We start from the raw sequence: 288,358 nt of genomic DNA, 5'->3' as shown, positions 1-288,358 counted from the left end.
TATAGTTCTATGAGTTACTGTATTTTTTTCCTTATTACTTTCTAATTATAATGCAGTGTAAACTACAATACAACAGTTTGCTGGCAAAAACCATTGCTTTCTTCAAATTGGGCCACTATTTTTTTTTTGTTACCATCCCATTTATATCCACCCACTGATCGCTGCTCAACTATTTTTCCCAACAGCATGTACTTCAGCAAATACAATAAACACACTGTAATAACCTGGAATTAATAGGAGTGCTGTCAGTTAGATTTGTGAATTTCTGCACTGAAGTTAAAGATAAAAGTCTTATATATACACCTAAAAAGATTTGTATACAGGTGCAAGAGGAGATTCCACACCTGCCCCCCCCCCACTTTACATCACAAGACTTGCAGAAGCACTCATGAGGATAAGATTGATAGTATTTGATTCAAAAAAATAGACATATATAAAGAAGTACTTAGATGTAAAACATGATTTATTAAAGTCAGTATTTCAGAAAACTGATTTACTTAAATAGATATTAAACACCAATAAAGTAAAGTAAACATTTAGGTAGCTGGTTTTCTATAAAAACAATGTACACTGGGTAACCTATGCCACATTAAATTGTCTAGCTTCTGCTGAGCATCCATACTTCCCATGCAATTATACAAGAGGGCTTAAAGACATTAGAACAATGAATAATCTAGCTCGTAGTTATTTTAAATGTCTATCCGCTCCCCTTTATGAGCTTGATGAAGGTCTGATGATCTGAATGCAGCACTAATTTAAATTGGATAGAGGGGATGATGAAGCAACTCTGAAGTTAATAGGATTTTACATGCTTTACTGAGAAGCAAACTTGAAGGTAGGTGATATAAACTGAGAGCACGCCTCCTCAGAGACTACATGCTGTCAGCAGAAAGAGAGAAAGCTATTTTAATTGCACTAGATTAATCTTCTAATTCACAAATTTGATCCTGGAGTCAACAATACAGTTATTAATGGTCCTACTCTGGATTAAGCTATTTTTTGAGTAGAACTGTACATCTGATACAGGATCAAGTTGGAACACAGGAGGTCGCTGCAAATAGCGCAGATAGAAATAATGTTATCCTATAAAGATCTAGTTATGAGCTAGTTAAGGGACGCAAGTTCCAACAGCATATATGGCAAAGGGACACTGAAAAGGGCTGTGCATGCTGCGATGAAGTTTCTTCCAAACATCTCTGCAACCTAGCTCTAGCACATGAGAAAGAAATATAGTACAAACAGATATTGCTCATGGTGAACCTACATCACTGTAAATGGAAGCCATAAAGAAATGTCTCCTTATTCCCCTAGCACCTGGATGGTCTGGCTCTTTTCTACTTCTCCAGAGAACAGCCGATTTAAAAATAATTTCTTTAACATAAGAAATTATAATTCTTCAGTTTTATTTTTGTGTTTAACCCTCTCCCCCCCAAGAAAATTGGCACAAAACATTCCTACAGAGCAGAGAGACTGAGTTCAGAAGAGCTAACACAGAGCTCTGATCTATTATGAGACTTGCATTCTTCCCCTACATTTTTCTTTCATACTGATTTTTTAAGTTACTTTTAGAGTTTCCAGGCTTTTCTTATAGTGTCTAAAAAACAAGAACTTTGATTATTCTCACATTATACTAGACATTCTCATCTGGTTCACATCTGTACTAGAAATGCAGTGCCCTCCACTGGATGGAGCATACTAGCTGAATCCTGACAAGAGGACAGAGAAAGTTATTTGATGTAGCTTGCAGCTCTGATCTGCTTTGTGTATTTTATCCCACTATGCCTGTCAGTTGGAGGTGAATTTTTTTTCTGATTATTATTATTTTTTTAAGTTAGCATTACATTCATTAACTCTTCCATTCCTAGTAAGGTCTTATGGACAAACTCAAAAAAGGGCATAAAATCCAACCCAATTTTTCTCAAGCCAAAAGAACACTAATGTAGACCACCTTTTATTGCTGAAAAGAGAGATGTGTATTGGAAATTCATTTTCTATTGGTATTTGTTGTTGTTTCTTTTCTGTCTTGCAAAAGAGCAGTGTTCCAGATGAACAGAGCTGAATTCCTCAGTTGTGGAAGGATCTAGTCTATTCCTTCGGTGTAATAGTATTAAAAAGTGAGCCTTTTTATTCTGCTACACTTACTTAGAATTAAATCTATTTTTTTTTATTTTATTAATACACTTAAGAATATATAAAGCAATAAAATATAGATAGATATCAATTCTAACTGATTTTATGTAAAATTCTGCAAAGGTAATTTTGGTGGTATAAGACAACAACAGTTAGATTACAATATTGTCAAGTGAGAAGTTCAAAGTGTTAAAGCTGCTATTGGGATACACAAAAAAGAAGAACATGTCTTTCAACATTTCGTCTCTCAACTTACATTTTCCAATATAAATATAGCTCTGGTTCTTTATGAAGGATAGCACACAACATTTTGGATTCAGTTTACATTTCTGCAAATTATAAGAGATAGAAGCAAGCCAACAGCAAAACCTTGCAAGATGTTGTGAAAATTAATGGTTTGTTAAAGAAAGTTGCCTTAGGAGATGAAAGAGAAAACAGAAGTATATAAAAACTCAGGCTATTGTATTGATATGGAAGTTAATGCAGTCCTGTGATGCTGTCATTGTATAAAAAGAAAGTGGCACCTCAGAGCCATCAAAATACAGAATTCCACCCCCCCCCCCATCCCCAAACCATCAGATATTTCAAGACATTTGCAGCATTTTAAAATTAAATTCAACTGCAGGTAAAATGCGTCTTGAATGCCTACTTTCAACATGAAGAAAAGCTTTGTTGGTCACTGAAACAGTCAAGCCTCAGTCTTGGCATCTGATATATCAAGACAAATGAAGCATATAGATCCTTCCAAAGCACTTAGAAATGGGGGGGGGGGGGGAGCTTTGTGACAAAGCAACGCTGCCATCCAAATATGATCAGCTAATATATATGAGGTACAGGTATGTTATTTTTCCTTCCCAACAACCACTATCCAACCCATTGAATTACCTTCATTGCTAAAGCATGCATATACAATTTCATTGTCTATATGTACTTCCAGTTTACAATAACTGAGTAACCCTTACGAACTCCTTGCTGGCATCTGTCTGATTACTCAGTCCTTAAAGGCCTCCCCATTGTGTTGACATCTAATTTCTTTACAAACAATTTGTATGTCCTCTAAAGCAAATAGTACTGAAAACAGTGATGTGCAAATTACTAGGCTGGGTTATTTCTGAAAGTTAGAAATGAAATAATAGATTTTTTAAAAAATAACACACTATTTGAACCTCAGGGAGCTCTGAATCCATGCTTGGCTTTTTCAACTTTCAGCAATTATCATTGACTAGCCCATTGGTCAAGGTAACCAGTACTTTGGTGAGTACCAAAGTTCTCTGCAGTCCTTCCGATGACCTTTTGCTGAATCTCCTGAATACTGGTATGTATTTGAGGCCATGTCCCATAGTTACTCGCGGTCACAGGGCTTTGATCACTAGGGTCTCTAGTTCTTTCTGTGGGTTTTCAATGATGGACAGAGAGCTTCTCCTAAACACTACCACCTGACTCAGAAAGAACACCCAATGACCCAACCAAAACTCCAAAGTGAAGAGTTGTTTTAAACCAGCCCATTCTCCAGTTGGACAAGGTATCACTGAAAGATATTTAAAGATTTGTGTTTTTTTTGTTTTGTTTTTAATAGAAATTCATGAAAAAAAACCACTGTCTAACAGCAGGTAAAAACCCAAATTCTAATGCCAATGGAGACAGGAAATGACTATCTCCATTGGGGTAATGGTATTCTGTAGCCAGCTTCCTCTTCTTAAGCAAGATTTCACTCGCTCTCAAAAAAATATCAGTACGCACAATTTCACGAATAATTCATAAGATTCTTCTCAATAACATTTAAAATGCACCTGAACTGTATATAGAAATTTAATGTGAACGGAAAGTTATATGGTATTTAGCAGAGATTACAACTGTACATAGTTAATAACTTGACTATATCTTGTCAGACAGACATCACTGCAATGTTGTCTAAGTGCTGATCTATCCCATAAATGAGCTTTAGTGAGTCTGAATTTATTTATATTTACAGTGTTCATTGCTCAAAAATAACTTGGAAAAAAATTCCTTACTTGAATCATAACTGACAAAGTTCAAAATCTTTAAGAAAAGAATTTCAAATTGGTACTTTTATGTTTTTACACTAAAGTTTAAAGGAAAAGTGACATAATATTATAAGTTACACACAAAAGATCATTCAATTTTAAACAGATGTTAGATTAAACAAAGGTGTAGCAGTGACTGAATCTAAATAGTTGAATTCATACAAATATGAATTTATATCTATGTATTTGCACTCATGGTTTGCAGATCAATTTGTGTTATGAGTCCTCTAATAACAAATACTGAGTACATAAACAGTTTTAATTCAAGCAGAATCCCCCTTCCACGCCCACTCATTCCCATACCCCAGTGAATTATGATTTGACAAGATTAAAAATATCCAACAACTTGCTTTTATATATGGAAGTCAGAAATAATTTCATCTCATATTTACTCATGTCCTTGTTCACTCACTCATTGCTTGTGCTGTGTACGAGTAAATGTTAAAAGCAAAGCTATTTTTTTCTCGGAAAGGTAGATGAATAATAAAGCATTTATGTTTTAAGTTTTTAAAGAATTAACAGAAAAACTGGGCAAAAACAAAGGTTGATTTCAAGAACAGACGTTTTATCAAAAAGTTATTTTTAATTGCTTGGATTTTTTTATTTTATTTTTTATTTTTAAGTCTCCTGAAATACATATTTTTAATTTGATTATCTCCTGAAGACTGTTCAGTATTTCAGACTCTCTCCGGTTAGTTTTGATCTGTCTTCAACAACAATGGAATTTTGTACCAGTACACCTAATGCCTCAGTTGTTCCAGTTAAATATCAATTAGACTCCATTACCTAATTTGACAGCTAAAACAGGTAATCAAGAGTAGCAAGCCACAAAAGAAACAGTTCAGCTGATCTGTGTAAGTAAGCCAAGTCTCCCTTGGGGAAGGAGATGAGGGTAGAGAGCAAGATATGACAAAATGAATACCTTGGAACTGAGGTTGATGGAATACGAATCACTAATGGCACCATCACATTAAGAAGTTAAAGCAGCTAGTAGCCTAAATTCATTCGCTGCTCTCATTAGCATAATGTGGTTGAGCTGATTTTGCCACTTGACAATTCCTTATTAATGTAGAGTTAAATTACCTGTCATTTCACCAGTTTATATCAGATAGTTTGTAAACAAAGAGAAGACAGAATAAGAAACAGGGCTATAGATTGTGTCTTTCCCTTCTAAGACCCAGTCGTCCCCCCTCCCCCCCCACAACAACAAGAACAAAACCAAACAAACAGAACAAAACAAAAAAGCAATTTGCCCATTGCAAAAAGCAGAGGGCACAGTGCTGTGAGACAACAAGCACAAGGTCATCACAGGATCTGGAAAACTATATAAATCTCTAGTGCCTGTCTATTATTGTGATGGGATCCACTTAAGTACCTAAGAAAACATTTTTCTCCTGTCTTTAGTGATATCATAGACTCTGCTTGAAATTACTCCACTTTATTTCACAAAAAATACAGAAATGTTATTTAACAATAATGTATTTTTTCAGAGGAAACAGGTTTTGCAACATTTGCTACAATATTTGAAACAAATATTGAAGGACTGTTAAAACAAAAAATTTGAAGAGAATATTTCTCATATTTGAGCTATTTCTCTGATCCCTGTAGAGCAACATTCCTCAGTCAGAAAGGTCACAACTACAAATAAATCTAGACTGTCAACAGCTAGAGCATCATGCTGATAAAAGGAACAAAACAATTTATGGAGTTACACTTCTCACAACAAACCTTCATCAGACTGTCATCTATTTAACTTCAAACACTTCTTTGTAGAACATCATTTTACTTTGCTTCTATTGTGAGGTTACCTTCAAGTGCCCATGGTGAACTTTCTAGTTCGTGGAAAAAATAAATCAAGTTTGGGGCATCTTTGATCAAGGTAAGTCTTTCATGTTGGTTATCCATGTATTTGACTGTCAGTTCAACACTAAAGTGTCAGTGAAAAAAATTGTATTATTGCTTTAGTAACTGATATAGATATTAGTCAGATTTTTTAAAGGGTTTAAAACTGAAATTTTCAGATAGGTTGTCAGGGAAAAAATGCAAGAGTTCTTACTATTTTTCCACCTTATACATTAGTGTAGCATAGATGCTCTCAGTTTTTCTTCCTCTTAGCTGCTTTTAATTACAAAACTAAGTTTTCTACAAAATGAAATTTTCCATTTGTTACTACAATGCTATTCTGTTTCTACAAGTAAAAGAAGTGATTGCAGTATGCAAGTGCTGGTTAATGAAATAATTATTCAGTGACTTCTCTAGTGTGGATTTTCCTGATGTTCATAATGAAAGTGATATTTTTAATAGCATTTCCCTTTCTGGAAGCAGAATTTATTCTAAAGAAGTTTTTGCTTATGAAGATTTTATGATAAATCACATTAAATTTTTGGTACATTATAATTAGAGCAATTATTCAAGGTAGTTCACAAAGTCCTAACAAATAGATGATTTCAGGATTTAAGTGATGTCTAAAACTTCTTTTTCTGAAAGTCCCATAAATTCTTTCCAATATTCAACACTTTACAGCTCCTGATGGTTGAGTAACCACATCAAGCTTTTGCATAGGTGATCTAGTCTAAACGTTCTAGGCATAAGTTCAGTCCTTTTGCAAGTAGATAAAACTCCATTAAAGTTAATGAATTTCTGCTTGTGTTGTCAATAACTAGTAGTGTTTGTAACACCAAGATTTCACTTTTCATTACAGAACAATTTGGATACTTCAAGAGGTGACATTAAGTCTTTCAGACAGGATAACTGGAAACCCATTAGAAAACCTCTCACATTATGCTCCCTATAATGTATTTTGTTTTATTTTATAGCAGCAAGCTTTTACAGTATGAAGTGTTTTGCAAAATTTTAGAGTAATTGGATGCCTAAATCCACATTACTGACAAACAGTCTTTGTAAGTGTAATTAACTTCCAGAGGACAACGCAAAAAGCACTTCTGAATCTAAAATTATTGGACTTAACTGTTTAAAAGACAACTGCGTGTTTTTTTTTTACTGCCCTAGATGTTTATGAAAAAGTGAAGTTTTATAACCTGCAATGATTTTCCTTTAAAAAGTTGAAAAAAATACATTTAAAAAATGATCAATATTTTATGCTAACTTACCTCAGTCTCAAACTATATTTTGTAAGTCCGTCTAATTGAATACAAATTTGAATTTTGGCTTATTGCTTAAGAAAATGAAGATTATCAATCTGCAATTCTCACCCAAAGCTGGTGCCATTCAAGCATGCAAATATGATTTGTGGTGGGGGAAAAAGTTATGATATCCACATACATATCCATATCATCCCCAGAACTCAGGGAAGGAAGAAATAACTGTCACCAAGAGCATCTTACATGTTTAAAAGGGATTAAATTTCTCACTGGAGCCTGAAGATCAGCAAGGGTATCATAAGATAAATGGAAAGCAAGTGTCTAAAGGCCTACTTTATGTTATTTCTTAAAGGGGGAAAAAAAGTGATTTTTAAATCAGTCTTAACTGGATAGAGAGATTAATGCATTAATCACATTTAGATGATCCTAGCAAATGTATCTTTTATATCATGCCTTATATTGACAAATAAGTCCCAGTGACTATCACCTCATATCAGTATAAATATGCTGGTCATAGGAAAGGAAAAGAAGAAAAGTAGCAGCTGCTTTGCTTGAATGGAAAAGCTGTTTCTAAGCTAGTGGAATATTAGCTAGTATTCTTTGGCCAGCTATCAGATGTAGATGTCAGCGCATGATAAAACCTTAGATGACAGCATTTTTTGACAAGAGAACTGTCAGAGGCATTTGCTAAGTAAGGTGTTGATAAGCTAAGACAGTGTGGGAAAAAAAATCATTTTAAATGGAAACCCTGCAGAACTCCAGGAAATGGATTTGCTGCAAAGGCTACAGGAGTGCAGTCTGCCTTATGACTACAACCTCAGATGAGATACATTCAGACATGAGAAACACTGATGAAGTGAATGAACCAAACATCCACGGCAAGTCAGATCTGATCTTGGGGAAGGAAAAATATGTAAGCACAGGCTTTTGTTTTGTTTTTAGAAAAATCTCCTCTGAAGATTTATAACTGGGCAAACTCTGTGATTGCAAGAAACAAAAGATAGTATATATTTTTAACCCGCCCTGACTTAAGCATGATTTCACCTGGACTTACATGAGGTATTCCTTACCTAAAGGTAAGGCAAATCTATGGACTATATTAACTGCCCAGGAGTTCCAACAGCCTACATAGAAGGTGTGCGTTCCTTGTTTATAAGTGTGCATCACAAGGATCTGTAGAGGGAAAAAAATTGTTTTGGTGACTCTGAATGTCCAGGAAAGTTCTGACATACAGGGTGGTAAAAAGCACCAATGGACTTTGACAGCCTTGAGGGCTGTTTGCAGTATTTTAATCCTGTTTGTCACAAAGAAATTAGACAACATGATATTGCAATATTTTATTTACTTGAAAGTTCTTATACCTCACCAAATATTACTTGAAGTAAGAGACAGCTTCCACTGTGCTACAGCTAGGAAATGTCACTAAGAATTAAAAGGGTAAATTCAGAATGAATGATCCTGACCTCTTTAGCTTGAAAGTCACATATCAGCCTATTGTCAATACAAACTACAGTACTCATTGATACTCCTGACCTGTTATGGACAATGTTGGTCAGTCATGCTGAACTGTTGTCTGGTCCTCTGCTGTAAAAGGGGGAGACTTATTTCTTGCCATCTTTGCCTCTACAGAAAACAGATTCTAAGGGTGAAGGAAAAAATCATTCAGTATGCTTAACTCTATGCATCATATATGCATCTGGAACAGATATTTTCCCATCTCCAATTAGATGTACTATGGAAATGAATGATCTGCAGTAACTTCTAGATGTCAACCAATCAAGAGAAATACCATTTTGCTGTAGACTTTGTAATGTTTTAAAATAATTTATCTTTACATTGAAGAGCTTAGTTTCTGGAAACTTCTTTTGAAAATCATTTATCAGAAGCATTAGCAGCAATGGTAAAGAATTTAACTTGTAGCCTTTAACATGATTTTGCTGAATATGCTATAGGCTAGAAGGCTTTATAGGACTATAACTCACTTTAGAGTGTTCTTTCAGAAGCAGCTAATGATTAACCAGGCCATTAACAACAGAGCCAGAATATTATTAAAAGAGAAGGTAAGAATAGAAACAGTAATTTACTAAAATTTTAATTATAAATTACTTTACCATATCTTCCATTCATTTTTAAATTTTTATAGCTCGAACATACTTCTAAGTAAAAAATAATATGGTAAGATGTGGTATATACATGCATTTTTTTTTTTTTGGGCTTTTTTTTCAGATAAAAACACAGTTAAATTCATGGAACTCAATGTTAAAGGAGAATTTTACACTCCATAAATGTGGTCAACCAGATATTAGTACATTTTGCAAGAGCTATAAAAATAACTCCTATAAAGAGTGGCTAGGAGAGACTCCTACAATTTAAATTGAGTTGCTTTACTCTGAAAGTTACTGATACTCACAAAGCAGATTTAATGCGTATTTTAGAAATCACAATCATTTCAGCAATTTTAAAGGTATAGTCTTGTTACATTTTTTATTTGATGAAACAACTGCCAGCCTTTTTAACACCATACTACAGAGCTTAAGCAACTTTATCAGGAATGAAAGTCATTATGATACTGTAGATAAAGATTTAATGTACTAATCTAAATTAAATAAGTAAAGCATTTCATGAGCAATTCATAGAACTTCTGTTTAGCTGCGATGTTTAATGCTAAGTGTTTCAGAAATTGAACTGATTTTGATACTGGGGTACTCTAAGTTTGAGAAGACATTAAGATCTACTGAAATTCTCAACATAAAAGGGTTTGTATGTGTTACTGTATTTGTACTTCTTTCCCAATCAATCATTTCTGCATTTGAGTAAGAGACTTCACTGCTAACATATTAGTAGTGGCTTGGCAGAAGTCCTTTATAAGTATACCCACAGCATTCTGCAGTAGGTACATTTCAAATACAGGCAAGATGACCTTACAAGACAATGTCAGCAGAGAACAAAACTGATGTTTTATCACTCTATCATGTTAGCAGTTAAAAAACACGTATGCTACTTTTGATAGCAAGTATCTCTCTTCAAACAATCCCTCTTTAAGAAAGAGCCAATGAAGCCTGATGACAACAGGAAAGCCACAAACTCTCTTGCTTTTCTTCAGCTGCTGCATAACAATTTAAAATACCATTTTACTCATTTACTGTAACATGGAATGTGTAAACAATCATTTTATTTTCCAGGATTTAAAATTTTTGGAAGATGATAATATCTTTGCTTTCACTACTGATTTGAACAGCTCAATAAAGAAATCAGCATTTTTCTCCTCCATCACAAAGTTGGCAGCACCTGTCTGACCCAGACCTTTCCCATATCACTAATGACCATACAATTAAAGAACCAAGCCACAAACAAACATTCAATGATAAAAGCTGTAATAATTACAGTAATAAGCAGAATATTGTCATTCCCCATATTTATACCTGAATGTGATATTAAAAATGAAAAAGGAAATTAACTCAATTGTTTCACCTGCAGAGTTGTGGTTGATGGACCGCATAGCATGGTCTAGACTACTAGGGTTGAACTGTTTTGTGCTTAGATCACTTATCCAGTAGGCCCAACTAATAAGTTCAAAAATGACATTTCTACCCTATTTTTCTATAAATCTATGACAAACTGCCAGAACTCAGAAGTAAGAGAAACACTTAGAAACCAGCTATAATGAAAAGAGCACAAGAGCCACTTCATAACTGAGTGAAAGACAGTAATAATCAAATGATGCGGAGTATTTTGAGCTTCCCAAGGAAAACAACAGTTTCACAGTTTCTTCTTCTCTGTGACAGATATTTAAATTATTTAAGTTATTTAATCTCAGGTTTGCCTCATTTTAGATGAATTTGATCTCAGGTTTACCTCATTTTAGATGAATTTGAATTACTCTTCATACCAGGAGTTTGTCACACTTGCAAATTTGTCCACAAAATGCATCTAGCAGGATTGTCGAGTATCAGTAAAGCTTAGAAGAAAGTTCTAAAACTAATATCCACTAACTTATTTTAAGGTTTAAAACAGTTTAAGCATTCCTCACAATTTCCATTTAATGTATTTGTTTACCTATGTCTTGCTGGGTACTCAACCACTTGTTTAGGGTTTTATCAAACATACATTAACTCTTGTGATATTATCACAATTAAGTTGTTATTGCAACATTAACATTGTATGTAACTAATTAGTCAGAGAGACCATAATTTAACAGTACTTTATCTTCATTTTGCAGCTTAGTCAACAAATTAGGTTACTAGAGTTTTCCCATACAATAAGCCTTTCAGTTCACTTAGCCTAAGCAAGTGACACAGATGTTAATAAAAAATTATCTAGACTACTACAGGTAACTTTCAACTGGGATTCTGTATACTCAGATTATATTCACAGTTTCTTTCCAAAAAACCATTCATTTTTTCTTCATCACTTTTACCATTTTTTTGTTCAAGCTGGTCTAACAAATCATACCTGATTTTAGCTGAGGGCTTTAAACCATACCATCATATACTTGAAGGTGGCTACTTGCTGTATGACCCTTGTAAAGTTTCATATTTTGTAAAGCCTTCTCTACAGGAAAAAGAAAATTAACTTTTAACATTTCACTTACCTATTTCAGGACATAAGTAGATAGCTGCAACAAAGTTGTATCTCAGCAAAATTAACATTGAATACAGCAAGAAATGGCTAGCATGTCCTAAATATGAAAGAGCCTCTGCTTAATTTCTCCCCTCCCTTTTTTTTGCCAACTTTTGATGGTAAGGACACTCACATTTGAAAGAGAGGAAACAGACAGGCAATTGTTCCCCTTACCAGCGTGATTTACAAAAAGAGACTAAATGTGTCAGCTGTTTCCTGAAAATTGGAAGCTACTGGGCCCCAAGCTAGGCCAGCTGTAGCTAATTCAAGGAGTCATGAATGCACAAAACCAGAAACTGCTGCTGTAAATGGTGAGCATATGGGATTCAGCTCTCAGGTAATGAAGTCACAAGGCAACAGGATTTTGCTGTACAATCAGGTGCACCTTCACTGATTTCAGGCCCATTTTTGCTTTCTCCAGTAATGAATTTGATTGCCTCAGTGCATCTGAAATTTAGGAAGCCATAAACCACTATTAATTTTTTTTGTGTATGTCAATAAATTGCTGTTTACACCTCCTGTCTCCTTCTGTCCTGACTCATCATTTTGCATGCCTACCTCAGCTGATCAGCAACACATTATAGGCAAGACAATTTCCTAGCCACCTCATTGCATAATAACAGATCAGCTCTCCAACTCAATTGCAACTTATGCTGTATAAGCAAATCAACCATAGGGCTGTGCTTTGATATCAAGCTGTACCAGAATATAACGTACTAGCAGATATTTTTTTTTTCACTCTTTGCAAGTCAAATATACGAAGTTTATATATGAAAATATGAAAATACCTTTTTCTTTTTCACCTTGCATTGGTCAGGCTGGTCTCATCCCAAATCCAACAGCTTGTGCATTTTTTAAATAACCTGTGATTTATATAATAAAAAAAGGCTTCCTGACAAATATTCTTGTTCCTTTATAATGTTTGTTCAAACTCAATGTAAATCACATCTAAGCAGCAAGAACCCTTTCTTTCCTTACAACCCTTAGTATAAAATGTAATTTTTATTTTTTACCTTGAAAGAAGCTCCAGTCTGAATGACACCTTATTCCAGTCTCTGACCTGCAGCAAGAAAGCCTTGCTTGTAGTTTTCAGAAGTCTGACAGTTAATCCTTTCATTGCCTGGTTTCCACTGACAGTCTGCTAAACACACACAACTATAACCTGGCCAAATAACGCCAGTGTGTCTGTAATGGAATGAAGTTATAGAGCAGAAGGTCAAATACCATTCTGTATTTTAGCCATGAAATGACAGTAATGAATTATTAGCTACTCAGAAATATGTATCACTGGGATCCATAAAGGTAACCCTGACTTTAAATGACATTATTAGCACCGCTCTGCTTTTGGAAGCTTGCCTGAAAAACACTTCCAATAATAATTCCTTCATGTAATTACTAGAGTGCACTGATGGGTGAGCATATGTTGATTTACACTTATATCTTGGATTCATATATTTCATACATTTTCATACAAGTCTTATATCTAGAGAAAAAACAAAACACCACAACATTCAACAATTTTCAATACAAGATTTTGAACAGTCATGTAAAAGAAAACGTATTTTTGTTTTCTTATAGCTTACTCATAATACTATCCATATCCAACTTTATTTTTCTAACAGACCAAAGTGTGAGCCATTGAATAATACACTGCAGTGTTAATATTGAATAATACATTGCAGGCAATTAATATCTCCTTCATATTACAAGGCTGAAATTATTGTCATTATTGTTTCTACGTACCCCGAATCTGCATAATGCAACCTGCAAAGTCTCATGAGGTCAGTAGTCAGAAACTTGATTTGAAGAATCCAGACTTCTGGGAGTCTGCAGGTGCATGCCAAGGTGATTATATATAGCTTAATGTATATGCAAGATGCACTGCTGTTGCACAGGCAGAGATACTGCTAGCATAGCATACTTAAAGCACTGGCAAGGAGCTGTACCCTGACTTGCAGGGAGTGCCTGTGCAGTACTGCATTGGTGAAGCTATCTTGTTCTCATATGAGTTTCAATAGCTTCTTGAGATCAGCCAAAACCTTGTCTACAGTTTTAGGGTTAACATATATAAGAACCATGTAATTTCACTGAGATAGTTCCTCAGCTCTGTAGCATATGAGGAGCATAGACTTTTCATATGTTAAAGGGCTAGAGGCTGCTTCATGGTCATCAGCTAGAATTGTTCAATTGCTTTGATAGGTTATTATAGGAACATGAAAATTCTTCCATAGGAAAGAGAATTCATAACTGTATGATCTAAATATACCTGCTGCCAGCTTCATCCCAGTAAACTCCTCCAGCTGAGAGAAGCTCTAACACTTTGACAGAAATCTTCCATGAAAGCCCCCTATTTAACCACTGGTAATGGTTAACCATTATTTCATTCTCTTGCGCTGATAAACTCCCAGGTCATGGCAACATAGCTGTAGCAGATTAAGGTCTTATAAATCCAGAGGACTTCAATGTACAGATAATCTGCATTCTAGGATCAACCATTGCCAACGGGAGACTTTTAAACTGGGATAAAGCAATATGCTCTCTCATATTCCTTTGTGGTTAAACCTCAGCAGAAAGGTTCAACACTTATCTCCCAATCAACATCAGGGAAGTTATATGGGGTCAGCCTGATAAGAAAAGCAAGCAGTGAGTACAAAGTTGATTTTGCAAAAGAAAAAAGGAAAGAGGAGGGGGAGAGAGAGAAAAGGGGGAGAGAGAGAAAAAGAATTCTACAAAATATTCTGCTGTAATCAGTTGGTATTCATAATATCAAAATCCAGTAGGAGAACTTCTGTAGATACATTTTAATATAATCAAATATACACATTGCACTTCTTAATTGTGAAAAAGAAGCTATTTGAGTTCTATTTTGTAACTGAAATAAAAACAGCATCTAATTCTGTCAACACCAGAATATCTTTAAAAAATTATCCTTGTCTGGGAATGTGATTATGAGTCAAAGCAGAGATACAAAATGTGATTTAAATTGACACAAATACTTGTATATGGGAGTTCAGATGTTCACTGAAAAAAATGCTCTGTTCACATTGATTATCACAGTTTAGCAAGGATATTCAGTACAACCAGAAGAAAGATGCAGACAAGCACCCACAAATGCCAGTGCTATAGCTCAGTAAGCTGAGATTCTACACCAGTACTTTCCAGGGTCTGAGGGATGCTATAATTCCTTCGTTTGTTCGTGGTTTATTATATATTGCCGAAAGTCACGTTCTTTTTAAAAAATTATGTTTCTTGGCAGTGGAGGGTAAAGTTTCCTGCTCACAAGCTTAACTCCAACGAGGCAGAAGGAGAATCCATGCCTGAAGGTTGTGGGTCCTCTTGTTTACAAACCATTTAGAATTGCATTGTCTTTTAGAAGATCTGTTTGTTTGTTACTCTGCTTTCAGAGCTGCTTTATTTTTGCTTGTTTTCTAATAAAGTCAAACTTGAAAAACTGGAAACTTGAAAACTGGAGAAGTGTGCTCTCTTTTAAAGAAGATGGTGCAGTCTCTGCAACGCTCTGACCAACATGATTTTGCCAGACAGGCAACAAAGATTAAAATTAACTCACTGTCTAAAACTGAGTTAGATGATCCGAGTGACCTATAGAATGCATATTAAAATTTCTGTTTGAATAGCATCAGTAGTTTCAATCTGGTTTCATTCTTGTGCTGCAAGTGACTTTAAGAGATGATATATTTCTCTTGTTTAGTGGATATCAAGTAGCCACTAATCTTGTAATCACTCATAGAGAAAGAGGTGTCCTGAGTCTCCATTCAGTTTCTGTAGATTAAGTTAAGATTAATTCTGTGAGACTTTTCAAAAACTGGACAGCTGCAGGGAAACTTGTGCTACTCGTATTGCGCTGCTTGGCATGCCTGCACTGGGTTTACAGCAATGTTTGCTTTACAATGCTGCCAAGTCCAGCTGTTTTTATGACTAACAGATTAATTTTAAAAATGAACAGAAAAAGATAAAACATGTCAAGGAACTGATATTTTGATTAGGGCATGGCAGTTCAGTTTGAAGCTGTTCTCTTTGCATCCCCAGTCCTGACCTATAGCATCCCAAGAGCTGAACAGAGCTCACTTTGCTCCAAAACCCACCACTAAATATATAAATCTGTCCATCACAGATGTATCTTATCACAAGCAGATTACCGTCTATTCTATGAGGATCAAAGCCCCTCTACTATCCTTAAAAAAAAAGTTTTCATCACTTAGACTAAAAAAAGTCTTTAAAATAACTGTTTCTGAAATATATGGAACTATATTTTTATCCATCTAAGCAGGACACCAACATAAACGCTCATAGTTTGTTTTACTGCATTCTTTTGAAAAGGCCATGTGCATAACCTTTCTTGATATGTAAAGCCAGCCCACTCTCTTGATCACTCTCTTGATTCACTGGAGAATATATCTGGGGCAATATCAATCCAATGTCAACCAAATGGGCAAAGGAGAATAATAATAATGAAAAAAACAACAACACCAAACCAGCCAAACTAAAAAGATCAAAAGCCCCCAAACCTAACACCTCTGCACACCTGTTTAGAGACCATCTCACTACAGAACAAAGCATTCTGTATGTTTGGTTTCCTTATCTACTGATTTTAATTAGAAATCAGGACACTTCAAACGGCTCTGCTTGCCTTCTCTAGAAGTGTAGCCACAGTGGAGGCTAAACCTGCGCTCCTCCTGTGTGTCTGGTTACTGCTGATGAGAAGCTCAGAAGTCTTCCTTCTGGTCAGTGACAGGAGAATCTTTCAAACCTGGCACAGATGCTACCAGGATTGTTCTTGGTGGTTTCTCTCCTTCCTCACCAAGCCCTGCCACCAGCAGGGGAAAGTGATGCTCTGAGCATTGCTCTGGGAAAGAAAAAAGTTTAAAGAAATGATGATGACACTTTCTCCATCTTTCCTTCTCAGATCTTTTTTTCTTTTACATTTTTTGTTTGTTTGTTAGTTTGTTTTTGGTTTTAGCACAGTTAATCTCACAGGTTGGGGGGAGAAGGATACATTTTCTCATTTCAGTAACAGGCAGCTAGCCTAATCAGGAAGGTTATAGCCAAAAGAACAATAATTGAATATATATAAATTAATAATGTAGGTGAATCTGTGCTCTTGCATCAGCCCCTGAAGCTCAGATTGTAGCTATACCAAAGTCGTAATGGAGAAGCAGCACACCTCTGAAAAAATGGCAACATCATGGCCAATCTATGTTGTTCTGTCTCTATGCTGGATTTCCTCAAAGTTAGTCTTGAAGACCTTCAGACTAAATACAGGAATCTTTCTATCCATCTTTATGACATAGTGATGAGTGGCACAGAAAAGAAAACTGCTTAGTGCTAAAAGACAGCATCGGAAACAATGAAAAATAAGTAACTGAAACCAGAGAAATATTAAATTAAAATATGTCCAAGACAGGCAGGCTCACACTTCCACTCCAGCAAAAATATGTAAGCTTATGTCCCATCTTAAGAACAATCTCTTTCAAACCTGTGTCTTGCCACATTCAAGTTCATGTACAGGAGCTCTATCAACAGCCCGAACCGTATCTACCAAATCCACAATGTACATTCTTTAAGCAATATGTATTCTTTCTTGCAGCGCTCACGTCTGACCCTATTACCAATGTGAGATGTAGCCATAGCACATCTGAGGTAGCTGAGGTGCCAGCTACTTAGCCACCTGTTGGAAAGAGAAATCAGCTAAGCAAACCAAAATATCAACATTTATTTTACTATGGACAAGAGAATAATACATGAATGTTAGAAATAAAAAAATACTACTACTAAAGAAAAAGATTTGTATACAGCATGCATACACATGAAAATGTTCTTGTGTAAATATCAGCACAACATATGTTGCTTTATTTGTATGTTGTGGGGGAAAAAGAATAAAAACTCAGGAAGGGAGAAATTCAGTACAATGTATGAGTAATATGAAGCCATATAAGATTCTGAGAATACATTATGCAAATGTATTGTCAAAGTTTTTCACCCTGCAGCAAATAGCTTTGTGCTCATTCTGTTCTTCGCAGTACAGTACATCTGCACTACTGAAAACCTTACAGCCTTGAAAATAATATTTCATTCTCCCTACTGATTTTGAACATCAAACATCTTGTGACCATTTTTGAAGGGCTAGGTTCTTCCACTTTATTTCTTGCTCAGATTGGTTGGTTCAGACTCTTTCCTGAATAACAGAATCATAAGCCTGGGGAAGAAATCATGAAGCTGTAAGCTCCAGTCCAGCCTGGGTTCAGAGTGAGTACAACTCATGCCTTTGAAAGGTTAAACATACTGTTTGCACCTATTTGTCCCAGAACCGAACACCGTATCACTACAGTTTCACTAAAATAAACAAAGAATTAGAGCATCTCAGTGCTGCTGGGGCACCTAACAATTTTCTTCATATCTTAGCTGATATGCAATGTATGCTTTAATTGGTGCATGTCTGATTCCAGAACACTGTGCTTTTGGTTTTTGGTGCACCTTGCACAACACAGTCATTTATTTGGCCACAGCTGCATCCCTTTCTGTCATTCAGCAGGTGCATTCAAGACTCATTGACTAGCCAAGTAAAAAGTCTTTCAAAAATATTACCAGTTTTTAACAACTTCTGCAACCCATCCTCCATTTTTCACAGGGGAGAGAGGGCAGGGCAGCAAAGCATGAAAGTTTTTTCCCAAGAAGATGCCACCTCCTGCAGCCTTTTACAATCTCTCTGCTCTGTAAATCAGACAGTTTTTTAAAATCTCTATTTGAGGTATGTCTTTTTGCTACCCCTCTCTGCCCTGGTCTTAAAAATGCCTGCCTCAATTCACTCATCACAAAGTATCTATAAGCCTATGTAATTTATTCCATAGAGTACACTTGCACTATAAAAGTTACTGTAAAAAATGCACATCTCTAATATATTACTTCTGAACAAAACATGTCATTCTTACAGGTAGAATTAGTGACTACCCTGTAACTTTTGCAGTTTTGTGTGGTCTAAGATTTCCAATTTATTTCTTTTCAAAGACATGTCTTTTATCCTGTATCTTCTCTATGCAGCTGTTACATCTCCTGCAAGAATCTTAGAGCTTTTTACCCAGCTTTCATATTTGTCTTCCTTTCTAACCTGACACCTTGAACTGCTAGCTGTCTTTCGTGATCCAGTGGGTTCCCACAGGACCATTCAATGATGAGTAAAAAGCTAAACTGTGATGTGACCTCTAGGCCTCTTCTTCATTTTCCTGCTTGCTAGCAGGTTGTTCGTGCAGTTTGATACCAGACAGAAGGTATAGCTGTAGATCTATTTTGTGCTTTGCTTTTCTCCCCATATGGTACCATTTTTATATTCTTTTCAAAGAAAAATAAATTGTGCTCTAACAACACATAGGACATAAAGAACTTGCCTGGAAATGTGTGTGAATTACATTATGGAAACACTTGCAGAAATGATATTGACAGATCATACTAGGGAGAGAGAAGAGAAGATAGTTGGCAAGATTTCCTAACAGATAAAACAATGTCATTCCTATTTGTTATTGTTTATATATCTAAATATTTTTCTATTCTTCTTTGTATATACATCATAGTAGAGACAAACCTGGGATTTTTTTTTTTTTGGTCTAAGTTTAGAGAAAAATGCAAATGAAACCAAGATGGATTTTGCCTATTTATATGACCGAAGTTCTTTGTTTTCTGATACTCAGCACTATGTTGTCATATCCTTTACTGCCCAAGTTAAAAAAAAAAAAACAACCTTCCACAAGACCAATGGGGCTGGAAACCGTACTGGATCAATCCCACTATGAGTCCTTTGTCAGGCACTTGGAAAAAGAGAAGTTCATCAAGCTGCCCAGAATGCAGAATTTCCTCTAATATTCCCTAAATGCCATTTAATGTCCTCTAAATGTATCATTTTTTAAAAATCCCCTTCATCCCCACACCAGAAAAAAAAAAAGTCTTAACTTGCTGACTGTTCAGAAAGGAACATAATTTATATGCCAACTCAATATATGTGACAGCTTTTATAATTGTCATTTTTATTGCCATAAACATTTTAAGAATATGAAGATAAGCAGACTAAAATTAGAAAAGTAATTACTAAGAAAGGAGGAAGTTATCAGAAGTTATTTTAAACCAGATTTTGCTAAACTACAAAATGGTCAAACAAAACTAAAAATGCTGCTTCACCAATGTGCTTTTAACACAGGTTGGGAAAAAGAGAGCAAAAGCTCTGAAGATTGCTCTAAGTCCATATTTTTCTAGATTTCCAGCAAAATTTGATTCACGTGCTTTGAGAAGGGTGGCTACAAGCTTCTGCAGAACCTCTGGAACCTCGGAATGTGCATGACCCTTGCTGTCAGGAGAGATGAACAATGCTGGAGGAACACATGTACCCTTTGCACCAACACTTTGAGAGTAATAGATTTTAAAAACTCTCAGTGGTCCTATTAAGACTGTACTTTAATCAAAATGGAGCCAGTCTGCTGGCACTGAAAATTAAAAAGGTTGTAGAAGACTATGCTAGGAACTGGGTGAAAGCCAACAGGCACATAAGAGCACCTGGTTCAGACTCACATGACCCCTGAGAGGATGCAGTTAATGTTCAATGTGTCTCTGAAAGGCCAGGAGGGAATAAACATTAAATTCACAATAAATAGAGTAGACAAACCAGCCTGCCAGCCAGCCAGGCCAACTGGCATGTGCAATGTCAAACAAGAGAGCAAGGGCAAAATTTACAAGTCCTTCTTCACCAGGGCCACAAGCCCAGCACAAAGGATAGGGACAGAAAGACCTTAACTGCTGATGGTACCAGGGTCCTACAAGCAGTGAGTACATTCTCTGTAGCGGTTAAGTCATAAGGGCTAGGTCACTGGGGAGTAAATGTAGAAGAAGGATTAGACCCAATAAATTAGGTGTTAGCAAGTGACCAGGGCTGGATGGGATTTATCTGAGAGTTCTGGAGAGTTAGAAGAAGAAACTGAGGAGAAGATTAAGACTCTTGAATTTGAAGAGCCTTTGGAAAAGCTTGAAGGTGATGTGTTTAACCTCTATGGTATCATGGAGGTGGTGGTTAAAGTGGCTGCAGAGCTATTCTTCATCAAGTCCCACAATATCAAAAATAGGGGCCCTGTATGAAATTATCTGTAGATCAGTTTAAAGGTGATGAAAGAAAGCACTTCTCTAAGCAGCAGGTGATGAATATTAGGAACTTGCCAAAAAAAAAGGCAGCCGTGCTAGCAGCTTTGCAAAAGAATTAGAGAAACTCACAGACAACAGAGCCATGAACAGACACTATAGGTACGGGTGGGGAATACAACTGTGGCTACTAGGGGAGTCTGTGGGGAAGGTGCTGTGTAACTTGGGCACTCATATGCAGTCCCTAAATACCATCCCCTGCTGCCACTATCAGAGACTGGTCTGACCTAGACTTGGGCATTGGTTCTCCAGAGTCCACAGAACTGTTAGCAATGGAAATGCTAACAGGAAAACTACTCAGTGTGATATCAAAGGTATTTCATTCAGGGGGCGGTTAGGATTGTTTGATTCAGAATTATGGCAAGACCTTTAAATTTGGCTTGTAAAATGAAACATCACTTCTGTGCACTGTTTCTACTAAACTTGACAAGGTAAGCCCATTAGCCTGCAGAACTTTCACAATATTGGTATTTACTACAGACTCTTAAAGAAAGAGTCCTAAGGAGTTACTAGACTAAAGAGCAGAAAAAGAGAAGGCACAAGCAGAGTAATTAAAATGATTGAAAATACATAACCAAAATTTTGTTCAGAAAATTGTTATCCCTGCAGTACAGCTGACAAGATATAGTCAATTCTTACACAGCTGATAGCCAGATCTTTCCACATGAAATATTATACTATAGAGCTGACATTTTCATGGGGGCAAGGCTGTGAAACTTGGTATTTACATCCTCTTCTCCCTTCCACCATACCGTGATTACTGATTATTGCAGGTGTGAAGAAAACTCTTTTCTCCACTTGTCTGAGCTCTTCAGTGTCCCGTGATAATTAGGGCAGCAATGCAGCTCAATAGCTTGCTACAATTTACAAACCAATTTCTTGTTTGTTTTTTTTTTTTAAATCCCTCTCCAAGACTCCAGTGTTGTGGAACAGCTGGCAACATACAGTGGCCATCTGTACTACCTTCATCTTTTGAGAGTTCAAATTGATTTTCTTCAGCCTAGCATGCGGAGTTAAGGGGTGCTCGTTGCCTGATGATGTGCATTCACACTATCCAATGGAGCTGGGAAGACAATTTTAGCATGAGACCATCAGCATGAACAAACTGCACTGGCAGATGAACTGTGAATCAAGCCGCCTTTACCCTTTTTGTGCAGGGTAAAGGTTTTATCCATGTTTTCAGATTTCAAACACAGAAAATTTCTAGATCTGTATATATGAAACATAGCCAAATGCCACTGATTCACTTTGCTGATTGATGGCACTTATCCTCAAAGACACAATAGAGTATGTTCATATAAAGTCAGCAGGGTTTTTTAGGACTTGCACAGAACACTTTCAACATAATAGATGCTGATATAATTCAAATCGAAAGTAAAAATGGGTATGATGCAGACAAACAGTGTGCTGAAGTCAAACATCTGAAAAAGGAAATATTGATTAATGTATCTTCTCAACAGTGGCTTTACTCAGCTAAACTAAGCAAAAGTGAAACACTGTAATATTCAGAAGAGTTTTTCACCTTTGCTATTTTATAGTAAGTAATTTTTAGCTCTGCAAGGTATTGCCTTACTGTGCTTGATTTATGAAGACTGATCAAGAAAAAAAAATTAACATGCTCCCAACTTCAAACTTCAGAAGTTCCATTAAGCTTACTGGAGGGACTCACATATTCTAGTTAAATACATGTGCAAAGCTTTGAGGGAGCTTAACCTAAATGTTAAGTGTAGTGACAAAATAGTGTTCAGGATAAATAAATACAAAGGATAAATTGATACTACATTAAGTAATAGAGCAAAAATATATGAAGTTTGCACACAAAAATACTGCAAACATTAATAAGCGTAACCCACTCTTACAAAGGATAGGTGAAAGAATGGAAAGCAACATAAAACATGAAAAGTATGTACATAGCTTAACATGTAGCTTAATGTAACTTCTGGATAAACTATGTTAATAGAAAAGTTCAATAAATTGAAGGTGCACATTTCACAGAAGTTTATACTAAAGATTTTTATTTACGTTTATTTAAAAATCGATATAACTTAACTTGTCATATGTCACAACATGATAATACATTATATACTTCTAAAAGGGAATAATACACCATTTAGAAATTTTTCTTTGGAATGTAAATACTTTGTCATCACAATAGTCTAACTGAAGTGGTATTTGTTTGGCAAACCATACAGGGTCAAATTTAATTAAATGTTTGCTTGCTAGGTGTCCTAAAAATAGATAGGAAAATTGCCTAAATCAACTGAAATTATACTGTTCTGTAAAATCTGAGACAATGTGATTTAAATGTATTTTTCCCTTTCAGTTCTCAGAAACATATGGCCATTAATAAAGTTTTGTGGTTTAGATATATAATTTAAATCTCTTAAAAAGTATGTAATGTACTACAGTTAAACAAAAAGATAAAACCCACATTATATTAAAGCCATGCAAGATTTTGGAAACTGGAGTTAAATAACCAAATCATTCTAGGAAGCAGCTCCATAATCTGGTTAATCACGTGGTGACTTACTCACAAATGTATGCTAACATGCATGAGAAGACATGGTTATTATCAAAGAAGGGGCTGGTACAGTGTCCTAGACTTTCCCCCAAAAAACTAGAAGTAACAGTAGTTTAATATCAGAATTTTAGTAGGTCTACCATAATCTAGCAGTTGATACTAGGACACATGAAGACGAGGTGGCAATAGTCATCATGGAGAATAGATACTCTTACGTAAAATTTGCACTGTATATGATCTAACTCGTAACTAGAGAGAGAAACTATTTCCTTACAAAGTGTTGTAAGAGGACTCATCTGGGCTTTAGAGTTGTGAAATGTCATGTGTGTAGATATAAAAGTATTGTGTGTCAACAAACAAACAAACAAACAAACTACAAACAAAATCTTTCAGCAGCCCAGTTCTTTAGCTGGTGTGTCTAACTTCCATAACAAAAGAAAGCTGCTGTTATCTCTAAAATGCTTTCAAAGTAGGCCTAATTTCTTATATATTTATAGGTATGCATATGCATTTCTTGTCTGCTGTGAAACAAATCTCAGTAGAAATTAACACTTGCCCCTAGATGCTGTTAAAAAAAAAAAAAAAAAATCTAATAGAGAAAATACCCTACCATCCAGATTCTTACCTCAAAATAAATAGATAAATAAATATTCAACAGACAGGTCTCCATTTTCTAACTCTTGCTCCAGTTGTTTTCCTTTTGCACTACTTTAGGCTAATGTATGCCTCGGTGACTACCTTCTCTGCCCAGGACTGTCTTTTTGTACATACAGCCTTCTGTCCTCTACGTAGCTTCCATACAGGGTCCAAAGCTGCACCTCTCATCATGGCCAGAGTAGCAACAGAGGTTTGGTGGTATTGTCTGTTATGAATAGCATATTTTTGGTCTTGGAAATGATTTCTGAACCAATGGTATCCTGAAGCTTTGCTCATGCTTAGGGCATGACATAATTGTCTAGGTCAGAGAAATAAGGAGAAATTTTAACACCAAATTATTATCTTCTCCTTTAAATTGTAAATGTCTTCTAATACCACTCTGTCTCTTTTGCACACACCTTTATTCTCTTTCTATGCTCCTTCTCTGTTTTTTTTTTTTTTCCATTTCCTTTTATGACTTGTCTTGGACATCTTATAATTTGTTAATTTGATTTTAACAAATGAATGAAGACAACACATTCAGTTTAGAGCTCTCCATGTGTGGGAGTCAAAGTAGCGCACCTGTAGCTAGAAGTAGGAACAATATTCAGAGGGAAAGTCATATTAATGTTAATGACATATTTTAGAAATGCAGTATAAAAAATCATGGAACATGATTTTTTTTTTTTTTTTTTGCACAAGCTTTAATGAACATTTAAAGCTTAATCTAAAGACATGGAATTTGTCAGTGTTCCTATTCCCTTTAACAGTGTCTGAATCCACCCTCGTGTACTGGGCTATTTTCAGCTCTTTCTGCCATAACCACAGACACTTATACACAGAGAGTTCACTGTCACCTTCTATTTGAGAAGTACAAAATTTATACCTTTTTATGCTTTTCTCCTTTCCAATGGTGTTTTTAAAAAGATTCAGGAAAAGAAAGTAAAGGGAAAGTTCCATGGATATAAAGACATAAAAGTGATTCACCTCCACCTGACTTTCTGTCCATTTTTCTCAGTTATTATTAGGCCTAGGGAAATCTAGTGACTGCTTTTTCACCTAAACAAAATAATCCAGTTTTCAATTATATTTCTTTTTTTGTACTGTTGCAACTTGGGCAGTTTGGCTTCACTACATGTGTATCACTGTTCTACCATTCCTATGCAGAAGAAATACAACACTGCCAGTCTGTCCCAAGTCATTGCAATGTCATCTCTTATTCACTCTGGTGAATACAGGGCTGGAAAGCATCCTGACTGTTGACTTCACAAAGCTAAACCTAGGAGGCCCTCCCTGCTCACGTAAGTGCATGTGCTCCCACATTTTGTTCAGTGCCATCGTAAGTGTGGGAGATGCTACCACAGCTGGTTCTGCTACTACATAGACACTGTATTTCCTTCATCATCAGGGGCTCCCAATCTCCCAAAGATCACACAAAACAACAGAAAAGCATGCTGTTGTAAAAGAACCTAGGATGAATGAGAATGTCACCCGTGACCTATAAGAACAATATCTTCTGGTTCTAGTATTTTTTTTAATAGTTAGATTTTCACTATGTAACATTTTAGGTTGTATTTATTCACTCAAATTTGTTGAAGTAAATGAATACATTAGTAGAGAGGGGAAACAATGAGTTCAGTGATTACTTCTCTGTTGTATTTTCAAAAAATGAAAATGTTAATAGGATAGTATGGTTTGCATATTTCTTTTATGGTATTTTAAATACATTCATTAAATGATAAACGTTATTTGAAATAAATAAAAAAAAATACTAAGGACTTTGTAATCCCAAATCTTTCACTATTCACTCTAGTAAGTTGAGCTAAAATTGGTATTTACCTGTGTTTGTTTCCTTCTTATATAACTTATGTTTACACTAAGCAAATAATCTTCCTATTTGATATAAATTTCCCCTTTGATACAGTTCCAGTAAGTTACACAGGAACCTGATAAAGAGACTTAGCAAAATCCTTTCTGGTGCCTATACTTTTGTGGTTTGGGAAGAAAGAAGGAGGCTAAGGGGAACTGCTGGAGCTCAGCTGAAAAGGTATGAGTTGGTGGCGGCCAAGGGGGAGGATTTTGCTTTCACTAACTGCTGCAGAATTTTAGGTAAGAAAACTGAATAAATATCACCTGGAAAGAAAACAATAATGCATTTTTCGGAACAGTTCTGAAACAGAATACTCAGAAATAGGTTATTGTGCTAGAATGAAGATCTCTCAGGGTTGCAGAATGACTATGCAAGCTCCCAAAGTACATTAAGCACAGAAAATATGATATCTGATTTTAAGGAATGATTCTCTTATGCATAAGTCCTACTCTTTAATATGCTCTAGATTATGCTGGAAGCTGAATTTCTCCCTCACAGGTCTCACCAACACTGAAGTATACATGTGATGAAAAGGCACCTTTTTTTCTCAGATCAAGTCATGCCTTCAGTGAATTTGGCTAAGCCAAAGGCCAGACTTTTTTGATAATATAAATGGCCTAAGTACTTAAACACTTCAGAACTAGAGAAATTGGAAGAGCAGGACATTCCTTCAGAGGGTCAACTTAAAAGATGCCCTTAAAAGATTTAATGTTTAAAAGTTTTCTCAAAACTGACGGAAACTTTCTTATTCCATTTTTTTCCCTCAGATAACTAGGTTAGTCTTATTGGTAGTATATGTAACACTGACTTGAATCAGACCAAGCACAGAATATATGCTTTTTCCTTGGCTGTTCCGAAACTTGTCCTGGTTCTGGCCTGTATAAGAAATGTATTGGTTAAAGATCAAAGTTCCAAAGGAGACCTTATTTTTACACAAAAAAATAAATTGTATTAAATTGTAGTCTCAATATGGACTGTGTTGAATCAACATAATGTTTATGGTTTTTTTCTTCACTAAACTTTCCATTATTTGTGTGTGTGTGTGTGTTTGTGTGTGTGTGTGTGTGTGTGTGTGTCATTTAGCTCTTCCTGGGTTGGGCTTGTCCAATCCTGAATAAAACGGCTAAGAGTAATTTCTCTTGCTGTATCAGCTATTGTGTATTAGTCACATGAGGCTTAGCAGGACCTGCATAGGTCTACACCACTGCTCTTGTACAGAAAATACAATTTTTTAGGCATTATCAGCTAGCTATCGTTTGGCTACTGTGGATATTGCTAAAATCATAACATGGCATCAAGTAGCTTAGTGCGAACAAACCACCCACATGCTTACTCTGCTTTTTGCCAGAGGTATATGCAAGGCTACATGGTTAGCAGAATCACACTATACAATTTAAATGTAGGTAGGATTTGTTCACATTGACGAGATCACTACAAGACCTTTTACATGACTGTGTAATTGCCAAGTGGCTTGTAAATTGGTGCAGTTTAAACATACAGCTTATGTTTATTCTGGCAGGGTACAAAGGAACCTGAGCAGTGTAATATACTTTTACAGTCCATGAGATACAGGACTCTAAGTCTTAACTTTAGTAAAGCTGATGCAGAAATAAAACCTATATGTCTTCAGATTTTGGTTTTCTTCACAACAGTATACATTTCTGTTTTCAAAAATACTTTTGCTATAAAACTTTAATAAAATAAATATTGTGTGTGAGGAGAAAAACGTGAAAAGAAAAGCCATTACCATACACCTAATGTAGATAGAAGAATGCAAAAAATAAATATACAGAAAAACTAACACTTTTCATCAGCTATCCTACATCTTCCTCTCACTCTTGGAGGAATGGAAAGTTTTCCATTCAATTATTCTTGAAATGAGTTCTGATTATGTTTCCTATTTTATAGATCACATTTATTTGTCGTTATATAGTAGCACCAGGTGAATATGCTACAATCAAATGAAAGAAAGACAGGAGAGATTTCAAACGGACTATGTTAATTACACGTTGTAAAATTTCTATCTTCCAAAGGAAAAAAATTTCAAACTTCCAAAACCTTGCTATTATTAGCATAAAATAAAAAATCCAAGGAAAATGAAATAAAAAATCTTAAAGTTTCAGTGTACTGCTTTTGAATAATGTTATCTACAATTATAAGACAGACAATCTGTTAAATAGAAAAAAGATTTGTTATACATAAAGCAACAGAGTAGAAAAGCACAGCTTTTGTAATTTTGGTAATATTGCAGTTTTACAAACATATTGCATAGTATCCATAAGAAAATAATTCCCATCTTTTTATATATTAAATACACAAGGTTCACTCTCCCTTTCTTCTCCTCCAGGAGTGTTATGGTAGCTTTTAAAAACTTCGACTATCCTTGGGATGTTCAGACCAGCATGTTCTTATCGTTATGTCTCCTGAATACACTTCAGGTTTTGTCTAAGGTTAAACAAATACTCAAGAGTGTCATCCAGAGATCTGTCCTGAGGCAGGGTAGTTGGGAGTGGCAGGGAGAGTGGGAGGATATGGGCAGGCATCTAGAGCGGGGACAGCTCCACTGGAAAGACCACGAGGAATCCACAGTGGATGAATTGGCTCCACAGTGGATAAATTGGTCCCCAGATCTGGTCCCTAGGATTTTTTCGCTTGGAACACGATTCCACAGAGCAGTCAACTGCTTCTTTAGCTTTGAGGATGCTGAAATTGTCCCTGGCTTGAAAAGAACTAGTTCCCAGCCTGTCTCTAAAAACAGTTGCTTTGGCCTAAAATCTGACTTTCCTTTCTGTTATGTAAACATCCAGAGAGACTCATCCTCCCTTCTCAGTTGACTTTGGTGCTGCCTAGTCTTAAGGTTTTCAGTATTCAGTTGCGTACCCCAGACTCTCGTATTTTCAGAGGGATTGCACTCCCCTTACATGGTATGGGAATCCCATTTTTCTGTCTCAAGGGTGAATGGTGTAAGGCACTTAGAAATCATTGCAGATTGTGGTTGTTGTCAATTGCCATGTAAATTAAGGCCATGCAAGTACCTTCTACTGTTTCATCTTCCCTTTCATTTGTTGTCTGGTTACTACTCCACATTACATATTTGGTGAAATGTCCTAAAAAAAAATAAATTACTTTTTAATTTTAACAACTTTTGTTTTTTCTTTCTCTAGGTCTGCCAGTAGCTGACAAGGTAGAAAGATGTGCTTTTCTCCTTCATTCTTGTGAAGTTAGAGGCAGTGCCGATTTAAACTGTGACCGAGGCTCTGCAGTGGTGCAAGTCTATCTTACTACTTCAAATTCAGTGATGCAACCGGAGTTTACAGTAATTAACTTTCAAGGATTCAACCAATTTAAAGCTTTTAGACAATGACAATTAGTTGAAAACATTCCTACAGGTTTATTTTCTTCATTTACATTTGTTTGCGATCTCCATCTCATTCAAAGCAGTCAGGACTGGTTTGCTTCTCTCTTCTCTGGAAATTTGCACTAGGAACCAGTGTTAGAATCAGAATCCTCATCTAAGAGTACGATGAAAAATGTTGCACTCCAAGTTGGAAAGTGGAGAGGAAAATGTTCATGTATACATAAGAATTGTGCTCAAACAGCTGATTACACTTTTTCTTACACCTTAACAGATGCTTACACCTTTAAACTTTAAATCTGAGAAGCAACAGGTAGTTTCTACGTTTCCCTTGGGGATAGTGTACTCTTCTGTATTTTGCTTCTATACAAACAGTTCAAAATTTTCAAGTCATGTTGTCAGTCATACAACCAAACAATCTTGCACAGCATATCCCATTATACCCCCCAGATAGATCAAGCCCTGAATGCAAGACAAGACAAGTAAATAACGCCAACATGTAAAACTAACTTGTAAATACATTACTTTTGGGCAGGATTTTTGGCACTTTGTGGGGCTTAACTGTACTTCAGTGAGAAGAATGTCTTCTGGTGTGAACTGAAATCTGAAATTATACTTCTATGCCAATATGTGGGGTTTTTTTTTGGGGGGGGGGAGGGGCAAAATTCCTCGTGGACACCTGAAGGAGTTGCAAAATAATAATAAAATTTAGATGAAGGAAAAGTTCCTTCTCCGTTGCTGTTGTTTTTGTTTTCTTTTCCATACAGTCTTAAAATGAAAGTCCCATTTTCTGGCCTTTGGCAGACTGTAAGCATGCCGGAACACTTCACATTACGTAGATCATATTTGTCCAAAATGATAATATCATACCTATAGCCTGTTGCAGGCTGAAAAGTAGCCTATGCCTCAGGTACTGTTTCATGCCTTTGCTTTTGTTATTACATCCTTGTAAGTCTTCAAATGGGAAATGAAATTATCTTATTCAGAAGAAGCACCATCCGGAAGAAACTTCAGTTGTGAGGGCCTGAATTCTCGCTGAAACCAAAGGCGGGTATAGAATCATAGAATAGCCTGAGCTGGAATGGTCCCGTAAGGATCATCAAGTCCAGCTTCTGGCACCACACAGGTCTACCCAAAAATTCAGACCATGTGACTAAGTGCACAGTCCAAATGCTTCTTAAACTCCAAGAGGCTTGGTGCAGTGACTACTTCCCTGGGGAGCCTGTTCCAGTGTGCAACCACCCTCTCAGTGAAGAACCTCTTCCTGATGTCTAGCCTAAACCTCGCTGCCTCAGCTTGACACCATTCCCGTGGGTCCTGTCACTGGTGATTAAAGAGAATAGATCAGCGCCTGCCCCTCCACTCCCCCTCGTGAGGAAGCTGTAGACCGTGATGAGGTCTCCCCTCAGCCTCCCCTTTTGCAGGCTGAATAGGCCAAGTGACCTCAGCCACTCCTCATACGTCTTCCCCTCTAGGCCCTTCACCATCTTTATAGCCCAGTATCTTACTGCCTTGAAGAAAGAGGCTTTAATCTATCCCAGTTTGTTTACTAACAAAGGAGCACGAAAGAGACGCATGTCCTTGTCTCTGAAGAGGAGGTGAAGGAACAGCTAGTGCAAGGAACACAAAAATCAGTTGCGCCAGACTAATATGTGGTTGTATCTGAGCTTGGAGACTGCAACCCTCCTCAAACTTCCAGATCTAGAGGAACACTTTGGCTGCAGCCTAAAAGCCATGTGTACATAAGCTCCCCCAAGCCAGCCGATCTTCTTCCCATGACCTGCCAGGAAACAGCAATGTAGGCATGTAACCAAATTAAAGCCCAAACCTTCAGCCCAGGCCTTGATCTGAACAGTGAGTGAGGATCTGGAACCTGGCATTTATACGTGATAGCTTATACGCAGCCAAAGTAAATAGTGTAGTCAGAGGTCACGGGGCTAAATTTTGAAAAGTCCAACATAAAGAAGAGATCTCAGAAAAACAAATTTAAATAACATTAATGTCAAGAAAAGTAATTCTGATTGCTATAGTCTTTACCTGTCGTGACTAGACAGATGAAAATCTATGATAGCAATTTTGCCTTTAAGGTCATTTTCTTTTCTCTTGTATTTCTTGTATTTATTTATTTATTTATTTTAACAGGCTCTGTACTAATTCTCCTCACAGAATGACTAACAGAAACATGACCCTTGCGCACCTTTTGTAGTTAATTCATTAGGTCAACTCTAACCACTAAGCCCCTTGTCAAGTTATTTCTATTACTGATAAGGAGCAATTGGCCTTAAAAGACTGAAGTCAGGTAGATGAGCCTATTCCACAAGGTCTCTTGGCTCCAGCCTTGTTAAGTGAAATCTGCCAGGTGTGGATCATTTGACCTTTGCTATATAGGAAGCATGAGGAGGGATAGGGAATTGTATCCCCAGGGGAGTTTGAGGTTTGGGTTATCTATGGTGCTTTTCTACTGTGGTGAAATGGGCTCAGTAGGCTGCTTTTTCTTTGTGTTTTCTACCACCTCTGTGAAATAGTTTTAGTGACTCTATGAGCTAGCTATGTTGGTGGTGCCTTCTCAGTACAGTAAAACCCTGGTGGCACGACTTCACTGTGAAGTAGTTTAGAAGTGACTCAAGTTCAGAAGCTGGCAGGTAAGTGTTCCTGGGTTCTACAGTTGTTTAATGTTGAGGAGTTTGAGTACTTCCTTCACTTTGTCTGTTTTCAGTGAAATTACTTACGTGGATTCTAAGCTCTCCTTCCAGCCCTTAAAAATAAAATAATAATAATAATATAAAAAAAAATCTCAGAAGCTCCAGTGCTTACAGGTGAGCCTGACTTTGAAGAATGTTCTTAAGTATTTGTTAAAACTGAACAACAGGCTGTGTGAAAAAGGTGCCTTAATGTGAACTCAAATTATGTCTAGTGGTAGTAGAAACAGATTTGGATAAATACTGGTGGCACTATTGTTACTTTCACTAAGTGGAAATTGTGAGAATGTGCTGTTCATAAAAGAAATGCCGTTTTCACAATATGCAAGTCAGAAGCCTTTAGATTACCAGAAGTTATAGCTTCAAGGAGATAACTTTAAAGAAAGAAACTATTGTTGGATGTTTACCCCAACCCCTCTGTAGACTGGCTCCCTGAAGAAAGTGTGAAAGGTGTAGTTGTTAATAGTTTCTGAGGTAGGGTTACAGGAAGGTGTTTTTTTCCCACTTGTTTGCTCTCCCCTTCTTGTCCTCCAGGAGTGTTATGGTAGCTTTCCAAAACTTTGACTCCCCTTGAGATGTTCAGACCAGCATGTACTTATCGTTATGTCTCCTGAATACACTTCAGGTTTTGTCTAAGGTTAAACAAATACTCAAGAGTGTCATCCAGAGATCTGTCCTGAGGCAGGGTAGTTACGAGCATCTAGAGCGGGGCAACTCCACTGGAAAGACCATGAGAAACCCAGGGTGGATGAATAAGTTAAAAAACCCTGGCAGTATGAAGAAAGTCTCTCCTCTTCCCTACAGGCCTGCATCTTTCCTGTGGAAAAACCTCTGGAAGAGGTCCACCAAATTAGAGAACTTAGATTCCTCCCCACCTGTACAAACCAGTGTCTGTGGTATCGGGGTAAGCGTCTTTCTGTGCAAGGAAGATGACAGATTGGGTACACAGCCCATGGCACCCCGTGGCTGGCGCAATGTCAGCACGAAGAGGATATCAGGAAAAAGGATAGAAAATCCACGTCGAAACTAGACTCACAGGTAAGTGAGTTACAAAAACAAAACAAACAACAAAAACTAAGGGGGAAAAAGGGGGTTGAGAAGACAGTTGCTGTCCCAAAAGGCAAGGGGAGCCCTGGAGCTCTGGGTCCCCGGAGCTCCGGGTCCCCGGATTTTTTTGCCTGGAACACGATTCCACAGAGCAGTCAACTGTTTATTTATTTCTGAGCATACTAAAATGGATCTGGGAAGTGTTTTATGTGATTATGGAAGTGTTCTTCTTTGCATGAGATACTTGAAAATACCTCAAGTCTGTAAAAGTTAAGATAACATAGCATTTGCTTTTCATCTGAATTGTGTTTCTAGAATAACGTTACTGCCTTGAATTGGAGACTGAAAAGCTCTTGATGCCTTTTTAAGAGTGAAGATGATTTTGAAATTTGCAGTGCACTTCCACGCTTATACAACAGCTCTTGACATCACTATCAGTGTTCTACATAAGGAAATTGTAGGGAACAGCACAGCCAGACATGTAAAATCCCTAGGGCAGGGGTCATCAATATAACAAACTTTCTACACTGCCTTGTAGGTAGCATCTTAATGCCAAGTATCTCCATTGTACACACACCTTCCCCCCTCCCAGCAAGACAGTTGTTTAGCTACTGGCATGTGCTTGGAGTCCTAACACAGTACAGGAGATGGGACTGGCTGTGTGGATCACTGCCAGCAATAAAGGAGCAAGAGAGGCCAAACTCACCGCTGGCTCGAGACCTCTGTCATCACAGGACTGCGTGCAATAGCCCAGTAACATCGAAAGCTCTCTGCTGAACACCCCTTTCGCACTTCTCAAAGCATAATCCATAGAACTCCCCAGAACTTGAGATAGTGGCTCCCAGTTTTTCTCTTATAGTCCAGATCACAGCACACTGCAGAAAAGAGAGAGCTCAAGCACTGAAAAAGACTTGGAGACTTCCAATAGACCAGCTGCTCTTTCTGTTAATTCCCTCCTTCCCTCCCAGGCAGCTTTCTAGCTTTAAAGAAGTTAAATCCTCTTTTTTGGTACATGGTAATGCACATCCTGAAATATTCCCAAAACGGCATCAAGTTGAAATAGAAGCAGCATCTTCTTATCAGACAGCCTCCCCAGCTCAGCAATACCAAATCAGCTAACAGTTCTACAGAGTCTACCTTGCTGCTCATCAGCTGTATTACTAAACCATTTTTCCCACTCTTTCTTTTGTAGACCAACTCCGCTTAGAATTCATTGTTCCTGTACCTGTTCCATCATCTGCATTCCTAGAGCACCTCTTGGATCCAGTCATGTTTGGGATTCCTCCTGTTTTGCTCTGTGCTTAGACTGATGTGAAGCATTGTGTCATTTTGATGAACTGAATTCATGGCATTAACTAATGTTTGGAAAGAACAAGGCATGGAACAATTTTACTTTTAACAAGCTTAGCCTGGATAGTCTTCCCTATCCCTTTCCTACAGTTAGGGGGTTTGCTGGTTAATCGCCTCAGAAGGTGTGTGGGGCAAGGAGTGACAGCAGAGCTTGTCTGGGAATTTTTCATCTTCAAGACAATCCCACTGATGCTGAGAGGAAACTGTGCCCAACTTCATCTTCAGGTATCGCTGTCTCAGAATGTTTCAGAGCCTTGCTGTAAAACAAAAATAATTATCAAGCACACTACTATTTTATTGTCACAAATGCATTAACAAGGAATGCTACTTTTTCAAGTTCTGATTATATCCATGGGGTCTTAAAGTGGGATTCAACTTGTTCAGCCAAACATGAAGTTGATTGAGATGTGATTTGGCAGTAATGTAGAAGTAACTACATTGGGGTGGGGGTGAAAGCACTTTGATTTAGGCTAGGAAGACAGGACTTTTAGATTTAAAATAAACGTTAATGAAAAATAACAGTTAGCTGTTAATAGTGACATCAGTTAAGAACTGGAAGTGCATGAAAGCTTTCACTGGGTTTGTCTATTATTTGATGCCCTTGGATCAGACGTGTGTATGTTGTCTTCTTAAACAACAAGCATATCTGGGCTCTTTTCTGTCCTTTTGGAGGACAGGAGGACATCCTTTGTGTAAACACCTACGCATGTGGTGATATGAGTACAGAGGAAGAAAAGAAGGGCAAATGCAGTGGCAGCAAGGAAAGATCGACATCATAATGGCAAAGTAAAGAGATAAAGGAAGATTAATCTCTGAGTATGGGAGTGTGAGTATTGAAAATCAAGATCTCCAAACTGCATTAACCTTGTCTATTGTTACAAAAAGACTGTTTTACTAACCATAATTTGTTTTGATGGCAGTTTTGCTGAGGCCTTCCTAGCAGGGTGGGGGTGTTACCGTAAAAGTGGGTCAAAGAAACTCTCTAAAACTCAATTTGGAGTTTTAGAAAGCAGGAATTCCTTAATTGCAGCACCAGACACACATGGGATCACTCCACCGTAGTATGCACGCTGAGTTGTTTAAGCTATGGGGGTCATATACAATCAAAACATACATATTCATCAGATTTTCAAGAAATCGTTAACATATTCATGCTATTTCCCATAACTTTGGCCAAGAAATGTTGTTGGGAGATGTCACCTTTTAGAAGAACTAAAGATGTTCCTGGAAGCCTGAGAGATTTAATTGAGGCATAATGATGTCATTAATTTCATATTACTGTGTGGGGAAGACAGCCTTTATCGTCTCCCATATTGTTTGCAGAGTTCCCTGCCTAGCAACACAGCCCTATCCTACGGCTAGCGCATCCCTTCACTGATGGCTGGGGCCAGACCAGGCCAGAAGGCCAGGCGGGAGCACACTGCCTGTGCCAGCTGCGTGCTGGGCGGCCCCCTGCACTGTGACAGCGGTCTCAACCAAACGCTGTAAGAACATGCATAGTGCTGAAATGCCCATGTGCCGTTACCGTGGAAACCAGGCAAAAAAAAACAGGGCCACTATAGAAAGACAGTGCTGGGCAGGACGTGGGGGACTGTCTGCTGCGCCTTCGAAGGTGATGGGCTACTGTCTGGGTTTGCGGTGGTGAGTATCTTTTGCAATCCATAAGACATCTCTGGTTGTATTTTGATAACTTTTTCTACCACTCTCCCTTAACTCCTGTTTTTTTCCTTTTTTTTAATACAAAAATAATAAACTGGTGGATAGTGTTTGATGTTGTTTGCATCTTGGGGTGGATGGCAAACGTCCCTCAGAGCAATCGGAATGGGACAGCGTGGTCTGGAGTTCACCAAACAACCTAGATGAAAATAAGTCATCCCACTAAAACATGGCTTAAAAGTGGATCTTTGTAATCCGACCATGATGAAGGTTTTTATGTAAACATTCACTTACTCTGAAATACAGCAATGGAAAAGGTTGATATTAAGAGGAGACGAGTAGTGTTTCTATTTCCTCTTTTTATTTTGTACTTCTGTATCCGTTTCAGGATACACTACTGCCTCCCCTCGTCAACCGCTGCTCGTCGGTGCTGGGACCGCGTGCCCCGGGCTGCCTCGCCGCCATTTTAGCTCCCTCCCGGCCCTCGCCAGCGGCCCTCGGGGCGGGAACACAAAATGGCCGCCGGCCGCCGCGTGCCCGGCCCGCGCTGCCGCGTCCCGCTCCCGGCCCTGCCGAGGGCTTCTGTCAGGGGGCTGGGCCTGGGCCGGGAGCGGCCTCTGGCGGTCGTCGGCGGCACACAGCTGCACCGTGGCCGCGGCAGGGACTTGGTAGCGGGGAGAAAAGCGCCGCGGGCTGGGGGCGCGCCGTGAGCTCAGTTCTGGGCAGGCTGGCAGGTCGCTGCGGCTCCGGCAGAGGTGGTCCGGGGCCTGCCGAGGTCTGCCCTGCTGGGTAGGGGGGCTCTGTTTGTAAATCACAGAAGGGGTTGAGTGGGGAGGGACCTTAAAGCTCTTCCAGTTCCACCGCCCTGCCACGAGCAGGGACACCTCCTCCCAGACCAGGTTGCCCAAAGCCCCATCCAGCTTGGCCTTGAGCACCTCCAGGGATGGGGCATCCACAGCTTCTCTGGGCAGCCTGTGCCGGTGCCTCAGCACCCTCACAGTAAAGACATTTTTCCTTATACCTAACCTAAATCAACCCTCTTTCAGTTTATAAGCCATTACTCATTGTACTAACGCTACACTCCCTGTTACAGAGTCCCTCCCAGCTTTCCTGTAGGCCCCATTTAGGCACTTGATTTTCACCGCTGAAGCAAATGTCACCAGCTTCTGGAACTAGAAGGTTTTTTTCCTTTTCAGGGGACTATAAATGACCCTCGTGGACTTTATTTTTATCTGAAAACTTTGGATTCACAGAAAAAAATGCATGTGGAAATATTCAGGGCCCTCCTCATTGCATCCTGCTTCCTTGCCACAATGAGAGATTTCTTTTTTTTTTCTTTCTTTTTTTTTTTGCCAGACTCTACTGCGCTTCCCTGGAACAAGTGCTGAGGAGATGCCTGGACGAGAGGTGGCAGGGGGTGCTGTGGAGGCACGGAGTGTGGCCATCCGTGGATATGCCTCAGATGCACTGCAATGCTGTGCAGCTCCTGACCAGGTGAGAGCCCAGGACCGCATCTCACCTCCCCGCAAGTGGCTGTGCCCCGGGAGGCAGCCGCAGGACCCTTCCTATGTGCCCAGGGAGTTCTCCTGGGAGGCAGGGCAGTGCCTGCATCGCAGCAGGGGATGTTTTGGGCCGCGGCCAATGGCCTTCCCTCCTGACCACTTCGCTTGCTTGTGCTCTGTGTGCAGTGTGCTGCTCCATGCGTTGCTCGTCTCATGTGACTAATACAGACCTTCCTGCCATGGCCGCACGCCCCCTCACAAAACCTGCAAGTCACAGCACTGCCTTTCTTCGCTGAGGTGAGGGGGGTTCTTTGACAAGCAGAGGTGACTAACGCAATGCATAATGGCTCTTTGGCTGGTACTGCTCCCAGCACACCTTATCCTAGGGCCCAGTGGCAGGGTATTAAATCAAGGTGGACTTGAAACTTGTGAAGTCGTGTGATGGTGACAGTATCAGTCAGGTGTGCTGAATGACTGGCACTGAGTCATGGGGTATTTTACTTTTGCTTGGAGGGCTCTGGTCAACACTTACTCCAACTGCACAGTTAGCCTGTAAGACAGTCAAATCTTAATAGTGCTGAATAGTATAGCCCAAGTACCTTTCCTCAAGACAGAGCTATGTCAAGAGCAAGATACATGTTTTCTACTTTTAACAATACTACATATGCTGGGTTGGGTTTGTTTATTTGTTTGGTTTATTTCCTTGGAAAAATGCACTCTACTGAGCAGAATATCCAAAATCACTTGCTCACACACATGTATATTCAAAACTGAAAGTATTCAATATACTGCACTTCAGTCATGTGCACCTAAAACTTCTTGTCAGTCTCACTTTTGGATGCCGAGGTAATTCTGCTTTTAATTCCAAAGGCAAAATGTGCTTAAAGTGTAAAAATAGTATGTGCTTTGAGTGTCTGCTTGGTTGTTTTATCACACGGGTCTGTAGATGTTCTTTAGCAACATGTATTGTGAGGTGTGATGAGGTGCTGTTTGAGGATTTTAATTTCTTTTCACTCAAAATAGTGAAAACATTTCTTTAAAGGATTCCTTTCATTAGACACTTGATAGCTCTTTGAGTGACTGGGTATAGCAGACCTATGTAGTTCACACACTAGACACCCTCACAAGAGCCAGAAAAGCTTGGGAGTTGAGTTTGTAGGAGCTCTGATGGCATTAAGAAGCCTTAAGTGGCCTAAGAAGCCTTACCTGGTGCCTTTACTCACTAGCTCTGCCTGTTGGCTAGGAGCACCATTAAATCTTGGGTTTAAATGACTCCCTGGAGATTGCCTGAGCTCTGTCATGGGTGTACATGTGCCTGATTCTTTTTCTGACTATTTTCTAGATGAAAGACATTTTTTTTCTCTGAGAAAAGCCCAGAAGCTGCCCCATGTTGGATAAGAACCAGTTCCAGCTGGCACCAGAAGAGTCCTGCTACTGGCCAAGACTGTGGCAATGAGCAATGCTGCACTTTGGTGAGAGCAGATTTAAGAATGGAAAGAAATACTGTGGAACAGCAGCTGGGAGAGAGGAGTAAGAAAATGTAGAGAGAAACAGCCCTGCAGACACAAAGGTCAGTAAAGGAGGGGAAGAGGTGCTCCAGTTGCTTGGAGGAGAAGTTCCCCTGCAGCCTGTGTAGAGGCCCATGGTGGAGCAGGTGGATGTGGCCTGAAGGAGGCTGTGGCCTGTGGAAAGTCCCTGCAGCAGCAGGACCCAGGCCCGAGCTGCAGACTGTGGAGAGGAGCCCATGCAAGAACAGGTGATATGGGGGGAGCTGCTGCTTGTGGGGGACCTCTATTGGAGCGATTTGCTCCTGATGGATGGACCCTGTGGTAGGGACCCATATTAGAGCAGCTCTTAAGAGCTGCAGCCTGTGGGAAGCCCATGCAGGATCACTTCAGGAAGGACTGTGTCTCTGTTGAGTCTGTTTGGCCTGTGATGGTAATTGGTGACTGATCTCCCTGTCCTTATCTTAACTCTCGAGCCCTTTTTCGTTGAATTTTCTTCCCCTGTACTTCTGAGGAGGGTGAGTGAGTGGTGTGGAGTTTAGCTGCCCAGCAGGGTGAAACCACCACAGGAGGCAGTCTGTGTGAATTATCTAGGCACTTTGGTTTGGGAGTATCTTCACTGGTAGTGCCCTGGGAGATACAAGTATGGTTATTCAGTCATCTAATTTAGTATCTTTATCAGATACACTTAAATGCAGATTCACTGTATTGACAACTTAAAACTAAGGTAGCATGTGTAATATATGCAGCTGGCTTTCTATTACCTTCTGTATGCAGGTAAGAAGTCTTAAATTTGACTTTATACATCACGTGTTACGCAGAACTTGTTCCTGAGACTGGTGAAGCTTCCCATTTGCCTAGAGCAGTGTGGGAACAGATGCAGATGCAGAAGCATGTCAGAACACAAATACTGGTTTCAGCAATGGCCTCTACACAGCTGATATTAAAGCTTCTTACCCTTGACCAGATCTGCTTCAGGTTACTTGCTTTTAACCATCTATTTAGAATGAATACTTGTGAAATAAGTGGATAATGTAGGTAGCACTAGTTAGAAACAGATCTTAGACACAATGCGGTTATCCTCATACAATAATAAAACTGCAGTTTTTGAGGTCATGTACAGAGTTGATCCACTGAAACTTCTGGGTTAATGTTATCTTGCAAGATGATTCTTTTTCAGGTTAAAATTAGCTTTATTTGTAATGTGCTGCTTTTCAGCCAGGTTGAGGCTTAGAGCATGAGTACATCATTGGCTTGCCAAGCAGATTGGCTGGAAAATAGACCAAAAAAGCTGAGACCTACTTCAGCTTTTTTGTCAGGTAGGATTTGTCTTGTGCTTTGCTGTCAGTGACACTTTGCTTCTGTTTCTGAGCCCCTGCATGAATTTTTGCTCTTGAGTTAAGTCTGTACTTTGCTTCTGAGTTATTGCAGAGCTGTGCCATGAATGCTGTGCAATAAGGGGGAAAGCTGATGATGCCTGTGGTATGGGGAGCATCTTGAGTCAGTACAGGTGAGGTATAAAGTGTCATGCTTCCAGGGGTAAGGAGAGACTAATTTTCCAGGGCTGTCCAAATGTCATCTATTTATGGCAAAATTATCTAAAGCAAATTGGTATCGTCTCTTTAAGAAAGTGCTGAAGCCCATCCTACACTAGGAATGTGGATCTTGTTTGATTGAGAGCACTTGGAAATGTAATTAAGGAGCTCTGTTTATCTGAATGGATTTAGTGGTCTTTACGTGTTATAGAGGCCATTTAGGATGTATATATGGATTTTTGGAATCCCTTTAGGAATTAAGATTAAAAAATGAAACACTGATAATGTGTCTGATCTTCACAGTGCTATTGAAGTATTTCAGTTAAGCATCTGTCCTTGTTACAGCTCTGTCAGCAGGCAGTAGCCCTCCACATGGCAGTTTGCTTCTGGTAAGAGCAGTCAAAGGAACGACGTTATTTCTAATCTAAAAATTTGTAATCATGAAGGGCTGGATAGCTAAAAGTGAGAGGCTGCTCACGATGGTAGAGAGGGGAATGGATGGTCTATAGAGAATATATTCTGGAGAGTCTTGGTTCTCCTGATGTAGTGCTGTTCTGTCACTGCATGACCTCATCTGCTTTCCAAGAATGGTTTCAAATGAGTTGAAACTGCAGACAGCAGACACCCAGACAAATGCATGTGGTGTCAGCTTCCTATGCCAGTGACTGCTTTACAGTAACGTGTAGCTTTTCAGACTGCTCAGGTAAATATGTTTTTGTTTCAGTTGGAACTGTTAAGGTTACCGCAGAAAACTTGCTTGGGAGCATTTCTGACAGGAGTGTAATAAACTCAACGTTTTGGTTGATAGCTTAATATGTTTTTCCTTTCCTTTGAAGCACTCAGGGCAACAATGAAATAGTGTTAATGCTCTACTTAAAAAGCACTTAGGAAGATAAATGGTGTCATGGTATCTCTTTTCCTGCTGTGTTCTCTCGCTTATTCCAGTAGTATGCTTATGCCAAGATGATGACTGTCTAGCAGCTTTTCATGCTTGTCCACGTGCATCTCAGTTATTTGCTATATGTCTCGCAAAATGACTTAAGTGACATGAGTTCCAGAGCAAGCGACTGCTGCACACCTTTCCAGTTCTTTTGGTCACAAAGTGTGTTCAAGGTAAGGACAAATAGCTACTTTATTCCTGATGTAGCCAGAAATTATAGCTACCCCAGAAGTGCAGAAGGTCCTTGGGACTGTGAATTCAAGACAGTTTCCCAGTAGTTTCCCCAGTAGGGAGACCCTGTGCTTGATTTGTCTTCTGCTCCATTGTGCTTGGCACCTTTTCCTTTTAGGTTTTTATGCACTTAGAAACACTTCAGTGTCTCTTAGTTAATTCGGTAAGTTGTGACAGCTACATTTTGCTGCCCTGAGCTTAGTTGTTAAATCCTAGTACCACAGGGCTTGCAGTAGCCTACAATAATAGGGCAAGGCATTATCTTTAGTAGGAATGTGGCTGCCCATGAGGGCTGTTAGCTGAGAACACTGATTACTCATAGCTAATTTTCCCCCATCACTTAGAGGAAGGAAAAAAAAAAAAAACACTAATTTGCCCCCCCCCCCCCCCCATATGGTTTTGACTGAGGCAGTTATTTCAATATGGAGCTTCTAAGAAGCTAATGTTGCTTGGGAATGCATTGTTTGGTATACAGATGAAATCCAAGCCTGTTTTCCTCTCTGGGTGGATATGCATTTACAAGGTATATTAACCACTTAACTTTTTCCTCTGATGACCCAGCAGTAGCAGGTCTCTGAAGCCTGAGTATGAAATGAGTTGTGTGGTATAAGAAGGAAGATTAGGCAACATCCTTACTGCATAAGCCTCTTTCTCTACTCTTTGGTAAGGCCACAAAAGAATTGATTCTGCATCCCTGCAGCAACAAGCTCACAAACTCTTCTTAAGTAGTCAATGGACATGTGTCTACTGGTCGCTGGTCAGACTGCATCACTGATGTTCAGTTGCCATTGCCATTTTGACCACCAGATGGCTACACTGAACTTAATAATGTAATGTAGCCTCAGGAAAAAACATTTCTGGAAATAGGAGAAGGGTTAAGTGTCAGGGAAGGGAAGGAAAACGCAAACGGGTTGAGAAGGACTTTCTCCCAGGCCTTGGGTGCCCTTAAGGCAGGGATGATTTTCAGGACTTCCTTGTCATTTTCTTGTTACGCAGTCCAGGACTAGATTCACATGACCTCTAGATGCTAAAGTGAGTGGGTCTCGCTGTGCAAAGTGGGAGGAGAAAAGACCCTTAGGTTCACAATAACAATGTGAACCTTATGGGGTTCATTATGAACAATGTGGCCTTATGGGGTTATGGCTATTTAATGCATAGGTGGCACCATATCTCTGTAGTTCACAGTGGTCCAGGGCAGAAGGGAGGGGTGTGTTGAAGATGCTTGCATTTGGTGTTTGATTGTGATAAGGAAGCAGTTGGACTGAAGCAAAGGCTTGCTGTGATAGATTTCTTCTTACCTCAAACTGATGCTTTCTATTTACTCCTAGTGAAAAGGAAGCAGGCCTGCTCAGACACTTCTTGCACAGCCAGTAGAAGACAGCCCTAAGATGTTTCAGCACTGGTGTGAGCCTCACTGCTCCATCTACTTCACCAGCTCTTGTTATAGACACCAGTCCTGTGTTCACCATGCACTTGCGGAAATATGGAGCTGTACAGAATCATAAGGATCAAGGTGAAACTAATTTTGACTTCAAAGGGAATATGAAATGGGATGGGTAGTAGGCAGATGACAACCTTGTAGCAGCCAATCTTGTGCTGTTGCCTAAGCTGATTAATATCTGTATTATTTTAGAACTGAAGTATAACAGTAATTTGTATTTAGGCTGTGGAATAGTTATTTGTTACTGTGTAATGAGATTCGTGGTACTTCATGCTGTAGTGTGGGAGACTAGTCTACTGTGATAGCGGAAGTACTGATAGATAAGGCACGTAATGTAGTGTGCGGTTGAGGGCTGGTAGCAAAAGGATCACAGGATGACACTGGAGACCCTAGGTCTATCAACAAGTCATGGATGGTCAAAGTAATGGAAGCCTGGGACCAAATAATTTTAGGAGTTTCAAAGAGATTCAATAAAAGCTGTGTAGTGTGTACCCTTTTAGTGTTTTTTACATGTGAACTTTGATGTGATGAAGACAACTGAAGAGCAAGATGCCTTATGTCCTCTGGTGGACAGTAAAGGGGGAAGATGGTATATCATGCCTTTTTTGCCAAAGGATTTGACAGCTTGGAATAACTTACTTCCTAGTTAATGTCAATGACCTTTGAACGAACAGGTGTAGTTGAAGGTAAGCGCAACAGCGGAGGGGTGGAAAGAAAGAAGCTTCTGGACAGCAGTTAGTGTCCTCAGAATTCTCTCTGGATTATAGGGAAAGATGGTACCCTTCACTGCAGGCAGTGTAATGTGGACTCCATGGCCTTAATTGAGACCCCTCACAGAGTCACCAATGTCCCAGAGAAATCCCGATGACCCTCTCTATGGTGACTGGCACAAAGACAGCCCTGAAGAAGCAGCTTTTGTCTGTAAGCTTTCTTTCTAGTCAAAAGTATTCTGTGAAAGTTGCTGGTGCAAAGCTGTTCATCTGCCTGTTTTATGTTGTAAACATAAGCCTTTGAGTGGGAGCTGTTCACAGCTTACTTAATTTTCTGTTCGGATAATCCATAGGAGCTTGATGTTTAGTGTAGAATTGGAATGTTTAAAATGTCACATAGCCCTATTCTTTTCAGTGAGTTGAAAAGGTTTTTGTCACAAGTGCAGCTTTACAGTTGTTTTTCTGTGTAATTTATTTTAGGAACAGAAGTAAGAACGTACTGTAGACAGCACAAAGGATTGATACAGTTCAATCTGCAAGATTCAAGAGTTTGCAGGCTATAGGTCATCCATCAAATATTTTTATCCTTTTATCCTTACCTTCTTGTGTTTCAGGTGTCTGAGGTGTGTTCCTGAGAACCTGACTGTGATGGAGACTTTGGAGTTGTACCTGAAAAGACCTATGTTTCTTAGCATAGAGAGTAGCAGGTAAATAAAAAGCCTTTCATTAGTTAATAAAACTCTTCTCACTTGTAGAAATCAAAGGTCTAAAGAAAAGAAATGTTTAGGAGTGGCAAGCATTCTGAATTTGTAGTTTAATTTTAGCTTTGATTCAATAGAGTTCTCATAGTTGTCTCAGAGTCTCAGGAATAAAATGGCATTAGTACTGCAATGTGGCTGTCCACTGAAGATGACTGATGGGATTCTGACAGCAAGAGTGGTAGCTTCATTTTAAAGCGAAAAGTGAAACTGCCTTTTCTTGGAAAGCCACCTAATGAGAGCTATTTTTGTATGCAGTGAAAATACTGTGGTGATGGAAAAGTGCACTACTTTGTGGTGTTTGCTGAAGAAAACTAGAGTGAACCATTGCTTTTTTTAATGACTAGCCTTAAAACTGCTCAGATCAGAGGTGTTAATTGAGTCTCTAAGCTCAAGCAAGTCTAAGATCAAGCAGCATCCTATGGGGTTTAGTATTGCCTGAGTAATTTTTTTGAGCTAAATTAATAAAAATGTGAAGTCCAACTTGAATTTAAATTGAGGCATACGCCCAGGTGGCTATAGTCTTTATGGAACTTTTGGTGTAATTTTTCAGACATCTGGATCCTTAATGCTTTGATTTCTTCTTAGTGTCCTCCATCAGGAAGGAAGCAGTAAGATGAATTTTGATGATGCATAGTATGTTCCAAGGAGTGTAGATTCCTTTGAAGGCTTTGTGTACCTCTGATGTATCTTGAGGGCTTCAGGTGGAATAGCAGGTGGGATCAAGGCTGCGTATGCTGTCCTTTGGTTTTACATCAATAACTTTCTATCTGAGCAGTACTCAGGCAGGAGATGCTAAAGACAGCTCTGTTGCACTTCAGTGCTATGTCTTAGTAACCGACATTGGAGAAATCAGTGTCTTATACATAGCTTTCTTTTCAACCTTGCAGGAAGTAAATCATACATATATCAAATCACATCTATACTAGGTCACTGTTGGGAGTCAAGCTGAAAAATATACCTTAAGCAGGTATCTGTATTAGTTACCTATTCAATTACATTAGCAGATTATTGAGACTTATTCTTTTTCGTGTCTTCAACTAAGAACTACTCCAAAGTTTTTTCATGGAACTGGATATCTGAAACATTTTTCTTCTTACAGATAAAAGTCCAGTGTTCTTAGAAAACATTTGAGTATTGGCTTCAAAACCTGTCTGCTTATTGCAATCTACAAAGTCAAGACAATTTAATTAAAAGGTAAGGTGTTTTTTTTCATACTAGAAGGAGTGCTTGCTGCTTTCATAACAGAAAGCCAAGATTCTTACTGGGTCTTGGACACAGTCCTGCACTATGCATGGGGTCATTATGTTTCTGCCATTTATTAAAAATTTTTTTTGAGTCTTTGCATTTAACGTAGTGCCTTCTTTCTATGTGGGAACTTTTCCTTATTCAAAGTAATTGATTCAATACTGGACTTGTATGGTGGATGCTTCTTAATTATCTCAGTACTATATTACCCAACTTTAAACCTGACCAGCTATGTTAATACTTCAGTTAATTGCTCCCTTGTCACATAAAAGTGGTTCCACTGCTTTGAATAAACATTTGATGTGGGTTGTTCCAGAAATAGTGTTTTTTCAGAAATAATCACACTGACTGGTTGCTTTTTGTAATTTGACTTTACTTCAGTTGTTGCAGAAACCAATTGATATTGGACAGTTTCTGTTATAATTCTATTAGCAAAATATGGGTGGGCAATTGCAACCAGCTCCACATGGCCATAATATTTCGATAATTGGTAGTCCACATCATAGATGTGAAGTGTAGTAAGACTCGAGTTTTAGCCCTACAAAGTTAGTGATGGCAGATGATCTTTAAGGTCTCTTTGAATCCAAGCCATGGTATGATTGTGGTGTATGTGTAGTGTGGGAGCTCAATAAGGAAAAGATAAGTTAATGTTTTGCAAGATCTTTTCCCACAATACAGAGGGGAAAATGGCTATGGTCATCTTGTTGGGGTGACCTCACAGGGTTGAGGTCTGTTTCTTAACACACTTGTGAGACCCTGACAGTAGCAGTGTCCCTTCAACTACAATTTAGCACATGTAAGATGCTATGAATAGACACTTGGAACTGCAGTACTTAGAAAAGCTCTGTAAAATCAAAGCTGAATCCACTGGAAAGCAGGTGTTAGTAGACATCCTTGGAAGGGATTTTTGATTTTTTGCAAAAATGCAGCATAAAGAAAAATATGGTACTTGTCAAAAATCTTGTTTTGCTCCTTGGCACTGCTTACTAGTAGACTTGGAAGGGTGGATTTGGAAGTGCATTGTTTTATTCTACATGTTCATTCTTGGGGGAGCATGAACAAGTTGTTCATTAGAAGATGAGCTTAGAGGATGAATGTCTTAAATAGTCTGGGCAGCTTGAGCACCTAATAGGGTTTTGTTGTGGTTTTTTTTTTGTTTGTTTTTTTTTTAACATAGACTGCTCAGCAGCTATTAAATGCTTTGACTACAAAAATATTTATTTATGAAAAATTTTGGCTTCGTGGGTCCCAGTGTTTGTGCTCTAGTGGAAATCTACTAGAAAGCATATTCAACTGCATCCTGAACTGCATCCTGTACAGCTCAACACCCTTGAAATAACACCACCTGCAGAATAATAAAGTAGCAGGGAAAACCTGCACACTGGATTGCCGGATTTGTAATATGCCATTGAAATGAGTTACCAGGACTTGAGTAGAAAGAACTGTGAATTACTTGCTGAAAGATGTTGTCAAAGGGTTTTTCTTGTCATATCTTGCTAAAATGTTGTTTCTGTGAACACGCTTCCAATAACAAATAGAGTGGGGAAATGAATGTCCTGAAGCTACATAGCTGAGCTGAGTGTTTCAGCTGGGGCCCCAGGCTGGATGGTGTTATGAAATAACAGAGGGCAAGGTACCAATATGTTATGGAGGGACGTTTTTGCTCAAATATCTGTATTTATTAGGAAATTCTTGAACCGTTTCTCAGTGCCAGGCAGAACTGCTTGGAAAAAGAGGGGTCAAGTTGCTAGTCAATATGGGGAAAGACCTCTGATGGGGGAGTGCACAGGTGGTATGCTGTGAGCTCTTCAACACTGAATGTGTTGTCTCCTTGCATAGGCAGCATGTTCTGCATTTAAGTAGACTAAGCTGTGCTTACTATGGAAATGTATTTTGGTACATCCAAAATAGAGGAGTCAGTGAGACGATCTTAAAGCCCTCTCAAAATTAGTGATGGTCTGGCTGGTAAGCAGGGGGTGAGCTGCACTGGCTGTGCTTGCTGTGTACTCAGCCCAGCCAACCTTGACATCTGTAGTCTCCTTAAGACAGCTGTCATTGCCCCTCCTGGTGAAAATGAACTGCTTTAAATTAATGCCTAAGGCAAAACTGAGAGTAATTAGGGTAGAAACTTTGTTTACATTGCTTCTCTCTGCAAAGAGATAAAGCATTCTGTGTGACTGTAAGAAGTCAATGAGAACCAATTCTTTTGTCTTGAGGCATCCGAAGAGGTTAATGATTTTGAGCTTAATTTTAATGGTTTTGAGAGCTTGCAAATAGAAAGTAAAACTAACTTGGGATGCTTTTCTTCAGCCTTAAAAAGGCTGAATAATACAAGTATATTTAGAGGAAGGGTATGCTTAATGCTGCTCATGCTGTTGAAACTTGAAACACAAATACAGGACATCAGGTGTCGTCATTCTGTACAGGTAAGTACCCTCAACTGCTGTGAAACTAATTTAGAGAGCAGTGTTAAGACACATCTTGAGTATTGCGTTCAAATGGCTATTAACTGGGATAAAATGTTACAGAATGGTAGACTTGCTCATTGACATGAGTACTTGCTGATACTTTCGTTTCCTTGATACTGTAATAAAGAGCTTACTACTGTTTTCTAAGCTTTGCAGTGCCTATATATGCCCTGGACTGTCTGTGCAACAGTTACTGCTTTCAGGTATATGGCAGTGACTCCTAGAAATGGCTTTGCGGTTGCAAAAGTTCCACCTGCTGTCTCCTTCTCAGCATTTGCCTCCTTTAATACCAAATTATGCCTGATCAGAGATTTAAAGCCTGAAAGCATGGCTGCACATCTTCCTCATAGTAGGTCTGGGGCTAATGTGTTAATTTGGGGTTGATGCTAGTCAAGAGAAGGTGTGATCCTTATTCCCTACGTATCTGGCAAATGAAGTCCGATAGTGCATGGACTACTGATGGGAATGCTGCTGAATTTAGCTGTGGTCTTCTCTTTGCTTGGCATTTGGTATTGTCATATCCAGTCTTCCGTCTATAGCCGTGAGACTTAAAAATCCACACTTGGTTTAGTTAATACTCATCAGAAATGCTGGAATGGCAGGTTGTAGGCAAACTATTTGTATTTAATATTTGCAGTACTAGCTGTAATGCTAAGGGCTTTGTGCAAATTAACAGTGAGTAATGAGCATCAAGAGGTTGAAATTAAGTCCCAGCTATTCTAAAAATAAAATAGGATGACCTTTCCCATGCTTCTGAAAAGCATTTATGATGTTCTGCTTTAGAAATTACTCCAAAAATTAAGTGCTTCCAGAGGTGTTGACTTTTCTTTTAATGTAGGTTTGAGGTATTTACTCAGTACTGTTATTTGAGCTGTTACTGGATGAATAAATGCTTTTTTTCTATCTGTAAAGGTCATAGTTTTGTTAGTTTACCATACAAGTCATGAGAAATAGTTCAATTCCAGTGTTACCTTCTAGATGACTTGAGGTATTTCTAAAACCAGTATTCCTGCATTGACATTCACTGGTGAATGCAAGGTTTATACCACTTTACAACAAGAGCATTTTCTCTGTTCTGTACCCTCTAGAACCTTGAAATGGGCCTTCCACAGCTCTGCTTTGGTCAAGTGATCTTTCTAGTTGACCTTAGAGTCATATTGTACAATGTTTCATCCAGTTGGATTGGTGCTCAGAAATGAAAGGTTACCAGTGGCAGGCTTGCCTTGGAATCCTTTGTGTGGCACTGACAGCCCTCTCTCCGATGAGACCGTTATCTTTAATTTTCTGGTTGGTGCTTGCAAAGCACTGAAAGGGGCTTAATTGTCTAGGCACCAACTTATGAAGGAAGGCCAGTTCTGGCTTCAGAAACATGATCTAATGGTTACGTTCCATTGTGTGTTTTGCTGGGCTTACAGAACAGGCCATAGTTGCTCAGATTAATATATGGTTTTCTGAAATGATAGCAAAATGATCCAAGATAGATAAAGTAAATGGGATATGGTAGCTAGGAGAAACTGAAAGGAAACTTTTTTTTTTTCCAGAAGGGGAGTAGGAAGTGTAGGTGAGGGCTAGCACCAGAGAACTCAAAGATTAGCACAGGAAGAAAAAGATGAAACTTTCCTAATGAAAAACTACACTTAGATCTGTGAAATAAAGGCAACCTGATGAGGTTTGTATTCCTCAGTTGTCCTAGCTAATTACAAGCCGATGAAATGTACTCACAGCATAAATAGTTTTTTTTCAACAGATTAGACCTAATTCATGTTAAACAGCTAATGGTTGAGGATTACTTGTTTCTCCAGATGACAATTACTGTTACCACAGAAACTAACCTTTGCTGGAACTTTTTTCTTGATGAAAATATAGAAACAAGCTTGGCAGAAAAGAATCCGAGCAATGGAAGACAAAAGTAAAACATGCTTGAACAGAAACAAGTAAGTCAAGCTCCAGTACCAGTTGTTGTTCTAAAACAGTTTTTGTAATGAATTGAAAGGCCATTTTCTTGCCTCTGAATGGCATGTGTATGCTACCTGAAGAAAATGTGTAGAAAGCACCAGGCAGGAAGATGGCTTTTTAGATCTACCCTTTGATTCTAATGACTCCTGCTAGGTCTTTGCTCCTTGAAGAACAAAGAAGATGCATTTTAAACTACTGATTTCTTTGTTCACCCTTTGCTTAGCTCAGTGATACACTTGATGTCAAATTATAGGAAAGCTCTATTTCCTGCTATAATGGCAAGTGACAAGCAGAGGAAGCTGTATACTGCTATTTCGTTTACAATCTTAAACTCAGGTGCTTTTTTGTAACTCCAGATCATCCATCAAGCTTGCATTTTATAGATTCTTAGTTTAAAACTCCTTAAACTTCGAAATAATTTTTTTGTGTAAATAAATTCTTGATTAGTTTCCAGACGTATTTGGCTACTGTCTTAGACTTGCTTAAAAGGTCCCTTGCCAGAACAATTGTGGTGAAAGAATGAAAATTAGACCAATAGACATAACTGGGATGCAAGTGTGCTTACAGCAAGCAAAGTGGTTGCTTTCTGATATGTTTTCCAGAGGGCTGTGTCGTCTTTCTTTCTTTCTGCTGATGTCTTACTTTTCCAGTATTCAGCCTGGCTGGCACAGATATGCAAGTACTAGTTCAGTCTGGTAAAAGGTTGAGGGTCTTGCAAGATGTAGTAACTTCAGCTTTAGCCCTCGGTAACATTTGAATAAGAGGTAGAAAATCCCGCTCCTGCTGTTGTCAAATTGTCTGGATTTACTTACTGGCTGTGCAGGAATTCATGCTGCAGACCAAGTACAGCCCTTGGGTTAGCCGCACTACACAGCTCCTTTCCAGACAGCAAGGCCTTTTTCCCAGATGTTGTTCTCTGCCTCCTTAACCTGATAAGATCTCCGAACTCCCAGATGCTGTTTTTGTGGTCTTAAACTCATCCAGTATCCTGTTCTGAATATCACTGTTGCAGCTTAATAAAGTCAAATTCAGTGCTTACTGTGAGTGATTTCTTGTGTAATAAAACAAACTCCCTTACTTGAAATTTATCTTCCTGCACATAAATTTCAATGCTTTCAGTTTACCTTGTTCTCACCAGAGGTGGGATTAAAAACAACCCTTTCTAATTGAGAATAAAAGTATTAACCCTGGTCATCAGAGTGAAGTTTCTACTAAGAAGCTGTTTCCTTTCTATTTCCTAGGAGGGATAGAAACTAGTATTATTCTGGTGTGTCAAAATGGCTAATCTGAGCTGTTGAACTATCCCAGTTCTTGGGTAACTGGTAAAATACCAGCTCAAGGGCTGCACGGAGTAGAAGAGACCAAAAATATATAAGGAAGACATGACTCTTTTGACAATACAGCATCTTGATAAATGAGTCTGTAGTTCACTACATCAAGTGAAACAGGATGAGGAACAGTTATGGCGTTTTAAGTAAATGAGAGTCAAAGGATGATTTAATAGTGCTTTTTTTTGTTTGTTTGTACTAGGGTTAAGACCACATGGTCATTTAATCTGTGTTAGGAAAGTAGCACTGCTTCAGGCAAGTTCAGCACTGAACAAAGGCAGCAGCTTTCAGAAAAGGTGTAACTTAGGGTGCTCACCAGTCTCCTTAGTATTGTACAAAAAGCTAAACATTGGGAACATTACAAGCACTAAGCATAAGGACATGTTTTGCTTGTCAGCTGCTTCTTCTTCCCAGAGCAGTTTTTCCTGTTTGTGCTGTTTTTATTGGCGTTAGCGTTAAGGTTTAATTCCAAAACAGCAAGGAGCATAAATAATCTTTGGGTTCATATCCTCACTCAATCCAGTGAAAGCATTCACATAACGGAAGGCGTTTACAAGCCACTGTATTAACAGTTTATATTGTTCTTCCCATGCTGTTACTTAACTGAATCTGGAGGCGGTGATACATTTTTATCTTTTTGACCCCCTCCCCCCCCCCCAAAAAAAAAAAAAAAGAATGGTGTTGTAGCTGCCCAAGTTCTCCAGTAAAAATCTCAGGCTCCTTTTTTATTAGCTATAACCAGCACACGATGAAGAAAAAGATGGCAAGCTAAAATGATTATAGTTATAGATAGATATATAGTTATATAGATAGTTGCTGGTGTGCAAATCAGACCTCCGGTGCGTTGTCTTAGAGTGTTATATTGGGTGATTAGGTGTATTAGTTATATTAGAGCATAATATTAGGGAAGACATAAGGAAAGAATTCAAGAATGTTAATAGATAGGTGTTTTTCCCCGATTACTCCATGTTGGTATAAGAAGAAAGCATGAGTATATTCGGCCTGACTTGGTTAGTAATGTGATGCTTTGAAAATGTGCCCTATTAAATGTATCTAGGGCACAATCATTGCCCTTGTTTTGATTAATAATTTTCTCCTTTATTCATGGGCCTTAGCACCATCCTTTAGAGAGAGAAGCAAAGAACTACTTCAGTATAATAGCTAATTTGATCACAACACAGTGATGAATCAATTTAATGAAGCAAAGAGCATCCAACTTTAGAGAAGTCCTTATAGAAAATAAGTGCCAATAACAGGCCTGGTTTACATGCATTTCATTTAGTTTTCTGTTATCAGTTGGGCTGGAGGGACATGATTAGCCTCTTATTGTATAAATTGATGTTGTTAAACTAGTCCAAAATTTCTGAAAGGCTAATCATGAACACACTTTTTCAAACAGGAATGGCAATTTCAACTTTGCATTAAAAAAGCTCTTTATGTTTGCTGTCCTGGATTAGCATCCAGATAAGGTTATGCAGTATTTACCCAAGATAAATATGAGCATTTGCCTTAACTGCACAAATCAGACACATTGACATAGAGTTAGCGTGGACTGACAAGACATCACTATATTTCTGTTTTCTGAAACATCTTGAAATCTTTCTTTGTCATGCTTTTGAGGTATTTCTCTTCATGGTTCCCCCCCCCTATACTCCATGTAGCTAGATTCCACTGGAGGTATTTTTCTTGTATTTTCTGCTTGCCCTTGTGGTCTTGCATGTTTGAGGCAGGAAAGGTTCAATCCAAAAAGTCTGGGACATTTCGTAAACGCATTGGTTGTAAAGACATGCATCATCACCACCAGTCTCACTGAGAGAGTGTTTTTGTTCCATTACTGCCAAATGATATGATGACATGGAAGCCCCCTGACTGAACAATCTCTGCAGAAGGAGGGGAAAATACTTGCAGTGTGGTGTTTCTTGCACTGGTCTGTGACCAACAGGCAGAGATCAAATGTGGGTGTTTTCAAAGGCTTGACAGCATCTACAGAAAGAGTGTTGTTTGGTTTTGTGTTTGTGTTTTACTAGAGAGAGGACTTGCACACGACAAAGTTAAATTTGTGATTAATAGTGTTGAAACAGTTTAACAGAAAAGTGTGCTTTGCTCATTAAGTCAAGACAAATTTATGGATGTGTTGTCTTGTGCATGTTTGTAGCTTAGAAACAGAGGGATAGACCCTTTGTTCTTATAAATGTTTGTAACATCATTATTTTAATGGAGTCGAGATCATTTATGTGAGCTGATCAGCCTCAAAATGTATTCACTGGGATGGTACCACCACCCCAAATGAGCATTTCTCTCCTCTTCCATTCCCATCTTGCTTGCACCACTGTTTGCATTTTGAGTTTCTCTGCTGTTTCCCTTCCCCACCTACAGCTGAGTATTGAAAAAAGCCTACAAATTGCATAAAACTTACCGTACGTCTTGTTCCAAACCATCGCCTGGAGGATGGTTTAGAGATCTCAGAAAGAGCAGCTATAAAAGAAATATCACGGACACACTGAGAGTAATGAGGTCAGAGCTGCATTGTTCTTTGCATTTTGATCGAGACGGCTCATTTATGGATGAAGGATTCAGCAGTAACAGGATTTGCACGACAGTTTTCCTGACTCTGTCGTTTCTGCCCGGAAGATGACACTGAGTGGAAAGCTTTCAAGAACAAAATGACTTCAGAACTTTTCTGAATATTTTATGTGCGAGAAAAATTTAGGAGTTAAAATTAGGTAATATTACACTGAGCTATGTGTCCAGAACATTAAGAAACAGTCTTTGTTCTTCCTGTCAATAGTACTTGTTTGCATAATAGCAGGACTTTGCTTCCTCTTTGTGAATGCTCAACATGTGTCTATTTTGACCATGTTCCATATATATGTACCTATTACATAATCGCGCTATACCTGCTGGGGTGATGTAGAAATTTTACCTAATTGCTTTTCCATTCTTCAGTTCTGCAGACCCGATGTGGCCTGAGATGGAGTCTGCTTTGCATCAGTTTCACAGAGTGATTCTTTTAAGTTTCTTGGTGGGTGTTTAGGTCAAATTCAGGCAACACAGGTCGTTAGTCATGAGATAATGAAGGGTCTTAGTGAAATTAATGGTAGCATCACACTAATTCTCTTCCCAGTGATGATAATTTTACTTTGTGATACCTTCTTGAACCAGGTCAAGGGTCCTCAGGTACAACTTTCAGGCTCAGAGGACCCTCTCTTTCCTTGCTTTGTTAGACTTGGGACTTTCAGCATCTCCCTGAAGTGTCCACCACAAGCAGGTATGTCCCATGGGTTGCTGACTGAACCTACCCTCTCTGTTCTCCAGCCAAAGCTTTGTGAAGGGCATACCCTGCTGGCTGAACCTTCAGAGTGGTATTGGTTTTGATGTAAGGACAAATCACTGAACAGCAAGGAGGGGTGAAGGCTGAGATTAGGGTTATGGTCTGACAAAGATACAAAGCTCCTGGGAGTTGACTGTAGGCCTGGTCAGACAGGAGTTGTCCAGGCCCGAGGAACTATATTTATCATTGCATTTTCATGACACCAGAAATAAGACAAAATCTGGTGCCAGAACTGTCATACCAGGTAGTGTTTTCCTTCAGACATCTCTTAACTGTTGTCTAGATTGCTATGAGGTTTTTCAACGAGCAATCAAGGTAACAGGGCGCTCTTAATTCCAGGGGCTGATCGAAGAATTGCCTTATGCTCATTTAGTTTGTGAGAAATTGGACTGGGGCTGCAGAGAGGTTGTTTGGGAACAAGGGATGGAGTGTATCTGCTCATTGCATGACTTGGCAGTGCCTCTGGGAGAAGGATCTGCACTGCTGTGCCATAACCACAGTTGTTATCCAGCTGTCCGGTGTAGGAGGCTCGCTGATAAATGGTGTGGTGGGGTCAAAATGAATATGGGCTTTTGTCAGGCAGGGCTGGTCTTGCTGGTGAACCCACTGCTCTGTTTTTCCTGTCTGCTGGCTTTGGAGCAATTAGACCTGTGTGCTGCTCCTTTAGAGAGCTCCTGTATGATAAAGGTATGCAGGAGCTGAACCTAATCATTTAGCAGTAGCTACATGATTAAAAAAAAACAAAAAACAAACAGAAACCACATCCATTTGGATTTGTCAAAAGAGAACAGAAAGCCATGTTATTCATTTAAAAAACAAAACAACAACAAAAATAAACGATTAGTGATCATTTTGCTACATAGCTAATTTCCTTTGTAATTTTCAACAACAACAAAAAAAGAATTTTTACACAGAATGTTTGAATCAACTTTAAAAGGAGCTGTTAGGAAGACTGTGGCAAAATAATTCTGGCAAAACAATGTTGTTTTCTTGAGGCACTCTATCTGTTTTCATTTTTTTTCTTTCCCTTTTCCCCCTCATTTTTTTCTTGCCTTTTTTCTGGTTCATCATTTCTCCTCTGGCTTAAATGTGTTCTGTATGCTCATGTTAAGTAGGAAGCACAGATTTTTCACTTTTTTTTTTTTTTTTTTCCCCAACTGAATTGAGACTGGGGATTCTGGAAGTCTGAGTTATTTATAAGCAGTGAAAAATCTGCATCCCCTATTCCTGCAAAAGTTTATCATTGAAGATATTACTGTTGAACACAACTTTTTACAAGTTGGTTTGGTGTCCTGCACGTGCTCAGTTTCAGCAGCTCAGCTGCAGACAGCAGCAAAACGTTGGCTAGTATTATACATAGCAGACTTTGCACGGAGTCTATTAGCTTTAGATTGGCTTTGTCAGCTCCTGCTAGGTGACGAGCTTGAGCTGAGCATGGTATTTGGAACATAAGTGTCTATCATTGGTATTTGTGTGCAAAGATAATTAAATTTTTAATTAATTAATCTGACAAATTAATTTATCTTGTGTTGTTTTCATTTGATTTATGCTGTTTTAAACAAATTGATATTCTGGTGTTTTTCTAGATATTTCTGCAAGTTTTTAATATTTTCTTCCATGATTAGTCTATGTCATGCCATGACTACTTTGATTATGGGGTCAGGTAGAGATAAATGAAATTATTTTTGATTATTTTGACTCTTCCCAAATGGAAGTAGGCCACTATCTCACTCCTCACGATAATCACTCGAGGCATAGCAAGTAGCTCAGTGCTAGCAGAGTTGTCCGAGTAATTACAGTGCTCGAGACTTAAGTATTAATAATAACCCTGTTGCCGCTTGACTGCAAAGAGTCGCTCCTACAGTCTGAGGCTTTTGAGGAAAGAAAGGAACAGAAGCTAACCAAGGGAGAAAGAAAATGAATGCCCTGAAACTGTGAAAGGTGGTGTGCAGTCAGGGTTCTAATAAGAAACAAGATATCAAATATAGCCATCTCATTAAAATCATGAATTACCTCCCACCAGTCTCTTGGCGCTGCCGTTCTACTTGCAATTTTGCCATCTGCTTCCTTTGAGCAGGAAAAAGAATTATCTCTTCCTATCCTTTGGAGGTGGAGAAGGGAAGGAAGGATTGTCACTAAGCCATTTCTCCATTTCCTCTGATTTTGTGACTTTCACCCTGCCACACCAAAGCATTTGGAAGCAATTTGGGAAGCATTGCCCAGCTCTGGTGTCACGGCAGTATTTCTGTTAATTCAGTGCAGTCAGTGGATCTCTGGATCACCCAAGGGTGTTTGTTAATTTGTAAATTTAGGAAGTTATTGTCAAAAATGTAATGAGTTAAATCTCTATGTTTTCCAGGGCCAACAAGATCATGATTTCTCCGACCTTTTTGTGAAACATGGTAACTTCATATTAGAGAACTACTGTTATTCTTACGTTCAATTTTATTTATTTATTTATTTATTTATTTATTTATTTATTTTTGGTTTTCAGACACACCAACTAATTGAAATGGAAGAAGTGTTTTTCCTCATTGTGCAGTCTTTTAATTATATGATTTACTATGAAGATTCTTGAATGAAAAAGTCAGTGCTTTCTTTACGAGGCATTGTTGGCATAGCTCTCTGGTGGTATGGTAAGAAATGTGCTTCTGGTCAAAAGCTCTCACAATAGCTGCTGCTTCTTCATTTGTTGCACTTACTTGGTTGTAGTAACATTAAAATAATGAGGAAAAAAAATTAACCTGAATGTTGGCATGAAACTCTTTCTCCACTAAGTGTTTCTGTTTATTCTAAAGCCTTACAAGAGAACAGTTGGAACACTACTGCAAGCATGCTTTATGTTCTAAAATCAAGAAGTGAAGATTGCCACTACTGTTACGTCTTGTAATGCCTGTAGTGTTCAGAGAGACTCTGGGTCATGCCAAGGTCCCATCTAATCTGCCATCACTGGATCTTGTTTTAGAATTGGGGTTAGTGGCTGTGAACCCTAGAGCTTGGGCATGCTGTCCTCCAGTACCTCTTGCAAAGTCAAAATCATTTTTGTGATGTTTTGTAATTCGGGGCAGATTATGGGGTGCATGTACATTGTTTAACTGTAGAAATCTGGATTTCGGTTTAGAATTTGGGGTTTGGAAACAGTACGCTACAAAACCCGAATGACTCTAGAGATGACTGCCCTCATATAATAGCAACAGCTGTTTATTATTTCAGATTTTACTGCAGCTATGGGCAGAAAAGGCAGGTAAAGTCAAGGCTTTGGACTAGGAATTCTGAAAGCAAGGACTGGATGACCACTTATTTGTTTATGAGTGTGTATTTTAAGTCTTGCAGGACTGGGAAAAAGACTCTTCCAGTTACTGAGTTGTAACAAGAGTTGTTGCAGTTTGGAGCTATCTTGTTATTTTAAAGGTATAATGATAGAAAATTTTCAAGTATATTTCAAGAGCGCCATTTCTAGCTGGATCTTGCTCAAATTGCAGAAAATCAGTTGAGTTTTTTTTTATCAGTAAAGCTTAATGCCTTCTGGTCATCTTTCTGGTTAGCACGTTCTGAAGAGCAGGGACCACGAAGTTCTTGCTTTTTAAAAGGCTGAGATGGGGCCTTGTAAAAGTAACACAAAATTGTTATTGCTTTTTGCTGGGTACATGTTAGACATCTTGATGAAAGTGCAGCAAGCTTGCTGGTGGGGTTTGCTGTTACTAAAAGATAGCATTTGCTCTAGTAGAGCTTTCAAAGCTACAGTGCTAAACACAGGGCTCCCTGTTTTCTGTTTTTCTGGGGGTATTTCAGCACATTTTTTAATTAAATACTTGGGTCACACTTGGAATCAGAAATAGGTTTCATGGTAAGTGGAGCTGAAGAACTTTGTTGCTAAATGTTGCAGGATCTATGCCATTAAGCTGAAGTAGTAGCTGCAGAGGCGGTTGGTTTCTGATATTTTCTTTTCTCGGTTGTCACTGGGATGTTGTTAGTGCAGAATTTCAGTTTAGAGATTTCTTCTGGTTTCAGGCTATACAGGCTGAAGTGCCTTGGTTGCTGCAGCCTGTAAAGCCAAAGGATAACACTTAACAAAGTGGTCTTTATTATAATTAATTTGGTGCAATCTCTTGGAGCATCTTTAGGGTCACAGGGCTGCAGGTATGCATAGAGATTGGTGTTAGGTTTTTGCTCTTTCTGGATCGAGATGGAGCTGAATGTTTCAGGTGGGCTGTGTGCAGACTGGCCAGGTTGTAAGCCTAGGATCAGTTTAAAGGATAGGGTTAGGTTTTATTTCAGCAGGATCTGAGGAACCTTGCTTAGGCACAGAAAGGCTTCCACTAGAAGAAATATGTAGATCCTGTGGGCTCTGTGTTTGTATATGAGTAGTGAAAGGTTTGTGTTGATAGAATTGACTGTGCTGTAATTAAAACTGAATCAGGTAAGGGTTAGTGTTTAACTTGAAATTTAAGGTTTGGGTCTACATGCTGATTTGGACCAGAATTAGGACGAGTGGCATTAACCACATCGTTGCTTTGTAAGTCAGAAAATCAGGGGAAACAAAATTAGGAAATAATAGAGCCTTTCAACATTTGAGACCAAGGAGAGACATTGCTTCTCATTTGACATAACACATGACAAACGTGTCTATCATAGACTAGACTCCAGCTAATGTACAATAACACCATGGCAGACAGGGATCAGTTCCCTTCTTCCTTTGGATTGTTGTGCTGCATGGACTATGTATGGTATACCTTAGCTGCCAGGTTGATGTTTACACTCTTCCCAAACTGTAGAAACTGTAGGATTTGTACAGATGTGCTTCCTCTTTTTTATTTATTTTTTTTCCTCCTTATTCTGTGAAGGATAAGGATGAGAATTTGTTTCTTGTCTTCTGGATTCAGTCAGAGATTGCTTTTTAATGGAGAAGCTGAGTCAAGGATGGACAGCTGCATTTTGTTACATCCTGGGATTTTCTCCCTCACCCTGAGATTTCCTCCTGACATGTAGCTGTTGTGGAGGAGGATGTTTGCATCTGAGCAAACAGGACGTAAACCTGGACATTGCGTGGGTGTTGCTGGCGTTTTTCTCTGCTATTTTGTCGTCTGTGGGCAATTTGTTCTGGAAAAAAAAAGTGGCAAAAGGTACTGCTGAAAAATAAAAAAGTTAAAAACAGCTATCAGAAAAAAAAAAGCATCAAGCATTCTCAGAGGAAAATCAAACCTGTCTGAAACAAAGAAATTCTGTCCTCTATACAGAATTCTTCACTATGATGTATTTTTTCGAGAGGCAAATTCCAAATCTGTTTGTGTTAAAGAGAATTGGGAAGAAGGGTAGGCTGCAAAGTAAAAAAATTCTCTGCTACTGAATGGTGGATTTGGGCAATATTCTCAAAATCCAAGTCCTCTTCCAAATGTGGTTCCAAATTATACTTTTCAGCACTAGCACCCAAACCCACAAGGTTTTTTTTGTCTTTCGTGGAAGACTTGCAAAAGTCAGGCAAAGCATTTGAGCTGTAACTTCCATCACACGGCACTTCTTCTTAATTGTGTACTTACTAATTGTGAGCCGGGGTTACTGATGGGCTCCTAAATGTAATTAAATGCCCCAGAATGAGTCTGCATTTTTTTCCTATCTGCAATTCCTCCACAGGAAAAGCTGCTAGTAAAATTCTGCAGGGAATGAAGAGAACAAATCTTTAAATTTTCCTATCTGGAAAAGAGGACGACTTGTAAGGCTTTCTCTGCCATTAAATTGGATACTTCAGGATTTCCTGTTGTCACGATTAGCATCCACCTCAGGCAGTTTGCTTTAACAAGCCCTGGAAACCCTAAAAATGAGGTGGAAATAGCAATGCTTTATTATGTCCAAAAGTGGAAGTTAGCATATTCCCTGATTATCATTAGATTTGCTTTTAAAGTTCACCAGCTTAAACAACACTGGGGAAAAATTGCAGGGGAGATCTTGTTAAGTTCAGTTACATATTTGAAGAAAGCAAATCCTGGTTGTTTTATGCTTGGTATACAAGGAAAGGGAAATATATGTCCTCTTACGCATAGAATGTTTATTTTCACTGTCCCAGAAAAGACATCAGTTGAATGCTTTAATGTGAATTGACTGGGTGATATATTAACTGCACTGGCCTGCAACCAGCCCTGTTTTTCCCCGTTACAGGTTACATTAGGCATTGGGTCAGTCTTGGTTGTAATCTGGGCAGTCTGGCAAGATGCGCTCAACTCCTGCCGCAGATGCACTTCTCATCCCCACCTCAGACTGACAAATGAGTTGAGATCCTGTTGATCTGAGTAGTCCTGGACTTGCCCTTTATGCTTCTCATTTCTGGTGACCTTTGGTCAATGTGAAGGGGTCAGGGCAGAACTATCTGACCGTGCCTCTGTCTGTCACCAGAGCCAGTAAGCATTGACGCAGCTGTGGCTTCTCTCTGTCTGCATCCAAAGGGCCAGATATTGTGGGCACATATTTAAGGGATGTTATTCGGTGCATCAGCTGACACAGTAAAATGAAGTGAAACACACTGAAAAATGCAGATACTGACTTCTCTTTGTGAGCCATTAAAGAAATTTCTATAGATGAGGCTAGTAAGGAAGTGGCAAATGTTGAAAGGAAGATAGCTGCTGCCGTGGCAGGGCAAAAGGTGCAAGCTAGTATTGGTAAGTATCTGATAAAGGTACATATCAGATAGCTTTTGTCATAGCTAGGCTGAAACATGCATTTATATCTCGGTGATAAAATACTTCTTGCAATTCATACTCCTAGTAATTATCAGTAAAGATGTGTTGCAGCACTATATTTTTCCCTTACAACTTTTCAATTTTAATTGTACAAGTACAGAAAAGGAAAATATTTATACTCAAGTAGCTGTCAGGTTCCTCTTGACTATTGTGTTAGAAGTCAAATGTCTGCTCTACAGGAATGGGCATAGTAGATGGTGTTGCAATTACTGTGTCAGCTGAGGTACTAGAAGACAGCTGATGATCTGCTTTTCCAGAATTAACGCTTTTTCTCAGGGCATCTTTCAAGATGTCACTTTGAAGACATTGTGCAATTACTGTTATCAAACCATTTATCTGTTTCTTAATGTGTGTGCTGATGCCTGTAAGCACAAGAACCTAATGCTTCCTATATTTAAAGTAAAAACCGGCAGAGAATGTTGTAATAGAAAAAAGATGCTAGGAATTCAAGTGACAAAGCAAAATAGTGGAGAGAAAAAGCCCAAATGATTTGAAGGTAGCTGTGCAGAATTTGGCTTTTTCTTCCTTCGGGTAAAGGAACATTCTGGTGCTGTCCCCAAAACAGCAAGGGATGCGTATGCTGTACCTTGTTCCGCCTTGTTCTTACAGAAGGCAGAAAATGATTGGGATGAAAAAATAGACTGTGTTCTTGTTGCAGTCTTTATCTGATGTTGGACAAGTTGTGTTAATATTGCAGGTGTTCAGTGATGACCCACTTTGCATTTGCTAGGTGCCTGAGCAAATATTCTGTGGTCTGATTGACAGCTGTGGAGGACAGTCACAGCTGAAAGCTAGTGGATATGCTCTGTCTAAACTGCTAAAAGAACAGTAACAAGTTCTCCAAAGAAAAAGAGCACAGACACTTCACTCTAGATGCTGAAACAAGTGTGTTTATCAAATACCTAATATATATATATGTATATCTAATATCTCAAAGCTACCACTGTGCTTTGGCTCCTAAACTATAAAATATTTTTATGAACATGAAATGATTAATTATTATGGACCAGTTGGATGGTGTGGTGCTCATACTATCAGAAAGATGGCAAGAAAATGGACACCTCAATATTCAAAGCAGATTTTGTAATGGTGGGCAGAAAAGCAGACCTGATGCCATGTACTGCAAAAATTACTATCAGGAAAAAAAAAAAGGATATTATGGAGAAATACTCTGTGCACTGAACATGGCAAAGAAAATAACCCAGATTTGTGGCAGTAAGTAGGATTATGGTACATATAAAGAGAGACCATACTCAATTATTAGGGGTGGTCCACTCCTTGATTTTGCTGACTTTGTGTGATTCCAACAAAATCAGGAAAGAGTATTTTGTACACTGAGTGCCAGTTAGGTATGCGCAAACCACCGTTTGCAGATGAAACCTTTCCCCTGAATTGCGGGTTAATAAATGTGGTTAGACGCACCCTGTAACAGATTTTGCTACAAATAGGGATGCTGTTCTTTCTATTCCCAGATCTGCTTATAAATTACAGGTGTATTTCCTTTTCCTGTGCTCTTTATCATCTTATATTTGACTGATGCTCTGTGGAGACTTCATATGCATGAGTTCATGTGTCAGGAAGGAGAAGGCTTTACCATAGTCAGGTATGTGAACTTATTTTCCCTACTTTCTGCGCACATCCAGGAAGCGTTCCTCTCGCTGTGGGAGGATCACTCTGGGGCAACTACTCCTTCTCTTCATTGACAAAATAAGCCAAAACCCATCCCTGATGTCTAAATAAGCCAGAAACCATTTAACCAGAAAACCTACCGACCATTAATCCTGGGGAGATGAGAGCCTGATTTCAAACACCACAAATGGGATAGAATAGCAGGCTTGAGTGCAGGGCAGCACTCCTAAGGCACAAGTATTCCATACACTGAGGACTGCAACCCATGAGCTGTTTGGAGGGTAGGGAAATATTTCAGTTTTCCTTTGAAGGAAAGTTTATGACTTGAGCCTTGAAATCTTGAAGGTGGTGGTTGGATGAGTTCAAGGTAAACTTGGCCTAGAAACCGTGTCAGAAGTTGAACAGATGCTGCAGTAATCCCTATTTTGGAGGTCATTGCTACAGTGCAGGGAACTACACTGCTACGGTACATGGGAAACTCCTTGTGCTGCCTTCCTTCGTAGTGTTTTCTCAGACCAAATACTCACCAGCCAATGCTGCCCAGAGTGAGATTTATATGCTCAGTAATTTGCTGTTGAGAGTGTCATCATAGATTCTTTTGAGTAAAGCTAGCTCTCATTAACTTCTCTGAAAATCAAGCCCATTAATGTGTTTTTTTTTATTAAGCAGTTACCTTAAGGTCTAATGTAGAATGTCATTAGGAGAATTACAGTATCATGTTCATCAGTTTGAAAAATACATTGTGTAGAAATTTTCTTTCTTTTAATTGCTTGATGCTGAAATAGAAAATAAATACCATCTCTCAAAGATCTGAACCTTTGGGCTATTGTGCGCAAAGGAGCACAAAAGCATTAGCACACATTTGGATTAAATGAAAATTTCATTATTCAAAGTATAGGCTTTCTGTGAGGCCTCTTACTGAGGAGATAAATATTTACATCATTTGTGAGGAAAGTAGCAAAAAAAAAAGAGTACAGAACATATATTGATTGCAGGGTAAGGAAGTAGGCTTGTTAAAACTGTGCTGATTTATGTGCTTGCTTATTTTTTGCAAATAAGTTGATCTGAACTGCCTGGGAAGACACTACAGAGGGTATCAGTCTTGCAGCTCAACCCTGGCTGTCATTACAGGAACACCTGCAGATCAGCTACTCAGCAGTGCCCAGGCTGAGTTGCAGAAACCGCTTCCCAGGCAGTGGGAGGGTAATTACGTTTCCAGCTGAGGCAAAAACTCCAGCCGATGTCAGTGCACCTTCTGCATAGTCTTAGATATGAGAGACGTTGCATTGGCACTGCATGTCCGCAGGCTTGAAAAGAGCCCCTGCTCCAAGGAGCTGGCAGCTCAAGGAAACATAACAGGTTGGTGCGTGAATCACTGGCCCAGGCTGACGCAGGCAACTTGAAGGGTAGGGAGTTGATGCAAGCCGTTGCAGCTTGCCTGCCCGTCATACTCCATCTTCCAGTGACCAGGGGATTGTCACCTAAGAATGAATCCTGCATGCCATGACTGTTACTGTAAACAGGGCTCAGGCAAGTCATGCTCTTCGCAGCGGGGACAAGTTTTCAGCCTTCTTCAGACCACGTGGGTTTGAAACATGTTGCACAGATGAGGAAGGCCCCAAGCACAAAATCACTTCACTGTTCAAGGTGTGACAGCTCTGGTTAAACTGCTCTCTCATGTTGGAAGAAGGTTCCAGGTTTTGCATGTGAAATCAGCAGACTGAGCTGACTTTGTGTGCAGAGGTGCAATGTATGGAGTCCCATCTGCTTTCCTGTGTGCATGTGTGGTACAAGGCTTCTCTGTGATACTGTTGGGATGGTGCTGAACGGCCCAGATCATGAGAAGACACTTTTCAAAAAGCAGCTACAGAATGTGGCAGGGACTGCAGAGGTGATGAATAATACTGGGGGTATTTTCCACTGAAATATTCTTTCCGCTCTTGTGTTCCTTCTTTTTTTCCTGCCCTTTTGAGAAGGGTTTATCATTGGAGTTGAATGCCCTGTACATTTTGTTGATGTTCTGGCATGGATATCAGTGTGTACACATTAGTATCTAGCACTTGAGTTCTACAACAGTAAAACTGAGATGATTATTTCTACTTTTCCAAAGTACCATTCTAAAGAACTTTAAGAATTTGAATGGACCTTGCTGAAAAAAAGAAAAAAAAAACACAAGCTTTTTAATTGTAGAGTGGTGACTGAAGAAGCCTGTGGTTTCCGGATACCCAGAGGTTTTTGAGATCTTTGTGCCTGCTTCATGAAAGGTAGCTAAGGAAAGGCAGTGTCTTGTCAGTAGGGTTAATTTGACATCAGGAGCAAGGCACCTACACGGTTCAACATGTTTGGACTTAGTCATGGATGTATATGATGGATACACCTTTGAATTTGATTATGTATCTTGTGTGCACTTTCATGCATGAGAATTGCTCTCTTTCTTGTAGTAATACTTGGTGCAGAATAATTTTCATGTTAATAAGGCTAATGTGATTATGTACATGTTATAGTGGAAATTTTGGCCAATGAGAAGCCTGGGCTGTTACGGACACTGGAAGAATAAAAGGTACGCCGGGGAGGATGGGAGGTATGTACAAAGGCAGGAATGGATGGAATAAGAGGGGTTCTGAACCCTCAAGGTTTGTTCACATGGGACAGGGTCTTTGGGCTGCCCATTATTTACATAGGCCACAAGTGCTTTGCAAATGTGTATGTGCATGTGTGTTTGCCTTTGGGAAGACAATAAAGCAGCTGTCTACAGACAGTCCCATGCCTGAGTGCATAATGACCCTTTCAGACCCCTACTCTGTGCCTGGCAGTGGCTAGTTCCACTTGCAGGAGAGGAAAAGCTGTGAACTCAACTGTAGAGAACCTCAGGCCACCTTCCTCACAACGGCATGATCTTCCTCCCCCACAGAACCCAGGGAAGGCTAACCACAGAAAGTGACGTGTGAGATGATACAATTAGAGCTGGCTTTTCACCTTTGCTGATGTAACTGTTGTGATGGGGGTTTGACTGCTTGTTTAAGAAAAGTTTCTGTGTGACAGTATTGCTCAGTGCTGTCAGTATTAGAGTAGGTTGAATATCGGGTACCAAGAGTTCCACTGAAGGTGGCTGGCTGAGAGTAAGCAGTGAGTAAAAGCACTGAAGAGTTTCATAATGTTTTCTGTATGTCTTTTGGAAATGGAGAACCCAGAAGGGCTCACAGTTTCAGTGTTCAGGACCAATTCTCATCAGCTCTCATCACAAATAGTGTAGCTCTCTCAGGATGAAGAATGTGACCGTTAGCTACAAAACAATCTTTGTGAAAAATTATGTACCATTTATTCAGTACTTTAGAAGGACTATTAACTGTTGAGGAGTTGTTGAATTCACATTAGTGTTGTAGTACAGAGTTCCGAGTAACAGCATCTGTTTGATTTTCTACTTTGCACTGCTAACATGCTCAGCATGTTTCTCATTAATGGATTTTCTTTTCTTGTTCTAGCTGTACTTACATTCTTATTTGCCCACCATGCATGACAAGTTTATAAACCACCCACAGGGTGGTGAAGGAATTGACTCCTTTTTTTCCTCTCTCTTCGTAGGGCTTTTTGTGAGCTTTTGGGGCTTGTTAGGTAATGTGTTTTTACCTTTGTGAGGAAATTGTCTTTGATAACTTTTGCCACATACAGGTGAGCTGTGTCAGCTGATAAAATTAGCATAGAGAGGAAAATATGCCACAGGTCCATAGTCTGACTGCTGCAAGGAGTTCTGAACAATGGAAAAAATCACTGAGGGAAAATTGATGGCAGTGGGAAGAGGGGCGTTGAACTTCCCATGATGTTTTATAGCGCCAGCAATGTCAGGATGTGAAGAGTGAGCCTCGGGGTTATGTCTGCATGGGGGTCAGCAAAGCGGCTCTGGCAGAGACAAAATAACAACTCTCATCTGAGACGATACAGACCTTGTTCCTTGCAGGAGTTCGTGCAGTGAAGTTCGTGCAGTGAATGAAGTGTGGATCAACTGTAAAGAGCCTAGTGGAAGGACGTGCTCATGTCATGCTTCCTTTTTCTGGTGAGAGATGCAGCCTTCCTGCAGTCCCTCAGTGCTCCTGCTGAGCCTGGTACCACATTTCACAGGGCAGTCGCGGCATCTCCAGAGATTAACCACCTCTCTGCTTTCCTGGCAGTGTGTTGCTAATGCTGTGATGCTTCCCAGCACTGCAATGGGCACAGCACCAGTTCCTGCCAGCACAGCTGATTTCCTAAGGCTCAGCTTGCTGAAGAGTGCCCCGGTGCAAGGTGACTTGAGAAGTAGTTTTAGAGTTGGGTGACATCTCCTCTTACCTGAGAAGAAGAACCTCATGCTTGGTCCATCTCTGTCTCTCTCTGTCCCTGTCGTTTTCCTTTTTTCCACATTGTTTGTTCAGCAACCCTGAGTGATGCATCTGCTGGCCAAACTCCAAAGCATTTTGAAGATCCATTGGAAATGATATCCAGCTTACCCATGTGTAAATATACCAGTGTGTGAGAGTGGGAAAGGGAAGACAGCATGGTTTTCTCCGAGTCTTAACCCTGAAAGAGCAGTATCTTTTTTTCCCTGTGTTGCTCACTTTAAAAAAAAAAAAAAAAGTGAAGGTTTCTCATGTGCTGTGTCACATAATCCTGTCTGTCAAGAACTTTGCCTCATAACAGTAGCAACTGTAAATGCATAGGAAATAAGTGCTGCAGCTCTTGTCAGAGAAACCTCTCCTGATCTGTTAAAGAAAGATAGATCTGTGAGGCAGATAATTAAAAGCCTGTTCTGGTGTCCAAGGTAGGCATTGGGAAGGCGTAACTGTTTCTTAGAACCTTAACATCTACTGTTAAGTCTGTAGAGCAGCAAAATGTATTGTATTTTGTGATTTTTGACTTGGAGCTAAAGGATTATTATTTTTTTGAACCAGTCTTCACAGATCATGTGCGGCTTCCAAAAGTCTACTACAAGGCAAAACTCCTTTTGCTAGCTCAGTTTTTTTGTGCTTGTGGGACAAAGAATAAAATGGAATGGGCCATATTGATATGCCTACTTCTGTGACTATAGGGACAGTCAAATATACAATTGATTTCAACTGTGTATTTCTAAGCAGTTTACAAATGGAAAGCTTACTGCATCCTGCTCTGCAATTATTATATTTTTCCAGATAGCTGCTGCGTCAGGAATGAGATGGACTCAATTTTAAGGCTTCAGGTTGATCTTAGCCACAAGGTATTCTGCTATTCAGAAGCCTTTGTGGAATCTAATTCATATCTGGCATGACTTTGCTGATCCATGTAGATTTAAGGCAGGCATTAGTTGGCCTCCAAGCATTTTAAAGCAGATAGGAGAGCATCAGGCTGAAGATACCTTAGGCATTGTGATAAAGCACATTAATATGTATATGTAGCTCCAGTGCTTTAATTTTCCTTCCCTGAAAAATGCTTCTGTCTTTTCCACTTTATTTCATCCTATCTCTGTTTCTATGGATGTCAACAGCACAGTGCAATATAGGCAGAAATATCATATGCATACAATTTTGATGGAAGGAATTGTGATGTAGTTTACAAGCCAGTGGCATATAATACTTACTCAGTCACAAGTCCAGTGTTCTGCGTTCCTTCCCTGGTGCTTTTACCAGCAGAAAATACATAATCCACATACAAACTTTTGTAATTGCAGGAAAGAGGACAGCAGTATTCCTGTAACGTCTTTGAGCATCTTAGTACGCTGTGTCTGTTACCCTTAATGACACCATGAAGTCTGACTAGTCTAGCCTTTAGAAGTGCAAGTAACTGATGAAACTTTACTATCCTGTAAGGAAAGTCAACACTTCAAAGTCTGCTTTAGGAGATGTGGGGAGCCTGTTTAATCAGAGATACTATCTTAACACTTCTTGAGTAAGAACATATTCCATGCTTTGTTTTTCTCTGCCTTGTGAATCTGAAATATCCAGACTATTTCCAGAGGTGCTTTTCACCCTCTGATGACGTGAATCAAGGTGGTAGAAATATTCCCTTTTCCCTCTTTCAGAGTCCGAGTTTAAAAAGTCGCCTGGTTATTCATCAAATTCAAATCCAATGGACTGAGTGAGTATACTGTGCACACAGTCACTTAGCTCGTTGCTCATGCATAGATTTAAAAAGTGAAGGCCATACTGTGTATTATGCCTAAATTACTTTCTCATTGCTAAAGATGAAGCTGATTTTTTACTAAAATGAAGCTGATCCTGCTACAGTTTTACACCATGCTCTCCTTTATGGTCAGGGTCTTGTCTACCACTCTGCTTACAAAACGTTGTAGAAGAATATAACCTATTATTTCACAAGGAGGATTGGTGCATCTGTCTAACTTAATTAGATACATCCTGTACCCATTTACTCAGCTGAGATTTTCTGTTCACAACTCTGGATGTGGTTATTTTGAAGAGTAGCAAAAGAAGCCCTGATTATGCCCTTCTGGCCTGGAATGCTTTTCTTTGAGGATAAGGGACAGCATGACATTTAAGACCTCAGGAAACTTAAATGCTGTGTGTGCTCTGCTCACGCTGCTTAATACTTTATTACTCAGAGACAAACTGAGTTGCTGTCACTGCAAATGCCATGCTACCTCACTTTTGGGGAGCTGTTTACTTCTTGCAGCTATTCACAGCCTGAAATACAAGCCTACATTTATCCCTTCTATACTGTTTGAAAATGTACTTTTAAATGCATCATATGTGTGAATATTCTTATTTTTCCAGACAGGACTGAGCGTTGTTGAAAATTTAGCCTCGTCAGATTAAAAGTTTGAATGAATAGTCACCAAAAAAAAATAAATCACTTTGTCAAACTTTGGTGCTTTCATGCACCACTTCACAGTCTTTGTTTTCTATTTGGGATTCTCATCTATTTGTAATGCAGAATTTTAACTTCTAAATTCAGTCCAACAAATCACAAAGGCTGTTAAATGAATATTTATTCTTTACTTTCAATCATGATAGCTTAATCTCCAAGCTTCTATGAGTGATTTCTTAATGTCTCTTTGAGAAAACCAAATTACACAGACAGTTTGAAAAGGAGACCATAATTCTGTTTTGAGAAGATAGTGCTGACAGATCAGCCTGCATGTGCAACCTAAGTATTGCAATATCCACATAGGCTACGAAAATGACTAGCCAAATATTATTAGATGAAGCAGTATTTATTCACTGAAAGAGGTTTTCTGACTTGCAAATAAATCACCAAATATCAGAGTTTTGCTTCAAGTCTTTCCACAGTCTTCTGATGATTGTTTGGGTTATTTTGAAAGTATAAATAGCTGGCTTCTTTTCCTAACTGATGTTTTAAATTTTTGCAGAATGAGAAATGGGAAAATAGGGAAAAACATGATTGTCGTTTGCAAATACTAATAAGATAAGCAGATTAGTAGCACAACCATGGGCCAAGATGATTTGAGAATATATTTTCCACTTTGTAACAACTTCTGAATTTTTGTAATCTGCTTTTGAATTGTATTGGAATTAAAATGTGGTCTACCTTCTCAGAAATCAGCCAGGCAAAACACTTAGAAAAACAGCAAGTCCTTCCCTAGAGAGCATCATTCAAATCATCAATTTGTAACGAAATACCTGAATTTTAACAAAACATGCATAATGAATTAGGCCAAATAATTGCCCAGTTCTAGGAACAAAGAGTCTGTCAAAGAAGATATCTGTGGAGTTGGAATTTTTGTAGAGAATTTATCTCAGTACAAGCAAATGGACTTTTTCATTTTTCCCCATTAATCTGCCAGTATCTTGCAGACAAAGAAACTCTTTTCCAAGTATGACTATGCTTTTTAACCTGTGATGTTTCCTTTTCATATTGACTCACAAAATCCACTACTGTAAGTAAATGTAAGACATTAACTTCCTGCTTATACATGATGAGCATGTTAAAATCTTGATTTAGTTCACAGAAAAAATGTTTTGCCCAAATTTTCCTGCATTTCAGTTTTTGTTCAAGACAGCAATTTCAGAGAATAAAATATTTTTTTATGGCTAGAGAAACACTTTTGACCATGCAGTCTGTCTTTGTCTGTATAGGCTGCATAACTTTATCTCAAGGCTGTATAACTTAATCATCATTTAATCATTCATTTATCAGACCCAGTGGTGTCTGGTTGAGCTAAATTGGAGCATGGCTTGAAAAGCTGTGGAGGAACAGCCTCTCTGGAGAGGCTGAAGTAAAGCAGAGCAAACTCCCAAGACTGTGAGTTGCCAGGGAGCTGGAGGCAATCAGGCAGTGGGTAAAATTGACCAGGGACTTGGCTCCCAGTTTGAGGCATTGGCTGGGCAGGTAGGTCTTTTGTCAGTTACTTGTAAAAATCCATCATTTGGACTGAAGTATTTGCATGTCAGTGTTAAATTCAGCAACCAAAACCTGTTATGGCCTGTGTCCAGCAGTCATTATTCCCATAACAAGAATCAAAAACAAGTGTTTTGGATGGAATAACTTTAAAATGTAAAATCACCTTTTTTTTTTTTTTCCTCCTTTTGGATAATGAAATTCCCTCTCTGCTCTCTGGAAGTGTGCTATGTTCTTGCTGCACCTGGCCATCAATCTGCTCAGCTGCAGTTCTTTAAACTACTGTGTGATGGTAAGTCGTGTTGGGTGTGAGATGGGTTGCAGGGCCAGCTCTACCACCTCCTCACTGCTGAAAAAGGCATAAAACATCTCAAAGACGCAATTTCATTACTATTTTTGTCCTCTTCTTGACCATGGAGTTATCTGAGTAGATGTCTGGGCAGTGCCAGCTAGGGGCGTGTAGAGGTGCCTCTTACTGCATAGACCACAAACTATTTTCTTTCTTGCCAGTGCAAATAGTCCTCAGATTTCCAAGAAGCATCAGAGCCATAAAGTAATAAGTATGGCACCAAAATCCTAGCTTAACTCCCCCCCCCCCCCCCACGTTGCCTTTGAATGTACAGGCATTTCTTTATGTCATTTCACCTGCTGCATCAATTTCCACAGCTCCTAGCTTGTGGTTTGCCTTACACTTGTCTTTCCTCTTCTATTCGTTTAATGCACATTGTAGCAAGCCAATTATTTTAAGCCATTCCGACTTTCTTTCCTGAAAATGGACTTGTGCTTTTGGGTAGTGAGTTGGGTGTTTGTAAGTGACTATTATCATTACTTTCCTGTTTTCTTTTTTGAAACAGGTGCACTTAAAATAGTAATATCTCTAGTATGTGTCTGGACTTCAGAATGCGAAGATCTTGACTGTTGCGGCATGTGCATGAAGGTTATTCAGGCTGTGAAACATTCTTCTGTGTCTTTTACTGTGAAAAATATCCTGGATGAGTACTTCCAGTGTACTTTTTTGGGGGTATCATTTTTCATTTGTTTTTTGTTGTTTGCCTTGAATTTTGGAAAGGATGCAGCTCTTCTGACTGAGTTGCCCACTTTACTAGATCCTTTCCATAATCCCAAGCTCTTTTTGTGAAATCAGCTTCACTCTATCTGTACTTAATAAGACTAAGTGGCAAGGTTTCCATCAGAATGCCTCACTCATTTTCTTTGGTCTGGGTGTTTGGCGAAATGTTCGTTGTTTAAATGAAATATGCTCTATCACAGAAATGAAGTTGTGTCATGTACCATGTACTAGTAACCCCCTGTCACAGATAGACTTGGTGCTTTTTCCTTCTCTTTCTTCTTGATTGGTTTTGTCTGACTTGCTGCTGGTAGGTATCTATTCGTTCCAATGAAACAGAAGTCCGCTTTAGAGGCAGCAAGCAAAATGAGTCAGAGCAGGTTTCAATAAAAAACAGCTCATTGTTGTTTGGATTTTGTCCTATGCATACAGAAACAGGATATAGCTGATAGCCTGCCCTGCTGACTCTTTTTGCCTTTTGGCCTCTGAAATGCAATGGCTGCAGAGATGACTGGTGTCAGCTAATGAGCTTTACTCGCAGTCAGAGCTCAAATGGGAAAGAAAATTTGCTTTCTGCACCCGTGAGATTGTGTTTGGATCCATGCACACACACACGAGATCTTTTTCTGGCAGGACATTTGGACATGAATGTGCATGTGTTATTATGTTGGTAACTGACTATAATGGGTAATTACTTGGCATTTAGTTTTTAATAGGTTATTGTGATGGCAAACAACTACAAGAAAGATACAGAAGTGCAGATAGCACTTGTCTAGCTGAAACACCATAGAGCTTATTATCAATACTCTTCCAGGTATGTGAGTGGTTCCTAGCCAGGACAAAGCAGCTGTTTCTTCTCCTCCTTGTGTCCCAACCTATAATGCTTGGTGTGTAAATTTGTTGACTGTTACAGATTCCTCTAGCATTAAAGGAAATATATAAATACACAAATGGCCTGTCACCTGAATGTTTATGGAGGTAGGATGGTAGATTGTAATGTCTCCTTCGGAGAAGACACCTGTGCAGCATGTAACTGAATCTCGACAGAGAGGTCCTAACAAGAGCTATCACATTACTAATGTTCATTTAATAAAAAGGCCTAAGCTTTTCTAAAAGCCTATTATCTGGGTACGTTAAGTGACATGGCTTGTATCTTCTTTTTGTCATCACCTTCTCTGTAGGAATTGTGTGACAATTGCATATGTTGTTGGCTATGAAGACTGTTTTTGAGAAAGGGGTTTAAAAATCAATAAGGGCAACTTACAAAGCCAGGCTTCAGTGGAATATGTTTTTCTTTTGAGGTTAAGAGCTTGTAAAGATATAGTTGTTGTCCAATGATCACTTAAAGCAGAACTTTTAAATTTTAATTAGGGAAACAAAAGCAAGCAATGCAAAAGCAAACAGAATACAGTGATAGCCTTGCTAGGGATTTTAACACATTTATTACTGCATAATTTGCTTTACTCCCTTGATATTCTGCTGTCTTGGGATCATTTAATTTTAATGACCTGTTTTTTTCACCATTCAGCAATTGTTTACTTTTCTTGTCAGTTTAATTCTACAAATTAGTTTTTTGTTTGTTTGTTTTTTTAACAGCAGCTTATTTTCTATAACATTGTTTTTAGCTTATGACACAAATTTTATCTGTTTGCTTTGTATTCTCAACAGAATGGGAAAGCAGTGAACGCTTAAGTGAAGCGCCATGAATTTCTTGATTATGTTTCCAGATTTACAGGGTGTTTGGTAAGTGGTTTTGAATCATTTTATTATAAATGCCTGTGACAGGTTCTATTTATGTTTTAAATGAGACATACAATGAAATATTCGGGTTTTGGAAGTAGACAAAATGGTCATTTAATTCTTAGCAGTATAGTGATGAGTCAGTTGTTAATATTAACAGTACATCTACAGACATCGCGCATGATGCCTTTTACTAGGCAACATATAGATACAGATGCCTAATCAGAAACAGCCCTTGCACCCAAAAGATTGCAATGGAAGGCAACAAACAGGTAAATAGTGAAGAGAGTACCAGAGGTATAAAGCCCAAAGCAGCACGTTGGTATTGTCAGTCCTGAGTGTGCAGAAAGAAGGAGAAATATTGAGAAATCTTCAGTTTGTTTCTACTTGAAAAATGAAGAAGCACTGTGTTCTTTTTATTTGCCTTTTGGATTTTGAGCTCTTAAACATACTTTTGGAACTTCATCTAGATCCAGGACAAGTGCAAAGCAGAATGTTTTTATTTAGAGTGTAAGAGATGTGGCATATTAAGGATTGAGGATTGATCTGCTGTATCACCCCTCCCACATCTCTTCATGTTACTTGGCTGTAACTGTGGAACAATGACAGCGCTGCTGAAAAAAATATATGTGCACACCAAACAAATGGCAAACGGTGTGAATTGCCATCTGTGGCATCTGCTGGTGTCTGATGCTCCTGCAGTCCCCTGGGCAAAAGAAATGAAGGTTGTTCTCTCAGCAGAATTATGCTGTCACTCTGTGTACAACTGTACCTCATAAGCTAAAGAAAGCAGTCAGTACCAGCTTCATGGGACCTTTGTTACTGCCCATCTTTGTTTGTGGAAGGCCTAGAGGATGGGGTAGAAGAACATTTCTAATACTGCATGAAACGGTTTGCTACAGATGAGGACTGAAGAAAATGGCCAAAAATGCAGTCGGAGCCCTTGGCTGAGCTATGGGGAGAGATGTTTTCCTTTCGTTTATGGAGCCAGGGTGCTGACAGCTTTAGAAGCACATGCCCAGAGAGATGAAACATTCATTATTTCCTCAGTGGAGAGAAAAAAAAAAAGAAAAAAAGAAACAAAAAAACAGACCCCAGATTGCTACCAAATAGGAGATTAGAGAGTTATTTCTATGTGTCATCTGCTAGTCTGGCACATGTGGTTGAAGACTTGATTTCTTGTTAATCAAATAGCCAGGAATGGCTGATAACAGGTATCAGGTCCTGAACACCTGTAAGCATTGTCTAGTAGATTGGAGCAGAAATACTTCTCTGGCCCAAATTTAGGTGAAGAAATACATTTATAGATTTCAGTTAGGGATTTGGATTGGATGACTTGGATTTCCAAGTTATTTAACAATATTTGAGGCACTTGGCTAAAAGCAGAGTAGTACAAGAAGAAGCATGGATGGAATTTAGGCTCAAAAAGATGATGAATATGTGGGGATTTTAAGTGTGTAGGAATAATGTGTTCAGGAACAGGTTTTCGTACCCTACATGCAGGGTATAAAAACACACTAGACTATGGAAACTTAGTACCTTACTTCTGACAAAAGATGATTGATTTTAACTCATTTTGAAAGCGGAAGGCATATACTTATTTGGTTTTTCATTGATTAAATGATAACTGTATCAGTAGTGCTTTGAGGTCTGTGGTCTTCTGAGCTGTGAGTTGTAACGCACAAATGCTTCTGGTTCCAAGGACAGCGAACTGCTAAGACAAGCAAGTGGTGCCAAGTTCTCTGTACTGATCTTATGTAATAAAAATAAGACCGTAACTAAGTACTAGACACTCTTGCTTTTGAATCAGTCACTTAGTGCTGATGAAAAAGTCAATTGGGTATGTCCTAAAAAGTCTGCTTGTGAGCATTCTGGGCATGTACAGTAGAAGAAAAAGAAACCTAGGTCTGCTTCTGCATTTATTGAAATATATCAGTTGTTAGAGCACCTCTTGCCTTGAACAGATATAAAAAAGACTTCAACAGGGTTAAGGCAGGTCAGATTCTAAACCAGTCCTAAATAGCTGCCAATGTGGGGTTTCCTGTGTTCACAAAATGAGAGGAAATAAGAACATCTCTTGAATACAACTCAGTTTGGTAAGCCTTGGATTTTTATGGTTAAACTCTCAGCTACCAGTTGAAGGTACCTTGATGTCTAAATGGCTGTGTGGTTTTGAAACACATAACCAAATAGGTGGACTTCTCACTATTGCTACTGGAATCACAACAACAAAAAAGAAAGAGAGGAAAAAACAGTAAATGAAATAATTATCTAATTATGGCAGGAATCATCAGGAATCTGGAGGATGAGGTCTCTTCAGTGACATTGGATTACAAATGTGCATTTTAAGTAAAGGAAATGGGAAAATGTTGATGGCTGTATTTTCAACTAGAAAGTGTACTCCTAGCAAAATTGGAATAACTCATGAAATCCTGTCAGCTTGTACAAATTTCTTTGCCTTTTCTCTGTATCCTTTCAATTCCTCCCCCACAGGCTAATTACTTCATAAGGAACTGTTTGCAGAATGAAATGTTGCTTTTTAAAATACTTTTTTTCTTTCACCATTTTACATTTTGTTACGCATAGTTCAGTGTCAGTGGGATGTTTTTGTTGCAGCATTCAGAGAACATTCTGAAATTCAGTTTTAAAAAAGCAAACTTTTTAGTTTTGAAATAGTCTTTAAGCATAACTTCTGCATTTAGCACAGGTGAGTGTCTAGGGAAGGCAAACCATTTAATGGCTTATACTTCAGCATCCTTGCATAAAAGTGAAATGCTAAGGCTGTCTTGAGAATCACCACCTTGAGCCAGACAAACACTTGGGGACATTTTTATGCCTTCCTGGCATTTATTTTGAGCACGTTTTTCAGTGCTTTGCTGAACTGGGATGAATGCAAGCATACACTTATATATAAAAATATTCTCAACGGTTTGCTGAATCATTCAGAAGCACAGGAAGATACAGGTTAGAAGGGACCTCCGGAGGCCATTTGATCCTTAGCTTTAATGAGAAAACATCTTTGGCAAATGCTTTTGGGGAAAGAAAAAAAAATACTGCAAAAAGAAATTGTCTCAATTATTAGCATATTAAATGTCACTCTACAACCAATACATGACATGACCTGCATGTCATGAAGCAGCCAACAGGGTGTATCCATTTAATTTGATTTTTAAAGAGCATAGTTTTCCATGACAAAATATGTGATTCAAATTGTATTTCTTGTTGCAGTGAAACAATCTATCTTTCAGAGATTTGGTAGTTGTTCAGATCTAGAACCCAAAAGCAGAACAGATTATGTTATGAGACCCTGGATATTTTTCACCAGAAATCTCTGCATTTGAATCACATATATATGAGCTGTGCCATAAGAAAATGACAGTCCAGATAGAGCCATATATGGTTTAGCCTTTTGCGTAAGAGTGGGGAGACATAGCTATAAACTTCAGGAATCCAGAGAAGTCAAACTTTGACAGGTAAAATGGGTCTCATTTTCTTAAAGTACAAGTGAAGGAAAAAGGACTGGATGGAAGAGATGCAGGAGCTGTGGAATACCTAGGATTCCATAAACCCTTTGTAATGGGGTTTTCAACAGGGCACAGCAGGGTGAGGCATCCATATTTGATTAGATCCTTTGAAAACACCAGCCTAGCTATAATGCGTTATAAACAAAAAACTGCAAAATCAGAGTTGTTGCTGCAGCTTTTTCGCACATTACTTCTTGGATATTTTCCTTATTTTATGGTAGCTCAAAAAGGTACAAAGTTTGTGGCAGCACACCTTGAGAAGTTGTCAGTTTTCCTTGACTCTGTAAATCTGACAAGATCAGAAAGGTACTCCAGTTTACTTGAAGGACTGCAGTTAGATGAACAAGGATGCCTCCTAAGCACTAGGAAATGACCTTACCAGGTAATTGGTCCCCAGAAATCCTCACAGGCTAACACACGGTGATGATCTAATCTTGTGGCAGATCTGCGAAGGCTGATCCTTCCCCTAACCTGCATGCCTCCTTGATTGCAGGAGCCTCACTGAGATGCTTTTGGGCTGCTTTTGTATGTGCTGAGCTCTGTCAGACTGAATAGGCCCTAACGGCGTTTTCTCTCCTGCTACTATTAAGTTGCAGTATTTTAGGTGATTTATACTCCTCCCCACCTCAAATCATAAACAAAACCAAATTGAGATAACCATAAAAAACGTAACACAAATGCCATTTTTCATCATTTATTTCTCAAATTTTCACTCCTATTTATTTCTCAAGCTGCAACAACAATTAATATCACAGAATTGACAAGAAGGAAGAAACCAGAAAAGTGAGTAAAGAGAATGTGACTGAAGATGCTTTTGCCATTTGGTAGGAACTGGGTTGGTGTTCAGAAAGTCCAGGTGGAAGTAATATGAGTACAACCACATGAAGACCTAGGAACAGGTGAGCTAAGTTCAGATTTTCAGATTGTATCTCCAATATTTGAGTTACTGAGTGTAATGGAATAACAAATTGACAAGTTCTAGGAACAGGCTTATGCTTCACTGAAGCACCTAAAAGCATAGTACCAAGAGTCCATTGCTAAACAGAAATAGAGTACAGTAAATCAAGAAATGGATTTATTGGATTAGTTTGGCTTTTAGTGGAGGATGTTTTTATAAATTTCATTAGGAGGTGTTTTGGTCTATAGATAAACATATTTTTAATGCAACAGTAAATTAATATATTCTAAGGGAATAGTTTGGTCTGGGTGCCACGAGGACCAGGTGCTCCCCACAGAGGCTGAGGGGTGTTGTGGGGCTGGCAGGGCAGGCTTCTCACCAGCCAGGGCCTTTCCCACTGCCCCCAGTCAGGGAGCTGGATGTGAAGCCAGGTTTGGCCGAGAGTCCAGATCATCAGAGAAGTTTATGGTGATGAGGCAGGTCTGAGATCAGGCCGGGAAGTCAGTCTGCAGGTCGGGGTTAGTGCCTGGACCGCTCAGGCCCATGCCAGGCCCAGGCAGTGCTGAGATGCAGTGAGTGCCGTAGTTTCAGTGAAGGATGAACACTGGCAGTGTCAGAGCAGCTCCCGGTGCTGGCTGTGGTGTCCCCACAGCTGTCTGAGAGCCTTTCTTCAGGGTCACCATTGGGAAGGGGGATGCCTTTGGCTGCATGGCACAGAGCTGTCCTGAGCCCCGGCACTCAAAACCCAAGGAAGGGGCGTGTGCTCAGGGCCCTGCCAAGTCTCATGATCCCCTCGGCTACCCAGCTCCATGGTCTAGCTGGATGCTACACCAGCAGTGATATTTTTGTTGCCTGAGATCAGAAGAAAGTTGTAGGCATTAGTAACAACTAGCCTTACAAGCTGAAATGTTACCATAAATATTGTTCAAACAACTCAGTTTCAGCCACTCTGAGAAATTCATAGAAGCAAATGAAGGAATGTTCTCCTCTCCATTGGTGAGTATCAGGTATAATTGTGTCAGGGTACATAAACATAGTTCTCTTTTTCTCTTACTTTGCAGTAAAGGGAAGGTAATCCCATTTTAATCAGGTCTTTGCTGCAGCTCAGTTCAAGAGCGGTGAGCCATCACTGACTGCAGGGGGGTTGTCCCTGGCTTAAGCTGGTGACAAAGAAGGCTGAATTTTGCTTCTTTCTTGTATTAAAGTTCAGGTAGTATGCAAGTTGCATATCTTTTTCTAAACAGAAACACCTTGACATTTTTTATTTTGTTACAAATCCCTTACGGAACATGAATTTCACATCCCAGTAAAGAAATTCTGCTAGGCATGAATCTTTTAGAGAGTTCATAGCATGTTTCACTTAATCTCATCATTGCAGGGCTCTTCGAGATCCTCCATCATCAAATCTTGCTGGTTATTCATCCAATTTCCTTTCCGAACTGGCTTCCCCTCCACCTTGGCATGTTGACAAGCTTGATCCTGGGGTGTCTGGTAGGCGGCAGCTGGCAAAATGGCATTGCTTTGGCCTCGCTGGGAATAGGTGTCCCTGTGAATGATCTTCCTAGAGCAGAGCTGAAGTTTAAAGGCTGCCTGAAAGCCTCTGCGAAAGTTTTCATTAAAGAAACCATAGATGATGGGGTTGACGCTGCTGTTGAAAAAGGCCAGCCAGTGAGCAAAAGGATAGATATAAATGTTGATGATCTGCAACTGGACATCTGACAGGTTGGCGTAGTCTGAGAGCATCATCAGAGTCCACAGGGGAAGCCAAGACAGGGTGAAAAGCAAAGCTACGATAATGAGCATTTTGATGACTTTTTGTTTCTTCTTAGACACGCTGTGTGGCTGCTCCTGGCTGTGCTTTCCCACTGTGGGCATTGCTGTGTTAAAGAGAGCAATGCCTATCCTAGCATACATGATAACAATGAGCAACAGGGGAGCAAGATAGATGTTGGCAAACAGAACCGTTGTATAGATCTTTCTCATTCCTGCATTAGGCCAGTTCTCCCGGCACCAATATACAGGGCGGGTTTCATTGCCATAGCCAAGGATCACCCTGAAATGCTTCTCTTCTTGTACCTGCAACATGACTGCCGAAGGACACATGATTGTGATGGCCAGAATCCAGATGACTGTTATAATAATGATTGCAGTTGAGACGGTCAGCTTCTGTTTAAATGGATAAACAATGCATCGAAACCTGCAGCAAAGACACCCAGGGGCATATGTGGATAAAATGTTTAGAGAAGGCTTAATTAAACAGGCAAACACGTACGTGGTTTTAAAATTGCATATTTTTTTTAGAGGTATGGATGGAATCATGCTGCATAAAGCAGTGGAGTTGCATTTAATTGTTCCATTTAAGAGTTTTTTTGAGAAAAACAATCTTAAAAAAAGTCACATTTATTGTTAAAATTTCTTTGCTATGATCTGTCTCCTTATCAGCCTGCTGCTGCTGCTTCAGTTAACCATGGCAGCAGGTACCAGTGCTTCTGTTGTCTTTTCTATTAGCTTAATAGCTGGGGAGCTAACCAACTCTAGGCAGCCAGGTATAGCCCAGGTGTACCATTTTTAAGAGATACCAGTTGAGGAACAAATTGCTGCGACTGCTCTTTAGACCTTGGCACACTTTTTTTTGTTTGTTTTGCTAGATTTAGGAGCTAAACCAATTTAATCTATTGCAGGGTTGCATGAATTAATGAATCCATCTCAGTATGATCGTGTGGCCTGAGGAAGATGGAAGTGACAGTTTGCCATTTCTGCATCATCTTACCTATCCATAGCAATCGCAACCAGAGTGAAGACAGAGGCAGAGACAGAGATTCCTTGGACCATCCCACTCATCTTGCAAACCATGCTCCCAAATGGCCATCCTGGAAGGAAACAGGCTATTGAAATTGCCTCCATTTCATTGCAGCACTATTCTTATACGCATAAGAGGAAATTTTTGCCCCAGAACTAGTACATTTATTTTGCTTTGGCAGGACATAGTAGGAGTTAGGAAGTTAAAAGTTATGTAAACAAATGCTTTGCCAGATGTCTAGGTAAGTTTCTGATGTTCCAAAAAGCAGCAAAACAACGTTGTGTTTTAACATCCCATTAAAACAGGATGTCAAGATAAGAAAGGGGATTGACCACTACAGTTGATTGCTCTCTTCATGTGGCTCATAGCATCCACTGAGACTTCCTAACATATAACCTAGTAGTGGGATAACTCATTGCTAAAGGTGCTGGTTGTGGAAATCAGCAAGGACAGCCCCAGTCAGAAGGTGGGTTAGAGGCTTGTCTTCCTCACCTGTTCCATCCCCTAACTTGAAATGCCTGTGGAGCTCCCTCAGAAATGGTAGTGTGCAAGTGGGGCTAGTGATGTCTCAGTTTAAGGTGAGCTTCGTGCTCTGTCAATAAACACGTTGCATAGTGAACCCCTTGAGCCCAACCTGCAAAATGAGGGCTTCACATTTGTCCATAGCTTTCTCACTGGGGTTTGGATTCTGAATGCCAGGGACAGAGTAAAAGAGCAATTTATGTTGGTTACTGTCACATGCAATTAACGCTTGGGTTCTTCAGGGAGGACTCAGAAATTAAGGCAAATCCCCCTCAAGCCCTTTTTGCTATGTGGTGTGAGCTGGCATACCTGCAATGATGTTGTCCAGGAGGGTGGTGGGCATGCAGAAGATTCCCACCAGTAAATCGCTGACAGCCAGGTTTAAGATGAAAAGATTTGTGACTGTACGCATGTGTTTGCTCCTCAGAACAATATAGCAAACCACTCCGTTGCCAACCATACAAAGCAGAAAGATTAAGAGGTATGAGACGATGAAGACAGCTGCCACTGAAGGTTGATGAAGGTAGAAGTCCACGTAGGAGACATTGCCTTCAAAGTAGAGGTACTTGTATGTTCCATTATAACTCAGCAAGTGAGGCCAGTCGAATGAAGAATTTAGGTCCATTTTCTTACTCATGTTGTAATGTTCCTTGAAACATATTTTTGAAAAGGTCGTTATAGTATGTTTGAAATGGATTTGAAGAAATGTGACTACTTTGGAAATGCAGTGTGCTGAAATTCATGCAAAGCTGTATGTATACTCGTCTCTGTGCACCTTACTTTAATGGTCCATGTTCTGCACCCCAATCCTCCCCAGACAGGAAAAGCAACAAATATTATTAGTTTGATTTTACAATGCAGTCATATAAAAGTGATCAGTAAGACTATTAAAGTCTTTTTTTTCTTTCTGCAATCTCCATAAATGAAGTCCTTCCCTTCACAAAGAAGAGTAAAGCCAGACAGGATGTAAACAAGCCTATGGTGATGTGTCAAGTAAACAAAGAAACAACCTAAACAGTTTATTTTGAGGGAAAAAAATCAGAATTCTTGAGAAATCCATTTATTCAACAGCTTGAATAATCTAACGCTTAGGTAACAGTGAGGCTGCTGAGCCATTAAAAACAGTAATTAAAATAAAGCTTTCAGAAGGCACCAACGTTCTGCGTGAATGTATCCAAATCCAGACCCATTTAACTGAAAAGGAGATATTTATATGTACAACTGATATTAGGCCACAATTGATTTTCCTTTCCTGCTTACAATCTGTGTAGATCAGGAGAAAAGTCAGGAAACATAGAATACTTCTGGGTTTAAAATGTACAGAAGCATAAGATTTGTTTTCTATCTCTGCTGCTGAATTTGTGTGATTTGAGGGAATTCATAATCTCTTCATGTTGTGGTTTAATTGTTAAAAAGCCTGGGTAATACTTTTCCCACATTAGGTATTCGTTCTGTAAAGAAAATATTTTATTAAATTAGAGTATTACATTCCAGTTGGCAAAATCTACAGGCTTTTTCTTGGAGACACTTATTTTCAGGTCTGAACTCGCTTGACATTGATACCTTCTCTGTTTCAAGCCTCAAGTATCTATACCTTTTGTGTTGTAGTAGCAATGTTTTTACTGGTGGGATGGTTCAAAGATAAGGGGTACAAGACTCTTTATTAGACCACTTGGTATTGGCGCAAGAATCACTTTATCAGGTACAGAATTTGTGTGCCTTGAACTTACTAACTTCCAAACATAACTCACTGAACTTAACTTTGTAGGCTACGAACTATTTTCTTGCCTTGTAAAACCTGTAACTCTACATGACACTGCACCAAAATTCTAAATCAAATCTTAACCATGGCAAACTTTTAACATGTTTATTATATATATAGAAATTGTATCAGCCTCCTGTAACAAGTCAGCACCGGCTTCTTGATATTTACAGTTGACACCAGGTAACATAACTTGCGAGAAGCATTCAAATATATTTTTCCATGTTCATTTTATCTGCCAGTTGGAGACTTTGAAACTTAGGTAAAGGGAGCAGGGAAAATGATCACATTTCCATCTGCTGATGGCTTTTGGATGGCACTTAATTAAAATGGGCTCTGGGGTTATATTTCTTAAACAGGCGTATTTATATAGATACCTAAAGGGGCAGAAGGAAGGAACTGTCCCTGACATAAAAGAACAGCAAAACTAACTCCTGGCAAAAGGCACCAAATTAATGTGTGGGTGCAGGTGACTTCAGAACACTTCCCAAATTCTTCACTATAAATTGCATTTAAATTGAGGCACAAGGATCCAAATCCTGATGAGGCTGTACATAAGGGAAACAAAGTGCTGACTTTATCTCTTTCCTTATGAAGGAAAATTCAGAGCGGGGTCTTTTTTGTGCAACTATGGTTTCAGCTGCCTCCCCAGATTCCAAATGCTGAAGGTGGTTTTCCCATATTTATGGAGTAACGAAAGAAGGTGATATTCTGCTGTCATTTCTAGTAGAGCAGACCTCTCCCCAGAAAAAGAAAATGAGTGTTAGGTAATGTTGCCAAAAGGATAGGGTATTTTTCTTCATTCTTCTTGCTGGGTTTTACTTGAAGACTTTCTAATTAAGATTCTGTCTCTGCCTGTTTTTCCCTGGTATATTTATTCACATCTGTTTGTCAGGAAAGTAATTCATTTTTTTGTGTGTTTTTTTTGTTGTTGTTTGTTTTTTTTTTTAAATATATATTTTGCTTGTCAGTGAAATTCAGCAACATCAAAACCTCTATAAGTGCTTTACTTCCAGTAACAAATGCAGAACAAGTCTTGTTTGGAACAAGCAGAGTAGTGAAAAAAACATAGTTTTATCGTATCTTCTGTCTTTTTAGACGTCAGTAACAATACAATGTTTGCAGTGGGTCTGTATTTTTATATATTCTTTATATATATTAACAAATCAGTATATACAAACTAGCCGTACTAGTTGTATGTTCTTTTTGGTTGCTCTTATGCAGAAAGACTGTATTTTTGATTTTTTTTTTAAATTCAAAATAGTTTCAAAACAACTGAAAATATTTTTATTCAAATATTTAATGTATCCGATGTTTTAACTAGACAGAGATCAGTCAGCTACTGCAGAAGGTTTTTTAATGCCAATTTTATTATTCACTTAAGAAAGCAGTTACTAATGAAGTTGCATACAAACATGCCCAAGATGAACAGTGAGAGCAGAATTCAAAAAATTAGACAATAGCTTACACCGTTCACTTAATCACAGATTTGGAGCTGTGCTTTATAAATCTCAGGAGGTGCTATGTCACTAAAATCCCATTTAAAGCTCAGCATCTCCTGTGCTCCCTTTTGGCTCCTGACAAGAAATAGATTTATTGTTGCTCACTTTGCTCCTCTACCCCAGACAGCTTCTTAGGGTAGTAAAGTGCAGGAGGCCAAGCTCTCCGTGCCCAGGGAGATGACAGTCTAGATGAGAGGCAGCGCTTATCATATGCGCTTCCTTCACCAGGAAAGGCAGTAGGGTGACCTTTCTGCTTGGCATGGCTATTCTGGGTGAGGCCCAAACACGTACCAGCAGTCTAAAATGTCAGCATTTGGCCTGTAGCTCTAAGTCATTTATAAGGCTGCCATCAACAGTATTAATCAAGTTAGAAATGCGAGGGTTCTTGGGTTCAGCCACTGTTATCCGATGGCTAGTGCTGAGAGTAAGCAAGAGTTTGGTTTAACAGTGGAGGTGTAATAGGAATGGAGCAGACGGTGCCAGTAATCTGACACTTGATATATGTTTGGAGCAAACAAAACAACAGATGAAGGTCCCCTAGACTAATTGCTGCATTTCACACAGTAAATACAATGGTGTGAGAAAATGGGAGTTCTGCTCTACACGGAGCAAGCATGAGACTAGTGCTCTTGGTAGGTGTCACACCCAGCTTTTGGGTTTGGCAAAGAGTAGCAATCCAAACCCAACCAGAAGTTTGGAAAAAGTCAGGCCTCTTGCCATCTAACAAAAATAGATGTGTGTTTGGCTTCTTTTTTTGTTGGTTTCTCTGAGGTTTCACCCAAGTTCATGCTCTCCAGCATTTCTCTGCAATAAGAAGAGCTACAAATGTATTTATTTTTACTGTAAATGGAAGCTAATTTTCTTCCATATTCCCTTGCCTTCCAGAGGTAGTGCTTTAAGGAAGATATTCCAGTTTGGGGAAGCTTGCGTTTGCTTCACATTGCGTTCCCAGTCCTCATGACAGACAGGACCTGTGCTGTCATGAAGCAGCACTACCAATGAGGTAGGGGTGGCTTTCCTTCCTTGCTTCCAGCAGTATGGCTTTTTGGGGGTTGCTGATGATTTGAGGGAGAGGTTCTTTATCATTCTGTGGTAGAAGAACATGTTCTTCTGTGTAATAACAGGAGGAATATCTATGGTTCAGATTTTTTTGCTGCTTAGAACCATATATACACAACAGTTCACAGGCTATACAGGTCTTTGCTGGGCATTTTACAAGTTGCTACACAGTACTGATATGAAACTTTGGTCCCAGGAATACAAAACCTTGTGGGTCATTCTTATGCAGTGGCAGTATTTCAATGAATTCAGTTGAATTCCGTTCATTAATACAACTGAAATTATCCCTTTTCATATTAAAAACATAATTTTAGAATACTTTACATATTATTCTTTGGATGCTTTTCTTGGATTTGGTCGCTTTCTGACAATGTGTTTATAAAGCAACCACTTTCAATCTTTTCAGTAAGGAACTCTGGAATAGTTTTTGTTTGTAACTGATGAAATTGCAAACAACCTCAAGGCACAATTGGAGCTGTGCCTATTTGTCTTACACAGACTGATCACAGTTGCACAAATTAAACTTTGTACCACTGAAGCTGTACCAAATACAGTGAACTTGCTGTACAAATACTGTATCTTACAGGAGATGGCACAATACACAAATTTTTATTATATTGAAGCTGAGGGGGATAGGATTGGCTGGAAGAAGAAATGAAGGTAGTGCATTGTGTTTTAACAAGCTAAACAGACAGTGATAAATAGTTGAGCGACGTACAGAAGATGGCAGCGCAAGTCATCTAAGAAAAGGGAAAAAATAATGCAATGCATAAATATCATAAGATGATAAATAAAAGCAATTTGCTTCCACATGGTAATTTGATAAGGGCATGGCCTCAGTACTTTATTTAATATGCCAGAGGAAAATCTGCAAAAAAAATAAAGCAAGAGCCTGAACTATTGAAAAACTGCCCACACATTGTTTTTAAAACATGCTAGACTGATACACTAGTGAAATGTCAATAACAACGTCTGTAGACAAATATGCAGGATTAAATCAGTGCAACCAGGACAGTCTTATGCCATCAAATATGGAAAATTAATTTTCCCATATAACAATAACAATTCAAGGTAATTATGAAGTCAACGTAATTACTTTTATGTTGGCCACACAGAAGAATTCTGGAAACCATGGGAGCCGGCCAATACTGTTTCACCTCTGTGTACAACTATTTGTTTCTGTTATCCTAATTTGTGCGTGTGAAATCTCATCACAGAATCCTCTGGGGGCTCAGAAGAGGAAACAATGATAAGGAAACTTTGAAGAACTTAAAGACAGACATAATGGAAAAAGAAAATGTACTGTGGTAAGTTCTAAAAGAAGTGTTGTGTCTTTGTCCAGAGCTCTACACTCAGTGATGGGTTAACTGCAGAAATTTCCTGGAGATCTTTTTCCTGGAAAATGAGAGCGTCTCTGTTCTGCTGAAAAATGAGAAAATCCTTTCAAAATGCAGACATTGTGGGATGGCAAAAAAAAAAAAGCAGCACCTCATTCTATAAGTATATTGAAAACAAAGAAAAGACTAATGCACAGGTTATCCTATACCTTAGTGGATCAAAAGTGTTACTGACAGAAGTCCAAACTGTTCTTGCCTACAAAATCATGAGAACGTCAATTGTGGACATTATTAGTAGTTATTTGTAACAATTAAGTTGGGGCTTGTAAAAGAATGTGAGAATGGCAAATGGTTGTAAGATCTTTGCCTTTATGAAAAAAGATGTTTGGAGTAAGGGGAAAGACACCTATCGAAGCAACAGCAAGGAACAAGGTCTAATCGCCAACCAGGCACTTTGGCTGCACATTACCATTTCATATGGAAAAGAGCCTAAATTCAAAAAGCTGTTCAACAAGGGCAACTTACAGAGCAATACTCAGTGAAGAAGGAAAAAAATGTGAACAACTAGTTGTGTGTCAATATAGGTACAAGGATCTATGGTTTGTAGGAAGTTACTAGCTGAAAGTCAGGCAGTAGCAGCATAACACTGCAAAACAAGTACTCTATAGCGCATACGTGTGACAATAGCTGACTAAACACATGAAATACCTCCAGTGTTGTTGATTACCCAGGGCTCACTTAATCTGTTGCATGTAGATTTGGTCAGTTTAATTCAATGCAGACTTGGACCAAGTGGAGGAAGTCTAAAAGAAAGCTACAGGAAAGATCGAGGGGCTCAAGAGTACAACAGAGGGAAACAGTGGAAGTTATAGGGCCATTTCATCTAAAGAAAAAGAAACATTTACAAAGGGATGGCAACACATTCTTCCATTTTATTAATGGTTTCAGAACTACATCGTAGCATCTTACATTTCAAAAAGGTTGGATGTGAAGGGCATGTATCTGCAATACATTGTAAGCAGGACTCATCTCTCCCTTCTCTTTCAAAAGGAAGAAGTCCTCAACAGCCAGAGACCAAGTTCCAGCCTGAGGTTCATGAAGCATGCAACAGGCAGAAGTGCAGAAACTGTTCCCAATAAAACAGAGCATCTGGATTTGCCAAGTTAAATGCCACAAGCAAAAGTGTCTTTGTCAAGAAAAGATTTCATTACAGAGTACAATTAACTTCTTGGAACTTGTTACAAAGGATGTTTTAACTTGATATTGCACTTAATGTCATTTTCTACTACAAGCAGAAATGCTTAGTCTGTACTAATTCATAAATACCCTTAGTCTTAATTCATAAATACCCTTAGAGTTTGTACGTAGCAATTCCAAATAGAGTACTTTGGAAGTTAACATTTCCTTTACCTTTTCATACATCTTAATTTCATGGTCATTTGTACAAAATACCTATGATTTTCTTATCTCAAATTAAATACTGAGTATGTCACAAGGAAAGGGCAGGCTTTCAGCTAAGAAAAAAGCTATGATAGAAAAGACTAAAACCATCAAGTTGCAACAGAAAATTAATTGATTCTTACTGCCATATACTTCCAGGAATCAAAAGTATAAATGAGAAATTTGTTTCTCGTTGCATAAGTGGACAATTCCTGGGAGACATACCAAGCTTGAGATTCCATGCAGAGCTCTAATGAATGGGCTTGAACTGTCTGTCTTCTCCTAACAGTCATCTGGGAAATCTGATTTGGGACCAAAGGAAACATTTTGTCAAAGATTTATTGGGTTGGTTGTTTTTTCCTTATTGTTGTTTTTCATCTTACTTTTCCTGCCCTAATTACAAAGAGCAATGCTATCAGTAGGAGTGCTGTAATAGACAAAACAACTTAACTGTCAATTACTCATCCACTTAGGCAAGGATTATAAAAACCCTTTGCCAAAAAGCCAAATTCAAATGTAAATCAAAGGATGGTATAGCAGGTGAGGCATTCACAGCAAGTTTGTGTGTCTTGAGGACATCAAATTTTCACTTTGCTTCATGTTTCTAGCATTCAAATATTGCACAGCTTAAATCAAATAACGTTTTTATTGCCACACTGAATGAAGAATATGAATGCTGAAAATTTACCATAAGAAAGCCTCGCTCTAACTAACCATTTTCTGCCTTTTGCTATTAGGTGACCTTAAGGCACCCACGTGCATTCTCTTTAAACGTACTTGTGACTTCCACCACTTTGCCCAGAAAGATTCCAGATGTGAAGTTCCCAGTTAGAGTACAGGTCAAACCTGGGATAAAAGCTGGTCAGTTAACTTGTTTGGCTTTTTTATCCATCATGAAGCTGCATGCCATGCCACACAGGAGACAACAGGGACTAATAGGATAAACACAGGTACAGTGACAGGGCTTTTGTGTTAGCTGATAGGGTTCTTGGTTACACAGTAAAGTGTGATTACTTAATGCTTTGATAGCAAAGGCACACAGAGGAAGTGTTTTCTGTGTCCATGTTATATTTGATGGCTGTACATTACCATACATGAATTGATGGACAAGTAGAGTTTAGTTGAGCTAAGTTTAACTATTGCTTCTCATTATAATATTTCTGTAGCTTAATGCTTAGTCAGCCTTTAAGGTTCTGAGTTTGTAGTGTTTCCTCTTGATGTCTCACAGGCATCTCTCTTACATCTGAACTAAAACCTCAGCCAACTGTTCCCCAAAACAAGATTAAAGAAAGATTTCCCCCATGCAGGCACATTTATCCAGCCACTTTATTAAGAAGCCTAGCAAGTCCTGAGATATATTAGCTCTCTTATACTTGGAAATGGCTTTTGCCATTTTCTCAACTGTTCCCGTAAGACCACTCATATCCCCAGTCTCAGTCTTCAATTTATTTGCAGCCTCTTTGCAACTAAGCAGTCTAAGGAGTCTTTTTACCCTTAGTCCTCTCCACCATCAGCAGGATGCGAAAAAAGGATGACACTACCACTACTGTCAGCAGCACAGGAGGAAAAAAATTTATCAGGTAAGCACGCATTAAGTAAACTGCAGGGAAGTCATATAACCCATTCAGTACAGGACATAGCTTGCTTAGGATAAACAAGACTTCTGCCCAAGCCCTACATTGATAGCTAGGGAGTCAGAAGCCTAGCACATATGGGAGAGAATATGCCTAAGAGATGCACAATAACTAATTGAAAGCTATCAATTTGTATTGAGGCTAAGTTAAAGCACACACTTGATGTGGCTTCTGTTATGTCACGATAGCATTCTCATTTTCTTGATGCAGTGTTATACAGAAAACAAGGATTTGAAAAATAGACCTTTGTAAGTTTCTGCAGTTTACCTGGTGCTTAGTACAAACACCTCTCTCACCCAAGAGATGACCCCTTCGGAGGGGTTCCCACCACCCCCAGCTGTCATCTAGCACTACCAACAGGCGTGTTAGACTTACTCTACGAAAGGAATGAAGGCAATTCAAATCATGACTGCAGAAGTGTACTCACTACTCCTTACCTTTGCTCAGAGATGTGCATTTCGTAGAGAAGTAATGAGATTCTCATTAAATTCAGTGGGTCTTTGGGGCTCTTCACAGAAGGTGCTGCAGAAAAAGACTAATATAGCCAGAGCAACATTCTCCCTGATCACCAGTGCACGAACAGCAACCAAGTGCAGTTGTGTTAACAGTGTTGTGATAGCAGGTAGCAAGCCTTTTGGATTGATCTCTTCTCCTTAGTTAAGGAGAACTGATCAAAAATGTCCACTGCTCCTGCAAGACAGACGTCAAACATAATATGCTTGGTGCCATCTGAATATTCCCCTCACACCTTGCTCCATTTGCCACATTTTTGTTAAGACATTACTTGAACTCAGAAGAGGGAAATAAGTACCTCAAACACACTGGTAGAGAAGCTTTTGATAGAATAAAACTATTTTAAGTCCTCCTGAGGTCTAATCTTCAGGAAGCAGCTTCCCATCCATGATAGGAAATTGGCTAGGGAACCCAGTAAAAGTAACATGAACCAGTCTGAGCTATTTCACTGGAAAGAGACTCCCCTGAGCACTTAACGGTGAGTGTTTTGGATTAAGCTGTACAAACAGATAAATACTCACCTCTAGGCTTTTTGCAATACTATGTTGCTACTGTCAGATGTGCCTCCTAAATAGCCAACTGTCAGGCACAGCAGCTGACTTGTAACAACCCCAGACCTTCAATATGGGCTGAATGGTAAGCACAAGGATGAATCATCTCATTTTATGTGCTGGTTAAGGCCTATTCCTTGCCCCTTCAGCCTATCAAATTCTTCATTTCCCAGCTCATACCAGAGTGACAGTGTTGCAGTTGAAAGACAGAGGTCCCAGTTTTGCCTCACATTTGATTATGAAATTATGAACCGTGTCCAAAACATTGTGCTTGATGATGTGGGGCTTGACATACCAGCACAGAGCAATCTTCCCTATTTCTGAGCATACAGTTTACAGCAGGTGACAGTGTGCTTCCTAGATGTATTGGAGGCAGATTTCTCTTGCAGCCAGGTTTCACTGGTCCATGCAATGACATGGTACTCAAAGTGAAGCCTTTGAGTAGTAAAGAAGTTAACTACTCAGTTCAGTAGCCTAAGAAATGAAAAGCGATTTGCTCTACAAGTTTTTCAGCTGTCCATGTCCAATACTACCTTTTCCTGATGAGTTTTTGTGCTGATACATTGTAGTAAAAAAAAAACTCAGGATCTGATTGACAGCTGACAAGTTCCTCTTCCTGTGGCAAACAGTGTAAAAAGCAGTGTTAAGTCAAAAACACTTACTCTGTGCAAACAAATTAAGAAGTATAAACTCAAAAATAGTGCTTGGGGCAGCTTCCGAAAGTGCTGTGTTGAATCCAAAGATACAAGCTTTTAAAACTAAACAGGATAGTGTTTATTATAAAACAAAAGTCTTGGACAATAGAAGTTAGCCATATTTATTACATCAGGTCATAAATGGCTTGTTGTAAGACACAGCTTGAAAAGATGCAAAAGATATTTTTTTAATGTATGTACTTTCCCAGAAAATTGGTTTCTAACTGGAATTTAAGAAGTGGAATGAAGCATCTTGTACTTCTCCACCTGCTTTATTCCCACCCAAGAACATGTGAGCTGCCAGTCAGCAGTCTGAACCAAAGCAATACTAATGCAAATAGCATATCATCTTGGTGTCCTGCCCCATATTATCTGTACTTACTTTGAAAAACAAGCAAGAGCCATAATTGATTTAAATCTCCTTTTGCATAGATGTGCTGTTGCATGATATAAAGTAGATATGAAAGCACACAGAGCCCCATATCGGGAATTTATTCCTTTCTTCCCTGTAGCTGAAAGATGTATCTAAATACAATACTCATGTAGGTGGTCTAATTAGTCTACCTGCAACAAACACATAGTTCATTTACAAATCTGCAGAACAGGCAAGAATTGAAGTCATCCTACACCTTCTCACTGCTAACAGTTGGCTTTCAGTTAGCAACCAACATGTGCGTCTTACAGTTACTGTAAATAGTCACTGATAGATTAAACACCTGATTCATTCTGTGACTTGCTCTAATCCTTTGAATCCATTTATTCCTTCGAACTCCACACAGTGAATTGCCCCAGTGATTTGATTTTCATTGTGTACTGAACACTCAGCACTCAAATTTTAAGCCTCACTTGGATGCCATTAGAAGGTGCCTCTAACAGGGATGTTACACACTTACATGCTAACTTGCCCTGCCCCTCAGTAATCTGTGGGGTTCAAACCCTAACTTTTGAGGTTTTCTGTCCTAACATAAGCTATTTCTGAGATACCTCTCCATGCCTCTTTTCCTGTGCTGTTTTGCAGGTGCGCTGCAACCTTGGAGGAGAAGGGCATGCAGCACTAGTGACATGAATGCACCCAGCAGTTTTAGTGACAAGGTAAGGTGTCCTGCTTTGTCACCCCTGCTTTCCCAATGATGTCTTGTTTGACATTGATTAGTGTGTAGGATTGTTTCAGAAAGTTACCACAACTCAGAGACATCAGTGAAAACAGATACCAGAAACCACCAACACATATACCTAATCCAAGTTAATCATGCAGGTGATTGGAGCTCCCCCTTTGAGCTCTAAAACTGTTATGTTTTGCAACTGTACTGAGAACTCCATCGGAATTAGCTTGAGCTCACGGACTGAGAGTCCTCTCTACCTCTTAAAATAATTGTTTGAGAAGTGATAACTGAAACTGAAATATAACAATTGCTTCTGCTTCACTAAAGAGTAAGTTGTACCTGTAAAAAGGCAGAGTTAAAAAATGATTCCCTCCCCCCCAAAAAAACTTGAGTTTTCCATATCCTTTTGCACACCTGATGTTCACTCTGAATGCAGTTACACTGGTAGCACTAACAGCAGTGCAGCATGGACAAGTGCAGGTAGAACCACCAGAAAACTTGCTCCAAAATACTATAGCAGGCATGCAGCAACTTCATTCGCAGCAAAGTGTACCTCTGATTCCTGGCATCGAGAGTGACTAGACTCGGCACAGCAATTGTTAGCTAGCAGCACTGACAATTGCCCTGTGAAATATTTTCAGCCCTTTAAAACTGGCTGTCATAGATAGTCAGTCAGGGAAAATAACAGGTCCAGTTAGACAGATGGCTCTAGCTGTTGACCTTCTTCCCCAGGGGTGCTCTTACTGGGAGCAGGCTTTTCTCCATAAAGCCCCAGACCTCTGCACAAGGGTTAAGTGGCTGGCACGTGTAGGTATACATTTCCAGCAGCAGCTACACAGATGCTCCCCCTGCCCAGCCATCCCTGCTGGGGGACGCATGGGTGTCCCCCACCTCCCTTTTGAGATACAGAGCTGTTGGTGTCAGACATCCACTGTCAAGCTCTGTACCCCAGTGTCCCAGTGCTGACCAGTACAAACTGGTCAGGATGGCTGCATCACCCTCCCTGGGACCAACTGAGGCAGGCACCACCAGCAACCCCACGCAGCCCGTGCCCTGTTCCCACCTCAGGCAGCGGGATCAGCGTTCCCCTGCACACACACACAAGACCTGTTGCTAACAGCGCTGGCAGCTCCACCTCAGCCCCCAGCCGAGCAGAGGGGAACAGCCCAGCCCGAGTCACAGCCAGCCCCCCGCCCTCCTCGCCCAGGATCCCCCACTTACAGCAGGGAAAGCTCCACAGCAGCCACCGGTGCAGCGCTGTGAGGAGAAAGGCTGCAGCCTCAGCGCGGCAGAGAGGGAACAGATCTGGCAGTGCCTGGCAGATGCAGGGAGGAAGAGAGAGAAGGAGGGACTGGAGAGAACAGCCCAAAGCCAGGCTGCTGAGCCCTGGGGCCAGGGGGCTGTCACCTGCAGCCATCCCTACCCTGGGGCAGAGGGGGTGCCTGCTTGGCACGTCAGGGCTGTGCTTCTTGCACGTGCTTCTTTATAGACCCTCCTCCTGTTCTTTTTAGGCATCATTTCCCCTTGGAAAGCTCTTTAGCAGAGCTGGGGCTAACGATTTTCTCCCCAGGTACCAGACCTAACTCTACCACCCCAGCCATCACACCCGAGGGGGCAGCAGCAATCCAGAGCCATCTCTGATGCACTGAGCACTCCTCAGCACAGCACCACACAGGCTCCTGTTCTACATGCTGAGCTCCAGCATCTAGATCACCCACCCCCCCCCTCCCAGAGATAAGGCAGGGTTAGCTTTTAAATCAAGAGTGGGAAATTGGGGAAAAGAGTAACCTGTACTGTCCTGGTCAAACTAGTTGGTACATGGACTTTTTGGATTACAGTTTTTAGCTTTACTTCTTGCATTCCCTTCCCTGGGAAACTCAACTGCCCTTGAGCCCCATAGCCAAAGTGCCAGTACTCACCCCCCCCGGGACCACCACAGCTGCCTTCTTCCTTGGGAGTCCAGAGGAAGTCACAGGAAGGCCAAGGAGGGCTCTGATCTAGCCTTTACTCTCTGCACATAGAGCAAGAAATCCACCTCCAGGGTTCTGGCTTAGCCTTGGGATAAAAGCCCCTGCTCTGCTGTTAACTTTCAGGGGGTTCCTGGAGTGCTACTCTACGGGGACAGGTAATAGAAAGGTGCCCTTTACACTGTACTCAGCTGAAATGGATAATAGAAGCCTTGCCAGAAGTCAGAAAGATAAGGTTTACTACTAACATCCATTACCAAAATAAAGGTAGAACACTTCTGAGACCAATCACAATGACAAGAATTATCAGGCATGTTTTGAAATGAACGTGTTCCAACCGTATTTACATAAGCTATCAGAAAGGAAGTAAGTATTCAGTGACATACTAACATGTACTTAACTAATGGAGACAGAACACACCAAAACTGGTCTGCAAAAAGACAAAAAATAAAGGTTAAATCTAAAGACAAAAGAAAAACAGTGCTTCCACCACTAGGGGTAGCCCCAGAGCACCCATACAAGGACTCAAGTCAGCCCAGCAACGTTGCTCAGACTAAGGCAGAAAAGAAGAGCAGCACTACAACATCCCTGCTAACAAGGCAGAAGAGCACTCACAGCACACTCTCTACTGCAGTGAGAAGTCAGACCCCCCAGCCAAAGCTTAAATATAGCACCGGGACCAATGGGGAGGTGTGTGTGGGCAGCGGGGGCCCCAGGTGAGGCCGTCAGGGTGAAGGCCTGGATCAGCAGGCACAACCCAGCAGCTCTGACATCTCCCTGGTGGTTTCCTGGCAATGCATGGGTGACACGAGCTGGCAGCATGCTTGGGACCGAAGGATGAGGTGGAAATGTCATCCCAGTTTAGGGAGGGTCAAAGCATCCTCTGTGCAGCGATGCACAGTGAGGGCGAGCAGCGAGAAACGTGTGTGGTAAATGTGCTGCTGACACCCTGCACACGTTGGTCTTTGTGATACATGTCATAAGATCTCTGTGGTGAGTTCAATCCTCTTTTCTTTCCTGATGGTAGGAAAACACAGACTACGGACTGAATGCTCACCACCTGATTTGCTTGCTTTCCCTCAAGGCAATCAACAACAGTTGAAATGAGAAGGGACCATTTCAATCAGTAAGAGTGGGGACAGCCGGTCAAGGAAGACACTTTTTCAGCTTTTCCAGATCCCAGTCCCACCCCAAGCTCCAGGCTGACGCGATTTGCAGCCAGCAACATAGTTGGCTGCAGCAGAAGTGAGAAGGTCTCTGAGAAGGCTGCCTGGCGATGGGAGCATCAGTCTCACACTCAGGTGTTTATGTTTTATTATACGCCTCAGGATAGATACATCGTGAGGCTTGTGACTGTTGAGGAGTCCCATCTGACCTGAGGAAGAAAATAATTCCCCTGAAATTTGAAAGACCTCTTTCAAAAGAAGCCTGTTCCACTAGGAAAAAATAGAAGCATCCCTCTTCAGCTGTAAGTGCTGTTTTTTGTGTGTGCCTAACTCAGATGTGCCACTCTCAGGTTTGTGTCCCGGGTGAGGTGCTCACACACGATGGTGTGAATGTTTGCTGCCTGTTCCTCAGAGTGGCTCACAAAGAGTTGATGCATTGAGGAGCTACCGTGTGATCTAATTTCTTCTCCTAATTTGAAAGCCTTTGCATTGTCAAGGGGAAGTTGCCATGCAGGACACGAAGTATGCTTGGGCTTGCAGTTACTGCGGTGGCTTTGTTTTTGCAGGTCCTGAAGCAGCCTGGGACATTGCTGTTGCATGGGATGTGGTTGCAGATGCTCTTGATATCCTTAGAGGATAATTGTCTTCTCTTCTTGGGATATTAGAGCAATGGTTCCCAAAATATATCCAGCTCAGGGTAAGTGCATTTTTTTTTTTTCCCCAATACCAGTGTGTGTGCACACACACTTCAGCTGGATTGCTTTCGGTCTGCCACCAGACCCGTTAGAGGGGGTTGCCTGTCCCCTCCAGCACAGTGTCCCAGGCACGTGTGCAATCAGTGCGTGTTGTGTAAGGGATGGCTGAGAGGATGGGATGTCACTGGCAGATGAAATCATTAAAATGGTTTCAAACTTCATACTGAGTGTGAGGCCATGATTAAAGTTGTAGCAGCAATTTGTGACTGCTTAGTCTGGAAGCTCATCAGGAAGAAATGTCAGGGAGTAAGGAAGCTCAGGGATTACAAACCCACCGAAAGCAGGAGTGATTATTAACTCAGCAGGATCTTAGGACAACACGACAGGAAGTATTTCTGATGGAGGTGGTAGCTTTGAGAGATCCCCAGGATATTAGAAAGACTTGTGGTGGGATAGTGTGTATTACTCAAAACCCACGCATCCAGGAAAGGTGAATTTAAAATCAAACAAACTCACAGAGGTACTGCTGAAGGACTGAATGAGGACACTCTTTGTAGGAGAGAAACTGTAAAGAGCTTCCTGTTGTGCAGACTGTACGGCACGTGCTGAGGCACAATCCCAGTTTTCTGTGTTCTTCAGTCTCAGAAGGAAATAGTGGGAAACACAGTGAAGATATTTACCTACAAGAAAATATAGAAAAAGTACATGTTGGGTATAAGCTGGCAATGAGCAAGTTCAGTAGGAAATTAAAAGTCTTTTCCATGGGAAAAACAGAAGCCAAAAGTACCCGAAGTGAGACTCTTGGGAAGCCATCGTGGCACGGGGATATTCAGTGGGTGTCAGCAAACAGACTCTGACCTGTGCAGGTGAGAAAAGAGCTCATAGTGGAAAGGTTTGTTCGAATGATATTTCAAAAGCTGGAATGGCCGGCTCTTAAACTCTGTATGGCTTCACTGCCCTTTCTCGCCATCTTTTATTAGATGAGAATTTGCAAGGAAACTCTAAGGGGGAATGATGCGGTACATGTAGCAAAGTGAGGCCAGAAGTTCTGGCAGTCTCAGCAGTGCGTGTACACGTGTGTTCAGGATGTAAGATGTGGGGCTATTTCAGAACAGCCGAGTTCAATCTGAGAGCCTTTAGACCTTTAGCATTTTACTTCATTACCCTGTTGTGACATTATGCTGGACAGCCTTGAAAAAAGGATTTGAGCTACAGGGATTTCAGTAGACAGTAGATTTCAGCTACTGTCTCAGAGGTGTGGGAGTCCCGAATGCTTCTAAGCACCTGTCAACATGTAGCATTAAAAAAAAAGCAGCCAGGCTATTAAGGTGTTAGGTGTTAATTCGTTCCCACCTTGTGTCTCACAACAAAAGATGCTTTATTTGCTCACCAAGGCTTAGAGGGGAACGACCACAGTGAGTTTCTACACTTAACCCCACTTCAAGCAGACCAACACTAGTCTGTAGGTTGTACATCTTTATCTTGTTTGCAGAATGGACACATCCTTCTCTGAGGGATGTGTCTTGTTCTCCCTTAGTCAGTACAAAACTTGACAAAAATTCAAGGCCAGAAGTGGGCAGCACCTGGAGACCCTCCGAGGGGTGGGGACACCCCTGTGGGTTCCACCTGTGCTCTGTCGGTAGGAGGTCGGCAATCACTACTTGGCAGCTTCAGGTGGTGGCAATTAATTTGCGACCTGATTTATGTCCCCCTGCAGGAAGGTGGGCAGGAGCAGCCAGGTCTGGGGTTGCTGCAGTTGTTGGAGTCCCCTGGGAGGAGCAGGAGGCCCTGGTGCTCCCAAGGGTTGAATGAAATGCCTTGATGGTTACTTTTTCTTAACCTATTGTTTAGCCACAGTGTTTAAGTGGCTGTTTGCAGGTCCCCTGCTTGTTACTGACTGCCTACAGCTCAGGTGTGAAGTTGGAGCTGAGATTAAAGCTGGGGGCTTTGATCCTGAGTCACACACTGACTCTCAGTGCCTTTCTCTCCCTGCAGGAGACACAGGGTGCTGCTGCTCCCTGTCCCTCCTTGCAACCTTCTGTCCATGTGTGTGACCCTGTTGCCCCTCAGCTGTCAGGTGCTCACCAGGAGCCCACAGTGGCCATGGTGCCCACGATGGCCACGGTGCCGGCTCCTGCTTCTGCGTTGCCCAGCCGCAGGCTGGCACCAGCACAGCCCCAGGGCACAGCCACGGTGCGGGGCTGGGGCAGCTGCCCCTCGGGGTGCGTGGGGCTTCAGGTCCCCCACGGCCCCAGAGGTGTCCCCAGCACAACCCCTGCAGTGGGCCAGGCCCTGCTCACTGCACTCTTCACATGCAGGTTTCGGCACGGATCCTCTCAGCTCCTGTGGGCGGATCAGGAGGCGCTGCTTGGCTTGGGGAGGCTGGCAGCTCCCACCAGAGCCCAGGAGCTCCTGTCCTTTGCTGCCTGCTACAGCCATGGAGATGCTGCAGAGGCCTCGTGCACCTTCCTGCCCAGCATGAGTATGAGCCCCTTCGTGCTGCAGCAACCCAGCCAGGGGCTCCGGGCTCGACTCTGTGCCAGGGGAGGGAAGGGGACCCTGTCCCTGGGCCTGGCCCCAAAACTTGAAGGTTCCCCTGGGGCTGGCACCTGCCTGGTGGAGAGGTGCCTGAGTACTGTCCCCCTGGCACCTTCCTTCGGGGTCTTCCTTCTCCCAGAACAAACACTGCCTTTGTTCCTTCTTCACAGCTTTCAGAGCTGACTGCTCGCTGCTGTTTTGTGCCGTTAACTTTGCTGATCAGATAGGTTTTTGCACCAGAATCCCCTCTCATCGGCTCTTCTAAGTAAAACGGCTTTTCTGTTCTCCTGCTCTCATTCCTCCCTCCTTTCTTGTTTGTGGTGTGCAGCAGGGCTGCGTGGCAGGGGCTTCTCCCTTAGAGGCTGCGTGGAACGTGGCTTCTGCCCTGGACGTCTCCAGCTCCAGGTAATTACAGTCCGTGCTTGTGGAAGCGCTCTGGGCTGTAGACAAGGTCGTAAATCAATTGCTGTCATAACCAGAGTATTAATATTGAATGTCCTAGTTGAGCACTGTATGGATTGACAAATAAGTTTGTGTTTATTGATCAGCTCACCCTGGGCAACTGCAGCTCACTGTGCCTCTGGTTCCTGGAGCTCCAGCCCTGGACACCCCCAGCTCATGGACGTCTCCAGCTGTGGGAGTCTCCTGGATGTGTCCAGGTAATTACAGCTTGTGCTTGTTACAACAGCCTGGGCTTTAGGCCAGTTTGTTAATCAATCAGTACTGCGAATGTGAGAATTTAATGTTACGGTACACTGCCTAGGTATTGACTAATTGGTTTGCATTGTATTTATTGGTTAATTGGCCCTGGACATCTCTGTCTCCCTGTGTCTCCCCCTTGTGGATGGCTCCAGCTCGTTTGCAGCTCCAGCCCTGGATGGCTTCAGCTGGATTTCTGCTCCAGGTAAGTAAACACAGCTCGTGCTTGTTAACCCAATCTGGGCTTTAGACGAGGTCATATATCAATTGCTTTTGTAACTTAAATATTAATATTGAATGGCGCAGTTGTGCATTGTATAGACATGGACCAACCTAGTTTGTATTGATCTGTTAGTCCTGGACACGGCTATAGTTGGTGGACATGTCCAGCCCTTGACGTGTTCAGCTTTTGCTTGTTGCAACAATGTGGGCTTTAGACAAGGTCGTAAATCAATCACTGTCACAGCTTCAACACTGCATGTGTTGTGTTTGTATGGTGTAAAGTATAGGCTTTGGTATATGGTTTGTATTTTTTCGTTAATGAGCTCTTTGTGTTCATGGATGGCTCCAGCCCTGGTTGTCTCCTGGGTATTTTCAGCTTGTTCCATTTTCCAGCTCAATGTCTTCTGGCTGTCTCCAGCTTGTTGCAGTTTCCAGCCCCATGTCTCCTGGATCTTTCCAGCCCTTGAAGTCTCCTGGCTATCTCCAGCTTGTTTCTGGCTCAAGCTCTTTAGAACTTGTGCTTGTTTAAAAAAAAAAAAAAAGGTGCTCTTTTGACAGAGCTATAAATCAACCAGTCATAATCAGAATACTAATATGAACTGTCATAGTTGTCCAGAAACTGCCTAAATACTGCACAATTAAGGGAGTAACCATTCTGCACTGGGTACAATGAATGAGCAGTGGAAGCGGGAAAGCACCATTTTGCCCAGAGACTATTTTGAACACTTTGTTTGGCCTGGTGCATGCCAGCATCCCAGACTTTGGGGACCGCCACAACCAGACCCCCACCTCTGGTTGGGGTCCATGCACCCAGCCCACCCCCCTCCAACCCACCCTCACAGCCCCCCAGCCCCTGGGGTGCAAGGTTTGCCCCAGAAACAGCCAACATGGTCTCCGTTCCTGAGCCCAACCACACAGAAACTGGTCCATGCTGCACACCCCAAACCGAGTGACCCGGTCTCCGTCTCTGAGCCCCACAACCAGCTGAACGAGGCCGTTATGAGCCCTGCAGCCATGGCACTGGGTCGGTCCATTGGGGAGCACGGAAGTGGGCCTGTGGCAAAGGCTGGCACAGACACCCAGCGCCATGCCTCTGAGCCCCTGACCAGCCCAATGGGCCCTGTCCCCGCCCCACACGTGGGGCTGTGGCTCTGTGAGGTAGGCACCAGGGGAGCTGCAGGGGGCTGCGGGGGCCCCAGCCACCGGCTCCCACCTGCACACAGCTGGCCCCAGAACAGCTGAGGTAGGCTCCAGCCCCGAGCCCAATGCACAGCAGCTGTGCTCTTTGCCCAGCCCCAAACACACAGCTTGGTCTGTTTCTCTGAGCACCAAAACAACCAAAATGGACCTGGTTCTGAATCCCCAAAATGTGGGATTTGGCCTCTGTTCTCAATACCACGCAGCACCACTTTCTGGAGAAATGGTTTAAAGAAGAACCGGCACTGTCGTTGCTGGGGGTGACTGCTCCTAAATGTGTAGAATGCCCCTTCTGGTATAAATTCTACCTGAAAGCCTTGTCAGTATTTGCTGAACAGTCGTGATGAGTCAGGAGCACAGACCATGCCTGCAGGGACACTGGAACTACGAATGAGGATAATCCTTCACTCTTTAAAGACAACATGCTTTCTGGATGTTCACCTGGGAGAAAAAAATAAGGTAAGATGTCAGTATTTAGCTCTGAAATTACATTTTGGATGTACACCCACCAGAGACGAGCCCTACATTTGTGTTTGTTTTGAAGTTTGCTAGGGCTGCTCAGAAAAATGGGCAGGAGAAGCAGGAAATGTTTTCAGCTGAAAGTCTGAGGAGCTGAATTAGCTCAGCCTGCCTTGTATTTCTAACCCCAGGTCCCTCCATCTCTCCAGATAGGATTCTGGTTTTTCCCCCAAAGAGCATTTGAATTTTCTAAGACTTTTCTGAGAGAGAAATCACATCCGGTTCTTTTTTAAACCATTTCTCCAGAAAGACAAACTGGGATTCTTTCCTCAGTGTCTTCACAGTGTTAGGAATATTTTCGGTTCTTGTTCTTTTAAGTGTGTTTTGGGTGCTTTATGAAAGTTAATATATGTCTTTAAAAGTAATGGATAGTCTGCAAGCAATATCTCAATATTTGTATGGCAACTAAACATGTTAGTGAGGAAAACAGGCACACAGTGCAGAGCAATTTTATTTTATTGTAGCATTTGAAAGGGAACCTCCTTCCAGTATCACAGACTGCACTAAATACATGTTGATTTCATAGTTATTTTCACCTGCATGTACCCTGCCTTCCATAAATAAACAATCAAACTAACCCACAGTGCCACATCAGCAGGTAAGATCTAACAGTTTATGGATACATTATCTCTGCTTCAAGAGAATGATGCAAAGGTAAATGTAACGCTTCATACACATAGCCAAGGGGAATAAACACCTCACAAGGACAGGCTAACCACAAACTGCAGAGGACGTGTGATCTAGCAGCCTGGCAAGTGGGAATTGTGGTCTTTTGAAGTGTTACAGGTCTGAACGAGTAGCGCCTCAGTACATTTTTCTTCCACTAGTTTGTGGCACGGCAGTCACAGAGCAGTCCCCATGAAGAGGAAATGCGCTGATTTGTATTCTGCAGAAATTGTCTAAATTGATGGGAACCGACTGCTCAGTCACCAGTCCTGTTCTCTCCTAGATGATTTAAGCAACTCAGCTTGTCCCAGAACAGGAATTTGCTGTACCTCTTTGCAGATGGAGTTCAAATGTGTCACTGTGTGACAGGAACATGCCAGAGTTCATGGAATTGATTCAAAGGAGAAAGCAGCCAGCAGCAAACCTGTTATTATTCACTTTTCTTCCTTTGTGTTCCAGTCTGGTCGATGCCACATTCAGTTTCGCACCCACTATGAACTTCTCTTTCCCAATGAGGGCTGGCACATCATCCCTCACAATGTCAGATCCTCTGCTTGATCCTTGCTGCTCCATCCTCAGGGAGAACACAGCCTTGTAGTGCCGCTCTGTTCTATCCCCCCATGCACAGATCTTGGAGAGAAAGAATATTTATTATGTTCTTGGGCACTTACTGTACAACATAGCTTATTTGTGTATCCAGCTCGCTGGCTGCCTGCATGGGGCAATACAAGGGGATGAATGCATCTGAACACTCCATGGAGCTCAGCAGAAATGGAACGTGTAGAGGATGAGGGTGTGTGTCCCCAGAAGGACAGGCTCAGAGCTGGAGGAAGGTCTCAGGAAGAGGTCGGGAGATAGCCAGAGCTGTACAAGGCATTTTGTAGTACCCAAAAAGGAAAGGCTAAGGCTCCTGTACATCCATTTTTGGCCTTAAACATACTTTTTATTTCACGTCCAAGAATGCTTTATGTGCCTGTGACTGCAGAGGCCTGGGCGAGCTGCATATGTGTATCTGAAAGTTTGCTTTTAATAGCATTGCTTTTAGTTTCTCCTTGCTAATGCCTTTTCCCCTTCCTAAGTGCATCAAGAGTCTTTGGAAACATTTGAAAGTGTTTAATATATTCTCAATGGCAGGGGAGATTAAGCAAGCTGCTCAGGACTTTCAAAATGTGTTTACTTTGACTCAGAAAGCACTCTGATTTTAAAGAGATTTCCTCGCCTACTGTCAGTGATTTTTAGTAGTACCCTTTTCCCGAGTCACAGGAACCTGAAAGTGTGTCAAATATAACTGTTTGCCAGAGAAAGACATGGTGAAGGCAATTGCTTTTCCTCAGAAAGAAGCATGAACTTCCACAGTGGGCACTGAAATACCTTGAGCCACTTGCACTGAGGTTAAATTTGTGGAGTACATGGTGTAAAACAACTGTGCAATGAGAACTCAGTTCTGCGTGTTCAGTTTTGTTAATTGTAAATAACAGAAATTTTGTAAGGGGTTGTGAGGACAAAACACATGGAGCAGAAAGACCGTCAGGGAACAGAAAGACGATGCTTTCTTTGTGCATAGAGTCATTATTTAAAGAAGAACTAATCTTTGAGAAGGACTATCTCAAAGCGTTCCTTTTTGACTACAGCCAGAATGAAGATGTGGGGCTAGTATGCCTGTTCCTAGGCACTAGGTTTCTGAGGAAGTAAAAGGAGGACAGCTTCAACTTGTGGCTTGAGGTTGAGTCTTAGAGTTGGGCTGTCTTTGAGTTTTTGTGTGAAGAGTCCTAAGTATCTCCTAGAGGTGCTCTTGTCTCGGGCCTGGCAATCTGGCAGTGGCTTGGGACAAACTGAGCATAGGAAGCCCTGTGTATTACTTGCCTTAAACTCTGCAGAGCTGGTAAAATAATTTGGGATTGGTGCAAGAATGTGAGAGTTCCTCTTGTACCCTGCTGAGAGCAGTCATAGTGTAAAAGACTTGCTGTTTGGCTACAGGACCCAAGTAATGTGAAACACCCCAAATGTATATCGTTTACTTAAACAAGCAATGAGAATTTGATTTCATGAGCATCTGTGTAATTATCCTTATCACAACCATATGTAATCTGAACATTCAATGCAAAGTAGTCATCCTGAAATGAGCTGAGACTTCCCCACAGAGTAAGTCACTTTTCTTCCTTTGCATGTATGCACACAGATTGATCACCCCTCTGATTTCAAAGGTGTTTCTCCTTTTACTTACAATGTGAAGCAAGGCTAAAATAACAGACTGAAATATTCTGCATCGAACCCCACAGAAAAGGTACATCTGTGAAATGAATACCAGGTGTCAAACAGAAAAGGCTCCTACTCTTTCTGAAGTATTACCTGCCTCTCCTTTGACAGTATCCCAGGCATCATATCTCCACTTCTGTCCTGTGTTCTGGTGTGTGGCTCTCAGTGACCCCTTTGTAACCCATACGCCCTGGTTTGAAATTTGGCTCAGCTTGAGGCCAGCCAAATTCTTTTAAAATTGCAAGCAACTCTGTGTGCTGTAAGCATCACTAGTGTGTGTTTTTTTGGCTCGATTCCCAAGGAAACAGTTTGTGGAAAAGCCTGAGAAGCCCCTCACCCCACCCTGGACTAATTGATGCATCTCCCAGTGAAATGCTCAGCATCTGTGTGGGCTGAAAAAAATAGGACAAGAATAAAATGCAGTCTCCTCCCCCACTTTTTTTTTTTTAAGCAAGTTTTATGTAGTGTGCATTACTAGCAAATTCCTTTAACTAAAATGCAAGAAGAATCAAAGCAACTTGGAAGTCATAGACAAGACTGGACTAATTCAGCCGGAAGGGACCTACAAAGATCAAATCCAGCTGCCCAGCCACTTCAGGGCTAACGAAAAGTTAAAGCATTAAAAGCATTACCCATATGCCTCAAACACTTACAGGCTTGGGGCATCAACCACCTCTCTGGGAAGTCTAGTCTAGTGTTTGACCACGTTCATGGTAAAGAAATTTGTCCTAATGTCCACTGTGAACCTCCTCTGGTGCAGCTTTGTGACATTCCTGTGCATCCTGTTATCAGTTAGCAGGGCGAAGAGACTAGCACCTCCCTCTCTGCTTCACCTTCTCAGGAAGTTGTGGAGAGCACTGAGGTTTTGAAAACAACTGGCTTAAGAAGGCAGTTTCTCTGGTCTCTATGTAGAGATTAAGATCTCCCTTATCAAACTAGTTTTACTCTAGAAGTTCTAGTTTGGATTTGCTTTTCTTGAAAATGGGCAACTGGAAATGGAGAAAAATGTTCATAAGTCTCTTAGGACAATCCCAAAATGACCTACCTCAAGCAGTGAAACCAGAGCATGGGGTACTATGGACAAGGCAGCTTTACTTCCTTAACCTTCGGTGTGAATCTGTGGGACTGTGTGCCGGCCCACAGATATATAAACCCATCGAGCATCCCCTCTTGCCCCGTATCACACCATCTGCTGGTCACAGAGAAGTTGTGACGTTAGGTAATGCTAACTATACATGGAAGCCTGTACTTGTCAAGTGAGAAACAGCAATTACATCAAAGGATGCATTCTTGCAGATATACGGTCTCAAAACTGCTTAAAGACAGATGGACCAGAAGGCCAGAACATGCACCTGTACTAAAATAACATGGGTGAGGTTTTTCTTTGTTTTGTTTTTTTTTTTAAGTCTTCAGTGGCTGGCTGCTGAAGTCTTCTCACCTACTCAGAAAACATTTCTAGCTAAAGGAGAGGAGAGCAGATGCCTCCTGTTCAGCAGGTGCAGAATCTCTTAGATACCATTCTTCATACAGCAAAGCCCAAAATGTTACATGTTCCCGAGAAAAGGGTTGGAGCTGCTATCCGGACATATACATATGTACCAGGAAGACTCCAGATCACAGGACGTTCACTCCTTCCTTTCCCCCAATTTCCCCGCTTATTCCTCTATAATGGTAAAAACAGGACGTATTTTTAAAAATCAAAATTTTAATTCTTTTTTAATTTTTAATTTTCAAGGGAGTGAAGCTTTGGGATGTAAGTGTTCCTTCATTTTGCAAAAGGCAAACTAATGAAAAAAAAAAAGACTCTCCCATACGAAGCAAACCAGAGAAAGATTTGTTATGTTAAAGATTTTATTGCTACGTGCTCCCCAATACAACAAACAGGATCAGTAGTGTACACTTTATTGAAAGTGAAATCAGCTTGGTAGAAAAGAAAGCAAAAAGGTACAAGGATTATCTACACCCACATTGTATATATGTAGAAGATAAAGACAGAGAAAGAGAATTTGACATTTGGGGAATTTCCAAGGAACAAAACACACCCTATTTGTCTGTTTGAGGCTCAGGGATTGTCTGCACAATCTATTTAATACTAATTTCTTTGACCTTCAAAAGCCTTGCAGAAAGGTAGCAGCAGTTCTTTAGAGGTGTTGAGTCAATACTTTAGTGGGTTAGATTATGCACATCACAATGCAAGCTGCGTCTTGCATAGTGACCCTATACTTCCCTGAACAGGATTCATCTACTTAAAAGTTTCATCGACCTTAAAAGTCTTCTGACAACAGTTTTCATCCTTACTTCATCATAGTGATTTTGCATAATCACTACGGAAGTTACTATCTAGCAGTTAGCCTTTGGAGTCCCAATTTGGAGTCCTGCTATTTTATAGGATGTTAGAGGTTCACAATCACTGTCCTTATAAATGGGTCAATCATGAGGACCTTTTATGGGGAGCCAAAAATTGCACATGAATCTTTCATAGCCTATTTAGAAATTAAAGATGCCTGTAACAAAAAGAAATGTCATAAGACTTTTTTTTTTTTTAAGAATAAGATCAACAATTTCTCTACAGTAGTTTAGTTAGCTTAAATTTCTGTTCTATCCGTATGACATAGCATGTACAGGTATCTACTTACATCTCTCTATTTTATCATGGCAAAAAGAATAGTCAACTGCCCTTAGTGTAAATATTTAGTACATAAAATACTATCAAGAATTCAACTTTTAATAAATATCTTTAGTTCTCAATCCTATATACAAGTACTTTACAGCAACACACAGGAGAGAGTGTGATTGGGTGGACTGTGAACAAGATGGTTATTGACATAAATTACTAGTACATTATTGCAGTCAGATGCATTGTGGTTGTGGAGATTTTGAGGTGAACCATGCTGAAAAATAAATATCTCTCTCACCTTTAAATCAATGCTTCCAGTAGGAAAAAAAAATCTATTTTAAGTCTTGCCACAGCTATTTCTTATTAGTGCCTATTCTACCACTGTGATGCTTTTTCAGCTTCATAAAAAACAACCGGATCGTCTGGAAAACACAACTCATTTTTGACTTGTGAATATTACAGTACTTACAGTATATACATGGTTTCCTACACTGGTCTGACCTTGTAGGCAAAAGGAGTCTGAAGGGACAGCACTGCTACTCCTAAACTGAAGCAGTGCCTGCTCAGCGTGGGCCGTGGGTGTCAGTGTTCATTTCACAGGCACATACAATTGTTTTTCCAACCTGTGACTAGAATTACACTAAAATTTCTAAACCTACTTTTAACAGGCAGGTGGCAATAAGTAGACTCATACCTTGAGGATTACACTTTTTCCCCCCTATTTCAAAAGAAAGCATCACATTGTTGATATTAATAAAAACCAAACTCTTTCCTAGTGTCAGTAGATGTAATTCATATGAAAATGGAACTCCTCCTTTTATGACAACGCTGCTTAAAAAATCAACTTGTGGAATGTAAATAAGGCAGTACTCAATGGCAGGCACCTAACAATTGTCCAGAACGTAACATAGGTAAACAGTTGTCTGACAGCACAAAATTCTTAAAAATAATACTGATTTTCTGCAATATACAGTATTTACACAACAGCTGCAAATTTGCTCATACAATATCCATTTATATAGATAAATTAGCAAAACAAGTCTTATGGATTCGGTTGTTCCACTGCAAAAGTATTTTGTATAGTGTAAACGTTTGGTACCTCTTGTAGTGGGGCGTTTTCTACATGTGTTTAAAAACAAAAATAATGAGGTGAGTGCTGACCATCAGGGCTGCTTTCCCTGTACTAGAGCTTGACCAATGCCCTCAGCAACTTTTTCTCACTGTTAGGAATATTCTTTGGTGCTTTCCTCCAACACATTCACGCTACCCAGGTGACGCAGGATGGGAGGAGGATGGGAGCAACTAGAAAGTGAACCAGCACTTCTCGTTCTTTGTATTTACAAGGAAATGAGTTGATGATCTGCAGTGTCCTGCTCGTGGAAAGCAGCATGCACCATAGTGTCCAGAAGTAAAGAACTGAAACACAAAGCCAAACAAAGCCGCTTTCTGCTACTATCCTCCACATGGCATTCGCGTTCATCTTTCCACAGTGGAGGACCTCGAAGGCCATCCCTTGTCAACGTGCTTCTCACCCTTCCGTGATGTTCTTGATGGAGAAGGAGCACCCACCATGGTGTTATTAAGTGGCACCACAGGAACTGCTGCTGCCAAAGCAAGGGCGTTACGAGGGCCAAGACTGCTGCTGTTGGCAGGTGGCTGGTGTAGAAAAGCAAACAGCCTAGAAGTCTTGCTTGCCTGAGGAACTCTCCATTGCAGAAACTCAGCACCTTTAGGCTTAGTGTTTGATGGGGAGATGCGTGTATCTGCATCCTCTTCTGCGAAGCGAAGCCTGCCCAGAGAACTTCGCCCAGGCAGGAGCTCTGCGTAGCGGGGCACTGACGGTGTTGGCATCGCCAAAGCCCTAGGCAGGTCACTGTGATCAAACAGTGCTTCCTCTTCAGTTTCAGCAGCCTCGGTAAGGAATGGAGGTGGGAGGGTGCTGCTGCGCTTGCTGCAGGACTCACAGCACAGCTTGTTGTAGCCAGGGATGGAACAGTACCGTGCAAGCACTTCCATCTGACAGAAGATAGATTTGTCTCCCATACAGGGTTCATCTGCAAAACAAATCCAATACTGATTACAAACCCAGCACTGAAGAGTGCCTGGACGGAATTTAGATGGGCATTGATAAAGTTCTGCCCATGTTTCCAAAATGATGGGCTAGTCTGAGATGCTTCATCCATCAAAGAACTCACCAACCCCACCCCGTAAAAATAACCCAACCCCTTCAAAGAGGCCTAGCTGGGAACAAAAAAAAATCATTGTTCACTCTGAAAATGCTGGATTCTGTGCACACCAGTCATGAGGAGAGGAAAGTCATGCTCTATTTCTGGAGGGCCAGACAGCAATTTCCAATGATAACCTAATAACTCCCAAATACCCCACTAGTTGTCGTTCTACCCACCCCAAATCACCTTCCCTTCTAGCCTAAGGACATTGTCTATCAGCAACATTAAAAACAATTATATTTTCCCTTAAAGAAATCCCAAGTAGTAATTCTCAGAGATGCCTTTTATACAATCTCTTAAAATAAAGTGTTAAATACATTTCTTAGTTTTTCAGTGATCTAAACATAACTAGAGAACCGATGGAAAGCTTTTAACAGATAGTTCAGATGCCTTCAAGTTGTGCATGGCATTCCTTTCAGTCAGAGAAAAGATCTTAAAGAAGTCAAAGATGTACTGGAGGGTCTCAAAAATGTCAGTTTCTTTGAGCATTTGCTGGATATTTGTATTCGACACATAGAAATGCAGTGGTCATTGCAAGAATATGAAAAAGGAAGAATAAGGCTTTTATATTTAGCTAAGAGCACATCTGTACCTAGTCTTCTTCAGAGTATGATCTGTCACATGAACTCATTTGCAAAGTTCTAAGTTTTAATGACACCTGGACTGGGACAAACACTGACAGTTTCTAACACGCATCAGTAGGTGGCAATGTTGAGAATTTTATGTTCCTAATCTGTTGTACTAGTACCTAAATCTGGTGCTGAGGCTCTAGCAGCAGTTCAGAAGCAGACCAGGAACACAGGAATGTGTAATACGTCACAGGACAGAAAACCAGCATTGAGGACAAGTGAGTTGCTCAGTACATCCAGTAACTATTCAAATACTTTGGGAAGAGACCAGCAAAACATTCCCATTAACAGAATTTTCCTAAGATATCACAGTTTACTTGAAATAGTATTGATGGATTTTACTTAAAATAGAAGCATGTAAAATTATAATGTAAAAGGCCAAAAGCTAACCCTAACGATTGAGAATATCTGTTCCATGTCTAGTCCTCAATTCATAGTTAGCAATTATGTAGTCAACATTTTAACGAGCAACAGATGGCATGTGTTGCCACTTATTAAACTCTGAAATTAAATTAGCTTTCTGTCCTGTGATATTTTCTCACTGGTGTACAGATGCTGTCTCACCACATGTCAACAGCACATTAGGCAACCGAGTTTTCCTATTTTAAAATATTAACTGTAGCCCAACCCCTCAATCAGTGTAAATCAGCTTAATTCCACTGAATTCAGTAAAATTACACACGTCAGTGGGCTTGTGGGGTGTTGTTTATAAATAGCAAATTATATGACTTCAGCACGTAATATAAATTTTTTCCTTGCTCCTAGTCCTGATGTGCTTCCTTGGACGGGTGTTTATTGGTTCTTGACAAGCCTAGCATTAAATCTGCAGCTTTGCCTGGGAACATATGTAGTCCATGGAGGCACTATAAGACTATTTTCAGCAGGAATTAGCATGGGAAATTCAAGGGCTGTATTCATAATTCATCTAAACTAGAAAAGCTAATATTGAAACACAAATCTTTGCATCATATATAAAGTAGTAATTATGCCTTCATGGAAATGAAAGCACCTGATCTGGAAAATTATGGCAGTCACCTTATTAACACACTGTGATTTATATCAATATATAAGTGAAAGCAAACATTATGAGCTAAAATGACAAACAAATCAAAAAATAAAGTACCAAGAATTATTTTTGCCATTCCACAATGACAAATGCATTTAGTCCTGTTCTCTCACGGCTAATTTTTCTGGTATTGGTTTGCAATGGTTTAGATTTTGTGACTCACACGGTAGTGCAAAGATTTGGTTTTGTACTTGTCTACTTTCAGTAAGTTCCGTAAGTACAATGTTGAAGCTAGATACTCACATAATCCCTGTTTTTTATTTTTTAGGTTAATTCTGCACAACCTAGTCAACCATTTCCTATTCAGTACTGAAGTGCTTGTATCCTTCTGCTGATGTTCATGGTAAAAATTCTCCTTTTCACAATTTGTTACTTGCTTCATGGTAACTAAGAGTAGAAGACACAAGAAAGTGTATCGGCTCCCTAGGGATTTTTTAGAAGATGAAACTAGAACATGAAACTATGAAACTAGAACAGAATTTAAATTAACTCAAATTTTTCACATTAGATTCTAGATTTGACATATCTCTTAAAAAAGGCATCACGGTGACTGTATATCCAATGGGATATTTGCTGACAACATCCCATTGAGAAATCTTGCTTTGAGCTGGAAGTTGCTATTTAGGTTCTAAAATTTAAAACAGGAGGTGGGTACTTCTGCATGCATGCCATATCACATCTGGCAAAGTAGGGCTTCCTCATACAGGGTTCTTACATGAAGCTCATCAGTTCGTGTCAGTGCCACAAAATCATTTTTTTAATTTGGGACAGATAAAAAGGAAGTTTGATGGTAACATTTGCACAGCCACAGAAACATGACTGCTGCTCAGATTATTGCTATGAACCTGAAGGGTAAAATCTTGCCTCCTTTTTCCTTCTAGTCACAAATACTTAAGAAGAGTAAGAGAAATATCTATGGCAGGTGTCCTCATTTTTCTACACTACAAAACTCAGCTTCACTGAGGAAGAGCTGGTGACTCTTCTGTATGCAGACATGTTTTTTCATGAAATGAAACAGAAAAGCTTTAACATAACATAACATAAAAGGAATCACACCAGCTATGGCAAGTGTCCATCCCAGCTCCATTAAGATGAAATCCTCAGCAACTGTGCATTTATACGGTAAATCACTGGTCAAAAACATGTAATATAGACTAATGTTTTGCTAAGTCTAAAGCCCTGAAAATCAAAATAATAATCCAGGCTATACAGACTTAAAAATAAAGGTCTACCACACATTACATAAAGGGTTTATCTACATAAATGTTACAGAACACTATTTATATATTAGCTGTATTCCCCCAAAACATAGAGTGCGGTAGAAACCACATCAGAAGAGTGTGGTGAAAAAGATAGACTACTTGGTCTGAAGGAATACTGGCAGCTACTTAGTGCAGAGGTTGAAAATCCCAGTGCTTGGTAAAAGTTATGGCCCTAATCCCTGAGCAGAGTAGAGAGGTTTGTGCTCAAAGAGGAGAGTCGGGTGTATGAAGTCTGGCTGAGGAACAGAACCCACAGGGCCCCTGTGGTTTTTTCAAAAGGATGAAGGACTTGGCTGGATGCAGCTGTTCGTGCCCTTGTAGTTAGAAGCATTTTCATAAAGCCCACATTGTGCTGTAGGTTTGCTGCAGCAAGGCCAGGTAGATCTCTCTCTTGAGGAAATGGGCCTAGGGCTTCAGAACCCTGTTAAGCACCCCCAGTGCCTATATGTGACCACAGAAATCCTTCATTCACCAGGGCATGTGAGATGGGGTCCATATTAAGTATCCAAAAAAATAAAAATAAAACAAGTATTAACCAAGGTGATTCAACTGCAATTTGTAGAGGGTCTCTACAAGACCATCTATTGCTTACATTCCATATTAGTGGATCCTAGGTGTTGCAGGTCAGTGGCACTGAGTATTGCTGCGGGAGAACATAATACTCACATGGAGAAAAAAGACTGCGTGATACTTAATTTTGAATGGCTGGAATTTAACAGTCTATTACAGAAAATCACAGGTGATGCTTAAAGAACAGATTCTTTAACCTAATGCTTAAAGCACAAGATCAAATTTATCTGAATAGTTTTGTGAAGATGTAACCCTTATTTATTTTAGTTTTGGAAATGTTTCTATCACCAGTGAATAATCAGTCCTTAATGAATAGATAATTTTGTTTTTAAAGTCACAAATAGTGATTTGCTCCCACCTAGTGGACCCACCACTTCTTAACTGTTCATTGCTCTGAGAATTGTTTTCTCCTGAGTTCCTTCACTGGCAACAGCAGAAGAGAAAAAGAGCAAAGTAGACACTTTTACCAGACCTGTGGCAAGCAGTTAGATTGAGCCTGTGGGAGAGCATACTGCACGTTCTAAGAACTCTTACTCTATTTTTTTCTACTAGGACTATCATGAGAGATTGAAAAACAAAAAACAAAAAAATTGTATTGTATTTTCATTTCCTGTCAATTGGCAGAGTTGTAAAACTCTTCCTGTGATCTAAAGGTCAAGCAGGGTCTTCTTTGGATTGACCTTCACCTTTGGCACGAGTTTTTGCAAATGCAACTTAGGCTAACATGTCTAAACCCCCTTATTTCAGCATGTTTACAAGAGAGAACAACCCTGGTGTGTGACGAACACCAATCCCGTGGAGTTAAGGTATCAGTAATAGACTGGACTACACAACAGGGTGCCTCTAGCTGGAACACAGCAAGGCGATCTCCAGTGAATGATGTATTATCTAGAATGCAAGAAGTGAATGGTGTTGTGTGGTTGTCATCTGACGCTTTAGGTAGGATTAAATACAGGTCCAGTATTTTTCACTGGAATTTAATGAGTATGAAAAGTCTTAACCATCTCTATCCCAGAACACTGCTATGCCCTGACATGCTGCCCTGAGACAGGGACTGTTACCCTCATCTGATGCAGTCATATTAAGTTGTTCGCTTACCATTACAGGGAGCGAGTTTACAAGTCCTCACTGATTCTGGCTTTTCTCCATCACAATGGTCACCAGCACGGCATATGATCTGCCGGGTCTCGGTGCCCTCCCCACAAGTCACAGAACACTATGAGACAGACACAAGACAATTCAGGATATTTCACAGCAATGTGCAACAGTTAACGTGTGTAAAATAGCCCAAGGCTGTCTTTCACATTAGGCTATACATTCCAGCAGTTTGTTTTGAAAGCAGGCTTTAGTGAAGGGTGGCATAATGGAAAAATAAGCAAAGAAAGAGGATGGTATTTTCTGCAGTTCTTCCTTCCTGTAATGTTAAATTTATTATTAGAGCATATTATGAATATCTCTACTTCATCTTCCTATAGCCAATTCCTGATCTTGACAGTATAACAAAGAGAACACAAAGGGCATGGAATTCTAACTCAGTGCCTGCTGAGTTAGCTGTAAAGTTCAGTTGTTTGTTCCTAAGACATCATAAGAATACTGACAATTGCAGAAACTTTGAGATTCTACCACAGTCCAAGTTGGTAAAACAAACAAACAAACAAATAAACACCTATCCATAAAGTTGTCCTCAGAGTCAGGGAAATAAAAAATTGGAAAGTTGGAGAAAAGCAAAATTTCAATATTTGTTTTGCAGGATTGTATCTCTAATATTGTGGATGTTTTCCATGTTGGTTTCTAGAGAAGTTGGATGGTATTATCTGCTGCCAAGTTTCATGTCTTGGAGAACTCCGACGAAGTGCAGTCAGGAGCTTTCACCCCAGGCCCAGCTCTGACATTGGAGGCACAAGGTGTTAGCAGAGGTATGTTATTTGCTCGTGACTGCTGCTCACCTACCTCAGACCAGGGTCCAGCCTTCCACTGTGCGGGGCATGGTACGCGGTTGCATGGCCTGCGACTCTCAGGGCGATCTCCACTGCAGTACTTGAAGTGGACAGAGCGGTTTGCGCCATCATGGAGGGGTTGAATGCAACGCACAGTACGGATCTGGTAGCCTGAATTCCCACAGGTTTTTGTGCAGTATTCCCACTCATCTGCTGACCACCTGGGGCGTAAAAAGAATAAGATGCCATCAGAACTTTTACCCGTTATCCAAACTGCTGTCAGCTCAGGCAGCCCTTAGCACGCATTTTTTTTTGGTGGTGAAACCGCTCAGTTCAGTAACCAGTCTTACACAGGTAGGAAAAAACATCCAGAACACAGGAACTCCAATCTAGATAGCTATTGGATAGCGTCCCAAATCTGGCATGGGTTGATTTCCACACCTACCACAGAAGGCAATCGTTTATATCTTATCTCTAAGACACACTTACAGAGGCTGTGTGCATTCCTGAAGATTGCACATTCTACGAATGGGCTTTGGCTTTTTACTGGCTTCACAGAAGCTGCGATGAACCATTTTGTTATCACTTTTCCTGCGGCACCCATATTTGGTATACTGGAACCCTGGAACATATTTCAGAAAAATCAGGGAAAACAGGTTCCTGTTAGATTTTTTGGTTTAAATATAAGTTTTATGTACTATTAAATGGTTTTACATGACAGATATTTACAAGGTATTTAAACATGCTCACAATTTGTTCAGTTTCCAGGCACTACATTGTTGCAGAGTGCTCTGTGGATGTTGTTTAAAACATGGCACTATGGTAGGTTTTCAAGGGCAGAAAGGACCGTTAAGACCCTTTAGTCTAACCTCTGTATTGCACATACAGATTTTGGCAAAGAGAGGGTAGAAATTACATCCTTATTGTCAAGTGGCAGGTCACTGACTAAAAAGGGAATAAACCCATGTCCCAAATCTTATTTTACTGTTCCTGCTGCCGGATGACATCACCCACTCATTTGCTGTACAAAAGTCTTAAAGTTACTTAGAAATTTACATTCCCGTTATTTGTATAGGAGTAATGTGCATTCCATAAGTAAAGTGAACACTCAGTAGCATAAATGGCTGGGTTTGTACATCCGAAGAGGCTTTGGGTGCTGCATTTAAACACCTAAAAAGGACTTTTTCTTTCTAGGCTGAAGCATTACACTTTTGAATAATCACACATTTCAGATATTTTAAGCTTGGCCACCCAAAATAACAAATAACAAGCTGTTTTTAAAAAAGGAAGCCCAAGATTTCTAAAGCATTCACTTCCCCCACCTTCTACTCTTCCACTTTCGGTAACTTGTCATTTATTACTAGAAGGTGCTACATCATCTGTTTACCTCCACCACAGGGTTTGGAGCACTGCGACCAACTCTTTAATGCCCACTCAAAAGTATCTATTTCCTCCTGTAGGACGTTGTTGCTGTTGATAGTTGGCACTGAATCCTCGTGAATGATGTATTTATAAGTCAGGCTAGATCTTGTGTCATTCTCCCGAGGAATGATCTATTAATAATCAAATGCAAACAGTGGTAGAAAACCAGAGCCATTATTTATTCTGTACTGTAAAGAAACTATGGCCTCTTAAGGACACGTGGAAACTGCTGGTTAGCTAATTGGAAAAAAAAAGTCTTCTTTTATCTTCACAGTTAGAACTAACAATAGTAAGATCAACAGAGAGCTGTTTAAAATGAGATGCCTTTCTAAGCTAGCTTTCTAGGCTGGCCAAGTAGGACACCATCATTTGGGATGAAACGATGCAGTGGCCCAGTCATCTACTTGGCAGGAGACCAGGGTTGGTCTCAAATACTGTTTGACGTGCAATGCCTTTTTTTGTCCACTGAAAGTGTCCCACTGAAGTCAGAGACCACAATATTTGGCTTGTGACTGATACTTCACCACTGCATGAACAGGCAGCATTTTACAAGGGAGGGTAACAGCTAGTGAGGAAAGGATTTCAGCCTACCAGCTGTCTCCTCAGCATATGTGTTTCTGACAGGCATTAACACAGCAAAGTTTATCTCAGCACAATCTCCGTGCTGACTGTGCACTTTTACAAAAGACAAAACCATCACGTTCCCACTGCTTGACATACAACCTACCAGCACAACTACTGCATCATGCAAAGGCCCATCAGTGTGAAGAGTTTCTATGTCGTCTTCTATGTTGTATTCCCACTCCACGCCCAGGTCGATGAAAGATCGGGATCTGGCCTCCTCCCCCTTCCCATTCAGAATATAGTGTCCTGTAGCCTGGTTCTTAATTGCTGAAAGGATTGAAAAGAGTGGCAGTCGTGCCTTCCATCATAGCGTCTGCAATCGTAGTGGCTTATGTGAAACTTGACCGGAGATATTACAGAAAGCTTTTTACAAAAAAACAAACAAACAAACACTAGGAAATGCTATAGATGCATTCTCAGAAAAAGGCCCTCCAAGACCATCTTATTTAGCCTCCAAATTCCACTCTGATGATAGACACATTTGCATGTTTGATTCAATTTTGGACCTCCTTATCCATATGAGTTAGATACAGATACAGAGCTAGAGATGGACTGAAAAACTTCTTCCTGTGTAATAATACGCACATTTTCCATATTGGTTTACTTCCCAGGAAGCATGGGTAGTAGCAAGAAACTCAGGTCAAATCTTCAGTTTCCTTTCCTCCTCATTTGCATAAGACCAAACCAGCATCACTGGGAATACACACTTCAGGAGACTCTAAATGCATTTCTTATATTCCTCGGGTTATAAAAATGACAGCTTTTTTCTGTATTTCACTGTCTTTTGCATATGTATTTAAGTACCAGATGCTAAAATCAATAAGCAAAGAGCTGAGGCATTTGAACCCCCGGGAAACTTACTGGTTTTGGGTTCCTGCAACACACCTTGAAAGTCATGTAGTGCAAGGATTATTATTGCGCTCTGATTACAAGCCATTACATTAGAAATCTGAGAGATGGACTCTCATTTTTTCTTTTGTGCAAATTTTGCAAATCACCATAGAACATGATAAAATATATGCAGAAATCTCACATGCTCTTATGATTAATCAAAATGCAGGAGCTCTGCAGTACCTAGTTGGAAGTGTGATGAAACTACTTACTGCCAAATCAAAGCTATCCCCTGAAAGGTATTAGCAGGCTGTGCTTGGTCGAAATGAAGATCTTGGACCTCAAAAGCCAGGAGTTTTTCTCTGACATGAGCACAGCCAAAACTATTGCCTCTTCTTTTTCTTTTTTATTCTTTTGGTTTTTTTAGTAACTGACTTAACTTTGCCTAAAGAGTTTAAAATTCAGACAGTGCCTTAGCACAGAAAGAGCTGACTAGAAGTATGTTAGAAACAACGGATGATCTCACCCCTCTAGTGTAAGCTAAAAATCTCTTAAGCATTAGAAAGTGGTAAGTAGCAAGATACAAGCTGATTAACAACAATATGGTATTTCTTACATAAGAAAAATCTCAAATGAAAGGGACTGCAATTATATGACAAGTTCTCCAGTCTTTCTTTCCATTAAAAATGCTGTTGCTTACAATCTGCAGCGAATAAGAATAATTAAAGATAGTGAATTTCATTCACAAAACAGGATGCATCTTTTTTTTACTCTGGCAGCGCCAGTTTAAATATGAGTGATGATAGTCTTTTATTAGTAAGCATGCGAATTGGGATCAGTTTAATATTTTGAAGAATTCAGATGAGAATTAAATTTGATTGCTAAGCTTATGCTGTTGAACTCAGTCCTTAACATGCAATTCTGAATGCACATATTTACCCTAAATACTTTAATTTGGTTATCTCATTTCTCAGGTTCTTTTGCATGACTGCCCCATGCTTCTCATCATGCCTCAAAGCCAAACCTGAGGAGAGAAACACTTACCAAGAAAGTGAGGAGAAGCCTCGTCTTCTTGGATAAACACATGTCGAGCACCAGGAGGGATATCAAACATCTTAAGGTACCCTTTGGCATGTGTAGTAGTCAATGGAGAAAGAAGAGGAAGAAAGAAAAAGTAATAGCCATGGTTAGGAGCGCTCTACATCATCCAGCTTCTACTTGCAGAAGAGGGCATCCATCAACTGAGAAGCAGTGCCAGAGAGAAACTGATCAAATAGTTTTGTAACATGTTTGGCAGGACTTCCTTGTGCTTTTCCTCTTTCAGGGAGAAAAGAGAAACCAGTTACAAATCTATTTGTCGCTTGATTAGCTACACTGCTATAGGCCATAATGATTAACAATTCAGGCAAAAATATGTTTCCTATGTTTCTGAGCATACAAAGGAGAAAAACAAGTCTTCCTGACTTTTTTTTCCAGATCACCCATCAGCCAGACTGTTAGATTTGAATTTACTTTCTGTACTGTTACACGTTTATGTCTTAAGTGTGTCTATTTACTTCTGAGACATCAACGACTCTAGAGAAAGTTGGATTTAGTACAGAATGTATTGTTGCTACACTTAAGGAAGGTCTTGTCTATGTGGAAGTTAATTATTGACAACTGTGAAATGTAAAATGAATCAATTCAAGTATTACTGCTGAGGTGAAAGGGCTGAACTCAACTCTCTATAGCTAAGAGTAAAAAACAGTTCCCAAAGACAAGAATTCTTATTTTAAATTTTAATTATTTATCAGTCCAAACCACAAGTAATTAGCGTGATGTTAAGCACATACTATTGTAATTTAGGAAGACTAAAATCCGTCTTCAGAACCTGTCAACAGGCACTTCTATTTAAGGTTTTAAAGAAGAGCTACACAGGTACCAAAGTGAATGCATAATTAATTGGATGTTAGGATGTGAAACTCTGAGTTCATAGCATTTTCATATTCCTCTATTTTCCCTATAACACCTGCATATTTAATTATGATAAATCTTCTTGTATCCATTTTTAAAGAGCTGAATAAGTTTTTCCTCTGATTTTTACTCCAAAATGTAATTTCCTGCTACCAAAGCACTGTAGACGTGACAAGACTTGTAGTATTTGTGCATTGCAAACAGAAGATTTAGCATTTAAGTAACTGTTTCATCTGGGGGATTCTAGGACTAACCAATAAATGTGTAGTTTGCCATGCGTCTGACATAGTACAGCTGCTTGGATAATCAAAGCGACGAAAATGAACTATGAGTGTGTAAAATCGTGGTCTTGGCTGATGAGTGAATGCAAAAGCAGCATTTGCTGACTTTTTTATTGACCGTCTTTTGAGCATATGAAACACAAAACTTTTGCCTGATTTTGTGTTATCTATCAACGTCTAGATGAAGATGAGAACTATAGCAAGAACTCTCGAGTTGCCATGGATGCCGCTCTTTCTGCAAGCACTTGAAACTTACCCAGAGTATTTTTAGACTCCTTTGTTTCAGAAAGGGAAATATTGCGAGCTCCTTTGGGCAATGTAAATGCTCCTCTTGTCTTCCCTTAAATAGAACGTCTGTAATTAGTGTTATGGGAGCCAAGTCCTGTTATTTCATTGACTACATTGTCAGCCAGATGGTCTTAACAAATATAAAGTAGAACTTAACGTTCTGGGTTCAAAGGCATTTAAAGCAGTATTAGACACATCTAGCAAATTTTAATAGTCAATGAAAATTAGACCAGTGAAAATTCAGGTAGGTGATTTTAAGTTGGATACTTGCAGATTTCATTTTCCAGAAACTTGAATTCTTTTTGGCACCTCTTGCTTAAATGTTTTCCTGTTGGAAGAGGTCAATTAGTCCTTTTAATGACTAGATTGCCAAAGTTACCGTAAAACAATAAACATTTCACAAACACTTTCATCACTTTCATTAACATTTGGAAGTGGCTGATTAACAGCAGTCTTTCCTGAACCATATCCTAGCACTGTCTGTCACTTTGAATTGTAGTGCTTTCCAGGCACTGAGAACATCGTGAAAACATCCAGTCACACACTATCACCCTGTAAGACAATGCAGTATTACTCAGGGCCCCCAGGCAAAAATGCTGAGACAAAACATGATGAGGTCAATAGCATATTTTGCCCTCTGCTGGCCTCTCATTTGCCCTGTTATCTCCCAGGCAGTAAGCCAAACCACAGGCGTAGGTAACACTGACTGCAAGCTGTGAGCTGCAAACCACTGCTATAGAAAATAGAAACCGGACTCATTAGAGAAAGCTCTTCCTGGACTGGATCCAAAGTTGTGACATGACTATTCCCCTGCCCCTCAAAGTACAATCATTTTTCTTAGTGAAAAAGATTAGAAGCACACTTAGAAGGCTGAGCACTTATTTCTGATGATTACAGGAGGTGTTTGGTCTGTTTTTTGTTTTTGTTTTTTTTTCAGAAAAGCATAGTAACTCCCTGCTCAAGAAATACACAGGTCTATACATGAGGCTCAAGTTATAGTCTTAAGTTTGAGTAATTCTTATATTATTCTGTGTCTAATCCATCAGCCCTGTCATCCCTTTCAGAAAGGTTTTCTACTAGCTTTGATAATTATAATCAGTAACCTTCTCCTGTTGGTTTGTAATAATTAATAAGTATTTTCTGCAGAATATTTTATATATTTTATTTCCATTCACACATTAACTTGTCTTTGTCCAAGTTTAGTTTGGCTGCTCACTTACTGTCCAAAACTAGTTACTGATGCTGCAGCAAAGCTTTCTTCATGGCAGCAATTACCAGCCTCTGAACTGTTAAAGAAGATATTCACACTGTCTTTCTCCCTAAGCCTTTCTCCACTCTGTCTTAGAGCACTTAGTTCTATCAAACAGGTATAACTGAAATAGCTCCCAGTCATACATACTCATATCCCTGAGTAGCTTCCCCAGACTGAAATAAAAGCAATAATGGGAAAGCCCTGAAATGCAAAATATTCTCAGCGAAATATACAAGATAATGCTGCCCTGACTTAACAAATAACTGACTAAATATAAAGTTCTGAGGAAGTCCAAGGAGATCTTAAATTATTATTGATGAGATGTGCTGCAACGTACTCCAGTCTAGTCTGAGCATTTTAACCAGCACATTCTTAGTTCAGAGCTGACAGAATGCTTTCATATGTTTCACTGGATGTCAGTTATGCAACTTGAAAGATGAGAGAAATGAGGGTTTCTTCCAAAATATTTTTATATTTGGTTCAGAATTAAGTTGAATTTATTTTTCATTTGTTTATTTGACTAAAAGTCTGTAATTTGTGACAAGACTAATTTGATACGAGGATCTACATGTTCATATGCAAACAAGTTCAGACTTCCACTTAAAACTTGAGTTTAGGTTTGAGAAGAAAAACTTGTGAAAAGCTTCAAAGGGAAAAAAAGTATTTCTTCTATTCGTCCTACATATAAAGGAAGTATGTTACACTTAGCATCAAGTAAAGTACCTCAATTTCTTCTGAATTTCACTGTTAAGAAGAATAGTTCATTTTTGTTTGGCAGAACTCGGTGTATCCCCACTTAACACAAACATTGTCTGTTTGGGCTTCAGCATTTACAAAGAACTAAACATGTTCTGCCTGGTGAGTGTTTCTGAATACACCAGACTAATCAAACTTTCTTCTAATCAGTCCTTCAAAAGACAGAAACATTCCAGTGTTTTAAAAGATCTAATTTTTTCATCAAAGACTAAAGTATTTTCGCACTTAAATCTTTTATTTTGCTACCTTGATGTAGGTTGAATTTCTGACCAGTCTGCAAAAGCAGTAAGCATGACAGAAATACCAGAGAAAACAGAAACTACATTTATAGGCAAGAAAATGCTATTCCTACCAAGCTTTTTGGGAGTGCGGGTAAAGGTTCCTTTCACAGTTCGGCAATGAGAGTTATCTCCACCACAGACACCACACTTATCTTCAGCCTTATTGGAGCCAATTTCCTTGTCACAACCCACCTTCTGCAGAAAGAAGAGCAAAAAGAGAGATGTCTTTATTGTAGGCTGTAAGTTTTAGTTACAGAGGGAGCAATCTCAAAATCAATGCATTCAGGAAATCGCCACCCAGCACTGATCTATTTTATTTAAACACAAATTACTTGAAAGCCTGGTGCCGCGTGATGGTTCCTAGGTGAAGAACAAGAATTGATTCTTATATCCACTCTATATCAAGACTAGGAAAGATGGAAAAAGAAGTTCTTTTCAGACAGGAAACTAAGTGTAAATGAGGCAAATGAAACCATTAGTTGAAGAAAAGTGGAGTATTTCCATGGAACAGATCCGTGCCATTGCTCTAATTTAATTTAAATTTCAAGTAATAATGAGAAATGTGATGCTGCAAATATTTAATTTTAAAACATCTGCAAAGTCTATCTCTGCACTATTTACAGAGTTCTGATTGCTGCTAAACAGAGTTGTTAGGTAACAGCACAGTTCAAATTCAGTGATGGTCTTGGGAAGGTGCCACTCACCACACATTCTCCACGAACACAAATGCTGTAGGGATCTTTATAGGAACAGCGAGTCCCATCATGTGCCAGCTGTTTCATATAAGCAACATCTCCTGTTTCTTTGGATTGGCAGTACAGGTGGCATCTCTTATTAGCTGCGTAGCAGAGAAACAGAAGTAACTGCGTAAGTTAACGGCAACCCAGATGAGCTTCAGAAAAAAATCCCACTAAAGGCAGACAGAGAATAAGACAGAAAGGACCTTAAACAGACAGATGTGGGGAAAAACAAACAAACAGCAAGTTGCTTTTCTCTGAATTATGGGCCTGTCACTTTGAGATATTCTCAAAGAAATCAGTTCCCTTCCAAGGAGGCTCCTAGAATTGTGTTCCCCAATACTCTGCAAGTAGCTTTCACTTTGATCTTATTGGGAACAGGGCTGAATTTAGGAAATGATATCACATGAAGAGAACAGAGGGTATGGGTCTTTAACTTTCTTTAGCCTTTTTGGAAAATACCAGCTGAATGTGTATTTCCTGGTCACTATCTGAATCTGACTCCCTAGACAAGCATATAAAGGGTTTCTCCGGAGATACCTGAGGAAAAAATGCCAGCAGCTCAAAGCAGCTCTGAAACACCTTTCAGTGAGCTAAGAAACTTTGTGCTTGAGCTGTCCTCATTACTCAGGGTAGTTACTGGGTTCGATTAGAGTTAGGAGTGAAGAATCAGGCTCTGGCAGGTGGACCCATACAAGAGTGGGAAAATACTACAAAAGGACTTCTCCAGTAGTGCCATTAGAAAAAAATACTACTTCTGGTGCAAATTACTAGTAGTGGTAGCATTAATGTTTTGCACTCAAACAGACAAACAGCTGTATGGGAGAGAGGGCAGGAAGAGTCTTTCAGGACCTGAACACAGCTTTCTACACTTGGCCCCAACAGTCAGGGGCATTAAATGCAATGAGCACCCACCAACTATTCCAGCAGCAGCTGAGAGCTGCAAGCCTCAGCTTTCACACTGTGTTCTCACTAGGAAGAGGATGAAAGTTAGGGGAAGCTAGCTGGGCTAGGGTTGGAGAAAGTACAGAAATTTCAGAAATTTCTTTTTGGGCCATTCTTTTTTCCTGCTTTTTAGTCTCAGCTACGCTCGCTCATACCCCAGTTATTTCCAGTCTCTGCATGGTGACTGGAACGAGACTGCCACAAGCTCTGCAAGATTTGAGGACTGACTTGTAATAAACACAAATAACAGAACTTACAGTCAGGGTGTTCATATGGCAGCCAGTGGTGTTTGCTGTTCTGATACTCAAAGTGGGAATTGCGTTGCTGACATTGCTGTGCTCTGAAATCCTCAAAGTGCTTTGGACACTCTTCTGTATTGCAGAGTTGAAATTCAAAATTGACACCAGCACAATCTTCACCTCCATTAATCGGCCTGTGAGGAGAAAACATTCAAGAGATTCTAAAGCCCTCTGAACGTTACTTCTTTTTTTTTTCCTTCAATCTTAAAGTGAAATTCACACTCAATTGTAAGTAACAATTTAAAAAAAAAGGGGTGTGAACTGACAGAAATGGAAACAGAGCAGTTACACTGCACAGATACGCACTTGCAATGTAACCTCCACGCTTGCCCAAACATCCCAAAGTCATGTGCTGAAATGCAGTAGCAATGCATGTGCACATATATGCTGCCAATTGTTGATTTACAGTTAGGGATCATCTAATAGTTTATCCCGCAGCTTGCTGAGCTTGCACACTATGTTCTCTTCACTCTTACACATCAGCTAAATCCTTCGTGGGATGGTTTTCCACAGGCTTTCCTCTGGAAATTCTTGAATTCTTCAAGAATGATCCTGGCTCCCTGCAAAAAGCCATGTTTCAAGGGGCTTGAACAGAACGTGAATTTTGGCAGACTCCATCCCAAAACGTAAATGCCATTTCAGCCAACACCTACAATGATTACCAGTCACTGGAACTACCACCAAGGCAGAGGACCTACATTGGATTGTTGCACTGGCGTGTTCGGAAGCGAACTCCAGTTCCACAGGTTCGTGAACAGGATCCAAATTTTGTCCAGGGTCCCCAGTTGCCATCCTGCTTCAGCTGGTTAGCATTCTTCCACATGCAGTGACCTTTGTAGCACCACTGAGAGAAATCGGGCAAGGAAAACAGAAACCAAACCAAATGTATAATCACAGTAAAGTTAAAAGTCCACAGAGGTGAGCTCATGGGGCTAAGAAGGGATGCCTCAGAAAACAGACTGCAAACAGAGACTTTCCTGGGGACAAAGTGGGTGAGGGTCTCTGTACTCTGGGCCCAGCAGTGCCTGATCCCCCTCCCCAATGAGCAGCACTGCCATACCTGAGCCTGTATCCTTTCACCGGCAGATGCACAAAACATGTTATACTCTTTCCACTTGATTTAAATAATTCTTTGCTTTGTTTGAGTCTTAGTTGCTACCATCTTTTTAAAGGAATTTTCATGTTCTCATTACTGTATCACAGGATGAAGTTCTTGATCAGGATTAGTAGTTTTTTTATTTTACTTTTTTTCCTCGTACTGGCCAAATAAAACACTCATGCAAATAAGCTGGAACAGAGGGCTAGTCACTGGGCAGGGTATTTTTTTGCTGCTGGCTAGGGCATATCCAGATAGTATAAGTGGCTCTCTTTTACATGGAATTTGTTAAACAAACATTTGCTTGAGTATAATTGTATAATTAAAAATGAATTAGCAGCAGGACATTCACTAATGGGGATATTAAAAGGCAAAAATAAAAGCCAATCCTAAGTCTACACAAACATTTAGCCACAGGATGTCTGGACCACAAGCACTAAGAAGAGTTTGGGATTACATACTCCTGTCCTACAGTGACAGCATCATCTGCTGCCAGGGATTCTTAATGACGTTTTGTGGGCACTTTGCAGATGGGAGAAGAATCAAAAAAAAAAAAACCAAAAAACAAACCCGTAACTAAAATGCCACAGAAGAGGATGGGAGTGGACTACACCTGAACTAAGGGCTCAGTGTCTTCAACATCCAAAATTTAGTCCGTATTACAACCAACTTCGAACAGTTCACAGAACACCACAGTGGGAAAGCACAGCTCCTGCTTTTCCTCTGGCTCCACCCAGGTGATGCTGGCCAATTTCCTATTTTCCTATTTTCCCTTTGACCCAAACGAACGCAGTTGATTTTGTTTCTTTTAATACAAACATAGCAAAAACACAGTACTCACTTTCCCAGGGGCACATTCTGTCCCATCGAGTGGAGGCCCTTTCTTAGTCTTACAGAAGTACGGGTTATCTGGATGGCTGCACCACAACTGCTTGCATGGGTCAAACGTTCGGAACTGAAATGGAGGACATTTATGAGATGAAACTCAAAATTAGGTTACTGATGCTTTTTGGATAAGGATTCAATCTACCCAGTCAATTAATCTACCACAGCTATCAGTAAGTGAAGTATCTTCAGAAGGGGAAGGGTAGTGCTTATTCCCTGCATACCCTGGTCCTGAACTGGCAAGAAGAGGGAAGGAGGAGGCCCCAGAAGTGGGAGGAAGATGATTTTTTTCCCTTCTTTCTCGGGATCACAGGCTTCGTGCCACAACTCTGTGTCTTGTCGACTGTGCTGCTGTCCACCTGACCATTAAACCAAATGACTCAGATGATTGGGTTTCACCCATAAATCTCTCTCTCCTCCTTGTATATCTGTTTAAACTACTGCATTAACTGCTCTTCAACTGTGAGAAAATGCATATTTTGCAGCTATTAAATAAGGCCAAACACCGACTTGCTGAATGAATGTTTGTCTTCACAATGACTGTCCTGGACATACCGCTGTGCACATTTTATAGCCAACACCAAAATCAAAGCGGCACTGTTCATCCATGGAATAATTGATGCCTGGCAGCTCAGGAAGCTTTGGCCAATCGTGTTCAAAAGGGTCATCGAGAAGACAGTCGTAGGAGCTGTGGAAAGATGCACAGAAAAAAATAGCAAGAAAATAATAATCACTTTTTTGATCAGTAATATCCAAGTATTTTTTCTTAGATGTCAATATTGGCAATATTCCTTTATTCTAACCTATTTTCTGCCCTATTTATATATGGGTATTATTCTCTGAAGTGCAGACAGTCCCTTCTGTAAGAATATTGCCTAGCACAACGTGACTGGGCACTGGATGGGAAGATCTGACAGCAAAATCCCCACATTTGCTAGGAACTGTGGAGCAGCATCTTCTGCTGTTCCCTGCCCTAACAGTACATACGGAATTTGCGCTTTACTTTCCTGTCACCAGAGGGAGAAAACAAACACTTCCAGTTCTCGGTGCCAAAGTCTCTCAGTATGCTCAGTTTCTCAGTATGCTTCAAACTACTGCACGCGTCCTAATACAAGGGCTAACACAAAGCCTGCTGGAGTCAAAGGGAGCCTTTCCACTGACTTCATGGGGCTTTGAAACAGGACAGTAGTCTGAGAACAGGCCCTGAAATCTACGGTGTACTGCTGTTGCAGTGAGTCACAGTGAAGCCTACTGGAATGCCTTTGAATGCTGAATCCCTGTCTGGAAGCAGAGAGCAGCCCCCACCAGAGGATCCCATTCCCCAGCATCTCGGAAACCCCCGTACCCCTGTGTTTATAAAAAGGGACTTCACAGACAGAGGTCCCATTTATGACAGTTGTGTCTGCTCCTGGTGGGCCTCTCTTCTTTGCCATCTAATGGAGGGCCCCCCACTGGCCCCACATCCCAGGGAACTGCATAGACTTCCGTTTCCTTTAGTAAAACAACTGCCGATGAGTGCTGACAGGTCCTTACTGTATGTATCTTTTGAGTTCTTGGCCGCTGCATCTGGACCAGTGGTAACGATGAAAGGCAGCCTGCACCAAGGGAGCCATAACGCTCCCCATTGCTGTCTCATCCCCACATCTGTTCCCTTGACCATCGTGCTCCATTCCTAGCCTGAAACAAAGAATGGGTATAAGAGCCCCAGTAGTTTCTGCTTTGCAAATGGTAAAACAGCTGTAAAGAAAACGGTTTCTCATGCACACGTAATCATTCAAAATGAAATTGTTCTCTGCGTTCTAAAGATAGCACCTACATTTCAAACAGATCTTCTTTGATGCCAGACTATAAGGACTCGCTGAATACTCTTCCATTTATACTTCATTTTATTTGTTAATACCAGAAATGAACTACCTAGATGATGATTTCTGCTTCCATTTCAGATAAAGGAAAACAACAGTTCTGCTATCAGTGGTCAGTTCATTCAGACATTGAATTGTTCGTGTTAGTATACTCACTTATCTAAAGCACCTATTTATACTTAGAATTAACGTAGTTATCATGTTGCACATCCAAAGAGCTAATTAGGTTAACACATTAAATTTTGAAGTGTGCATCTGGTGCAGCTTGACATGGAAATGACTTGGTCATCTCAAATTCATCTAAGTTCCTCCTATATTATTTCAATGCTGACAGAAAAAAAAAACAGAAGAGTGAACTGAACAAGTAGCCTGCACTAATTAAGGAAGACAAAAAAGCAGATCCTCAGTGCTTGACATTAATTCACCCAGCAGCTAACAGAGATCTTTGCTTGATCAGTTATTCCCATTTTATCATTCTTTACAAAGTGCCAAATTAACACATTAGTACAGACCTTTTAAAATTAAACCACTTCAAATAAAAAGAAGATGGAGCACCATTTTGCTGGTAATCTAATTTTATAAGTTAGACTTACACGTGACCAGTTTCATGAGCAACAACAAAAGCTGATGAAAAGCCATCCTCATGGTTGAGAGTACAGCTTCGAACCGGGTGACACATGCCAGTAACAGGAGCATATCCTATTGAGAGAAACCATGTCTGATTCTTTTACCCATTATATTTATTTTAAACTAGACACCTCAATAAATTTATTACCTGAGAAGAACCTAGAATTCTTTTTCTTTGTTTGTCAATTTTTCTTCTGTCTTTGCAATTACTGTCTGCAATTACTGACAAGCTAGGTTTGGTTCTGCAGATTATCTGGATTACTTCACGTACTCATACTCTTATCACCAAAAATGTACACGATTCCTGTTCAATTAAACAGAAGAGCAATAGGCTGGTTTTTTTTTGGTTGGTTGGTTGTTTTTTTGTTTGTTAGTATGTGTTCATAGTAGTACCTTCATCTGCATTCTGCTTGGTGCATATTGCATACCGTTTCCTCAGTAAAAGATGAAATCTTTCTGAAGACAGGGAATTCTGCCTAACATCTCATCCTAACCAGTTTCCCTCCAGGCACGCTAGTCCAGATTTGAGAGCAGACTCAGTGCCCTTGCCTCATCCTGAAGGGTGAAGCAACTGAACACAAACATTTAAGACGTCTCCAGCTGGACAGCCAGAACATGGTACATTTTTCAAAAAACTATGTGGAGAAGCAGAAATGTACGTCAACCAGTAAGGGTTCACCAGCATAAAACTGAAAAACCTTCTTGCTAAAGGGCATTTCTGACTGAAAACATGTCACTCTTACCATGTGCTAAGCAAAGACTGGTAAACTTTGGACATTTGACCTGAACGTACTACTGGTACCATATTAAATTATATATATTACACTGCTTCTCCATGACTGGATAATGAATTGTGGCCTTTTCTTCTGAGACAAGTTGCAGGATTTGAGTCAAAGGCACAGAAGATAGGCACAGCAAGCACTAAAGGGGACTGTAGTAGCTGGCAGAAGGAATGGAACCAAAGAACCATTTGCAGCACTGGAGCTGGGCATGTGGCTGAGGCACCAGGAGGAGCTGCAGGATTTTATTATGACAATCTCTGTGGACTGACACAGAGAACATGAGCGAGGAAGCAGTACTGCTAGTGGGCTTGTGGAAACTGAGGCATTAAAGACAGAGGGCCTGTTTGACTGTCTAATACTACGTTTATTGCGGTGGAGGCCATTACACTTAGCTGGACAGCTTTGTTTCAGATATTGCTCAATTTTCTAGTTCTCTTTTCCACCTGCAAGCAAAGTAAGAAGCACACAAAACCACAATGTCTCAGTTAAGAGGAACCCTTGGTCCTACCACAGACCACAGCACAAGTGATGAAATTGCTTGTTTGGTCTGGATAAATCATTATGAGGTGCATATTCTGCAGTGTAACTACATAAGAAACGAAGAAATAAAAAAGGGACCGGTTTGCAGAGCTGCACAGAGCAGCAACATTTCAGAAGCCTCACCCCGACTCCTATTTTTCTGCACTGACATAAATCACATGGAATTTCTTTCCCATTATCATTAGTTCCTTGAATCATAAGGAGTAGTGCAGTATCAAACTAGCTGGTACACTGTTGTAACAAAATAAAAGCAAAGTTGAATGCAAAGTATATTGAGAGTTCCTAATATTCCCTGCATGCACTCACAAAACCACAAACTGTTTGATGGAAGTGAACAGCTATTTACTTACATCTGTAAGGTAAGAAACATCATCTGCTGCAGTTAGATATAAACAGCAAGGTCTATCATGGCAAGGACTACTTGCTTTTGAAAAAGTAGGTAAAATGAAATAGAGGAAATAATTTTTCTCCAAAACACAGTAATGAGTTCATTCTTGGGCTGTCTATGTGGGCCTTTCCTAAAGTTAGGATAGGAAACTGAAAGTTATTGTGAGCGTACATGCTTTCCTGAACAGGACCAAGTTTCAATATATATTTTTAAAATGGAACACTTAAGTACTTGCTGAGCCAATGCCAATACTCCTTATTGTCTCAGGATCATATAACAATGCAATTTTCTTTTTTTTCTCCTTTTTTTTTTGGACAGGCACTAGACAAAAAACAAAACAAAACAAAACAAGCAAACAAAAAAAAGCTCCAGGTCAGCAGCATTACCTTGCATACCAGCAGGCCCAAAATCTTGCCTTGTCAAAAAGATGGCATGATCGTGGTGCTCTGAATGATTGGGGTCTGACTTCTGCTGCTGATACGCCCAGCGACAAACATTTTCCAGGCTTCTCGAGGGATTCCCCCTTTCAATCAAGCTAATGGACTGAAAAAGAAACACATTAGACCCGGGAGCTCCTAAAGGTAGGAAATTCAGACAAGTTTTGATTTTCTTGGAGCACCAAACAGGTTCCTATTTCTCTTTCCCTATTTCCCTATCACTCTAAGCAATGGTAGTCCTCTTTCCTATGAGAAAAGAAAACAAGTACAGCTGGACATTGATCTGTAACACAGGACCGATATTCCTTCTTGGCCTCATTGTCTTTGATCCCCAGGCAGAGCCAAAGGGGTGTGCATATGTAATAGTGCATCTTTAGGATATTTTTTTGAAGACAGTATAATGAGTATTTACATCATCTACAAACTAATGGCCTTTCTGTGTATAGCCTGTAATGTGCAGGAGAAAAACACAACATGATGTTAGGATTGAATAAGGACATTTTTATTTCCTTTGTTGGGACTTGCTTACATTCTTGACTGCCAGAAGACAACGTGACTCTGAGTTAAATGAGAGCACAGTGACAACATACAGCCTGTATGGAGGAAGTGAATAATATAAACACAGAGGACAATGCCTCACAACTGGTGCAAAACCCTGTAGCGCCAGTAAATCTGTACTGATTAACACAGATTAACCATCTGGTTCTGTGAGATTTTTGCTACAGAGCATGCTTACAAGCTCAGTAGTTGAAAAGGAAGTGACTGAATTTAATTACAAGACCAACATCATAATGGTCTTTTGCCTTGCCCAAATTCAATGTCTAAGTGGAAGGGATATGCAGCAATAGCACTAAAGAGCACTAGCACTTTCCTCTCATCCTGAACAACTTAACAAGCATGTTTGAAAACTCTCTGAATGTATTTTACCAACGAAATCAACTAGTACTGTCCAGGGCAAAAAGCAGGGGAGTGTGCTATGACCCAGTAAAAGGAGTGTACACAACAATGAGAAAAGGAGATGGTTTCCCTAGCAGCCTGCTTGCAGGTGGGGCACCAGCAAGTTGTGTTGGTCAGTCAAGATAATTGCTTCTACTAAACTGATTTCACAACCTGAGGTAATTCTTCCTGAGGGCAGAATTCAGGCTGCAAACCCAAGCAGGCTGAGCTCTGCCAGGAGTGGGGGCTGCAGTGGGTCGAGGTGCTCCCTACCTCCTCTCAGCCCATGCCCATCCCTCAATAGCATCATCAGGGGTACATCATCAGGACAGATCCAGTCACTGCAACCTTGCATTTAAACACAGATACTTGGTGACATTATGAAAAGAATACACTGGAAAAGGAGCTTTCCACCTGACTGAATCTATCTGATATGACAAATATTCGGTTGCTGCAGTCTTTCAGCTTCTAATTGATAAATCAGCTGTAAAGTGACTCTGCAACCGGTTGTACACTTGCGTCACAGAAGGGACACTGATAATCAGTCTCAGGTATGAGGGCACAAGCACATTTAGAACATGCCAAACAGGGAATGCAGTTCTCTGGAACTAGTGGTTCAGTAGACCTCTGTCTCTGCATCCATTCACGTAGCTCCCATGGACTATGGTTACAAAGAAGGTAAATGTGAAGAACTGGGTCAGAGGCTTGCTTACCTTTGCATACCCCAACATGATCATTCGGACCAATACAACATTTATATGAACACCCAGGGATTCATCATGGTAAATTTCATTCACCTGAAAAAATAAAAGGAAAAACTGAAAAAATCACCAATGATAGGGAATCTTCCAAGGCCATGTATCTGTCATTTCAAGTGCTTATATTACTACAGTCTTCTCAGAGAAGGATTCAAGACTCAAATCATTTCCATGCAGTGAGAAATGTAGGCTACCCTTCCCGTCATCATATACCCCTCACTGAGAACTTTCTGAAGCATGTTTCAAGACTCCTCTCAAATATAATGGCCTTTGGAGCAGGGCCAATAGAAGAGTTGTTTGGGAAAAGAGAGACCTCAAACCCTGCAAATACTTATCTGAACACTCGATTTCACTTGTTTGATAAACATAATGAGGGAAATGAAGCTATTCCTGAAAGCAAGGTTAAAGCAGTGTGTTCATATTCACTGTGGGATTTAAAAGCAGATAAGAGTTTGTTTTAACAACAGATAAAGCCATCACCATCCAGCCCGCATGGTCACCACCTCTGCTATGCCATCTGGCCACTGTAACTCTGGATGAACTCCCAATCCTGTTTCTATTTGCTTCGTCAACCATTTGTCTCACTTCAATCAGTTTAAACACATGGGATGAGTATTTTAGTGGGGAGAATGAGAGCATATTTTTCATTTTGTAAAAGATTCTGCTGCCATTAGCTCTCACTCAAGGAAATATGCCATTAACTTGAGCATAGGTTTGTCCTCAGAAAATACCTGAGGATTTGGCTTTGAGCCATTTTTGCATTCTGAAGCTCTAGAATATTCAGGCAATGACACGATCAATGAGGCTCCATTTCTGCATACATGTAGGCATGTGTTTAGCTTTAAAGATTTGAATAATACTCCTGATTCTAAATCAATCTTAAAATTAATGAGCAAAGCGTTTCCAAATCCCAGAAATGCTTTGGAAGTTCTCATCTGAAAGTTTTACAGTCAACAGCGTTGCCAGAGACATAAACCCTGTAGTATACCTCACAGAGTAATGATATCTCCAAATACGCTTGATTTCTGCCAGTCAACACATTCCATTTAAAAAGTTCACCAACTGCATGAAAGCATGTAACATTTACGGGACCTGGAGAGACTTAGTACAATAAAAACAACTGCTAGCCTGAGAAAACACCCATACATAAGACAACCTCATGAGACATCAAAACTCATCCTCAGGGGCTGCAGAAAACACACAGGAAGAGCAAAATTAAAAGCTCACAAGGTGCCCTCACAAAAGAGTCCATGGCGTTGCACCAAACTAGGTTTGCAGAGGTCTACAGTAAGATCTGTACACATAATTTAAAGACAGAATTTTTATTTCAATGTTTTCAGTCTGGTTTCCAAATAAATAAAGATTAGATAGTAATTTCCTGTTAGTTCTAGTGTCCCAATAAATTTTGGCCTTTTTTACCACTTTCCAGTAACAGTTGCAAATAAAGATCTCAAAGAAATCAAATATGTAGAAGTTTCCGAAAATAAGCAGCTGATTGGAAATAACAATGCTATTCCTGCTCCTATGGAAGCAAAGACTGCATATCCTTTATCACATACACATGTGGAAGCCCAGACGTTGCACAAGCACAGGAGCTTCTGAACTCTCCTAGCATGAGAGAAGCTTATATCCTGTTAGAGAGCACAGCCATATGACAGAAATCCAGAGGAAATATGGCAGTTCCACTGCTCCCTGAACAGATGAAATTTTTCACTGTGTTGTTTTGAAGACTTTCTTTAAGAAGCAGCTAATACTCATGCCCTATTTTTTAAATATAAATTAGTACAAATGTGAACACATAATTTTAAAAAGAGTATTTGTAGAAATTATGTTTTTTTTAAAAAAAAGAAACAGAATTGTGCAGATGGGCCAGAAATTGTTCTTCTTGAGGACCTTCTTTGTGCCTGGGAAGGTGAGAAATGTCCTTCCACCAGAGTATAAATTAGGGGACTAAAACATCTGCAGTTCATCACTGAAGTTACTTATTTCCATCAAAACAAAATAAATATTATATGATGGGTAATTGGTGGAAAATGAATACCACTGTTCAGAGTAAGGATGGTATATTTGAGCAGTATTTAGAGGTTAATTTTTTTTTTAGTCATGCTAAACAGAACTTTCGCCTTCCCCTCAGGGAAAAAGGTCATTCTGAGTTGTCCAGACTGTGGGACCTGGCACAATGACTTCAGTCCATGGTTTTAAAAAATGCAATCCCTTTTAGGACCAACCAAGAACAGACTGTCAGCAGGATAGTTTTACAAGAAATGAGCACATAACTTAGACTGCCTGCCTTGTGAAGCAATTATGCCAAAGTTCAATTATTCATCTCATATTTTCTCCTCAGTAATGCAATACTGTTGCTCCCACCAAAGTTTATGTCAGAAAAACGTTTACAATTTCCCTTGTGCCAAGAAACAACAAGCTCCCCAGGAGTGACTTTCATAGAGACAGAAAGGGTCCTGGAATTGACCTGAAGATTCAAGTTTTCTTCAAGATTTCTCCACAACACCTTTTGTTTTACACCTCTCTCTGTGGACTGCTTCAGAAGGGTCCAACACAGGATTCCCACGAGGAAGGAGCAAGTTCATATATACTCTTGTGACCTAGATACAGGAAATTCTGGAAACTGTAACCTCGCTAGAAGGTCACAAATCAAAATAAGCGCTGAAAACTGTCAGTGTAGACTGCAGCGCTTTCAGATTGCTGTAATTGCATCTACACTGTGGTTATACTGGCAAAACAAATCGCATTCCAAGATACTGGTACTGGTACAAAATGCATATATAAATCACGCCTCAGGAAACTTGATTTGTCTGATGTGAACTTGGGAAACACATCACAGATTTCCAACTGGCCATGCAGCCTCTGGTGTAGTATTTATGAGAAAAAAAGTAGTTAGACTGAATTCAACAGTAATATACACACAAAGAAGTAAATCAGCACTCTCACTGGGACAGCAGTGACAGCTGGGAGACTCCACATACAAAGTGGGTTAGTATCTGTTTACTGAGTGGATAAATAATTATTCAAACAGACAAAATAAATGCACCTGGCAGTGAACCCTACAGCTGCAGCAGAGAGCACTGGAAAAGGAAGATAACCACAAACAAAGGGACTTAAGGGTTTCTGTGGAAACTCACCTATGTTTACACAGTACCAATGTCATGGGTGACCCCACATTCCCAAACTGATGTACTCATAAAACAGCAAAGGTGATATTAAAGACACACCCTAGCCAGACTGTGCTCCCTAAAAGAAATGTGGCTGGATTCTTACTTGACACAGAAATTGCTGCCTCTTGACCTACAGCCAACCAACATCCCCAGGTTACATTGGGTGATTCCTCTGAGTACCTCCTGCAGCACAAGCTCATTCATGGTAGCTGGCCTTTCAAATCTGGGACAGACAGAAAGCTGCAGCTGCACAGCAGCTTTTGTGCAGGTACCTGTGTGACATGATTTAGGTGTTCCTGCTCCAGCAGGGGGATTGGACTAGATGATCTTTCAAGGTCCCTTCCAATCCCTAATATTCTGAGATTCTGTGGTAGCATGCGATTCCTTTTCAGGGTTGCCCATGGACTGACCTCCATGGTGTGCAGGTGGGGGCTGCAGGCTAATACACAGCAATCTGCTGGTATTTTCCTGCCTCTGCTCACTCACAGCAAGCTCTTCTGTGCTTACAACAGATCTTTCATGTGACTGTCCTTGGGTTTTGGAGACTGTAAAGCCTCAGTGACTCTGTTTCTGCCTTGATTAAACTACTGACATTTCTGTGTCTGACTTGTGCAGAGGAAAGTGCAGTTTTTTAATTAGCATTCTATACTGAAGGAGAGTCGAGTATTTCAGAATGTAATGATCAATGCCATCATCTGCTGTACTGTTTGCATCACTGGAAAGAAAATGGCTTGAAAATAAAGTCCTTATTGGTCTACAGACCATCCACAGGTACAAACCACTAGATGAAAAGGCAAGGAATGAGCTGAGCTCTTTTGGTACACTTTTGCATGCCATTATACTTTACCAAAGTCTGAGGGTAGAATTAGATTAAAACTAACAAACTAATACATAGGAGGAGTATGTGATGGTTGCATCCTATAGAAATAGCTCTTTAACTAGTAACCTTGACAGACACTGAGGTAAGTTAGAACCCTGCTGAAACTGTGTGTGTTAACACTCACGGTTCTAGGACTAGAAGGTGTGGGACTTTGAAAGAGGCTGTCTTAGCCTCTTTAGTCCTGTGATGAAGAGAGAGGGCCTGAGACATTCTTGAAGCCACCCAATTTAGCTCCACAGTGTGTAACCCAACAGCTGGATGTCAAGCAAGACAAGGACTCTCAAACTCCTAAGAAAAAGTCAGTATCTACAAAACAGGCTATTTGCCCATAAAGAACATCCTTCAGTGCTCACCGTGATGTGGAAACGTGAGGAAATAAGCAGAGAGATTCTTCTGAACTGTGCCACTCTAGCACAACTGTTTTCCACAGAAAGCCAGACTGGGAGATGACAGTTCAAAGGTTTCAAATGAGAGAACAGAAGCTGCCTCCTCCCCATTCTCCTCTTCCAACTCAACACCCAACCCACAGCCTGGTCAAGTCGGCAGAGAGACTCCTGTTGTGAGATTTTTGTAGGTGTCCGGGCTCTGCAAACACTCAGATGTGTAGGTCTGCAATACAGATAAGCCTCCTGGAATGTCACTCAGCAGAGGCAAAAGAATGGGCAGGAACAGTGATCAACTTGGGCTTTTCTGGCAACCTTTCCCTTAAGATTATTTTCCCAGCCTTTATTTTGCATGACGTTTTTCTTCTCATTTCTTGTTTTCCCTGTGTGCTGTTTAAGTCTCATACCAAAGTAGTTAAAATCTTGACAGAAATGACTAGATTGTCATTACATCTAAAAAGGGTAACAGTCTTTACTGTAATTGACCTACAGCTTCTCATGGATGAAGTGTTTCAGCTTGCACCTGCTCTTTATGACACATACTCCCAGTAGATGGAGCCATTGATGTATAAGAAAAGCACTTCAGTTCAGTTTATCAGTTCTGCTGTTTACAAAGCTAAATGATTTAAGAGTAAAAAGCCAATACTCTGAAATCTTCCTTAATGAATTTTTACCACGGAGTGGAAAAACAATAGAACAGATTATTTTCTGGAGTTCATCTCCTGCCAACAATGCACTGCTTTGATACATGCAAAGAACAAACATAAAGACAACGCTTTACAATACCTTGTATCTATTAATTCCGCCACAATAGCGGTCAACAACTAGAATTAATAACTAGAATTAATTAGTTGGCCAACAACTAGAATTAAAGACACAGAGGAGATGACAACTTCAAAATACAACACTCAGTGATTGCTTATTTCAAGATTCCTTTCCCAGTAAAAGAAAGAGAAGACAATTGCTCAAAAAACATGTTTGTGTTGATGTTCCATGAGATACGTGGTAAAAAACACAATTCCCTGTAAAGTACTGTATCAAGGATATTTTGTTACTCACAGGAATTATAACTTTTCATCTCAAACTTTCTGGATTCAAGTGTTAACTTACTTCCACGTTTGCCAAAACTGCATTAACTCCTGTTTCACATTCTTCAGCAATATAAATTATCTGTGCAGTTTAGCGTAGTCACAAGTGACTGCTCAGGGAAAATCTGGAATTAGCATTTCTGAAATGCTGCGAGTAAGAACAGTCCAGCAGATCTGCACAGAAAAATGCTGCAGATTACCTGCTACTTGATGCATACTATACTCAGTTGCCAGCATTAGCTCTTGTTTCCACACTGAACTGCAAAGAAAAGAATGAGCCCTGATCTGACTTTTCTCCTTTATCTGAGATAATAACATCCAGGCAAGTGATCATGTTAGAAACCAGAAGTCAGAAGAGATCTCTCAGTTAATGTGTTTGGGCCCTACTATGCACTTCTAGCCACTCTGAATGAGAAAGACACTAAAATTCATGGTTATCCTATTTCTATTCTAAAAAATCTAAGTGAGACAAAGTGGATAGATCAAAAGCTCCAGGTATAGGGTGTGCATGGAGAACTATGGCAGAAGGTTGAGACATACCTGGCACTGTCTTCCTGCTGAAGTTAATCGTAAAGCTCCTATCAACTTCAGAAGTGAGCACTAAGCAGTCCTGACACTCACCTCCTTGAAATAGTATTTGCACCAGAATTGACATTAAATGTGGACATTTTTTCTGTGCTCAATAAACAGTGTCAATGGGCAACAATCTAGAATTATTATTTAGGAAGGAGGTGGTACCACAAACCTGCAGTGCTCGGTGGGTAGTGATTGCCAAAAGCAGAAGTCTGTCAAGCAGCTTGCGATTTGAAAATGAATGATGCATAGAACTATCACTCTACTAGCTAATTTTGGTTTATTCTCAAGAAGGAAGAAAGCAAGGATGTGAATATTGACGAGTTCAAACCTGCGTAGAACCCCCGAGTATAACCTGGTGTCTCTGTGCTATCTTTCTGGTCTAAATACTTTAATCCAGGGAAACTTTGTCTTAAGTAGGCACCAAAGGAATAACAAAGGTCACTTTCCTAATACAGGAGACCTTGAATTTCAGATCTAACAAAACCAATGCTAAAACCCTCCAGCTTACAAAGACAGGGCCTGGCTCCTGAGGGACCCACTGAGTCAAGGGAGGCTGCCTGGCTCTGGGGCATGACCAGGGTGGGGGAACAAATGGAGGGAGAGAGGAAGGAGGGCAAGGGGACAGTCTCAGTCCTGCAGTACCCCATTTCCCACTCCTCTGCCCATCTTCGCTCTATTTGCTTCCCCCTGTACTTCTGCAGGTTCTCCAATGGATGCTCGACTGGGGATTAGGAATGGCACCGGCGCTATGGCAGGGTTTGGGAAATGGAGCCTAGAACCCCTCACATGCTCCCGGTAAAGGTAAGATCAAGAAAATAAATGTCAGTTGTGTGACCTCAAGGAATTCAGCTGAAACTGCTCAGTACTGGCCAGGCCACAGAGCTAACAAAAACAACTCCAGGGCAATGACATTCTCTCAAGTGGGTGACTTAGCCATCAGCCCTTCTGGAAAGCAGGCTGTAAGTGACTTCAACAGTTTATGCTGTGAGATAATGGTACAGCTTCACCTATGAGCTAGAGACCACACTAGATTTTTTTGTTTTGGAGTAGATGAGCCCACTGGGGCTTCTGACTTCCAGTTCTGTCCCTTAACAGCTGTTTTAGATGCATCTCTGATGCTGGCTTTTTCTCCCTGTTTCTAAAGCCAGGAGTACACATAAATATTGAATACAGGGAATCATTTCAGGCATTCCTTTAGCTGAAACTGAACCTCTGGCTCTAGAGCTCCCAGTGACATCTCAAGACCATGCAGTGCTTGGTTCTCAGCAAGCCACCTCTGGCATAGAGAGCAGTGTAGTTGTGTCAGCATGGCACTGCGCCCAGGATAACCAGTCGTGGCACAGGGTTGAATGAATGCAATTAATACTGCTTTTTTGAACTTGAGCTAAATAGCGTTGCCTTTGCTGCCTGTGCATATTATTTTGAAGCTAATCTGGAGCTATCTTGCACATACTGCATTACATATGGCAAAACAGCCCTTAATTTCCCTGCTTGGGAAGGCAAGTTAGACTCAGCAAGTTACCATCAGCCTTGCAAAATCCCCATGAATGCTAGTAACATCACAAATTGTCTTCTTCCCCCAATTTCTAGGAATAGTAAAAGATACAGGTTCAGATATGCAAAGTTCAGATCTTGAAACTTAACACTGCTAGATCCAAACCTAAACAATCTGAACCCAAAAGTCGGGTTCATTTATGTCATGCAAATTCAGCTGTGCTGAATTGTATCTGTTGATGTCACCAGTGCAGCACTGGACTGCAACAGCTGCAGTCCTAGTGGCTGATGATCTTCTAGGAACAAGCAAAGGCTTGCTCATGTGCTTTCTAATTCCCTCAAGCCTAAAAAAGAAGCTTCTGCTAGCAACAAAGATACACAGTTACTAGACATGCATTCACAGCCACCAAAGCCTTGCTGTCAATTTCCTTCTGTCTCAGCAGTAATCCACAGAGCAGTCCAGGTTCAGTGGCTTGTTTCTCCTCAAAGATCTTAACACTCAGCTTCCTAACACACACGAGTCAAAAGCCTTCTGTGTGCATGTCAGAGGAAGGCAGGAAGTTATGATTGAATGCCTTGGGCTCCAAAACCGAATGCACAGACATTACTCAACAGACCCTTTTCATCAAATCAAGATTCTACAGCATCCATTTGCTTATTGTTAGAGAGCAATTCCTTATGCATGCTGAAATACCACTAAAACATTTAAGCTCCCAATTAGAGAAACAGTAGGAAAGGCGTCAGTCTGAACAAAGCGCCAGGTTGTAAACTTAGCAGACTGAATTCTGTTTTTCTGTTACAATGTGTGTGTTATGTCTGGAGTTTCTTATTCTAGATTTATAGCAGAGTATAATTCTATACAGAGTTGTTACAGTTCTACACAGAGTTTCACTGGAAAAGATATCAGTTGGTTTAAATTCTTACCAAGGAGATTTTTTTTTCCTGTCAAATTCTATGGATTAGATTTTTAAATTGCTGGTCCTCATTTTGGGAGCTCAAAAGGTGGGGCAGATTTTCAAAGGTGCTCTTGGAAAACTGAGACTGGACTGTGACAGGTACCTGGTGCTGAGAACTTTTTTAAAATGCACCTGGCTCTAAACATCTAAAAGGTAAGTGGGGTCTTACGACAATAACAGCATAACAATAGGTACACTCCGATCCTGGCCCTATACTTCCTCCACAGTATTTGAGAGATTTCGTCTGCACCTAAGCAGCGTAGTTTTTCACACATGTAGGATTTGTGTTATTGGCAGCACAGTTCATTATGAATAGTGAGCTTATTTAGATGACTGAGGAGCTTATAAAGGGAGCCAAGAGACATTCTCTAGATACTGCAGCTCATTTTCAGTCTGAAACACAAGAGGTAACATTTTCAGCCTCAGCTTTCCATGCTTGAGTAGCAGCAATATGACGCAACCATTGCACAGTGCACTAAATGGGAGCTGTAAAGGTGCTCAGGGCAGGACATATTACAATACAAGACACATGAATCAAAGCTTGGACCAAAGGGAAAGGACATGGGAGAGAAGTAACGCCTTGACCATTCTAAGTGCATCATTTCTGTGTTGTATGTTTTACACAAGGTCCACTGTGAAGGTGGTGTCCCTGAGAAGTCTAGCGTAGAGTGCTGAGTCTTGCCACTTGCTTTCTAATCACTTCACATTGTCACCGATCTCACCTCTTCCATGAACTTGTTGAGAGTAGATTTTCCCCTGGCCTGATTAGTGCAGTGGAGTTGAGCATGTTATCCCGGCAATCACCAGTCATCCCTTACATAATTCAGGCTTAAAAGAACTAAGTGAGAGGGTGAATCTCAGTTACTCTTTTTATGTGCAAGAGCCAAAGAGAAGCTTCAGTGCCTGCCACGGCAGTCAAAATGGTATTAAGTTTGGAGCAATTAAATAAATTATTAGCAGAAAACGTGTAAGAAAAATTTATCAGCACAAGCATATGAACTAACCATAAAACAAGGACTGAAGGCCAAATTCACGTTGGCTGTCCCTCCTGAAGTGGAATGATGTGTACTAAGGAGAGGTGAGATTGTTTTTTTTTTGATACGGGAGAGTAGGTGTTTCTGATGCTTTGCAGTGAAAGGATTTAATTCTCTTACTCAGGAATGATGGTGGCTGGTGTGACACAGAGTAAAGAGGATCTGTATGCCTTAAGAAATCATTTTGAAATGACTTCCAGAAATAAAACGGTGAGTGAAAAAAAACCACATTGATTAATTCCTACATTGATCAAATCATTATTAATTGTAAACCTGTTTTCCTAAGCCTGTCTTTATCTTTTCTTCTTTCCTGGAAAACCTTATGACCCCCATAGCTTCTAAGATGGATCCATACAGGTTTGACATTGACATGCATTAAGGAAAGGCCACATGTTGCAAGGGATTACACATCTCCCTTTACATTCATTTCATATATACATTTTTTAGATTTCCTAAGATGGAAAAAACAGAAAACATGAAAGCTTGAGCAATTCTAGTGTTCAGTGCTGGTATACTATGTGACTTCTAATGTACAATGTGAACTGTGCTCTTCTGTACTGTGCATTTCCATAGAATCTGATAGTATCTTGCCACTGATTTTACAGCCTGAGATGTATATCTAGACAAAAAATAATTGCTAACCCTAGAGGATACACTATAAAAGAGTTATGTGAGTTTGCTTCTTTAGATTTTATTGGGAGTTTCTATTCATATTGCCACAGCATTTAAGCAAAAGACTTAACTAGAGGGTTTGCTTTCTTTTTAAAGTGCCATTTACTATTTAGAGCAGTTCTTTGTTCTGCATGTTTATTCTTTAAACAGGTTTTCCTTCAAAACCGTGCTGCAGCAGAAGCTAGGAATTATTAAGGATATTAGAAGACCTCTTTCTTCCCAGTGGTTTTCAACTATATCCTCTCACTGTATAAGTACAGTAGGAACAGACTCATGTCCAGAGGTCCTAATCCAGGTCTTTCAGACAAAATCCCCCTGAAACCAATGGCAATTTGTCAGACAAGTACACCTTTGCTATAGTTTTGTTGACTTTGAGTCAACAGGATAATTAAAGGTAAAAAAACCTTCAAAATCTTTAAAATAGTTTTGCAAGTTTACACTACTACTTTTTGAACTAGTAGTATTGGCAGAAGCAACAACACTGTTAGTACAATGATACGTGTAAGTTGACATATTCCAATTTAAAATCTTTTACTACTGTAAAATCATTTAAGTATTATACAAAGACCTAGTAGTAGATTTTTTTAAATAAAAAGTTTGCAGAACCTTCCTGCATGAATAATCTCTCCTGGCAACACCTGCCCCACAAAGGCAATTTCATAGGATGCCAAAACTCTAATCCCCAAGGCATCTCCTAAAGAAATGGAGCACAAATGCATGGTGTCACTGCCCCAGTTCTCCCGCTTTCCTCTGCTTGGGCAATAAGAATGAAAATTAAAAAACGCAGGAGCACTGAACACTCCTGACAAGTCTGCTTGGCCTGCTCCCAGAAAATCTCATTTACAGAATAAACATCTTGCTATCTGGAGTTCCTAAATGGCAGCAGACGTGGCTCATGTTGTGCTAGGGAATATTCACACCCTCTTGTTTAGCCAAGCAGCAGAGAAAGAGTGTGAGAATAGAAGCTATCTTGTGATGATGAGCGTGATTAGCACTGCCTGCTAGATATCATTGCTGTGTTTATAACACAACTAACACAGGAGTTAATTAAGCTTGTAGAAGCCAAGAGCCTACCAGTTTAATCACTATCATGAACTCCTTCCAAACGCACTCAAAAACACGGGGAATTTTGGCCAGTATGAGCTCACATCACCCAGAGGGCATCTATCAACCAAAACCATTTATTGGGAGTGGCAATTCTATGCCTCATGTATGGGACAGTATCTGCCATCATCCAACGATTCAGACATTTTTCTGTTTTTTTGTTTTGTTTTGTTTTTGTTTTGTTTTGTTTTGTTTTTTGATTTGAGGTTTGGGAAGAGGATATGGGCATGTTTCTGTTCTTAAATGACCCTCTTTTTTTTTTAACCAAACCTCTTCTGCCCAAAGCATCAACAAAACTGTTAGTACCTGCCCTCTTTCTTTAGTTCTGTATAACCAAATTTTATGAAGGAAGGAGAATGTGACACAGCACATTACATGTTAAAAGGATGCATACTAATACAGTCTCACAGAATTCATCAAGCTTTAGTTTAAAGAGAGTCTGTTTGCACACCTTGAGTGTATGGGTTAGTGGAATTATTCTGTGTGACTCTGTAAGGTGTACAAAGGACTGTGCTTTCACTGAGGGTCAAAGATGACAAATTCTTGGAATTATCCTAGAATGTGCCCTAGAAAACTGTTGAGCATCTTGAGAAGAAAAAAGCAAATCCAAGAGCAGACAAATTTATCATCTTTATATAGGTATCAAGCATGGTCTCCTAGATATTCCTGCAAGAATTTAAAAAAGCCTTTAACATTTCAAAACAAACAGCGCAGCACTGTGGAAGATACTCACTATGTTCATGAGGGTGAGGAGGTAGTTTTGAACATGTTCTTTGCCATGGAACCGGACGACAGAGTCATCCACACCTAGCAGCACCTCAATGTTGTAGTCATCATCTCCCGCGTGCCTGCGTCGTCTCAGGGTTTCATTCACTTGCTGCTCTACACTGCTGTACAGGGAACTCAGGTCTCCAAGGCCCCCAGTAAGAGACTCTACAATGAAATAGCAAGATATAAACATCTACTCCAATTCCACTTCAGAAACATCCCCCCGTACAACATCCTCGCCTATATAGTCACCACTTTGGAAAAAATAAATCGGGAACTTGGAAGAGGAGAGATTATTCTATGTACTTACAGGTAGGGGAAATCAGAGACACAATGAAAAATATCAATCACCATATGGTTCTATAATTTACTACACAGTTCATTTCCAACATAAAAAACATCCTTAAGGACAAGTTAGACCACATGCTTTACTTCCTAACCCAGAATTTCCCCCTTCCTTTTCTGCAACACATCAGGCATGTGTTACAGAGTGCCTGTGCAATAATTAACTTGTGGCCTCAGCGTCCTCATACCCAATCCGTGGAACATCTAGGCAAGAATTTCTCTTTTTTTTTTTTCTTTTTTTTTCTTTTCTTTCTAATATTGTTTAAAAAAACAGATGTTTGAAAACCCTATCCCATGAATATCATAGATTATTAGAAGAATCCCTTGAAGACATGGATCAATGGGCAGAGTTAAGATGAATCACTTTGAATTGGCTTTTAAGGGTATATGTTTAGTAGCTTGTATCTGAAGACTCAAAAGCTATTTCTTCCCCTTAGCACAGTAAAGCAAAATGTTATCATGGATTTTTGTCAGGAAAAAGTCACAGCTGTAGGCTGCTTAATTCTTCCAAAAATCAAGCCAACACATCAACAGGCTCTAGGCAATAAACAACAATAAAGATGTCTGTTTGGAACATCTTACATTGCAAATCTTTAGCTAAATACTGCAGTCCTCACTAGGAATTGGACTATTCTTGAGTCTCTGGCTCTGCGACAAAGTCAGGGAGCATCACCGTTCCCCCAGGTCTTCCATTCAGGAGAAACAGACAATCCAGCCCTTAAACACACAGAGATATTCCTGCTTTACGAACCCTGCAAAAGCAACCAGCTTCAAAAGGACAGAAAGGAGAGGAAGGTTTTGCTGTCCACTAACACTGACTTGTATCAGAAGGGGGCATTTCCCCAAATGATGGCACAGCTTTCAAGCCCTATTTCTCTACACTGGAGCTGATGAAAGGCCAAGTTGCAAGTACATGAAGTAGACCTTCACACACTTTCAGGCAAGACTCCCAGTAAACTGCATGCAAGTTTTGCTCATGGAAGGACAGCAGGACCAGGGCCAATGTTGCGAAATGTGCTGGGTGGCCACGATGAAATTTGTAATTCATCCTGAGCAGATTCAACACCCAGCTCAATTAGCTGGGCAGCCTCTCCCTCCCAGGTACCACAGTGGTTCACAGCAACACATAAATAACTCTCCCCAAACCCCATATCAAATGGCAAGGTTGTCCCCAGTTGTTTTCAGAAGCTTAGCCCGTCACTGTGGGTGAGAGACCAGGTCTGCAAACAGCTTTACAATTCAACCACAAGTCCTCACACACTCAAGAATGCAAACCCTGTGATAGCACACAAGTGGGAAATTCATAGACAAGCTCCAATTCTAAAAATTGCTGCAGCTGGCAAAGCTGTGGAGCGCAGTGTCCAACGGAAATATACGAGCAATGTCATCATATCACTACACCCGCAGCATGAATGGAATAGCTTGAGATCACTTCAGAAAGAACCAGCTATCTGCACTGTGCAGCACCTTTGGTTTGGCTGTCACTTCCCTTACTAAATAGGTGGTTTTGTGGTTCAAAGGAAGAGGAGAATCTCTTTTTTGTGTACGTGTGAGTGGGCAGGAGGAGTCAGAAAGGATTTCTCTCCCCCCCACCCCCCCCACCCCGCTCTAATATGGAGCTACTTTATGCACACAGAAGGTAAAGGTACACTTAATATGCCAACATTTTCCATACACATATCCAGATAATTTTTTCATGTGCAATCCCAACAAAGCAAGAAAAAATAAACTCGCTCTAGGAAGAAATGTATTGACTATTTTTGGCCTAGATTTGGGGGGAAAAAAAAGTACCAGAAACATTTTCAAGCATTGAGCCTCCTGCCCCCTAAAATGCAACTTGCATACTTCTTTGTATAGAAGACCCCAGTCTCCCTCGAACTGGGCTCAGTGATAAAAACAACCAACCAACCAACACCATTTCACTCACCCTGGCATGCAGCACTTTCCATGAAATGCACCAGGACTTTTCTGGATATCAAGCAGTACCCACACTCTACATTTTTTTCTGGTGCTAACTGGTTTTTAACTTCTTGTCTGTTGCTCCTGACTCTCCGTTAAGTACAGGACTCCTTAACAGAGAACTGCTAACGCAGCACAACAACTGTCAGCTTTAAAGCTGATCTGAGCTACTTATCAGCCAATAATTAATTAGCCTCATCCTCTGAGTTGCCATTCCTCACATCTGCGCTGGGAAGCAAAGCTGGAAAAGATTCTTTACTGAGAGGGTGGTCGGGCGTTGGAACAGGCTCCCCGGGGAATTGGTCACAGCACCGAGCCTGCTGGAGTTCAAAATGCATTTTGACAACACTCTCAGACACATGGTCTGATTTTTGGGTGGTCCTGCATGGAGCCAGGAGCTGGAATCAATGATCCTTGCAGCTTGGGATATTCTATGGTTCTCTGATTTCATAAGTCATCTCCCTAAACATGCTCACTTTGAAGTGCTGTACCCTCTCTGAAAAACCCAGGGTAGTACAAATGATTTATCTGTTCTCTTGTTTGCCTAGTTTCCATAGTCTAGCACTCCAGTGACTTAAGAGTTAAACAACCAGATAAAAGCCTGGTTTATACATACTAAGGATAGCTCTGTTTACAAATGCTGCAACCTGCATCTGTTGCCAAACACTGTATAGACTGCAAAGGCAAATAGGATGATGGCATGACACGAGAGCGGCAGCACAAAGTGAGAAGATGCCTGTGTTCCCATAACCCACTCATTAAAACTACTCTGTTATTCATGATTCAGCTGAGTACTAGTGCACTTGTGGAAATTTTAGAAGAGCTCTCAGACTTGGTGAAGCTTTGCATGGGACTGAAGACTGTTTGAAATACCTCAATCAACAGGAAGGGTTTTACCATAATTGGATCATTCATTCTGGGTAATTCTAAAAAGCTATAGCAGACACAAAGGGGAGGAGGGTCAGTAGACATCCTTTCTGAGCAGCACAGAAAGTGTCCTCAGATATGTCCTGTTCAGGAGACAGCACTGTTATTCTTAGAAATACAAAATACACACATGTAATTTGGAACCTCCCAGGCAGGTGGACGCAGAGACAAACACATTACATTTTTGTATCTGATCTGCTCTACAGAAAACAGAACAGTTGTCCAAGTTGTTTACATTTGGTCTATGCATTGCATTGTGCCAAATGAGACCTGTGACAAAGCCAATACCTATGTTTGCAGTAAAGTTTTAGTGAAAACCATCTTTTATCTCCTCTCAGTATTACTGAGAGCTTCCCTACGTTGGAAAGGTGATTTTTTAGAAGGCCACAGCCCCTCTGATTCACAGTTCTTTGAAAATTTTTGATGTAAATGTCATTGTGGAAGCTGCAGGAGGAGGAAACCTTATGGAAAAATGTTAATAGAGCTGTGTACTCTGCAGTATGATTGCTACAACCAGGGAAGACCTCGGCATTCTCCGTTCAGTTCTTTCTGTAGGTACTAACACGCACTGGCAATCCAAGGGCAGAGTTCAGCCTGAAGGCTTCTTGCACAAATCTTGGTTAATGCAGAAATAAGATTGTTGTCTGTGGCTTGGCAAAGCTTTCACAGAGCCCCCATCAATACTGCAATAAATAACAAATACAACCACCTTTTTCCTTTCTAACCCCTTCTCCCCAAACACAAAAGATATCTACACTGCAGGGAGCACATCATCTGCATATATCTAACCAGAGGTGGTTTTGGCATTGAGATAAAACAGTTAACACGTAGGGTAGCCCTATAGATTTGCTAGCCAAGTGCTAGGGGAGTGCCTTTGGACACCCCCTTATCTGCACTTTGGAGCTGCTGTCAACAGGTAATGCAGAAATAAATCTTTCCTAACAAAACTCTTCCAGAGCACAGAGCAGGTAATTCAGACACAGAGTGAAGTGGGAGAAAGAACCCCCCTTATTATGACAAGTGGGAAGAGATCACAGCAATTCTTACTGAAATGAGTTATTTAGATTAATCATTTGAAGACAAAGGTCCTCTGCAGGTTAATCTACAAAGCCTACCGGGCAGCTTTGAATGCACTGTCTAGCACACTGAGGAGGCAGGGCTGTTGTTGGATGGCAATTCTTTGTTATGCACAGAGGAAACTAGTCTGTTTGTTTGCAGATTTGTGCTAGACAGACTAATCCTTCCTAATCTCATTCTGGAATTAGCTGGTTCATTATCTCTTCCTTTTTTATTCTGCTAGTCACCTGCATCTTTTACTTCATGACTTTACCTGTCAGGAAAAGATTAGTCCATGCTCTTTCACCAAGTGAAATGGTTATGTAAACGTTTGGGTAGCAAGACAAAACATACAAGATTGCATGCACATATGCAGGTGTGTATTTTTATTTTGTTTTTTCCACAGGACACATCAGAGCCTGTCTACCATGCATCATGCAGCAAAAATGAGGAGAGCAAAGAATGACATCTTCCTCCAGTCCAGCTGGGGTTTCTCTGCCAAGAAAAGGCAGGAGGAGTTCTGTGAATGTAGCGAATGAAGTAGTGGAAATGGAACAGGAACACACCAAAAGGGAATCACCCCCACATGCTTTGTCATCGTATTTTGTTGAAAACCACAGCTGCTAGCCTCGCCTTGTGCCACCTCTAGAGACTTGGAACCATGCTGCTGGAATCAGAAGGTAAGTTTCTGTCAAGCATGCATATATCTGCAGAGCCTCTCTGTGAACCCAGAGGGGTGTATTCAAAAAGACAACTCCTTTGCAGACCAATAAAGTCTGCCTCCCTTTCAGATCCTCTTTCAGAAACACCGGACACTTCACATAAACACCTACGTCAAAAGTCAGGCACAACTGTACCCCTCCTGAATGCTCTCCCATATTAAAAATAACATATATTCTGGGTCACAGAAGGAATCTGTTCACTTTTTCCTTGAGCATAACTTAGAAGAGTGAAACTATAGCTGTGTCCCTACTATATTAATTAAAGCTGTGATCTGCCCAAGTCCAATTTAATGAATGCTGTTATCAGTCAAACCTCTCTATACCTCAAGAGAGAACCCTAAGAGTTTTTCAAATGGAAGACTCTTACAATATTATTTTATACTTTAAAATATGTGGGCTGAATTGTATGATACTTGCACTGCCTGGCAATGCCACTGAAATCAGCAGCATTCCTTTTATGTATCCATGTACATATGTTCCTTATATATACTTGTCTAAGGAATAACAAGACACAGCTGGATGCTGCATTCACACACATTTCGCTTGGTGAAGTTGAGCTGAGTGTGACATATCAACACTTCACTCATTTTGAACCAGTACTAGAGACCTCAGCTAGCTGAGGCAAGAGAAAGAAGGCAGGAAGATGCTCTTCAGCAGCAGGAAGAGTTATCTTCAGAATTAGATGTGCCTTGCTTGATCCCTGACTTTCCCCTGTGTCAAAGGCATCTCAAAAAACAAGGAAACATGCAGGCTCTAAGAAATACCTCTATAAGCAGAAGGCAGAGGTTAATGCAGTATAACTACGTACCTCTCCACGGTAACAGCACTTATTTACTTCAACTCACATGTGGCTCTGAAGAGCGAGGTGATACCTCTCCTGGACATCAGACTCACAGAGGATCTCTATGATCTTCTAAATCTGTCTCTTTTGGAGGTGCTTCTCTCATCTCAACGTGTCTGAGCTAGCAGACAAGTGGATCAAATTCAATCATGCACAAAAAGGAGAATGTCCCGAAACAGTGGCAAAGCAAGACAGGACTCGTGCTCCACTCCTAAACACTAACTGCTATCTGGAGAGGAGCCTGGCTCACCTTCCACCCATATGGACACTCTTGCATCTTGAGCTGGACATGGTCAGATGGAGTGGGCAAGACTGTCATAACTTAACGGTGACCTACGCCATTTAGGCATAGGTTTAATGTTTAGTATTAATAGCAATGCTTTTAAAAGGAAAAGAGAAATGAGCAGAGAAGGAAGAATTGCATTTCAGTGAGGATCCTAAGCATGAAAACAGTGGTCAACAGAGATGAGATCTAAGGAGAGAAAGGAAGTATGAGTGAAGATGGAATGGAGAGATCGGAGGCCTGCAAACATCTCAGTGAGGTTCTTCTGAGCTTGGTGAAGGCCCAGCAGTGGTGCCAGAGGAGGACAGCTGTACGTCAGGGCACACTGGTAAAACTGTGTGTGAGGCCAGTGTGTGAGCTCCAGTTGTGTCCCCGCACCCACTGCTGCACAGCAGGTATATGGGCCACACATTTAGACTCTAGGAGCAGGATGATGTCACAGAGTCACCCATAAGTTTGAATTTCTTTTTGCCAAAATATTAGGACCTACTGACAAATTTAGGAGAAGCAAGAACTCTCTTGTCTAATTTAACCTTTTCCTGAAAATACACTTGGCAGCGGAGTGTAGGAGGCTCCACAAATTCATAATGAAAATAAATGAGAAATCAGTTTGGAACAAATTGGGATCAATGTATATCCCTTCTTAACAGGTGTGTTAACACACAAAATGTCCCCCAAGACAGCTGTATTCTGTAGCAACAGCAACAACAAAAAAACATCCATCCATTATGCTATTTTCAAAGAAAGGAAACCAGGCCAACTCATAATGTCATTTCTAAAGTTGCATTAAGTAGCCGTTGCACATTTTTCTACTTGTTAAGGGCTGGACAAATGTGTTTGCATGATTGCTTTCTCCCCTAGTTAGAGTTTCTTGAAACTCTGTATTTTCTTCAGCTCTCAAAACCTTTGCTAGCAGGGTGGAGACAGGCATTCACAGTTAAATTTTTCTCTGACCCCTTTTCCCTGTCTCAATGCTCGAATCTTTCAGGCTGCTACAGAGCTTAGTCAATTGCATTATTTTTCTCTGTTGAACTTGGTGCATCTGCAGGCAGGACAACAACACCTACAGCTTCTGGCTGACTTTGAGGGAAGGCCTTCAGTATCTTTGACCAACATGTCAAAAAAAAACCAAACAAATAAAGGTAAAACCAGGGCTTGATCACTGAAGAAACAAGCTGAAGATAACCTTTCACCGTTTTGATCTTAGAGCGAGGTCAGTAAGAGGGAGATCTGATGATTGAAAAGCTCAGGTTGGAAAGGCCCTCTGGAGGCTGCTCCGTCCAGCCTGCTGCTCGAAGCAGGGCCAAATTCACAGTTCCAGCAGGCTGCCCAGAGACTCATCCAGGCAATTTTGAAGCTCTTGGTGGATGGAGGTTCCAGCACCTCTCTGGGCCCTGATCCAGGGAACCACCCTCCCAGGGAACAATTTTTTCCTAATATTTACTCTGATTCCCTGTGTTCCAGCTTGTGGTTGTTGCCTCTTGTTCTTTTGTTACCCATTTCTGAGATGTCTTCCATATATATATAACCCCTGTACCTAATGTTATTTCCAAATATTTACACATTAGTTGTCTTTTTCCAGGGGTCTATACAGCACTCAGACATGAGTGCCTTCAAGACATAAAAAAGTTGTCATAAAAAAGTTATTCAGTAGCTTCAAACCTATTAAAGACTGAGATTTTATCTAGATTTTAGCTATGCAGCATGTACAACAGATTGTCTTCAGCAACTTGGTTTATACAAAAGCTCAGCTCCCATTTAAATGCACACATGAAACTCAGCCTGATTTAGAAGAATTTCAAGTATTACAGTGGATTTTTAACAGTTGCACAACACACTTTGCTGACTACGTGGTTTGTTCCCTACCAACTACCTCTACAGAAAAACCTAAGATGTTGGCACCTTCTAAAGACCTGATGCTTTAGATAGGAAACAAGAGATACCAGGAGGTGATGACTCATCTGGGAATACAAGAATACCAGTTGGCTTCTGCAGAAAGTTTACCAAATAATTACCATGAGAAACAGCAGGCTGCTTATTTATAACAAAGGTCAATATATGCACTTCAATAAATCTGTGAAGCCCGTGATTTCTCTGTCTGTTAAGGCTTATCTTGAAGTTTGCCTTTTGAAAAGCCAAGGAACAAAAGAATTGTCACTTGGGTCAAACGCTGATGCCAAAATAATTATGATTTCTAACTTATTTTCCCCAGGAACTATGTACAATTTATTTTATTTTATTTTATTTTTTGTGGCACTGCTGGCACAGTCCATTTAATAGGGATCAGTGCTTGCAAAAGAAACCACCCAGATTGTCATGTGGAAAATATTATGTCAGGATGTTCTCATTAGATTCTGGGATGCGCTGAAAGTTGTGTGCTTTGATTTATTAGGTCCTTCAAAAAAAATTCTATCGTTAACCATGCTCCCTTACCTTTTCTTGAAGAGTTGCATGAAATCACCTATTAACTCTAGAAGAGTTAGAATGACTTTCTAACAATATCACAACTGTTTTTTTCACATGCAAAGAGCCCATCCTTAAGCATCACTGCCCTGAACCCCCCTTCCCACACAAAACACATACACTGGGACTTGCAAACTTCACCGAGAGCCAGTTCCTTAATATTGTTATTGTCTTTTTGGAATGTGTGTGCAAGTTTGTTGCTACTCTTCACTGCTTAATTGTTGCCAAAACTTCTGCTTGTTTGTTTTTGGGGGACTCAGCTAAAAGGAAGAGTTCGTATCTGCAACAAGTATTACCAAGCAAGTCAGACAAAAGAATTACATGGTAGTGTATGTGCTTCTAGAAGCCAAAGGACACCCTGCAGGGTGTCCCTCTGTGTTATGTCACAATAAATATTGTCGATTAAATTTTGATAACACTTAAACAAAAGCAGTTCTATTACTGCAGAAACATAGTGTGGAGATACAGAGAGGAGAGAACCAGATTTAACCTTTTCCTTAAGGGAGACATAACCATTGCAAGTCATTCCTCCTCTTCTCTGAAGACTTCTGTAAATTTGTTGGAAAAAGACTGATGGGCATAGTAGAAAAGCAAGCTGTCAGAAAATTACCTGGATGTGACTCCCAGTTGTGCTGCTCTGTCAACCACCCAACAAAACCAATGGGAAGCTGGTATCATGTTCAGTCAATTCTGAATAGTACTGTTCAGGCAGGTGTTCAAAGGCATCTAAAACAAGTTGCAGTGGGAGCTAGGTATTAACCTTGCTTTTTTAAGTCCTACCCAAATAAACATGAAATGGTCATAATTGCTAGGCACCCTCAGATCATCAGGCTAAGAAGGTACATGGGTGAGATTTCAGTTGTTTCCTACTTTTCAGAGCTGCTGTCAGCACCATGTCAGACATGGGTGGGAAGAGGGACTGGGAAGAGTCAGACATGGGAGGGAAGACTGCTGAAAAGTCTTAGAAGAGCAATAGGCTTTTTCTTCATCGGAGGTCGATTTGTGCATGAATGGCAGACCGAGTCTCAGAGGCACCAAGACGTACACTAGAGGATAGTGAAGAAAACAGAGCTCCTGTGGGACCACCAAGGTGAGAACCTTTTCTATTAAAAAAAATGGCTTGAAATCTCAACATGTAGCGGTCACAGTCTTATTGTTTGCACTGTGATAAGCCTAAAGATCTGTGCACAAAAATCAGCAGGTTTTGTACAAAAACCACACAGCACTAAGTTCAAAGTGCCCTATTTCTTTCAATGGCAGAGCCAGGCAGAGAAAAACAGCTGAAAAGCCATGCCCATCATGTGAGAGCTGCAACCCTACGGTAAATATAGCCCAGAATCTTTAAATACATAATTCCTCCAGGCTTTTTGGCTACTTTTTGACTGAAATTATATTAAATTCAAAAGTGAAGTAAAAATCCTGGGAAAGGCAAATACAAAAAATACAAATTACAAAATACTTATCTCTTAAAAAGAAAGGGAATTTATTTGCATCCCAAAGCCTAACAGAGCCAATGGGTACTGGAAATATATTTACATAAAGTAATCTTCACATGAGGGTATCCAAAGGGATGGTGAAAATAAAAAGCTGGTCACACAGCACAGACACAGAAGTCGCCTGAAAATACCGAAAACCTACAAAAATATAGGTATCACTTTACAGATTAAATAATACAGTGTTTAAATATTAACTGAAGATATGTAGGAGTTAAAGAATTAAGAAGAAAAACTCAGTAACATTGCCCAGAAGATGCCAAGAAAATGAAGGCACAGGAAAGCAAAATTAAAGAAATGACCACGCATCAGCTGTTCTTTCTGCTGTATGTTATACACCACGTATGTATTGAAGTGAGCATCTAATAACGTGACAAGCAAGGTTTGTTGGTAAACGTCACATCTTGTAAAGCAAGCTAGCAGAACTGAAAAATCCTGACAGCGTTGCAAGCACACAAGCTTTTTGAAACAGAAGCAATAATCATTCAAGAGTACATGCTGGAAACAATTGTTCTGAGTTTGATAATACTCAGATCTTCAGATCACATGACAGGAAATGGAACTGGCATTTGTGGACCATTAGCAGAGGAGAAAGATGCTATGGCATTTCTTGACGAAAATGGAGTGATAGGTAATTTAGAGCTCTTAGGAGTGAGGAGAGCCTAGGGGAAGTCTCGGAGAAAGACACGCCAACAAAATGGAAGAGAGACCTCCCAGCCTACAGGATGACTGCTTACACTTCCAAGCTAATGGTGAACCTAGTCTGATGAACTATCCTCTGAAATAAAAATAGCAGCTAATAGGTTCATACACAACTCCACTTTCACAGTACATTAACCACAGTGAGGAACCAAGGAAAAAAGCAAGAAAAAAATCCTGTAAATTCATATTCATTCTGGTTATCTTCCAACTTCCTCTGATGACTAAGTGAGCTGCCCCTTGGAGCGTCAACTCTGTTTATACCCTCTTCAGTGGGATCCTTAGAGTGACAATGGCTCAGAGAATTGCAAACAAATGGGAATTAAAGGCAGGTCTGAATCTCTGGGTTGCAGGATTATTCATTAACTGCATGAGCTCAATGGGCCACAAACATAAATTATTATCTTACTTTATTGTTAGACTTTGAAGAGAAATGAAAATGAAAGTGCTGACTGACTCCATAAAATACTTGCTTCTTTGGTACCTTAGTAAATCTAGTTGCAGAACTCCAGGAAGGATGGAAGATTTCCTGCACTATATTCCTTGTTAGCTCTGCAGAGTCAGCATTGCCCTGACACAACAGGAATCATATCATCAGTGAAAATGTTTCTTAGCACTTGTTTATGTGACAGATTGATGCCAGCAGCACACTCAGGAGGCCATGCAGAACCACCAAATTCTGTATATATTTGACTATGTTTAGAGCCAGCTTGGGATAAATTTTCCAATGCAATCTGCTAGAATTTTACCCCCTAATTTTCTTGTCATCAACTCCCTACTTGGCACGAGGTTTTGCTAGAAATGTAGGTTATCCTTACCTGACAGCAAACATACACAAAACAAAGCCAGAAATTAAATGGGATTACGGAAGCTATAATTAAGTATGTCTCAGTTTGAGTCAATTTTTAACTGTTTGTTTTCCATCCTATGACCAGAAATTGGTAATACCAAAACCAAAAGAAGAACTTCATCTGGTTCTAGAGTTCTCACTACTGGAGAGCGTGAGTTTGCTAGAGCAAGCTTACACTTGATATGCTAACATTGCAACAGTTCTGTGTTCAGATGATTCCTGGTGAAAGCAATTTTAGATTCATCTGTGAACTTGCCATGCCCTAGGACTTAGAAAGCATAAAAGAAGTGTTGCTAGAAATGCAAATATCACTGTGAGGTTGTAACACTTACAATCATACTAAGATAAGAAGCAGCTAGAAAACATTCGTGGGTGAGGGGTGCTGGCAGGCACAGTGCTATCGTAAATAATTGGATGTAAAAGTTATGGAATAAACCTGTAGCCTTTAGCTTGCAGAGCCAGAGTGAGTCTGGTTCATGTAAAGCAAGCAGGAGGCATACATCTGAGGCATGCCAACTTGAAAGACAGGAGTTGTTTTTAGAAAAGAATGAAGTCCATGGCATGTGCCAGATCTGCACCAAAGAATGCCTATGAGATCATTTCTCAAAAGGCCTTCCTTCCATAGTCCTGACATGATATAAACTGGTTTGGTATTTACGCATGCTGGAAACTCCTTCAATACATTTTACAGCTTTAAGTAAAAACAGCTGTCACCACTCCGAATCTGCTGTTAGAAATACCACAAAGACACACACACACGGCACTATGCAGGCTCTCAGACTTGCAAAAAATAAAAAATAAAGTGCCACAGGTGCACTGGGATGTGAAATACAAGTCTACTCAGATACCTCAGGGTTTAGCAAAATGCTGTCAAAAAGATGCCGCGTAAGTCTCAGAATCAAACTGAGCTCAATTTGAACATGCTGCCAGTCTTTGCTCAAGGACTGCTGGCTTCTACTTTGGCAATCAGAAGCTTAAGAGCACAGTAAGGACACTCTCCATATCCACTACTGCAGCAAAGAGGAGAAGTAATGCTAAAAATCCACAGCCTACTTTCTGTATAGCCCTGTGGCCTAGGGAATATATTAGCACCTTGCCTTGCCAGCACGAACACAAGATCACAGCTCTGCATTAGCTTAACATGGACCTCAGGACTTGTATGGCCTTGCCCTGGCTCATCTGCTCTTGACCTTATTTTTAGCTTGGTTTTAGCTGTAACATCGCACTGCCCATCAAGAGATGACTGCTGTCTGTTTTGTCTAACAGCAACAGTAAAGTTATCCAATAGTCTGATGATTAATGGATAAATTGTTTTAGCTTCAGCTTCCCCCTTTCATTGTTACTATAAAGACTTATTCTATATATAGAAAAAAGCTAACAAATCAAAGTGATCATGGGATAACGCTATCTGCAGACCTGTACCAAAGAGTTAGAAGCAGACTGCTTGACAACCTATATCAGTGACACCAAGCGGGCCCATAACCAACAAGGAAAAAAAATCCACCATCAGGAGCAGAGGCCTCCAAGTGAGGAGCTCACACCACTGCAACTCAGAGCAGCAAAACACAGCAAGGGGGAGGGAAAAAAAAAAAAATGGGGCAGATGTTTGCAGGCTTCCATGTATCAGTTTTAGTTGCATTTTTAAAATAATTGGATAATTTGAATTGCACATGGTAGTAGGATTGTTACTGTATTTGAAGTAACAGCTGTATTTTGATCAGGTTGTTAAAACATTAATTAGACTAACAATAATTTTTAGTTGTTTTGTATCCACGCAAAGCGTATTCTGCCTGCCCATCATGATAACCTGAAAGAGAAGTAGAGCTATGGTGCCTGGGCACAGAGTCAACACCTACAGAACAAACTGCTAATGGAGAAAGGTTCTCCCATCTTCCTGAAGCGACAGCAGGATCCTTCCAGTCACCTTCCAGAAAAGTAGCTTCCCCATTTAAAAGCTTAGCAACAAACTCCTGCTCTCCAAAAAAGAAGCTCTGACTAAAGAAGAGATTTATCTACTGACAAATCCCACAGCAATTATCCCTAGGAGAGGAAACAGTAGTTCATTTTAGTTTCCTTCATCAGAGAATGAGATAAGGAATATATGTATGTAGTTTTGCTAGTCAAACTTTGGTGTCAGAGTATGGTTTCTAGTAGGCATTCAGTGCACACTGGACTATGGCAGGCAGGCTGTTGGCATTGCCTAGCAGAGCTGGCAGCTAAGATATTTAACTTGCACAAATGACCCCAGCGCAAGAGTTGAAACTGGAGACTTGAATCAGGACAGATCAGGGGACATGAGAGTACTTTCTGGATGAACTGTAACCTCTTTGAAGAAGTAAGAACTGCCTATTTATTATTCGACGCTGCTTAAGTCAAAACGGCATTTATTCTCTTTTATTTCAACCATGGAATGTTCAATTTTCTTGTAAACTTAACTCACTATCGAAGCTAACCTGACACATCGATGAAAGGACACGAGGTAGCCCTATCAGGACTGCTCACCACTGCTGCTTTAGACCTTCCACTGATCACTCCCAAGGTCACTACAGGCAGTGGCAGTTCTAACCCTCTGATGTGACAGAAGGCAGCAATAATAGGAAAAATGTGCCATGAGGTTAAAACAAAACAAATCAAAAAAGCAGTAAACCCCATTTATAAATAGATAGCTGCAGGTGGCATGAAAAGGGGAAAAGCAAAAATCAGAAAAACAAGCCAACCAATTCCTTAATCATAAAAGCCTAACAATTCTTCTTGGAATAGACTTTCTTTGTGATTTTTGCTTATGTATCATTTTCCCTCATTAAGGGGGCTCTTACATCTTCCCTTTTGTTGGACGTCTAACTGCTTTGGTTGTTCATTTCGCTTCGATGAAGCGGGTGATGTGTTTATATACAGTTGCTTAGTTTGAAATGCTTTGAAAGGAATTTGTTTCTAAACATGTGGAACCTGTTATTGCAACAGTAAATGTGTAACAGGAGCCTGGCGTGGCCTGTGCTCATCTGTACTCCCAACCACAGTTATTATCTGTACTGAGAAGCTCACTGTCTACTGTCAACAACAATTACATTCTAATCATCTCTTTATCTGCCTTAAGCCTCTGAAAGTCTGCAAAGCCTACTACAGTGGCCAGACAGAACAGCAAGACATCAGCTCCATTTGATAGGGCCTTCTTTGGAACGGGGAGGAGCGCCTTGCCAAAAGCAGGGAAGTAGTAAATAGACAAATTACTCTCATGGAAGGTGCCGAGCTTGGTAACTAACTAGAGGGCCTTGTATATGCCACCAACATGCAATTGAATGGTCTACCTGAAAGTAAATAGCTCAGAATCTGTGCCGTGACCAGCTTCCCAAATTACATAAAGTCATTGTAATGGGAGCCTGTCAGTTTGCCCCTTGCAAGGGGAAAGCTCTCTCATCAGCTCAGGAAAAAGTCTATGTCATTTTCCAGGACAGCTTTTGTATTCTCTTGCCCACAGAGAAGCAGAAGGAATGATTCCCTCACTAAAATGCTTCAATAGGAGAGCTCCATGGCTATGCCTTACTAACACAGACTGAGCCAAAATTTCTATCCAGCTGGAGAGGAGAGCTGTGAAAAGCTGAAGATGATGCAGCTAAGCTTTTCCATTAATGTAATTACCAACAGTGAAAACACATCATAAAAATCCAAGGAAAAAATGTCAGTTGTGAAAAGGTGGGGCATGGTAACCTGCTACTTCAAAAATGCTGAAGTACAAGAACATTTCACACAGCAACACACTGGAAAACCCAAAATATACTTTTTTTTTTTTTGTAGAAGGAAAGAAACATAAACACATTTCTCAGTGACTTGCACTGCTCTAAGTTCTCTTGAACCTCCGAGTCCAAACAAACCACTAACACCACAAGTTTTTAAGAAAGGACCTGTGAGTGCTGAGCATTCTCTACTCTCTGCTGCCATAACAACCCTTCCCTGATGCCTACCCACCTGTACAGATAGAGCTATGAAGCCTGGCCAATGCAGTTGGAGGACACTGGCTGTAGCAGACCTTCAGTCTGATGCAATAAAACACCTGAAGTCTGAATGAGAATGAGAAGTGGAAGAGGGAAGAGATGAAGCTCTGTCAAAATGCCAAAGCTGGAAGCTTTGCAAATAACGAAATGAAAGATTTCTCAACTTACCGGGATCAAAATAAGTTCTTAGCTCTTGTATGTTCACGTGTCCACACAACAGCTGTAGAAGGAATAGCTAGGCCTGTTTCCCTTCTGAACTAAAGGAACCTCTTTACAGATATAAAAAGGAAAATTATTCTTCAACATCCTCAGTCTCTCTTCTGATGTGGCTACAACAGATGCAGGGCTGCAAATTTTTCTTCAGACCGTATCCAGGCATCAGCTGATACTGACCCAGACACACAGACATGACGCTCATCTTCCTTTCTTACAGAATGGCTGATTTGTCTGCAAGGGTAGCTTTGGTAGATTAGGTCATACATGTAAGGTCTTGGTCAGAATAAATGAGTGTCGTTGTGTATTATTATACTTCATATTTTATTTCAGAAGAGATATTTAATGTTGGCTTTTTAACAAATCGGCACTAGCAGAAGTGATATCATACTAAGAATGAGGTCAAATACATGACATCCATGCAGACAGCCTACATGGCCATCCAGCAGTGTAGGAGGTAATCATACCACAGATTAGGAAAAAATACCATGTTTGACCAATAACTTTCCACTTTCATCACACTTCAGATTTACACTTAGTTCTTGTGCTAGTGAAATCGATGAAAAGGATTCAGCTTCATTTCTAAGAGAAACTGTTTACTCTTCAGAAAAATAAGAACGGGAAAAACATTCAGCTAAATCACGGGAGCTGAAAGGACAAAATATTGAACCTAAATACTGAAAAAGATGTTCTCATAATTTATGCTAATATGGACCACAGGAGCACAAGCAAGCACCGTGGCTTGGCTTAACACCTTCTTGAATTCATATTTTAAAATGCAACGTGACCACGGCTTGGAGTTAAGTTACACCCAGGTAAATACTGCAAACAGTGCTTTTAACTGCTGCATTCAAGTCACGGTGAATGAAAAATTCATTCTAAAGGCAAGATACAATAACAACTGAAGAGACAAAGTTAAAATGCTAGAGCATTACTGCTAAAGATAAAAACTGCTAATGATACTTAGTCGCTAATTTATTAAAAAGACAGGAAAGGCAAGAAAAAGCCGCAACATCCATTTGACAAACTATAAAACAATGGCATGGAAAGTGCATTATAGGGTTTTATTCAAAATCTCTCCTGTCCAATCTTTGTGCCTTCTTCATTGCTTTTCAATTAATTCTATAAAAAGTGTTGAGACACCATTTAGTGTGCTTTGCTGGGAAACTCCAGGTCACAGATGGGCACTTCCTGCCTCAGCAGTGAACTTCATCTCCCAAAGCTAGATGTGCCACTGCTTTACCAATCACAGCCCCAGGACAGAGAGCATTTTTCCAGAGGACATTTCAGGGAACAGCACTCGCTTCATGACTCTAAGCATGCTTTCCTCACATAGCCATCAGTGCAGCCAAAAGCCAAGGAGGTGAACATAATGGGCAGACTCAGCTGTTAGATGGCTTATGTAGAGATAAACATTTAAAGGAGACAGAAGACAGGAATTCACAGTATTCAGTCGGATAAAAGGAATAACTGAGTGTGTATGACTGGAAAAGAATGTGGGAAAATATTACAGGCCCATATTACCAAAACAAAGAGAACTTCAAACACCCTTCCAATGATACCATGAGTCACAAATTACTCCAGTGTTCAACAATGGGTCATTTCCTTCCAGTGCCTTACTACTGAGTTACTTGTTAATGTAGCTGAAAGCATAATTGTCCTGAATTGCTCAGTTGTCACTAAGTGGATTCCAGCCTTCTGACATTACAAAGCCCAACAGCGGTTTTCTGGAGACTGGCCTTTCCACGGGCCCATGCACCTGCAGCGATACCAACTGAAGTCCAAGGCAAGGTTCCTTCACTGCTAGTAACCAACTGCCAGACAGCATCAGAAGCCAGCATTTAGATAAAGGTTTGTATGCATGACAGGCTGCTGAAGGGACACAAAACTGTTTGCTCCAAGCATGTACCCCAGAAGATTACAACAGATTGCAACTGGGGATGATCTTGGCAAAGGTTTCCCAGCAGCAGCTGGAGTGTGGCAATTTCTGTTTGAAAGTCCCCAGCAAACCCTGACTTTGGCAAACATTAAAGGCTGTGGATCTACTTGACAGCCTGGTGACTTCCATGCAAAGACTCCTGATGTGTTTGGATGACAGATCAAAACATGCAGGGGCTACCTAAGATACAAAGTGGTGCATTTCAACATCTGAACCGTCTTATCTTCTAGTAAGTGCTGCACATCATTACCACATTGTAACAAAGAAACTATATAAAGGAAGTTACCTTTCTTAAACAGCACCATCTAATACACACACACACCTATATACACAATACATACATAGAGATACGTTAGATTATAATGTTTAGATATTAAGGTGTATAAAATGGAGATTCTGAGGATGGTTTCATTTGCCCATCAACCCCTATGTCAAGCTGAAATACTTTTTTCTTTTTTTTTAATGTAACTTGTACACAAGAACTGGCTGGAATGATTTAGACTGAATCATTTTTCAACAGCAACTGTAAGGTTTGATTTGGAAAAAAATATATGAGGTGGGGGATTATAAATATATTCCAGATAGCCTTTCTGGCTTTTGAAAAGTTCTGATTCTTCATTGCAAACTAACATCCGATGTCACACGTACACACTAATGCAGATTTTGTGAAACCATGGCACATTAGTGAAAGCCTACCCAAGAGATTCATTTTCTGTAAGAGAAAACTTAAAAACTGGAAGGGCTAAAAAGGGGAGGGAGCTCTCCTAAATTAGAAGCCAGTTGTCAAATCTCACAATTCCTAATGAAGCAGAACCTCTCCTGCCTGACTATGGCTATAATTATACAGTGCAACCCAACAGTGATATACTTATAAAAAGCATACAGCTTGACATTACATACATACTGATGTCCCAGTATGGTCAGTAAAGAAAGAGCAAATAGGCAACTTATGAATTTTAATTTTGATTGTAATACTACAAAACTGGTTTACAAACAGAAGAGAATCCCCCATTAGCCTTCCTGTTTCCTTTCAGGGAAGGGAAAAATCTGCAAGGCCCAAAACACCATGGCCTCAGCAACTGGAACAGAAGTTATTTCATCATGGATTCATTACCCTTCAATACTTTCCTTTTTTCATATAGATTCTTACACAAAGAGGCACTTTTTTTTTCTTTCCATCTCACCAAATTCCTATTAGTGAGCCAACCTTGACTGTACCTCGCACAGATGTGTTATGAATATAACTCCCAGTGTTTCCACACAGGATATTTTGATCATTCCCCTCTCTTTCCCCCCATCCCAATCCCATCCAAAATAGCACAGAGCCATAAATTCTCCCGTTCTGACCTCCACCTCTTTCTGGCCTGAAAGACAGTGCCGTCTACGTTTGCTTGAAAAAGCAATAGCTAAACTGAGTTTTTCAGATAAATTCATTTCTGCACTGCGTGTGCTGTCCAACAATGGAGGGGAAGTATGCTGAAAACACATTCTGTATGAGATTACTATACACATTGTTAACTTTTTATGCTCAGAACTGATTTTCTGCCTCCTGACACTTGCAGTTTGATTTTAAGACTGCTCGGATAACACCATACATTTCCAACAGTTACATTCAAATTAATATTGAGGGAATCTCACCCTAATGCGTGAGTATCCACAGTGCCATTTATTTGTGGAATGGCATTCAAGAAGCATTTCTTGCCCTGTATACCTCTTAAATAGCACTCCCTCTGTGTGAAGCTGTTCTTTGAAGCCAAGGAATTTCCCTATTAAAGGAGAGTTGCCAGCTTTCCCTATTTGGCGAGAAGGGTCCCATTCTTGCGCCTCTCTCGATTTCCTGTACAGTATGCTTTAATGAGCCCTGCAGTCTGGTGGAAAGCTAACAAAGACAGTGAAATAATAATAATAAATAAATAATAATAATAATAATAATAATAAAGGATAACCTGAGATGGGAGAAGATTTAGAAGAGTTTTCCACAGAATATACAATGGGTCTGACTAGACATATGACAAAAAGGGACAACTCGCCACAAATGACTGAATGCTATAGAGAAAAAAGCCCCAGTGTGCACACTGCTTGGGGTGGGCAGGGGTGAAGAAGGGAAATAAAGATGGCTAGCACATCACAAGAGCTGTTTCAAAGTGTACAGAAATTATGTCTTGGTCTTGAGTATATAAGTTTCACTTTATCAGATGGCCTGTTAACAGTCCTAAACTGAATGAGGCCGGTTAAGATGCCCAAGCCATATCAACGGGAAAACTCCTGAGGATTATCTCTGACTTGCAGGAACAGGAGGTCCACATTTGACCACGTTTTACAGTCAAATTTGGTGCTGAGTTTTTAGTCTTCATTTTGCCAGTTTTAGACACATAAAAGGAACTCTTAAGCTAATGTTAATCAGTAACTTTTCATGCTTTTTAAACAAAATTACAAAGAAAAAATGCTTAGTCAAATATTATTTGTCTTGCAGAAATACTTCACAAATACGAGCTACAAAGACAATCCGAGGCACCAAAAGAAATGAACAGCATGGTTTATGGAAAGCTGAAGCAGGTGTTGGAAGAGAACACAAGGTTATTTAGAGGATAGTTTCTTTTTGCACAGCCAAATATCCTGATAGCCTGTGCGACTGAGTTACATCATTGTATGTGTTTAACAGTACAGCAGAAAGTCCTGATAAATTTTGTGGTTAGTAAAGCACGGTGTCACATGTAAAGTGACAAAAAGCCATGTGTCACATGTAAAAGTAATAGAAGACTTGTAGAGGAATCTAGTAACATACATTGATTAAGCAGATACTGGCAGCTGACATTCACTGCTGATAATTACAAAGTAGCTCACAGGAGAAAAGTGAACACAGTGAACACATATGCACAGGAGTGAGCTGTGTGTAGCCAAAAAGAAGCCTGAGCATCAGGTACTTGGTCCACACACCCACACTGCAGCTGGTTGGATGTAATTGCCCAGAGTACAGATGTAGGACTCTCACTACCAGTCACTTCACTGGGCAGCTCTTCCCCCATTCAGCAGCACTACTTGCTTATAAGAGCACTCCATCTCTCGACTCATACTGGAACTTGGAGACCTGATCTATCAAAATGCAACAGCTGACTATTTCAACCCCCCTTCTCTCACCTTCCAAGTGCTGACACGGGCTCTGCCACATTGCCTTTCCAGACTCGGAGCCATCTCGGATATAGTCCCCTACTACATTTGCAGAGACCACTGCAAAAGCAAGAGTCTTACCTTGCACTGTATCCCATCTAACAAGTATCTACACTGTTACTTCCAACAACAGGAGCATGATTCTTTTTCAACTGTCCAGCAGTGAAATGGAGGAAGAAAAAGCAGAGTTGTGCCTCTCCTAGTACATTTAACAGTGATGTCAATCAGTCACTTTTTCACAAGGGTTTAGAGAAACACAGAAATAAAAAAGCCTTCTAATTTGCACACACATATACTCTTCTCTAGGAATTCTTCTGGGAATGTTAGCCCAGTTTTTAATCTTCAATTAAATTCTAAATAATAGACTGGTATATGAAAAATCTCCTGTGTTTCCAGGCTGTTGCATATTAACATAGATGCAAGCAATGGACTGTCAAACCATATACCATAAAGGTGGCCTATATTTGGAGTGATGAGCAATGTTAGTTAGATCTAAAAGTGAACTGAGATTCTAAGTTACAGTAAACACATTTTTTCTGTTTTGATTTAAAAGTTACTTTAATAAGTGGTAATTCTTGATCTTGGAAAATATTTACCTTGAATGAGTAAGGCAGATAACAAACTAAAAAAGGTCCATATGACATTTCTGCTCTTTGTTTTGAAGAATTCACATAATTTCAGCACTGTCATCTAAAAATCCAGACTCCAGCTTGGATTCAATTACTAACACAAAAACAAGTTTATCCCTACTCTGGATTCAGATTTGATAGTGCGGTTGCACTAGACCCCCAAAAGAAGATGGCAGCATGAGTAATGTAAGAGTAACAACCAAAGTTAGAAGAAAAACTGTTTAAAATGATGAAACAACAGAATCAGCCAATGTAGCAGAAGTGTAAAAGTGGCATAATTGCAAAAAATACCAATTTAAAAAAAATAAAAATCTAAGTGTTGGTCACAGATAGTAAGCCTCTTTTCCTTGCCACATGGAAGTTTAACCATTTTTCAAAATTCCATTGGCATAAATATAAAGGAAAAGCTCCAACTATAAACTATCACTGAATGCAGTTGAACTCTGGTTCCTGCTTTTTTTCCATGTAAGTTAGCATTCCAAGACCAACGAATGTCTCCAAATCCAAGCTATTTCCAAACGTTATATGTACCATGATACCGTCCAAAATAACGGCAAAAATGTGTATGAAGCCATTCTCCTCGAACACTACATAAAAAGAGGAAAGGGGTGCACCAACAAAACATGCTGATCTGCACATGCAAGCTATTGGGTTTAATCAAGACAACAAAAAAGCTTCAGTAAACAACTAAGCAAAAACATTATTCTATTTCTGAACTGAAGAACAGTATCAAAATCAGCTCTCAGTTATGCCAGCTGAAATCTGATGTAACCATTAGTGAGACAGGCAGTGCAATTTGGAGGACCTGGGACTCAGGCAATTTGGATTGGGTTTTAAGCTCTGCCACTGATTGTGGAGCAGTCTCTTCCTGACCTTGGATATCAACTTACCTGCTTCTAAAGCTGCGTTAATAATTTGCAGTTCCTTGAAAATCCTACCCGAAGTGTAATTATTATAACAATCCTAAATTAACCTTTTTAGAAGGTGGTGAGAGCAGCTTATTATGTCTCAAGGAACCAAACGGTTTCATGGAGGCTCTTTTTGTCCAACTTGTTGTCCAGCTTTTCCAAGGAAAAATGGAAAAGAGAGTTTCCTTTTATAAAGAAAAAAAGAGACCTAATACGGAATAGGGAACACTTGCTAAGAGGAAAATGACTGAAGCCTTTTCCTTGTTGAGACAGCTGCCCACCCAGCAAAGAAATTGGCTTTCCTTCTAGGAAGCTGGCTTTCCTTGCTTCAGAAAGCCGGCTGCTGCCTTGGTTTCCCTCACATTAGAGCCAGAATCCTGTCTTTCCCCCTTGCAGTAGCTTGAAATGGGCCAGGGAACTGTTTGCTTAATGTAGAAAATGGAAAGGAGGGCAAATGTCCACCTCCTGAGGGAGAGGCAGATGCTTTTGGCTCAAGGATAATGTACCAAGAACAGCTGTACTGTTTAGAAGAAGACCAGATCTCAGACACTGGACATGTACTTTTTTTTTTTCTTCTTCTTATAAAGTCACTCAACAAAATCTTCCTACTACTGCTGTCTCTCATTTCACCAACACCCCGGCTCACTCAAGTCCCGGAGGTTCACACACACATACCTGCCTCTCCGTTCTGAGTGTTGATATGCTGCTGCTAAGCCAGCGGTATCAATAGGGACTGGGGCTGGGATGGTACGGTACGTTTTTTAAATGCTAAGAGAAAACACTTGAGGTCCAAAGGTCCCTGCTATTTATGCCAAACGAGTAAAATCTCAGTCTTTTGATTTACTGCGTGAATACATCTATGAACACCTGTGTGTGTGGACAACCACTTGTCCTCTATAGCGCATTCTGTCCCTAAAAGGGACCTTAAGGACTTGAGGCAAGTAGAGCATAGAGATGGAAAGCCGCTGGAATGTGCCACCAGCTACCAGAGTGTCACAAAAACTGTGTGATCCCCATGAGGTATGGGGATAAACAAAGAGGGTTCGAAATGCTCTACTGGGTTACATGTTGACAGCCTGTAATGACAGCTGTTAGTATTCCTCATGGTGTGAATCAGACGGAGGTATGTTTTTATAAAGTAACTTAAAGCATTTATGTTTAAATATTTAGAAAAAATGATTTCAGTGGCACATAAATGTGGTTCCAAAGTCATTCCACATACTTAAGTTCTTTCACGCTGTTTCTAAAGTTATTGCGGCCTGTTCAGACTGTGATGCAGAATAATGGTGAAAAGTAGACAAAATAAGAAAATATATAATTGCACACTACCTGACAGAACACTTGACTGAGAAACAAACAAACAATAAATAAATGAAAAAAAAAAAAAAGAATTTACAGGACCTGTAAACATCATGCTTTTGCTTCACCAAGTGTTACTTGCTTTAAGTAAAAGGCAAACCCAGTGACTGTTTTGTGAGACTTGAGACAAAACTTGGACCATGTTGCAGTCTCCTGGTAAAGAAAGGTTTTCTGGCTATCATAGGTGCTGGTTGACACCACAGTAAACACAGAGATGAGTAGAAGCAACTTCTATGTTCAATTGGAAATAGATCTCCATTTTGTAATTCTCACCTATGAGCCCTCAAGACAAACTTAATTCTGGAGGTAATTGCTTATTGATCTTCCCTCGTAGGGGATAATCCCAAAACAAAGATTATTCGTACATCTAACAAATTAAGGACTAACCTTCAAGCAATGAAATAATTCCACAAATCAATAGGTCATTTCTCTTAGGTTAATGAAGGACAGAAAGAATCAAGGAGACAAAAGCTAACATGAAGCAGCAGAAATTTTAAAACTTCATCCAAACAGCAAGCAGCAGTCGGGGTAGCCTTGTCCACAGAAGTCTATCTTCAGTCTTAGTAACACAACACTTCACATTTCTTCTTGACTGTAACACAAAGAGCTTTAAAGAACAAAGAAGAATAGAATACCTTCTTCTACAGATGTTGTAGAAATTCTGAACACTAGAGAAAAGGAAGAAGAGTTCAGAAGCCTATTTGTACTCGTTACCGTCAGGCTTCAATTTGTTCCTGCTATAATTCTGAGTCTGGTGACTGCTGTAAGCAATCCCCAAGTCCTCTTCTCCAAAGCTGCTTCCTGTCAAGGCAGCGTAGCCTGTACATGTGGTTGGCCCAGTCTAGGTGCAGGTTTTGTCTTTTGCCTTTGTCACACTTCATGAGGTTCCTGCCAGCCCAATTCTCCAGCCTGTCCGGAGCCCCCTTAACAGCAGCCCTCCCACAGTAACGGATCCCTCTGCTTGGTGTCCGTCTGAATTTACTGAAGCTGATTTCTCTACCATCACCCCAGCGGTGTCCACAATACCATTCCCTAAGAAACTCCACTGGACTTTGTATAGGCTCATAAGGATAACATACAGTGTCCTAGTCTGAAAGAATGGCTTCTACTGGTCAGTACAACACTAGTCGGTATGATGTACTCTGGTATACTGGTTGCATTTGTGACATCTATTAAGTATATTTCATTTGTTCCTCTTACCTTTGACATCCACATTATTGTGGGAAGTAAGTGGTATACATTTAGTAAATACCAAATGAAATGGAAAAAAAAATGAAATGAGATGAACAACTGCTTGGGAAAAAACAAAAAATCTTTTTTTTTTTTGTGACTTGAGATATCTTACTCTCTTGATGGTACATACCTTAAACAGGATTTCTTGTCATTGTTATAATGCTATATTCGATTCCCTTTCATCATTTCAAACATTTTAAACTCAGACTCATGTATTTCATCAGTTGCATCACACGTTTTTCCATCCAGTCTAAATCAAGTCCAATTTTAGAAAATCAGTACATTGCCAGTTCAGTGTCTTACTACGGAAGGAACAAAGTCTACAAAGTGAGGTCATTCTAGGTCATTCTGGGTCAAAGGGACGTTACCCACAAACCGTACTATGTATGTTCACTATTCACTATCAAACCTTCTAATTTTTTTAAACTAAATAATGAGTTTGCATTCTTAAGCCCCAACTCTTTATTCATTCATTCTAATAAAACTCCTCCCATGTTAACAGACACTCTTACAAGGGCCATACAAATCTATACTGGGAGCTGCACACATCAAGATATTCATTTATACCTGGACAAGGTAATAGACAGTAAGACAATGCAGTTTTCTGATTACTAAAGCAGTCACATCTAAAGCTAAATGAAGAACTTGCATGGATTGCAAAATACAGAGTTATTAGGAAATGCTGACAGCTGAGAATACACTCAGTGAAACATACACATGCAGTGTCATTACCTATGGTGTCTCAGAAAAGGGACGCTAAACCCAATGCATAGAGTTCTCAGAAAATGATTTTTTTCAACTGAGAAGGTGAAAAGGCACCAATTGTTACAAAAAGGCACAGAAGCAAACCACGATGCCACTGCACAAACCCACAACATGCCCACACCGTGGGCACTGCACACAGTCCATCTGTACTGCCATCTCCAGGGGTGAAAAGCTGTGAAGAAGTGACAGCAGCAGCCGCAGGTAAGGAACTGCTTGCAAACTGTGAGATAAACTAAAATATTTTCCTCTGGACTGGTAAAGAGATAATGAGGAGCGATAAGCAAGATCAATATGATAATATTCTCCTAACACAAGAAATCGGATGGATCAAATAAAATGGACAGGTAGCAGGGTTAAAATGAGCAAAAGTGCTCCACAGCATCTAACTGAATTGTTCAAGTCATTGTTGCAGGAAAAGGTCAGAAAGAATTAAACAAATGAAGGTAGGAACGATCCAGGGGTGGCTGGCATATACGGCGCCCTGGAAAACCTAACACTGCTGAAGGATCCGAGGATGGCTTCATCTAAATGCTGTTCCTATGCACTGTCTTTCCATCAGCTCCTGGCCAATGTCACGGACAGGTTACTGAACTGAACAGCTCTTTAACTCTGGATGGACAATCTTATGTTCCTGTAAATACATGATTCAGTGTATGTTACTGTATCACCGTGAAAGCCCAGCTTCATCAATGTTTTCCAGTGGTAGCCACTACAGTTCAGGAGTTCTTCCCTATTAAGCAAAAAAAGAAAGGAATTTTTTATGTTAATTCAGACTTCTTAGGCTTTAAAAATGAAGGAAGGGCAGCTCGAGACAGAACTCTGGGTTTACAAGGAGCATTACATCTGATGAACAGCTGTGAATGAACCTGGCATGGCAAAGATTCAAGAATACAACTACTTAGCTTTTTAAGTCCTATAGATAAAGCCAGTGAATAACCTGAGGGAGACAATGCTTTTCTCTACTGCTTCCTCCCTCTTCCCCCTCAAATGCCACAAATTTATTCTTTACGCAGGAACAAACATTAAGGCATCCTAACTATGTGGTATTAAAAAGCCTGGCCAAGAAACAGAGATTTGTTTTTTAGTGCCTATTGAATTTCTTTCACTACCAGCAATTAGCCTGGAGAAGGAAAGAGAATCCATCTGCTCGCTGCAGTGCTACTAAGAAGTTCCTAATAACGATGCAGATGTTTCCAAATAGAAAAGTGGATGGGATGCCCAGATGTCTTTCATTGTCATATTTTTCCAAGCAGCCTGACAAATTTCAGATGTAAAAAATAAATATGAACGATGAGTCTGTCTCGCCAGCAAAAATAAAAAGCATGTTTGACAAAAAAAGCAAACAAAGCAGATCTGAGGATGTCAGAGCTTCACCGGCCTCTGTCCAATTAAGTTAGCGCGTAATCACCCACTAAAACGTTGCGTGGCATTACGAGAACTGAACTGCCAGTCACTTTGATACCAGATTCTTTTAATTGATTTATCTCACCTTGTGTTCCCTATTAATGAGCAACTGTTAACTACAGGAAGACATTTTTTTTCCCTCTAGTAGTTAATGTTCTGGGCATCAGAAACTTGGAATCTCTCAAGTGCTGGAAGTAATGAAAATATATCATTATTCATTCTTGGCAGGGAAACTCTGCAAACTGATTAAGAAAGAGGACTTGAAACAAACTGAGAGTCAACCCCATGAAAGCAAATTGAGAAATACCATTAAAATAGCAAAGCACAGATACAAAGGCATCTGTCTGAAAATTCACTTGCGATTAGTGATAAAATAAATAAATAATAATAAAAAAAAAACATTTATTTGGCTTTGGAAGAACCTAAGCAGAACAGAGTTATACAGCATTAGCAAGGACAAATACTTATTGTAATTAATTACATAGTTTCTGGATAGTTAATGAACATTGGTTAAAACTGAGAGTTTAAAAAAAAACAACTAAAAAATCAGATAAATTATTCTGTGAACTGGGATTCTGTTTGCATCACAGCTCTAAGAAAGAAATCAAGGTTTTCTCTGAAAATCAACAAAAGCTCTGATGCTGTTAATTATACAACCTGTGATGATATTAAATATATTGTATTTACAACCCACCAAGCATACTGAGCATGCTTAAAGATATTTTTCAGGGATTTTTGCCACAGATCAAATTAAAGCAACTGACACACCTCAAAGTAATCTCAGTCTAGAAGTACCAGGTCAATTTTCCAGAAATGCCAAACTGAGCTTTGGTGAATAATAAAGGAAGCTTAAAACAGGTAACCAGGAGAAAACACCAGGTGAGAATGAAACACAATAAGGAAAATTTACAAGCATGCTATATCTGGCACCTGAAATTCGGATCAGCTCAGTACCAACACTGCTTCCATATGAAAAGGGTAATGTGTGTAAAGAGAGCAACAGACATTATTTACAATCTGGAGAAAATCAAGTGCGTGACATTTGACTCTTGCAAATACACGGGTGCAAAGGACCAAGTATTTTGGACGTGACGTATCAGGAAATGTTCAACAACATGATTTTTAAGTTAAGCTTGATATGTGTACTCAATGTTATGAGAAAACCTGGAAGATATTAATGTTGACTTTAACCCTTGAAAGCTCAGGAAGCAGTTTGACTTAACCTGAATACTTTTCCCCCTATGGCATGGAGTCTTCTTCCAAGCAGGAGGCAGCTTGCTAACCATCCTTGGCAGGTGTCCCCAGACTCTGCTAGCTCAGGTATTGCTGGCAGAGGCAGCAGCACCCAGCTCTGGCCTGGATGGTGCTCATGAATGATCAGCCTCGTGCAACCCAGCTTGGGTAGCTTGCGCATAAGGTTTTCAAGTAGGCTGTGGTACGCACACCACAGTTCATACACATAGATGAGGAAATAAAAAACTCCAGTTCTACTCCAGGATTGCTTCAGAAAGAACTGATCTTGCAGAAAAAAATGCTGAAGGCCTCCTTTCCATTCTAAGCAAGTTAAAGAAGATGCTTTATCATCAAATTACAGATACTTGAAAAAGCCAAATGAAAATCTACTTGCAACAACAGAAGCAGCAAAAGACACTAATTTCCAGCTGGACTTAGGAAGTCCAAGACCTATGTGAAAAATAGGGACAAAAAAGTATCAATTACTAAATGTGTTTTATATTCTAAGAAGGTAACATTGACTTGATTTAAAATGAGTTCTTTACGTTGTGTTTTCAACTGCTTTTAGTTGTGAACATCCTAAGTTCTCAAATTCTCAAAAAAATGATATTGTTACTTTCATGATTTTTTTCAGTGATCCAAAAATCTTCCCTATGGGAAAATCACTTCTTAACAACCTAAACTTCAAAAACATGTTAATAAAGTGGGAACTATGTTATTTATCCGAGCTTCTTTGGGAAACTGGCTTCTCTGGGACTCGTTCTTTGCTCTCCCCTGAGAAGCTTTCCAGGTTAACTCCCCCATGTTAAAACATGACAGTAAATGTCCCAATCACCCTGTCACTACGCAGCATTCAGTAGTGAGAGCAGAACAGCTCTAGGCAGCAGGGTGAAGACCAGATCCATACTTGAAGAAAACGAGCCTAGGCATGTCATTGCCAGTTCCTGCTATGAAAAGTTTGTGAAGAATCAGACTTTATTCAACTATCTGAAAGAGTAAGAGAGGGACAGAAGGACAGGCTTTGCCTCTGACAGAACAGTTGTTTTTTGTTGTTTTTTTTTTTTTCTTTAAGGGACAAACCACCTCAAAACCACAACTTCCTCAGGGCCAGTCATCATTCTTGGCAATGCTGGTCTTTTTTTTTTTCCTTCTTTCTTTACAGCAAGGACTGCGATATTCATCCACAGTGGTTCTCTCACGCCACTTTCATTTTTCCCAAGGAACCTCCTCAGCAGCAGCTGCTGTTCCCCAGAGCCTTCTCTAATCTACGTGCTTTGATCTCTCTTTCCCAAAAGGGCTGAGCTGCTGGGAGAGGCAGAGGTGATATGACTCAGCATGCCCTGCTGGACAAATGAGCCTTCGATTTTGAGAACATTTGCTCCCAGCGCTTCTGTACTGGGCTGCCAGGCAAGCCCTTAGCTGGAACTATTGTCGTCCTGCACATGCTGAGTAGCAGTCTGGCCAGTTTTGCATGGTAGCTGGACAGCGCCTCCTACATATCTGGTTCAAATTGGGCCCTAAAGGCTTTTCCTGAATCATTAGCTCATTCCCACTTGGTCAATTGTTGCAAACACAAATGGTGGACTGCCGGAACCAACATCCTAAAAAATAAAATCCGTGAGTATCTGCTTGTGTGGATCCTCTCAAATAGAAGGATAACACTTTGCACAAATTTGAAACACATTCCAGAAGAGATGGAATCAAAGGAAACAGTATCTACTACATCGGTAAACTATTACCACCTTTACATGAAAGGTAAAAACAAGCCCGAAAACTTCACACCAACATGATTGATAAGATGCTCCAGGGCAGGAAACAGCCACAAACCTGTCTCTGACCGTCACACCATTCTTTGACTTTCGAAAATAATTAACAGAGTTACTACCTGTTCTTTAACATTACTAACAGATTTATCATTGAGGAAGTAAAAGCCCAACTACATTTTTTCCTGAACAAAAGCACTTTCTATTGCTTATTCCTACCATCAAGGCAACAAACAATCATGTTATATGGAGGTCTCAAATGCTTTTGAATACACAGGTCACACTAATTTGGACCACTGCATTTAATTCTGTAAGACAATTTCATTAACACAGGACTGTGGCAAATGATAACCCTTTTTAGCTTAGCTGCTCCACGATTCACAGTCTACTGGCAGCCTTTACAAAGACACGAGCAGAATTTCTCCTGCTGTCTATTAGGATAAAATCAGCAAGCAAAAACAAAGCTTTATTCAGGAAAAATCTAAAATCTGTTCTGTTCCTGCAGCAAGTAAAAAGAGCCAGGATCCGTCCAATTTTAGCAATAGCTGATCAGTTCCCAAGCAGAAACAGACACCAGAGCAGCTGTCTATGCATTAAAGTGAAGAAAGAGCAGAAACAAGGTTTTGAAGTCACCATTGGATCTACGGAACTGTTTGAAGTGGATGAGCAGGTGCACCACCTCGTACTTAGATAACTAGGCTTTAATACACAGCATGTTCTCTATACGCTTTCTTGTAAAAGAAGGTGGGGAGAAAAAGAGCATGTAAAGGTACACAAAAGGCCTAGGTTACATTAAGACATGTTTAAGAACTGAGCAAGATTTTTTTGGCAGTGCGCCTGTCCCAACACACACACCAGAGAACAGTGTGTCGGAGAAGCACATGTGAGTCCTCCACACTTCCCCTGCTCCCAGAGCACAACTGATGTCAAACTGGCCCCGCAGTACTTCGTCTGTCCTTTTGTTTGGCCCAGCTAAACGAGCCCCTCAGTGCAGCCCATACCCACATCGCACCATTCCCTGCTCTCCCTGGAGGATAAAAGTGCATGAATCCAAGTATATCCAGGTACCTGGTTAGGTAGGCCAGGCAGAAATATGGGAGAAGAAGGAAAATCTTACTATTCCTTGCCACCTGATGGACTGAGTTGTTTGCCATTAACAACAGAAGTGAGAGCTTTTCCTTGTACAAGTCATGCATGAGCAAATATTTGAGTATGAGAAAGGCCTCTGAACTGTGTCATGTGCTGAGCCCTGCACAATTATTCTTCCTCGACTTACAGAGGGTGATAAGAAAGACAAGGTCAGAAAAGTGAGTGTCAACTCTACCTTCATTAGTCTCAGGAGTCATTTAGCTACTTTATCCTGGCCTGGGATAAACCTGCTCTCTGGCATGCGTGTCACTAACTTTGCAGCTAAAGCAGCCTGCGTTTTATCTGTGGGAAGTGCTGAGATTCCAAAGGATACAAACAGCCCCACCGAGACATACCAGAGCCTTTAGTTGCATCTCTCCAGAAATGTTCTCATTTTTCCAGGGAATTTTTAAAAAATGGCACTGCCAGTCATACTAGAAAGGAAGACGCACAAACAGAAAGCTTTCCTTAGCTATTCCTAACAGCACAAGCCAATAAACCTCTTCCTCACGCACCATGCTTTCTTCCCAAACCACACAGTATTTGACAGAGTCTAACCCAGATTTCCCACAGGTCAGCCCCTCCCTGTCATTACTGCAGGAGAAGCCAACTTCCCTCAGATAGCAATTTTCTCTTTTCCAACTCAAACTGCAGACTCAGATTTGTGTGTCTTTCAGTAACCTCCAGAATCCTATCTTGACATTCTTATCCCATGTTATTGGAATACTCAGAAGAATTATTAGACAAGGCATTCTGGAAAAAAAAAAAAAACAGTTTTCACAGCAAACAACAGCTGGGTCACGCTGTTAGTTTGCTATGTTTTACTATTGCATTTTGGAAAGATTTACGCATTTCTGTAAACCAGAAATGGATCTGAAGAAACTCAGTCCACTGGGAGCAAAATTAACTGCAAGGATGTTCTCACGTTAGTCGTTTTTGTGCGCATTCCGATCAGCTTCAGTTGCCCAATGCTGTGTCACCCCGCATAAGACAAACAAGATTACTTACTCATCTACATAGCGCTTTAGAAGAACAAACAGAAGCATTCAGTGAACTCTGAAGGGCATCGATGCTAAACATACAATACTGCAAGAGTTACTGCGCTCGAACGCCATGTGGCCCTCACAAAGGAAAAGTTCTACTGAAAGGAGGAGGAGCAGGGAGCATCGGCTGCCAGCCAGTCTCTGGGAGCATCCAAATTGCTCAAAGTACACCTGAGATCAGCTTTCCTTCTTATCTAACATAAACCAAGCATGACAATGTAATATCCAGAAATTTTTGGAGATTTTAACTGAAGTTGCCTAGTTTCCCCTAGGTTTGGATTCTTACTTACGTCTGCATTTCTAAAATCTTTGCAGAATATACTGAGGAACAAACCAGCTGACATGAGATATCTCACAATGGAAAAAAATGCCATAACTCCATAAACTTCAGGGGGAAAAAATCCAGCGCTGGTCATGTGGTATGAAAAGTACAATTTTGTATTGTACTACAAACTGCTATATTCTCATTATTTGTCCCATAAAAGACATAGGCTGAAAAATCAACCTGCAGAACGCAGACTGATTAAAAAAAGAGCATTTCCTTTGGGTGAAGGAGAGGGTCTTGGTGCTTTCATAGTATCCCATTTCAGTACTAAATTTGTATGATGCACATGTAAAACACATAAACAAGCATAAGCCCCCGCGAGCTGTAGGAGGATTCATTTCCTCATGTTCCTGACCTCTAATTCACATAAACTCATCCTGATAAGGCAGCCCTTCTGCTTCCAATTAGCGTGTTTTCTCAGGCAAGGACTGTCCTGGTACATACGCTGAGGTTCAGCAAAGCTCCTCCTTTTTAACCCAGTTGAAGAGCTCGAGGTGAGCGGAGCTGGGGAAGGGCAGATGACTGGCCAGAGCTGGCAGAACAAATCCCGCACACACCACTGGGTAGCCCAACCCTCGCCCTCCTGCTCTCATTGCTATCTTACCCAGCCAATTTCAAAGCATTTTTAACTCTCCCAGGTGCATCTTTCTTATCAAACTCAATCGAAACAAGCTACTTTGCATCTGAACTAGAGAACTCGGTTCTGCAGTGCTGTCCAGCATTTAGAGTTTATCTATATTAATATTATCCTTCCCTTCCTAAGGGTGGTCCTTACTTTGGTGTGACTCCACCTTAGAACTTGCTGTGAGAATATCATCTGTAATCCAAACAGGCTCCCCTCACATGGGAACTGTTGTTTAGAGAATATTTAAAAAATTCTGCTGCCCGTTACCACCACCATTTGTCAAATGTTATCTTCTTCCTGTGTAATTTGGGTGCATGTGTAATTTTTATTGGGAAGCTGCACAAGCCTTGGAATGGCTGCATGTACTGATCTTTCTCTTTTTTTCATTTTTCCCTTCATACAGATTTGTGTGTGCTTTACTATTCTGGCTTTGGGTGCCTGTGGTGGGAATCAAGCCTTTATCCTTGGTTTTAAGAATAATTTTCCTTTGTTATTGCCAAGAACTGAAGACGACTTAAACAGATGGATGTCCCTACTCCCATCATCAGGAGGTAAGCGTAACCTCCCTCATAGAGACTGAGTATATAAGTCACTTTCTAGCACCTTTTGATCCATTCCTGCTCAAGATTTTCTTTCTCAAAGTTTTACAAGCTTCTATTCAGCTCTGAAAAGTCTGGGTTTTCTTTCACTCATACACATTTCAGAGCAAACAGGATCAAGCCTGCACAGCAGAGACCAGGGATCATATAACTATTTATAATTTTCTTAATTATCTTGCTACCTTGAAAGGTCTCTTTCCCCAAGCTGTGCGTGGCAGTGAGCCTCTTTGTCACAGCCTTGCTGACAAGCAGAACGGCAGCTCTAAAGCAGTGCACTTAATTAATATAATTTCTTGAATGTACCTGGAATACAATTTCAATACATCTCACTACATCTTATCAATCTTTAAAAAATGAGGAAAAATATTTATAGTACACGTTTCTATTCCTAGCTTTGCCACAAATCTCCTGTTTGGTTACAGCAGATAATTTTCTCTGCAAGTTAGTTACTACCTACAAACTCTTTTCATCCCTGCTAATATATCATTATAATTCAAGCAAATGCTTTATGTATATTAACAGAACCTTTATTGTATAGCAATTGTTAAATCAATTTTGAAAAGGCAAGGCTGGATGGTGACTATACCAGGAAACATCCAGCTACCTCACTGCGTACTGAACTTCTAGACACAGTGATAATTTCTTCTCAAAAACTTGTTGTTGGATGACAGGTCGCGAATATTAGTCATAATTAGGGAAACTCCGATTAGATATTAGGGGAAAAAATTGTAACAAGGGTAATCAAACACTGGAACAGGGGCCTGGAAAGGTTTTGGCATCTCCGTCCTGGGAGATATTTAAAAAAAAAAAAAAAAAGAAAGAAACAATTGCTGAGCTGCTGTGCTTTGATCCTATGAACTTTTGAGCTACAGAGGAGAAACAGATAAATGCACCAGGGGAACTGAGAGGCATCTAATGCACAGCCTACAAACAAGCACCTTAATTTTCCTCCATTCACATCACAAACTTTGGATTTTCACCTAAAGCAAGAATTGGTTTTTTGTTTGTTTGGTTTTTTTTTGTTTGTTTTGTTTTTTTTTGTTTGTTTGTTTGTTTGTTTTGAAGCTAGGTGTACATAGCCTGCACACATGAAGACAAGAGTGTTCATCGCTGAACTCTGGCAACTAGATGCTAAATTGCAGTGCCCACCACATTAGTGGAAATACACAAAGTCCACTAACTCAGTCTGAGAGGAAAAACATCTCACTAACTCAACTCTGCACCCAATTGTCTGGTTTCCCTACGTGTCTCTGATGACAGATACCATTAAAAAAGAGGAAAAAACAGGAAATACTAAATCCAAGACACTTTCCAAGAACAAGATGAATCCTAAATTCCATCTGAGGACAAGTGGGCCAAGCCCAACTGTGAACCTTGAGGGCATAGAAAGCAGGTCTGAAGCCTAATCACGGGCTAGACACCCATACCTCAGTATGAAAGCATACAGAGGATGGACATCCTGGGTCATATTCGCCAGGAGCATTCTGGGTTGAGACCAAAGCAATGGTGGCCCTGTAGAACCCAGTAATACACTCAGCTTCTTGGTTGTATTTGCACTTAGCAGTTGACTCCACATTTATACCGACACTTATATCCATGCAAGTGAGGTTAAATCTAGTTCAGGTTATGCTTAAGCAGGATGAGACTACACTTCTGTCTGCAGTGCAAACACACCCACTCAAACCCTTGGAGAGGGCTCTAATTCCATTGCAGTCAAAGATATTACTTGTCTACTTCTATTTCTAGATGTGCTTGATGCTTTTTTCATTATTTTTCCTCCCACTCTTCCTCCTCCATAGATCCTCTCTCTTTTTTCCCCATGTATTGTATATGCATCCATCACCATTACTCATTTTCCTTTGTACCACACTGTGCTGCTCCTGTTTGAAAAACTACTTTGTTGACTACTTTCCCTTTGATTAAGCCAACTGTTACCTGAGCAGTTCTGGATAAAGAGAAAGGATGTCTTCAGATGAAGATATACAGAGGTTATTGCCACCAATACCACTTACAGAAGAATGCTTATATGGTAACATGTTACAAAATGTGTTGTACTAAGTCTCCACAGAAATCAGTTCCATCTTTCCCATTATTGTGCTACAAGCTTGTGTTGTGTGCTGTGCGGTATCTAAAATATCCTCCATCAGAACACAGGTCATGAGAAATTCTGCTGAGAAAGGCTTCAGACACCTTCTGGCACAACAATGGTTCTAAGAAATACTAATGTGCCTGGGGAAGTGCTCAGGGAGGTCTCTGAAGCAAGCAATAGTCTTCCTATTCTTCTACCTTCTTTTCCAGGGTTTCATTCCCCGGCAACCAGGAGCAATTCCCAAATCATTTCTTCCTCCTACATGTTTCCCACCTGGGACAAAGACACTTGAACCCAGTGCCATGGCAACCCCATCAGCCACACAAGCACTTTGGTTCTTTAGGGAAAATGAAAATTCTGAAAGGAAGCTGGGAGATAAAGGCTCCTATTCCTTGTTTCCCACTGTTAGGAAGTAATTACAAAAATACTTTAATCTGAAGTGCTCTCTGGGTGAATAGGTTGTCATTTAAAAAAAATACTACAATGTGAAGGGGAAAATAAAATTGGAAAACTTTGAGTACATTAACATGCTGTGTAAATTCCAAGCTAAAAGGTTGGTTGTCATCATTATACTATATGAAAAGAAAGTGCATGGAAAAAATAAATGAATGAACAGGAGGAAAGATAAATCAAACTCTTTGTGATCAGCTCAAGTAGAATATGATCCAAAACCTGCCTCATCAGCCCACTGACGTAAATCTGAGTCTTCTCACTGACTCCACTGGACTTGGATCAGGCTTTTACATTTTTGAGAAATACGATTTGGATTTTATTTTTACCATAATCCTGATCCTGATTCAGAAGAGCTTGCAAAGAAGGCCTCCTGTGTGCAAATTTGATTCTAGCTCTTCAGTTCTTTGCTTGTTTCTATTGTTTCTTGAATGCTTTCAAGGAACAAGGTTAATGATCGCACATCTCGGTGATGTTTGTCAGCTTATTAACAAAGGAAGACAGATTCTTTTCATCCCGTCCAGACAGAATGATATCATTATTATGTTTTCAAAGCCTTCCAGCTCAGGCCTGTCCAGAGAGCATTTCTTTCCATTCCTAAGTGAAACAGTATTTTGGTGATAAAATCTTAAAAGATTTATTTAAATAACGTTTTAACATGACAGTCTCATATATTCTTGTTTTTTTTTTGTTTGTTTGTTTTGTGTGCATAGCTTGCTCTCTCTCTGTCCCCCCGAACCTCCACCCCCCTACATAGAATCTTTTTATCTTTGTTTATTTTTGCCCTTAAGTGTTTTTTCTTTAACAGACATTATTTGGGAATAACACTCATGACGTGAACACTGATCTTGAGTACCTGTAGTATTCAACTAAAATGAGAATCACAGATGTTCAGTATCTTTAGGATCAAGACTTATATTACTGGGGAAGTGGAGCTTACAAAATGTCATCCCAGGGCAATCTAATATGGAAAAGCCGTTAGGAGACAATCAGGCATATTTACACCCATGAAGAACTCTAGAGATCATCCTGTTCTATGATAGGATTTCCAGACTATACCTAACCAGACGCTCATCTCAAATGCTTAAAAACAAACTTCAAGTGCCTTTAAAAAAAGTTTCAGAAGCCGTACTCCCTCCTACTGGTCCAGCAGACTTCTTACTGAGCATCAGCACTCACACAGCAAGCAGAACATTTTCTGCTCCCCAGTGACCCTGCAGCGTAACCAAATGCTAGAGCAGAACGTGTGCTTGGTGGCATCCTGCAAACTACTGCCCCACAAGGTACGTCTGCATTAACCAAGTCACAGAGCTTTCCGTATGGCTCCTACAGTATATCAACTACTTAAGTATTTTCAGAAACAGTGTGGAGCTTTGCACAAATCACCTTCAAGATAAAGTACCAGACATGGATAATGCCAAAGTAGCAATATTTAGGAACGGAATTATTCTCTAAGCAGCTCGTTCATTTCAACCTAAGAGTAACTGGTAAGTTAAAGATGGTGACCCATGATAGCTCAAACTAGGAGCTGCCCCTTTTTCCACCTGCCAGACTAATGGATGGTCAGAGGCTGCTGGCTGTGGAAATCATACCTCTTTTTCCCTTTGTTCATCTATCTCATTTTCTAAAGCCGAAAAGATTCATTACGATTCTGGGCTATAAAGTCCCCACTGTCAATAAATGCATTTCTGGGATGCCTTTTTCCCCTAGCACAAGTGAGAGGAAAACATGCTGCATTAGCTGGAAATTTCTGTGAAACTCAGAAATCCACATATTCCTTCTAAGCCTAATGAGGAGGTCCTCTGTAGTCTCAGCAGCCTGTCTCAACTCATTGTCACTAGCTGTAAGCATATACTTCTTCATTCATATTCTGCTACCAGGTGCACGGTGGTTGATTCTACCTCCCTTCTGAACACAGATACAAATTTTCAGTCATTTTCTCAAATTCAAACAAAAAAAAACAGGACAGTACATGTATTCTGCATATATGGTATGGAAATTCTTGTTCCAGGTCATGACTACATTAAACATTATGAGCTGACCAGTTTATACACGGTTTTCTGTGTAACTCATCTGACCCAGTTGTTCGCAAGGAAGAATAATCAAGCCTCTTTCCTATTCCCAGGGGAGAAATCCGCTTGATGTTTCTTGATGCTGTATCACATCCTCCCATGTTAAAGTGGTTTTCAATGGCTGGGACTTCCCGGGGGAGGCCTTGGCTACCATCCTGCTGAAGAGGAAGAGCTTCCGCTGTCCAACAGCACTAACTAGAATTAACTGGCTCAGAATTTCAAACCAGCAAACTGGCGCACCCAGTGCAGTGGAGACTACAGGTACCAATTCATTTTGATTTTTTTTTGTACTCATCTTAACATGAACTGTTGGGGTCATTCTACTAACTTGCACGTAGGTGCCTTCATTGCCCCACGTTAGCAGAAGGAAGATCAGGTTCTGAGAAATACAGCAGGACAAAACCCATTGAATTAGCAGACAGATTATCCATGAAATAAAAATTAACACTCCGTGAAATAAAAATAATCACTCCTGCCACCAGGCTGTCAAAAAATGGAGAAATTATTCACATTTCCCTGATATCACAGGGTGAGGGTGTAGGCAGATGGGGCATTTTCTAAGCATACAACAACAACAAAACCTGCCTGCCATATGGCAGATAAACATCATTCTTTAAACCTGTGAGTTAATGCAGTGAATTGAAAACAGTCTTTCCACAAAGCAAATGATGAAAACAACACAGTGGTGCACACCAGACGTCATTCGCTAAAGAGGCTATAGATAGCCATGGATACGGTAAGTTGGAATCAGCACAGGGTGCTGCTTCGAGGGTAAGATTACTTTGCTGCATAAGGGGGAAGGCTACCCCACAGTATCCAATAGCTTGAGGCATCCTAATATCTTCTCCAGAAAGCCAGATTTATGGTTCCCTCCTTTCCAAGAAAGCTCACTGAATTTTTATCACAAATAACTGCAATAAAAACAGGAAAGAGAGGTAGACAGATCATATATGTCTATCTGTTTATATGAGGACACAGTACGCGAACTGGTAAAAACTCCACTACATTGCGATCACTGCTAATATCTTGATCTTAAGCTGGTAATATTCTTGACTTAGAATTCCTAATCTCATTCTATCTGTTTTTGAAAAACCGTCCAACAAATTCCCAAATGTTATAAAATCCTGCAGGAATACCAGATGTCCTGTGAGACTGAAAGCCTCTTCTGTATAGCTGGGGTTGAAAGCTTTTATGGTAATGGTATCTTGCAAATAAAACTGACTTCTTTTAGAGGGAACACAATGCAGTATATCCTATTTCATTGTGGTAGAGGGATTTTACACAACGTTTCCCGCTTCACTGATAACAACAATTTTATGTACTTTTTCATCTTAATATCTAGTTTGTTGAGTCATCTGTCATCTATTACTAAAAACTTGGACTCTTGTCTGTGTTGGCTAAAGACGTGGCTGAACTTCTAAACCGCCAGCAGACTGTACTTTTCATTTCTGCCTCTGGCCTGAGTGGAGGACAGGGGCAGGAGAGATCGAGAAGAATTTTCATGAATCTGTATGAGCTAGACTGATTAAGCACGGCTGTTTCACAGTGGCATAATATGCAGATGTACTTCCTGAACTCAAATGTGCATAAAAGCTCTAAGCTGTCAAAAGTAAGTGAGAAAGATTTCCCGTGAACTTGAGTAATGTTTACTATTTATTTAGTTAGAAGAGCTGCTACATTAACCAATCATGTGGGCCACACATTTCCTCAGGCTCCACAGGCTTCAGCAGCTTGCTTTTACCTTGGTATTTGCATCTCAAAAAAGCATTTTGAAGACATAAGGGTAAAGCCAATATAACTTACTGCTTTCTTGTGCCTACTCTCTGCCAAGACGGAACTACGAAACAACAGTACAGGCAAGGCTCCAGTTTACCTTATATAACTAAGGATAATAGTGTAATAAGGATCAGTCTTGGCCCTATTGGGAATAGTCAGTAACTGCGTATAGCTAGTAATTCTGAAAGGTGGTTAAAAGCAGAGAAATAATTCCAGCCAAAAAGAAACCAGGAGGGAAAATTAGGCAGCCTCCATCTAACATCTTTCAGTGAAAACCAGGAAAGATTGGACAGACTTGCAGTTTTCACAGCAGACTGGACAGTGGCTTACATCCTGGCACCATGGAAAGGAAACCTTTAGACAGATCTGAAAATTACAGATCAGTGGAAGCTCACCTCTAGAAGAAAACTTATTTAACACATAAGAAACCGTCTCGGGAGAAAGTTCAAGATACCAACAGCAACCGAAACACCTACAGCATTCTCACAAAAGCCCAGGCATGTCATTCTCTTTTCTATGCCAGGATTAGCAAGGGAGCCAGTGTTCTTATACATGGACTATCGAGAGGTTCTCTGACCACTTTGGATCTGCAAATGAGCTGTGTTGGAAGTACATTGAACTGTCTGGCAGGGCAAAAATCAAGGGGAGTTTTTCTGTGTATATTACCTATTAGAAAGGAGGCTAAAAGTCTACTGTAAAGACACTTTACCAATACTTGCAAGCTTGTTCTAGCTCACAGGGACAGATAAGGACATGATGTTTTCAGTCAGCTCACAGTAAAGGAATTGATCAGCAAAACTGACATTGTGGTGGATTCTGTACATATGGAAACTAAGAAGTCCATATAACATTGGTTCTTTGGTAGTGGAAATTCTTTCGTGTTAGGTCAAGTGTTACCTCAGAATATAACTTTTTGGAATGGAATAGTCTGGGTGTCTTAGAGGAACAAAGCTCTTTTTAAAATATTTTAAAATAGATCTGCTATAAGGCACCCCCCCCGCTTTTCCTACCCCAATAAGCTGCATGTTCTACAGGACCGGACCATACCTTGGCATCACCAGGCACTTTCACCTAGGTATAGTTACGTGTGTGAGTCATCCAGGAATCTGTGGCTGTTACTTCTAGGAACTTCAAATTCAAAACACATCAATCAACAAGTCACTTGCAAACACAGTGGGCGAACAAAACAGTTTTCCTTGGTTTTGCATTACAAATTATAGGAGAAAGGAGAGGGAAGAGAGTATCTTGCAGATGGCCAGGAAGCAAACGCTAATATATCAGTCACAGAAAGAATGACAAAGCGATAGCTTTGGTGGAGCTCCCTCATCAGACGACTTTGCATCAGGCAAGCTGAAATACAGAAGCATTTGTGTAGTACATCAGTAAAGCACCTACCAGAATTTACCACGAACACAGACTGCTGGATCATACCATAATCGAAGGTTTCAGCTTGTTCATTTTTGCCAGGAGTGAACAAGTTGGTAGCCCAGGATCTGCACTGCCCAGCTCCCTACAGCACCAACCAGGCTTCAGAGTGCTCCCAGAAACATCACGCTGCACTCAGCTACTTCAGTACAAGACTGACAAGCCTTGTACCCCAGTGGCAGACACAAGCAACTCTTCTCTCCTATCCTCCATTTCCATTTAAAGCAAAAAGCTGTACCTTTTTCAGAATCGTCTGGTGGCATAGCAAGTTCCCGTAGTCTGGGAAGCATGTCTATGTATCTTGATCAAGTTCTGCTTCATTTCATGATGCTCCTTTTTCACTGAATGCCCTCCAGATATCCACATCTGCCTTTGTGGTTCTTGGTTCCCCTTGCCAAGAAAGGCTCTATTATGTACTGCATAGATCTTTTCCAGACAAATGCTAAAATAACAACGCTCAGCATCATAGAAACAGATCTCCTTTGCCAAAGGATGGAATAAAGTGATCTACAAGAAACAGCCTGAACTTCTTGATCACCAAGAAATCAGATACAGACACAAGGCTTTGACACTAACTAAGAGGATCACGACTAGTCGCAAAAAGGTAGCTGCTGTTCTTAAGTGCTCCCACTGACCAAACAGAAGAAAATGCAAAAAACAGAAAGCATTAAGACTCTCAAGACACTGACTGCATGCCAAACAACATTCAGAGACTCTCAGGCAGGACTCAGCATTCACTGTCTCCTTAATCTACATATATTATGAATTGCAATTTACAAATTCTTCCACGGAGCTGTGAATACTTTGCCTCGGCTATCATGTGTTCCTGCTAACCTTCCTCGTGTCATAGCTACCTGAAATTTGCAAAGGCTTCCATGAGTTCATATAAAGTCTGTGAGCACATGAAAAATGGTAGAGGAACAAGATGTTGTGTTGACCAAAGCACATCCAGAAGCTCCATCATCAAAAACATACTGTGGTGTGACCAGCCTGACTCCGCCAGCCTAACCGACAAGGTGGTTTCAAGGTAGAAACGTAGCACTGAACCCATTGTCACTACCATAAAAGCTTTTTTGGCATTGTTCAGTCAATCATATGACAGAGGTGCATGAGCTACATTTGAATGACCTCATTTGGGTACCAAAAGCAAAGTACCTTTGGCAGCACAGAGCTCAGAGTAAAGCTAGGTCGATTAGCCTGCATGGTACAGACTGCTGCTGGTCTCCGAGCCTGCTGTGATAGTGTCATGCCATACTGCTGTCAGCAGCGTGGTCTTGCCTTCTGATAAGGTAACAGAAGCGTGACAGGATTTTATTTGAAATGACTGGCAATTCCTACCTACTTTTTCAGAGACAGGACTGCAGAAACACACCAAATAATTTAAGCCCCTGAGGACTGACGATGAGGGAGTGCTAACTCCTCTCTGTTTAATGTTTGTATCTAGTTCTAATTCTGGTGTTGTACTTGTTCTCAAACCCTTTTAAGTTGCAAGAACATATGAACACAAGGAAGTACAAAGAGGAATCTAAGAAGCTGAGAGATGCTGAAAGAAGACAAACTGCTGAAAGGGAGAGGAGCTGCTCTTTAATCCATAGCATCCAGAAATTCAACATTTACTTCGCAATGCAATGGCTTGTAAGGATTTGTAGAATATTAAAAAGAAGGGAAAAAAACATGGAATGGATTGAACCACATGGTAATTATTCTCAGGTGGATCAACTATGTGACCTTTAAGACCCAGCAGAACTCTTGGATATGTCAAAGGATATATTCGATCAAGACAATTGCTTTCAAACTGTATTAATTGCAGCCAGTAGTAGTAGGAAAACAGTTACCAGTCATTGGCACAATTTAGCTATACTTGGAAATAAATAAGACCCAGATTTTAAACAGAAGTTGTATAGACAAGCAAGCCTTAATAACAACTTAGAATACTGAAGTCACGTGAGCATTTCTATTAACATGTCATGTCCCACAACACCATAACAAATTAGGCAGAGCTCAGACTTGTTTCAGCTGAAATCTGTACAAACTTTGGCTTAAGGAAGAAAAAAAAAAAAAAAAAAACCACAAGCATTTTGCAGCATTTCTTGAAGGGAACACCACATGGCTAGGTTCTGACCTCCTAGATGCATGCACAAGTACTGCTCTTGGCAGAGAAACTGTGTACCTGACACTGATGTCGTATTTCATCAAAATATTTAAACAGTGTCTTTTCAAACAGCTCAGTCAAAACTGCCTCTTTCAAAAGCTACAGTAGGCTACAGTTACCTGGAAGAGATTTGTAAACAAGCACACAGGTGTACTGTACCTTCTGTGTGGACATCGGGGAGCATATCAGCAGTGTGCTGCACTACAGCTGATCGCCTGTACACCATATGGATTCTTCCCTTTTCCTCTTCCATTTGTTTTCCTCTTTCCAAAGGCTCAATGAAGTATTCATCCTTATCAGTTCTTATCATTCCAGCCTGGTGAGGAAGAGAGAAAGCACACACATAGGTCATTTGAGAGCCCAAAGGCCTGGCCTGATGCTTTAAAAACAAATCTCAAGAGGAGTGAATTATAAAACACTCAGCATATTACTGTACTGTAAGAATCAAATTACTGCTGGGAACTTTGGTAGTTCCTCTGGACTCCTGGCCAGAGGCGATATCCTCTGCATTCTGATGCTGTTCATCTGCCTGAGGCCCATGTTCAAAGGCATTAAGTTAAAATCTTGTATGGGTATGAGACATTACCCCCTCAAAAACACAACCAAGACCAAAGTCACAGAGGAGTTTATCACTTGCACATTATACACAGTTAATTTGTAACCCATGTACAGTATGCTGAGCACTATGTGCTGCAAATCCTGAACTCATAAGTATTCTGAACCTCTCATGGCTCAGACCCTTCATTTTACTTCATTAAAATCAGTAGAAGCCATATGGTTTCCTACTTAAATGCATATTGCTCCGTCCTGTAACCATGTAGCCATTGATGATCCTTCAGACTATTTTCTTTTTATGTCTTCCGCCCGAAAAAGCTGTGCAACAGGTTTACAGAGAAGGCAGATTGATCCTGGTGATTACCACAATTACACTCATCAGAGTAGTCACACCTGCCTAAGTCCAGTCTAAGGGAAAAGAGACTCAAGCTCAGGAGGGAAAATTTCTTTGTCAGTATTTGAATATAAATCACAGTAAATAACGGAGAAGGAAATCTGGCAACACGCTCAAGGAAACAGTCACTTGGGAAACCCTTAGTGAAGGCCTTCAATTCTGAAGCTGCCTTTAAGAGCAGTAGGACCGCACTCCTTCCGACACAGCCAGTAAAAGTGGGAACATCACATAGGGTGAAAATCAGGTACAGAGTATTTGAAGACAGTGGAAAACACCAATGGGATACACATTTTGAGCAATCTGCAAGCTGTTTTCAAAGGGATTAACTTACAAAACATGAACCTGTATATAAAATGCAGCAGAGCAACTACTGACAAGCATTACCCATCTGGCCTTATTTTTATACAATGCTGTTCTCGCAAGGAGATTATATGGGGATGGCTCCCAGGGTACTTCTCCCTGATCCCCACCAGATCCTCCTGACAGGGGTGCCTGTCCCTTTGTCGAGGGAGCGGACAGGAAGAGACGATTCTGCAGCCCTGTCCCTGTCCATTTTGGCTCTTCCCTGCTGAGGGGCAGAGGAGGTGGCATTGAGGGCAGAGTGGGACTGCAGGGTGCCAGAGTCATTTTCTGCACAAACTTACATAATTTGTCAGATACAAGTAGACAGAATTATGAAACTATGTAACAGTGTATAAAAATGAATATTTTAATCAAGGTATTCAAAATGGCACAAATGGTATTGCACCACAAGCTTTACATGCTCCATGCTTTTTCTTACATCTGCGTACTTTTTCAGTTAATAAACTTCTTCAAATATTAGCTAAAGTGCATAAATCTAAATACTGTATTTTCCCTTTCTTTTCATTACATGAATAGCAATAAGAAGTGAGATCTTTGGTAGAAATAACTCAGGTTAGCATCACAAGTCATTTTTTCATGTAAGTACACATAATTAGACTGGGAATTAACAAGGCTCCTTAGCATGTTAATGGCTTATTTGCTTGGCATTTCTCTAAGCAGAACTAAGTTTTGTATGCACAGTTGCTATGTTACTGATATAAGACCTTATCTTGGCATAAAGACTTTTTGGTTAAAAAAAAAAAGAAGAAAAGAAGGAAAAAAGTGCTCTATGAAGCTGTTGCCTATGAGTTGAACATAGTTCTATCCGAAGTCCTCAGTGAGGAAGTGAAGCTTGGCTTCACTTTCCAGCTTTAATGTGTATGCTTCTTGTCTGTGTTAAATCTGCAGAGCCCACAATTATATTTTTGAGAATGGGTGTGCCTTTCTGTGAAAGGAATATAAGAATAATCTGCAAGCATCAAGTACAGTTTCCATTTTTACAACTCTCCATAAAACACACTGACAGACCTAAGACACTGCACCCCCCTTAAGCTCCAAGTCATTATCTACGCCTGAAAAGACTCCTACTAACTTCACAGATACTGGTAACCCTGCTGTATTAATATCAGATAGAAACAGTAGCTATTTTACAAGTCTAATTAGTAATTAATAAGAGAAGTACCCCAAGTGAACAACTTATTTCACCTAATCCTGCTAAACTAATCATGGTTCATGAGAAAAAAATGCAAACTGAAGAAGTATATATTTTGAGATTAACAGCACGCACAAAGATCCCTTTCCCTGCAAAGGCATCTGGCAGAAGAGACTAGCATCTAAATCTACAAAGCACAGGGCTGCTTGTTATCTGGCACAATTGCTGCAGCACACACCATTTTTCTGTAGAAGATGCAGCGCAGTCTCTTTTGCCTTGGCACATATCTGGAATCACACACAGGATCAGGTTGTGCCCCTTTTCCTAGCTAGATGCCGCTTCAATCAAAGGGTAGTGCATACCGACTTTCTTTTTTTAACCAGTTGTTAGAGATGAGTATTTATGCAGACAGATGGCTTATCTCTACCTGTTGTTCGGTCTCATAGAAGATGATAACTCCATTAATTTCCGTGGATTGGAACTTCTTTGAGGAGATTCAGGCCCACAATCACGAATAAACATGATGCAATTGCTCTGCAAAATTTGCAAATGGAGCTAAAAGGCCGGATTTCAGACTGGTCATCAGCAACGTGGGTTTCCTAGCGAACGATAACTCCCACAGATCCAGAGCAAGGCCAATGACCTGACCTCCAGTACAAGTCACAACCTCCCCCTGGCGCAGCAGGGAAGTTAATTAAAAATACACAGTGTCAAATGGCTCGCAGAGGCTGAAGGCAGCATACACAGACCATTTACCACATGCAGCGTTGTGCTTTTTGGAAGAACGGTGTTCCCCACAGTCCCAAGAGAGAAAGGAAGAATTACAGTGGAAAGCAGGCAATTGTGGCTTTGTCGTCAGAGGGCCAAACCTAAAGGGCTGAGGAAGGAAAACTGAATGTGGATTTTTTTTAAAAAAAAAAAAGTTATATTAGCAGGAACACACTTGGTTTTTATTCAACAACATAACTCACTGACTTTCTTCCTCATCCCTTCCACACTTCTCAGCCTTGTTTTATACTCTGCTTCATTTGCAGGTTTGATTTTTTATCACTTGTGTGAAAGTTCAATACGTTTTTTCATCTACTTTTGAATACAGAATTTACCCAGTTTTGAGATACTCACCCTTGCTATGTTTTACTACTACAACAAACAGTATAAATATTAACACGCTCTGTCTGACACTGAGTACATAGGAGTTAAAATTACTATAATGACGTTCTGTGTCCAACAGACAACACATTTTTATAAATAACCTTTTTTTTTTTTCCTTTCATTGGAAAATGAAATGTAGAACCAACAGGAACAGTTTTGGTGCATTTTAACAGCCTACACTCAAGTGTGAATGCAAAATCCAGCTTTCTTTCCCTTCTGTGTTTTTTTCTCCAAAATTTCATCAATAAAGAGTTTCAAGTTTTCCAAATGAATGGAGAAAGAGGGACATAAGCAGGTATTACATTTCCAAGTGAATCTTCACTGTAAACTCTACTGTCAACCCAGCATTTTCTTCCCTACCAGCCAGAAAAGCAAGCAGGTGTTTAGAGCACATATTTTTAAAGGCTCACTTGGAGAAAAGATTGTGGTGGATTTTCAAGAAAGAAGTATGTAGTGGAATTTTTTTTTCCACAAAAGCACATTTATGGAGCAATACAGGAAAGCACAGTCTGAAATCTTGGAATGCTATTAATTTTACTACTTTTTCTTACAAATTAGTAATGTTCAACATTTCCATCAACTGAAGGATGCAGTTGGAAATCTGTGCTTCTGTTAAGTTTATCTAGAACTGTCCTCACTAGTCTAAAAATGTGAAAACAAGAACACAACAAAGCTACCAAAAGCAAAAAGAAGCCTTTGTGGCACAGTGACTGAGAAGGCCTGGAAATAAACCCGCCTGTTCTCAGCACTACTTCAACCCTGACTGAGACTTGGGGAAGTGGATTAATTTCTCAGCCTTTTCCAGACACTTCTCCCACTTTTAAAAGGGCAGCAAATACCCCTCCACTGAAGGGTACTACAGGGGAAACGGGCTCAAGTTCTGTTTAGCACCTTCTCTGCACCCCCGCTGCTGCCTAATATCTATAACTTTGTCTTCAGCTGACTCCTGACCAGTAACCCACATCATCCCTGCAACTCTCCTCGCCGCCCTCCCCAGTCCAGAAGTAATGGTGCATAGCGAATCGAGGGAAAGCCTTTCTGCCGATTTAAGCAGATGCAGGAGCAGGTCCCATCTGAGTTCGTAATAAAAGGTGACTGGGAGCAAGGCCAAATCCAGTGTGGCACAGGCAGCCCACCCAGGAGGATTTCCCAGAGGACAGCAGAGGACGTGTTCTTACTGGAAGATCCTGATAAAACAAAACCTAGAAAACTGGGGGATTTTTTTCAAATGCAAAAAGACACAGACGATAATAATAAGGGAATTACAAATGATATAAAGCCTTGAGAAACTAGCCCACAAAGGCAGGTTAAATAAGGAGTCGCTGAGCCAAAATCAACAGCATTTAAGGGGGAACATGATTCTGTATAAATATGCATAGGGTATTAGCTGCAAGAGAGGAAAGAACCATTCATTCAGAGCAGTACAACAGAGAACTGTGGAGTGACCCTTAAGAATGGATACATTTAACTTCAATATTTGAGTAAACATTACGGGTGGGATTTTCAAAAGTATTTTAGGAAGTTAAATGCCCCATTTCTAGTGGTTTGCAAGGAGGGCAAGTCGTTTAATTCTCAGGTGTGTTTTGAAAAGCCCACCCTCAAATGTCAGAAAGTGAAAGCATTTGTTCAGCAAGGCAGCCGAGTCACAGTATCAGCCATTATCAAATCAAGTGTTCCTAATACTCGCTCCTGAGCGTTACCGGAGAGTAGGAAATGCTTTGAGTTGTTAAAACCTACAGAGCATTTATTTTACAAAATAAACCTGTGACAGTATCCCCATCCTACCTATCATTGCAGGGTGAATACCTAGAGGTCAGTTAATGCACTCACTTCTTGATGCCAGTCTCCACTGCCCACCTCTGTTCGCAAGTTGGTTCTTTTTTTCTTCTCATTGTCCTCATCTACTGGAGAAATGGTGTTTCCAAAAATGAAAGCCACAGCTTCTTTTTTTTTCATACAGATCCCTCTACAAAACACTCATTTGCCTAACTGCCCATGAAAAAAGTAGGACAAAAGTTATGTTACTGTAGTGCTAAGACCTCTATTGCTGTACTCATCAATAGTGTCTCACTGTTCCCATCTCCTGCCCTACCTGCATTGGTTCCCTGCTATCTCTCACTGAAATCTGTAAGTTCTTCCAAGCAGGAGTTACCTTCACGTGCTGTGTCACTACAGCGTCTAGCATGGAAGGATACCTGACCCATCAGTAGATGCTGATCTATACCAAATACACTACAGGCACGCTGTCAATAGGAAACAAGTATTACAACCATCTACGTATAAATGCTTGGAAAGAGCACAGAATCTTTAATGGGAAACACCAAACAACTGAAATGATTCAAGGAGTCCATGTTTAGAGCAGATCCAAGTAGGCATACTGTGTTACCAGCCTCCATCGGATCTTCTAACAGCTTCAGCACGTACTGCTTTCTTGCTAATGGAATTCCGAGTGCAGAGCATTTGGTGAACTGGGAATGTGAATGAAGGGAGGTCAGTACAAAGAGTCGGGCTCCAGGACAGTCAAGCACCAGTTCACAGATTTTCCTGGATCTCATACAGCAGTGGCCACCGTGGGCTCCAAGGGAAAGAGCAGGGAAAGCAAAACACAATGCGGTGCCTCTTCCCTAGAGCAACCCAGGAGCTTTGTAAGCAGGAACCCAGGCCTGGTGCAATACCCCGTGCTGCAGAAGGTGAGCGGTTCCCTGGTAGCAGCAGGGCCAACACAACCACAGCTATGCAGCGCTGGCCTGTCTGCACGCTCCTTCCAACTCCGTTTCCTTAGAGAGGCCACACCACTTAACCTAAGCAGCAAGGAACACTTAGAGGGGAGCAGGGTGACTGTACCATGCTGCTCATCAGAAAACACCAGTGTATTGATCACCGAGAGCGTGAGCAGAGGTTTCAGTGACCGAGTGTCACATAAACCCCTCCTGGGAAAGAGTTCACTCTTGCTTTTTCTCTACAAATCTCCAGCTAGACCAGCTATTGGCAGCACTCCCATCCAGCCATGCTCAGCAGAGACAGCTGACTCCTGAAGGACATAAACCTGCAAGCTTTAGGTTTCAATCAGAAGGGCTCAAAGTTGGGGAGAAAAAAAAAAAAAAACAAAAACAAACAAACAAACAAACAAACAAAAAGAAATATTAAAGGATACAACTGGGAGAAGTCTTCCATTTTTCAGTTTGGGCTGTAAAGGTTCAGGATGCATTTCCCGACACTGTCTGTAAATGAGTTGCTACTGGAAATAGAAGCCAGTAACACGGACATCTTCCTGCTCTGCTCTCGAGGAAGACATCTGGACACCAGCATCATGATCACCAGGAGCACTACATACTTTCAGCCTCAGGGGTTTTTGTGCCGCCCATTTTGATATCACTAACACCACATATTTTTAAGTAGAATGACAATGAATTATAGCTGAATTCAAACCAGTTTAACTATTTTTCCATTGACTTTAAAGACAGTGAATATGTAATACATTGATCACTTTCAGTGAAGAATGCTTTCATCCCCATGTTTTTGTGTTTTTACTATTATTTTCATCTACGTATCTACTTACCTTCACAATATTAGATTTCAGCTGTTATCTATATTTTGAAAACCCTGGAGTTGCATGCATTTTATCTAAGACATAATGAATCAGCCACAGCAAAGATAATATACCATTTATGTTCTTAACTTGCCCCTAGTGCCTTTGTACTATGCAGAAGTAATTTTTAAAATGTTGACATGATACTCTGGGGAACAGAGGCATTAATTAGCAGCTATTTCTCCTAGGCCACCTTTGAACAGTGAGGGAACTGAACGTATAAGGCTGCCTTAAGCAAGCCAGAAATACAATATTGAAGTATTTACAGATTGTGACATGGCTGCTCCCAGACCAATGTGGCATGCGTGGGAGTCAAGTGTAGAATAAGAGCACTGATATTGCCAAGCTGCTTTTGAAGGCTGTTCGCATTAGGTTTCTCTCTCCCCCTCTCCCTCTTTTCTTTCTCTTTCTCTCTCTTAAAAAAAAATATATATATACATATATATATATACATATTTTTTTTTTACTTAGGTGAGAAAGAAAAGATCACATTCTTAAATGTCCCTCTCAAGGACAGAGTATTTCTCACACTATACCTGCTCTCTGTGCTCCATTCAGACTTTTCTAACCAACTCCTTTGTCTCCAGGCTTGTTCCAGACTTAAAACCTCTATTTTTATTATAATTTTTTTTTTTTTGTCCTTTATCCCCTCCCTAGTGGAAGATAGGAGCAATAGGTAAGTATTCTTCTGGCAGTTAATTGGGATTACATCTTTAGTCAAAGTTTTTTGCCAGTTGAGGACAAACAGCACTGCATTGTATTGGATACACCAGGTCTAATAAGTTAGAGTTAGCTCTGGAGACTGGGTGCAAATACCTGTTCAGTGGTGCACTTGGTGCTAAAGTGGGTCTTCAGCAGATAAACATCAAATGCCACTCTCTTGTGATGATACTGAGTACACAAACACATGCCATGCTATGCTGACTAGCTTTGTATTCCTCTGTATGAGCTCACACTCCTTGATTAAATGCTTTATTGTCTGCTTTCAATTACTTTCACACAGAGTTTTGCGCTATACTGAATACAGTGAACAGAGAGATAAAATCCTTCCTGGTATCCTAAAATCAAATGTTTACCTACTCAGTGTAGCTTTCTCACCACTAACTATTATATAGGCTTTTAGCAAAATGGCAACTGCTCCAGCTGAATACACATTACAGACCTACTTTATCTGTACCCGAGGCATAAAACTTTGTGATCTAAAAAAGTCAGTCATCCAATATATAATTGATTACACTGCACCATGAGGGATACATGATCAATAGAGCTTCACTGCATTTTGCTACATAACAATCTTCATTTGTATTACAGGCATCTTTTATCCGGCTTAGGATACTTATACTCTCCTGTAATATAAAGAGCAACTTAGAAATACCACATACTGCGTCCGTAGTGTGAAGATTTCAAAGAGAAGAGATTAAAAGCTTACAAAATTGAATTTTACCATCATGTTCGAGGCCCTGCTTTCATCTCTAAATGGAGTGGGCTGTCAATAATAAAAGAAGCAGATTAAAAAGCAAGCTGGAGTTGCTCAGCAGAAGGAGGCTGCCTCTATGAAATCAGGCTGTGGTAATAGTCCTCGATAAGAAATGCTCAGACCATGAAGAAAAAGATCAGCCATAAGCACAGGGATCTGAGGATGCAAAAATCACCTTCCTTCTGGAGGAAAGTTCCAACTTTGGACCCTTCGGTAGCTTACAGTTGCAAATATGGAGTAACGAGAAGAGGCTACTCAGTTGGACTCTACCTAGGAGGGAAGTGGAAATGAGAAGGTAACAGCTCTCACTACAGCACACAGGGAAGCAGCCATGTGCAAAAGAGCGAGGACAGTTACCTTCCAGCCCAAGGACAGCTAAGAATTCAGCAGGAAAGGGGAAAACTACCTGCACAATCAGCTTCCCCTGTTTTTGGGGAGACCATGCTAAGGAGGATGACTCATCTGCTTGATTAAAAGAATAAGATCTAAATCCAATGTGAGGACATTTGTGGGGACATCAGGAAACACAGTGACGTGTTGTCTGTAAAAAGTATGATAGGACCTTTGGAGCCCACAACTGTTCAGATCAATTGTCATCTGAGTGCGAGCAAAGGGACTATTAACTACCCAAGGTCAGGGGAGTAGGGCCCAAATATTTATAGAACTGCCTAAGTACATACTTCACTATTTGGCGAGCCTGCGTGACAGCTATCAAGTGTGCAGCTTGTCTTCAAGAGTTGACAAACCTGCTTAGGAGGCAGTTCCTCCATCATCCTGACATCTGTCCTTAAAAACAGGGGAAGGAAACTCTTCTTTCACGTGAAAAATACACAACCTCTTAGGCAAGGTATCAGTCAATGCTACATATCAGCCCTCCTGTCTCACCTTGTATGCCTCTCATCTCCAAAACCAAGGTGTTTCTTCAAGTAGAACAGTACAGGCAAACAGACTCTTCACACATCCTCTTATTGAATGAGAGAGAAATAAGATACCAACAAAAAGCAAGCCAAAGAAAGAATAAAGACAAACGCTGACATACTGCTCAAGCGTGCAAAAATACAAAAAAATTACTCCTTCCCCATTCCCTCTGGAGATTTCTCCAAATCTTTATATTTTTTCCTTCAAAGCATTTGATGGGGTAGGAAGGAGGCTTTATTTGTCTGAGAGAAGATGAGTATCATTCTCTTGTACAAATGCCAAAAGTGTTGCTATCTAGCAAAAAGGGACAGTACATACGCCAAGTCTAGTTTGCCTTCCACCAGCATTATCTAAGAGTAACCAAGATGGAAATCCAACACTTCGGTTTCCTACGCAGTAAAACAAATGAATCCATCACCATGCACATGCCTTCAGAACGAAATGCAGAAATATGCACAGTATTCATAAGTGTCAGAATTGGAACATCTGGATCTATTCTCACTTCGAGCCACAAATTGCTTGTTCGGCTCTTAACAAAATCTCTTAACACATTCTCCACACGTGATAAGTTAAATGAGTATTGCTTGTGCCAACCCAAGTAGTCTGAGCTAGCGACCTCATTTGTTTCGCTTACCACCGATGCCGATGAAGCCAGAACCACAGCAGAAGGACTCAGAACAGTTGCACATATGGAACTAAATGAAAAGTGAACCAACACAAAGCTGCTACCTTAAAAATGCTTTCTTCTGACTATTGTATCCAAAAAATTGGAAAATGTTTACAGGGCTCTCCCCCCACCCCTTTTATTTCTCCCTTTTTCCCGGTTGGACAATTGCAGGTGGCTGACAGCTCTATCCTGCCGCTAACTAAATAGAAGCCCCATTGAAAAGCATCAAGAGCTCTGTGTTCCCTCAATTTAATATCCCAGCACCCGCCAAGCAGACACTGCATCCTGCCAAGACAAACATATGGGACTTGGCAAAAGGGGAGGGGGGCAGTTTCTGGAGACAGCCCTCTAGTCTAAACTTCTTAAGGAGTCGATATAAACATGCTTTTATAAAAAAGGTGCTGCCTCGTCTAAAAACACAGATTCAGCGCAAAAAACACTACTACCTTTCACCCTCTCTGTTAGTTTAAGGTGTGTTCAGTTCAATGACTGTGCAAAACCTGCGTCACAGCTACCTGCTGCTCACTTTTTTAATCCAAAGATGAAAACTTTTTGGAGCCGCGCTGAACACTGGTTGATTTATTGGAAGAAAAATAAAAGCAAAGAAGGATGCTTTGCCTGCAGCACATTTCCCTTTGCCTGCCTCCACCAAAACAGAGCTACAGTAGGTGGGAATTGATTATAAGTTTCCTACATGTATAGCTCCAGGGTTATACCTTCAGTGCACTGTGCGGATATTATTTCTCATGCCACATGACACACAGATTTTGTCAAGAATCAACTGATCCTCCAGGTTTCTTTAAAAACATTTAAGCAAGGTAAGAAGAGTGACATTTTCTAGACATTTCTCAAGTTGCACAGTTCGCCCGATGATGTCCCTCTTCAGTTCACAACTACCAACTGAAGTGTTATTTTCCAGAATGTCTTCGTGCACCACGAACACATCTATTTTGGTAAGAGCGCACAACAAAACACATCACACTGCATTACCTTGTGCTAGCTCAGCATTACGAGTGCAGGCGGTTGCCTCATGGTACATGGCCGGTGGTGTCTTCTTTGAGCCTCTGCTGCAGACAGGCACCTGATCTCAAAATTTGGGCAGACCAGCTAACCTGCAAACCTGAGAGGCCCACATGCACCCCTTGCTGTGCAGACAGGGACCCATGTGCCCAGGCATGGAGACAGGCTGGGGAGGATCAAATTTTGAGAAGCTTAAGGACATAAACACAAAAAGGTGCAACCGTACACATAGATACATCAGGGCTACGCACACAACGTGGCAGGATAATTCCCCTGGCTTGTGAATTGACTCATTTCCCCTGGCTTCTGTCAGTGGGCATGACTCTGGATTCCTGCAAGGAGGCAGGAATTGGGCTGAGATTCTGACAAATCCTGGTGAATGTGGTGCTGATGGCTGGCCTTAGCTTTTTTGCAAGAGTCCCTTCTGTCTGCTTGGTCTATCACACCATAGCCATGCACTGCTGACCATGGGGAAAGGCCAGCCAGCTCCTGACAAAAGCAGAGACAAAGAGCAGCTGGCATGAGGTGCTGCAGTACAAGCAGGCCACTCCTGACACCAGCTTTTGATGGGGCAGCTCAGCGAGGTGATTTACCTGATCATAGGTGCTGTGTAAAGCAATCACAACAAGTATCACACCTATTAAATAAATACAGGACAAGCCACTAACCCTTGCTGGAACAGCTGCATATCACTGACATACACAGCCAAGTCCTGACACCATAGGAAAAAGGGATACAAATTTTAGCTAAAGAATGTACCATACAAATAAAACAGTAATAGCAATTTTAAAAAATAGTATCAGAATAAATGCTATCACTAAAGAGGACAGGGAAATAGAAGCACATTTGTATAGCACCATGGCCTCATCTATTAAACTAGCACAGAATCACATATGACATACTAAAAAAGGATGTCCATCATCTGCGAGGGCTAAAGTCTGTGGCAGAATGCCTACAGATATATTTCTGACCGCACAGATGCATTTTCCTGCTAGATAAAAGATTTTGTGGATAAAGCCTTTTCTCCCTTCCCAAAGCATCATTGTTTTGTAGTCTCTGTCCACAGCAGTGCTCTGTACCAAAAATGATTAACTCAGCCATCCTCCTAACACCCTTACAGCACAAGTCATAAATCTCAGTTTGGTGAGACTTGTGCGGATAGTTGGAGTTAAGTAACTTAATACATACACGAGTCCCATTACTTATGTACAAAACACATCTGGCAAAACAGCGTATAGCTCCCCTTCTGTTCATAATGCTACTGGGATCTCCCTAATACTTACCTACTTCTTGCTCTTTTTCCATTTATTTTACCTCTAGTCACTGCTTGCATAGATCAACATAGTTCTTTATCAAAATAAAGTGAGAGCAATCAAATATCACACCTTTTATTCTATTTATGACATTCCTCAATAATTTAGACTGACTGATCCATATTACTGTATTGCAATGTACGGTATTGATCTGATATGTTAGCTAGATACACAGCCTCACTCTTCCATGCTGATTGAGCAAGTCTTTCCATCAAACATTTGCTGGTGCAGGTGAAAACATGACATACCGAGATTGTGACAATACCACTATAAATACACTGCCACCACATGCAGCAGTTGTGAGCGGAGCAAGACAGATCAAGGCAGTCTCCAAAGGAATTAGCGAGCCCAGGCGAGGCGGCAGCACAGACCAGTAAGTTTCCAACCTTGGTGAGGGCATGGGCTGCCCCAGGGACTTGCAGTGGGTGGCACGGTGCTCAGGCTGCCACCCGTGCTCTGGCAGAGCCCAGCCCTCGGGCACGTAAGGGGATCCAGGCCCCTGCTGAGGTCCGTCTCGCGGGGCTGGCAGGGAAGGGGGAAAGCCGTCCAAAAGGACATATTTCTCTTGCTGCACATCTTCTGCATGTTAAAGTATTTATGGCCTCGACATACTTGGCATATAAAAAAATACTACACATTAGAAGAATGCTGGAAAAAAGTAATATGGCAGTACTCTGTACATTTTGAGAAACAGATGTTATTGATACAATTGCTGGGTGCCTACAGAGGGAAGGAAGGAGGAGGTTTGCACATGAAGTCTGTTCCCACCATGGATGGGCCTCCAGTCCCCACATACCCCTCTGAGGCTTCCTGGGCTCTAGGCAGGCTGTGAGGCAACACATCCGCACTTGCTGGCTTCTTCAGGACTGACCCCCTTTAAGCTATTTCTCGTATAGCAACAGGAATTCAACAGGCAATTTTTCCTCTTTCAGCGATCAGTGTGATATAAAATCACAGTTATATCAAGTCTTATCTTTGCAGAACTCCTGGCAGTGCATTTCAGAATTAAAGCAAGAGCTCTTGCATCATTTTGCTCTAGGTTCTTGAAAGCTACTAAACACGGACAGCAAAGAGAAGGGTAAGATTTTTTAAATTAAACTAGTTCATAGAGTAAGATAGCATTTCTTTTAAAATATTGGAGATGCTTTTGAATCAAATTAAATATTCAAACAGTACCTGCCGCTCAGGTATCACGACAAGCTGAATTATTTGATTAATCATCTAATAGCAGTTTTTCAAAAGCAAAAACATCTGCTGCAGTTACAAGGAAAAATATTACTTGTTCAACTGAATACCAGGATGAAAACTCAAAACCAGGATGAAAACATAGGAATATTTACTATCCTCTTGCAAACAATGGACATGATTTAGGAATAAGAAATTAAGATAACATGCTTACTAAAATACCAAATGTCAAGCTGACCAGAAACAATACACTAATTTCCTTTACTAAAAGCGGAGTTCTTCCTATGGTTAATAAACTAATTTCCAATAAATACACATTATGTTCTTCATTTAAACACATCTAGGGCACTCTATGCAATCTGAATAATGTAAACATCATTTTAAGTTTACTAATCTAATTTAATGCTGTCCTGTGAAAAACAGCATAGACAAAAGCCATGCACGACTGACCATTTTGCAATTTCGTACAGAAGTAAGAACTAGGAATAAGAGGAAGAGATCATGATCTCTGAACAGTCCATTAATAAAGCGAAGGAAGAAATAAAGACAGAGGACAGAGAATTGAGCTGCATGAATTTGGATCAGAATCATACACATCTTTCATAACTGTTTTTAAAAATAAGATACTCATTCAGTGCCATGACAAACATAACAGGAACAGTAGGTTTGAACCAAGACAGACATGTCTCTAAACCCTACAGCTTGGTGCAACTGGGGGCCTCGGCTGGTGGTGAGAGTCTCTTGATGACACCTGTGACCTTCCAGGCTGGACTGTAAAAATGAACTGATGTTCCCACAGAAATCTGCAACCACATTTAAAACGTATGGGGCTTAAAACTACTCCATGTCTATGTCTGCATCTGATGTGAGAGCAGAATCTTCCCACAATTTCTGCATCCTTCTCTGCAGAACAGAAGCTCTCAACGCGCTCATTGATGTATCACTATAAGGAGAAAACACATTCAGAAGAGCCACAGAACTAACCAATAGTCTGCTGAATTTGCACAGAAGAAAAGAAAATGGCAATATATTACTGGGTCATTGCGCAGGACTAAAATTAAGCTTTTAGTCTCCTCTATAAACATACATAGGAAAATTCCTTTATGCTGAAATTTCTCATGCTTGGTTTTAATCCAAATGTTGGGTTTCTTTTTCCCCCCTTTTCAAAAATCCTAAGAAAAAAAATCAATGGAACTCCTTAAGAGTTATATGAAAGCGAAAAGAAAAAACAAACTTTGATTTTATGTGGAAAAATATGTCTCTATTTTTTGTTCTTGGAAAACCTACATAGATTCATTTTAACGGCGCAAAACTGGCATGCAAAATGCTTTGTCCTTAAAGAAGGAATTGTGGTTTTAAAATATCAGTTATTAAAAACTGAAAAGTATGCATGGAACACGCTCGGCGCAGTCAGGCATCTCCCTGAGCACAGCATATCTCTGTGGAAATATTTACTGAGTACAAGTTTTTATCTTTGTGGCAAATACAGCTCTATGCTAATAACTATTTTATGGTGAAAGGGTATTTGCGATGGCAAAATTCACTTCTGTGAAAGCAGCCTGAAGTGGGTGTATGACAATAGATGCTCAGGCCCATCGCTACAGGTAAGTTTTATATCTGCGAGGTTGCCAGTGCTTGCAGTAAATTTGGTGTTTTCCCCACTCCTGGAGTCATGGGATTACATGAGAGTCATAGCTTCCTTCAAAAAGTGGAAAGGAAAATGAAAAGCAAGGACATTTGATAGCCTTCAAAGAAAGAAAAATAAGAGCTCCCAATCAAGTGCTGAATACTCCAAAACTACAAAGAAAATGAAAAGAACACCGTAATATTAACATCTCATGATCTGAAGAATGGAAAAGGGGACACCTGAGGTCAGCAGCACATGCCTGTTGTGGCGCACACAAGGAATATTTGTCTATCTGCTGCCTGTACGCAATAACCAGGAATGATGCCACAGAGCTATCAGCGGGTACCAACATCCTGGATGCACAGTAACACACAAATTACTGCAGCAAGCAATGCTGAGGTATCTGTGTGGTCCACCTGCCCACAGAGCAGTCATGAGTTAGCTGACCAGGTCCCGCACTGCCATTTCCCTCTCACCCTGGGGCAGGGAGAGATAGGGCCAGCTCTCATCTGGCAGCTCTTCTCCTGCACCCCATTACAGGCCGCTGCGCCTGCTGGCTCTGTCTAGGGAGGCTCAGGAGGATTGATGATGTGATTCAAACACACTCTTGTTACTGATATCTGTGTGATCACATCCAGTGTCTGCCTGTTCTGCCGCTTACCTGGACGTGTGTTTGCAGACCTGCAAATTCGTGCTTTTACCCCTTCTTGAGAAATCCCAGGTCATGCAATGCGTTTCACGTCACAGAGCATTCAACACCACGGAAGACAAAGCCATTTGAGGTGCTCCAACACTGACATCATGTCTCTGATTTTCTAAGGTATGAAGTACCTCAAGCCCTAACACACACCCAGCATGAATCCGTAAGACCGCATCTCCCACACGGCACCCATCAAATTCCAGCAGAAGGGTACTCCAGACTACCTCACAGACCTCTCCTGACTCTTCTCTGCTGTATTTACTAAGTAGAAACTTATTTTTTTCATCATCTTCACTGATTTTAGAGATATGCATTCTCATACAGAGACTTTCCTGTGGGCTGCTTTCTGCACAGTTGGCTGTAGTTTCTCTACCCATGGATCTGTTTTCTTCTATGAGTCATTTTCAGAAACAGTATAGAATAATAATTACATAGCTCTAGACTAGACTAAAGGTAATGAACTCTGATAACTCACATGCTCCTGAGAAAGTGGATAGACACTGGACAGCTTAGTTCAACCTTAATGATTTCCATTTCCACAAATATCAACTTACATGGTTTGCTAATGTACGTTGTAAAAAGCACATAAATGAGCTTTGCAAAGCACTTGGCCTTTCACCAGGGTCAGCTTGGCTGCACTCACTTGTCCTTTGCTACATGGGTCTCAGTGCTACTGGCAAGCTATCAACACAGATAACAAAGACTGTCCCTATATAAAAGGCTCTCCAAGATAATAGAAAATTTTGTCAAAACTAAGGTGAAATGCAGAGATCTCCTTAGACAGTTACTGTTTTTTTTAACCAGAGAGAAGAAACAGCAAATTGATGTATTTTACTCTGAATGGAAATACTCGGTTGATCAAAACCTAGGAAGTGCCATTTCAAAGTACTGAAACGCCAAAGCTAGCAATACTTACAACAGGCTCATTCTTTTCAATTGGTTCTACATCTTTTCGGAAAAAAAAAATAAAATGCTAAAATCTCCCAAAGGAAAAGCAATTTTAAACATTAGCAATTTAGTCAGGTATGAAACATGAAAAGCAAATGACTGATTTGTGTGAGGCTAGAAAGTTAATTCACTGCTGCACCAATGCTGCTTTAAAAAAAAAAAGTCAAAGTTATCAAGCAAATTGCAAAAGTAGTCTGTGAAAACTAGGTATCAGTTATAAATCTAAGTGAAGCAAATATTTCGCCCCATTAACAAGAACAATAGTGATTTAGTTTTATCCATCATTTCAAGAAACTCCCGATGAAGCATGAGGTCAGGAGGTCAAAGTGACTAACTTTTATTCCCATAACTCTTTCAGAGCCTAGATGAGAGAGTGATGACTAGAATTCCAGCATGACCTTCCACATTAAGGTAAGAACTTGTAATGCAGATGAGTAGTTCCTAGAGCAGACAAATCCATCTTGCCTGCTTTCCGCTTCTTCCTTTTTCTTTCAGTAATGCTGCATGGTATTTTTTGTCCTGTCTTGCTTCTTACTGCCTTTGCAAACCTCAGACCATGCAGCTCTGAGGTCAAATTCCAGATACAAGTAAGTACAGTGCTGAATAAACAAGGAACATCAAAAAAAGGCATTACTGAATATGGCTTCTGTATCTCTACTCTACAAAATGCAGTTTCAAATTCAGTACAAATACTACAGTCAGTAAGAACTTTGAGAGGTTACAAGGATTAAGTTTTGAGAACATTGACTATTTCAGTATCTATTTACTTTTTTTTTTTTTTACTGAGACACACTTTACTGCATGTGATATGTGAAGGCAGCATGTGAATGAGTGCCCAATTCATGTGTACTATGTGTGTTATCAAGGGTCCACAGAAGTCACACAATCTGTTTTTTATTACTGAAACCATAAAAAAGGGTTGTACGTACTAATTTTAATAAGCTTGGGCTATTTTATAAACTGTTAGCTGTGAGTCTCCAGGAATAAAAAAAAATTAAGAAGCTAATGTTACTCTGGTAACAAAAAGCAAAAATCCAGAAAGGAAATTATTTGTCAAACTGCCTTAAAAACACTGTTTTGTGAAAATACATAGCCAAGACTAAAGGGTGTGATTCAGTAACAGCTACAAAACAGATATGCAGAGCAGCACCAGCCACCGCTGATTCATTTCAGGCCATTTTTAACCACCTACACTAAGGACACTATCATTTAACTGAGCTCAGATGCACTCACTGGTGTGTCTCCACCTCCCCAAACGTGGGTCTATCTTCTACATGCTAAATACAGAATGTAGTACTGGATATTCTTCCTTGTTGACTTTTGAGTAGGTCTTCATATGTGAAATAGAAGGTATCCCTAAAGCAGCAGTACCTAGAGCAGAGAAGATGCAAACATGGGCAATATGTAAATCCCCATTTTTCAGCTTCACAGCACACTTCAGTCTGCCCTAGTAGTTACTGTTTCTGCTCTTAAGTCTCATGATAGGACAAACTGGGGAGCATTATACTCACTTACACACAGCAGCTTGAGCCCCTAAATCTATTGTTTAGAAGTTATCAATTACACATAAAACTATGCTCCACCGTAAGGAATATTTTTTCGAACTCAGAAGTAAACTAGAAGTAAAAGTCTAGAAGTTTTGGCAATCAAAGCTGGGACGTTTTCGTTTAATTAAGAGCTGGAGCTTTTTCGTGCACACTTTCTCCAGATTCCTGTTCTTAAATCCCTTTTTAGAGAAGGTTATCTGAGGAAGACACCTCCATCTTCAGGATTATCAAAACCAGAGCATCTCCTCGTGCTGCAGCACATGAGCTCTCCTTGGCCCATTTGGTGTCAAGGCTTCTGCCCATTCCATGGCCAAGGTAAGAGTTGCATCACCTGGTGCAGCAACAGCTCATGCAGACATTTGCTCCCATCAGATTCTGCACTCAGACAAAGAGGTTTGCCAGTTCGTTATACACAGACCTCCTGGAACTGCAACTTTCTACAATCAGATGAAATGTTCTTCAAAGTCAGTTTAACAATTAGGCCTTTCTGTGCATTCCAATCAAGGCTGTTTTTCTAGCTTCCAACCTGCTTTCTTTTTTCTTCGGTATCATAAAACAGTGTTATTTTCACCCTCTTCAAATACACTTTCATGCAGGACACTATGTTCACTGCTGCTGCTATGGCAAAAGACATACAGAAAGCCTAAAAAAAGTCAATGGTAGTGAAGCATTGCCTAAAAGACACAGCAATAAACAGTTTGGGCACCAGTCGTCTTATCCACGCTTAATTGAAGGATGAGGAATTATGCAGAAATGTGAAACAGAAGGGAGTGATTCCACTTTCAGCCTTGCTTTCAATTATTTAACATCCTGCTGCCGCTTTCTGCTGACAGGACAATTGAGACCTTGTATTGTAAGACAAGTATCAAAACTCTGTTTTCAGTCTCCAAAAAGCGTCCTATATAGACGCTTCCTCATTATGAGCCCATTCCAATGAAAAAAAAAAGCTAAACCACCCTCACCTTTTTTGAATGGATATAGTTGAAGGGAGAAGACTGCAAAAGACCTCTGGAAACTGACTTTCTCCAAAACCTACAGAAATACATGATATAGTACTAACAAGACACTGAAAGCAAGCCTTTCCCCTCAATGTAGCAGAAAGGAAACACTTTGTTCCTAAGACACCAGGGAAGAAACCTTTTCCCTCTTCTCCTCTGAGTGCAGCCAGGGCCGCAGATCCCACGCAGGTCAGGAGGCTGATTTTCAGCATGAAGCACTTATCGATAAAAATTCTCAATTCAGGTAGAAGAAAGGCTTACTGACCTTCCAAGTGGCTACTGCAGCTTACCAGTTAGGTGAGAAAAGAATCTGAACTTGTGCGGATTTGGAAAGAGGCTTTGCCCACAGGATGGGCTCTCTCTGCTAACAACCAAGAAAATATCCTTTTTGTCTCCAGCTGCAAAGGGATCGCTGGTACCAAAACTTTTCTAACAGTTAAAATTGGGTGATCCTTTAACATGTGAAAAACACATTTGCTCTGCTAAGCCTCTAGGCATTTACTAAACGGAGTCATGCTTCAGGGTTGTCCCCCTTTGAGGTGCCAGCAGATGGTGAAGGCTTTCAGTTCTTATTAAGGTCAGCCACAGCAGAGCAGGGGCTCAGAAATGCAGTCAAAACATTTTAACAGACATTTATTACAATTTATGTGGACTTTATGAAACTTTTAAAAGACAAATGGAAAGGCAGCAATAGCAATTGTGAACATAAATCAAGGCAACCGATGCAGTGCGATAAAGGAAGCCCTATGTATTCACAAATGTTTTTTTCTGTCTGTTTCCCTTAATTTTTCTGCCAGACCCCCAACACCTGTTTCACAAGCAGTCAGTCTCTACTCTCTTACGCTACTGTCAGTCTTCTGCACTGCTGGTGCACCTAACTTCCCGTGCAGTACAAGGATGAAAATAATCCTATCTGAAATGGAATCTTTCAGTAACGCTTTGGGAAGGTATTCAAATAAAAAGGCCTTTCCCTAGATAAAGTTATATTTGATACAGTCGCTTATGGATAAAACAACACATTCTTGCAAAAGATACAGGCAGAAGAGAGACAGCTGGGTTGGGCAGAAGCACAACACCACCTCAAAACCTCAAAGTGTTGGTAACTTGAAAAGCAGTCTGCTGGAAACTGTTCCCTTATTCATTCCAACCTTCCTTCATACTGCAAGGAAGCATCTGCAGAAAGGACTCCCAGGAGGACAATATCCTTTCAGCCTGCCAAGGAAAAAGCACACGAATGCCAGCACCTTGTACACCACCATACCCTACAATCACTCTGTCCGCAGCCCCACTTGTCCTGGTGATCTTTCAGAGGGAGCTGGAGATGAAGGAAAGCAGCGGGCTGACTACATATGCAGTCTCTCAATACGGTCCCATGAGAAGTTTGCACAGTTTCCATCCCTGCTATGTTCTGAGTTTTGCCCGGGATTGAAGAAAGGAGCTCCAGGGAAGGAAGGGAAAACAGAAGAGTTTGGAGGCAGCAGGCCAACAAGGCAGGATATTCCCAAGGCTGTTCTACTTCTGGAGCTCATTTTTTCAGTCTAGTGCCATTGGAAGAACAGGGCAAACCTCAGACAACCTTGGCCCTCAGGTCTCTGTGTCAAGCTCTGGGTCAGGAAAAATAATACAGAAGTCATCTAACCACCTCTGCCCTGAGGTGACATGAAATACAGAGGCAAAAATATCGTTTTGACCTATTTTAGTTATTTATTAGAATTTATCGTCAATACTGCAAAAAAAAAGTGCCTTGTCAGTCATTCCTGCCATTTGCAGATGACTGCTCCCAAAGAAGCCTGTTGTGCCAAGGAATTATTTTAGTCCCGTAAGAAGAAAATATCACAGGTGAGCAAGCAGTTCCTGAAACACAGAACCTGCACAAGGCCATCATCAGGACATCACAATCTGCCAGCACAGGGGTGCTGACGGAAAGGTATTCTTGACACAGGACTATTTCCAGAAAGGTGCTGCAAGACACGCATGCAGTGGTGTCTGTGAACATGCGTGCGTAGCCCTTGCCTGTTATACTCCTTGTTTCGACCCTGAATTGCACACAAACCATGAAGGATCATCGTAGTTTCCCAGCTATCTCATTTTGTGAGCAAAGTATGGGTCGTTCCTAATGGCAGTGCCTCTGATAGCAGCAGCACGCTCCAGCAGCCAAAGCCTCCCACTGCAGCACTTGGTTCATTTGGCTGCAACCTCCCCACAGTGAGGGGATGTGTCCCTGAGTCCTGCTCTGTCACAGAAAGTAGAAGATGGCATGGGAAGACTACCCAAGCATGCATCCTACAGTACCCGTCCATCGCTACTTTTGCCACAGAGTGACTGCAAGCTGGTACTGAGGAGGCTAGAAAGTCTCTTTTGGGATGCTAGAGCAAGCCACTGCTAAACCCTGAAAGCTTAAGTGAACCTCTTGCAATATCTGGAAGCAGCACAAGTAAGTCTCAAACCAACCTCACTTTCAGCTATACACTAGCTAATCACAAATGACAGCAAAAGTTTATTTACTAGAGCGATCGATACTCATGGAATAAGCACTGATGAAACGAGCACTGAATCTCACTTGGTTGCTACTCACAAAACAGGTTATTTAGAAAAGCAAATGCCAGGTTGAGGAAACTCAAAATGGGGAGTTGAGGACCCTGACACTGATGTGACACCGAAGTCAGCGCTAGTGAGCCACCTCCATCACACCCACCGCTGCCTCCAATGTGAGGTGCTCAGCACCCGCACACGCTCCACCTGGTCTCTGCAGAGTCAAGGAAAGTCCAGACTCAAGAGCAGACTCAGTGGTATTCTGAGGGTGAAATGAAGGGAGACTGTTCTTGTTTAATTATACAAAAATAAGGGCAACTTTCCTTTTTTTTTTTTCTCTGCATAGCACGCATACCGAAAAAATGCTAGCATATGCATACTCTAAATGTAAGGGCAAAGGAGCAGTTTAGCAAAATTTATTTTCTGTCAAGTTTAGCTCAAGAAGGGCTGTAAAACCATAACTGTTCTGTAGGGACACGCTGTTGGAATATAAACTCAAAACTGTCCAAATTATGCACGGGAGATGTTTATTTTCACATATTCATAGTCACAAACAAGCATCCCTTTCATACCTTAACCGCTTTCTCGTCTCTGTGAGCCACTCTATCAGTGAAACGAAGAGTAAGTAAAGACAGATGATAAGAACACAGTCATTCTGCTTTATAACACACACAGCACCTCCAGATGGGTACACACAGAATTAAAATATATTTTAGACAGACTTCCTTTCCTTAATATGCCACATGGAAATATTCAAAAATAAACTAATAAACTAAGATAATATAGGCTATTTCCAAGTTTTACTGCTACGCTGCCCTCAGATAGCAAAAAGGTTGTTCTCTCTCTAAAATATTCATACATGCACATCTGCAAGCATGTGCCCACACATTCACCCTCAAACACCCCAGTAAGGAAGCTGGAAGTAAGCAGAGGGCACAAACCAGACACCACAGCCTTACTGGAACAGGGCAGGAGAATTGAGTGGGGAAGGAATTAAAGAACAATTAAAGCACCAAAAGATGGGAACAGAAATTGAGCAATACATTTGTATTTAAAATAGGATATTTTCTGATAAAGCAATGAATTTTCTCCCACAAGAAGTTGAGGAAGCACGCTTGTGATGTAACGCTTGCGTTAAATGTAAAAAACATGTAACGAAGCCCAGGATCTTGGTAACATATAAAGTGATTTTAATCAAAGCAGGCTGAATTAACTCCTGTAACTCCTTTAGAATTAAGACAGAGGCATACACAATATTACCTAGTACGTTTAAACACAGTTTAAAACTGCTATCTTAAACTTGTTTGTGTGGCTGAACGGACTACACTGAAGCCAAATACATATAGCAGTAACTGATGTATTCAGGCATGTTTTACCTGGCTAATAATGTGGAAAGATTCATAAATACATTCCTTTTCAAATGGATGTGCTGTTAAGTATGAAAAAGCTCCTTTCTCAATCAAAAATAACCTTAAGTACCATTAAAGCAGACAGCTTTGTAAAGTTGGCTGTTTTTAAGCGAGCATAGGATTTTTCTTCCCCTTTTTCCTGCTCAAGCATCACTCACACCATGGCATAACCGAAGAAGGAACTTCAAGCATTTAAGCTTGTATAGCTCATAGAGAAGGCTGTCAAGACCCTTGGAAAAAAGAAATAGCAGTGTCAAGTACACTGCTGACACTAATACCAGTGCCCATAATGACAGTGGTGCTGCACATGGACCCTGGCTTGGGCTCTGTAGGAACCACATAGGCACCAGCAGCCCAGCGTTTTGTCAGGAATCACGAGGCCCTGTTTTGTGCACGGAATAACTGCAGTTAAAGCGATGAGGGGGATGACTGGGTTACTTCAAAGGTAACCTTCAACTATCCCACTCAGGTCTGCCTACAGTCCCAGATCTTGCTCTTTCCTTCTCCACCTGAGAGATCACACAGAAGGCTACAGGAGATGGAAAAAAAAAAACCCTCAAATTTGTCTATGATCCCCTTTCTCACAAGAAATGTTTTTTTAAGGTTCTGATTCATCCTCCAAAGCACAAGAGATCTGTGATCCCTCTGCAGTCTCCTCTCTCTTTGTCATGGCAGCAGTTCTTTCTGCTGCATCATCAGTTGGACAGACAGGGACCAGGGGATGTGTAATATACTTCAGTGGTTTTTTTTTCATTTTGTTTTTAACCTAATCTGCCCACACTCCTGTTTTTTTCTTTTGGGGGATTCTTCTCAGCACCTTTTGTAGAGGACGGAGGAAGCAGATAGGGGTGCCTCTGCCCCTTTCCACGCAGGAGGAAAACAGCTCTTGCAGGAGGGATTTCTTCAGGTCAGTGAGACTGTCGGGCCTTTTGCTTTTGTGCTCCATTTTAAAAACACACATCTTTTTCCATTTGGAAAACCTATTACCCAAACTGATCACATATTTCCGTGCTATGAAAGATATTTGTGCAGCTCCTTATATCCTGGCCTAACTTGATCTACATTAAGTCCATAGCAATACTACTGTATGTCGATTCAGTTTTTCCTATGACCACGCAATTCTTGGAACAACAGGGAGAGAGAACTGCAACCCATAGGAAAATGATCATTTCAGAGGAGGACTTAGCGGGTGAATCAGCCCTGAAAACATGAAGCATACAACCAAGTGGAAACTCTGAGCACAACCGTTTTTACTATGTACAGTAAGCACAGAGCACGGAGGTTTCCCCATTTTACCATCCTCAAACAGGCAGGCAGGAAGTTGGTGTGAGCAATAGGCTTCCAAAACTACCTGCTGAAGCAAAGAGGTTAGTTAGCTTTGCATCTCCGAAAAAAAAGAGCTTTCATTTTATTTGGGTTTAATTTTACTTTGGTAATAGGCTGAGGTAACAGTCCCAATGTACAGGGAGGGGAGGCGGAGAGGGATTCCTGGGACTTGGAAAGCATCAGGTCTCCTCCCCACTCTCTCATCTGGTTCCATCTTTTTTTGCAAATGTTCTCCTAGCGATTCATGCATCTACCTACGGTATCTATCATTCTGAGGACAATACAGGCACTTATTTGGCGTTTTCCTGCCACAGAAGAAGCTTCACAAAAATGAGTTTGTTGAGGGCTTTGGAAGAAGAAAAAGGTAGGTCTTGCACGGGAAAAGGGAATTTGTTCTTAGCAAGAATGGGACACCTGTAGGACAGGAGAGGATGACACACATGGGCTGAGTCAGATCTTATGTGAAGCAGAGGCAAACCTGTTGTTGGCCCAAATCCAACCCCATTAGAAAAACGTATAAAATCAAACAAGAAGTAAATGGAGCTTGAGAAAACACCAGCATAAACTCTGACTACATTACACATGGTAAAGATGAAGTATCAGCTTGTTTTTAGTGACAGCCTCAAGGAGAGGCAAACTAGAAATATAACAATCTTCCACACTGTATTACTTTGCACTACATCAACATTTTACTACCATCACTATCACTTCCCTTCTCGATACTCCTACCCTCAGTGTTTTATGCAAGAAGCCTTAAATCCTGAATGGACAACATGATGGCACTGCATTTTTCCAAGTTCCTGAACTTTGAGAAATCATTTTTACTGGGGATTACTGTGTTTGAAAAGGCTGCATCAGCCTCTGGGAAGTGCTACGTACTGGAGGGGTGACAGGGACGAGGTCCAAACCCAGCCTGACGGCGACTGACCCAGACTGGGAGGACTGACCGCGGCTACCAGACCACGGCCGTCAATCCGAAGAGGCAGCTGCAACGTATCAAGCCCAGTTAATAAGTCTGCAGGGCTGCCAAGTACAGCAAAATGTAACTGGTAAGAACAGGCATGGCAGGTCAAGGGAGTTCACGGCAGGGATGTAATTACTGTGGGAAGCAGGCGATACAGCAGGTAGCACGAATGTAAAAACATTAAGTTGGTCTGACACTGCGGCCGTCTGCACAAAGCAACGCGTGGTTCCATCTCCCTGTAGCTGTTTATTTTGTTTCCCTGTGTTTCGTACTCCCAGAAGGTGCTGGATTACCAGATGTCCACTCAGCCACAGCGGAAGTGCACAACTTCCCATGCTGCCCTCAGAGAGGAGAGACTGCTAGGAAAGACCTCGAGGGGCCTGGGGATGCGTCCTGACCCTCCCGAGAGCACCCACACCCACGCCTCCCACCACATGCTCACCGCCATTGTGCTGAGGCTCTGCACTCAAGGCGTTCCCATGATCCCAGCAGCAAACACAGCACACACAGCCCTGCTTGATTATGAGTCCCTAATAACATCCTTCTTAAGGACACTGGTATTAACCAGAAGAGCTTCCCACATGCTGTAACCAGATGCTCCTCAGTAATTCATTTGCCTCCAAAATGCTTTTCTAATATGCTGAGAGTAAAGGATCACCAGCTCCTAGAAAGCCAGTTCTTCATTTAGTAACGTAACCTCACCAGTGTGGAGGAAATCATGTTGAGACAATACATTAGTGCCAATACGTGAACAAGAAACCTGCTTTTACTCAAGACTTGGTGGAACAATGGGTAATAAAAAGCATTTGAAACAAATCAAAACACTGAAACTGCTTAGATCTAAGTATGCAGTTAACCACCTGCCTTAACTTATGCATATTTTTATGGGTTTTCCTGAACGAGACTTAAATCTTTGTGCAAGTCTCTCTAGCCTGAATATCTCCAGCACATTTGCCAAAGGAAACTAACTGTGTGCATCTCTGCACATCCTTCCACCATTCAAACACTTCAAACACTTTGTAACCAGTAACATAAAGAATGCCAAAACCACTGAGGGTAGGAAACCTCCATTAGCTTCCTTTCATGAAGGGTGAAATTCAGGCACAAAGTTAAAGACTAACATTTAAGTTGTTCCTCCTTTCAAGAGATCTGTGCTAGGGGATTGTAATGTCAAATATTCAAAACCAAACACTCAGGATATACTGAGACTCCCAAAATACCAAAAGCTAAACATAAACTTGCATAGAAGTATTGATTTGTAACAGCTTCAAAGACATACACAAGCTCCTTCATGCTTTGACATCCTCACAAAAAAGGGATGACAATAAGCAAGGAATCATCTGTCACGAATAATGACAGATCCTGACAGTTTGCCTGTCTTTAAGGATTCCCCCTGTTCAACAGCTGCACTTGAAAAGACAGGTAGACTGCTGAAGACCTCTCATTTGCAAACAGTCATTCTTTCAAATGAGTGTATGCAGCCCTGGACCCGAAGGCCATGGCTGACTGATAAAGCAAGTGACATTTTGCTTGGTAGTCAACAATCGAAAATCTAGCGTACTGGGTCTGGCCCTTTCATTTAAAGCAAGTAAGCTTAATGCTCAAGTAACAAAACAAAGACATTCACACTTTTCTGGCATTACATAAAGAAAATATAAACTAGATCATAACTCAAACAAGTAGACATATGTCCATAAAGACAGATCCTACAGTGTAAGTGCAATCTAATGTATCACATACCAACAGCTGTTAGGATTTTGTTAGAAGAGGAAGAAAGCTAATTGAGAAATTCAAGTAATTCTTTACAACAAAAGGCAGAAACTTACTTAAAAGTCTCTGCTTTCTTATTTCTAAACATAAAGTCTGCTGTGTTCTCCTTATTTACAGTCTCAAACATCTGTAGTGGTTGTTTGAAGCTCGTCATTTTCTGCATCTTCTGCAGCAGCACTGTACCAGGCACAAGCAATATGTGAAAACTGCGTTCTGTGAAATCTGCTTTGAACTGATTTACTTCCACCTGCTTTAACATCTTGCAATTATTTTCCCACTTTTGTAAACCACATGCTGCTCTAGAAACATACTTCCTTAGCAACAAAATTACAAGGCCAGAAACTTCAGTAACTTTTGAGCAGTTAACTACTCAAAACCCTTAAGCCCCTTGTAGCATCTTAGAACAGGAAACTTACCGTTAAGTCGGACACTGGAACGCTGCCCTGTGTATGCTCACCTGGGAGCAGATTAACTTCAGCTACTCTGCTTGTGTGTATACATTAAATTAAACATTTAAATTAGTACAGAGACACACAAAACCCATTCCCACAGTTATCCAGATGAGAAGGCACCATTAATGCCGCCTGTCAAGCTGACTGGAATATATTAAGTTGTTTGTGACTGTGCACAATCTGGTCTTTATGAGGAGGACAGAAGGGAAGATGCAGCTCAGATGTAAATAGGAGGGGGCCATGCGACTTGTGCAGGTGAGCTGGCCATAACCCTTCATAACCCTGGCTCTCCTTGTTAAGTCCGTGTCTGACGAGACAGACAGAAGAGCACCAAGGTGACATGTTGTACAGGCACTGAAAGAAAGGAAAAGCAGGCAGGAGACAGAATGAAAAACAGGAATGCAAGAACTGAAGAACTGTGAACGTGTGAGGGAAGGAGATAACACCCCGCAAGTGCTGTTTGGGTAAATGGAGCCTTCTTCCTGGCCTTGCCAAGCCCCTGCAGTGGTATGTCCTTCCATCACTGCAACACGTTCTGCCTCTGCACATTTACTAAGCCAAAGCCAAATAAAGAAAAGGCAAAGGATCAACAAGTAGACTTAAATCTAGGCTGCTGTCTGTGAAACTGATTTCATCATCTGCAGATCAAAGTTATGAAGAGCTTTTCTTCTTTTACCCTTCTCTGATAAGAGATCACAGGCTTCAGTTTCTCAAGCCCACAGAGCCAAAGGGTGCTGTTATTTTCAGCTGATGAATGTCAGAATGACACAAGAGTAAACTTCTAGGAAAAGCATTAGGTTTTTCATCAACACTCTTCCCTTCCCAGTGCCAGGTCACCAGTGCTGCACGACAACAGAACCATCTTAACTTCAAAAGGCTGCCACTGCAGAGCAAGCTTCATACAGAAGAGATGAAATTACTGCAGTGAGCTACAAAATACACAGTCCTCCTGACCTGAGACAAGCCAGGACTCCTCCACATGCTGTCTAGACTCTGGGAAGGATGATTTTGCTTGATGTCTGCAACTCAGTTACAAGTCTTGCTGCAACTCTGGCAAATATTTGACAAGCTCTATACATACTTTGACAACAAGTACTGCAATTGTGATGAAAATAACTGGAGAAATGTACCCTAGAAACCTGAGGAAACACCAGCTTTCTTAAACACAGCACAGCACTACCCTTACAACATCAAAGTTAGAATGAGCTTTACAAATCTATCCACCCTGAGTTTTACATATGGAAACTAGGAAGTGCTACTTTGCAGGGTTTCTTTTATTATTATCATATTTTGTCGCTCACATTTCATAGCATTTGTCAGTTACTCACTAACACATTTTTAAATGCAGTAATGAAAACAAAGGGCAGCTTCTACATGACTAATTAAGTGTTCTTTTGCTATGACAAGTGCACGCACATGCATGTGATTTTTGTAACAAAGTTACTTTCAAGGGATATTAAACAGATGTGAAGATTGGAATTTGCAAAACTTATGGCATGCAGATGACTTTTACTGCAAAAGCAGATATGTAAACTGCTTCATAACAAAAGCGTTCATGTATTTTGGTTTTTAAACCTAAGTTTAGATTCAGGAAGAGACCATGGACAAAACCTTGCTCTACTAGCGTAAATGCCAATAATTCTGTGTATTTGCAATCAAGGAATCAAAAGTGAGCACTGCTGTGTTCCTCATAACCTCACACAGCTAGTGCTGAGAGCAAACCCTAAATAATATGAAACTGAGCACTCTTTATGAAGTATAGGTTAATGCAATACATAATTTTGCCCAACTATAAGCAAGTGTCTTAAGAGCCATAATTAAAAATCTCCTCATGCACAAAATAAAATTTATGAGGGCTTTTGCTAACTGGTGGCAAGCCAAGTGCTCTTCATCTGTCACTGATGAATAACAAACTTGCTTTATAAGCTACACGCGGTGTGAATTGCAACCATAGTGATTCCTTTTTCTTTTTCGCAAAAGGTAACAACCTAGCTGGCTACACTGGCAAGCATCTAAATTCCTCTGAAGTCGAAAATAAATCTTTCAAATAGACACATGGCCCTAGAATTTCTCACTGTTGTTCCAGTTTCTGTTAAGCCATATCATCTCACCCTTCACATCTTCAGGATACACTGAGGATCAAATATTCTAGCTTGGTTGAGAGAGGCATAGTACAGCAGCAGAGAAGCCAGAAATGCTAACTTCAAGCTATTTCTGCTAACCTTGGAGCTGGTGGGAGAAAAAAAGCCAACTGAAATCCCATCAATCTTGAGGATTATTTATTTCACACGCACTTGCTTAGAGCTCCTAAAGACTGCGACAACAGCTAGGTGAAGTAAGCAAGCAAAAGCTCTCCAAAAAAGATACTTTTCAGCACATGAGCTGTTCTCATAGTTGTCCAAAACAGGCAGCAGTAAAGCCACTGCAGCAGCTCTCTGCCAGCCCAGCAGCCCCCTGGCAGCAACATGAAATGCAGCACAGCAGCTCAAGTGGCAGCTGAGGTCTGGTCCTGGCAAGAGGGGTGCATAAGCAGGCAGGTCAGGGAGCAGTCCTGGCAACACAGTTTGCCACAGACAACTCACTATGTCCATGCTCTGATGGTGGTTTCCAACCCTGCCGTGTGGTGGGTGCCTCAGGGGCTTGAAGAAGTCCCACAAAGACTGTACAGGACAGGTTGGGTTGAGATGAACAGAAACAACAGAGAGTCAGAAGCATTTACACACTCTCCTCCTCAACAAAAAGCACATTTTCTCCTAGTTCAGTCCATAAAACATTGGAAAGCACCTGAGGGGCTTCTCCTGGGTGCTGTGGCAACATGACACACAACTCAGAAACCTCCTGTTCTTTATTTAGGATCCTTTTGGTACCTGTTAGCTTCTTCTTAAATATGTGGAGGTTTGTGAAGACAGTAACTACCTCATTTCAGTTAACTGAAAGCACACCACAAAGCAGCTTGTCAGCCACATGGCGATCTCTGCCGATGTTGCTGTACCCCTTAATCTAATTCCATTTAATCCAATTTGTTGTCTTAAAGTGCTCTGTCACTTAACGCAAGAACTTCATTCAGGATTACTGCTAAAATACAGCTCTCGGGCCAATGGTCTCATTCATCGTGAGAGCAGCATCTGAGGCTCTATCTGTCCAGGCAGATGTCTGCATGATCTTTGTAAACACAGCACACTGTCAACAGATTCCACTAAAAAAAAAAAAAAAAAAAGAAAAGAAAAAAAAGAAAAACTGCCAGTAGCTGATAACCTCAGATGTAAACACCACCTTTTTTTTTTTTCTTCAAGTAAGGAAAGTCAAGGAGTTTTGGTTGTGCATAGCCCTAAGTGTTGAATCAGGAGTTTGAGACATTTATGTGGATGCTCATACAGTGAGTGCTTTACCTGAAATAAATTATGTACAGCAGAGGAGAGGCACACTGCAGAAGCTAGGAGCTTTGCTAGCCAGCACTTATCATAAAATGGAATCAAATCATTAACAGCTCTGGCATGTGACAGGAAGGGGGAAACCTAGTTCCAAGAAGGGATTCTTGTTGCAGACTTGTTCATATGATTCCTCTCCTGAATAGCAATAGAGTAACCACTACATTAATCTTCCTGGATGTTGCAGTCATGTTCCACCATTGCTCCTGCTACTTAAAGAGTACAAGGTAAGTATTGTTAGCTTTCTTTACCGCATGATTGAATTAACGAATGGTATGTGTACTCAATATATTCCCAGTCTTTCAATATAGGATTTGTGTACCAAGGCAGTCACTGCATCTGCTGAAGCCACAATCAAATATCACGCATTTTTAACTAACACGGCAGTCAGGCCAGCACAGTTTTGAGAACAAAACATTTATAGATGTGAACCAGTTGATTCTCATGATACCTTCAGAGAAAAACAGAACTGCATGTAAAAAAAAAAAAAGGATGTTTATTTTATTAATAAGCCCTTTTGAATTTAAATCTGTTGCTATTCTTGGGCTACAGGGCAGCGTGCAAATTTGCTGCCCGAGAACTACACAGTGTGATTTGAACACCAGATTCTATGCTCACTCACCAAAAGATCTTATTTTAAGTGTTAAAATACCTTCATTATTCATTTTCCCATTTGTAACACCTCATGAAAGTAAAAAGGAAAACCAACAAATAGCAGGTTTGATTTCTTTCTCTCTTATCCGAGCAACATTATGGACTTTGTTCATCAAACTCCGAGCAATTATACCAGAGTAAAGCAAAAAGACTATATGCATAAATGTATACTGAGGCATTTTCTAAGGGATTTGAGAAATTAAGCTTTTAAAATGGTATCATTAGCGCTGTGTACTCAAAAGCAATAGAAGCTGTGTGCAAAGTGATAAAACACCTGACATGAACACCACTGAAGAAGCCTTACCAGACCATCACAATTGCTAATTGCAACAGAAGCTCCGGGGATGTCAGTTATGTCTCCCACGTATGCACAGTTGGTCCACAGTGGCTCTCTTTTCCATAACCTCTCTGTAGCAGTTCTAGTCTGACTCGCGTTACCAGCATCATTTCCATTTCCAGTTTCCACAGAGTCTTCATACCACTCCACTACCGCCTCGGGAGCCACTAAATGAGTGTTGGGTTTCAGCCGGAGATGGAATTCCCTTCCAAATGCAGTGACGTTAAAATACAGCTGCTTGGGGCTTTGGGATACCTCCCGCGTTGATCTTCTTTGATGGCTTGCAGAGAGTATATTGGAGATATAGCTTCCATCTGCATTGGTACTAATTGGAATCACTAACCCATACGGTCTTGGTCTGCTTTTTGGTAATTCTGCCAAGAGAAATACCCCAAAACAAACTAAAATTAGAACAAGAACATGGAACAAGCCTTAAGACTGAATACAGAGCTGCAGAAGTGTATGCCAATAGAGCAAAGAGTGATGCAAGGATGCAACAAGCCGTTAGCCAGACTGCCACGGGTGACATTCATGCAGAAAACACTCAGCTACTGCCAATTTATTATACAACATACAACTACTGAGTTTTTAGGCCTAACATCAAATGCAATGCATGTTGGACCCCTCCTACTCATACCTCCGCTTCCAGTATTGCCAATCTAGGATTCCTGTTAGAGCTACTCTAAAGCACTCCACTGGCAAGTTCAGCTGGAGACCAATACAAACCTTTGCATAATTTTTAAAACAATGGGAGCCAATGTCACCACACCATCAATGTGCATTAGATGATGTGTGCTAGATAGTTAGTCTGGATATAAACCAACCAATCTAACGTAGGCAAATGTAAAATACGTGTAGCTGCTCTCTTTTATTTACCACGCTCAAGCTTGTAAGATCTTCACTTGGGTACCTTACAGCAAGGCCTGTAACACTTGTAACACATTAATCGTTATCATAAAAATGCTTTGCACTATCACATAAAAACACAGAGGAGATATAAGAAAGAAGTGTATTTACAGATCATCATGTTATCACGGTGATAATTAGACAGGAAGGACATTTCAACCTTAGGAAAAGCACATGGACCATGCCAAGGTGGATGAACACAAGAAGCTGTGCCCAGGTACACACCTCAAATAAACACACACCACAGATGCTAGGATACACATTAAGCGCATGCAAAATATCCTCCATATGCCAAATTTTTCAAGAAGCAGGTCTTTCATGACTCTATTTTCATAAAACTTGCAGAGAAAACCCTGAAATATTCATTTATATTTATCTGGGGATTTTCATGGGGTTTAGGTTTGCTTTACAGCCAAAGAAGAGGCAGCAACCCTTTTGAATTCTCTTGTAAGAAATGCCCTGCGACTCCATCATACACCTTAAATGGACTTGTTTGCCCCTGCATTGAGATCTCTATTAAGATGCTGAAAATCAAGTGGCATGTTTGGTATATAACTGCAATTCGCGTACACATTTCTGCAGTCTCAGAAAACTGGAACAGAGACAAGAATCCAGTAGGTATCACATATCACCGATAAATTATATCGGTCAGCAGTAGTAAAAGCAGTAACTTTTCCCTCTGTAGATCTCCTCTGATAAATCTCCGTACCCAGCAACTTGCTATTGCCCTTCCTCTTTGCGCAACTTGAGCGATGGAGTTCAAAAGCAACAGATGAGCTTTTATTTTTTTTAAAGTTACAAATTTCTATCTAAATCCTGCATCTTCCTGCAATACACAAAAGCTATAAAAACTGCAGAACAACTCTTGTTGTCTGCCTAAAGAAATCCTGAGGTAATACTATAGTAGCTCAAGGGCATGACCCTTAGCTAAGGCAATGTGCCCTAAACACAGGGTACGCTTCCAAGGGTAGAGCATTGCTGTAATTACCTCTGATCACTCTCCTATCATTTTTGCCTGATTACTACAGGTCAAATCAAGATTCCTATCTAATTAGCAGCAACAGTAGCTGACTTGTAAACTTTCCATTTGGTTCTGAATTTGCCTATGTGTATATATTATATGTGAATACAATACTTAAGAAAAAAAGGGGGGGGGAAAAAGCCCCTTTCTGTCTTTCTGTATAGTCCCTTACCCACATCATCCTGAAAATAGCATTCTTAGTGCTTAAGAGAAATCTCTTTTGGTCAGAGAAAGGTCTTCTGCTGTTATCACTTATCACGCATCAGAGGACATACACACGTTTCCCATTGCCCTAAGGTAATTTTACACCACTGTAAAACAAGTTTATCTTTTCTGTGAGACCTTTGTAACCTGGGATTAATCAGGATATTTGGTGTCCAATTTTCATCCTGTAAAAGGAGAAGGAGACACATTCCCAGGCCAGGCCAAGCTGTGGACCAAAACGCTGCTGAAAGCTGCACCAAAGCTGAAGTCTTACTACATTTTATTACACTATGTGAGAGTTAAAAAGACATTCAGGACAGAATTATTCCCTAGATCTTCTTTTCCTGAGAGAAGTGGCTAAAGCAGTATTAGAGTGATATTACTGATACCTTTTGTATTAAAAAACTCCAGGGTTGAGTAGCTCAGATGGTACCACAAAGTGCCACTGAGAATTCCTCCAATAAAAATAACAAAATGAATTAAATTTTATCCATTCCCAGAGTGAATTGCACTTGAACTGAAAATTAATAGATAAAAAGCTTGGTAGGTAATTCATCTCTCCCGGAAGCAGTGGCTGCTTATTTTATGAGACTTTTGTAGGAAAACATCTCTAATGGCTTCATATGGCTGTTTTTTTTCCAGTTTGCTTTTGTTCCAGTTACTGAGGGATTTGACAGAAAAATAATGTGTAGTTACAGTGGAAGGTATAGACATATAAATTTCTGTGCTATGAGAATCTTTATATAACACATAAATACTATATCCCAGGTGAGTGGAAAGTTCTTTATCATTTTTAAGTTTCTTGTTCTGAAAACTTACTCTGTGTCCCACTGCTAGCAGTCACAGTGTGTTTCTCAGTAGCAGCGAACTCAATCTTTTTTTGCCATACACCTACAAGATTAGGTTCTAAAACTGGTATCCTAATTAGGATATTATCCTTAGGATAATTCCCATTTTAATCACTGGGAATTCTGAGTCGGGCTTGCTAACCCTCCTCCTTAGAGATGGTACCAAATTAAAACTCTACACTCATTTTTTTATTAATTAGACATCAGGCCAAGAGCAGGAGACAGAGCTGCTGGGTTGTATATCCTAACTGGGTCAAAGCTAAAATCCAGATCCTCACATTCCCTGAGCTTCAGTGATGAGATTTCATTCACAGACTGACATTACTCCTTTTACCTCACTGAGATTCTTCACAGTTTTTCTTTTTTTTCCCCCCTTCTCAAAGTAGGATGTACAATGCCAGAGACCACAGTTCCAGTGATCAAATTCTTTGTTCACTGTACAATTCAGAAGTTGCTTTGCACATCTTGCAACAGTATCCACAGATTTCTTCTTGCAGGGGCACACAAAAAAAAAAAAAGATTTTTGCTAATAACAAGAACAGACAGCTAGCCACAAGAAGGTAGGAACAAAGGGTGGAAAATAAGAATTGTCAAGCTTTTGAGTCAGCAAAAGCCCTGTCCAGAGTCTCTAAACGCAAAGCAAAAAAAGGAAATGCTTTTTGTTCAAAGGCAATTAAAATTAAATGTGACATGACTGAAGACATCTAAAATCCTCCACTGACTTCTATTACTCTTTTTTCCACAGACTCTATGGTCTTAGGAAACTCTATGCCAGCTGTAGGTGTTCCCTTTCCTTTGCTAAAATTTCAGTCACTCTCTACTGCTAATTCAGAATTTACAGGAATGACCAGAGAAGAACACAGAGAAATAGAAAAAGCACTTAACCTCAAGTTTTCTTCCTTTTTTCATCTGGTTTTTAAGTGCTGTTCCAGTTGCACAATGTTTAAATTGAAAGGAAACACTTGTGAAAGAACATCACATTCTTTCATTGTGTGCCAAAACATAATTAGTTAGAGAATGCCTCTGAAGAAGTCTATCCATAATTTTTTCCCCCAAATACACAATAAACTGAAGAATTAACACCACTGGCTCACAGTAGTTGTCTCTGCACTGTAAAACTATTGGATAATTGAGGTTCAAAAGCCCTATTTTTTTTTAATCAGCTGTATTTAGAAGATCAGTTTTTGGCAAAAGATTTTTGAAATACATTGATCAAAAATTTTGCATTTGGATGTCAACAGCAGAATTCCAAATTCATAAATATCCACTTAAGCAAGATTTCAAAAGCTTAGTCTAAATAGAAATCAGTGGAAACAGCAGAAAAGCAGGAATTTCTGAAACTCCAGACAAATTATTTCCATGTCTAGACTCAGCTACACAACTTTGAAGACATGACTTCTCTTTTTTTAACAAAATACTGAAATGCCATTTAACATTCATTATTCGGATGGGGTTTTTGCTCACACTGCATGTAAATAAGTGTGGATAACTGGACTCTCCATGTTCCAGCCTTCTGCATTGCAGAGGACCAGCTGCCACAAAGAAAGTAATTTTCTGATTGCAGGGGCTCCTTCACCCATTACCTGTGAATTCAGGTCCACTAACTCAAGTGCTAGCAGCATAATTTTTTTCCCAAACGTTTTCTGTGCCGTGGCAATGAGATGAGTTGCTATGTTCAGTAACTACCTGCCACATCAGATTGCTAGGATATATTTCAATCACAAATAGCAATGCGTAAACCTACAAAATTATATCAAAAGCACAACTGTTTTGGCAAAGATGATGCTGTGGCTGGGCACTGCACAGGGAAACAAATGTGCAGGAACTCTTGATAACACTGGGCTGCATGCCAAGACCCAGACTTGCCCAAACTGACAAGATGGGATGATGAGACAGCAACCGTCAGCTTCCAGAGCTCCCTTTTCTCTTGGAGGATCCATCTGAACATGGGTTGTAGAGTCAGGAAGATCAGCAACCTTGGCAAAAAGCTTGGAGCTAACCTAACACCTCAAGAGCATCGCTGTGCCTTCATCTTCTGAATGCAATTCAAAAACTTCGTTGCAATCGGATGACTGGTTGTCAAAACCATTCAGCTTTCCAACAGAAGCACTGGGACATAAAATACCACCTGTTACTGCAGGAATTAAAAGGACAGTACTTAAACGAAAAGACTGTCATGAGTTCCCATGTTTTGAGAGATTACTCTTCCATTCCACAGATAACCGTAATGGGATGAGCACAGAGCTTCTTCAGTTACTTAGCCAAGCGCTGCTCAATAACAAGAAAGGATAGTGCTGTAACAAAACCAGACAATTCTAGCAGGGGTTTCATCATCAGTGTTTTCTGCCTTCATCCTTGGTTGGTGGTTTCCAGAAATGAAGTAATTGTTCTGGTCCCTCTCTTCAAACAACCAGAATCAATTCCAAGCTATCGTTCACTCTGTATTTGACTGCCTTTAGGTGGCAGAAATGTCCAAATAAAAAGAAAAGATAGACAAAGGGGGAGGATGGACTTCTAGAGGATTTTCCCACAATTTTGCACGTAAACAGGGATGAGGCTATGCAGCATACATCGGTGCTAGACATTGCGAGTTGGATGAATAAAAGCAAGGGACTGCAAGAATACAGGCTCACATGGCATACACCTCTCTTTGGTGTCCTCATTCCTTTCCTTCACTGTCAACTTGTCCCAGGAATACAGGCAACTCAAGAAATTCTTCACGATGTTTTCACAGCAAAGTCCCTTGGCACAACACCAGTGAGCTTCTTTTATCCAGGCTCCAGGGCAGCCTGGCCCTGCTTTTTCCAGGTTAGACATCAGAGTTTTCTTCCAAAAGCAGCACAGAGCAGTGCTGAGGCTCTGCTGTGTGGGAGGCTGAGGGGCACGAAAAGTGAAGAGGTAGCACCACCTTGAGTGCCAGCATCTTCAGGGCTTACTGTTTCACCAGAGACAACAGTAAGGTTTCCTCTTGACAGTTTCCAGGCATTTGCAGTACATTATGCATTAATGCAGTTAATTAAGCTCGGGTAACTCCCTATCTATATAATACATTCTGTACTAGTTTAAAAAAAAAATCCTATACGCTTTAATTTGTCCTAAGTGACTTTCCAGGCTACAAAAAAAGATTAGCTGCTGACAGCAGCCAGCCCTGGGCCAAATCAAAATATACAACACCAATGCAAAGTGACACTTAATAGGGACTTAAAAGTAGGACGGCCCATTTGGAGGCAATCCTAATGCAGGTTTTACTGTAGTCATTAAACCTCTAAACTGAGTAGGCCATGCTTTTTCAATCAGAATTTACAGGATAAAACATTACTTTAAATATTAACAGTTAAAAAACACAAAGAGGAGGACAAATCCCAACATCTGTGTTTAGTAGACAGTTCTGCCTTCACAATACACATTTTCCCTCAGCAAAACGTTATCAATGGCTCAAAAGGCAGTGCTAGTCATAGGCAACCTGGTCTTGGAAGATATGGAACTCTCCGCCGTGCTAGACTGGACAAAAAGCCACCGAGATGCTGGGCAGTTGTGCTGAGGAGACACAGCAAGCTCTCTCTTGCCAGGCACCTACCAACACCGAGACCCATCCCAAGGAGGCCCTGTGCTGCTGAACCGCACCAGGGGACGTTTGAGTCCAAAGACCCGTGGATCTGTGAACAGACATACCCACCAGCCCATGCCCATCCCATCTCCAGATGCCCCTCCTCAGGCAGAGGAGGGTGAGATCGCATCAACTGCATGGGCTCCGCTGCACCCTGAGAGCTGTGCCTGGAGCCTGTCCCACTGGCAGCATGCAGCCCTGTCCCTGTCCCTGGGAGCTTTGTCTGTGGGCCTGATTCATCCCCTGCTGTGCAACGTCACCTCTCTCCCATGGTTCCTGCATGCCTCAAAGGTTCCCAGACTACAGCAATGCTGGAACCGTGAAAGAAAGAAAAGATTCAAAGGAAAAAAAGTACTTTTCCAGGTTAAAGATTTTTGTCTGATGTACTGTATAATTTAAAAGATGCATTCCTGTATAGCTTATGGTTTCTGAAATTCAAATACAATCCATTTCTCATGGAAACGACCAAAAATAAAACACAGGATCAGCATACCACTGGAAAAAAAGTTTGTTTGCCAGCTAGGTTTAAATGTACCTAACTGTCTCAACTCCCATTATTCACTGATGACAGTGGAAATCAACCTAAGCCTATAAGGAATGCAGTGCCAGAACTGAAATTGAGACAAAACCTCCAAAATTTAGAGAAATACTTGAAACTCTTCTCTGAGCAATCCCTCAGATTAATACCTGAACCGAAACCTCAAAATTGGAAGTCTGATGGCAACTGGAAATAGAATTCCCTAGGGTCCCTTCCCATGGCTACCGCTCCTCTCATTGAAAAGCTCCAGAGCACTGTAAAGACACTAGCGCTTGACAACAACTTTGGCCAAATGCTGAAGAGGCTCATTGCACAACCAGGCGAACTACAGGGCAGGTGAGATGACACACCCTCACACTGATGCTCAGGGAGAGAACACTGACTGCGGCACCATTCCATAACCTCTTCCATCCCACACAGCACTAAATTATCTATTAGTTTAAATCAACACAGATCTACAGCAATTTAATTGTGTGCACGTGCTCCTAATTATATGAAGCTTCCTGTTTTTGGTGTGGTTTTTTTTTGGTTGGTTGTTTTTTTTTTTTTTTAGGAAAGAGTCAGGCTTAAAATTGCAATACGAAGTACCCCATGGGCACTGACGAGCACGTTTCATTTCAGTACCCTCATTCATCATGGATGTCAAAGCCTATGATGCACTTCCTTATGTGTGTATCAGTTTATAAAGCAACTACCACCATTGGGCTTGCAGCCAGCACACTCTGCCATCAACAAAATACACAGAGACCTTGGCATTAAACAAAATTTTTCCAGCAAATACTTCCAGTACAGAAGAAAAGTGGTACAAAGACTTGGACTGCCCTGGCCAAATGGAGTAGACATTTCCTCCTTGATTCAGAAAGACAGAAATGAAAACAGTGTCTGACCCAGAGCGCCATGGCATTCAGAAGACTAGTTTAAGCATGCTGCAATTCTGAACTTTTGTTGTTTTATTTTTAAAAAGGGAAGCACGGAGTTATCGGGATGCAAGAGCTTGTAATGAGAGGCATGCGAATTCAAGTCATGCCACAGCAGTGTGAGACTACAAATGCTCCTGGGTGGTAATGGTGTGGGGATACACAAGAGAACGCTTGCCTGCATACAGATCATTTCTCCAGAAAATCAACTAGTTTGTTGAGCTTACTTTTTTCATTTATATTTTTGTCAGTAGCAGCAATAATAGTTAAAAAGACTTACCTATTTGGATCTGTTGCTCTTTACTAGCCTGCAGAAGAGAAGAGACACATGCACAAAGTCGTTAGTGTAATTACTGCACAACGTGTGACAGATGAATGGTTCTAGAAGGCTGAAAAATTACTTGCTTTGCATTGCACCATTTTTTGCAATTCTGCTTTTGGTTTTCAGGGATGGCACTTTTCCTCGGCCGAATAAATAGCTGTTTCCACCAATATATTAACAGAGTCCTTAATAAGTTTAGCGTAAATCGAGCAGCTAAGGAATCCTGACTCTGAATGAGCCATTCTATCTACCGTGCCGCAAAGTAAGTTCGGTGGCCAAAAAAAGACTTTAAGGTCAATGCAGGGGATAAGTCCTGAGGGGCAGCAGGGCAGGCGTGTTGACACTTCTCCTTCGGCACTTTGCCAGGGGAGTGAGAAAGCCAACAGCAGGGACAGGGACACCAGCCTGCCACCGCCACCAGCGTGGGCCCAGGGCTCCGTGAGCTGTCCCCGGAGCTCCGGTGCGGCAGGGGACGAGCTGCTCTCTGCAGCGCTGGGGATGCTCCGCTCCGAGCTGGGTGCTGGGGAGAGCCGGGGTGCGCGCCGTAGACGGCGGAGGAAGGAAAAAGCCGCGCACGGGACGAGAGAAGGGACAGACCGGGCAGGAAGCGCTCCCCAGCGGCCCCTCCGGGCTGGGGCCGGCCGGGGCTGCCGGAGGGACCCCGGGGTGCGGGCAGAGCCCAGGAGGGGAGCAAAGCGCCGGACCCCAGCGGCGTCCCCCGGCTCTCCGCCGCCTGTCTCGGCTCAGCATGGTTCGGCTCGCCGCCCCGCCGCCACTCACCTGCCGGCCGGCTGCAGCGCGGAGCCCCAGGAGCGCGGCTGCCGCTACCCACAGGGGCAGGAGCACCATCACGAGCCGGCGGCCCGCCGCCCGGCGCGCTCTTCCCCCTCCGGCCGCCTCCTCGCTCTCCGCGCCGCTTCCCCTCCTTCCCCTCTCGCCCCCGGCTCCCGCCTCGGCCGGCCCCCGGCGGCAGCCGGGCGGGCTGGGCTGGGCTGGGCTGGGCTGGGCGCTGCGGGCCCGCGCCGCCTCCTGTTGCTCGCTGCGCCCTGCCTGCGCCGCGCATCGCGACCTGCGGCGCTAATAAAGCCGCACCGGCCCCCGAGCGCGGCTCCGCCTTCGGCGCGGCCCCGCACACCCACGGCGGGGCCCACAGCCCCGGCACGGCTCGGCACGGCCCCGGGCTGTACCTGAGGCGGGCGGGCCCCGGCCGCGCTCCGCTCCCCCTCCGGCAGCGCCGCTGAGGAGCGGGACCCCCCCGGCCCCACAAAACGGCTCGGCCCAGCCCGCATGGAGAGCGAGCCCCAAGGGGAAACAGGCCAAAAGCTCTACAAGCGGTTTTTATTTGTAAGTAGCCGAGATGAAACACCCCTGCAGTACTCAAAAGGAGGACTGAAATTTGCTAGGCTCAGGATTATCTCCTGTAACTAGAGATGGGTAACACAGGAACATCTGGATCCAAATTAAAATCATCCTGTTCTGACAGACCTTTAGGATAACAAGTCCTATTTCCTACTCACGTGAAACTCATGACTGACCAAAGTGAGCCCGTTGGCCTCCAGCTAGCACAATCAAGATCAACACTACCTGAAGGTTTTCAGAATAAATGCGTGAAAGCCTAACCATAATAATCATCTATTTTAAGTTGAGGTGCTTGTCAGAATCCGTCACATCTACATGAGAAAGCAAATACTGGTTCTCCTAAACCCAAGTTGCCTCATAGCAGCATGTAAGAGAGCCAGACCTGCAGCCTTTAACTAATTCAAGCCTGTGCCAGGCTGCGGAGCAGCCCTGCTGCCCCAGAGAAAACAGTTCCCCAACTGCACCCACTTTTCTCATACAGGAAAAAAAAAAAAAAGAAAGAAAGAAAAAAGAAAAAAAAAACAATTTTCCAAGAAACTGGAAATCTAATGCCTGTTATTACCAAGACCATTTCTGTATGTAAGGAAATGAGGAAACGCACAGCAGCCTGCTGCAATCAGCATGCTGTAACTGGGCACATGCACACTGCAGAAGAGCCGCTTTTTGTAAAGACCACAGTCAGAAAGCTGAGATCCTGTAAATGCCAGCTACATAATTATCCATTAAAATTGTCAGTCACAACTGACAATTCAGAAATGCCAAGCTAATGCTTTCTTTCCTCCACAATATTATGTGCCATTCCCTTAACATATGGCTGTTTGACATTTTATTTCCCTCTCTGATGTTTGTTATGTGACCTCAGGCCTTACTCATTGTACATTATTCAAACCCTGAAAACAACCGCATTGATTTCCTTGTGGGTTTATGTGCACCACAACATACCTGAGTGCTTTGCAAGCCATCCATTTTCTGTGGTGAAGTTAAGGACCAGCACAATCTCTATTTTGCAGTTAGGTTAATTACAGGAGCAATTCCCGACTGGATCTCTTTCTCCCATTTTATCTAGCACTCTGAAGTTCCAAGCCAGGTTCTTTCCGACAGTTTTACAAATGCGCAAGATCAGGCTCCCCATAGTGGGGAATACCTGTGAGGAGCTGGTGTGAGTGATTCGTTCTGCAGGAGAACCAGTTCTGACTGCTCCCTGTCACCCAGGTGCTGGATGGGGCACTGCTGAGCAGAAAGCTATGACACAGTGCACACCAACAGCCAAACTTCAGGCATTTTGTAATGTGATCCTAAACACGGTCTTTCAATAAAGCTGGGTGTTGTATCCTAGGTGGTTTCACTTGCCTTTCCCAATTAGCTCAAAACATTTCTAAATACCAAAGAAACATAAAAATATATCAAAGACAGATCTGGAGACCAGAGCAGATATTCTGTTCCGCAGTTTTTGAGAGCAAAGAACCAAGGTTTAATGGCCTTATAATAGACCAGCAATAAGGTGTTAAAATGACATCTTATCAGATATCTCTAATATGAAATACGACTGAGTATCACAAATATACAAATGTAAATCAACTTCCCAAAATTGTCTTAATTTGTTAAAGACATTTTTCATCTCTAACAACACAGTTGGGACATACCATTATCAAAGAAATCATATATTAGACAAAGTATACACAAAAAAAGTATGTATTTATATATGTGTGCACATACATATTTGTATCTTAAAAATCCGTTAAGTATTTGCAGTTCTAAAATTCTTCCTGCTAACACTACATCAGATAGGCTTTCTGCGTCTGTGCAGTTTCTGTGGATGCACTACACTGACAGTTACAAATATTTTATGAATCTGAGGTTAGGCCCTGAAGCAAAGAGGAACAGAAAACTAAAAAGTTTTGTATGGGGCCAGATTCTGGAGTGTGAAGAGCACAGCAGTATTTGAATAGCAAGAATAATATTTATGGGAGCAAGCACTCAATGCTGCAAGTAAAATGTGGTATTACCTGATTAAAAGGGCTCTAAGACATGGTTTCTATGAAATCTCCTTACTTCTCACAGCAGAAGAGCCTGCAACAAAACAATTTCAAAGCAAGTTTTACTGGGAACATTAACTCAAACAGAGAAACCTTAAAGAACAATATTCTCTATATGAAACCAAGAAATTAACCATAGTTTTTTCACTCCTGTTTAATATCAGCTTCCAAATATTAACATATTTTGCGACAAGCCGCTGGTAAACCTGAGTATAACATCTGTGAATAAATCCATAACCTAGACAAATCACTTTCTCTTCACTGAGCATGTACTCACGTATTAATATTCCGTTTTGCAGTGACATTTCCTGAAATTTAGGAATAAAGTTCTTCTCCCCGTTATAATTTATTGACTTTCTGACCTACTATGTTCTTTGCCAGTCTGTAAGTTGACGACCTCTCTCAGTAGTGGCCAGTTTGGAAAGCATTAATTCTATTCTTTCCAAGATAGACACATCACTAAAAATTAGCCAGAGGTAAAACAAGCTGCTTATTTAATTTAAGGTGACAGAGACATCTACTTTGAATGCCTGTTTTAGAAAGCTAAAAATATTTTCTAAGTATTGTGCAGATGGTTGCCTATTTTCATAGAAGCAGCGGGCCATGGAGGACATCTTTCTAGAACAAATGTTATTGCTGGCTGGTTCAGAAAAAAGGCACAAGACCATCCAGAGAAGGTAGTTACAGTTTCATTTCCCTTCTTTGTCACCTGCCACAACCTAAAGATCACAACTCTTACACAATGCTTGGACTTTTCTCTTTCATTCCATCTTTACCATTAAAAGCAGTGTTTGCTCTTAACATCCAAACACCAGCTCTGCCGAAATTCAGCTTTTCTGTCAAAGCCTAATTTGGGTTCTCCTTTACTGTGAGGCATGTCCTGATGTACGTGTAACCAAAGCACGATCCTCAGCGAGCCAGGGAGACGAGCCCCAGACTGTGCTCCCATGGAACCAGAGTGTCTGTGCAACTCCTCTGTAGCCTGCACCAGGGTAAGTGCTGTGGGCAGAGCTGGCCACAGGCAATGGACTGCAGAGCATGCAGGAGGGCACCCTCTTCGGCTTGTGCTTGTTCCCAAGGTTTCTCATGGCTTTCAGCCTGCAGTTCTCCCACCGAGAAAAGCTGTAGCCCTCCTCAGTAAGACCGCACCCCTCGTGCTTATAAGCTCAGCGTTAGTGTGGATTCATTTTTCCTCCCCAAGCTCAACAACGACCTGGTCAGATTTTCAGTGTGCTAACGGTTTGCTTAATGAAAAGTAGAGTTCATTTTTATTTTTGTCAAATTAGAGACACGGGAGGCCTAAAGTGCAATCTCAAAACCTAAGGCAATATAAATCACATTCTTAGAACAGGATACATCTGAAAAGAACGCCTGCACCTCATTTTTAAAATACGTTACTATTTGCATTTCAGTAATGCCTGAGGTCCTATTCATGGGCTGGAGCCCCATTGTAGCAGGCATTGTGAGCGCACACAATAAAAAGGCCACGCACAAAGACCTTTCAGTCTAAGGACTGTAGTCATACTACTGCAAAAAGTACAAACCCCAAAAGCCTGGGGTATACAAGAACCAAATTTTACGTTCTTAAACAGAAACCCATCCCTTGCTGCAGGTTTGTACAATTAGTCTTACAACTGTCCTCGTGCAGCAGGGTCTCAGCTGCAGCTGAAGCATCTTTTTCTGCTCTGCAGGCAATTTGTCAGGATCGTTCAGACAACAAATGTGCCAGGAGCAGCTCCAGAGCTTGTCACTACCATCACACAGGAGTGTTAATATTGACATTAAATTCCAAAAGACTACCTCCTCTCTGGCTCCTTGATATGACAACTCTAGTCATGCAGCCCACAGCTGCCAGAGCCCTTTTTGCCGAGATACTACATTTAATGTTACAGCCTAAATTGCCACCCAACCACTCCTGTGCTCTGATTTCCAAAACTGCACAAGAAGCTTTTCTGGATATTACACTTTTCGTCTGTTTACCAGGGTGTCAGACAAGAATTGCCAGACAGCACTTGAAATGGAAGCACTTTATAAATGAAAATGGCTATAGTTTCCCCTTCATGGTGCATTACAGTTGGGAATATTAAACCATGCAACTGTATTTAATTGTTTTAAATACACTATTAATCTAGCAGATTGTTAAATGAAGAAGCATAGTAGACCTATTATTTTTAACAAAGCAGCGTAAGATTTACAGTCAAGATTTAACCACAGGACATAGGAAACTGGAGAGAAAAATGTGAGACACGAAAATTACAGTTGTAAAATATGTTATGAAAAATAAGAAGTAGTAGAAATATAAGAGGCAGTACTTGTGACAACTTCATATACTAGACACATTCCATAAAATTGTTCCTATTTTAAGGTGGTTCATTTTGAAATGATGTGTGCCAAACAAAATGCAATTAAAACTGCCTCAAATCCTCAAAAGAAATGAATAAACAAATACCCATAAATCATGCTAAAAACAATCAGACCAAACTTTCAATGGCCTGTGGTATTGATACAGAAACCTGTGGTTCTGGTGTTGCAAGAGGTTCCTGGAAGTGCTGAGGCAGTGACCCTCACAAGTTGTATAGACTCCGACAGGGCCAAAGGCCCATTAAATACTTCTGCTTAACTTAAGTCCTCAGAAGAAAATACAGATGGAAAATACTTTATCGTCCTGTACAGTTAGTGCATTTAATACGTGGTTTGCGTGTGCTGTGCCTTAAAAACCCTAGTGAATTGCCCATACATAAGTGTTTTACTTACTTAAATTGTACCTGTATGCTGGAGGTATGGAAACTGTTGTGTGTTATCCATACTTATTTTCATTAGCATTTTTCCGGTTGTGGAAATTCCCGATTTATGATTTTATACATACTCCCTTGTGGACAGCAGGGTGCTGTGTAATCTCCTTATATATATAGACATGATATACACGTATAGTGCTCAGCCTCACTGGCTGGATGCACTGAGATGGCCACTCACACAACTCTCAGTAATTTTTCCACTGACACGAGAGAAATAGCAGTTATTGGCTTCTGGGAATCAGCCCTCCAGGGTCTTAAAAAAGGATTATATTTTCCAGAGGTTGCTCTCCCACCCCTCCTCCCCCACCTCATTTCCCCTTCATTTATTCAACTGACTGAGCAGAACAGTGCCTTCTACTGGCAAGTGCACAATCTGAGGACTTAAGTAACGCAGAAAATGTCCAATACGCTCCTTGAAATCTCCGTTGCAAAATGTGAGAGATGCTATAACTATAATGACCACAGAGTGGCTGTTCTTTCCATACCATTTATTGTAAGTGAAAGTGTGACAGCATGTTTAAATTTCTGGAATTATCAAAGTAAACCTTTCTGCTAGGGCAGCCAACCAGGCTTGAGGAACTGGATTTCAGTAACATTTAATTCCCAGGGCTTCATAACCAATGAAGGTCATAAGTAATGAGAGTATGACAAATGTTGCAGTCCTAAGATAAGCATTTAGGCACTAACATTCATTACTTCTGTAGCCAAGTACTGCCCCAAAAGACATACATTGAGTATATGAAAATACTAGTATTTTTAAGCAAAGGTGATCCAGCAGCATTTTACAAAAACAGCACATAAAACAATCACTGGACAGAACAGGAAATAAATTCTCAGTATAGGAGCAGGTAAAGACAAACTTGCCATAAGAAGAGAGAGGACAGAGAAGGGGAAGACATGAAAGGGTTTTTAAAGTCCTCTAAGAATTCTGTGAAAAGCAGTGCCATCAATGCTAGTTTACTACAGAAGAAAATTATGCTGGGAGATGTTCTCTGAGTGTAGCGTCCACCCTGCCACAGAGATACATCCCAATTTAAAATCTCCTTATGGGCAAGAGATTTACAGACAATCCCCCAAATGTCTCCTTCTTTCAAGAAATTTGTGTTCAGCTGAAGCAACTGTGCTGAATACAGTGCTGGCCCTTTCCTAGCCATTACCAATAATCGACATAAGACTTGTTCCCACTGAAGAAGGAAGATACTCACCTACCTACCACGCTGCTGAGAGGACTGACTGCAGCTTCTCATTTTCCACAACTTTTTACTTATCATTTGTGCACATCCATGTAATTTATTTTGAATCAATCCCAAACCCTAAAGTACACGCTGCATAAATTTAATTTGTGGCAGGCCAGACATGCTGTTGATTGACAACAAGGATACCGTAACACCTTCCAATAAAGGCCATATACTCCATCAAGCCCCTTGATTCGTGAGTAATCCCATAAAACCATAAGACTAGCCAGAATATAGCCAGACCAGCATCTTGCCTTATTGCATGTACCCTTCCTGTTGGCTTCATGAACTCAACACTTTTCCCTTATAACTTGTTAATGAGTGCTTTGGTTTCAGTCACATTCTTACAGAAGTTTTGGGGGAGATGGGTAGCTGCACAGAGAGGAAGTGAATAATTTTTTAGTACTCTGATTCCTTTTCTGCCATTGATTCACAAAAAAAAAAAAAAAAAGTTTCCATAAGGAGAGAGGGAGGGTTCACACTTAGGCATTCCCTTACCTCTCAGAAACACAATGATAATTCTAGCTTTTCACCCTAAAACCAGAAAAGACAAAAGCAGCACCACAGAAATAAAATGAAATATAAAAATCAATATCTTGTCAAAAGACTGTTCCTAAACCAAGCCACTGAGAATGTCTGATTCAGCTCGAATTTGAAGCTGCCTACGCCAAAGGGTTATGATGTTATCTTACTACCTCACAAAACACTACAAGTCAGTCATGTCAGTAGTTTTTGTTATTTCCATTTCCTTGATTCTATTACAAAAGGTCATTCTATGTCATAAGAACAAAAATAACAGCTTGAGGATGGTTGCTAGTAGTGCCTTCTTTTGTAAGCATTTTAATAATGACCACAGTTGGAACCCAAGAGACACCACTGTTCCTGTAAACTGCCAATGGCTCAAAGGGCATTTTAACTAGGACCATGTGAAGTTGCAAGCTATCTCCCGTCCCCGACACATCAGCTTCAGAGTTTACTATGCCAGCACTTACAAAGAAAAGAGGCAAGCACTTTATGCTGCTACCTTTGCATTGAATGCATTTTGCATCTTAGTTGTTCTCTCCAAAGCTGAAAGAAAATTAGAATAAGCTCCAAGTCAGTTTTAACTCTTTTCTATTAATTCTCCCCACAGTTAGGATGGATGATTCTCTATATAACCTCCACGTAGACTCAGCGTATAAAGTACTCACCTAGAGTGAATGTAGAATTGCCTGCAGTTCTGGGGAGGGCTGCTAGAGCTCTGAAGAGCTAGCACATTTTCAGTGTTAAGCAATTCAGATGTGTCCACTCGCTGCATGGTGGCGGTGTTGGGTAGCTGACACCTGGAACAGTGTGAAAGTTTGTAAATGCATGCTCAGGAGAAAGTCAGCTTTCCCATCAGGTGCTTTAAATGCTTAAGGTTAGTTTCCATTAAAGAACCACCCCACTTCTTCCCTGTGTGCAATAGGCAGGAGCCGTGTTACTGCACATGCATATGCCATTCATCTCACCAGTATCACACACAAACTACTTTCATCTGTTAAACATTTGAACTACAATTCTCTCCAGAAGGAATCATTGAGATAACGAGGAATTAAAATCTCTTTCAGTCAAGTATCACATCTAAAGTACTTATCTATGCCATCATGCATACTCAAGTCAATAACACCAGTAAAAAGCCGAACCAGGATCCTGTGATAACGAGTGTGGAAAATAAAGGAGCTGTCACTATGGATACAATGGCAGAGGCAGATGAATACTGTTATTTCTGGACAACCCCAGTTCTGGATGGAAGCAGGAAAATTGTCTAGTGCAAATAAATATAACAGAACCACAGACAAAGTTCTTGCTGTAAATCTTGTGGATATTGACCCATACAGTAAGTTTCACATACAAGAACACAGCCTGGATCAAAACCGGATGAAAAATGTAAAAGAGAAGAAAGGCTTCAGAGCTGTTAGCACATCTGACCACTTCTAGCAGAATCTAGGCATAAATTAGAAACAGCACATCAGAGTAAATACTTTTGTAAATATTGTTGGCATAGGAGAACCTTCAGTAATATTATAGGTAGATTCAAGCAGAAAGTTGAAATGCAAGTATTATTTTTACAATATGTACATGTTGCATATACACACCTATCTAATCACTTTCTTGTTAGCTATTATAATTGACAGAAGATACTAGTAAGCTTCTGTTTTCAATAGACCATACATGACTACATTGGAAATACATCATTTTTATTCAGAAAGCCTCACAAGCAGGCTCTAACACTGCTAGAACTTTCTAGGTGTTGTTACTAAAGAGTTTGCTAAGACTACTGAAGTTCAACAGTCTTAGATCTTGATGAGTTTTACTTTTAAACTTGCAGCGGAGACAAGTCTTTCTGAAAGTTCTTGAATCTTTACGATTGAAATATGGAATGAGTGTTCATATTTACTGCTTAGCAGTCTATTTGTACTAATAACGGGCCTTAAGTCAGAAGTACTGCCTCTACTACTGGCTGATTTACTGGATTTTTTTTTCCCTCTCTAATATAGGCAGGCTTATAATAGGACAAGAAATTGCTACTTTGCACTTGGAATTTTTCATCGTTGTTTTTGTGCCAGCTTAGACATTGCACTGTGAATGTTATGTAGACCAGATGGTGAAGTCACAGTCTATCTCTAGCACTGTATTAGATGCATATTTTATCTAAATAGACAGTTTTATACACAAAATCACTGAACTCACTTTAGTACACATTCTGCACTGCACACTGACCCCAGTGCACATGGAAGGCTAGCACAGGCAGGATTTTCAAAGAAGTTGAAAGAGGTTTGACCTCAGGCTCATTTAAGTGCTATACTCAGTTAGTGTTGAGGCCATCATGACAGAGACACCCAGCTTCCTTATGCCCTCCTGAAAATCCCAGCCATGAGCTTCCATTTCTTACACTGTATAAGCAGATCATTCAAATTCATGGCACTTCATGGGAAAGTATACAAGTAGGCAAGTATTGCCACTTTAATTGAATTTGCTGGGACACTTCCAAATCACTTCCATTTCCAGGAGGAATTAAAACAGGTGCTTTGTCTCTGCAAAGCAGCTTAAGCTAAAATTCTGATACCACTTGCTGCTCTCACATGGGGTCATGGTCGTTAAATATTTAAGCCAAATCAACAAGAAGCTGAGATGAGAGAGCAGCAATGTTTAAGCAAATAAACCTCAGCCTCTCTGGACTTCACTTCTCCACTTTCTCTTCATAAGGATCCAACTGCTTTAAGAGATCATCAAAAACACAAGGGACACCTCCAAATACTGTTTAAAAACCATGAGAACTGAGCTTCTGACCTTACCTAGGGTCGTCTTACCATGTCAAGGCTGGGGTTATTTCCAGGGCAGCATGTGAGAGCTTTCACTGCTGCTGCTTGAATAGTACTTTGCCTGTGGATTAACGGATGACTTAGGCTTCTCATTCTTACCAGCCTTTACAATTCAGGAGAACACAGAGGATTTCTTCTGAAACAGTTGAAGTAAAAAGACAAAAGTAAGCTAACCTCCTGACCTGTAAAATAACCTTGTAGGGAAATCTATTCAATATAGCTGCTCACTGTTTCTGGGAAAAGGAAGAGAAGGGGTTTGCAAGAGGAAACAATAACTTGTATACTGTTTAAGAGGGGAAACTACCACAGCAACCTGTTTCTAATGAATTTACATAGGGTAGAGGCGAGAGCATATCCAACAAGGACCAAGCTGTGATAAAGAGTACTGCAAATAAGGATTTAACAGATTTAAAGCAAAGGACTTCAACTGTCCTTACTGGCATTTAAACAAAGGAAGCACTCCAGTGAGATGCAGAAGCAGCTTTTTAGAAGACAAACTTCTTCCTTCATCAGTGGCCTTCTGTTTTTAAACCTCTATCTAACTAATATTTATTCACTTGAGTAGGTCCATAATAAATACAGCAAATAACATGCTTAAAGGAAAGCGAGAGCTGTTCGGGGTTCCTAAGGAAAGCAGAGCTCCCCACAAAATTTCATTTTCTGAACCTCATATCTGTTCTGAGAGATATCATGAGAAAAAAAAAAAAGAAACAGAAAATCCTATTCACTGGCACGGTGATAGCAATGTAATTCTAAATGCAGGAACAGAAAATGGCAAATAAAAATATGGCAACATAAGAACAACTGAACACGTGAGACCAAATGCCCCATATTTTGCCTCTGTGAGCGTCCAATAACCAAGGAAGACTGAATAAACGGAGCAAATCTATATAGAGAATGCTATCCCAGCTGTCAGGCTGAGGAGATGCAGTGAAAAAAAGAGTGATTCTGAAGCAGCGTTTACACTTGAGTATGACATCTCACAGGCTCACCTGCCTGAACACCCACATTCCAGTGGGAGTGTAGTGCTCAGGCAGAGGCAGTCAGTAGTTCATGTGCAAAGCGCACACCAATATTTCTGCTGAATTTCTAAGCAATTTCTAGCAGAAGTTCCAATCCCATGTACCAAAGAAGAGGGATGGAAAATATCTGAAAAAAAAAAAAAAAAAAAGGAGCTATGAAAACCAGTCCAGCTTCACCATCAAATCCAGATATAAAAAGTGTTGTGCTGACAGTCAAGCAGTATGAATACATTCTGAGGCATCCTTTTAAAATCAGATGAGTGCTGTATGCAGATTTACTTGAATTATTCCCCTCTCAGCCCCCCCCCCCCCCCCCCCCCCCCTTCTGGATTTTTAAAGAACAGCACATTCCCTTCCATATGATAACTATATGGAAAAACAACCCCCCCACCCCTCCTCAAAAAAAAGTTATTTACTCCATTTTACTCCATTAACTTGTTTTGCACACTTTCATCCAGTCTGGATTACTTACTTTTATTGGCCCCTGGTTACAGGAAATGCCCTACAGCATTGTCTGCCTCAGCAACATGCAGCATAATTAAAAAAAAAAAAAAAATCAAAAATAGCAAAACATCTGAAGAATAAAAAAACTTTCAGGTTTACTTATGTCCAATATAATTTCTAATAGGACATCATTCTCTCAAGATCAGCAATAATTAAGGGGTATCAATCTGTCCTCCTTCCATCTTTATTTCACAAACAGTACTCAGACAGCAGGAAGCGATTACAAAGTCTGGGAGACTTACTGTTCAGAGGAGATCAAAAGCTAACATGTACCTGTTACTAATACACGAAAAGCTTGCTGGATCCTTACCTCCATAAACATTTCTCCATAAAATCCCATTCAGATCTTAAGTATTTCACAAGTGAAATCTCAATTTTGCAGTATCTAAACAGTGCAGCATTTTTACCTGATGCCAAAGGCATTAGTGCAGTAGGCTTACAACTCACTAGACTTTATCTGCATTTCTTCCTAGCAGTTTCATTTAAGTGCAGGTTAAGTTAAAAGCACTACTACAATAACTGAAAAGAAGAGACCTCACTTTCAAATGTAGTCCTAATCTCAAAAACTGTCTTGTAATGTTCTTATTTCTCCACTCTGCTGAGAGAACATGAGAGAAACAGGAGAGAAAAGAATGGAAATAAATACAAGTAATTGCCCAAGCACTGGAACTAATCAAGCCTGATTTCCTGCAAGTTCACATCACATGCTTGCGAGTACTGATTGCAGCTTTTCCTTTGACTGTACATGTAAAAAGGCTCTATCTCAAGGCCGTTCTTGTGTGCAGTTATGTGTGAACTTGCACAGCAGCCTTTCTCTTACACTGTGTCACTTGTAGAAACTTCATTACTTCTGATACCTGTATTGATTTATTAGATTCAACTGGGTTCAGCCAAAGAATTCAGAAGTTGTGGAAGAACATGAATAAGCATGAGCTCAAAAGGGGCCCAAACATTCTTCAGTTTTTAGTGGACTTTCTTAAGTAATAATGAAGAAAGTATGATTAAATCATATTGCTACAGTTAAAACTGCTTCCTCGGATGATTCCTTACCTCAGTTTCCCACATTAAATTTAAAGTCTTAGGTTTTCCAGCGTACATTCTTCAGTTTCTCTTGAGCTCCACGTTCAGTCGAGCAGATTTTGACTTCAGGACAAATTACAGGAGGAGGTCCAAAACTCAAGTGTAGTATTCAGCCTCATTCAGATAAGCCCATCACCTAAGGAAACTAAAGACAACTTTACAATAATATCAATAACTGCTGCCATCCGTTTGTTTCACTCGCTGCCGTCATCATTCACCTAGCTTGCTTTCCCTTGTCATCTCCAGAGCAATAACATAATGCCCTTTATTGAATATATGAGTCATCAGACTTTAAGAACTTGGATTCTTATTAGCAAAGAACTTCGTTTTAAAGGAAGAAAAAAAAAAACAGATTTAAAATCTCAAAGGCAGAAAAAGGGCTTAGCCTATCACTATTCTATATAAAATACCATAGGAAAGGTCTCATCTAATGATTCTTCTGAAGCATCAACAGCTTGCAACATGCACAATGATCCTTTGTCTATTCTATTTATTTGCTATTTGCTCCCTGCTGCTTTGTTGGAAGAGACATTTGCTATCACTGTCTTTTCATGGGTTTCATTCTACACTCTACTAGAACTCGCCACTCACCAATTCTACATCTGAAACAGAATAAATGCTGCCACAGTGAACTACCAAATGCTTAATGTCTCTCTCAAGTTTTCTGTATTTAAGGAATAGTCTTTGCTGTGTTTCTATTTGTTCAAAGAGAAATGAAACTAACTCAAACACACAGTGAGGCTGGGGGGAAAAGCTTACAAAGAATATAGATTTCAGAACCATCCAACTTCACTAGCACAAAATATAACAAAAAAAATCAGAAAATATGTTTCAATGTTCCCCTTGTTGTTTTAGCTTTCTGTGGAAAATGCTCCTTAATTTTAGCAATACCAGGATCTAGGATGCTCCCTTTCACTTACTACTTACACAAATCACAGAGCAGGATACACCAGCCAAGTATATGAGCCCTTCAGTCTTGTTTTTGTAACGTAATAGCATCAGAGCAAACTTAGCTAATTAGATTGTCCAGCTCCAACTGCTGGAGCATGTTCAAGACTACCCAGCAAGTGTATTGCAAACAGACAAGAGGTAATGAAGGAAGGGAGCAAGGACAGAAGGGGTTACAGACAGCCAGGTACATGGCGAAGGAAGAGAAAGACAAATACTTCAGTAGTCTGTTTGGTAGGGGGTGCGATCATATACCTACTTGCTCAGCCAGGAAAAGCAAGAAGAGTTAGCACTTCTGAGTGAAAGGGAACTGCTACCTGATGCATCCTTTTCATTCTGCATCAGAGCAGAGGTCTTAGCTGGAAATAAAGAGAGCAGTTGCTGTAAAATTTCCTTGATGTATATAAAATACCAAACAACATGCCTTTCAGTCATCTCAGTGTCAGCAAGTCTCACAGGACATGGTGTTTCTAACTGTCCTAGATGAAATACAAGCATAGACTTTCAAATTTACTTAGATAAAAATCAAAATACTTTCTGAACTTCAGGCTTACATGTTACAACTTGAATATTTAAAACCCATAATTGCAAAGCCTAAAAATCAAGCACATAGAATTCTAAAAGATGATGGGACATCTCAGTACGTTTTAGTCTCAGTATTTTTTAGATTGTTTTTGAACCCTTTTGGCTCAAGCAACTGTACATTTCACTGACTTCTCTTTTAAGTTCAGTGGTACATTGTCCCCAGTCTTTTGCAAATGGTAAAGAACTGCTTCTAAGCGTCCCAAGTACTCTCCCTCAACAGCTTGTTCTTCTTTCAGTAGTGATTTCTTCAATCCATTTTGTCTGCTTTTATTTCACTAAAGCCATGTCAAATCAGTGGAGACCAATTCTGGAGGACTACATGGGAGCAGACAATATAAGAAGTTTGTATACCATCATTCTTAGATTCAAAGCCTTGAACCTAACGTCCTAAATCACATATTCTTCTCCTCCAGCTTAGATTACAAAAGTAAAAGGAATAACTATTATCACTTTGTTTTACATCATACTTACCATAGGTAGTTTAATTCCCTTCGTAATTTGGCAAATCCTTGCAAATTATTTGAGCTTACACACAGTCCTCCAAGGCAAAGGAAAATCCAACATGTGATATGCTGTCAAACAGTTAATTACCTCCAAAATCATAATTTCTATCTTCAGTTCAACTTTCTTATTATCAACTGAATTATCTTTAATTGTTTCAGCTCCCAGAGCTCCCCACTCATCTTGATGTAGCACAGTTTGAAGAGACTTGTTCTGACAAATATTTGCTTTCCATATAAACATGTTGTAATTTACTCTCCTCTTGCTCTTCTTTTGACAAGCCAAATTAATCCAATGTGTTAATTTGCTTGCTGCAAGGCCAGTTTTTCAAACATCAGCTAAGACTCCTAACTTTTTGTTTGTTTGTTTGTTTAAAAACAAAACAAAACACTCTTACTTGAAGTTGGAACCATCTGGGCTCTTGTCAGCAAGGGAAACTACAGAATGTGCAGCAGTGGCTTGGTGAAGGTTCACCTGAAATTCAAAGAGCAGATTCTCTGATGGAACTGCAGGTCTACACAGATCAGCATTCAAGCAAGAATCTTTTCCTTTTTAAGAGTTTTCACACCATCTCATACACACACACATACACACACAAAACAAAACAAAACAAAAACACCTTAAAACTCCCTCATACACCTCAGCTTTTCAGTCTGAGATGACTGTCAATAGCTCTGCTAACTCTACTCTACAAATGGACTCGTTTGCTTCGTAATTCCTATGGGCTATCTCTGAGCTTTTTTCTGAGCCTGCTTTTTTTTTTTTTAAGAAAAAAAAATCTCTTGTGAAAGCAAACGAAAAAATCCAAGATATTATACATGCAATAGTGTAGCCCAGCTCTTTCCTGCTTGTAGAGGCAATGGAAATAGAGTGCACAAAGAATGAACATTGTGAACATCTGTAAAAGTATCTGTACTTCATGGAATAACTAAGAAGTGTCATGGTCATTGACTCCCTTTCTTGCCTTGCATTTCTCATGATCTGTGAACCTCGGGGCATAGCTAAAATAACACATTCATTGATTATGCCCTTTTGAATTGAGTTCATTAACTAGAATTAATATACAATGCAGACTTCCGCAAGACCATTATCTAGAGGTAACAGAGTCCTGCCACTTGGCGTCACCTCACCCCACCTCTCTTCCCCTTTATTCTTCCCTCTTCTGTAACTACATGCATGTTCTGGAGAAACTGAGACATTAAATAATGCTTCTCCTGAAAGTTGATCCTGCTGCCTCCAAACACTTATCTTTTCTTGAAAGTAAATAATTTTGGTTCCATTCACAGATGGCCCTGATCCTGAAGTTTCCTGAGCACACACAATTTTCTGACTGAAACCAGAAAGATGCCTCCTCTTTTCAATGCACAAGAATGAATGCAATGCAGCACTGTATCCAAGGTAGCTTCACATTAACTCCGTTTTAGGTAGAAGTCCAGCTGTAGCAATGTAAAGACTAGATAAATCAGTCTGAGCTGAAGTTCAGACTGTGGTAGTGAGATTGCTCAGAGCATCACAGTTATCCAGCTTAAAACCAGCTCAGGAATCTTTACAATACCTTGCAGTCAATTCTGTGACCACAGCATATGCATTCCCTTCTAGACATACAAGGAATTTCTTATTACAGTGGTTTAGGGAAATAGACTACTAACCAGCCCCTTATGTCTTACAGATTGCTACAACATGCAAAAGTCATGCGAAAAACAACTTTTGGTGGTGATCCACATGGGTTGGCATGCTTCAAGTTTTATTTGAATCTCAGAATCTACTGAATCTGACACCTGAAAAGCAAATATAACAAAAACTGCAGGATTTTATCTATTTTGCTTTACAGCTGTGCAGAGCTACATATTTCATATGATTTACACAGCAAAACCACTCATCAGCCAAGGTCATTTAAAAGGTCTTCAAGTATTGGACCAAGTTTCTAAAAAAAGCTTTGCTAAGTTGAGACCATAAAGAAATATGAATGCAGTATATATATGATTTGTGGTTTAATTGTGAATATTTTGTGTAGTCCTAGTTACTACCAACAAGTGGTGCAGGATAACATTTCATTTTACATAAACCAGATTCTGTAGAGATACGAAGAGTCAAATGTTCGAAGAATTTCTCTTACAAACAGATGAACTTGAAATTGTGCACACAGACTCCTCAGCCAATCTTTGTATATCAAACTGAATCAGTAAATGTCTGATATACAAATACAACTTCTGCTAGTGTAAAAAGAATAGTAAAATAAAAGGTCCAAATGCAAATTTGGCCTATGCCCAAGCAAATGATGCCATATGTTCAGCTGACCAGTGAAAATGGAAGAAGCAAACATTTTCATAGTTAACTAACATGCTGGCTTTGAAAAGCTTGCCCAAAGACTAGTCTTGAGAACTGGCTGAAAAACAGATCATGAAATTTTGGGTTCCAAACATATGAGTACAAAATCAGCAGACAAATTTGTACACAACTGCTCACCTGAATACCAGACCACTATGACAAATATCCCTTGCATCTGTTGAATCCTAGTGGTAAATTTCCACAAGATTTTGAATTTTACCTTGTTAGCAAAAATAATAGCAAAGTGTCCTTCCCCAAACTCTTTCCTGCTCCTATATAAATGTAATATGCCCATAGATGGCAACTTTGCATTTTTGTACAACTGAGAAAGCAGTAACCTGTAGTTTAATGGGTCAGGAAATGAGGGCAAGAAAATACTCATACACTTCTCAAGGAATAAGTTTCTTCTCTCTCAAATGACAGATCTATTTCAGTAGGTTTGTAAAACATTGGTGGTATCTGCCTTGGGCTGGGAGAGGGCACCAGTACATCAGATTATAAGAAAGAAAGACAGTCAGCTTTGTAAAAAATCATGAGCGGTAGACCAATTACCCTAATTTCATCCACATCTAAGATAGATAGGAACAAGATTCCACAACCTCTCTGGACAACCTATGCCTGTGCACTGTCATCCACACCATTTATAAAAATAAAAATAAAAAATTTAAAAAGTGTTTCCTGATGTTCAGATAGACCTTCTCGTATTTCAGTTTGTGCCCATTGCCTCTTTTCTTATCACTGGTCACCACAGAAAAGAGCCTGGTTCCATCTTCTTCACACCACCCTTTCAGGTATTTATATACATTAGTAAGATCCCCCCAGCCTTCTCTTTATGCTAAGCAGTCTCTTATTTACCAACTCTGCATCTTCACATTTCGGTTGTTTTACCAAGGACGCAACAACACAAGATGTTTAATGAGACACCACCTGGAATTTACCCCCCGTAAAAACAACAGAAATGCAGCTTTTGAATACTCTGGCTTGTCCAGCATTACAGTTTACCTCCAAAAGGAGCTGGTGTCTTTTCTTAATGATTTGGTTCATATGTACCACACTGCTCCTCCAGTCAGAAGCTCTGGCAAGGTACATGGGGATGATTTAAAAGTTACCTTCCTCACCCTCCTTTGCTAGGAGTGAGCTGTCTCCCTTTGATAAGGGGCAGAGTGGAAAGCAGTAAACAGGAACCTCTTAAATTCACCTCAGCAGGAGCTGGTAGAGGTCAAGAATCACAGTCCTGCTACTACTAAAGCCCTTCAATTACTGTCCAATGTGTGGACATATATAGCATATGTGTGAAGTGATTTAGTGGTTGCTCTGTTTTGCCTACCGAGTCACTGTTCTATATTTAACACCTTACTGTATAAAACACTTTGGGATACCTCAAGTATGACAGGCTCCATGTAAAATTAAATTCTACCTTAAATCTTCCTGGAAAAGCACCCCGCTCCCCAGTTCTTAGAGTACTAATTTTCCTCTCGTTGCTCAAATCCTCCTGTAGGCAAATACATTTTAATGGTTCAGAAGAGAGACCTGTGGTTCCTTCCTTTGCACCAAGGCTTTGACTGGACTGCTTACTTCGACATGTTTGGTCTCCACCTGCATTTCACATAGTTACACTGTTCAGCTGCACCAAATTACTCGGCTGCCAGTCAAACCCCCAAAGAAATGAAGTTATGGTTTGGCATCAAGATAAGTGGTGAACATAAAAAAACTGTGACAGTGTGCAGAAACACTATCCCTTCAACCAGCTACAGTAAAAAAGAAACCGGCATTGAAAATATCCTGAAATATTCTGGACTGACAATCATGTTTGTCTAATAAAATATTTGTCTTTTTGCCCAAAATAGCCTCTAAAATAACTGAGGAATAAGAGCTGCCTTTATACCTAGTCGCTGGAAACCAAATTGAGCCCACTTGGTGGGGCCAGTCCAAAGACTGTAGCAGGCAATAGGAGGCTGTTAACTGCCCTGGACTTCGACTTACTTTCTTGATTGCTTTTAAGTGCTGACAGTGCAGTGATGTTTTATTCTCATTTTTATTTGTGCTGTAATATCATTCACAGTTCTTCTCTTGTCCCAGCCCAGCATCCTTGCATTTTTTTCATCTAAGCTTTCACTGATGTTATCCATCTGCACTTGTTTGTATCCAGCTGGCCCTTGATAACTGCAGCTGCCCACCCTTGATGAGTCAGCAACTCATCAGTTACATACTGCTCTTTTTCAGATTACTTTTCCAAGTATCCATGTGGTTATTTAGGTTAATACCACTATACCTAAACCAGAGCATTCAAATTTTGTATACCGTTATACAGGAGAAGGACAGAAGCTCAGGTAGTATACACTAGCATAGTTCCTTAGGAAACAATGGGTTTCTACCAGGCAGTGTCTGACCTCTTCAAGGGGTAAGAACCTCTAAGGGGTAATAAAGGTCTTCAACATCCTACAAAACAGTTTTTTAAAAAAATGTTATTGCAGCTAGAAGAAACAACAGGAGAAGAGGCACTGAGTGAAAAGAAGTACAGGAGGAAAGAACACTTCTCCGTAAGCCTTCAAAAAAGCTAACACTTCTGGAAAACCTTCTGCTGATTGGTGCAGCTCCTTACAAAGAAGACTTGGCCTTCTTGGCTTTCATCTCTTATTTAAAAGAATCTCATTGAAGTGAGAAGCTTTCCTGCCAGTTACCATACAACCCAAAGTATATTTTTCTGAAATTATTATAGCAGAGTCCAGACCCTTCCTCTTCTTGGAGATTCACATTTTGCCTACCATCTGCCGTTAATAGAAGAAAGGTCTTTGTTTGTTTGTTTGTTTTTAATGAAAACGGAGACTTGATATAGTCCTCTAAAATGAATACTTTGTCTAGGAATATATTTTACAAGAACAATATTAATATCTAGGAAAATATTTTCCAGTATCTCCCAGTGACTGGAAAACTTCAAAACATATGTACTAAAACCCCAGAGCTCCAGCATTTGTCTAAGTAATGATTTTTGCCTTCAACATTTTGTAAGGGGAAAACTTACTTCTGTTCATTATTTTAAATTGGAGAGGTCTCTGTCTCACATTAAGGGTGGCTGTTATTGCATTCCTATTAATCTCTTTCCATATGCCACTGCCAACATTAATTCTTCATTCCTTCTCCTGGCTCTCTTTTTCACTATTTAACATTCATGCGGGCTCTTGTGTGGGCATTAAACATGGACACAAAACACAGACACACAAAATGATTCTCTAGATTTTCTTTTTTCTAATCTGAGCTATTAGGGCAGACTCACGTCATGCAGAAGCCTCAAGCTAGCTAGAAGAGGTCACTCAGCCACCTTAAACTCCTATGTAAGTCCGGCACAAGTACCACATGCTATAGATCTGTCACTATAGGCTAGATTTGAAAGTTCTTCATCTTCACAATGGCCACCGGCTGGTTAAGGGAAATCAACATATGGGCAACTAAGACCTCTTGGAAATCTATTACATGTAAGCTAAATGACTGATAAGTCCTTTTTTTCCCCCTAATTTACTACAGAAGCAGGACCTATTTTATTACTGTCTGTACATATGTGCTTCCTTAATAAGTTTTGATCTCCTCACCCAATTTTAACCAAAATTTGGCAGATGAATAGAGATCTGCAAGATAACTATATTCTTGCAAATTTTGTAACATATGCAGTAAGGTAAAGGAGAAAGACCAAGTGTCCTGAAAGAAAAGCTGCAATATCACCTCACAGAGAAAGGAGTCCTAAAACCTCCCATCCACTGGCAAAGTTTCAGTTCAAGCATCTTCTTAGCCTCCAAAATCAGTCACCAGTGAGACAAAAAATTTGTTAGAACACCAGGCTTGTGATGCTTGCAGAACTACTTAATTAATGATAAATTCACAGACAGAACGACTGGTGAGCCAGTTTTCCCGTGGTTGTGAGTCGTGTTTATCCTCAAGCATTTGGCTGCATGTCCCTGATACAGAGTATGCTTCAAGGTAAACACTATGCTGAAATCTTACTGTATCCCTATTTATATATATATATTCTTACATATACATAAATTTCCCTTTTTTGTTTCTACTTACAGGCTTAGTTATAAACTCCTCACAGAGAAAAACAACAGCCTACTTTAAGGAAAAAAAACACTAAACTAAAAGCAGTGTGGTTGTTTAATGCAGATCCAGATGCAGATTTAAGAAACCCTCTAATTGGATTCTGGGGCACACCGCTAATTTTAAATATACTTTAGTTACTTTTTTTATTTACTGTATCATATCCTTTAGTCACTGTATGCGTTGATTGTACAGTGTAGTTTATAATGGGAGTTTATAAAACTTACTACATTGGTTTTCAAAATCATATTGAATCATCTTTCCTGAAAGAATTAGAATCATCAGTCTGCTTTTTCTTTAGAATTATAATGAAGATACTTGAATTACTGTTTGCATTTTAAAAACCCAAAAAGTTAACATTTGGATTTTAGTCACTACGGGGGAGGATTTAATTTCAGTGAATGTCTGTAATCTTAAAAAATGAAGATACAGGAGACCACATCAAGAGAATGGAATGCAAAAGTAACTCATCATATAATAGATTGTGCTGGGCTTTCCTGATCATCACGACTGAACAATATAATTTTAGTGCTTTCAATAACTATATTTCTCAAGTGTTGTTAAAAGGAGCATTCAACTCTTCCCTACAATGTAGCTACTGCATGAGGAAAAAGTATTATATTCCAGGCTAAATCCAGTGTAAAGCTGGAACCATCTCCCACAGTCATATTTGAAAAGCTCAGGAATGAACTGAAAAAGAGGAGTGTCTGCTGCCTAGTGAGGTATCTGTCTGCTTTTCTCCTGAACAGCTGTGTTTCGTCTATGTAGCTGAATAATAGATAACAGAAGTCACTGTCCACTTAATTTAGCTCATCACTGCTGAATAGGAATGACAAGTCTACTTCTCATAACCTGCAAGAGACTCCCCAGAACTCTGCCTATGAATTTGTGTTCCTTCACATTTCTCCTGAATTTACCACCCAACAAAAAAAAAGGACAAGGCTCTCCCCTTTACTGTCATTTTCACAAAACCTGCACGTTAGGTTCTGTTGATAAAAGACAGGCACGATTATTTTCTTACAATGTCCACATCGTTTCAGCATCTTTCTGCATCCTCACAGCACATGCGGCGAGGCCAAATCTTGTTTACGACAAAGACAACAGCTATAAACAACTCAAGTACTGCAGTCAAATGCTCAAAGAAGGACATAAACTTATACTTCATCACTCATCTTCAGCCACTCTGTTTGTCCTGAAACTTTCTTCATTGGAAGATTAGACACTATTTTTAGCAGACTAAGTGAAAATATAGCTTAACTCCTTTAACGACAACACAAACATAAAAAAAGGCCCAGTGGAGGCCTTCTAACTGAACAACGCTACGAAGATTTCTTTCTCTATTTTCCACTCTATTCTAAAGCCTTGATTTAAGTTGTTTCTTCTTTAGATAGCAACGTCCACGTTAAATTTTGTCTAAGCCACATTAAACTTTGTCTAATCCAATGTATCTAATGTTGTTTCTTTTCCATGGGAGAAATCTATGTGTTTAAGAAATTATTTTTTTAATTGCATCAACACACACACACACACACAAAAAAAAAATCACAACAACAAGAGATTCTCCCTCACATGCACTACCTGGGTAAACTTCTGTTCTCATTTCTCTCAACCACCTCTATGGATTTCAAGGCAACTGTCTGAATTTGGCTGAGAACAGAATTTAGGATCCAAGACTGAGGTTTCCTTAGCTATTTACACAAACTAAAATACACTTCTCTGAGCCGTGATGTGCTTCCCATTTTTCCCCCATGCATACAAATAAATGATACCTACTTTGAGATACTGAAGAAGAAAAGAAAAATCTCCTTCGGTCATTGAATTAGAGATCTACATGAGGTACAAGTCAGGTTTTCCCATTAGGGCTTTTATTCACTCCCAGGCATATGCCATCTCAGCAGGCCACCACAGACTAGACAGAAACATGAACTCCCTACTATCATACTGTTGATGTTGGCTGTCAGGCTACCATGAAACCAGCTCCACAGGAAAGTCTAATATTTGAACTTTTCACTCTTATTTCATTTTATTAGACAGCAGTGAAGGTTAGCTTTGTAAAAAAAGGCTGAGCTAAAATCTTGAAATGCTGTCAGTTGGAATGTAGCATTTTTACCCCACTCCTTATTAGGAAATGGCCTTTCCAAACAGACCTAGTTTTTTTTAAAATGATTATTTCTGATGGATAATTCTAAACTTGCTGAACACACAGGTAGAGGTCTGTGTTTTTTAGGGTGACGTTGTAAGCATAAAAAGACTCCACACAGGACAAATATCAGCATATTTTTCTGGACTTTGCTGTAATTCACACTGAATGCACAACTGAAGTGCAGAGCTGGCATTAAGTTTTGGAGACTTGCATGGCAATGGGAATTCAACTCCACTCCTCTGAACACTGGCTGGAAGAACCTAACCTACATACAATGTTGTTCATATGATGACATAATGTGTTCACTAAAGAGACGTACACAGGTGCCCTGAAAGGAGGCCCCCTTTCGGAAGTAATGAAGAAAAATGAATATTCATAACTACAGTTTGGGACACTAGAAAGAAAGTTTACAACCAAGCTCTTTACCGTATACTGTATTTCAAAATAGGCATCTAAAATCAGAAGTCACTTTTGATAATCTTGGGAGAGATGCTTAATGTTTCTACAGTACAGTTTAACCTAAGCACTTAGTATATTTTAGTGGAGCAATGATGCAAACCACATACAAAGAAGCACTTCCTAAATGAAATCTACAGAGATTGTGTCTTGACTTCTCAGACAAATGTTAAATAAGAGCCTGAATAGAAATTTGTATTAAATACTAGAGGTACTCACTGTAGATAGATAAGTAAGATTATATCTAATGCTTGTCAGAAGTTTTCCTTGAGCATCTTTTAAGCCCTATGCTACAGCAAAATAATGGAAGTGTGTAAAGAACCTGAAGTATATACACTTCCATCTGAGTACTCTTATTTTTTAAGATTCTCAAGTGCTTTGAGGGGCAGGCCTAACCTAGTTCACATGCACATCATTTGAACTCAATGCCAAATACAGACTCACTCGGCGTAAAGACAGGAAGTGAGAAAAATGATTTAAATGTTAACCATTTTAAAAGATGTTTTCTTAAAGACACAATTTTGATTTTGAGATCAAACAAAAGAAACAGAATTCCATATCTGTGCCTAGCAGCTGGCACTTGCAAGATCTGAAAATACAAAGCTAGATCTGCAGATAATATTGTCAAAAATGGGACTAGTGAAGTTATAAAGTTAAACATATGCTGTTCCGTATAGAATAGGAGTGTATGTGTGTATGTGTTCTAGACTGGAAGCTCAAAACTACAGCACAGAATCAAGATCACTATGTGTAAAACCAATAGCTTTTGTACCTGTTCTTCCTTTAAAGGCAGGCTAAATATGTTTGCTTCTCAATGTAGAAAGCCACCTGTAGCTTCATGTACCTGATATACATTGATGACTTCATAAATCTGCTGGTTCTGAACTCTTCTCAAATCACAGAGCCTTTAAACATTTTCATCCATTTTTTATATCCTGTCATTAAACCGTTCATTACCAAATCCGTTGTGATTACTTCAACAGTGAAGAGTAGAAGGCAGAACTGTCAACTGACCTGTGTTCCCTGAGGTAGGTGTAGGAAATGTACAGCAACAAGACTGCAGGAAAGGACTAAATCCAGCAAAGCACTAATAGACTTCTCTATGCTCTGATGTAGGTGTTTCAAGACTGAGCTGCCTGTAACGATAAGCAAAAGGATTTTCCTTCAGCTTTCTAGATGAAGGAAAGCAGGATGAATACAATTAACATGTGTTTACACTTACAAATATCCCAGGAGCAAAAATACAGAAAAAAATAACCAATTAAGTCTTACTGACTTGAAATCTTGTCCTAGTGATTTTGTGTCTAAAACAGGGGCTCCGAATTGATCATATATATATATATATATATATTATTTTTTTTTCAAAACAGAGTTGGATGTTTTTTTCAGTTTCAATTCTGGTTAAAGCTTGCTCTTAGACTAAAATTCTAACTTAGGGTTACAATTTAGTGAGAAGGAGCTGCAAAGAAAATGCAAATACAAACCTGTCCGTAAGTGATACATTTTAATATTCTTATACCTAAAAGTTCTGATAAAATTTACAGCTACCTTTCCAGGAAACTAGTTTTCATCACTTAAGAGCAAAGCTGGCCTGCCATTACTTCACATATGTGCACTACAACACGCTCTGCATTTTAAAATAGGATGTGTCAAATACTTGAGATAAAATCACAATGTTGGGTGCAATCCAAACTATGAAATGAAATTTACCACATTTACATTTAGTACTAAAACCATGACTTATGAAAATCCTGAGTTGAAAACACTGCTTTAGAAAAGTGGGCATTAATTGTAGCAGTCGGATTAGGGAGTCTTGGTAGGGCCTGCTTTTTGAAGATGAATGGTCCTGGTTTACACTGCTGTGACAGCAAGACCCTTATGCTGACTCACAACAGGCATCATTCAGGAAGATGTGACACAAGACTAAGGTTTTCTGGCCTACATCAAGCATATAAAGGGGTGCACACAAACTTATGGGGACAACCGTTGACTTATGTCAACCAAATGGCATAGCAACCAGCCAGACATAAGCAACCAGCTTCGTTTGCCAGTGTTAAGTACCTCACAATTTCCTATTGAAATTAATACAGAAAGATATGGTGCCAATCCTTGAAAAAACTTTTTCTACAAATCAGAGTCTAACTTTATTCTCCACAGGAGCTAAAGTTTCTTCACTTGTCACCAAACTAGAGATTATTTAAAGTACCTAATGCCCAGTGTGAAAGTGATTCAGCTGCTTCTGCAAGTTGTGCCTTTAAAGGCACTCAATTATCCAGTCAATTATCAGAACAAAAGATAGGATGTAACAAGAGAGATATTTTGTCTCATGTCTCTCTGTGAGGGTGGTTCCAAAAACAGCAACAGTGATGGCTGGAATTAATTTGGTCAAGATGGCGATAGTTTTCTGAAACTGGAAGAAGCCAAGAGAGGACAAAGGCATGTCTGATTACAATTCTGCCTGAAAAACTTCCAAATGTGTTACAAATCTTGTCCCTCAGGTTACTTATTCTGTAAAAATGGCAAAAAAAAGGCAAGTCAGATGCACTGCTTCTTTTTTATTGCTGCAGTCCCAAATCAAAACTTCCTTCTCTCTCTCTCTCCTTCTGTTCTCCCTCCTTCCTTTCTCCTCTACCTTGGTCAGCAGCTGTAGTGTACCCAGGATAAGCTCCCAAAGCCTTCATGTGCAACCAAGATTCTTCATTATGGACTGGAAAAACAGTGTCTGCACTGATTAATGAGATATTAAAAAACTTACCTGGTGACTTTGTGTGCATGTGACTTTCCTGCTGCATCCTGTTCCAGCATTACACGGCAAGAGCCATCACTTAGCAATTCACCACCACAGAAGACATTCCTGTCCCTAGGGGAGAGGCTACTTGAAAGCCCTTTTGCATGTCTGGACATGAAATGCTTTTCACCCATTTTACAACCTTTTATGGAGAAAGGAAACAAATTGTTCAACAGTACAAACATCTACAGAAAATGTCACTTAGCAATATAACCTGTGAATTCTGTTTTTTTAGGAAGAGGATGCATATTTTCAGATACAAGGGCTGTATTCAGTACAATACAGCAGTTTGACTACAGAAACTGATGACAGCATCTCTATAGGGGCAAGGGGAAGGCTATAATGTACCAGATCTAAATGAAAATTTCTCAAACAATGCCTATCTTTTATCATCTTTTGGCAAATGCGTAAGATTCTCTATGTGACTCCCAAGCTCACAAAAGCTCCAGCATATAGAACGCAAGAGAGAACACAAATGTTCCAACAAATCTTAATTAGGTTTTACTATAAACATTCTGGATGAGGACACATCACACAATACTTAATTTTGCTGGTATGACAGTACTAACGAATGTCTTCAACAGAAAGCATGGCCTAATCATGATAAAAAACTGCACATCAGAGACAAATGATTGACAAACACACACAGATGATGGGGATGTTTATTACAAGTAAATATTACCCTTAATTTACTAGCACAAAGAAAATGGAAATACAGAGAGGGATGACTTAACCTGTATCATAAAAAAGGCCCATGCCAGGGCCTCCAGATCAACTGAGATACCCAACATTAGGGTACCTCAACAACAAGAATATTCATCTTCCCATCAGAAGTTTATATGCATCCTGCTCATTCGAATGCTTCCTTCAGAAACCAGTCTGTATTCACAACCTTGTTAACAACATGGAGGCATACAGAGCCCTTCCCCCACACTCCTACCCCCCCGTTTTTAACTCACAATCTTCTGCTTTCTGGAAAGCACTGAACCTGTGTGCTGCTGTTAGGCAGCACTGGGGTACAAAGAATTGGAAGTTGATGCAAGTCATGTGTTTAGGCATAGAAGTGAAATGCAAGCAATCTGCATAAGCAAAGGGAAAGCTGTAGAGATGCAATATCATCGCAAACTTTCAACTTAGTCGATTTTAGTTGCTCTGAAACCTCCATCAATACATGATATTAGCCAAATTTATAAAAAATCATTTTCTTTTCTCAACTCTCGCACACAAGAAGATTGCAAAACTTAATAACTTGGGAATAAGCAATGAAGCAGAGAATGCACTATTAAACTTGGCTTTCCTCAGAGACACGATCTCCTGCTGTTTTATTCTTTTACTTCTCTAATGGGAACATTCAAAACCGAATTGTATCAAATGAACACAGTCAGTGATTTAACTCTAGATTTTTTGCTCTATTCCTTGAACTGGTATAATTCCACAATGCCAATCTCCATCTTTTAAGAAGACGACCCTTAAGGGTTAGTTTTTGCCAAGTCAATGCAAATGCTCACCTCACCTCAGAACCAAAACTCAGAGAAGGCCAACAAAGAATCAAGAGCAGTCATCACAGGTGGAAAAAACATCCTTATACAGTCACAGAAGAGCAAACAGACACTTGGAAGATTCAGTCCAGTTCTCACCAAACCTGTGTTTCTACCATGAAAATTGTTACTGTAACTTGAACCAATTTGAAAGCAGTCTTTGAAGGGAAGTCGGTGACTCAATTGGAATGGAACCACTGCTAGTCTTTCTGCCCTAGGGAGAGGGAGAAACATTTTTAAGTTCAAGCAAACACTACAAAACAGAGCGACTAATTTAACTGTTGCAAACATGCAACACACCAGTAGACTCACTTTAAAATACATCTAAAATTGAATCTAAACACAAAGAAAAAGTAGAAAAAGTAGTTTAAGTATGGGAAATAAGCAATAATTTCTCTAAATGCGTTGGGTAAATTGTAGCTTTGCCATATAAGAGGTAGAGCAAAGTAGTTCTACCTAAAAGACCAAGCAGGGTTCAGTTTAAAGACAGGGTTGTTGACTTGAAGAAATGCTCCCTCCAGCCCATGTGTGATAGATTACTTTCCTCCCTGTCTAAGGTCTGTGCAGGGGTGAAGAAAAAGCTGCACACATTCACCAGTGTTACATGAGTAACGGTCTGCAGCTCCATGAAACTGTTCTACAGCTCAGTAAGAGGCTTCAGATTTCAGCTCAATGCGAGGAGTAGCCAGTGAAACAGACGTTTATGTTTTGCTTCCAGGTTCAAAGTTGTCAGCATGGGGGAACAGCACATGCTGTTGAGTGCAGAGAGCTGAGTCAGCTACTACTTTCTGGATAAAACCCTTGTTGGAGATAAGAGACTCTACGCTTTCATTGTGGTACTGCAGAAGGGCAGGGTAACAAATTACTTCTGTCCTCCATCATATGTAGCATAACAACATTATCATTACAATTGCCAGGTGACATCTACTTCCACAGTGGCTTACTGCACGGCAAGCAGTAGATTTCAACAAAATAAGGTGGATACTACATAGCCTGTGTATTTCATAGTAATATTTTGTAATAGGAGGGCCCTATACACTATACAGATGATGCAAATGAGTCTAATTAATATTCAACACTTCCAGAATAAAATCAAACTGTTAAACCAAAGTACACAAATCTTTCCTAATACCTGCCATGATACATGTGGTAGCCTCTCCTCTGTGTGTGTTTAGAAGTACTGCTGCAAATGGGAAGGTACGTATTGCTGCGTAACAAATAATTGCACCCCTTGGTTTCAACACAAATTATAGCCATATGTTAGTCGCTGGCCTCCTGAATTGTTAATGGCATATACCAGAAGGCCAAAAGAGATGAGAATCACTTAGACATAGCAAAACTTAGAGATAGTCTTCATGTTTCTTTCAGTCTGCTGGATACTTCTCAGGCTATAAGAACATTCAAAGTGCAAAGCTTAGCCTCAGGACAACACAGATGTTCTGAACAACTTATGACATAGCATCCAGTTCTGATCAGTAATTAACTTATGTTCATCAGAAACCTACTTTAACATAGCAAAGATATATGAACACAGATTTAACCATGTCTGAGGAAAGCAACAGATGGTTATTCACCTGAATTAGCATCATGGTTGGAGGTGCGAGCCAAAACTATGCCTCTATTGTGCAAGATACTGTATGTAAACAAATGAAAAGAGACACTCCTGGACCTGCAAAACTTAGAGGTAAAATACACAGAAAAGAAAGAAAATGGAATTAGAGATGCACAGTTTAACTAAGTGATCCAGTGCCAGGGAGTTGGCATAGGAATCTAGATCTCAATCCACATCCATCTGGTTTTCCAATTCCTGTTCCTCCAGAAGGGTGTCTTATCAGTAGGCAAACCAAGCATGTTATTTTCTAATTTTTTTTTCTTGGAAGAGAACAGTCATTGGAAGTTCATGTACACAGGTCACTGAATAAAAGCAAATTACACTGAGTTCAAGTGACTTTTCCTGAAATGTCACAGCAGCTCATTCTCGGAAACTACTGATAACAGATTGACAGTGCAAGCGTCCGGAAGAACTGAGTGTATCAACAGTAAAAGAAGTACTGACCAACGTCTCATCACATCATCTAAAGGAAAGTGAGCCTCAAAAGGCCATACTAATTGCATGAGAGTCTTAATGTCCACAGACTAGTAGTGAAGGAGCCACTGTCACATTCTGGTTGCTTTTGAAATCAGAGCTCCAAACTATCAGAAATGATGAGAAGAACAATGATGTTAAGATCCATCACTATACAACTTTGGAGAGGAAAACAGCCCTTCTTCTCAGCTCAAATGACCTGGGGAAATTCTTTTAAAATTTTCACATATTTCAGGGGACAGAAGAAGATATGTTATTTGAGCAAATGGTCTTCAAATGAAACGTGGACTCAGACAAAACTGAAACTATCTGGGCACTTCATGAAGCAGGCTTGATGTAACAATAAGGCAAACGCATTAGGTTGCTTCAGGATGCTGGTTGTGATATGGAGAGAACTGCATTTGCAGAGGTTCATTCTAATCCCACAACAGACTTCAGCTCTGTTACTGTGCTACCCTGTTCTGCCTGGACCTCCCATTAAAGTTACTCAGATGAAGCAAGCACACAGAGTGACCAAAATGCCAAACACAAAGAAAAGTCTGCTCTAAATAAAACACTTCAGCATACTTTAACCGCTCACACTAACAAACCCAGATGTTCCCCCAGATTGGACCCTCACTGAGTACACCATCTTTCTATTCCTGTTTTAACTGTGGTTTACTACTTGGAACTGAGAAGTGGTTCATTCTGAAGAATGTAGTCTTAAATGCATTTTTTAAGTGTATGTTTCTGTTTGGAAAGAAAAGCTTCAGTAAATGAGGTGAGTCACATAATGGAGAAGCACTTATCAAATGGCTAAATTGATTAGACCACAGCACGAAAGAGCAACACAGCTGAAAATACCCAAAATGCAGAGTAAATAGGAAACCTCTTTGGGCTGTTTGACATTGTGGTCTGCTTGTGGAGCCAGTTAATAAACCTAGGGGCTGGGAATGCATTATCCAAACTCTGACCCCAGCTAAGTATAATTATTTGAACAATACAAATTGGAAAGAGACTTAATCTAAAATAGTTTTGCATGAGATAAAAAAAGATTCATAGTTCATAAAGCACGTCCTCTATAATGAACAGTCATTGCTTTCTCAAAAGCACTATAATCAGCAGCTTCAAGCTGCTCAGCAGCTTTTTCATTCAAAGATGGTGCTATTTAACCTACTTGGCAGCATGCTACTTTTAAGCACAGCAATCTAAAGACATTATTACATTTATCTGCACCTTTATTCTTTCCCATATGTCTGTACATCAATTGTTTCAATCACTTCAAGCATTTTTAGAACAATATTTCCAGCATGTAATAAAATTGAGGAATCCCTCTATTAACTTGGTATGGTTTCACAAATATATAGCTTATGTATAAAACAGTATTTATAGAAAATACAACATATTTTTCTACCTAGCCTCAACATGTCAAAGTTTTGTCATGCAATTGCATAATAAAAAGGCATTTGCTTAAATGTTTTAAGACAACCACTTAAAATACACTCAACTTGGTATGTTTAAAACTGCATTCTACTCTCATTAACAATTTTATACCATTTTAACCCCATTAAATTCAGGACAGTTATTCCACTAGTATGAAGTGATGGTGCCCACCTTTTTTTCAGTTTGAGTTTCAAGTTCCAGGCTGCTGAATGGTTCATTCCCAGGACCAAGTTATTTTAGGAAGAGGAAAAATCCAGTATGAGCAAAAGACAATGAGAAAGTCAGGCACTCAGTCCACAGAAAACACATGCAACCGCCTCAGTTGCCCTATAACAGAGAAAAGATAGGATTAGAAAAAGCTAAAGAAATTATCTGCAGCTGTACACCTTTCCCAAAGGTAGCATCTAAACCACCTACAGGATATCCATTGAAACCATTTCTCACAGTTCAGAAAATCTGCAGTGGTTTCATGCTCTTACAGTTTTTTATTTCCTTCTTTACTTCTGATGTTGCAGTGACACAATTCTGCACTGAAATCAAGTGTCTACTCTCACATAAGCAGTAGCAATCTTTTCCTTGTTCCATGATCAGCTCTTTCAATCACAACAGTTATATCCTATAAAAAAGTGCAACCAAGTATTTCAACACCAGTTAAAGTCTATTGCTATGTTACCAGAGACAGACAAATTTATGGAAATGTTAGTCACAGAGAATAAGAAAAAAAAGTCCTGTCACAGAATATGACGAAGATATAATCTATATCATTGCATCCCACTGTGGTTTAAACTTTCCACAGTACAAAGAATTACAGTCCACACTGGAACAAGAATTATTCTAGTTCCATTCAATAACATATGTCACAGTACTCCACCCTCCTTGACAGATTCGTTGAGTCTACTTTGCAATGGAGTTAAGCACTCAGTTGTTGATCTTGTGCATATGAATATCTATGGATACTAAACATTGTCTTTGTTCTAAATCAGGAGACACAGTGACGTCAAACTAATACTCAAAAGATCTCTCTGACCTCTGTACGAACAATTTCCTCTTTTACTTTCCCCCACTGCCCGCTGACACCAATGTATCTGAAGGCAAAGAAAGAAACATTTAAATATCACGTATTAGCAAGCATTCTGCAATCTGCTTTGACAAAAGGGCAGAGATTGAGGGCCTAATGCTTGCTATAGTTTCCCACTGCAAGAAACTAATTATTTATATATTTTAAAAGTTTGGGTTTGTTTTCATGTTGGTCAAAAGACAACAGTTCAGCCTGATGCATGTGATCTGAAGAATCAAGAAGAATCAGACTGAAGAATCAAGAAGGTAACTTCCTTATTTAGAAAATAAGAAATGGAACTTCCATGTTAAGTTTTGAATGAAAAACTGCTCTATCCAACAACCCTACATGGAAAGTCACTTGAATCTGCAAGTGGGTTTCAAAAGGATTAGTTACCTTTCCAGCTTTTATATTCATTTTTTTATTGCTCTCAGAATCACCATAAATCAACAGATGGATGTCATCAACGTATGCAGTATGTAAAACATCATAAAAACATAGCTAATTTTGCAAGGAAGGAGGTGCCAGAAGACTAATACATACAGCCAGGGACACGGTTCCGGTACATCAGGAATCAGTTCCAGGGCACCACTCCAGGCTGTTCTAACTCCAAATGAGTGCTGTAAAACAAGTAATACATCAACTGTTTAAAATGCTTATCAGTGTCTGAAAATTTGAGAAAGAACTGGAGAGTAAAATTTGCATATCACCTCATAACAATACCTTCTAATTTTGAGGGGGAAGCAATGACAAAGATTATTTGAGAATTGTAGCTTTTAGTGTTATGAAAGAAGGGCCTCGTTTGATTCACTGCTACATGATTTATTGCCACACCTGGCAATATAGGGCTAAGGAATTTTATGGGCACGGAAATGCCACTTGATGCTCTTATAATTAAAAAGAGCAATGTATAGATAGTTTACACAATGTGACACTTTTCTTTGTGAACATTTACCTAAAACCTTGTGCCAGGAACACTGGGGAGACTACATTCAAAATTAAAAAATATATTCCTTTGGACCCTCACTGCTATGCTTTAAATCATCCTGAATAGTTCACGGAGACTAAGATAGGATTTTACATTCCCACTGCTCACCTCTATGAAATTATTAGAGGTAGAAAAGTTCTTTTTCAGAAATAGTAATGAGACCAAAGGTTTCTGAGCGTATGTGTCCATGGAGGCTGATTTGCTCCAGGAAGATGAAATGCTTCACATATTTTATAATTACATCTTAAAGCTGGAGGTTCAGAGGAAGTTAGCTACAGTGAGGGCGATACCTCCAAGTTAAGTCAAAAAAGCCAAGCTGAATTGTCCCAGTGGAACCTGCTTTGCACACAGTGCCTTCAAAACTCTGTCCCCAACTGTAATTGTTAAGTCCCTGAAAACATAGCTACAAGATCTTTAGAAAACCTAACTGAATGTGCCAGAAAACCACATGCCACTGCTTAGGATCCAGTGACATAAAGTAGAATTTGCTACCATCCAAGTGCAAATGCTATTTCCTTTGTCCTCTTGAATGAACCAAATTAAACAACAGAAATGTTCTCTGATCACCACTATCTAACTAGCTATGAGTTTCTATGTTTACCAATTGTTGTTTTATTCTCACAGGACAGTTTCTCCTGAGCCATACTTATTATTAGAGACAAAAGCAGCTTGATCTTGCTGTAGAAAATAGATCTAGAAATAGAGTGAGTGTAACAATTAACGTAACTAATGTAAACAACTAGATGTGTTAAACTAGGACTTAACAGAAAATTAAAATGTATGAGAATGAAGACTATTTCAACTCCATTTTGCCTAGATACTTTGGGGGAAAGCAGATAATAGAGTATTATTTAGATCTTTGAGCATCCTTTGCTGAAGTCCTTCTTGAAGAAAAGCTGGAAAAAAGAGGAAGCAAGTAAGAGGAGTGGTGCTTTTTTTTTTTTAATGTGGTCAGAAGATAATAACAACATAGCGATTTTTTGTGCTCTTAAATTTATCTGTTAAAGACCTGAAATAAGATACTCAACCAATACTGTTATCCTGTATTATTCGGATGTATAACGTAAAATATGATTTCTGTTTAAAACAAGTCAGAGTAGCTTGGAACTGTGAAATAACCTTCCACTGTCAGCAGGAGGACAACTATCTGAAGACAAGGATGTATCATACTGAAGAACTGCCATAACACAATTCTAAATCAATTTATTTAATTAATTATGATATAAAAACCTAAGAACTACCTGGAGTAGATAAGACCAAGCTAGTTAACTCCTTAAATATATAAATGAAAGAGGAAATACCTAAAGAGGGAAAATGGACTCCTGAGAAAGCTGAACAGGCTGACTGGGAGAGGCAGAGAGCAAAGAAACACAATACTTACCTGATAAACTTGGAGAAGAAACAATTTTTTTCTTCAGAGGGGATGCAAAACCTTGATCTGTTTATGTTAATTCTCTGTTTCTTCAAAGAACTTTTCAGTATCTTGCTTAGCTTTCTGTGAAGAATAACAACTCATCATGACACGATAACAATTTAATGCATTTAATTCAGCTTTTCTCTCTTCCTTTGAACACTTAAATAACCTGTTTCTAAAATCAATGTTATATTCCCCTGGGGAATTCCTTAGCCTGTTTGTCCCAAGAAGAGAGTCGCCCAAAGAACAGATCACAAAAGAGTGGTTTCTAAAGGAAGGCACCCATTGAACTCTGGTTTATCCTTGGAAGGCTAAGAAGGCCTGTTTCTGTGAGAAAAGACAGAGGATTCACCATTTCACATGTACAGAACTACAGCAAAGCCAAAATAGTTTCTGCTATTACCTAAGCTTTTTTTTTTTTTAATGTTATTCTGCATATACATCTACCAGAGACAGCACAGCACTGCAAGGAATGAAGATGTGTTTTTTTTTTTTTCTATGTATAAGCTCAGTTACATCACTTGCCTTTGCTGCACTAGCTTTCCTTTGCTGTTCTCTGTCTTGGTAAGCAGGCATGCAGAAGCCAGGTAGAGAATTCTTGTCCTGAGTGTGCACAGGTTTGACAACATTGGGTTCTTAATCACTGTTGGGTCCTTTGGATGCTTCTGTAATGGCAGTTGTAATAGTGAAAGACACTGGCACCTTCAGAGCAATTTTATGTCTGTGCTTACAATCACTGCTTCTACAGAAGCGTAGGCAGTGTTGGACCAACCTGATACTTCTGCTGTTGACAGAGGTGCTGTGGACTGTAAAGAACCTGAAACCAGAGTACTTATTAACAACGTTAATTGTTTAGCCAAGACAGTGTTTTATCTGGACAGAAGTTGGCCCTTAAATTTTTGCAGGTTTTGGGAAAAATCCAGATTAACTGAAGCAGTTTGAGCTGTTAGACAGAATTCATGCTTCTAATTTCTATAATTCACAGTAATAGGCCTCTGTAGGCTTTCCATTTTTGGCTAAGTTCTTTTAATGAGACTCAAGTTGGATCTGTATAGGTCTCACATCTTAAAATATTTTAAACAAACACACCATACAGACATCTTATTAATTTTAAGAAGAAAGAAAAGAAGAAAAAAAAAGCATTTGTTAAAACAACAAGCCCAAAAACTTGCATTAATATAATATAACGAAAAAGTAAACATTTGAAGGAGGGTATATATTGTCCTAATGAAAATATCTTTTATATACTGTCAAAGTGTCATCTTTTAGCTGGGTTTTCCTATTAAGACAATGGGGAGGTGTGCTGAAATGATAAGACTGTGGAGTTTATTTTGGATATATTAAGAATGCACACTGACCAAAAGCAATCAGTGAAGAATTTGACCAAACATTTAACTGACAATAAATCTTGAAAAGTTTGGCTAAGGAGGGATGTATTTGGATGAAAAAGCGTGCATTCAATGCTGACTTTTGTGGAGGTCAATGGCAGAGAAATCTATTTTTTAATGTCAGTTTTCAGAAAAGAAAATTATCTTAGTAGGCTGAAGAGTTGGGTGGAATATTAGATCATCACAAAATCACAGCAGAGTCGAGATCTCCAGAGGTCCCTTCCAGCCTCTAGTCCAGCCCCATGCTTAGAGCAGAATCATCTAGAGTCAGTTGCTCAGGACTTTATCCAGTTCAGCTACGACAAGATTTAAGTTTAGAGACCCAATTCCACAGTTATGCTAAATAATCAGTTACCTTGTGATCAATGCAGAAAATCAGAAAGAACTTATTAACAGGAGTAAAGCAAGGCAGAGCTTCAAGTTTAAGATCTGAAACCACACTACAAAAATCATTACAGTACTAACAACTGAATTTTCATGCTTCCCTTTGAAGGGTGTTTAAGAGCAGAGAATATCAAAGGGAACAGAAACATCAGGGAGTGAAATATGAAAAGGCAGAGACATTTAATTAGAGAAGAAGAATCAAAATGAGGAGATGAAAATAAAAAGCCCAAGAAACACAAAAATTATGATGGATTCAAGTGTTACTTCCAAAATTATTTCTACTGGAAATATTAAAACTTAATGTAAGTTTTCTGAATAGCCCCTACAGCATTACTTGTAATTCATGGGCAGGGTTTTCTTAAGTCTTCAACATCTGACTTCATTCAGATTCCACTAAAACACAGACATTGTCTCAGCAACTCCAGACCAAAAGAAATTAGAGAAGACAAAACAAACACAGGCACTACTGCACCTTGATACCTGAAAACTCTGAAATTTGCAACACTTTTCTCAGGATCTGCTTATGGCAGCACTGGACTATTGAATTAGTGTACTATATATGTCAGTAGCAGACTACTTTCATTCTCATCAGACTGGAAAGGGCTCACTTCTTCTTAGTCATATATTATGTTTAGTTGCAACCTTACCCAGAGTGAGTGGAATATTTAATGAAAACATCCTATCATTCAAACTGGGCATTGCTTAAAAAAAGATTCACAGCACTGTCATAGTTTCAATTAACTAAGCACCTCCACAACACAGCAAAAGGAGGTTGGCATTGGGATTGCTATTTCTATAAAGATTTCAGTGTTTATGCTTTTAACGATTCACTCTCCTAACTAAACAAAAGCAACTCGTTGAGGTTCACCTGCAATCATGAACACTCAGAGCTGTATGTTAATATACTGGAGAACTCAGATAAAAGACAGTCATTTCTGTCAATTTTGGTTTCACACTGTCAATGAATGGATTCCTGACTGCTCCTGCTGTACACTACATCTTTGTCTTCCTTCCCATTTGGGTGATTACTTCAGACATCCTTGCATTAGCTCTGCAAAACTAGGTTGAATTCCACTGGTAAAAAGTCAAAGAGAAACAATATTGTGAGCAATTCCCCTCCTCTCTTTTCCTACCAAGGCTCTCCGTATTTTGACTTACTCTGATAGCTGAATCTGGCTTCAATCCACTTAACTTCAGTAAGTTCTGGATTTTTTTTTCTTTCCCAGATCTACTGGCCTCCTCCACCCTGAGATCGCTATTACTACACATGCTCTTGTGCACCAGTAAATCACTTTTTATATCATAGTGCATATATTTTTGTATTGCCATAAACTAAAGGAAGACAGCCCAAGCCAGTCAGAAGACAAAGATAGCACGATCAATACAACAGTACACTATAGATCAACATTGGGTAGAGTTGCTGAGGCAGCTTTGGTGCTCCTACCTCTTTCCTTAACACAAGACACATTTGATTTTCTCTCATTTCTATCGTCAGCGACGATTTCTTCTCCTACGTTAATCATTTAAAAGAAAAGCTCTAATGCCTCCATCAGCTCAGAACAAAGGGAAGCAGAGATAATCTGGCCACATTTGCTCTTCCCACAAGGAAGGCAGAAACCAAAAAACAGATTATTTCTTGCTGTGGAAGGACACAAGATAACTCCTGCGCAGGGCCTGGGATGATGCCAATAGCAGTGTCCCTTTGCAGGAGCTGGCTGAAGCCTGAGGATGGAAAAGGAACAAAGATAAACATGCCCTGACTGTCCTACACTTTACAGAAATATTTTACTATGTAACCTGCAAAGTGCTTTCTGTCCCAAGATAACATCCCTCCATGACTCCTCTACAGCAGCTGTAAGCAAACTTCATATATCCCATCCACAACTCCCAACCCACTAATAACACAAAACCACCTATATTAAACAAATTTTTAACTACTAGTCCTTTATTATCTCTAACTCGGAATTAGCCAAGCGGAATCAGATAACTTGTTTTCCTAGTCCCCTGATAATGCTGGCTGCTACTAATATTGTGCACTATATACTCCAGACAAAAGAAGGCAACCACTCTTCGGCACACATACCTTAGAATTAAACTTAGGATAAATCTGAGATGTAACAGTCCTCAGTATCACCATGTTAAAGACATTGTTAGTAGCCATCAAACTATGTAGCCTGTCAGCAAATCTAACCTCAGCATTTCCTTTTATTCTATGACACTTAAGTCAGCTCCTCAACATGCCTAAGATGTTTAGTGGGCATTTTTTCAAAGCCCACTGTCCTTTTACTATATCAGGTAACTCTTTGTTTTCATCACCTAGGAAAGGATGAAAAAAAAAAAAAGAAGTAAGCATGGATTGCTTTACATGTATCATTCACATCCCATCTAGGATTTATCCTTTCCAGACCAGCTAGGTAATTATATGTTTAAATTCTCTTTCACCCACTCTTCCTCAGTATTTATAAATCCTGCCCTCCTGGCTGTACCCCAGCAATACAGAACAGTAGTAGTCTCTACAGGTTTCGTTGCACTTCTCTTTTTAACTCATTCTGTCACTCTTACTCCTCTTGGCCATGTTCTGGAAGTGAATTTAGACTCAGCCACAGTAATCACCTCAGAGCCTGGGTGGTCTGAGCATCAAAACACAGCTATGCGTGGCTGTATGAGACAGGAAAAAAATATTTTTCTATTAATACATAAATGACTCTGTCCTGATCGTTATTAGTACCAAAGAATTTCACTCCTTGTCTGACAGCCAAAGCAGAAGTGACACCTCCATTTTTCCACTGTAACAACTCAATCATCAGCCTTACATTTTGACTGCTCCTGAAATGAGTTATTGCTCTGCATAAATTAAGTAGGCTCCTGCTGTTGCTGTTTGTTAATTGTTGTCAGTTTGTTTCTGGAAAAATATTGTGCTGTCCAACTATAAATGTATCAAAGAGGTGTTTTACTAAGGTCTCCCCTCAGAATCAAATAATTTCATAAAGTAACAGGCAGGAAGGATGAAAAAGAGCCCTTGGGGAGCTGATCAGCTTAGGTAGAGCCAAGATCTTCACCAGTTTCAGCAGTTTAAAATTAGAACTTTCGAATTTTAAGGACGGCTGTACAATATTCTGAAATTTAGCACTTAATTGGAATTCCTTTTCCCAAGAGGCCAATTCCTGCCTGTTACTCTTTTTTCATACTACTGCTTTCTTTTAATAGGTCTAAATGTGCTCCTACTAAAAGCCTGGGCAAAACTCCAAAAGGGTTCTAACAATGAAGACATAGACAAAATAAGAAACACCTCTAAGCAACCAACATGTTAAGTATTTTTTTTCCCAAGAGATTCCTCTCTCTGATGTATTCTAAGATAAGGGACTAAGCTTGTTAGGTTTGGAAGATTCTTCACCATATTACCTTTCAAAATAAATAAAAAAGAAGGGGGGGGGGCACAGAAAGGCAGAAGGGTTTAACTCAGAAGAAGCCTGAGATGGTAAGAAAGATGGAAGTACCATAATAGAAGTTATCACACATAAACACCCTTTCTAGAATTTTTACTATTGTAAACGTGTAATTTCTCCACCATTTGTGCTTCTCCCTTTCCATTTCTTTCTTGCAGCACCTGATTCTCATTTTTCTTCTGTCAGTTCCTACACTCTTCTCTTCACACTCCGTATGTTTCTTTCCTAGGCTTGTTCGTTGCCCTCTCTTCTCCACTTTTATCCTCTTTTGCCATCTTCTGCCATTAGATTATTCCCTTCTCAATCTGTGTCACTCTAGTCACCCTCTTAAGTGAAATTCAATACCCTTTCTGAACTGGAAAATAGACTTCCAAATGCATAGTATCTGGGTGGCTTTGAAGCTGGGCAGAAACACCTTCACATTTAGACAGTTCAGAGAGAGCATTATCATTTTGCACAGATAAGGCAGTGCTTTCAGTGGTGCCTACTGGCTTTGTTTTCCTTCACATTATCTAAATTAAAACATGCAGTAAGGAATGTCAGCGCGTGGAAATGATGCACGCATTTGGAGTGTGTTAAATGATAGTATGAAAACAAAAATAAGGGAACATTGGCTTCTGGACACCCAAAGCCTCTGACTCAAGAGGGAGAATGGCTGATGTTCTCACACCATTGCTCCAAGGAGAGCAACCAATTCCTGGGATAGCAAGGTAGAAAGGAACATGGGTAAGAGGAGGAATTGCCCAAATAAAACAAAAGATGAATTCAGTGCTTGTGCAAATACAACAATTACAGTGCACGGAAATGTAAAAGAAAAGAAACTCCAAGGCAGAGCACAGAAAATGCCAAGCTAGAACTGACCTAAGCCTGTAAATGCAAACCACAGCACCCAACTTGATCACAGCCCCAAGATGCTCTGCCAAGAGCACCAGCATTCCTGCTTGAACCAGGAAACTGGGCAGAACTGTGGAAACCATGTATGCATGACTTACTGCTTTCCCTTTTCCATTTCTGGAGTTATCTGCTAGCACAGGTATTGTGCTCTTGCACACCACAGAGGATTATCACCTTCCCTTTCCACGCACTCTTCCCTTCCCACCAGTGAGAACCATTTCCTGAAATCCTGAGGCGGAAGATTTTTGCACTCTGATTACATCTATTTACATTTCTTATATTTTTTCCTGGAACAAAGAAAAACATAGTCCATATATTAGAACTTACAAAATTTTTAAACAGCAATGTCTCTGAAGCGTAGTAGTATATTTTCAGTTTGCTGAGCACAGCTCTGCTCTTAAACCCTAGTTTGGACTGAGGTATGGATATACCCAAAGTGTCTCACTCTGGCCTTTCAAAATATTTAAGTCAAGAAACTACTTGGCAGTTGTTTTGTCAGAGAAAAAAAACAACCCTTTACAGTTTCTCCATCTCATTGTTTCACCTGGCAATTTCCCTTTTGACTTCGTTCCTTCTATCCTCCCACTCCCTGCCCTGCCACTTCACAAGTATTGCACATGAACTGTCTGATCTAAATTTAAAGCATCTGTCTATTACAAGCAAGGAAAATATATTGAAATTAATGTTTTGTTTGGGAAATTTGTTTTTGTCTGTGGTAACCAATTACAAAATCATCTCCAACAAAAATATCTACTTGTGTTTTCTCCATTAAAATCAGTTGTATGTTCCTCCAATGCAGAATGTAATGAAATAAGTCAGAACTATGAGCCTATGAATCATTTCCAGCATGCTGGCCTTTTTCCTTTATGGAATTAGTTAAAATAATTGTATTTATTGATTCCTTAAAGCCTTTTTGTAATAAATGGGCTAATTCTGTTGCTATGTCTTTCAGTTTTTATTACAATGATGTAAAACATCTTCTTTTTTCCACTTTGGAAGATTTAGGGATAGGCACTGAGTTAAGTTCAAGAAAAGTAAAGAAAAAAAGAAGAAACAACAAAACAGAACACATCAATGCATAAAGCAGTTTTCTTGGCCATTTTTGTAGGGTAATTCTATTTAAACTGGTAATTGATCATATGCTATCCGTACATGCTGCTTTTTAACAGTTAAGTGCATTTTAAAACAAATGCTATGGTCTCCAGTGACTTGCTGCTATACAAATCAAATTCACGGCTGCTGGCTACAGGACAGGGAAATTCAAACCATGTGACAAGGCCTTTTCTACATTTTATTGCATTTTTTTTTACCTTGAGTTTATATTATGTACATCTCTGAAGTACAACTTGCCTTAGTATAAGAACTGTGTTTTGTCATCAATAGAGTTCACCAATTTTTAAAATAATGTCACACATTTAATTTGATGAACTAGGATTGATGATAACTGGAATTATATACAAGTTAAGATGAGTAAAGAGTTCAACAGCACTGCATTTTTGACAGACTCTCTTCGTAAAACATAGTAAAACGGTAAGTATCGAAGTAATTGATACATCTGTTAAGACAATCAGCTAGTCTACATCAAGACAAATTCACTGACTTTAGTAGAGTGATGTTAGTATACATTACTTGATTATTTACATCATCGTTTTTGCTATTTGGGAAAGAATTATTGCTGGGTTATTGTTCTAGGTCTTTTATATACTCCTTTCTACAAAAATGCAAGAGTCCAATATTTTTCATCTTATTGTTATCTATTTTAATGTGACCTCGTAGTCTTCTATGAAGGCATCACCAGCTGGGTAAACGGGGGGAGAGCAGTGGATGTCATCTACCTTGACTTTAGCAAGGCTTTTGACACTGTCTCCCACGACATCCTGCTAGCAAAGCTGAGAAAGTGTGGGATAGAAGAGTGGACAGTAAGGTGAGTTGAGAACTGGCTGACTGGCTGAGCTCAGAGGGTAGTGATCAGCGGCGCAGAGTCCAGCTGGAGACCTGTGCCTAGCGGTGTTCCCCAGGGGTCAGTGCTGGGTCCGGTCTTGTTCAACATCTTCATCAATGACCTTGATGAGGGAATAGCGCCCACCCTCAGCAAGTACGCCAATGATACAAAGCTGGGAGGAGTGGCCAACATGCCAGAAGGTTGTGCTGCACTCAGCGAGACCTGGATGGGCTGGAGAGATGGGCAGGAAGAAACAAAATGATGTTTAACAAGAGCAAGTGTAGAGTCCTGCACCTGGGAAGGAACAACCCAACGTATCAGTACAGGCTGGGGGACGACCTGCTGGAGAGGAGCTCTGAGAAGAAGGACCTGGTGGTCCTGGTGGATGACAGGTTGACCGTGAGCCAGCAGTGTGCCCTGGTGGCCAAGATGGCCAATGGGATCCTGGCGTGCATTAAAAGGAGCGTGGCCAGCAGGTCAAGGGAGGTGACCCTCCCCCTCTACTCTGCCCTGGTCAGGCCTCACCTGGAGTACTGTGTCCAGTTCTGGGCTCCCAGGTACAAAAAAGACAGGGATCTCCTGGAAAGAGTCCAGTGGAGGGCAACAAAGATGGAGCACCTCCCCTATGAGGAAAGGCTGAGAGACCTGGGCCTGTTCAGCCTTGAGAAGAGAAGACTGAGAAGGGATCTTATTAATGTGACTGAGAAGGGATCTTATTAATGTTTACAAGTATCTTAAGTGTGGGAGACAGTGGGATTTGGCCAACCTCTTTTCAGTGTTTTCTGGGGACAGGACTAGGGGCAATGGCCAAAAAATGGAGCACAGGAAGTTCTGCACCAACATGCGAAAGAACTTCTTCACAGTGAGGGTGACGGAGCACTGGAACAGGCTGCCCAGGGAGGTTGTGGAGTCTCCTTCTCTGGAGATATTTAAGGCCTGTGTGGATGCCTACCTGGGCAACCTGTTCTAGGGAACCTGCGTTGGCAGGGGGGTTGGACCCAGTGATCTCTTGAGGTCCCTTCCAACCCCTACAATTCTGTGATTCTGTGATTTCTCCAGCATTTTCCACTTTACCTGTTAAAAGAACATAACTCAAACAACACTGTAGCTGAGAGTGAAAGAATTTCTGCTAAAATACATCTTGACTTCAGCATAAACTGAGATTATGCATCAGTGCTTGGAAGAAATTACTCTTGGCAGCTCCTGTAATATTTGGTACTGTTCCTAGCACCTCAGTTCCTGGGCTAATGTAATTAGAGGTCATGCAATCAGCACAAGCACTTAGAAGAGAATGCACATGCTGCAGGTCAGACACAGAACGGACAGCACAACTTTCTAAAGGCAGAGGAAGGTAGATATAACGATGTAGATATAATGAGGTAGATATAACATCTTGCAGGGAAATCTCAGACTTCCATGTTAAATGCAGACATTTGAAATCTGGCCATGGAAAGTGAGTCAAAAGCCCACAGGTCTGAGCCCCATGTTGACACAAGAGGAACTGCTGTCTGGACTGACAGATGACACTAGGAACTGGAGCTAATGTCTGTTTTCAAGAGATCCTCCTTGTATCTCACTGCTTATTTGGAGGAACTAACGTAATCACTCACCTCGGGTACAGAAGGAACACCAAGGGCTCACATTATTACATGAAAGACCCAGGGAAAGAAGACAATTAGCTAAGCACTGTAAACACAATTAGCATTCTAATTTCAAGTTCACTGCTGGAGGCTTAGCAAAGTAACTGAACAAACAAGGTGAGCAAGTTTAAGTTTGTGAAACTCTGCATTTAAAAGGCATTGTGGGAGACAGAGCAACCAAAACCTCAAAACCAGGGACTCACTGAAAGCAATTAGTTCATCCAGCTGAAAAAGAAAAATCTTTCACTCCCTCTATGTCCCGCATCCTTTTCAACAGAGTCAGATAGTCAGCATTGAGCAAGACTACTCAGAACTCTAGTCGCTCTAACAAAGAACACTGTGCTGCTCACAAGTCCTCATCTACCTGGCCTCAAATAATTCCCCAAACCACCAACTAGCTGGTGGTTACAGAACTGAAGGAGGGCTGATCCTGTTAGAGTCGGTCAGCTGCCACTTTCTCAGAAGTCCTTCCAAGAAATGAGAGGGTACAACTGAGGCGAGTTAGCAGGAACATTACCTCCAGGAGATTTCTGTGAGAGAGCCAGACCGCTCTAAAGACTCCTGTAGAAATCACTACAGGAGATCCACAATGACCACGGGAGATCTCAGGACTTCTAGAGGCTCTGAGTGTAACAAGAACAGTCTAGGACATACAAGTTTTATCTCCTTGTGATTTTAAGTCTTGCTACAACTGCTCCTGAAAGCTTGTTCAAAATGAATCCTAGAGATTATTGACATTTGGTCAGAAGCAGGAAACCTCCTTCTCTGAAACTGATTGGCAGCATTAGGGGACTGGCCTGTAGGTCCTATAGCTGAGGAGCAGGAATTTGAACAAAAAGTGTTCTTATTGGCAAAGCTCTTTTTATATACAAAGTCCCTGCTAGTGCTGTCCCATAACAAGTTCTTCTGCTAAGTCAGGGTGCTTGAAGGGAGATTACCTCTGCCTGCAAGGAGACTTGCTGCAGTGCCCCTCGGGGAGCGTTTACTCCTGTTAGAAGAGCACGAGTCATGTTTAAAGCTGTCATAAATTTGCCGTAACAAAATGGGATCCAGAACTAACCCATTAATGACAAAATAGGCTTTAACATAGAAAATATGGAACCATGAGTAATAGAGAATTTTCCTTGGAGTCTGCATTTCTTCCCACCATCCAGACAGTTGAGCTATGTCGTTCAGGAACAGCACTTAACTGAACTTCACCACACAGAGAAGATGATGACTTTCTGATTCTTATAATAACATATGCAACAGTGATGATTACTTTTTTTTTAAAGAAAAAACAACTCCAAGCACTTAAACTTTTACCAACTTCAGGAAGATGAATCATCTCAAGGAAAATTACTGAAATTTAGAAGAGCAACATCAGATTTCATAAGATCCCAAACACCACATCACACTTACCCATCTAATCTTTTACTAAAAGTGAGTGATTTCTTGTTACCTTTAATACTACTGTTATACAAGCATCTAACCACACAGCAAATTTTCTCATACCAATCAGAGGAAGGCTTACACTTATAAATACCATTTCTTGAGGGAGTTGCCTGAAGACCTTTATAGGATAAGTAGACCTTTTCTGCAAAGTTGCTCTTTTTCAGGTTTGACCAGCTCCCTAGTTGCTACTTTTGCATCTGTTTTTCATTTAAAAATAAAACTTGGGAAATGTACATTGATTAAAACTGTATTATCAAAAATATTGTGGCTTTTACAAAATCTCCTTGTTTATAAATTAGCATTATTTAAGTATACACAGAATAACTCATTAAAAACCAACAACTTTATTTTCACAGTGATTGCCTTTTCATATCTGATGATTTCTCCCACCCCAAAAAAATAATGTGCTTGTTTGGCAGCTCTTAAAATATCTGCCCCTTGAATTTCTCCCTATACCTTTCCTAATAAGGTCGAAGATGTGTTGAGAAGAGAAGTTGCTTTGGATCTCCTCATACAAGTTAGGAGCAAATCTGCAATAATTCCTAAAATTCACTGTATTACACTATATATTGTCTTCGTTTTGTTCACTGTCCAGTGATATATGCTGAGAAGTCTGTATGAAGTAAAGGCATTCAAGGTCAATTCATGCAAAGTGTATTATAAGAAATGAATGAACAAACACAAACTGTCTGAGTAACAGTAAGGTTTCAAAAGCACCCTGTGTGAGCCAAACGCTGATCCCACTGACTTGAATGAGAGGAAGACTAGGCTGAGGTTGAGTGCTTTGGAAATCCCACCCATACTGCTTTACCATGACATCCTAATTTTGTGGGAGAAACATATCACAAATGCCTATCAAAACAAGAATAAAAGAATACATTCCATGTTACAAGGATGGAAGGAAAGAGCTTTTTAAGTCTGAAAAGAAATGGGTATAACATAAATTTGGTTAGCCAGACTGGAAGGAGGGTCAGATTTTTGTTTGTTTGTAATTGGTATCGTTTTTAAATGATGGATTCTGGAGAATATTAGAATTTATACCTGAATTTATGCTGAAAGTATTTTTGTAATTTGAAGGCCAAAAATACCCTACTGCCAAGACCTGTAAAATGCTTAAAAAAAAAAAAAAGGAAAAAAAAGAGAAAAGAAAGAAAGAAAAAAGAAAAAGCACCTTCCAAATGGAATTCACAATTCCCATGGGTAGGTGATCATCAGCTCCAATTAGTCCCTGGCAGAGGAGCCTGAGCAAGAGTGACAGACTCGATGCATCCAAAAATGTTTAGTCTAGACTAAACCACGCTGGAATTCTCCACAGACTAGACCTCAGCCCTCTGGATCCTGGACAGCCATCTATACTGGCTGCAAACAACAACACAGCCTGGATCCTATTCCAGGCTTCACTCCCCCTCTCCCTATCTAGTCTTGCTGCTATTCTCCACCCCAACCCCCGCCCCCCTGCCTTCTTAGGATGTCCAGGCAACAAGCTAAAAAGCTGTTGACTGTTGCAAGTATTGTAAGCCTGGTTAATGAGTATAGGTAATTCTCTCCTCTAATCATCTGCACAGTAAGCACGTGAGCCAAACTCAAAATAATAAAACCAGAAAAACATGTTCATCTGCTAGACAGCAGCCAGAACTGACTGTTGCCAAAAAGAAAAGAGTCTGGAGCTGCTCTTCATAAAATTTTGTCAGCTCAATTAATTCTGAAATATGCTCTGAAAATGTGGAACATGGCCCATATGTCACAGCTTCTCTTGTGTATTTCAAGTCTTATTGAGAGGTTCTGCGTAAAAACTCAGTGCTTTCATCTACAAACCTTGCTTTCCTGTGCAAAGGATTTGGCCAGTTGTTAAGAATTTCCTCCTCTCTCAAACTGCGGAGTAAGGGGAGCTTCCTCAACAGAAATGATCCCCCCTAAGCGAAGAACTCCTTTACTGCCATTCTTTCAGCGACACACTTCTCAAGGACACCATTGTGGCTCTGCAGAGTCCACAGAGGACTTGCTTTCAGCTCTGCAGGACCAGGCAGGCTCCTCTTCACTGCCAGTTTAGAGCAGCTGTGGCTGAACAAGAAGCCAAGTTAGTCTCTCGGACTCCTCAGAGCACAGTAACACAGTCTGTTATTCTACCTTCCCTTACTTGGCATCTCAGTGATAGATTTTGCCCCTTAGTCTGACGTCTACCTGCAGCAACAATGAGATATTGTTGAAGATTATTTTTTCTTTCTTTATGCTAGAAATTGGCCACTGGCATTAGCAAAGGTGATCTGGCATAAACAGCATATTTCCATTTAAGTCAAGGAGCTGTGCCTGTTCCTCCAGCAAAGCAAAGAAGTGACAAGCACATGTGAATACACAAAGTAAATAACGCACTTATTTAGTCATACTGCTTGAATCACACCAGACACAGCTCCAATTTTTCTTGCATGCATTCTTGCGTGCATTCTCCCATGATCCCAAGTCCAACTTAATGATCACCAAACTTTGCCGAAGTTCAGAGCTTGATTCAGGTCCAGTTCTGAAATCTACAGCAAAAGCCCATCATCACCAAGTTTTCATAAAAGAAACATCTACATTAACTTACTCTTCTTACTTAATTCTTGCCACTGCAGGCACTTAAAATTTAAGGAATGAAAGGAACAGAAACATAAAGAATTAGATGATCTTGTCATCCATTCCCTGCATTTTTATTATGAAGGGCCATCCTGGCTGACTGTCCAAAAGCATTCAAAATAACCTGAAAAAGAAAAGAGTGCAGAGAAAGGACATCTGGAAGGCAGAAAGGAAGAGTAGCTTCAAAACGCAGCTTTTGGTAAAGCTCACATTCAAAACATCCAAAACGCAAAGGAAGAATGAACGTTTCCCTGTGCTGGTCTAGCCAGCTGTAGAGAGAAGACTTCTCAGCCAGCTATTCAGGCATGCTCAGTCCCATGTAAAAAGTAGAACGACATCCAGCAGGAAGTATGGAGCAAGGAGCTTTCTGGAAAGCCAGCTGCCTCCACTGAAATGCCTACATGTTCACTGGAAATCTAACAAGTCCTTTGTGAACAAACCCAACAAAACAGTAGGAAAAAGAGCTCATTATTTCCTTTCCACTGAGATCAACCAGGTAGGTAAAAGAGAACGGACATTTAGATCAGGCTGAGATATATGACTGACTCCAAACAAAGGACCTGGGGAGAACTGAGGGGTCTGGGAGCCAAATCTGCCAGCCAAAATATCCAGAGATGAGCTGCTATCTAGCTTTCATCTACACTTACTCAGGACTCAGGAAATTAATTTTCCTGTAAATTCCAAGAACAACCCAGTCTGCTAAATAATCCCAGACCGGTGCTTTACACATCAGCGAGACTGTGCACTTCACAAAAAGCAATGGTCAGAACCTTCTTGAAAAAGGATGGAAGGAAGGAGTAACAGCCAATATCACAGAATTTTACAACAGGAACAACAACAACTCAAATACCTGGTCAGCAGGCTGGTGGTTTTAACAGGAGTATTAGGTCAGCGCTGAGCATTTTGGATTTTTTCCTTTGTGAGGCAACTGACATCATGTTCATTGGATACACGTAATTAATTGCACCTGTACTATCCATGAATGTCATCTGTGATGATTTTCCAAGATTTTACATTAAAGAAATCAGATTCTACAACATAAACTAAAGTATCAGTAGGTTCTTAACAGTCTATATCTTTAAAGGAGCACAAACATTAGCTCTTACAAATGGGAGCTTTACATTTTCAGAAATAAACTAAACTGTTCTAAGCACTACTGTAACACTTTATTTATATCCACACTAAAGAAGCAATGAAAATAGTGTGGTTTTAGACAGACCAAATTTCAAAGCTACGTAAAATAAAATAAAACTAAACCACCGCACAAGAACAGCATTATGACCACAGTCTTATGAAAGAGCTGTGGGACTGGATAGGTGAAACTGCTTTTAACGAAAACAAACCAATTGTGGTGATAGTAGCATAATGCTGCATGTCATTCTTGACCTGATTTCCTTAGGCTACTTTAATTCTGCTGAAACATTCTGGATTGAATTTCACTGAATAGACATTATTCTTATTTACACACAGGTGAAATCTATTTATAAATCCGCAGAGTTTGGGGGTAAGACAATGCAGACCTTTCTGACAGAATCCATTTGTTTTTTAAATGGCACTTTCTTAACATATGAGGGTATCTAGTGTATAAAATATTTCTTTAATATGCTTTGTCTTAAAGTATATGCTTACACCCTGAATGTGAGCATTTTGAGAAGTTCAGTACTCCTATGCTATTCTAAGCTTTTCAAATTGAGACTCTGATTAATTATAAAAGTCGCAGGAAAACAAGCCTGAATCCAATTTCAGAATGTTGAATGGATGCATTGACTTACCTTACTGGATGCATTTAACAGCTCACATGAAAAAAGATGGTACCAGGTGGACCCAGAGGAACCACAGTTAACCAAGCAGCCATCTCTAATTACAGTATCACAGCAGTTACCCATCACTTTCTCTAGTGAAGCCAGAACAGATGTGTAGAGGAATTCTCCTGAGATTTAAGAGTCCTTGCTGGAAAAAAAATACATCTTGAAACAATCAGACAAAGGACTACAACTCTGATGTAAAGATAACTATTGGCAAATTAAGTGTATTAGTTAAACAAACTTTCCTAAGGAAACAATATTTAGTTTGCTTAGACTTAAATGCTTATCCACTCACCCCAAGCCAGAACAGACAGCTTCTATAGACTAGCAGTTATCACATTTTTCAGGATAGGCTCTGACTTCTTTTTTGTACTAGCACTGTTCCCTGCCTTCTGCTCACACCTACACTCATACAACCCATGGCTGGCCCTAAGCTTCTAAAACATCAGTTACCAACATATGACTACTTAAAATGTCAAAACAAATAAACAAACAAACAAACAAACAACAAAGCAAAAGACTTCCTACACCACTTTCTTTTCAAGCTGTCCTTGCCCAACTTCCCATCCTGTGTATTGGGAAGAAAATACTACACTTCTCATGGCTGCCTGAGAAGAAAGGACTTTTCAAGAGGGAGACAGAAAAGCTGGGAAGGGGAGAACATAGGCCAGCTGGAATTCCCCTGGAGCTCTCCAGCCTCCTCTGCAGCCTCTCTCCTTTTCTTCTCCATAAACTCTTCCCGCTCTGTCAAGGCTCCCCAGTTCTTCCCTCTCTAGCTGTTTCAGAAATGGATAGAGTCCCTTAAAATTTGTATGCAAATTAGTGTACACACGAAAAATGATACTGGTATTCACGGTACAGTACTGAAGTTGCACAGAAGACACTTTTCTAAATGTGTTTTTCATCCACTTGCTTCTCCCATTTGAAAACATTCAATAGCTGCCACTATAATGACAACAGAGCTGTGCCTAAATAGTCAAGCATTCATTCATACAATATCTTGTACTTCATAGTTCTGGAAATAATACAGGTTACAGATAATCTTTTCATATATATAAAGACTCCATTCAACATGTTTAGTTTTGTGGCTGCTGCAATAGGGGCAGGTTGTCAGGAAACGCTGTCTTCACTATAGGCTAGGCGACTTTGGACAGGTCATTAAATTTGCGTACCTCACTTACCTGCCCATAAATGGAGAGACTTCTGCCAAACTCAGAGAGACCTTTGTGAGACTGCTATATAAATACTAAATGTAATATTAGTGTTATTGAATTGAAAGGATAAGAGGAGATCAATTTGCACATAAATTCTCCAAGCTCTCTACAACAGAATCAATCCTGAGGATGAACACAGAGTTCAAATCAATTAACAGCTGGAACCCATGTCAGCCAGAAAAGCCAAACCAAAATGGCAAAAAGCTCTTTTGAAGTCCAATGGAATTTAGGAAACCAGAAAGGTTACTCCTGTTACGCTTCCAAGTCTATCAAAACCAGGAATTGTTCGAAATCCTGTTCACCAGTAATTTCCAGAATGATTTTTCACTGAATATATTTATGTAAATCTAACCCAGAGTGAATTCCTAAATTACAGCTTTATAATATATGTAACAAAAATAAAAATAGCTTGAAATTTGCCAAAAGCTTTAGAATTGTATTTTCCATGGAGCAGCCTGAACATTCAGAACATCATGAATGACTGTTTTTGTGGAATGTTTAGAAACTTACATTAAGATTTGCTGAAACTGGTCACGTATTATTTAGTGAGGTTTCATGATTGGGTGGATCTATGCATTGCTACGAGGAACGACAAGAGTCAGATTTATCAAGCAGCACAGTACTACAGCAGAAGGTTTTTTTGTGGGGGTTTTCTTTTTTAAACATGTATCCACATACACCAGCACACATACAAGGAACATCACTGGGATTTACCAGTGAAGAAATGATCATAGATAAATTCTCTCACATTTTTGGACTAACATTTCCTAATGAAGATAACTATTTTTACCTTTCCCTTCAGGTGTTCTTATGATAGCATCTATATCATTCACACAGGCCTTGGAAGGGCCTTATTAGCTTCTTTGAACTTAAGACTTGCATGAGTTTTCATCTTTCAGGACTGTAACTTCACCTATCTTCTTTAATCATATTCAGTATAGTCTAGGCCTAGTATTTTCTCTAGCAAAGAGGTTGCAACATCATTTACAATACGTGTATCTTGAGAACAAGGCAAGACTGCTGGAACAATCATATGAGATGACCCAAATGGCATATTGTCTAGGTCTAATATCTGACATTCTTTTTCTTTTTTCTTTTTTTTTTTTTTCCTGCAGGGAAAAGTCACTCAACAACTCTTTTTGTAAAATAACAGTAATTTCCATATTTTTGTATATATTTATCTTCATATGCCTGGCATGGAGCATAAAAAATTAAAGATTAGATTTTCTCTATAGCCTTGGCACAGTTTTTTTTGTCCCCAAGACCTAGCTCTGATTCAGAGCTACCACATTCACAGACAGCCTACATTCAGACAATGACATTAACTGTCTTATTTCAATAATATTTCCAAACATACAGAAACAAAACAAAACAAAAAAACACACGTAGATGAAGAGCCTTTCTCCCCTCTTCATCTAGTACAGAAACATTCTTGCTGTGAGGTTTGGATAAACGCCAGCTCTTTTTGATTAAAGACACCACCACTGACAACAACAAAAGAACTTTTAAAAGAAGAACTGTTATCTGACTATAACTCTAGCAACACACTGAATGCTAAACATTCTGAAAATGTACATCTTAATAGCACTGCTATCTGATCTTTGTAAGTGATATTTTTGTGCCAACAATGTAGAAAGTGGGGATTAAAGTATAGCTTTTTTTTTTCTTCCTCACCAAGGATTCTCAAAATGGTATGCTCATCTGGCTATTTCTCCAAACTTCAAGTAAGCTTTCATTGCATTAAAAAATGTGAAGTCTCTTCTTATATTTTCAAAAATCTGTATTTTCTTACACAAAAGAAAACAAAGAGTTAAGTTGCTACTAGTTTAAAGTTGATTGTGGAGTGTCTCAATATATCCCAAACTGTGCAGTGAAACCAGTGTTTTAAGCTCTTTGTTTTCGACTTCAGGCAGCCTGGGCTTTTAAACAAAGAATTGTGACTTTAATACGTAAACATTAAAGGATCCATATTTTCATGGGAATCAAATGAGAGAGCTGCTGAAAGCTCTTGTCTGACTATTCGGATCTAACTGCACAGCTATGGAATATCATCCCTTCCCAAACTAGCACATCTAGTCTTATTTTCTGACGCAAAATTCATTAACAACTGACATGAGGGGTTCTGTCCTTGGAAAGATTAATAGAACTGATTGGTAGCTATCAATAGTTGGTCATGATTTTTTCTACTTTCACTATGATTCTGATTTATTTTACTGTTCCCAGTACTAGATATTCAAATCAACATTACTCAACAGCATGCACCCAAGAAAAAATATTTCCTTTTTAAGAGCTGAGCAAGGTGAAATCTGACAGTTTTTCTAATGAGGTCTTCTACAAGTTATAAATCAAACAGAGGGAAGAGTGACACCCAATGGATAGATGTATGAAGGAACTACCATTCTGGACCACATTCCATTTCCTTTCAGTATGTTTTAGATAGCTCTTCATTCTAAAACTACAGCTCCAACCAACTGGTATAATAAACAGACTAAATATTTTGAAGTCTAGCACACGTTGATCAAATTTTACTCTGCTGCTGGATAAAACATTGAAAGTTTGATTTCTAATACAGCTACCCCCCAGTATTACCATGAAATCCATTGCTAGCAAAAGATGATAAAGATACTACGGGGGAAGAGACAACACCTGTTTTGTACCTGCTTGATGTGTTCAGTTTACAAGGACACATTAACAAGAGGTAATTTAAAATAAAGCAACCCTAGTGTGACACTTCTATGCAGATGGCATCACAGCTACGTTCAGCCAAAAAACCTTGATGCAGATTTTGTCTAGAGACAACATTCTTGGCATCATTAACATCCCTGGTATCAGCAGGGGGATTAGTTTAGTAACTACATCCTAAACAAAATTGTGTCTGGAGATGCTCACCACCAAAAAAGAACATGCAGTTCTTTATTTGCATTTTTTTTAAGACAGATCATAATATTAAGTTCCTCATGCCTGAAGGCACTTTAAAGTTCAAGCTGATGCTTATAAAACTTGGCAGATTTACACCTCTGAAACCTGGCGCCTTGCAATGTGACAGCATGAACTTGACCCTTGCTGCTGCCGTACCCTACCCTACATTCATCAAAAGAGGAGGGGAGGGAGAATAGGTAACATTACAAGCCCAGTTATCTGTCTCTTTTTCTCTCTTCCAACTGCCAAACACAATGGGTGATTTCCATGATGTGGATACTCTATCATTAGGAAAACATTTTGAAGCTTCAAACAAATTTCACAACACCACAAATATCTATCACTAGCTATCACTGCAGATAGAACAACAAAAGTCACTGCCGATGAAGGTCTTGGGCTTCCCATTCACTTCAGTGACCTCTGAGTAAGATTCTGGACTTCCCTTCAAACAATGACAGGCTCACGCAGCATAGCCATTAACTTTCTTAATATATTTAAAATATTTCCAGGACTGAGGTTTATGGCTAGTTTAAAGCAGGCTGCAGACTCCTGATGACTCCTGTGATGCAGACCACATCGGTGTCAACATGTAAATACAAACCACAGTATATGAACATCATTATAGAGTATATATACAGGTTTGCATCTTGCAGCATACGTCCGCATCTCCTTGAATTTATGGCTGATTGAAATGACTATTCATTGCAGTAAACAATGATTAATTCATTAAGAGCTGAATCTTGACCATGCCATTTTAGCAGCTGAACAGAGCTGCCTATTACATGCATGACAGGTACCCACACAGCAGGCTTGTCTGAGCTGGAGCACAGCTTAATCTTAAGACTGTAAGACAGAGGAAAAAACATCCCCCTTATGGTGAACCATTCCAACAGTTATCAAAACATCAATAAGGAGAGCAAACTATCTGTGAATAAGAAGCTGCCAGACTGAAGTCTCACTCACTCCCTTCTCTGATAGACTATTTCATTATTCCATATAGAAACCCAACAGAAATGGCATGTAACCTGTGCTTCATGCCAGCACGGTTTTCTGTTTCCTTTTATTGCTGTGGAAACGCCAGACTACTAGGAAGTCTATAGCCAAGCATCTCTTTCAATGCATTGAAATATAAAGCTCCCTCCTGTCTGAGAGCCATCTGCCATGCATATGGATTCCTAACACACAGTGCCTCCAAAAATTAGTGCCAGATTCCATGCAATAAACACTCCAAGATGCAGAAGGCTCAGACGATACCACGAGAAACGAGAAGCAAACAAACGAAGAAGCCCACTGATGCCTCTTCATTAACAAATGTAGCAAAACAACACACACAGGATAGCCTTAAACTACTACAGACCAATGCAGTGATGCAATTAATAAACAGCTTTGCAACTGTGCACACTATATGTTTGTCAACACACAGCTAACTGCTTATCTCATGGGTGCCAAGGGAAAATCCTAATAGCATTTTTTTTAATGTTATTTGCACCACAGAAATGTCAGTTCACTTATAAACTGGCTGATAATAAGAAATGAGATTTCTGACTGCCATGTAAACAGCAAGTCATGGATTTTATTTTATATGAGTTAAAAAAGTGGAGCTTTCTGTTTCTTCTGTTCTGTTTAAATCTATTCTGTAGTTTATAGGGTGCTTTAGCAGGAAAAAGGTCAGAGAAAATAAGATTTAATTCAGGGAACCGCTTCATTCTCACAGAGCATTTTACAGAATGGAGCAGCAAAAAAAATGGAATAGTTATTCCCAAAAGACAACGATGTAATATGCTTGCACTTGCTGATCAGTATCTCAAGAATCTAATCCTTTAGGAGGAAAAAAATATATACATATTTTTGGATAAACTTAAGTGGTTATTAAGCAC

At 40.3% G+C, this 288,358-nt stretch overlaps 3 protein-coding genes and 1 long non-coding RNA gene across 13 annotated transcripts in view; 1 reads left to right on the top strand and 3 right to left on the bottom strand.

The window, feature by feature from the left end:
* Positions 1 to 14,359, bottom strand: part of LOC310899608 — a 20,152-nt gene extending 5,793 nt beyond the window's left edge. The window contains exons 1-2 of the long non-coding RNA XR_014584423.1: positions 14,163 to 14,359; positions 11,868 to 13,081 (exon numbers count right to left, since the gene is read on the bottom strand). This is a non-coding gene — a long non-coding RNA (uncharacterized lncRNA). The remainder of the gene's footprint in view (positions 1 to 11,867; positions 13,082 to 14,162) is intronic.
* A 65,725-nt stretch (positions 14,360 to 80,084) lies between these two features.
* Positions 80,085 to 93,882, bottom strand: NPFFR2 (neuropeptide FF receptor 2). Its single transcript, XM_083836131.1, has 4 exons — positions 91,576 to 93,882; positions 82,714 to 83,053; positions 81,853 to 81,952; positions 80,085 to 81,279 (listed from the first exon to the last, which is right to left on the bottom strand). The coding sequence occupies exons 2-4, from the start codon at positions 83,039 to 83,041 to the stop codon at positions 80,439 to 80,441; spliced, it is 1,269 nt and encodes a 422-aa protein (XP_083692257.1). The 5' UTR covers positions 83,042 to 83,053; positions 91,576 to 93,882; the 3' UTR covers positions 80,085 to 80,438.
* Positions 93,883 to 97,836: 3,954 nt separating this feature from the next.
* On the top strand, positions 97,837 to 107,617 carry LOC310899591 (uncharacterized protein). 7 transcript variants are annotated; one of them, XM_083836127.1, is made up of 7 exons: positions 97,837 to 99,740; positions 99,824 to 100,021; positions 100,147 to 100,310; positions 100,695 to 100,771; positions 100,915 to 101,025; positions 101,232 to 101,270; positions 104,129 to 107,617. In XM_083836127.1, the coding sequence occupies exons 1-7, from the start codon at positions 99,637 to 99,639 to the stop codon at positions 104,225 to 104,227; spliced, it is 792 nt and encodes a 263-aa protein (XP_083692253.1). In that variant the 5' UTR covers positions 97,837 to 99,636; the 3' UTR covers positions 104,228 to 107,617. The 7 variants fall into 7 exon arrangements, with proteins under 7 accessions (XP_083692253.1, XP_083692255.1, XP_083692254.1 ...); XM_083836129.1 differs by having other exon boundaries at positions 103,953 to 107,617; XM_083836128.1 differs by having other exon boundaries at positions 101,221 to 101,270; positions 103,953 to 107,617.
* Positions 107,618 to 107,758: 141 nt separating this feature from the next.
* ADAMTS3 (ADAM metallopeptidase with thrombospondin type 1 motif 3) lies at positions 107,759 to 266,886 on the bottom strand. Of its 4 annotated transcripts, XM_083836119.1 has the most exons (34): positions 266,773 to 266,886; positions 264,947 to 265,023; positions 263,518 to 263,673; positions 259,809 to 260,052; positions 258,268 to 258,442; positions 256,527 to 256,648; positions 246,467 to 246,970; positions 245,670 to 245,769; positions 244,433 to 244,607; positions 241,845 to 241,992; positions 239,703 to 239,834; positions 234,453 to 234,516; positions 231,046 to 231,073; positions 222,692 to 223,098; positions 190,427 to 190,583; positions 146,308 to 146,507; positions 134,170 to 134,253; positions 132,470 to 132,626; positions 130,340 to 130,445; positions 129,418 to 129,561; positions 128,440 to 128,572; positions 127,841 to 127,954; positions 126,602 to 126,747; positions 126,380 to 126,463; positions 125,862 to 126,037; positions 124,627 to 124,760; positions 123,994 to 124,117; positions 120,156 to 120,236; positions 118,384 to 118,547; positions 117,622 to 117,787; positions 116,724 to 116,856; positions 116,248 to 116,455; positions 115,396 to 115,513; positions 107,759 to 110,596 (listed from the first exon to the last, which is right to left on the bottom strand). In XM_083836119.1, exons 15-34 carry the CDS (start codon positions 190,575 to 190,577, stop codon positions 110,019 to 110,021), a joined length of 3,201 nt encoding a protein of 1,066 aa, XP_083692245.1. In that variant the 5' UTR covers positions 190,578 to 190,583; positions 222,692 to 223,098; positions 231,046 to 231,073; positions 234,453 to 234,516; positions 239,703 to 239,834; positions 241,845 to 241,992; positions 244,433 to 244,607; positions 245,670 to 245,769; positions 246,467 to 246,970; positions 256,527 to 256,648; positions 258,268 to 258,442; positions 259,809 to 260,052; positions 263,518 to 263,673; positions 264,947 to 265,023; positions 266,773 to 266,886; the 3' UTR covers positions 107,759 to 110,018. The 4 variants fall into 4 exon arrangements, with proteins under 4 accessions (XP_083692245.1, XP_083692246.1, XP_083692244.1 ...); XM_083836120.1 differs by lacking the exons at positions 222,692 to 223,098; positions 234,453 to 234,516; positions 239,703 to 239,834; ... (8 more) ...; positions 264,947 to 265,023; positions 266,773 to 266,886 and adding an exon at positions 231,868 to 232,162; XM_083836118.1 differs by lacking the exons at positions 126,380 to 126,463; positions 234,453 to 234,516; positions 239,703 to 239,834; ... (8 more) ...; positions 264,947 to 265,023; positions 266,773 to 266,886 and adding an exon at positions 231,868 to 232,161.
* Positions 266,887 to 288,358: the final 21,472 nt, after the last annotated feature.

The sequence above is a fragment of the Anser anser genome, assembly GCF_964211835.1.
Source record: "Anser anser genome assembly, chromosome: 4".
NCBI lineage: Eukaryota > Metazoa > Chordata > Aves > Anseriformes > Anatidae > Anser > Anser anser.
The sequence above is the reverse complement of the archived record's forward strand: the minus strand, read 5'-3'. Positions and strand labels throughout refer to the sequence as shown.

Bases quoted from the DNA above. Each gene is read 5' to 3' on its own strand.
- NPFFR2 (XM_083836131.1), bottom strand. From the start codon at position 83,041: ATGAGTAAGAAAATGGACCTAAATTCTTCATTCGACTGGCCTCACTTG. The intron at 81,953-82,713 runs GTATGCCAGCTC...GTTTCCTTCCAG, and splicing joins CCTGGACAACATCATTGCAG to GATGGCCATTTGGGAGCATG. The intron at 81,280-81,852 runs GTAAGATGATGC...TCTTTGCTGCAG, and splicing joins GTTGCGATTGCTATGGATAG to GTTTCGATGCATTGTTTATC.
- LOC310899591 (XM_083836123.1), top strand. From the start codon at position 99,637: ATGAAATGCCTTGATGGTTACTTTTTCTTAACCTATTGTTTAGCCACA. The intron at 99,741-99,823 runs GTGTGAAGTTGG...CTCTCCCTGCAG, and splicing joins ACTGACTGCCTACAGCTCAG to GAGACACAGGGTGCTGCTGC. The intron at 100,311-100,694 runs GTATGAGCCCCT...TGTGGTGTGCAG, and splicing joins CACCTTCCTGCCCAGCATGA to CAGGGCTGCGTGGCAGGGGC.
- ADAMTS3 (XM_083836118.1), bottom strand. From the start codon at position 231,936: ATGGTGCTCCTGCCCCTGTGGGTAGCGGCAGCCGCGCTCCTGGGGCTC. The intron at 146,508-190,426 runs GTACAGTACACC...ATTTCATTGTAG, and splicing joins CCCCGATGTCCACACAGAAG to AGTCTCTTACTGGGGGCCTT. The intron at 126,748-127,840 runs GTGAGTACTGTG...GATTTCTCTCAG, and splicing joins CAGAATGTGCCCCTGGGAAA to TGGTGCTACAAAGGTCACTG.